A 227209-nucleotide genomic window follows, 5' to 3' on the forward strand; every position below is an offset into this window, starting at 1 on the left:
CACACAGAGAGAGGAAGGCTCCATGCAGGGAGCCTGATGTGGGACTCGATCCCAGGTCTCCAGGATCATGCTGTGGGCCGAAGGCAGCGCTAAACCACTAAGCCACTGGGGCTGCCCAGTGTGAGTTTATTTTACCACACTTTCACCCACACCATAGTTGTTAAAAGCTGCAGAGAAATTTATTTTAGAGACATGCTCCGTATTATCTAATAAACCTATTATATCTTATTGTTGGAATTTTGTTCTTATAACACCACTAAGACAAATGTTTTTATAGACATTTTATAACATTTTATAGACATTTTTTTTGTGTGTATGGTTATTTCCTTTGGATGGATTATTTTCAGATCAATGTGATCCTCTTTATGGGTCAAAGATCATGCATATTTTCAAGACTTTTGATGCATCACCAAATTGTTCCCCCGAAAGACTTATACCAGCTTCTATTTCTAAAAACAGCTTATAATAATGCCTCTTTTCCCATATCCTCAACAACATTAGGTATTTATTATTAAAATTTTAAAACCAATTTGTAGGCGAAAATTGGTTTCTTGTTTTAATTTGTTTTTTTGATTTCTCTTGAGGTTAAGCATTCATTGGTCTCTGTAGTTCATCTTTGGTGAATTGCCTTTTCATGGCTGTGGCCCTCTTTCTATTAGGGTGGTTCTATTTTTCTCTATTTAAGGGCTGTTTTTCTTTTAAATAAAATAAATGATGACTTGTTGTCTGCCACATGTGAGAAAGCTATTTTTCACACTTTATAGCTTGCATTTTAATTTATTTACTGAGTTTGACTTTGAAGAGTTTTTTAATTTTATGTGGTCATATTTATTGATAGTTTCATTTTATAACTTCTGTTCTGGTTTGTAGCTTAGAAAGGCCTCTCCCACCTTAACATCTGTTACCTTTCCATTCTTTCTAACTTTAAAGAATAACATCACAAAATGTGTTGGACACATTCTGAACATCTCCCAGATGTGAGAGAAGCAATACAGTCCTTCAATTTTTCAGCAGAAACTTAGCGGAAAGGGGGGGTTAGCGGCAGGAGGAGAAGGTAGTCCTCTGAGGCAGGTATATTACTGTCTTTTCTTCCCAGAAAGCAAGTGGACTCAAATCCAGTGGTCTCGGGTTGGGTCCAATAATCTGCATTTCTAACAAGTTCTAAAAATAAGGCTTGAGGCTGCTCTAGTCTATAGCAATAGATGGGAACACTGGAATTCCTTAATGTAACAACCAATTTAGAGGATGTATTCATTCTTTTTCTAATGTTTTAACTCTCACTATTCTGATTCACACTAATCTTTCACATTAAGATAAATTTAGGAAGTGTGAGCAAATTTTCTCTATTGTTTCTGTCCTCACTCAGCAATGACCATTCAATACCTAGCCACATGAGGAAGACTGTGTCTAGATGATGAGTTTTCAGAAGATCTCCATGGCTCCCTGAACACCCAGGATACTCCTGAAGTCATTGGCTCAAGTCTGGTTCTGCTTGAATGCTGGGAGAAGGCCCATTCTTTCCCGCTTCAGTAAATACTTTGTAGATAACCTCTATGATGAAAGGAATGTCAAACTCTCCTCTGAGCTAGGAAGTGTTTTTGTTTTTGTTTTCTTTTTAAATAGCAAACCAAATTCCCACTTCTGGGATTTATATTTATTTTCAAACTAAGAAATTATAGCAAGTCAGTCCTTAAAGCCAATCAATATCATTATCATCCCTATCATCCTTGTCTAGATGCAAGCCCTCAAGGGCTTAACTTTCAATCTGCATGCTCTTCAAAGACTGCTCACCTAGCCTGTCATTTCCACTCTGCTTCCTGAAATTCCTCCTCTACATCCTTCCATGTATTTCCCACATTTGGGGGTCATCCTAAATCCCCACATCCAGACACTAAATCTGGGAGACCATGTCCTCTCAGTGTCTCTCAAACCTGTTCATTCTTTTCATTATTATTGCTACCACCTTAATTCAAGCCCTCATGATCTATCCCCTGGAAAACTAGCATGGTATGGAAAATAACCACACCAATGACTTGGTATCAGAGGAAACTGTGCTTGACTCACATCCACTACTTATTAATGGTCTGACATTGGAACAATTGCTTGATGTTTCCTATGGTTCCTCTTCATTAAAAGGAGAGTCAAATCCATCTTACAGGCATGCTGTGAGGGTTAAAAAGATAACATGTGTGAGAGATTGAGCATTCTGCTCCTCTGAGTAGGTCTTCAAAAAATTCTGGTTTCCTTCTCCTACCCATTTTTTGGTTCTTTGGTTTTGGTCAGTGTTTCCTAACAGATGCAAAAGAGCAGCCTTTCTGAATCAGAAATATGCTTTTTAAAAAAAGCACTTGGTGTCTTTCTTTTGCTTACAAGACAAAGCCACTCCGGGAGGTCTTTCATTCACTGCCCTCCATCTCATCTACCTTTACAGACTCATCTTCTGTCTCCCCACTAGATGCTTCCTGAAGTTGCACCCTCCTCAGAACACAACTTCAGACCTTCCTGACTTCCCAATTCTAGGCCATGTGGCAAATATCCTCCTCTTTCCCCAACATTATACATGTAACTCCTTGTTGTTCATAGCTAAGGCCCACTTGAAGCATTTCCAATTCTAAGAAACTTTCTCTGAATTATTTATAATTGATCTTACCTCCTTCTTTGTCACTACTATATTTTGGTATAAAACATGACTGCATCATTTTTAACACTGTACTATGATTATTTGTGTGTCTGTTTTTCTACCAGACTCAATTCATTGAAGATTGAGATCACACACTAGTTAGCCTGACATGGCGAACACCTAACAAATATAACTATCTTCACTCTAACTCCTTTAGACCTTATCACAGTTCATATTGAATATGTTAAAATAAGCACACATCCCATAATTCATATAACTTTTTAGGTATGATATTTTATTTCTTAGCTATGAAATTTTAGAATCATTTTATAATTTTGCTTTTAAAATTATTTAGCTATAAATTACTGGTTTAATTCTCAAAGGGCTATGATTTGTAGGCAGTCATTAAGCAGACTCACCATTCTTCCTAAGTAGGAAATCTGACCCAGAAATTAGTTTTAAATATAACGAAATATTAAATTAATCATATTTTGCAAATATTTAATAAAATAGTTCTTTTAAATTTCATCATTTTTTAAAAAATGATATTACTTACTTACTCACGATAGACAGAGAGAGAGAGAGGCAGAGACACAGGCAGAGGGAGAAGTAGGCTCCATGCAGGGAGCCTGACGTGGGACTCGATCCCGAGTCTTCTGGATCACGCCCCGGACTAAAGGCGGCGCTAAACCGCTGAGCCACCCGGGCTGCCAGGACTGTTCTTATGGTATATAATCTACATGATGCTTTTGCTGATACACACTGGGTATTAAATAAATAATAACAGTTTGGGTGGGTTAATAAAAACTATGTGGCTTTTTCACATTTTTAATTTTTTGCTATCATTTACTTAGCCTTTACCAAGTAGCTGGCTCTGTACTAAGGTCTCTCTCTCTTTCTCTCTCTCTATATATAATAACCCAATTATACTCACCATTATCTCCATTTTTATAGATGGAAAAATTCTGATTTTCAAGGATATTAAGGAATTTCCCCACTCAGTTCATCAATGGCAGAGCCAAGATTCACCATGCTAAGGCCTGTCTTAATCACTACACTGTATCATCTTTCATAAACCCCTTAAACAAACTGACTTACAGCTTCCTCACCCATAAACTAGAAATAATATAATTTATCTCCCTCCCTCCCTCACTATATGAAAAGTGCTTAGCATAGTACTGGGACAGAGTTGGTATTCAATAAATAACTTAAGTAGTTTGCTAAGGATTGAAAACAATTTGCTATGCTAGAATAACAATAAGTGAGCTTGGTAGTCCCTGTTATGTGCTCCCATAGCAGCTGGACTTCCCTTATTGAAGCACCTGTATTGAATCTAATGTATTTGCTTGTTTAATGAATTTTGCTCATCTCCCTGTTTATATTATGAGCTCCATGAGGACAAAATCTATTCCTTAGTCACTTTTGTACTCAGGTTCCTAAAATACTATCTCACATATATATATTAGGTACTTACACGATATATTAGTTGAAATGGTTAATTTAGTAAGCACCTACTTCGTACAAATAACTTCAAGGAAAGAAGTATAAATCAAATCTTTTGCCAAAAAGCAGCTTACACTCTAGTTGGGTTAAAAAAAAAATCACAGGACGGGGGCACTTGGGTGCTCGGTTGAGCATCTGCCTTTGGCTCGGGTCATGATCCTAGGGTCCTGGGATAGAGTCCCACATCAGGCTCCCCACAGGAAGCCTGCTTCTTCTTCTGCCTATGTCTCTTGCCTCTCTATGTCACTCATTTAAATAAATAAAATCTTTAAAAGAATCATAGGACAATATTTCCAAAGCAATAGGTACTCAAATTATTTATACAGTAACAATTTGTAAGACCTTATCACTTTTCCTATCCAAAGAATCCCAGAAAGGATATAATATGACAAAATTGCCATAATTCTGCTAATTTTCTTTTAGCATACTAAGACATCATTAAAATGTTAGAAGAGAATGAAAAACCATCAAGCCCATAATGAAATGCAAATGATATTGATCTAATCAGTCGTGTTTGCTGTCATAAAGAAGTCCACATGATTATCAAATATTTCACATATTGTGTGAACATTATTATAGACTGCATCATCATCATTAAACACCCATCTGTGTAAAGCAGCCTGCTAGGTACCATGCAAAAGGCTTTAATTAAAGCAAGTACAATCCCTACACTTTGGGAATCAAACTGACTCAAGTCATCCTCTCTTTTTAAAAAAAGTTTCATGACACTTTGTTCTAAATTTAAAGAATAATTTGAGCAACTGGCTTCTATTGAAACTTCATTAACTTTCATAAATTTTTTAGTGTAAAAGGTGAATCCTAAAGAACATCAATTCAGCCAAGCTTGCATTTGTCACATATTAATCCGCTCATTTATATCTATACTAATTTCTAGATATTCTTTTTAAATGATAACACTTTGTCATGGATTTCACTTGTATTTCTAAATTTATCATTTGATTTTCAACTTTGTTTATGGCATCTTTTTTTCCAAATAATTTTGTGTAGTTTTTAGTCTTTTGATTATAGTTTCTGCCCTGGTATAATGGTATATTCTCTTTTAGACACTCCTATGGTTTAATCTTTCAGACTTAACTCTTCAACTGGAATTTAAGCTGTGGATGGTATTTTAAAAGCATTTTGCCAATTATCTTCATACCATCTTTTTGAGTAGCCAAACTTTCTCTAGTTATTTTAAACAGTAACTTTTGCACTCCCAAATTCCCATATATACATAGACCTATGTATTGACTATTTTATTCTATAAATCTATCTATCTACTCTTTCTCCTATACTGTATATTTCAATTACTTTGGTTTTATGTTTCAGTTTCTGGTATGGCACATTTTTGTTGCTATTTTGATTGGGATATTTGCTCTTTCAGTTTAATTTTATATCATATTATTATGTCTATGGAAATGAATTACACTTTGTACATTTTGATCAGATCTGATTATCTGTCAAATCTTTCCATTTTATCCTATTAGTTACTTTAGTTGATTATTCATCAAGAGCTACAATTTCATCATCTGTAAATAATGATAACTTTGTCTCTCCTTCCTAATCTGAATAACTATCTCTTGTCTTTATCATATTGCACTGACTAGAAATTCCAGATCATGTTTAACAATAGTAGATATAGTGGAAATTTAGTCTTCTTGGAGAGGAAAGATTATCAGTTAAGGGCATTCTTGGCTCATAATTATGCACTAAAAATAATTAGCAAATAGTCATTTGCTGTTTTACAACTAGTGCGAAAATAATAATAGTCAATAATTTCTCTCTGCTCTAAGCAAGCATTTTACAGGTTGAATTTATAATCCTGAAATATCCTACAAGATAGGACTATTATACCTGCTTTGCAGATGAAAAAAAGAAAGGCTGTCATATATTGGATAACTTGCCCAAGGTTACTCAGCTCACAAGAAGTAAATCTAGAAACAGAACCTAGAGCTCTTTGATTCTAAAACTCTTGTACCCTATTACCTGCATTATATACATATCATCTTGCCTTAATTCTGAAATATATAAATAGATATCTCTGGGTAACTGGTATGTGTTGCAATGATACACTTTAATACATTTTAGATATGTATTCAACTTGAAAGAATTATATATTGAATTAGAATGAGATGAATTACAATCATCACTTCTTGATTTAAAAAATTGGAATTAGTTAATCAAATAAAGGTTAAGTACCTACAATATGTCTGTATCCTCATAATTACCTAACTACCATATAATCATATCTTGATTGTGTTGTGAGTTAACATTTTATAAGTGTATAACTTCTCCCCCAAATAGATTGTAAGTCAGAACTCAGTGCCAAGTGATAGAAATCCAACTCAAATTAGCTTAAGTTAAAAATGGTCTTGTGAACTTATGTAACCAGAAGAGTCCAGGGCTGGCCTCAGGCATTACTAAATCTTCCTTTCCTGAGTTTCTCCAAGTGTTGATTAGAGGAAAGAAAAAAACGTACCTTTCTGCTTACTGTAGTATATAAAAATCCCAACTTTTCTTGATTTAGGTAACATGCTTACTTCTTGGACCAATCACTGTAGCTAAGGGAGGGAGTCCTCTGATTGGCTATGCCGTGTCAGATGGCCACTCCTGTGACTTGAGAGGTTGGGAAGGATACCATGATTAGCAGCCCTACTGGAATTTAAAGCAGTGAGTAGTGACATAAACATTTCCCCAAAGGAAAAGAGAGGATGGAAGTATCAGAACATAAGGGAAGGAACATTGGTTAGATGAAAATGAGAGGCATCCATCATAAACTGTAAGCTCTTCTAAGTCAACAAAGTTTCTTTCACTTAGCTGCATCCCTCATAACAACCAGCAAAGCAATTATCCATGCATAAATAAAAAAAATATATACATACAAAAAATTAAATAGATTCAGAGTCAGCCTGAATCTCCCCTGAAACAATTGAATTAGCACATATGACTTGATTATGTTTTCTCCCTAAGGTAAAGAAATGTGTGATATATGAATCAAAAGTGTCCCTTTCTTTTGTTACCTATTGCATTCTCTGAGGGGCAGACCCTGAGACAGATTTCAGTGTGTAGTTCAGTAGGTGTGCTTGGATCAACACCTGCAGAAGGAGGAAAAGGTAGCAAGATTGGTCCAAGGGAGAAATCAATGTGGAATGCAGGACTGAACAACAGTCTTAGCTGATCCCACAGGAAGTCGAGCTAAAATGGCCTCTTGGCAGCTGGACCTTTAGATCCTCTACCCTTTCCACCAGTCATTTAACATGGATCACCCTGGAAAGAGCTTGGGGCATGAAGTTGATCATGCGGGCTTTCTGCAGCTCAGGTGATCCCCAAAGGGCTCACAGGAGCTGGAGCCTTTCTTCTGATAGCAATCCTGCAGCTGGAGTAACAAGTCTTTCCTTGAAGCGTATCTGGGGAGTGTCTCTCTGCATCCATCACATTCTCTAAGGAAGGTGAAGTTAATAGGCAATGAGAAAAACAATCCCAAAAACTAGAGTAATAGTTTCTGTAATGTTCTGTTACTGATAATTGACGTACATTATGTTTAAAAAGTATTTCATTTAATCTAGAATTATTATTTCCTTGTAGAGAAGTGAATTTATACATTGTGAAGCTGGATATCAATCCTTCTCTATTCCTTTCTTATTTGGTAAGTAACTACAAAACTATAAAACCAGGGATACCTGGGTGGCTCACTGGTTGAACGTCTGCCTTCATCTCAGGTCATGGTCCTGGGGTCCTGAGATCGGGTCCTGGGATTGGGTCCCATATTAGGCTCCCAGTGAGGAGCCTGTTTCTCCCTCTGCCTGTGTCTCTGCCTCTCTCTGTGTCTCTCATGAATAAATAACATCTTTAAAAAAAAAAAACTATAAAACCATCTTCAGTGCAATGTGTTGACAGCTAAACAATGGTCATGTATTTCTAAATGAGTAGAAGAAACTTTTCTTAGTCATTTTAAGGTATTGTTTACTATTTTATCTATTACCCTTTTATTTCTCAAGAAGCCTAGTTCAGAAAAATTTGGACTTTTCTATAATATAGTTCTACTGTAACAACAACAACAATAGCCTTTCCACAAATTCTAGGTTGTTCAAAAATACACAGTAAGTTTGAAAACCATGGTGATGAATCCAAGTTAAATGACATGTTACAGAGAACCCTTAATTGTGGGGACTTGTACTATAATTCTCTCCAGTTGAATGGACCTGAGAGTTACAAAGCACTCTGTGTATGAGGTGTGGGAATGAGCAGGAGCTTTGCATTTAAACTGACTTGAACACCTCTAGTTCTGGAGCCCTGGGAAGGTTAACTTAACCCTTCTTCACTTATTTCCTTGTTTGCAGAGTGTTTGTAATATTAATGACTTAAATTGGATAAAAAGACATAAAACACTGTTTTCCACGAGGTGTGAGCTCAATAGGTAGTTGTCATTATTCACTATTATTATCAAAATGGGATTTTTTTTAAAGACTTGGACTTTCATATTTATAAGTAGCTGCTATCTTAAGAAGGAATAAAGTGCCCTATACTTGTCTACCATGAAGATGGCATCACTTTAGAATGGGCCATTAGGTTTTTGGACTTTTAACAGCCAAAGTGGCTTGCCCTGACCAACCCCTATTTACACACATATACACCTGCATCTATCTTTGTTCTCACTTCCCTAATCTTGACCATCTGTCATTCACTTATGTAACAAAAACAACAACAACAACAATGTCTTAAGTAACTGTTCTGCACCTTCATGACTGCTCTTCAGTCTTCTGGAGGAGCATGAGACTGAGAGTTTTACCATTTGTTTTTGTGGTTAATAGCTATTCAGATACTCTTTTTTTTTTTTTTTTTTTTTTTTTTACTATAATGGCACAAAACTCCTCAGAAAGACAAGACCTTCTCTGCCCTCCAGGACTCATGCCTCTCCCTCCCCAATGAAGACTATATATTCTTTTCCTTTTTTTGTATCTTTCTAAATCCTCACTTGGTACCTGAGTAGAAGGGCTATTTTTTTTTCTCAGCTCGTATATAAATAGAAAAACGTGGAATTTAGAGGTTAAGTTTTAAATGAGAACCCCATAGGATTCTCATGGGATTCATAGGATTCATAGGATTAATTAGACATAGAGGTTGGCTACTGACAAGATAAAGTCAAGTAGCTCTGTTAGAGTCCCTGCCTGAAATCTGATTGTCCTTGTAAGACTCAAAACTTGCATATTTAAGAATAGGAGTTCAATTCTAATTAGCAACATTTTTGCCATTTAATTTTCTTTAGTTTTAGAAGCTCACCAATTAACAACTTTATCTGTTTCCATAAATGAGCTCCTACTATGATCAATATTGTGCCACAGGCATTCCCATACACAGCACCCTGGACTCTTATTTGCAAACAAGAAGGGGCCCAAGGGTGGTGGTGAAAAGAGTGTTAAGATTAATATTCAAAAACATAAATGATACTATTACGAAGTAGAATAGGAAAGGGCTGTGAGAAATCATCAAAGTGTTATAAGAATTCAAAATAATGCAATTGCCTCTTTTTGGTGTGGGGCAAAAAAGTTTTAATAGAAAATGAGGATGTGAGATGGGCATAAAGTTTCTGTTTGATCAGCAGAGATGAGGGAAGGCATTGCTTCAAAAACAGAGGGGTAGGAATATGAAGTCACACGATATGGCTGATGTGTAATACCCATACACAGGGAAGCCTTGAAGATAGCTATGAATGACCTTGTGAATGGAGTCCCACAGGCAGTGAGCAGGCTGGGATGACATGCCTGGCACCTGGCATTCAGGTATGCATGAGTTTGGGCGAGTAGAGTCTGTACTGTCAGAGGAAATGAACAAGAGAATCTACTCCTATAACATTCAGAAGGTGAACTTCAAGGGACCTGGGTTCAGGCTGTCTGTTATAGAAAGGGTAAAGAGAGGTAAGGAAATGGAGATGCAAGGGAAACTCACAGGAGGGGATTGAGTAGGGTAGCAGAAGCAGTGAATTTTATTTTAGACATGTGAATTTGAGCTTGAATGACTTATCCAGATGGAAACATTCAACAGGAAGTTGAACCATCCCTGGGGGAGAATAGAACAGTAGATGCAGATGTGGAAGCATTGAAGATGGCGTTCTAAGGGTCATGATATTCTTGAGGGAAGTAGTCTCTTTTTCTACAAATTTTTCCTCAAAAGTCTCTTCCTTCTTAGTATAACATTTTAATTTAGGAAGTGGGAGGAGATGATGCAACAAGAGGTCAGACAAGGAATAATCAGAGAAACTGAAGAAGTTTCTGAGTTGTATAGAATCAGGAAAATGAAAGGAAAAAAAGATTAAAAGGTGGGGGTGTGCTGGTCAACCTCCTCAAACACTGAGAAGTTGGATTGTTTGAACACTAAGCTAAGACTCTCCCCCATGATTCTATTGTGTCTCTGTAAGACTCCTGACATAACATTTATCACGTGATATTTTAATTGCTTATTATTTTCCACCATAAGGTAGGGGTAATTTGACAATGTTAATGATTTTATTTCCAGCATTTATCACTAATAAATGAGTAAATAAATGAATCAACACTTGAATGAAAAATCTCAGTCGTGACAGTTTCAATAGAAAGGTGGGTGTGGAAGCAAATTTGATATGTAATCATTTGTAAGTGAATGAGTGGTTGTAAGGAGAGAGAGTTAGGGAGATTACTACATATACAGTTTTGTTTCTGTTTTTCTTTTTGTAAGAAACAATAAACAACCCTAAACACATAAATTTTTATAACTGTTGGCTTTAATTGTGGTGTTCAAAAAATGAACTGCCATAGTGTCAGGGAATGTTCTGATTTCAGATAGGTAGGGGAAAGTTCCACCAAGAATAACATTTCTGTTTATTTTGAGATTGTCTGTTGACCTAGTGGGACTTCAGAGAGATTTAGATGACAAGAAAAGCCCCTGACAGGTATCTATGAAAGCTGGATTAAAACAATAATATACACAATCAACTGTGGTCCAGGGGCTTGTAAACCAGTGCCAGATGGAATACTCAGAGAATTGGGAACAGTGATCTTTAGGCAGCCAGGTGAGACTAATCTGGAGAAGCTTTAGGAAGGAGATAAATTTAAGCTGTTTTGAAAGGGGACTATTCTAGTCAATTGGCAAAGAGTCTTAAAGCACAGGATTAAGTATTTTAATTTGATTACTTGAGGTAATTTGGAGTCACCCCAATGTTCTGGGAAGCTTTGGTATAAATGTTTGGAAGCAGACTCATTTCAGTGGTTCTTTCTTAACTCTAGCTACATATTAGAATTACCTGCAGAGCTCTGAAAAAGCGTGGTGCCCATGCTTCACGCCAGAACAATTAAATCTAGAGGCAGGACTCAGCTATTAGTGATTTTTGTTTGTTTGTTTGTTTGTTTTTAAAGTTCCCTGGATGATCCTAATAAATAGCCAAAAATGAAAAGCACTGTTCTAAGCATAGGGAAAATTGCAAGCAAGCAAGCAAGCAAGCAAGCAAGCAAGCAAGCAAGAGACTTGAATTAGAAAGGTTAGCAAGGAGGCTGGAAATTGGAGTCTGACCTAGCTTAGTGAACAGAGATAAAAGGGGTGAAGCTAAATAAAGTATTCTGGGGGAAAGCTTGGTTGGACTTTGTGATGCATGTCACTTGCAATTTTTCATAAAGCTATATTCCTGGAGCATCACCGCTTTTATTATGATGGATTAGTTGGAAAATGAGCAAGTAACTTGCTTTGCTAAAATTTGGGACTTGTTCTTTAGTAAAATTCTGTTTCTGAAGTAGCAAAGCAGGTCAGAAGAGAAAAGAAAACGCAATCATATTAAAAGTATGGAAACTTTTGTTTGTATTGGAAGGAGGAAGTAAAGCCAACGATGGATGCTTTGGGATTAAGAACCAAAATTCAGACTTTAAATTGAGTTATGGTTAGGAGATATTGGGCTGTGGTAAAACTATCCCTCTAGAGTAACCTTGAAGGAAATGAAAAGTCAGATCATTAAGGACACTGAAGAGAAGAATTCCCCATCATTTTCAATCATAACACTCCCCTTTCTGGAATGAAGAAGTTGTAACAGATACGGGAAATGGATGGGTAGTGTCTCAGAAATTATGACCTCTCAGAAAGGTGGGCCGGCAAGCAATGATGAGAGTTCCAAATGTTCCTATTAGATCACTTCAAATTTATTTTGGCATGTCCCACCTTTAAAGTTTAGAGGAAGGGGAGGATGTCATAAAGTGGCATATTATTTATAAAAAGTAGTAAGTGTTTCATAATACAACCTGTATATGAGTATTTGATAAAAATAGACACTAAAGGAGAAACTTCACTGGCAAGAGAAGCCTGAAGAGGAGCAATTGAAGCAATAGTTGAAGAGCACAATCATTTTTCTGGTTGTGAGGATGAGGTTGTCTTACAACTGTGATAAGCCTCCATCTAACAGCTGCTGTCATTATTTAGAGAATAAATTTAGAATTGCAAATAAAATGTCATTGTTCCTATATTCCTGTTTCCAAATACGGGTCCCTGGTGCATGCAGGAATAAGGGAGTCGGCCAGGGCAGGTCCTAGATGTAAGTCAGGGAAGTCTATATGTAATTTTAGAAGCAGAGACTCCCCTGTCTCTCCCTCCCCAAAATTTCCTCCTATTTGCAGGGAATGGAGGTAGAGTAGGAAGTTAGGACATTGTTTCGGGAAGACCCTTGAGAAAATAAAAGTGTACTTACTATAGGGATCAAAAAGACACCCCAAAATGACATTCATCCCCTGACCTCCAGAAGAGCTCAGGGCAGTAGCTGGGCAGCAGGGGATGTAGTGAAGTTGGGGGCCAGGAGGGAGAAAAGTGAGGAGGCCTGGGTGGCATACAGCAGGAATGAGACACTGGGTATCCTGTGGGAAGCAAATGAGCCTGGGGAAGCAAAGAAGAGAAAAAAGGAAGACTTGAAAATTATGCTGTATCTCTGAGAAGAGAAACCTCATTCTTCCATGCTGCCTCCACCTTGCGTCACTCTTGAGCATACCACACACTCTACTTCATTTTGTCCAGCAGGCCTGACGACAGGGAGAGGGGCGCAACATGTGCTCAAAGCTACTCTGTACCCCTTTGTACATTCAAGTCTCTGTAAATGCTTCTAATTTCCCCTCCTCAGGTTTGCTGTTCCAGGAAGGAAGGTTCTCAATTAATACTCTACAAACTCCCCCTGCATGTTGGTTTGCAAAATTAATGATCCTATTGGAAAAGTAAATTAATCTTTGATGCTTGGTTGAGGCTAAGGAGAAAAAAAGAAAAAACACTTTTTAGGGAACCAGGCCTTCTAATACCCCTCATCCACAGTATTCTCTCCCTCTCTATCATGCTAACCACACTCACAGAGAGGGGGGGATCCTAAATAGTTTGAAACTCCCATCTCAGAATCCAAAGGACCACGATGCATCCACTCATTCTGCAAACATTTGCCAGGAAAGATCCTGCTTTTGCAGCACTGTGCAACAAGCCCAAGAGAAGCCAACAAAGGCTGCATCGAGGAGGTCTCCTGATGGGCTATTCCTCACGTCAAGTTTTACTTGCACTTTCTACACTCACTGTTTGAAAGGACTGCAGTAAACATTTCGTGAAATTTAAACAACATCTTCACAGGTTTTCTCCAATTTCAAGAAGAACACAAGAGCTTTTTCAAAAGCCCCCATCACAGGTCTGACGGTTCGCAGACACCTTGTGGAATCAGGTAGATGTTAGAGGAACTGGAAGTTCTCCGATTGCCTTGCTGTGTTTTTCTAGCCAGAGTCTTCGCTGCACTGCATGGCTCGGTTCCTTTCAACTGAAAAAAATTAAATCTGCGCTGTCAAAACGTGTCATCTCACCCCCGGACACTCATCAGAGCTCGCCACACTACGCAGAGTCAGAGTTGAGAGTAGAGGGGGCAAGGGGGGCGCAGTTGCCCCTGCGGAGGTGTGGTAAGGCCAGATGCTCGGGAGGAGCTGAACACCTGGTGTCCGGGGAAGGTGCGGCGGAGCCAACTCTGGGAGTTCCACGGGCTGCCCGCGCTGGGAGAGGAGCTCTCGGGGCAGCCCGGTGCCTTGGGTGGGAATCACGCCCCTCCCCACCCCCACCCCCCTTTGGGCCTTTGGGAGAAAATTCATAAAGGGCAGCCTCAACGTTGCAGACCCGGCCAAACACCCATCAGAACCGGGGGGGGGGGGGTGGGGTGCGAAGGGCAAGGGAGGAGATTCCCCGGAGGCTCTCCTTCGCCTGTTTAGGCTTTGTGCCCCAGGACCCGGCTCTTGGAACGTAAACTCTTGGAAACGGCAGGGAGGAGCGTCTTTTCTGCCCCAGGGAGCACCTTGCCTATCGGTAAATGCAGGATGACAGCGGCGGTCTGGGCCGGAAGACCCCGCGCGGACTGGGCGCCCGCGGCCTGCGGCGGGAGGAGGCCGGGCGGAGGGAGGAGGCCGGGCGGAGGGAGGCCCCGGCGCGCAGGCGGCGCTGTCGGCTGGCGCTCGCGCTCGCGCTCGGAGGGGGGCTCCACCTGGTCGCCGCGCCGCGGCCGGAGGGGCGGGGCCGGGCTGCGCGGGGCCGGGCTGCGCGGGGGCGGCGCCTCCTCCTCGCGCCCGAGCGCGCGCTCCCCGGCTCCGGCGCACGCGCGAGGCCCGGAGGGAGCGCGCCCCGGCCGCGGCGGCGCGAGGAGGAGCGGGGGGCGGGGGAGGAGGGGGAGGCGGGGGAGGAGCGGGGGGAGGAGGAGGGCGGCGGAGGGGAGGCCGGCGGAGCGCGCGGCGGCGGCGGCGGCGGCGGCGGCGACCGGAGCCGGGGCGGAGTGGGGAGCCGAGGGAGGGGGCGGAGAGGCGTGAGAGCCGCCTCTCGCGTTTCCCAACTGGGAGCCCCGAGTTTGTAGATGGGGCTGCTCGGCGGCGCCTGCGGCTGAGGGAGAGCAGCGGCGGCGGCGCGGAGGCGGCCGAGGTGCGAGCCGGTGAGTTGCCGGGGCCCCAGGCTGCCCCGGGAGCGGGCTCGCCGCGCGCCACGCGGGGACCCCGGCCCGCCCCGCCCCCGCAGCACCTGGGCTCGGCGAGCGGGCGGCGCGGTGCGAGGGCTGCTCGTGCGCCTGGCCCGGGCCCGGAGGCGCAGATGCGGCGCGCTGTGCCGGCCCCGGGCTCCCGGGCTCCCCGGCTCCCCGGCTCCCCGGCTCCCCGGCTCCCCGGCTGCGGGCTGCGGGCGGGCGGAGCGCGGCAACGTGTCTGGCCCCTGCTGCCCGCCGCCGCGCGGCGCCCGGCTCTCCCTCCACGCGCTCGGCGGCGCGGCCGCGGCGGGGGCCGGCGGGGGCCGGCGGGGGCCGGGCTGGGGGCGCGCGGGCAGCCCGGGGGAGCCGGGAGCCGGGGGCCGGGAGCCGAGCGCGGGCGCCCACCCTCCGCGGCGGGAGCGGCGCCCCAGGCATGAATGGAGAGCCGCGCCGGGGGCGGTGGGCGCTGCGACCGACACCCTCGGGGCCGGCGCCGGGCGTGCTCCCGAGCCCCAAGTTCTTGGGGGGGAGGAGGCTTTCTGCAACTACTGCTGCTACTTCCGAGGCACGGGACTCGTCTGGTCCAAGTGGTTGTGGGCCAGGCACACGCTCCTCCGGAGGCGTTCGCTGCTGAGCCTCCGTTCGCTTTCGGATCCTGGGTACGTTAATCTGGAACCAGAGAGGTGCTGGGGATTTTTTCTTTTTTTTTCTTTTCTTTTAAGGCGACGTGGAGGAGGGCCAGGAGGGAGTCGATTTAGGGATCCCTGCGGCCGGTATGATGACCGGCTGTGGACTGGTTGATGGAGATATATCTCCATCAATTTATTTATTTATTTATTTTATTTTTTTTTTTTTCAGAAGGACTTTTTTTTAACACTTTATTGGGAGTTTAGTCCCCATCTCACCAGCTCCTGGGATTACAGCTGGAGAGGACATCCATTCAACTTCATCAGTTGGGGCGTGCATTTATGTAAGGGGATTGGGGGCAGGCGAGGAAGGGAATTGAAGGCTGATGGGGAAGCTCAGAAAAATTCTCCGCATTACTTACAAACAGCCTGTTAAGGTCAAGCTAGCCACGTTGGGTTTCTTTTTTTTTTTTTTTTTTTTTTACTCTTTTCCTACGCCTTTGGGGCTTGTTGGAATTCTACTTTATGCTTCCTGAATCGGTCTCCGTGTAATGTGGTTCGGAACATTTGAGGTGTGTTGAAAGGCTCTTCAGTTTGGAGTATGGTTTAGCAGCCATTTCCACCCGTGAAATCTTGCAAATCGTCGTTTGGAAACTTATGTATGTCGAACATCTCAGGCGAGGTAGCACGGTGGTAATCAATGCAGAGATAGTTGCGGTGCATACGTAGAACACCGCAACTAAGGTGATCCTGCTCCTTTTAGGTACCTACTGTGCAGTTATGGTCAGGGATCGGGCCTGATTATAGACCTATCTTCTGAGGCCTTATTACAGTAAACAAAGAACTTTGGGGTTGTGTCATTTTGAGGTCATTTGTATCTGAAATCTGTATTTAAATACATATTTAAATATGTGTTTGCACAACATGCTACTTTTTTAAAGTCCCATGTTTCTTTTATTTTAGACCAAGGTTACATAATATTCAAATGGTAACTCTTTTAATTGTTCTGTTTTATCCTTTGGGGGTTGCACACTAAATATTTTTATGAAAAAACATCAACCAGTGGGGTAGCTGGGTGTGTGTGTGTCCTTTTCCAATTGATGCTCCTCAATTCCTTTCTCACCTGGAATTTCAAAATGAATTATTTTACATTCTAGATTAAATAAACACTGGAAAAATTAAGGTGCTTAAGCAAGTCTGGTAGCACTACATAAGACAGAATCGTTTTTTTGTTCTTTGAGCCAACTGTTGGATTTTTTAAAAATGAATCATATTTTTCTTAAACATTTGAGGGAGCAGTTTGCTTTTTTTTTTTTTTTTTTCCCTGAGTCTCATTTCAAGCTGAAATTGTTCCAGAAGACTACACAGCCTGCTTCTCTCCTTCCCCTCTCCCCTCCTTTTTAGCTTGGGATAACCAAGACAGCCATAATTGTGTTACCTTTTTAAAAGGCTGTTTTTAAATTGAAGTTGAGTATTTACCATCTTTTTAAAATGTACTTTACCACTTAATAATGGATGGTTAGAAGACAGCAGATGTTTTAATTAAATGCCTTTCACATTTTTGACATCCAGGCTTTGTTAAAAGTGAGTAACAGCAAATTATTGCCGAGAGTTGCAAATAATATAGGGTTAGTGCTAGTCAAAGGCTATCTAATTGTAAAAGCACCAAGAAAATAAATATTACAAGAAGCAAGAGGACCCATTTGTATGTTTGACATCACTTACTGTATTATAAATTATCTAGTTCTAGGTGGTTTTTGAAAGAGTGTTTTGCAAAGTAGACATTAGGTTTGTAACACTGATAATTTTCTTTAACAAGGCAATTCATTTGGTAAATGACTAAATTTGTAACAACCCTACTTCAGGTAAATGTAGTTAACTTGCAAGGGCTGTGCTGGTATATATTTTAAGGAGAATGAACACCTGGTTGTTTTAGGTAAAACCAATACTGGGCTGTCTGAAGATATTGTTTATTCCTTTAAAAATATATACTGAGAAGAAATATGCTAGTTTTATTTTGCCTGTAGGTTCTTTCCTTCCAAAAATAGGCTTCACATTTATGAATATCGTAAGAGCAGAGAAGCATAAAAGATCTCTTTACTGGTAGGTTGCTAGTATTGAATTAAAGATTTTGTTTCTTTCTTGTAGGGCCCAGGTTCTGCACAGTGTATTTCTGGTCAGTCTCACAGAAGGTGCAACAATTTCCCCCTTTTCTTGTTATTTGTCTATGACCACTGGGGGGAGACTTGATACAATTTAGATTGACCATATCCCTCCCTTACATACACTGGCTGCTAATCATCCCTGGGCACTTTGCCAAACTGCTGGAAATGTGTTGAGAAGGATGCACTCAGAGTCAAGTCTCGATCAAGGTGTCTAGTGACTTTTATTTTTTTTTAAACTCACACCACAGTTACAAAGTATGTCTCTTTATAGATTGTGTTATAAACAGTCTACTTTTTAGTCTCTTGTTATGTGGGCTAACTATCTAACAACGTGAACGATGAGATTCAGGATTACTTTAGAGCTTTTATAATCTGACTTTACTGATGTTAATCTTAGTAGCAATGTAGTTTTACTTGTTTACTGTACACAGATATTAGTTGTCTGGAAAGATCTGGAGATACTGAACTGAACCTCTTCAAACAGATTGGTTATCTGTTTTAAAAAGCTTTCAGAGGAAGAGATTTTTTTTTTAATTTATTTTACTTATTTATTCATGAGAAACAGAGAGAGGCAGAGACACAAGCAGAGGGAGAAGCAGGCTCCTCGCAGGGAGGCTGATGCGGTACTCCATCCCGGAACCCAGGATCTCGCCCTGGATCGAAGGCAGACCCTCAACCGCTGAGCCACCAAGGCGGCCCAGAGGAAGAGATGTTAAAGCACCCCTTGTATCCAGTGTCACCACAAAGGGGAAATTCTTCCTTTTTCATAGTAAAGATAACATTAAAACTAACAACTTTGTCAACCATTATATTGTGGCTATTCTTAAAATCAGAAGCCTGGTTTCCACTTTTTCTCTTCTGATGGTATTTTACCTTGGCAACATCAAATACAATCATAGTGAACTCAGTAAACAAAGGATATTATGTTTATAGTAGTTTAGAAAGAAGTTTGTATGTTCTTCCGTAGCTAAGACCTTTGTACATTCTTGATCATAGTAGATAGGATAGAATTTGAAGTAGTTTCTATCATTTTATCATCCTAGATTCTTAAATGGCTTTGCTTTTTACCTATTTTTTTTTTTTAAATGTTCATGGTATAGTAGAAATGATATTTTCTGCTTAGGAAACGTTCATTTCTAGCTAACTTCAGGTTTGTGTCAAATATGTGGGAATGGTAATTTCTAAAGGCCTTTTTTGTTAAAGTTATTTATCATTGATGCAAGGCAATATAAGGATTAAAGATAATATAGTGTGTTTTTTGTATAGATTGTTAATTTTCAAATCCTTTCTACTGCTTACTAGTTCCTACACGTGAACTGATCCCTACTTACTTCGCAAACTTACATCTTTTTCTTTTAAATTACTCCTTTACCACTTCTTTAACATTGTCCTGTTCACTATATCTGCCCTCCTTTTTGTCCCTCAGAAATGTCATGGTTTGTTTCTGACTTAGGACTGTTCACTCTGCCTGAAAATTCTCTTCCTAAAACATTACGTGACTGGCTCCTTTTCATCATTTCAGGTTTCAGTTCAAGTATTCTCAGATAAGCAGTATTCACTAACCAACCGTTTAGAATGACAGCACCCTTATTTCCTTCTATCTCATTACCATTAAAAAAATTTCTGCAAACCACTTATCACTACCTGAAATTGTATCTTTATAAAATTTGTAATTTATATAAATTTATATAAAAACTTTTCTGCAAACCATTTATCACTACCTGAAATTATATTTTTATATAATTTATAATTTATATAATATGTAATTTATGTTACAATTTATATAATATATAATTTTATTATCTGTTCTCACTACAGTGTAAGCCCTATGGAAACAGTAATTGTAGCTCTTCTGTTTAACTATTTTTCAAGGACTTAGACCTGTTCCTGGCACACAGCTGTCATTTTATAAATATAACTTCAAGAAAGAAAAAATCTGAGGTTCTGTCCTTCCTCAACTTTTGATGTTATAGTGTCCCTTTACGGAATGCTATGAGGAGATGGTAGTTGTAGTAAGTAGGCTACTTTTGGCTGTAATTAATAGAAATCCATCTAAGTGGTGTAAACAAGAGGTAAGATTTATTGTAAAGATTCAGGGAGCATCTGATGGAATCCAAAGATTGAGACTCAGAATTCCATCCAGTGCCAGCACAATACACTACATCTCTTTATTCTGCACACATTTCCTTTATTTCTTCTCTTGCAGAGAACCACTTCCTACTCCTGTTAGCGGAAAATATGGCTGCCAGCATCTCCTGAGTTTAAGTACCAGCTCAGATGACAGGAAAGATTTATCTAGTACTCATCCCTCCCCTGTTCAACAAACTATATTGTATTATTAGAACTTGGTGGTATTTGCTGTAACCGTGTGAAGTTGGATTGGAGAGACAACCCAAGTAGATGGTACAATGGTAATTAATGTTCACCCTTGACCACCCTCTGGAAGTTTGGTTTCCCTTCTTTTAAATTTTTCTGGCATATGTAGTTAGAAGATCTGAGAAGCACTATCCTGGGGATATTAAAAAGAAATGTCCTTTCATGGAAGGAATTTACAGTTTGAGGACAATAAGATACATACATGAAGGAAAGAAATGATCAAAACCAGCATAGTGATAATATAGAAACAGGAAAATATTTGCAACTTGTATTGCAGACAAAAGGCGAACTTCCTTAATATATAATGAATACCTATAGATTGATAAGAAAAAGACCAACTGTAAAGTTGAGCAAAGATTATAGACAGGTAATTCATAGAATAGGAAATCCAAATGGTTCCTAAGTATATATACTTAACCTCACATATAAGTATCATAAATTAAAACTGTTAGATACCATTTTAACAAATTAGAAGGACCAAAAGAATTTGATAGTACTTTTGAGGAGGATAGAGACTAACAGATGCTCTCTCACATTGCTGGTAGATATAGACATCAATAGAATTTGATGTGATTGAAATTTATGAAGAGTACGAAGGTAAATAGAAATACGTGAGAATATGCGTAAGTTGTTGTAGGTGTTTGTGGGAGAGGAAAGAGCTAATTTACAACTTAATTATCTGAACATTAACTTGTGTTGCTTTATTTTTAGCTTTAGTCATGAAACAAGACCAGGCTAGGGTAAAGCCAGCAAGGTCACACCTCACTCCCCTGCCCCACCCCCAACCCCCACAAAGGAGATTCCTTTTAGGATTATGTTTAGTTCATCTTCTCAGATCACCCTTTCTTTTTACCTTAGTGCTGGTGAAGTTCATTTCTAAATGGTAGAGATTTCCATATACTTTGCATCTTTCAGAGCCTACCAGTTAACTACTTAGTAGCACTTAAGTAGATTGAAATGAACTGTGCTTAGCTTTTCATAGACCCACTTCATAATTTTATGCTTTTGGAAATCTTTTGTAAGAGGTGATTTGGAATTTTATTTGATAAATGTACTTATGTTTTATTACAGTAAATGGCCAGTTTTATAAATTGTTTATAATATATTAATGGAACTTTTACATGGTTCCTTTGTTCTGTAAAATATTGTTAGATCTTGGTTGGGTTAGATATGAAAAGTGGGGTGGATAGGGCACCTGAAGATGCTTGAAATTTTTCTAGAACAATTTGTGAGAAATATGAAAAAAGTGAAGTGTGAGGGATTGCTTTAGAGAAAAATATGTGGCGGAACCTAGAGGGGCTATATCTTGGGAGGAGTTTTCACTTAGGAAAATGATAAGCCAATTTAGCTGAATACATCAAAGATATGATATATACTTAATATTTTTATGCCTTAGGTCATTTGCCTTGAATTGACTTTGGTACAGGGGTTTTCCACCTAAGTAGGCATCAGAATCCTTGATAATTATTCTCTATCAAAGAATTCTAAATTAGTCTGGTGTAGGGCCAGATCATGTTTATATTTTAAAGTCAACAAGAGCCAATATTAGTAAAATAATACATTCTATAAAATGTTCTCTTTATTAATCAAATCAGCATAGGTTTTAGGGTCTTGTATCATTTATATTGCTCTAACCTTAGAATTTGGTCTCTTACCGTGGTATCTATTTTAGCCAGATCTGATATCTCTGCAAGCATCAAAATGATTTCCATTGCTTTGCTCATTTTTATACTCTTCCATTCTTTGTAACCTTGTTTTTTCTTTACTAATGAAAATTCAAGCTTGCCGCTCCCAGGAAGCTATCAGTTGGCTGGCCTCATGCACAGTTTATCTTTTCAGTATGGGGCAAATTATAGCACAACACTTACATAACTGGCAAGTACACACCATATGAGTGGCTGATTTATATGCTTTAACTCACATGAGCCTTGTGCGTATATGCCTGGTTTTACTGTTTTAACCTCCTAATTTTTCCTGTCAGCACCAAGAGCTTGGAGATTAGTCATTGTGTCAATGGCATGAGTAATATTATTGACTGCTTACTATGTTTTAGGACTATGCTAAATGGTCTCCATACATTATCTCATTTGCTCATCAGCAGCTTTTTAAAATCTAAGACCCTTATATGATTCTGTCAGTTTTCTGTGTCTGCTATAACAAATTGCCATAAACTTGATGGCTTACAACAAAAAGAGATTTATTCTCTCACAATCCTGGAGGTCAGAGATCTGAAATCACTATCAATGGACCAAAATTAGGGTATTAGCAGGGTTGTGCTCCCTCAAAGGCTCAAGAAGAGAATCTGTTCTTTTCCTCTTTTGTGTTTCTGGTGGCTGCTAGCGTTCCTTGGCTTGTGGTTCCACACCACTTTAGTCTTCAAGGGCTTCAAATCTCTCTCAGCTCCTCTTATCACCTTCTCTTGTATGTGTGAAAGAGTAATCTCCCTTTGCCTTTCTTTTATAAGGACACATAATGATTCCTGATAAGCTCCCTATCACAGGATTCTTAATCACATATGCAAATAGTTGTAATATGTTCCTTATGGTCCACTATCATAAGAGGAACTTTTTAGTATTTTGGATGATTGTGGCTGTCTTCAAGGGGATTTGTTTTTTTATTTTACCTAGAATATATATATGTCTGTTTACATATAATATGTTTTATGGAAAATTTAGCTTTACATAGATAAAATTTTGGGCCTTTTTATTCATCTATTAAATGCCCTTCTATCTGAGACTTTGATATAAGAAATCTGGGTAACTGAGTTAAATTTTAATTCATTGAAGTTGCTTGTTTCAGAAATTAAGCAATGATGCTGCATATTTTTATGTCAGTTGATTCAAATGCTTTTTATTTTCTTTTTCAAACTAGTAATCTTTTGGAATGAGGGGTAAATGAAAAAACTTTAAAGACTTTAAGAAGGTTGAAGCACCCTGTGAGGCATATGCCTCACTTTGAGGCAGAGTCATCACTGGATGCCCTCATCAGTTTTAGCATTAGGTTCTTGAAAATCCCAAGGTAGAGAAATTTTCCCTGAAGGAATTTAAGATGTTATGGGGGCAGTAAGGTTAAGCAATCTGTGGTTGTGATTGAAGCCTTAAAAATCCTTATAAACATTCATCCAATTAAAACCTTAAATGTATCAAACAGATTATCAACAACATTTTATGCAATTAAATTTGGAAAAAAACGTGGACTATACGTTATTTTCCATTTCCCCCTACTTGAAAGAAACTTTTCAGGATTTCCAATTTGAGGGAATGAGGTAGAGAGTTCTTAAAATTTTAAGAAGCATTTTTTTTTATGGTGTCTTATAAATAAGAGCCTTTCTTATTTCCACTCAAAAGTTACTCCAACTTGTGGTTCCAACTGTTGTTCTAGAGATAGCATAACTTGGATATTTAAAATTAAAAAAATAAGCTTTTAGTAACCTTTATTTAACTCAGCTTGCTAGAGCTGAGGGGGTATTTATAGTTCTTTTTTACCCATGATAATTTCATGCCAGCACTCATCAGAACATAGCATAATGGAACACTGATTTGGCTCTGTCCTTCTCATTCTCATATCCTTTCTCTCCTTCCCAATAGACTGTTTCTAGATCGAAGACTGGAAATTTTTGTCCCTTCTTCTAAGAGTGAACTGCAAATATCATCTACTCTGCCATCTTTTTATTTCCCTTCTCTTTTATCTTCCAGACCTGCAGTTCCCCTTTTCCCAAAATACCTCCAAAAAGAGCAGCTTAGAATTTGTTACACTCAAGTAGAAATTTTCACCAAAAGTAAATCCGTGTACATACATGTATACTGGGATTTCACACAGTAAAAGGGTTACCTTAGAAAAGAAACTGTCTTTTTTGCATCTCATCAACCAAGCATTGTTCCATGATCATAGCTGAGTTTAATCTATTACTGAAATTAGGAAACAACACAAATTAGCATATAAATAGCATTTTATCATGTGCACCTGTCTAAGTTCTGAAAGAGTTTGAAGTTTAGGAAAAGAAAGTCTCATCTGTAGAGAGAGACTTGGCATTCATTTGATTGAATTAATTTTGAGATGAGTCCTTTTAGCTCTAAAACTTTGATTCTGAAAAGGCAAGAAGTGTGCCATAAATTGATTAGGTACTGAATTGCTAAGAAACGAATATTGTTGGGTGAGGTAACATGAGTGATGGCATTTCAGTAGAAAGAGACGTGTGGTTGCACGTGTAGTAAATAAAAATAATTTGGTTAGAATAGATAGTTTATATTAGAGAATAGAGGAATTAGGCTGAGTAGATTTAAAAAGCTAGATTTTTTAAAAGAGATTTAAACATTTTCAGGTAACAGTAAACTTCTAATATTGTCTTTAAAATTTTTACATGATAGTCTTGTGCTGAGTGGGTTACAGTGAAGAAGAGAATAGTGGGAAGAGACTTGCAGTGATAATTTAAAGGTGAAGCAATAAGAACTTGAAAGTGGTGGCAGAGGGAATGGGGAATAAGAGATAAATATAGGGAAATTACAAATTCACTGTGGCTGATCAAATGACAGAGGTATTTCAAAGTTTGCAAGGGATTCCTAGGCAAAGGGCAGTCCATAGGTTTTCAGGGTTTGGGGATCTTTTCCCAAGGTAAGCCCTCATCTTGTTTTAAAGGTTCATGTAGGTTCTTACTTTCTTTTTTTTAAGATTTATTTATTTGAGGGGAGAGAGTACACGAACCTGCACACCTGCAGGTATGTGCAGGCAAGCAGGGGAGGGGCAGAGGGAGAAGAAAAAAGAGAATCTCAAGCAGACTCCCTGCTGGGCAAGGAGTCCACTCGGGCCTTGATCTCACGATCCTGAGATCATGTAGATTATGTTTTTAGTACATTCTTGTATTCTCTAGTTTCAAGCAGGTTGTTCTCAATGATATATGACCCCTTTATTATTATTAAAGGATGGAGATGTCTTTTGTGATCATTTACCTGGGTACTAATTAATAAGTCACATTTCATTTATCCCTGCATGATATACTGTTAACTTTCAAAGGAAAGATATTTACAGTAAGGATGATGAATGAGCTCTGTGGTTGTCATTGAGGGGAGGGTCAAAGGAACTGTAAAAATTAGGGAAAAGGAAAACTTAGAAAGTCAAGATACTGGTAGGAAGATTATGAGAGTGTTAAACAAGGAATTTTAAAAACATTTTTAAAAGCATTCAAATTCCTGAAAGATACTTAAAACAGTGTTAGAAGTTGTGGGGAAAAAAGTGACTTGATTTTTATTATTAGCATATAGCTATGCTATGCAATTAGCATTATGCTATGCTATTAACATAGTATAAAGTATGGTCAGCAAATACTTCTTACAACCCTGACCATACTTTATATAAAGCCAAATTATTATGAGACACTAGGTGAGCAAGAAAATTGAAGTGATTTTGATTTTAGAAATGTTAAACTGTATTAGCTTGGTGCATTTATTTGCATTATTTAAAATATATCACTGATTCTGGGGGCAGTTTTGCCTCCCACAGGACATTTGGTAATATTTGAAGACATTTTTGGTTGTCACAGTCTGGGGTAGGGTGGGGATGCTTATTAGCATCTAGTGGGTAGAGACCAGGGATGCTGCTAAACCATTTATAGGACAATCCCTCCATAACAAGGAATTATCAAAACGTCAATATACCAAGATTGAGAAATCCTGGAATATCGAGTAGGCAAGTTCTTTTTTTTTTTTTTTTAATTTTTATTTATTTATGATAGAGAGAGAGAGAGAGGCAGAGACACAGGCAGAGGGAGAAGCAGGCTCCATGCACCAGGAGCCCGAAGTGGGATTCGATCCCGGGTCTCCAGGATCGCGCCCTGGGCCAAAGGCAGGCGCTTAACCGCTGCGCCACCCAGGGATCCCGAATAGGCAAGTTCTCTGGGCAGTTTTAGAGACCTATGAATTTCCTCTTTTTTTCCTAGGATTGTCCAGAAACTGTCTGTTAACGCTCTTTTTTCCAGAAGCTTACTATACACTTAATTGTCACTGTTTTATTATGTTCTTCTTTTTTTTTTTAAGATTTTATTTATTTATTCATGACAGAGAGACAGAGACACAGGCAGAGGGAGAAGCAGGCTCCCTTTGGAGCCCGATGCAGGGCTTGATCCCAGGACCATGACCTGAGCCAAAGGCAAACACTTAACCACTGAGCCACCCAGGCATTCCATCTTTATTATGTTCTTATCTTAAAGGTATATCTTAGACACTTTAGACAATATTTGCAGTAGACCTGTTCCTCTTAGGGTGGCTTTTTTCTGCTAACTTATGTATCTTGTGTTTCAGTCATCTTGAGGGGTCACCCTTGTTTCTAGATTCTGAGAGCCTCTTAATGTGATTTCCTAAGCATTTCTATTACAACAAGGCTTTATATGTGCTTTATGGTTTTTCATGACCCGGGTCTGTGTTGAGCTAGTTCTTATGTCTAGGTTTTTCTGGTAGTGTTTGCATCTGTTCTTAACTTGTTTATGCAAGATTTTTTTTTTTCTGATAGCATTTGAACCTTTTCTAATTTTTCTATGTATAAGAAGTTTATTTAAAAAAATGTTTAGCTGAAAAGAAGAAACATCTAGGAGTTATTTCTTTTAGAATAATTTTGTCCCTGTTTATAGATAAAGATTGCCTTAAATATAAACAAGTACATATGAAAGGTTTTATAATAGTTTTATAATGATAAGTGAAAAACACTGAAATTCTAGAATGTAACAAGTATGCAAAGTTTTTTGTTGGTGTTATCGTTAAGTAATGCAAAATAATTCATTGGAATATAAAGATAAATGAGCATATCAATGGAGAAAAACATTTTGAAAGAATCTTAACCCACTTCAGTTTGATGTTGATCTAAACATATTGGCTATTTAGTAAGATATAAGTGAAATATGCCTGTGTATGCTAGCTACTCTGTGCAATAAAGGAATAGAGAGGGAAAGCAAAAGTATGAAGAAAACTGTTCTCTAGTGGTCAGGGTATGGTGATAAAGGAGAGGGAGAGAAGAGTGAGAGAGAACACTGAGAATTTATCTTTGAGTAGCAAAGTTGTAAGATAATTACAGATTTACTGTTTAATAGATAACTTCTCGTCTGCCTCTAGTTCCCATAAATTATATTTTCATCTTCCACTTTCATCTGTGCAAGTGTTTCATTAATTGACCTTCCATCAAATCTAATACTGATATGCCTTGTTGATAGATCACTTATTTAACAACAATAGGCTTTCATTAGTTTACTAAGTGATATATTCTTGAACTGCACCACAGAAACATCTACCCCACTACTTCAATATATATGGTTATTTGTATTGAGTCTTGACTCCTTCCTTGGGTTTCTTTTTAGCTGTGGAAAGCTTTGGTGCTGCAACTGCCACCTCACAAAAGAAGTATCATATCTTCACTGCGTAAGCATACAACCCACATCAGTAAGATTATTTTAATTGTGGAGATATTTTAGCTAAGAAACATTTAGGTGTTTGAAGAGACTGCTCTCCTGAGTCTGGGAATTCTGGGGTAGTTGAATATGCAGCGTTTGTGCTCTGAACACCCCAGTTTATGTTGACCAATGAACAGAATAGCTTTTCCTCCCTAGTTATTATGATAAACTTGTTTTAATTAACCTTTAAAAAATACAGTTACCTGGTAAATAGCATTAAACTATAGAAAAATGAATATGCAATGAAGTTAAAAATTTCTGTTCCCAGCCTTATTTCATAGAGTTAATCATTGATAACAGTTTTAGATTTAGTTAGTAAAGTGTTTCTCAACAATTCATAATTAGCATTTTGGCAGAACTATGTTGTGTAGGATTGTGCTGAGCACATCTTAATTTTTAGTGCTCCTGTTCTCTGCCATAGCCATGGGGGCATCAAAAATGCCATGACTTCTCTCCAAATGCTTCTTGGGGAGGGAGTGATACTTACCCTGGGTGAGAGTATTATAATTTTTAAAATTATACTGCTTGTCTTAGAAAACATGTCTTTTTTTTCAATTTTACACAGTAACTATATTGACTCTACTATAAAAGAAGACTATTTGAACACACATGTACTTCTCAAGGGAGGCCTAGAGGAAATCCACTTAGGAAGAACTGAATGTCATAGATTACGATGTTTATTCAATCTTATCTGCTTTCCTTTATGACAGTGTTACTGTCTTGTGTTTTCAATTACCTTTTTTTCCTTGAGTGTTTTGTGGTTTTGGAGTTGTGAGCTCATGCTTGGCTGGGTTTCATTGAAAGGATTCTGTACAGCCTGGTTAAAGAGCACATTCCTCCAAGGAAGATTTGCTAAGGCTTCTGTTTGGCATCTTTGTAATTTTTCTGCTCAGGGTTTTCTGTACAAGGTAGGTATATTGGAACCCTGAATCCTTGAGAGTAGGCCATGGTTATACATTCTCAGGAGATATTTCCCTTTATCAGGGAATCCAGACGAGACAAGCTAATGCTCATTGTCTTCCTTGGTTAGCAGGCACATCTTTGCTAGGCCAGTCTCTCATAGGGTGGCGGTTAGTCCTGTAAGGTCCCAGCCTTATATGGAGAGCCACAATTTCAATTCTCTGTTGTGAAGAGACCAAGTCCTAAGCTGCTGCCTCTGAACTTGTAGGTACTGAAATCTACAAACCCCAGAGCAGCCGTGGCTTAAGCACCTGCTTACCAGTTTTTTATCTTCATCCGGTGGACCCATGAAGATTCTCTTGGCTTGGTTTTGTATTTGAGAAGATGTTTTTGGTATTTTATATAGCATTCCTAGCTATTTTGTAAATAAGGGAATTATCTTCAGATTGTCAAGTCTAATTTTTTGTTGAACTTTCAAGCCTCGTTCATCTGCTAACTTCCAGGAATTTCCTAAAATTTCTAGTTTGGCTAATCTTTTTCATTTCTCTCCCACCTCACCTCCAGTATTGTTGGCATTTTATTCTTTTAAAAAATGCCGGTATCTTTTTTGTCATTTTATTGTGCCCTTAGCAAAAGAATATAGGCATGTGTGCTCAGTCTTTCATTTTGGCTCACAGCTTGTCTGTTTTTAGATCTAAGCTCATTAGGGCTAACTGATGAAAAGTAAACCTCTATAAATGCCTTTTCATTTAACTTTAATTTTGACGTTTGAACTTGAGGAGCATGATCTTTGGCTTTAAAAGAGGTGAAGGGGCAGGGAGAGAAGATAAAATTCAGATTATTAACTGTGAAGTAGAACAATGTCTTCATGGGGTGGGAAACAGTGAAGATCCTGCCATAATATCTAAACTTATAGGGCAAATTACAATAAAATGATGAGAAACCACAATTGTAAAATTAAGTGCAAAAACTATTAACTGCAGAATGCATGTCTGACATAGTACTAAGAATTAGAGTTCAAACATAAATATGATGCCATTTCTGTTCTCAGAGAGCCCACTAATTTTGTGGTGGAGACAGACATGCATATGAAAATATAGTCAGTTTTCATTATTCATGGTAGTAATGTCTTAGAAATTCCCTGTGACCACTGAATTAGCAAAAATGGAGTCATTGCTTCTGGGGGAAAATTCTGAGTTTCTGAGTTATGTTCCTATGAGCCTCTGATCACATTTTCATTAACTGGTCAGTATATAACCTTGTTATTCATGTTTTGTTTTTTTTTTGTTTGTTTGTTTAAAGACACCTTAACATGTGTTGTTGATTCATTAATATTGAACGGCCAATGGCACAGTAACTCCTACCTGAAGAAAGGTCTTCGGACACATGTTTTATTTTTCTCTGTAAGGCACATCCCCAGCCTTCTTGTCCTTAGGAACACCAAACAGCATTTAATGCTTGAGGGGGCATTTTTGACAGCAGAATCACCATGAAAAAGCACGAAAATGTGAAAAACATGGCACTAAATAGACCATGAAAAGGATACTTGTTTTTAGTATAAGATCTGAAATGAAAGGACAGAATGTCGCCTTATTGGACCTAAGCTGAGGATGCACACACTGGGCATAGTTTTTGCCTCTGTGCCTGTCTGCAAGTAACCACAAGAGCCCTCCAAGTATTGACTTTGGGGTTCAAAATAAATTTTAGCAAGTAGGCAAATTCACAAATACAGAATTGATGAATAGTGAAGATTGACTATGCTATATGGTGAGTAATGTAATTAATTCTAAATCTGCTAGCATGGGTCAGGAAAGGCTTCATTTGAAACCATTAAGATGAAGTGATAGCAGTATGAAGCAATAGATTTAAAGAATAGCACATGGCCCAGTGTGGCCAGAATTGAAAGGGCCCCTCTGAAGAGGAGCAGGAGAGCACGTTTGAATAGTTGAAGGAGATGTGCGTGCTCGCTTCGGCAGCACATATACTAAAATTGGAACGATACAGAGAAGATTAGCATGGCCCCTGCGCAAGGATGAAGGAGATGTGAGTCCCTTGTATCATATTAAGGAATTTGGATTTTATAGATGATAGGAAACCACTGAATGATATTAACCTAGGGATAAGCATAGTTATATTTGTATTTTGGAAAGCTCACTCAAATAGCGATATTGGGGATAGATGAAGGAAAATAAATAGAATGTTGTAGAAGTTAAGGTAAGAGGTGCCTTTAACTGAGGTAGGGAATATAGGAAACACACCAGATTTAGGAAGTAATGCAGTATTTGAATACAGTGAGTTTGTAGTGCCCATAGACCATCTTTACAGAGATGTAGGAAAGGAAATGAGTGAAACTCAAGAGATAGAGCTTTGAAAGATATTAGAATGTATTTATGAATTGATTAATACATATTTTAGTGCATACAGTGTGTCAAGTTACTGTCGTAGCGCCAGAGGAGATAAAACAATGAGTGATTTTTTTTTTTTTTTTTTTTAAGTGAAGGGAAGATAGGTAACAATCAAAGTTACTTCAAATAAGCACTCTGGTGAAAACAAACCTAGTAGGAGGGAAAGTGGCTAAGAGTGTGTGTGGGAGAGGCACACTACACATTCCAAAGTAATGGAATTGTGCAGCAGTTGGATTGAATGTTTAGGTTTAGCTTCTGGGGAGGTAACATATTAAGACAAACGAGAGAAAAAGGATCTATGTTGGATATCTGGGAAGATCATTTCAAGCAGAGAGAACGGACGATGGTAAAGATGAGAAATGGGAAATTAATTCAGCACGTTTGAAGTGGGGAAGGCAGGCCGTGCAACTGGAGATGAGCAGATGGGGGAGAAATTGTTGAGGGTGAACTTAGCAGGGCACACAGTGCCAAGTCATGAAGGCTGGTATAGGCCATGGTCAGGTTTGGGACATTTTCTAAGTGCAACAGGAAGCCACTGGAGAGTAACAAAGTATTTTTTATTTTTTAAAATGATATCTCTAACCATTCTGGAGAATATTGTCGAGAACTAGAGTAGAAATAAGTGATAGTTGAGTGCCTGCTGAAGTAAATAAGCAAGAGGTGATGGTGGCTTAATAAAAATGATGCCAAGTGCAGCTGTGAGAAGGTCAGGTTTTGAGTCAGCTACTTAAGATTATTTTTTTTTTCAATCACCTCCATCATGGCTGAATTTAAAAACCACTGCATCACTGGATCTGTTATGAATTCTGGGTATTTTTGTAAGTACATATATAAAATGTTATCTTGAAAAAAACTCAGTGAAATTTATTGCTCTAAAATAACCTAGTTTTGAGATACTAAATAAGATTCAAATTTTCATATTTAATAAGATCTGGCAGTGATCCTGTAGTAATATTTCAGGCTGTTTGTGTTTATTAGTTATGTAAAAACACTTCCAGACAATTTGATTTAGTTATAACACTACATATTTTCTTAAAGTAGCAAAGCTTTGACCTGCTTTGTTAATTAGTGGTGAGGTCAATAAAAATATTCAAAGCAGGGCTTACTACACTGTGAGAGTAAATTAAGGATACTACTATTACTTGAGCTGTTTAAAAAAGGATCTCTGTAGATCTAGCTTTTCTGTGGATGAGTTTGGTGCCTTAATGAGGATACTTCCAGTCATGGGATAGAGCAGGGACTAGGGTGGGGAAAGATTAGGGATTGGTAGTCTAGTTAAGAGAATTTTAAAATAGTCTATACAAAAGAAGATAAAAACTGTAAATCAAAGGTCTGAGAGTGGAAATTTTGAAGAGGATGAAATTGAGACTTTAATGAAACAGAGTGAAAGTATTTGAAAAAAAATATAAATGTTTGCAAGTTAGGGAGAATAAAGAATATCAGATGATTCTGAGATCTTAAGCTTTGGAGAATGGGTGGAAGGTGATGTCATAATAGGTAGACTTTATAGTAAGAGGAGTAGGCCCAGGTGAGTGAGTAGTTTTAAAAATGGTAAATTAAAAGCACCATCTTTAGGACTTTCCTGGGGAAGTATGTTAAGAAGGCAGTCAGAGAAAGGTGAGTGCAGTCACTAAAATTTCAAAATGATATTCATATAGAAACTAGTTAAAGAAGAAAAAAAAAAGAAACTAGTTAAAGCTCTAGAAGTGCATGAGATCACTCAAGAAAAGAATGAAAACCTGAAGCATGTCAGTAGCAGTGATGGTCTCTCCTCAGGCAGGTTAAGAACAGATAATGTAACTAATTTATCAGTCATGTCATTCCTAAATTTATTTACAAAGTTTGAGCAATGGCAGGGGAAGCTAGAAAGTTGAGCTGAGTTGGGAAGCTGAGTTGGAAAGGATGAAGTGAACTACTCTTGAGAGAAGCTTTGGTGTGGAGGGAAAAGGAAAGAAGGCAGTGATTTAGGGAGAAGGGAAGTGGGGTTTCAAATAGTGATTAAAAAAATTACTGAAGGATGAGGAAGATGTTAACACATTTATAAAATGTAGAAGTATCAAATGAGGAAAAATACTTAGGAGAGTAAGATGATTTGTGTTTCATGGTCCCACAGTAGGCAGGAAGGACTTGATTCATTGTAGCCTTGTAGGGGAGCAGGGTCTATTTTCTTCTGAGGTTGGAAAAAAACTAAGGAACTGCACTGACATTTGATTTTTAGAAGTGGAGGGGAATTTCAGTAAATCATAAATGATACCCTCTTTTTCCTTTCTCTTCTAACAAAATCCTCTGTTGGTAATTCAGTGTAGTGAATGTTTGAAATGGGAATGTGGGAGAACTCATGAGGGGGCAAAGTAATGGAATTGTGCAGCAATATTGGGACCTTGCTGATTTTTGGAGAACCAGGGAAGTTTGAACATGTTGAAAACCCCGGGAAAAGAATAGATAGGAGGGCACTGAAATGAAGGAAGGGGAGCTATGGACATCAGAGGTGAGCAGAAAGGAAGACAAACTTGGTTCCCTGACAATTTTGTCTAGGGCTACCTATGCTTAAATGAGTGCTGACAAGCTTTATCCAGGACACTGGGTGACTCTTTTCATTAAGCCTAAGTGTAAAGTACATCATTAATGCCATTTTATCAAACCAAAGCATATGAACAAGTTCTGTTACAGCAGAAAACTATCATTATAGAAAAGGACTTGTTAAAACATCCTGCAATCTTTGAAACCATATTTTTATGTAACCTTTTAAAAATTTGTGAAAAACCAAATTACCGTATTTTTAGTTCATTTTGTTACCAATATTCTCAAAACATGATATCCAGCTCAATCCTTAACTTCTGGAAATGAAAGCTGTTAAGGATATCCAGTTGTGTACAGTGTTTAGTCTTGCCATAGGGAAATTTACAATGAGATAAAGATTTAAGTAGTACCAACCAGTGTTCAATTGTCATTTCATCTGTTTGGAGTACTTTTTCACCACTTTGAATATATTGCATATTCTTTATGTTTCTTATAACCAGAAAGTCTTCCACATAAGAAATGTGAGGCTAAAAAAAAAAAAAAAAAAAAAAAAACAAAAAAAAACCCAAAATAATCTCTTCATTTTGGATAGGATATAATTTGCTGCTCTCACCAAGGTAGGACCTTTTTGGACTTTCTAAATCTCTGAAACTTTGTTAAATAATTAGCAAGGCTTTTCTATGCAGGATTTTCATTTGGACATGTAAAATCAAAGTCTTCTAATATTTGGACTATTTTGACATTCCTATGGCAAGGACTCCTTATGTGGGGAGGCCTCTGTCTCCCTATCTTCTCACATGAGCATTCCTGCCCAGAGGGCATGACTGAATGACATTATACCTTTGAGAATATTTCCCACTTCTTTTTCACCACCAAAAATAGATTTTTGTGCTTATTTTTAATGCAATGCCTTGTGCATATTTTTATGTAATGTTTTGCCCAGTGCTTTAAAGGCTGGTGTAAGTAGAAAGGGACAACAGCCTGAGTGGTAAGACAATAAAATGTTGCAAATGGATAGCTAATTCTAGTAGCTTGTAAAATATCTTAGCACAGAGAGATGTGTCATTTTGCTTTAGCATAATATTATAATCTAGATTGCATTTGAGTACAGGTCAATAATTTTTAAGCCCCAGTTTTTTGTTAAAATGGAATTGGTAGGTATGAGTTAAGGAAAATGATTTGTTTGACGCTCAATAAACATGGCAGTAAGTAGAAGCAGTTTTATGATGAGTTAAGATTGACTAAAGTTTCCTTTTGTTTAAATTAAATCCTTACGCTATGAATGTAGAGAATATACATATATTTTGAAAATTGAAAATATTCTTTTAGGCTTTTAAATATTGGTTTTATTTATTTTATTGTTAATGTATTAGTGGAATGTTTCCCTAAAAATACATTTCATGTCATAATGTATACAAAGAAGAATTTAATGAAGCATATCGTCCAAGAACAACTTGGTCTTCCTCAGGCTTTAACCCTCAAAGAAAAAGTCCTGTTTGTTTTTAACTCTAAAAGAATGGTTATAACTCTGATTTTTCTTCATTCAAACTGACATTACTCTTCACCTGACTGGCTCAGTGGTTGAGCGTCTGCCTTTGGTTAGGGCATGATTCCAGAGTCCTGGGATCGAGTCCCACATCAGGCTTCCTGCATGGAGCCTGCTTCTCCCTCTGCCTGTGTCTCTGCCTCTCTCTCTCTCTCTCTCTCTCTCTGTGTGTGTGTCTCTCATGAATAAATAAATAAAATCTTAAAAAAAACAAAAAACTGGCATTACTCTTTATACATGAGAGATGTATTTTTTATACTTTTTAAAAATTGAAGTTGTTAGTACACATATAAGTAAAAGACCGTCAGTGCTCCCTAATTCTCTTTATTTCTATTTCTTGCTCCCTAGAGGCTACTACTTTGAACCTTTTAGTTGTACCAGTAAATGTCGTGCTTGTGTTGCTGATTCTTGATCTGTCAGTTAAACATTATAGAAGAGGAGGATTTAGCTCTTTTTCCAACTCTACTCTTGCTCTCTCTGTATATATATCATATATATATCATACACGCTTCTGATCCCTCAATTCTCCCAACGTAATTATATTGGTAATTTCGATTAGATCAGTTACGTGTTAACTGATCCATTATTAAACTATAACAACCTTTCTCCATTCTTGTATTTTTATTTTCTTGGAGTTAATAATTATTTGCTAAGTTTTCTATATACACTACTTATCAATAATTCAGTCCCCAAATCTCTGCTAGTTTTCTAAATCACCTTTCAGTATGTTAATTCAAGTTTTATCAATTTCATTTTCTTGAAGATGTCAGTCCTGGAGGCTTCTGACCTGTTGAATATGGATTCCTTATTTTCCATACCTGATATACACTTGTTGCTATCTTTCTGAGAATCATTTTTGCCTTTCTCCTGGTTTAGGTCTAGTTCCTGTACTTCATGTCTTTACTTTTTCTCTTTTGTCCTTGTTTCATGCTTAGAGGGCAGCACTTTTTTTTTTTAAATCTGAGAAAAAGTGTTTGTGGTAGATTAATTTTGTGAAACCTTATAAGAAAGTCTGAAAATAAGTTTTAACTATACTCACACTTGATTAATACTTTGGCAGGGTAAAGAATTTTAGGATGGAAATGTTTTTAAATGTGTCATTTCATCTCCTATCTTTAGAGGTCATTATTGAAAAGTTCGAAAGCACTTTGATTCCTGGTTCTTGACGTGCGTTTGTTTTGTTTTTTTTTTTCTTTTGTCCCTAATGTGAAATCTCACAGTGATGTGTAATGCTATAAGTTTCTTTTCACCAATTTCACTGGGTGCTCTATTCACCATTTAGTCTAGCAAGTTAATATTTTCCAAAATCAAAAGCAGTAAGTATTATCATTTTCCTCCCTTATATGACTTCTCTTACTTAGATGTCTTCTATCAGGTCTTGTAATTCTTTTCTATTTTTCCTACCTCTGTGCTTTTCTACTTTTTTGGTATTTCCCCAAATTTATTGTCCATGCTTTCTACACTGAATTTTTTTATTTCTACTTTTGATTTTTATTTTCTAAGAGCTCTTTTGTTTCCTCTTGATGTTCCTCTCCTGGAGCAATCTTCATTCTGATTTCATGAATACAGTATTATTCCTCTGAGAATGTTAATGATGCTTGTTTTCTTTCCTGAATACTTTCATTATTCCAAGTAGATTTTACCTGTTTGATTGTTTATTCTGGTCTGTATCTTTCATGTTATAGGCATTCTCAGCATATAATATCCTGAGGTTATTAGCTCATTGTTAAGAGTGGAAAACTAAAAATGTGAAGCTCTTTTTTGCATGTGGAGCTCTGTAGCCATTCTATGACTGGATTGTTTAGGGGTAAACCTGAACTTGATATCTGTGTCTTTCCTATTAGGCTGGTCATATTCTCTAGAGAAGACTTTTGACATCTTCCTGGAAGATTAAGACCAACTAAAGTCTTCTGGTAGTCAGAAGGGAGAAGCAGCTGGCAGAGTTGTCTCATCTTTCAGTAATTCCATTTTCCATATGATTTCATTGCCCTTTGACCAGACACTTCTTACCTTAGTCTTTCCAGAAAATAAACCTCTAGTTTTTGGTCCTGTAATTTACAGGGGAAGGGGTAGGCAATTACTCTATAAGGAGGGTGAAATGTAAGTAGTATATATGAAAATAAATACAGCTCCAAGAAAATAAAAACCAGGAATGGAGAAAGACAGCTACAGTTTATTACTAAATGAGCTAATGAACACTGAACAACTGCTATCTAAGTCTCCTTTCTATAGCTCTCCTCGCTCACCTCAAGTTCTTTGTGCTGCTGAACTCTGAGCCTTTGGAAGATTTTGTTGTGTAAATGGGATGATTTTTTACTTTCTCCATAACTTCTTGAGTTTGGTCTCTTTGGGTTTGCTCAATTTAGTTACTCCTTTGCCCACATGTTTTACAGCTTTCAAAGTCCACTTTCTCTCATTTTTCCTATCTTTGTGAATTTATGCTTTTAAAACTAAAATGAAATTACAGACACACATCTTTATTATACTTTAGAGGGGTATTAGGAGAGAACAAAATTAATTGAGTTCAATTTATTTTGTATTTTTTATTTTATTTAAAGATTTTATTTATTTATTCATGAGAGACACACACAAAGAGAGATAGGCAGAGACACAGGCAGAGGGAGAAGCAGGCTCCATGCAGGGAGCCTGACGTGGGACCTGATCCCAGGTCTCCAGGATCAGGCCCTGGGCTGAAGGCGGCACTAAACCGCTGAGCCACCCTGATTGCCCGCAATTTATTTTTATCTAGAAATATTGATATTGTCCTCTCAAATAAAAATATTTTTTCATTTCATTTTAATTTTGCATTTCTATTTAATTTTCTTTCAAACTTGACACTTTATTTTGTCAAATCCAAGCACACCAAAAATTTGGTCCCTGTCAGAGATAAGAGATAAGCTTCTGCTAGAAAACTTTTTTTTTAAAGTAGTCTCCATGCCCAGTTGGGGCCCAATGTGATGCTTAAACTCAGGACTCTGATATCAAGACCTGAGCTGAAATCAAGAGTCAGGCACTTAACTGACTGAGCCACTCAGCTGCCCCTAGAAAACCATTCTTACTTTTATTTTTTAATTATGCTTTAGGTACAAGGATCTTTGATAAAGGGCACCCTTCAGCTTTCCCTCCCAAAAAATTTTTTTCTCTGAGTCATTACAGCCATCCATGCTTTGCTTCAATTTGGAATTTTCTTTGGATCTTTTGAGTATTTTTTTTTTTAGGATTTTATTTATTCATGAGAGACTGAGAGGGGGGCGGGGCAGAGACACAGGCAGAGGGAGAAGCAGGCTCCATGCAGGGAGCCTGACGTGGGACTTGATCCCCGGTCTCCAGGATCAGGCCCTTGGCTGAAGGTGGAGCTAACCTGCTGAGCCACCTGGGCTGCCCAGATCTTTTGAGTATTAACAGGAGAAATAAATTGGCTTCTGACACATAGGTGCTATTAGAAACTCAAGGCAATTCCAAAGTGACTTTATATTTCACTTTGTATTTATCAGTTGATTATATAAAATTTTATGTCCAATTTGGCTGAAAGCTGGATAACAGAAGGAAAAATAATTCAGAGCATTAGCTGAGTGTTTGTTGAGTACCTGTTGAATACAAGGCAATATATTGGGCTATGTAGAAGAGAGTGCTCTTGTTCTATGAGAGATTATAATAAAGAGAAATAGAAAGCACACATGATACACCTAGTGAATGCTGACAAACCTTCCTTTCCCCTTATTTTACCAGATACTTAAAAACATTTGGGGAAGTGGGAAAAGAAATGATGACTACATGCTTTCCCTTTGGATTTTTGCTATATTTATTAAACATTATAATAGTCTTTTTTTTTGGAATTATGTAATGTATAGTAATATAATTAAAATCTGTATCCATTATCACTCTTCCTTTGGCATTTCTTGTACTCTTGGTTAATTGCCTTTAACCCTAAAAGATTACTACTGTAAGCAAAAAATAAGAGGGGGAAAAAGGTAGTTTTCTTTTTAAAAAGGAAAGGTTTTATATTTAATCCTTCCTTTTCTTTCATTAAATAGATTTGATTTGGTAGCTATTTGTCATAGTCCAGGAAGATAGATAATAGAGTGGTGAGAAGTATCTTAACCCAGTGTTAATCATAACATCTAGCATCACTGGACCCTTCTGACTTCAAATAGTTTTTAATGGCCATTTCTGATTATTAATCTTACTTTTATTTCAGTCATCTACTATTCTTGCAAGCATTTATTTCAATCACTGACTGCCCCTGAGCACGTTATTACTAGCAACTCATTTTCTTCTTTTATACCAAACTTTGCAACTGCTTCCTAGTTTCTCGAGGGTATTTCTGATTCCATTAGTAGGTCCAAATGTAGGAATGATGAGAGATGGCTTGTGTTGACCTGTGGAAATTTGTGTGATTACTTTTTACAGGGCTAAAGTCATAATAAAGACCCACTGTACTGTGGTAAGACTAAAACTAGAAACTGTATTTTCTCATGCCCAGTGCTTTCTCAAAACTAGATTGTTTCATGATTTTTCTTCATACGCAAATGAAGAAACTCAGCATATCCCTAGCTCATGGTCAGTTCCTTGCAGAATGTCCTAATTTGCTATCCGTTCAGTGTCTTGGACATTTTCCTTTTTGTTTAGGGAATATATTGAGAGTGCTTTGTTAGATTATGCATGAGAAATGCTGCTTATAATCTGTGATTATAACAAAAGGAGTTGAGCATGGTTTGGGGCCAGATGAGCTGAATTCTTTTTTTTTTTTTCCGTCCTATTGACCCCCTTCTAGCATGTCTCAAAGTTTTGGGGCTTCCTTTTTTCATCTATAAAATGGAAATAATACCTATCCTATCCAGCTTACAGCATATTTTAAGACTAAAATGGGATAGACGATGTGAGAAAGGATAATAATCCACACATAAGGTTGTTACTAGTTGAACTCAAGTAATGACTAAGAACAATATTTGGGATTCACTAAGGGAAAAATGTAAAGATGAATATTGAATTGACTAATGTAGGTGGGAGACAATGGACAACTGACCTAAAAAGAAAGTGAAAATAAGACAGTGTGTATAACTACAGTCGTATTCAAGCAAGATTCAATGGTGGTGGAGTTGTAAAGAATACCTGTTTTTAAGACTTCTACTACCAAGGACAGAGTCCAAGATGGCCAAGGAGTAGGAGACCTTAGTTGCATCTGGTCCCAGGAACTCAGCTAGATAGCAATTAGATCATTCTGAACAGCTATGAACTCAACTGGAGATTTAAGAAAACAATAGCTGCAACTCTACAAATAGAGTAAAGGAACCACTTTCTGCAAGGTAGGAGGTGAAGAGAAGTAAATCTGAGATGATATATAGGAAGATAAACTGTTGGGGGAAGAACTCCCCTCCTCCCCCCCCAAAAAAAGCCAGCTACTGGAAAGTGATATAGCAGTGGAGCACAAAATCAGAACTTTTAGAAGTCTGCTCTGGTCAGGGTCCCTGCCTGAAAGGTGCTCAGGCAGTGAAGTGGAGGCGGAATCCTGGGTCTCAGGATCCTTGGGGTCATAGGAAGATCCAGGATGCCTGAGTACCCAGAGTTCCTGGGCATTGGAACAGGGATACTGACTGCAGAGCCCAAGAGTGTGCTCTCAGTTTGGGGTTACCATAAACCACAAACCAAGGCATAGTTGGTGGCCCAACAAATTTTAGAACTGGCAAGACCCTCCTTTCATCCCCTGAGAGGAGTGGCATAGGAGCACGCTATAGGAGTCTGCAGGATTTGCCAACACCCAGTGCTCATCCCATCAAAGTGCCCTCCTCAGTGCCTGTCACCCAGTCACCCTGTATCCCCAACCACCTCCCCTTCCACAACCTTTTGTTTCCCAGAATTAGGAGTCTCTCATGGTTTGTCTCCCTCTCTAATTTTTCCCACTCAGTTCCCCTCCTTTCCCTTACAATCCCTTCCATTATTTCTTATATTCCATGTATGAGTGAAACCATGTGCTGATTGTCCTTCTCTGATTGACTTCTTTCACTCAGCATAATATCCTCCAGTTCCATCCACGTCAAAGCAAATGGTGGGTATTCGTCTTTTCTGATGGCTAATATTCCATTGTATATATAGACCACATCTTTTTTTATCCATTCATCGGTCGAAGGACATCATGGCCCCTTCCACAGTTTGGCTATTGTGGACATTGCTGCTATGAATGTTGGGATGTAGGTGTCCCGACATTTTACTACATCGGTATCTTTGGGGTAAATATCCAATAGTGCAATTGCTGTATCATAGGGTAGCTCTATTATTAACTTCTTGAGGAACCTCCATACTGTTTTCCAGAGTGGTTGTACCAGTTTGCATTCCCACCAACAGTGCTAAAGGCTTCCCCTTTCTCCACATCCTCTCCAACATTTGTTTTTTCCTGTCTTGTTAATTTTCACCATTCTCACTGGTGTGAGGTGGTATCTCATTGTGGTTTCGATTTGTATTACCCTGCTGGCAAGTGATATGGAGGATTTTTTTCATGTGCTTGTTGGCCATGTGTATGTCTTTGGAGAAATGTCTGTTCATATCTTCCCATTTCATGATTGGATTGTTTCTTGGGTGTTGAGTTTGATAAATTCTTTATAGATTTTGAATCCTAGCCCTTTATCTGATATGTCATTTGCAAATATCTTCTCCCATTCTGTAGGTTGTCTTTTGGTTTTGTTGACTGTTTCTTTTGTGTGCAGAAGCTTTTTGTCTTGATTAAGTACCAATAGTTAATTTTTGCTTTTGTTTTCCTTGTCTTCATAGATGTATTTTGCAAGAGGTTGCTGTGACCAAGTTCAAAAAGGTTGTTGCCTGTGTTCTTCTCAAGGATTTTGATGGATTCTTGCCTTAAATTTAGATATGTCAACCGTTTTGAGTTTATCTTTGTGTATGGTGTAAGAGAATGGTCAGTTTCATTCTTCACGTGGCTGTCCAATTTTCCCAACACCATTTGTTGAAGAAACTGTCCTTTTTCCAGTGGATATTCTTTCCTGCTTTGTCAAATATTAGTTGACCATAGAGTTGAGTACCCATTTCTGGGTTTTCTGTTCCATTGATCTATACATCTGTTTTTGTGCCTCTCTTTCCTTTTTCAATCAATTTCTTATTTTTCAACTCTTTTTAAAAAAAATCTTTTTCATTTTTAGCAGTTACATTCTGTCCTTTCATTGTATTTATTTTTGTATTTATATAAGTCTTTCTTTCTTTACAATTTTGGGAGCAGTTTCTTCCCACGGACCAAAATACACCCAGGATTTAGTCTATGGCTCTGTTCTCTTCACCTGTTTGATCATATTCACTTTATTCTTTTTTTTTGTTTTTTTTTCATCTTTTTTACATTTTCATCTTTACACATTCTATCCTATCAATGTGTTTAATTTTATTTTTGTATATGCATGTTTTTCTTTCTTTACAACTTTGAGATGTAGTTTCTTCTAACAAACTGACCAAAATACACTCCGGAAATAGTGTATTGCTCGGTACTATTCACCTGTTTATATTCCTTTTTTATTTCTTATTTTTCATTTTTACGGTTACATTCTATCCTTTCATTGTATTTAATTTTTTATGCACATACAAGTTTTTCTTTTGTTACAATTTTGGGATCTAGTTTTCTAATAAATGGACCAAAATACACATAAGACCCAGTGTATTGTTCTGTTTGCCTATCTGAGTATATTTTCTGTATTTTTCAGTTTCAAGTTTTTTCTGATTTGTTTAATGTATATTTCTTTGGGGTTCTTGTTGCCATTTTAGTATTTTGTTCTCTCATCTTTTCTTCTCGGGGCAAAATGACAAGATGCAAAAAGTCTCCTGAAAAATGAGAACAAGAGTGCCAGGGACCTAACCAGTATGGACATAAGTGAGATGTCAGAACTAGAGTTCAGAATCATGCTTATAAAAATATTAGCTGGGCTTAAGAAAAGCATAGAAGACACTAGAGAATCCTTTCCTGGAGAAATAAAAACTAAAATCAAGTTGAAATCAAAAAGGCTATTAATGAGATGCAGTAAAAAATGGAGGCTCAACTGCTATGATGAGGCCAAATAAGGAGTAACATAGAGGACAAAATGATGGAAAACACAGAAGCTGAGAAAAAAAGAGATGAACTACTGGATCGTGAGAGGAGAATTTTAGAGATAAGTGATACCATAAACCGAAAACAGTATTAGAATAATTGGGATCCCAGAAAAAGAAGAAAGAGGGAGGGGAAGGAGGTATATTAGACAAATTGTAGCTGAGAACTTCCCTAATCTGGGGAAGGAAACAGGCATCCAACTCCAGGAGACACAGAGAACCTCCCCCCGCCCTCAAAATCAATAAAAATAGGTCAACACCCAGACATATAATAGTGAGACTTGAAAATCTCAGAGACAAAGAGAAAATCCTAAAAGCAGCTCAGGACGAGAGGTCCATAACCTACAAGGGTAGAAACATTAGACTGGTAGCAGACCTGTCTAGAGACCTGGCAGGCCAGAATGGACTGGCAAGATATAATCGGGGTGCTAAATGAGAAAAATATGCAGCCAAGAATACTTTATCCAGCAAGGCTGTCATTCAGAATAGGAGGAGAGATAAAAAGCTTCCAAGACAAACAGAAACTAAAAGAATTTTTGATCACCAAACCAGCCCTACAAGAAATAAATCCCTTAAGTGGAGAGCCCAAAAAGTAACATAGTCCAGAAAGGAACAGAGACAATATATAGCAACAGTTACTTGACAGGTAATAGAATGACACTAAATTAATATCTTTCAGTAGTTACACTGAATGTAAATGGGATAAATGCCCCAATCAAAAGACTTGTACTATCAATACCACTTGATCACTTTTGTTTAAATTAGCAGGTGTAGGTGGCTGATTATATTAGCAGAAAAGTCTAAGAGAAATCTTATAAAAGGGGTCCTTAAAGCAACAATAGTAAGAAATTCTTCCTAAGTCATTTAGTATTAATACAAAAGATTGTTTTACCATTTCACAATTTTGAGAGTAATATAGGTGAATAAGAGAAGTCCTCTGACCTGATAAATATTTATCAAGAATCAATATATATATATAACTTAATTCTTAGTAATCTCAAACCAAATACCCAGGAGCTACATGTGGGAACTACAATGTGTGTGTGACTAAAAGTGAAATGTAAGTTGTTTTCATTTACACCCCATCCTGTCTTGAAGGCTCCTCTTTGAAATCTATAAAGGTTGTGATTAGAGTAAAAATGTTTGGGGGAAAATAATGTGATTTGTAAGATGAAAATTTAAAGAATTAAGAGTAATTGTTAATGAGTTTTATTTACTGTAATTCTTAATTATAGGCATTAAAGAAGCCTTGTTACTTAAAGGGTGCCTGTGAAACTTATTAAAAGGCATTAGTTAGTGTGACATAGACTGCAATGGCTTACTAGGAAAAAAATCCATGATAAAAAGTACAAACTAATACATAAGGCATAGGATATTTAAGGGATGAAGTTTTCTCTATAAGAAGATTATTTTTGGCAGATTCATGACTTGAGGAATGAGGCTAAGCATTTTTGCGTAATAAAATCTTATAGATAATAGTACTTAATTTTATTAGGTAAAGTGGTTTTCTTTAATCCCTATGGGTCTGTATTAAAAGCTCTAGGACCCCTATGATAATGGCTTTTCCAAATATACAATTAATTCTAGCTGAAAAAAACCCATTTAAGTTATTGTTTTGTTACACAGATATATGTAAGTATATTAATTTTGTAACAATTACCAGATGGAGCCAGGAGCTTTTTAACTAACCCTTCTTTCAATCTCTGCTCCTTCCCTAGGGGTGATACCTGTTACACTTTGTTTTATGTTTTGGAGAGCATTTTCATGTTAGTACAAGTAAAACCATGTTCTTTTACTGTTGCAGATCATTCATAGGATGAATATTTAGTGACTCCCCTTCTAAGGAACATTGAAGTTTGTTTCTTTTTTCTTCCTTCCTTTCTTCACAATGAGCATCTTAAAAAATTGCCTCTTTAGAGGCAGTATTACCAATTACGATGATCTTTTCAATTGATAATTTGTGATGATGAAGGTTTTGTATACTTAAAACCTTGAAAATCTTTTATAAAAAACATTATTTGAATTCTGGTAGTAGGGGCAGGAAGAGATTGGCAATTCTCCTTTGCAAAAAGTAAATATAAAACGACACAATCATGAAAAACAGCCATTTAGGGGTACTGGAAATTGACCAAAGGCAGTTAAAGAATTGATCTTGGACAGCTCTTAGGTGAGAACAGTGTAAGTTGGGTGGCCTTCATGCCTGGGCTCTTCCCAGTACTCCCCTGTCCCCTCAATTGGTGAGAACTAAAGCTTTCCCAGGTTGGGACAGAAAGAAAAGTAGTAGCTTTGCTGAAAGAATAGAGAAGTGTTGTGATTCAGGGAATGGGAGAGTGAGAATGGACATAAAAACCTATGACTTTGCTGGTAAAAAGTGGTAGATTTGGTTAGAAATAGAGAAGACCTGCTGCCTTTCTAGCTCAAGGTTGTAGACCTGGGTTTGGGGTGAGCATTGGACCAGTAGAAATTTCAAAGAGAAATCCTAGAAACAAGAGAGCCAGAGAAGTACTGAGATAAGCTCTCCACACAGCTCTGGTTGCCTGGGAAACTACCTATGTGGAGAGGAGACCTAAGGGAGCCTGGCAAAAAGTTCAAAGCAAGGGAGATGAGGGAACTCGCTGTAAGTTTGAATCCATTCCCCATTCTATACACAAATCAAATGGCAGATGGTGAAAATCTTAGACTTGAGATGTTTGAGCATAACCTATACCCAAGTCATTGGCTAACTATTAAGCTATACAGACATAGACACAACCCTTAGAAAACCAGTCTAAAATATAAAAATAAAAATTAAAAAACTGAACATGTATGTCCTAACTGCAAACCATGGGGGAGGGGGGGCAGATTCTGTAGTTTAAATCCAGATGAATTACTAAAAAAGACCCAACGATGCTGAAAAATAAAATGAATGTTACTATATTAAAGATTCAGTTTTCAAGCAGAAACTACTGGACTTGGAAAAAGAAGGAAAGGGAAGAAGAAAAAGAAAAGCCAGGAAATGATGACCCGTAATCAGGAAAAACAGTCAATGGAAATGGACTCTGAACTTGATGTTGGATTTAACAAAAACTTCAAATTGGTTGTTTTAAACAGAAAATTAAAGGGCAGTATGTTAATAATACTCAACAAATAAAGAATCCCAACAGAGAAACAAAGAAGAACAAAATAGGTATTTATATTTGAAAAGTACAGTAGTTAGAATTAAAAAATTTATTGAACAAGCTCAACAGCAGATTTGAGGTGGCAGAGAAAATATGAAAATAAATTTTAAAATATTCAATCCAAAGAAGAGAGAGAAAGAAGGTATTAAGTAAATAGAACCTCAGAGACCTTAGGGACAATGTCCAGCATTTCAACATACATGTAATACAAGTTCCACACAGGAAGGAGAAAAGGGGACAGAAAAAATATTTGAAGAAGTAATGGCACCAAACCAACCCAAATTTGGTGGAAAATATAACTTACTAAGGGTTCCAGTAAGGAGGAGTAAATGTACTACACCATCTCTCATAGTGAATGCAGCTGTAAAAATTGGCGTGAATAAAGGAGTGGCTATTTGTGGACTAAAAAGTCAATAGTAGCAGGCAGGTTAGAGAAGACAACCAGAAACTTAAATACTGCTGAATCAATGGTGAGTTTACTTTTTTCCTCCTTGGTATCTCCTACCAACTATCCCAAACCCAAAGGTTGGCATCAGAATGAACAGAGAGAACTTCAGAAACCTACTTCTGGTTTAAAGAACAGGATACTCATTAGAGTGCAGAAATCTCTCTTCTTTTTCTTATTCTGAGTTCTCTCGCATCCCAACTCCCAGGAAATCCTTTGGCAACAGTGTTGAAGCATCTGTAACAGCCAGGAGGACACTAACTCCCAACGGAGGGTACATTCCTTTTCCATTGAAGGATTTTGGTTGTAGGAAATCTGTGGCAGAGCGGGTTAAACAGAGCCAATGATTTCTGGCCAGAGCATTGTAAAGAGCATCCTAGAGAATTAGAAGTACCCGACAAATGTATAGAAAGGGAGTAGGTCTGGAAAGAGATTCCTTAAAGTTGTTTGTGCACTCCTGGACTTGCCCTTAAGCTGTGTGTATGTGGATCTGACCCTAAAGAGTATGCCATACAGATGTTGAGTACTGAAATGCTGATAGACCACCACCTAAATCCCAGACTGGCTAGTAGGTGGTGCATATGTGGGACAGATCCAAATAACATTGTGAAAGTTTTCAAGCATTTAGTAGTTTCTGATGAAGTTAAGTGTATACTTATGTCAACCAGCAGTCTCACTCCTAGGAATATACTGGAGAGAAATGAAAACTTAAATTCACAAACCAAGGGTGCAAATAATCATGGAAGACTAAACTGAAATGGCAGCAGTACCTCAGAAAGTCAGAATTTGAGGCCTACACTCAACTGAATTAATTGCTTCCTACCACAAAAATATTAGCACTCTCCATAGATTTCAACAGGACAGTCTCAAAATACAATATTAAAAATGTAAAGCATACATTCCAAGATTACTTATCACCTGGAGAACTAGGAAAATGTCAACTCCACATAGGCAGAGATAGTCAAGAGACAAAACACTGAGATACACAGATGTGGGAATAATCTGAGAAAGATTTTAAAAAGCTATTATAAATGCACCACAACAGGTAAGGGTGAGCTTTTGAAATGAATGAAATAAAGAATGTCTCAGTAAAGATATACAAAAAGAAAAACCAAATTGAAAATTTGAACTGAAAAATACAGTAACAAAAACCTCATTGGACAAGTACAGTAGCAGAATGGAGGTGACAAAGAATCCATGAACTTAGAGATCAACAGAAATTTATTCAAACTGAACAACAGAGAGAAAAAAAAAAACATTGAATAAAATAATTTGCAGAGCTTCAGGGACCTATGGGATAATACCAGAAGGTCTGGCATTTTGATTCATCAGACACTCAGCAAAAAAAGAAGAAAGAATACAATGCAGAAAAAAATATTTGAGTTGTTTCTGAAAACTTCCCAAATTTGGTAAAAGGCATAAACCTGTAGAGTCAGGAGATTCAGCAAACCTCAAACAGGATAAACCAAATGAAATCCATTTCTAGTCACATTATAATTAAACTACTGAAAATAAGACAAAAAAAAAAAACAACTGAAAGCAAAAACCCCTAATAGAGTAATGGAGGAGAGGAACTCTTTAAATGAATTTGAATTTCTCATCAGAGACCATAAAGGCTAGAAGGAAGTAAAAACAGTTTTAAGCATTGTGGTGGGGAAGGGAGATACCAGTCCAGAATTCTTTATTTAGTAAAAATATTCCCCAGATTCTACCTTTTTCTGGTTTTTGTTTTTGGAGAGGACTTCTTTCTTAACGCATTGCTCATAAGAGGAAATTGTGTCTAGCAACAAGGTTGGATGGAGCTAGAGTATTACACTAAGCGAGGTAAGTCAGTGAGCAAAAGACAAATACCATAGTAGCTCACTTATTGGAATTGAAGAAACAAACGAACATGGTGGGGAGGGAAGGCAAACCAAGAAACAGACTCTTACCTAGAGAACAAACTCTGGTTACTAGTGGGGAGCCAGGGGATGGGTTGAAATAGGTGATAGGAATTAACGAGGGCACTTGTGATGAGCACTGGGTGTTGTATAGAAGTGATGAATCACTAAGTTCTACACCAGAAACCAATGTTACACTGCATATTAACTAGCTGGAATTTAAATAGGAACTTGGAGAAAGAAAAATTGTTTCCAAGTAAGTTTCTAAGAAATTGTTTCTAAGCCAGAAAGGTATCCTAGCCGCTTTTGTAAGACACTTTTCTTTTTGTAAGACACAATTTATAATAGGAATATTGACAAGTCCATTACAAATGATAGTTCATTTTCCTTTCTGAATTAAAACTTATCAGAAGATAACAAGATGCAAAGTGGTTGGTTAAAATGATAAAATTAGGAAAAAGCCCTCAACTATTTTAATTTTTTTAAAGACTCTTCAAGGTAAGAAAAATTATATTGCTATTATTGAGATTTGTTTTTCATTGATACTTTGAATAATTAGCAACAGTCACAATGAGAGATGAGATTGAGTTGCGGAATATTAGCTAAAACAGAATATTTAGCATTTACATGTTTTTAGCAGGTGGGTCATTTAATTTTGTTGTATAACTTTATGAGTTGTATCAATGCTATTTATATTTTACAGATAAGGAAATAAATGTGTAGTTAGATTTTTTTGTGATGGCATGTTGGAAAAAAGTGAGAGCAAAATTCAGAATTTAATTTTGTTTATGGCCACTCCTTTTGCTGCATGTGTTCTCAGCATTTACATTGATATCTTTATGAGGCAATTCATTATAACAAATAATGAAATGAAGACCTCTTGATGGAAATGTGATTGATAGAACCTGTTTAAAGAACAGTTTCATGTATCTTCTGATGTAGCAATTCTACTTTTAGTATTTACTCATTTATGGTACCTACGTTGTGTGTAAATATAGATATATAAATACTAATTTGAACACTAATTATAACTGCAAAAAATGGAAGTACCTGCGTATCTTTCAGAAGAGGACAGACTAAATAAATTTTGATGCATCCATATAGGGAACTACTAGATATATTGAAAAGAATGAACTCCATATGGAAAGATCACTAAGATATTAATAAAACAATCACATTCATATAGATAGAAAATGATATATTTAAATACAGCATATATTTTGTCTGGAAGGCTAGAAAGGAAATCTCTTTGCAGGAGGAGATTATTTTTTGTGTTTATTAAATATTTCAATGTAGTTAAACTTTCTTTTGTGTGCCTAGCTGGCTCATTTAGTAGAGCATGCTACTCTTGATCTTGGGATCATGAGTTCAAGTCTCACATTGAAGGTAGAGTTTAGTTAAAACAAATTAAAAACTGGAAATATAGTTAAACTTTCTTTTACCATGTATGTATATACACACATTTTTGTATGTATATATGTGTGAATGTGTAATGGCTTTTAAAAAATACTGTAATTTTTTTAAAACTTTTTTTTCATCAAAACTTTTGACATTTTTACTCCATTATCCTTTGGTATTCAATATTACCAGTAATGAATGTCATGGAATCTTGATTATTGTTCCTTTTACATAACATTTCTTTCTGGAAATGTCCACTTACCCCCCTTTTAATCCTTGACATTTTCGAATTTCACTTAGATGTGTCCAGATTTGGGTCTTTTTCATTCAGTCTGCTCTATACTTGGAAAGCAATTCATTCAGAAGTTTTGTATGTCATTTAAACTCAGGGACATTTTCTTCTATTACTTGACAGCTATTTCCTCTTCATCCTTGTCTCTGATCTTATGAAACTCCTGATAGATACTATTGGACTTGCTTGTGTTTTTTTTTCCTGTGTTTTCCATGTTTTCATCTTTGTTCTACATTTAGGAGTTCACCTTGACTTGATTTTCTGGATTTGCAGTTTTGGCCTCATCAGTCTTACCATTTAGTTTACTGTTTGATTTTTCTAAATTTGATAATATATTTTTAAAAAGATTTCTTATTTATCTGAGAGACAGAGAAGGGGGAGGAGCAGAGGGAGAGAGGAACAAGCAGACCCTGTGCTGATCATGAAGCCTGACATGGGGCTCAGTCATAAATATATGATTGATTGATTAATCAAATATATGGTTGGTTGATTAATTCAGAGTATGTACCTAATGAGGATTTCCTTTCTAGTATATAGGCTGACCCCTGGCTCTGCCCCGACTCTCTATGAAATAAGAAGGCTTGAGTAGGGGCTAAGAGGTAAGCCTGTCCTCAGACAGACTTCTCCTCTGGATTTATAGGCATAGAGCAGGTGAGCAAGCCAAATTGAGAAAGAAGAATTTATCCTGGAGATACAACATATTAGTGCAAGCCTTTCTGTTGGAAGAACAGAAGGGGAGAAGATTATCATCCATAGAAATGTTAGGAAATGTGGTAGTGGGAATTTTCGGTTCTCATAATAACTTTAGAGCACTATAGATTTGGAGAACAGTTCTGGACCAAAAGGAATTTTTGTTCCCCAAATGCTAATAGCATCCTGTTTGAGAAACACTGTATATTAGTGTACTGTCTCCTGTATAGTAGCCTTTCCTCCATCCCTTCTCCTTTAATTTTTGACATGAAGAACCAGATTTACTTTGGCCTCTACACTCCTAACATCTGTGTTGGGAACCCTTCCCATGCAGATTACCCACTACTGACTTTGCAAAGAAAGGCATACTCTTGTATATGGGTTTCTGTATTTGCTCTGTATGGCTGCCCCTCCACTGTACCTGCACCTTTGTTGACTCCAAGCTTAGATTTTTGTCTATGAATACTTTGGGAATTACTACTTTGTATTTTGTTTTAAATCATTAAATATCATAAATTCCAGATTTTGAGTAGGATCAACTCACTTTGGTCATTTCCACTAGAATGCTTCCTCTGGTATCTACCTGGTTTCCCATCTTATCCTGTGACCACCATCAAAGAGTTAACATTTTATTGCTTTCCTGTACTCTCTCAATGTTAATAATGCACTAGGAGGTATTGTTGTAGGAGTTTTCCATGTATTATTTAGCAGCAACAACCTTGTGAGATATTGTCATTCTCCATTTAACAGGTGAAAGAAGCTGACTTGGGGATGTTAGGTCACTTACTCAGCTTTTTAGGACTTGTTAAGTGGTAAATCCAGGCTCTTAACCACTAAGCTTATCACCTGACTATAGTTCCTTCGTAGTGTTCTTATCATCTGGTTTTATACACATTTACAGATTTTGGTCTACTAGTTTGAGTTTTTGACGAGTATGTCTCTAGTCTCTTCAATTGTGTAACATAACATTATGCCTCACCTGTAAGCCCTCAGCTAATGTGGATTAAATTAGCTGAGCACATTCAGTTTTCTTTGATTTAGCATAACTATAACTAAATTAGAATTTCAATATATTAGCTTGAGAGCTAAGGTATTGACAATATAAGGAAAACAAGCTTATTAGAGAGAGAGAGAGAGAGAGAGCACAAGCAGGGAGAGCTGCAGGCAAGAGGGAGAAGCATACTGCCTGCTGAGCAGGGAACTCAAATGTAGGGCTCTATCCCAGGACCCTGGGATCATGATCTGAGCCAAAGGCAGGTGCTTAACCAACTGAACCACTCAGGTGCCCCAGTTGTGTCATAATTTAAATTTTAAAGAAACTTGATCCAAATTTCAGTAGATTTTTTATTTCTTGGAAATACATTTTTAAGAAGAATTTTGCTGCTTTGTTGCAATTATCTAAGAAATAGTCCAAATGACTTTAAAATTATGCTTAAATCTTTCTAAAAGCACATAGAAAGAGATTTCATTTTTCATTTAAAGAATTCTATAAATTATCCAGCATGGTTCTAGTGAAATAACAGAAATAAATTTTAACATGTTATGAAAATTTGACTTATATTTTCGATGAGAAATCTAGTTTGTTGAGTCAAATAGGAATGAATATACCACCAAATGTGGTCACCAAGGATTTTTTATATTAAAATAGGCTCTAGGCCTAATTTATTAAGAATAGCTCATTTAATTAGTTATAGTTCTAAAACTGGGTAGAAATCCTTACATAAAATAATTCTAAAGAGCATTTGGAACAATATAGGTAGGTAAATGCCATTTATTTTATTATATTTGCCTTATATGCTGAATTATAGTATAGAAAGTTAGAAACATATTTATATATAAGGAGAATTACTGAAAAAGCCATTTTAATAGACTAAGCGTTGAAACTACTTCTATCTTTATATCTTTATGACATATAATTCGTGGAAAGTTGATAGCTTTAAGATTAAGGCTTTATAAACTACACCACATTTTGCCAATTCCAAGTATTGTGCAGATGTTTTGTTGATAAATAATATATAATTTAAAACTGTTCTTGATTTTAATGAGAAAAATGTTACATTTTTGTGACTAAAACTGTATTATGAAGAACCTAGGATGTGTACCAGATTGTGGGCTGGTTTCTGGGAATATAGGTTTCGACAAGACAAATATAATTTCTATGCTTGTCAAACTTAGAGTTTAGAAATTATACATTAAATAAATACCAAAATAATTATAGGTCTATCGGAGTCACAATGTATAGAATATCATGGAAATATATATTAGGAGAATTTGTCCTAATCAGGGCAACCAGGGACATAGAAATTCTGTTCCTGAAGGATGAGTATGAATTAGGGACACAAAGTGGTTGCGCATATCTGGTGGTAAGTGGAGGGGGAGCTTTGCATCAGGACAGGGATTAGATTGGTATAACTAAAGCTATAAAGAGTGGTGTATATTGAATCTAGCAATGTTCTAAGGTGGCTTATGCGTCATAAAATCTACATTTCAGTTACTCACACACATGTACACGAGGCTATTGTGGTAGTCTGGCATAGAAATGATAGCTAAGACTCCTCAGTGAGTGATGGAATGAAATTGTTGGATTCCACAAATTAGGAGGCAGAATCTACCTTTGCTATAAATTACTTTTCCTACTGTTCCAAATATTTTTGCTATTTTTTTGCCCATTTTTTTCCTGTTTATTTTTGTGGGGCTTTACTTTCATTAATACTTTGCTACTGTTTTAATAGAGGCTCTGAAGGGAAAAAATATAAACTCAGGTAGTCATTCACCATATTTAACTGAACCCTCCTGACACAGATTTGAAATGTCACTTTTAACATATATTAACGTGGTTAGCTTTAACCTCTTTCAAGATTTGTCTGTTGCCATGCCATGACTGCATGATTTTAATTTATACTGTTTATACTGTTTTTATCCTTGATAACACAGGTACCTCATTTATATTTGTGCTTTTTTTTTTCTAAAATTATTGGCTAGTTTTACCCATTTTCTCTTTCAAATAAATTTCAGAATAGCTTTTACAAAAACTCCTGTTGGGATTTCTATTAGGATTTACTCATTTTTTTTAAAGAATAACTTAGAGAGAATTGAGATTTTTATAGTATTGACTCTTCCTATCCCAGAACATAGTCTCTTCATTTATTTATTTTAAATATTCTTTATTCGTTTTTCTTATATCTATCTGGATGAACACTTTTATTTTAGCATTATTTCTTACTCGTAGATCTTGTTGATGTTTTCTAATTGATTATAGCTATTATTTAGAAAATTTTCTTTTTTTGTTTATTGCTCCTATATCTAGTCCCTTAGCCAACTTTAACTAACTTTAAACTAACTTAAATTTTTCAGCTGATTCCATGAGACTTTTCCAAGTAGCTAGTTATATCTTTGGCTTAATATATTATTAATTAATTAATTAATTAATATATTTTTAACATTCATCTTTTTTTTAGAGTTTGATCAAAACTTTCAGTATAGAGGCACTTGGTAGCTTAGTCGGTTAAGCATACAACTTGGTTTCTGCTCAGGTCATAATCTCAGGGTCATGAGATTGAGCACTACTACATCAGGCTCTGCACTCAGTGGGGTATCTGATGGAGATTCTCTCTCTCCCTCCCTCCCTCTACCTCTCCCCCCACCATAAATAAATAAATCTCTATAAAAAAAAGCTTTCAATGTAGTTTTGAAAAGTAGCGATCTTAGTGGGTGTTCTGGTCATGTCTCTGACTTTAATGGTAAAGCTTTTGCCATTTCTTTATTAAGTATGATGTTTCATATAGATTCTGGTATAAAATGACTTCTATTACTATGGTATGACTTTTCCATTAGGATTCAGTTTTGAATTTTATTTAATATAGTGTGTTCAAAGCATTGAGATGATAGGATTTTTTTCTTATAATAAACTACATTATATATTTTTTAATGTCAAATCATTTTTTACATAACTAGGATAAACTCTACTTGGCCATTTTTTTATTTTTTATTTTTTGGCCACTGTTATTTTTTAAAACCTGGTTACATTCAGTTTGCTTATATATTGTTTAAGATATTTGCCTATTTGCTCATAAGTGAGTTTAACATAAGTGAGTTTTGAAATCTGCATAAAAGTTGGAATACTTTAAATCTTTTCTGTTTTTGGTTTTTTTTTTTTAACGCAAAGTAGCTCTTCTTGAAGTTTTGATGGAATTTCTTTTTTCTCCCAAGATTTTATTCTTAAGTATTCTCTACACCCAAATGGGCCTCTAACTTATAACCCAAGATCAACAGTTGCATGCTCTACTGACTGAGCTAGCCAGGAGCCCCTGGTAGAATATTTTTTTTTTTTTTTTTTCCCTGGTAGAATTCTTAAGTCTTTCCTGGCCTACTGTCTTTTTAAGAAGGTAGATCTTTGAAAACGTTTTTAGTTTCTTCTTTTATGATCTGTTTCTATCTTCTAAACCTCAGTAGTTGACATTTTCCTAGAAACTCTCTACTTGACTAGATTTTAAAAATAGTTTATTACATTCTTTTATGACTGCAGTTATTTTCTCGTTGCATCTCTGTTACTTGTGTCTTTTCTTAATCAGACTAGCCAAGCATTTATGTATTTTTATTGGTCTTTTGAAGACCCAGCTTATTGATCAAATTATTTTTTTATATTTTTTATTCATTTTTGCTTTCCCTTTTATTCCTTCTTTCTTTTTATGGATATCCTATCACCTTGTGAATATTGGACTTTTGTGATCCACAGCAGTTTTATATTTTTCTTCTCATTGAGGAAATTTACTAGTGGCAGAATTTTTCAGTTTGATCTTCCTGCACACTATAATTTCATCTTTTTTCTTTCTTTTTCTTTCCTTCCCCCTACCCAGTAATTCTGTTTCATTGGCAGTTAATGCTTCTGTTTGTTAAATTTGGTGAGTCATATTTATGTTACTTGTTTTCATAAGTGTTCAGTGATTCCTTATTCAATCTGTAAATGAACAATCTAGATTAAGTATATTTTTCTCTCACATAAGAATACCATTTATATATGTCATTTAGCTTCTGAATAAAGGGCCTATCCTATAATCATTATGGAGGAGGAGTAGAATTTGCAGGAAACTCACCTTCTGAGTTTTGGAATTTTCTTTTCTTCCTGGAAACCTCTGAGTAAGTGGGAACGTTTTGCTTCTCTGGCACTGCAGAGAGCTTCCTATTTTATATATTAAGCTTTTACATACACTAGAGTTGATAGGTTTAGTTTATGTTATAAATGTTATAGGGTTAATTCTCATTACTCTTATAATTTTCTCATTTGTTTTTTCATATGCTTTTGGGATTACTTTATTAAAAAGGACAATTGCATTTTTTAAGTGGTTCATGTTATTAGGTAACTAATTTATAAAGTCAAACCAGTGGATTGATATACAGGGAACCATTCCTTCATACTGCCCCAAAGCATCCCAATACATGAAGGAGAGACCAATTATGCCCTGTCAGAACACTGTTCATTTTGTTCATGACACAGTATGGAATGAAAGTGTCAGAGCAGATCCCTGCATCCCAGAGAAGTTGTGTTAGTATTTTTACATCCTAGTGTAACTGGAGCATGTACACCTACTACCTCACCAATTTTCCCACCGGTTCCTGTCTGCCTTTCCTACTAATCCACTCTGAGATGCCCCAACCTCAGATGGTTCCCATTCACCCAACTGAAAAGGAGAAGATATGGAAGAAACCAAGTCTCCTTATTCCAACTCTTCCCCTTTAGGATTAAATAGCATGGAACAGGGCAGGTAAAATATCAAAACCAAGAAGAAAAAGTAAGGAATTTTAAGGAAGCTTTGACAGGTATGTTAAGAATAACATCTGAATTCAACTCCAGAAAAAAAATGCTGTCAGGGAAAACACAGTCTTAGGGAATGTTCTGAAACTGCCCACAAGAAAGGACTAGGGAGTGCTCCTTTAGGCATTGAGCTCTAGAAGCTTCTGACTCAGTGAGGCTTTGGCTGGACCAATCTCGATCTGCCCAGCAAGTATACTGTAATCTGTCTGGCTCAGCCCAGCAAGAGTTCTTCAGTTCAGCTCCATTGTAGAGTATTTCTATTTGTTACGGTGTCTTTAAAACTCTTCAAGGAGGTGCTTGAAATGTTTACTCCCCTAACTGGAGGGGAAGTAACTGATGGTTGTTGGGGAAACTAGGAAATTGGGTTAGGTCTCCAGCTGCTGACTACTTTTGTTGCTGAGAGCTCCCACTTTATGCCTTGGCCATGGTAGCCAACTTGGTCAGGGTCTCCTGATAGAACAAGTACTCTAGCCACAGACCTCTGTCCCATAGTGGGCCATCTCAGCCATAGAATATAGTAAAGGCTTTGAGTACTTCTTGAGAGAAGTATTAGTGATTCAAAGATCTAGCAGTGGGGTGGAAGTTCTTCCCCATAAAACGATGAGGATGCCATCCTTAGCTTGAAATGGGATCTCAGAGGCATGGACAACGGCCAGAGCTTTCATCCTGGACATTTGTAACAATTCTGATTTCCCTGGCTTTCCAGATGTAGCAACCTTGTATCATCCATCATATTCAGGGAGCTGGGTTCAAGCTGGATATCCTAAAGCTTGAACAGTATAATCTCCCCTCCTTGAAGTCTTTGGGGACATGAGGTCTCCTTCAAGATTTCCTTGTAAAGCACACGATTTGCTTTTTCCTAAAACTAAGCAGCAGAACAAATATCAGGTTCCTGTAGACATTCACCAGCACAATGTTGCCCCTGGACAACCAGTTACTGCCGTATGCTGTGACTTCCCAACCTGTGTAGAACTGTGTTGGTTTTCCCTGCTCCCTGCCTCATCAGCCCAGGTTTCCTGGAGCCCCCTGGCCATTTTCTTATGGGGAAAGAACAAGTCAGACCTGGCCTGAAAACATGTGGATGGGTCTATTGCATTTTGATCAGAATCCCATTAAATGTACCAATTGGTTTGGGAATGCTTGGCAACCTAATAATATTGATCCCTTTTCCAGAACATGGGATATTTGGCAGATTTATCAGTGTTTAATTAAATTTCATATAATTGGGGCACCTGGGTGACTCAGTCAGTGGTTGAGTGTTTGCCTTTAGCTCAGGTCAAAGTGCTCCTGGTGTCCTGGGATCCAGTCCCACATCAGGCTCACCTCAGGGAAGCCTGCTTCTCCCTCTGCCTATGTCTCTGCCTCGCTCTGTCTCTCATGAATAAATAAAATCTTTTTTAAAAATTCATATAATCAAGAATCAGTAGCAACCTATGAAGATCTTTAAAATAACCAAGGGTATATTTTACCACCTCCACCACTTTTCCTCTGACTTAATTAAGCACCGATATAAAAATTTAAGTACCTCAAGAACCAATACAGAAGGTACATCTTAGAAAGATTTTCAGTATAACAATTTGGTGATATTAAGATATTGTTGTTTGTTAGGTGTGCTAATAGTATTTTGGTTACATTGTTTTAAAAGAGCCCTGATCTTTTAGACATATATACTGAGATGTCTTTTCTGGGATTTGCTTCAAAGTTATATAGGATAGAAAGTATATAGGGGTCTGAAACAAGGTTTGCCATGAGTTAGTAGTTGTTAGAGCTGATAATTATTTAGTTCATTATATTATTTTGTCTCCTTTTACAAATGTTTGGAGTTTATCATAATAAAAGTTAAAAATAAATATAGACTGTCAAAGAAAAAAGACATCATGAGAAGTAGAGCTAAATATAGCTATAAGATAAAACTTCTAAAGATTATTGATTCTCTTGTTCTCTACGCACTGAAAGGTACACATTGAGCCTCAAACAAAATTATGAAATAGACTATGTATTTTTTATTTCCTAGGTCTCCTTTCTTCATTTTAGCCCAGTGTAGATTTTCCTTCACCTTGTTCTAGGTGCACATTTTTCTTCTGTTTACATCTTTGAGAATTGTCGTTCACAGAGTGAATAGGAGACCTAGAGATGAGCCTGTTCAGATTAAAGTACAAAAGAACACTTTGGGAGGGATTTAAGGAGTAGAAGTCAGGGAATAGGTCTGATAAAGTGTTGAAAAAATATTTGAGCACTTGGAAAAAATTACTGACAGAAATGATATGTAGGATTCCCATTTGTTGACTTTATTAAAAATTGCTAGTCTGGGGATAGGGGAAGATAAAAGCTTAACCCTCTAGTACTCTAACAGAAAATAAAGTCTAAAATGGGTAAATGAAAAAGAAGCAATATTAGCATATTATCCAGAAATACAGTTGTGATTAAATGAAACTATAATAAATTCAGAAAAAAAAAGAAAAAAAAGAGAGAAAAAAAAGAAAAATAAATAAATTCAGAGTGGTGTAAGTTGGGAGAAAGGAGGACAGTAGGGACCAGAGAACTGCAGTATTTCATTATAGCCAATAAGTACAATCTGATTTTTAAAAGTTTATATTTTATTTTAATAAAAATAAAAAATATTAAAACCTGCAATTTTATTTAACTTATTCCAAGAGGAATAAGAGGAGACAAAACTAATAAAATTAATCTGAATAATATTAAGACTATGATATTGAGTGAAGTAGGAGTCTAGCTTCACTCTCCTACATACGTGAATTCTGTTGTCACAGTACCATTTGTTGAAAAGACTGTATTTCCTCTGTTGAATTATCTTGCCACCCTTGTTGAGAGTCATTTGACCTTAAAGATACAGATTTATTTCTGGACTTTAAGTTGTGTTTTTTGTTTTTTTAAGATTTATTTATTTGGGGGGGGGGAGGGTAAGAGGAGAGAATCTTCAAGCAGACTCCCTACTGAGTGTGGAGCCCGATCACATGACCATGAGATCATGACCTGAGCAGAAACCAGGAGTCAGATGTTTAACCAGCTGAGCCACCATGTACGCCTGGACTCTTACGTTTTATCTCTCTATGCTATCATCACACAGTGTTGATTACTGTAGCTATTTAGTCAGTTTTGAAATGAAGTGTGAGTCTTCTAACTTTGTTCCTTTTGAAGATTGTTTGCCTATTTTTATTCCACTGCATTTTTTCATATGAATTTTAGAATCAACTTCTCAAGTTCTGGAGGGAAAAAAAAAAAAACAACAAAAACAGGGAAGAGCCAGTAGAGATTTTGATAGAGATTGCATTAAGTCTGTAGATCAATTTGGGGAGTGTTGCCATCTTAAATTAACAATATTAAGTCTTCCAATCCATGAATGTAGGATATCTTTCTATTTATTTTAGTCTTCAGTAATTCTTTCAGTGATGCTTTATGTTTCAGTGTACAGGTCTTACACTTCCTTTGTTGCATTTATCCCAAATTTTTTTTACTGTTTTTGATGCTGTTGTAAAAGGTATGTTTTCATAATTTCATTCTCGGGTTATTCATCGATAATATTTAGGAATGTTTTTGATTTTTGTATTTTCACCTTGTATCCTGCAACCTTTCTGAACTCATTTATTCTAGTAATTTTTTTTTGGCATATTCCCTAGGATTTTCTATATACAAGGTTATGTTATCTGCAAAACAAGATAATTTTACTTACTCCTTTCCAGTGCCTTTTATTTCTTGCCTAACTGCCTTGTTAGGCAAGAATCTCCACTACAATGTTGAGTGTGAGTGGCAAGATTAGAGATATTGCTTTGTTCCTGATCTTATGGGAAGGTATCCAGTCTTTTACCATTAAATATGATATTACTTACAGATTCTTCATAGATACCTTTCCTCTAGTTCAGGAAATTTCCCTTCTAAGTTTGTTGAATGTTTTTATCGTGAACAGGATTTGGATTTTGTCAAATGCTTTTTCTGTGCCCATTGAGATATGTAGTTTTATTTTATGTTCTGTTAATACAGTGTATTATACTGATTGATTTTCACTTGTTGAAGCATTCTTGCATTCCTGAGATAAGTTGTACTTGGTCCTTGTGTACAATCCTTTTTATATGTGGCTAGATTCAGTTTGTCAGTATTTCTTTAAAAGATTTTTGCATCTGTGTTTATAAAGGATATTGACTGTAATTATCTGGTGATACTATTTTTTTGTGGATTTAGTATCAGGATCTCATAAAATAATTGGGAAGTATTCCCTCCTTTTTTTTTGGAAGAGTTTGTAAAGTACTGTTTTTTTTTTTTTTTTTTTTTTTTTTTTTTTGTGAAGTACTGGTTTTAGTTCCTCTTTAAAGTTTGGTAGAATTTACCAGTGAAACCATCTGGTTCTGGGCTTGTGGGAAGTTTGTTGATTACTAATTCAATCTCTTTATTTTCTTATAGGTTTATTAAAATTTTGTATTTCTTCTTGAGTAATGTTTTAAACTAAAAAATATATATATAAAGCAAGTGTAAAGTGGTAAGTATGTTAAGGTACTCTGATAAAGCCTAAATTGTGTATAAAAACATGTCCTCCCAATTCAGGGGAATTCAGTGTGAAACTTAATACCATTTTTAACAATTCACGTTTTTAAAACATGACTTTTCAAAAGTGTTGTTAATGTCTTTATTTGAATTATTTTATTTTATTTTTATTTTTATTTTTTTAAATTTTTATTTATTTATGATAGTGAGAGAGAGAGAGAGAGAGAGAGAGAGGCAGAGACACACAGGCAGAGGGAGAAGCAGGCTCCATGCACCGGGAGCCCGACGTGGGATTCGATCCCGGGTCTCCAGGATCGCGCCCTGGGCCAAAGGCAGGCGCCAAACCGCTGCGCCACCCAGGGATCCCTTATTTGAATTATTTTAAATCTATCAAATATTTTATAATTCTATTTCATAATGGCTTCGAATTTAAGGGTTTGGTTTCTTTTTTTGTTGTTTTTATCTCAGCAGCAATGCAGCAAGTGTTGGATAACCTTACGGAGCTCCCTTCATCTACAGGAGCAGAAGAAATAGACCTAATTTTCCTCAAGGGGATTATGGAGAATCCTATTGTAAAATCACTTGCTAAGGTATAGTGGTTTATTCATAAGCTTACTAAATAATTTTTAAGATTGTCTTTACAGACATTACTATTTCAGAACTTGATACGCTTTTGGCTTAGTTAGCAAATAATAGCGCTTATCACATAATGAAATCTTTATGCACACAAAAATTAAACCGCTTTTGCCTTCCCTGTGCTAACTTAAAGTACAAGATAAAATAACTTTTAGTTTTAGCCTAACACATTTAAAATTTTAGGGGAAATTATAACCAGTCATATTATAACAGGACTTAAAAAAAAAAACCTAGTACTGTCTCCATTTCAGCAAAAGCAAGATACTGATTTTCTGTTACGTTAGACTGTACCTGTTTTTCATTTCAGTTCTTGATTTCCTATATCTAGTACTTTTTGAAAACTTGTTTTCTTTTGGATAACCTTGATATTTTAAGTCTATTTTTATAGTCTATTATGAGTCTCCTTAACTCCTCTGCAAATAGACTTTTACAGGTATTGTTGGTCCAGTTTATTTCACTTACAATGTTTCTTGTATTAATTTTTATAAACACCACTAAAGCTTGGTGTATTAACTACTTCACCACCCTGTTCTCCCATTCTTCAGCATTCCTTCAAATGATTCTTGCTTTCAGAAACCTGTATCACGTGCCCTCTATGACCTCTCCTTCATGTCATCATCTTGTCTTTACATTTGCTTTTTGCACTCACAGCATGTTGATTTCACCCTCTCTGGTAATTGTTATTTTTTATAAAGATTTTATTTATTCATTTGAGAGCATGGGGGTGGTGCAGAGCAAAGAGAGGGAGAGAGCGTCTCCAACACACTCCCCATCATGCACAGAACCCAATGCAGGCTCCATCCCGTGACCCCAAGATTATGACCCAAGCCGAAATCAAGTCAGAGGCTTAACCAACTGTGCCACTCAGGCAAGCCCAAGAATTGTTTTTTAATCACAGTCTATTACTTTTTTTCTTTTAACTTTGAAACATCACACCTTTTACAATATCTCCCATTTGTTAAAGTCAATGATACAAATTCATTTTATTCACAAACTTAGTCATTTCTAAGATCACATGATATAAAAACTTTGGGTCCTAAGTAGAACTCTAATCTACTTGTGTATCACCCAACTGGAATTTTTATTTTAGTTACTTTTTTAAAAATATTTATTTTTGTGAGAGAGAGTGCATAAGCATGAGCCAGGGGAGAGGTGGGGAGAGGGAAAGAGAATCCTCAAGCAGAGTTCCCACTGAGCATGGAGCCTGACACAGGGCTCCATCCAGGAGCCCGAAATCATGACCTGAGCTGAATCCAAGAGTCAGCTGCTTAACTGACTGAACCACCCAGGTGCTCCAGCTTTAGTCATTTTTTTTGAAAAAGATTGTATTAATTTATTTATGAGAGATGCAGAGGGAGAGGCAGAGAAATAGACAGAAGGAAAAGCAGACTCCCTGCAGGGACCTGATGTGAGACTCGATCCCAGAGCCCCAGGATCACAACCTGAGCCAAAGGCAGATGCTCAACCACTGAGCCACCCAGGCATCCCTAGTTTTAGTCACTTTTGATTTCAGTTTTGCCAAAGTTTATTAGATAGTCCTCTATCTTAATAGTAATAGGATATGGTTTACTTTCAAATTCAAGCTTCTTGTCATAAATAACAATTACTATACTGTATCAAGATAAATTACCTCAGGGTCTATTGAAATATGTAGAGGCTATTTAAGCCTGTATTAACTAGTTTAGGGCTCAGCACAAAGTCTGCTTGGATTCTCTCTCCTTTTCCTTCTGTCCCTCCTGTTCATGCTCTTTTTCTTTCTCAAATATATAAATATGTTTGAAAAATTAAGAACAGAATCAACTAATAGTATCCAGCATTCAAGCAGTTTCTCAATTAATAGAAACAATGACAGTTTAGTATTCCTACAATGAAAGAAAAGAAATCCCAGGAGGAAAGGAAGACTTCTACTTCCAAGAAAGAGATATTTAGTCACAGCTGGCCAACATTCCCTGTACAAGAAATAAAAAATGGTTGTTACTGAGGAAACAGGAGTATGTTGCTAGACAGGAACATGTGACTAGTAATCATGAGAAAAATAACAAACATGAACACGGGATGGAGTGGGGGTGACAGAGCAGAGGGAGAGGGAGAGAGTCTCAAGCAGATTCCTAGTTCCCCTGTCATGGGGCTCCATCCCTTAACCCTGAGATCATAACCTGAGCCAAAACCAAGAGTCAGACACTAGCCAACTTAGCCACCCAGGCATCCCTCCACATCATCTTTTTAAAAACATTTTTCTTTTGAAATATAGTTGACACACAACATTACATTAGTTTCAGCTATACAACATAGTGATTTGACAAGTCTATACATTGTGCTGTGCTCACCACTAGTGCAGCTACCATCTGTGATCATATAACACTATTACAGTACTACTGACTGTCTTCTCATGCTGTACCTTTTGTCCAAGTGGCTTATCCATAACTGGAAGTCTGTATCTCGTACTCCCTTTCAACTGTTTTGCCCATCCTTCCACCTACTTCCCCTCTAGCAATCATCAATTTGTTCTCTGTATTTGTGGGTCTGTTTCTGTTTTTTATTTATTTTGTTTTTTAGATTCCACATGGAAGTGAAATCATAGTATTTTTCTTTTTTTTTAATTTATTTTTTATTGGTGTTCAATTTACTAACATACAGAATAACCCCCAGTGCCCGTCACCCATTCACTCCCACCCCCCGCCCTTCTCCCCTTCCACCACCCCTAGTTCGTTTCCCAGAGTTAGCAGTCTTTACGTTCTGTCTCCCTTTCTGATATTTCCCACACATTTCTTCTCCCTTCCCTTATATTCCCTTTCACTATTATTTATATTCCCCAAATGAATGAGAACATATAATGTTTGTCCTTCACCGACTGACTTACTTCACTCAGCATAATACCCTCCAGTTCCATCCACGTTGAAGCAAATGGTGGGTATTTGTCATTTCTAATAGCTGAGTAATATTCCATTGTATACATAAACCACATCTTCTTTATCCATTCATCTTTCGTTGGACACCGAGGCTCCTTCCACAGTTTGGCTATCGCTGCTATAAACATCAGGGTGCAGGTGTCCCGGCGTTTCATTGCATTTGTATCTTTGGGGTAAATCCCCAACAGTGCAATTGCTGGGTCATAGGGCAGGTATATTTTTAACTGTTTGAGGAACCTCCACACAGTTTTCCAGAGTGGCTGCGCCAGTTCACATTCCCACCAACAGTGTAAGAGGGTTCCCTTTTCTCTGCATCCTCTCCAACATTTGTTGTTTCCTGCCTTGTTAATTTTCCCCATTCTCACTGGTGTGAGGTGGGATCTCATTGTGGTTTTGATTTGTATTTCCCTGATGGCAAGTGATGCAGAGCATTTTCTCATGTGCATGTTGGCCATGTCTATGTCTTCCTCTGTGAGATTTCTGTTCATGTCTTTTGCCCATTTCATGATTGGATTGTTTGTTTCTTTGGTGTTGACATAGTATTTTTCTTTGTCTGACTTATTCCACTTAGCATAATACACTATAGGGGCATCCATGTTTTGCAAATGGCAAGATCTCATTTTTTATGGCTGAGTGATATTCTGTTTTGTATTTATATATATGTGTATATACACATATATATATTTACATACACAACACACACACACACACCACACACATCTTCCTTATTGATTCATCTATAGATGACATTTGGACTGCTTCCAAATCTTGGCTATTGTAAATAATGCTGGAATAAACATAGAGGTGCATATATCTTTTTGAATTAGCATGTTTGTTTTCTTTACATATACCCAATAGTGGGATTACTAGATTATATGGTATTTCTGTTAATTTTCTGAGAGACCTCCATTACAGTTTTCCATAATGGCTGCATCAGTTTGCATTCTCACCAGCACTGCACAAGGGTTCCTCTTTATCCACATCCTTGCTAACACTTATTTCTTGTCTTTTTTGCTTCTAGCCATTTTGATAAGTGTAAGATGATCTCATTCTGGTTTTAATTTGTATTTTCCTGATGATTAGCAGAGCATCTTTTCATGTGTCTGCTGGCATCTGTATGTCTTCATTGGGAAAATGTCTATTCAGGTCTTCTGCCCATTTTTTTTTTAAATTTTTATTTATTTATGATAGAGAGAGAGAGAGAGAGAGAGAGAGGCAGAGACATAGGCAGAGGGAGAAGCAGGCTCCATGCACTGGGAGCCTGATGTGGGATTCGATACTGGGTCTCCAGGATCGCGCCCTGGGCCAAAGGCAGGCGCTAAACCGCTGCGCCACCCAGGGATCCCTCTTCTGCCCATTTTTATATCAGATTATTATTATTATTCTTTTTTGGTGTTGACTTGTTAGAGTTCTTTATATATTTTCCATATTAATTCCTATAAGATATATCATTTGCAAATATCATCTCCCACTCAGTATGTTTCCTTATTGTTTTCTCGATGGTTTCCTTCACTGCAAAAGCTTTTTACTTTTATATAGTCCCAATATACCACATCACCTTTTTTCATTCATCTATTGATGGACCTTTGGGTTACTTCCAGAACTTGGCTTTTTTAAGTTGTGCTGCAAACAAACAAAAAACTCTAAAATATAGTGAACAAACTGGTAGTTGCTGGAGAGAGTGAGTAGGGAATGTGTGAAATGAATAGGGAGATTAAGAGGTACAAACTTCCAATTGTAAAATATTTTATATATATATAGTCTTGGAGATTAAAAGTTTAGCATAGGGAATATAGTCAGTGATACTGAAATAATGTATGGTGACAAGCAGTAACTACACTTACGGTGAGCACTGAATAATGTGTTGATTTGTCAAATCAATGTACACTGAAACTAATATAACACTATGTTAATTATGCTTTAAGACATAATCAAATGGATATTCAAGGACTCAAAAATATAATATCTGAAATTTAAAAAGCTCATTTGATGGGGTTAATGGATTCAGTAACAGTTATTTGAAAAATCCCCAAGTATCTGGACATTAAACAACATACTTCTAAATAGTCTCAGGGCAGAGAAGAAATCACAAAGAAACAGAAAAAAATATTTTGAATTGAATGAAAATGAAAATTATGTCAAAACAATGCTTATAGGAATAATAAAAATAAGATTATATGTTTAATATAAGACAAATAGACAAAGTCAATATGACTTTAAATATATCAATAAAATCAGTAAACCTGCAGCTAGACCCAAATTACTAGTAACAAGAGTGAAAGAGAGGACATCACTACAAATCCAACAGACATTGCAAGAATAATAAACATTATGAACAACTTTAGGACAATATGATAACTTAGATGAAATTGACTAATTCCATAAAAGATACAAACAAGCCTATATAAGAATAGAAAACCCAAATAACTCTATATTTTTTTAAACTAAATATTGCAGTTTAAAACCTTTCTACAAAAGAATCTCCAGCCTAAATGGCTTCACAATAATATTCTATCAAACATTTAAGGAAGAAATAATACCAATTCTACTTGATTTCTTCCAGAGAAAGGGGAAGAGAAGGAAACATTTACTATTTTATGAGACTTAGTGTTACCCTGTTAGCAAAGCCAGCTGTAGACATTTCAAGAAAAGAAAACTGCAAAAATGGTATCCTTTATGAACATAGACTTCAAATTCTTGAGAAAATACTAGCAAATCAAATTCAGCAACATATAAAAAAAGATTATACTCATTGTCAAATGAGTTTTGACTAAAAAAATGCAATACTGCCTTAGCATTTGAAAACCAATAAATGTTTGTCACAATTTTGTTGATATGATAAAAATCATTTGATTATGCTAATAGTTGCAGGAAAAGCATTTTACAAAATTGAACATTCATTTTTGACATAAACTAGGTAAACTTAGAAGAAATAGTCTCAACCTGATGGACATCTATTAAAAAAACCACAGTTAAAAAAAGAAACAAAAAAAAAAAAAAACCCCACAGTTAACATCATAATTCATGATGAAGATAGAATGCTTTCTTTATGGGATCATTTCTGTTCAACCATCACTTATATTCACTTTTGTACTTGGGGTACTGGGCAGTACAAAATGACAAGGAAAAGTAGATAAATAAAAGGCATACAGATTAAAGAAGAAAAAATAAACTTTCTTTATTCACAGATGACATTATTGTTTCTGTTGAAAATCCTAAGAATACACCAGAAGGAAGAAAAACAAACCTAGAACTAATAAGTGAGTTTAGCAAAGTCATAGGATACAAGATCAATCTACATAAATCAGTTGTATTTTTATATACTAAAGAAATAGGAGTGAATTTAACAATATGTGCTAGACCTATACACTGAAAACTTAAAAAGACATTGTTGAAATTAAAAGCATACATGCATACATACTTCAGCGTTTGGAAGGCTCAGTACTGTTAACATGTCAGTTCTCCCCACACTGATCTGTAGACTCCATAGAATCCAAGTCAAAATTTCAGGCTGATATATTGGTACTGAAATTTATGAAGGACCTAGACTAAGCAAACCAGTTTTAAAAAAGAAGAAAATTTAATGTTCTCCACAGCCTGATTTCAAGGATTACTATTACCCTATAATAGAGAAAACACTGTAGTATTGGCATACACATCAGTGGCACAGAATAGAGCCCAGAAAGAAACCAACACATGTATGGTCAGCTGATTTTTATCAGTAGCACCATGGTAATTCAATGAAGAAATGATAGTCCTTTCAATAAATGTGCTGGAATAATTGAATATTTATATGCAGGAAAAAATTAACATCATCTTTTTCCTCACATTATGAACAAAAATTACCTCAAAGTGGATTATAGATCTAAAAGTAAGAGCTAAAATTTTAAAACTTTAGAAGAATACATAAGGATAAACTTTGCAACTTTGAGTTAGAGAAAGAATTCTTAGATAAGACATAAAAAGCATGAAGCATAATAAAAATTTGATTAATTAGATTTTATCAAAATTAAAACTTTCTGCTTCAAAAGACACCATTACAAAAATGAAAAGGCAAACTACAGATTGGGGAAAAATATTTGCAAAACATAGCCAGGCATACCTCATTTTATTGTGCTTCTCTTTGTTGCATTTCACAGATACTATGGTTTTTGTTTTTGTTTTTGTTTTTTAATTGAAGGATTGTGGCAACTCTGCATTGAGCAAATCTGTATCATTTTTACAGCAGCATTTGCTCACTTCATGTATTTGTGTCACGTTTTGGTAATTCTCACAGTATTTCTACTTTTTCATGATGATATTTGAATTGCTGCAATCTCATAATAAACCTTTTAGTGAGTGAGGAGGTTTTTTCTTAGAGAATGTGCAAACCCATGAGCAGGTTGGGGAGGAACAGAAGGTGAAGGAAAGAATCTTAGACTGTGCGCTAAGCACGAGCCTGACACCCAGGTGCCCCTAAGTGAGGAGTTGTTTCTTATGGGTGAGGAAAGACAGTGATTTTTTGAGATGGAATCTATTTTTGATGAAGATGCTATGAAGATTGTTGAAATGATAGCAACAGATTTGGAATGTTACATAAACTTAGTTGATAATGCAGTGGCAGGGTTTGAGAAGATTGACTCTAAATTTTGACAGAAGTTCTACTGCAGGGGAAAAGCTGTCAAACAGAATCTTCTGCTACAGAGAAATTTTTTATAAAAGAAAGAGCCCATTAATGCAGCCGACTTCATTGTCTTATTTTAAGAAATTGCCACAGCCACCCAGACCTTCAGCAACACCACTCTGATCAGTTAGCAGACATCAAAGTCAGGGTGCAACCCTCTTTCAGCAAAAAGATTATGACTTGTCAAAAGCTCTGATGGTGGTCAGCAGTTTTAGCAATAAGGTAATTTTTCATGTATATACAATGTTTTTCAGACAAAATGTTATTGCACACTTAATAGACTACCCTGTAGTGTAAACATAACTTTATATGTGCTGGAAAAGCAAGAAATTCATTTTCCTGACTTTATTGCAATACTCTTTTTGTTGCAATGTTCACTTTATTGTGGTGGTCTGGAACTGAACCTGCACTATCTTTGAGAAAGCCTATATCCTAAAAAGGAAGCTGTTCATTCATTGCTGGTAATAATGCAAATAGTACAACTACTTTAGAAGACACTTTGGCATTTTCTTACAATATTAACATAGTATTACCATACAATCCAGCAGTGGTACTCCTGATAGTTACCCAAAGGAACTGATGATTTATGTCCATACAGAAATCTACAAGTGAGTGTTTATAGCCTATTTATTCATAATTATTAAAATTTGGAAGCAAACCATGATGTTTTTTAATAGCATAGATAGTGTTATGCATTCATACAATGGAATATTATTCAGCAATAGAAAGAAATGAACTGTCAAGCTTCAAAACAACATGGAGGAAATGTAAATACATATTGCTAGATGAAAGAAACCAACTGGAGAAGGAATACACTATATGATTCCAATTACATTACATTCTGGGAAAAACAAAAGTTATAAAGACAGTATAAAAGAAAAGAATCAGTAGTTGCCAGGGTTTGGAGGAGTGCAAGGGAAGGATGAATAAGTGAAGCGTGGAGCATTTCTAGAGCCATGGGATTACTCTGTATGATACTGTAAAGGTGCATAGATTACTTTATGCATTTGTCAAAACCCATAGGAAGGTACAAGATTAAGAGTGGATCCTAATGTAAACTATAGTGTTTAGTTATTAACAGTGTATCAAATGGACTTAATAATTATAACAAATGTATCACACACTAATGCAGGATTTAAGTAAGAGAAACTGAAGTGAGGCAGATACGTGAAAATTTTCTGTACTTTCTGCTCAATTTTTCTATAAACTTAGAACTTTATTAAGTCCATAGTTTACATCAGTGTTCATACCTTGTGTTGTATATGTGTGTCTATGGGTTGTAACAAATGTATAATGACATGTAATGGGTTTGCCCAGTTTGGGTATTAGAGTAATATTGTCCCTATAGAGTGAGTTAAGAAATGCTTCCTCTTCTTCCTGGAAGAGATTGTAGTGAATTGGTATAATTTCTTCCTTAAATGTTTTGGTAGAATTTACCAGTAAGCCCATGTGAGCCTCATGCTTTCTGTCTGGAAAGATTATTACTGATTTAATTTCCTTAATGGATATAGGAGTGTTCAGTTTATCTATATCTCTTTTGTGAGTTTTGGTGGATCATATGTTTAAAGGAATTGTCCATTTCATATAGGTTATCAAATCTGTGGGCATAGAATTGTTCATAGTATTCTTTTGTTTTCCTTTAATGTCTGTAGCATCAGTTGTGATGCCTCTCCCCTTTCATTTCTGTTATTAGTAAGTCTCTTTTTTCTTAATCTAGCAAGAAGTTTTCATCTTTTCAAAGAACCAGCTTTTGGTTTCATTTTATTGATTTCCTGTTTTTACTTTTGTTGGTTTCTGCTTCAAATTGATTATTTGTTCTACTTACTCTGGATTTGATTTGCTCTTTTTTTTCTTAACTTTATAAGATGTGAGTTTAGATTGTTGATTTTAGGTCTTTTTTCTTTTTTAATTGTGCATTCAGTGCTGTAATTTCTCTTTAAACACTGCTTTTCCTGCATCCCACAAAATTGGGTAAGTTATATTTTCATTTGGTTCACATACTTTTAAATTTTTCTTAAGACTTCTTGACGCATATATTTTTAGAAATGTGTTGTTCTGGGGATGCCAGGGCAGCTCAGTTGGTTAAGCGACTGCCTTTGGCTCAGGTCATGATCTCAGGGTCCTGTGCTCAAGCCCTGCATTGTGTTGCCTGCTCAGTGGACAGTTGGCTTCTCCTTTTCCACTCTACTCCTCTCTCTCTCATAAATAAATAAAATCCTAAAAAAAAGAGAAAAAAGAAAAAAAGAAATGTGCTACTTTGTCTCAAAGTGTTTTGGGGTTTTCTGGCTATTTTTCTATTATTGAGTTTTTATTTGATTCCACTGTGGTCTGAGCGCATACTTAATATGATTTTTAATCTTATAAACTTTTTAAGTTGTGTTTTATGGCCCTCACTATGATCTGTCTTGTAAATGTTCCATGTGAGCTTCAGATGAATGTGTACTTTGCTCATTAGTGTGTTCCCACTGGGAAAAAAAGTGTGTAAGAGTATCTGTCTTCTACCATAGTCTCACCAACATGGGTGTTATCAGAATTTTTATCCTTGCCAATCTGATAAAAAGAGAAGAATATTGTACTATAATTTTAGTTTGTACTTCTTTTATCATGAATGTGGTTGTGTATCTTTTCATATGTTTAAGAGGTATTTGATTTCCTTTTTGTCTATTTCTTGTTTGCATTATTTGCCTATTTCTCTTAATGTGTTGATCTTTTTCTTACTGGTTTGTAGAAGTCCTTTATGTAGGGGTACTTGGGTGGCTCAGTTGGCTAAGCATCTGACTTCAGGTCAGATCATGATCTCCGGATCCTGGGGTGGAGCCCTGCATCAGACTCCCTGCACACCTGGGATTGTGCTTGTCCCTCTGCTCTCCTCCTGCTAGTGCTCTCTTTCTCCCTACATTGCTCTCTCTCATTATTAAAAGAAGTCCTTTATGTATAAAGAAATTAGCCTTTTATCTGTAATATGATTTGTATTTTAACCCTAGTTTGTCATTTATATTTTGACTTTGCTGATTTTTGATAAGAAATTTTAAATTTTGTGTCATTAATTTTATTGGGCCTTTTAAAATTTATAGCTTTCAGATTTTGCAACATTAGAAAGGTCTTTTCTACTCAGAAATCATAAAAAGTATTCCTTTATTTTTTCTAAATACTGTTACAGATAAGCTTAAAAGAAAAAGATCTTTTTCTTTTTTTAAAGATTTTATTTATTCATGAGAGACACACAGAGAGAGGCAGAGACATGGACAGAAGGAGAAGCAGGCTCCTCAACAGGAGCCCGATGCAGAACTTGATCCTCAGACCCAGGATCACACCCTGAGCAGAAGGCAGATGCTCAACCACTAAGCCACCCAGGAGCCCCAGGTCTTTCTCTTTTTAAAAAGTGTAACAGATTCCCATTTCTAGTTTTTGGCATCTCTGTGGTTCTTTGATTTCTACAGATATTTCTAAGAGTGGCTTAGCAATGTTATTTAGAAGCTCCCTGAGTATTTTGATATATAATTAAGAATTTGAACTTCTTTTATTAACTAGATTTCTGACAAGTTCTTTACTCATTAGAGAATTCAATTTTAATTTATACTTATTTCATCCATTTTTTGTTCAGAACAAATCTCATTCTTTTTGAAATAATGTATGGAGAAGCAAAATAAAAATTGACTTTTCTCTCTCATTTCTACTTTCTGCTCAAAATCTTATTTATTTTTTGACTCTTTGTGGGCTTTTCTTGATCTTTCTCATCCTTGAGTTTCTATAATAGAAGAGAATGACTCTAAACTCAGCAAAACATTTGTCACTTACTTAGCTTTTTCAAGAAATATTTAATGAGCAACTACCATATACTTAGCCATGTTCAAACATAGAAACAAAATTTATGATATTTTGGTCCTTGCTTTTAAGGGAAAAAGGCAAGGTTAGTACACATAGTGATAGTAGTATTAGATATAATAGATAATATTTGTCACTTTATAGCCCACAATTTCTGTTACTTATTTTTTTTTGCAAGCTTGGTTGGACTATGCCTAAAAGAAATACCTAGAAGTCCTGAAGGAAGTTCTTCTCTGCAGTTCATTTTTCTAAGGTGCAGTAGTAAATAGGTTTCTCAGAACTGGACATACAAGAAGGCTAGGCTACATCATATTTGTATCAGGTCCCAGTGTCCCAAGTTGTGGCAGGTGGAATATATTTTTATTAAGTTATGCTAGCTTTCTTTTTTGTTTTGTTTTTTTTGAAGTTATGCTAGCTTTCTAATAATGTCTTTTCTAAAGGGAAACAAGACCCATTTTATTCAAATAGCTTATAATTTATCTGTCCTAATCAATTTTCAGTGTTTTCTTTTTTCTTTCTTTCTTTCTTTTTTTTTTTTTTTTTTTTTTTTTTTTGTCAAATCAGTTAAATTCAAGTTGATGCTTGCCTCTTCAAAGCTACTAAATAAATGCTGGCTTTAAAGTGAATAGAAGTCCTAACTTTTTTCACAGGATCTTACACCTTAAAAATATGGACCTGCATTTGCTTTCTTGGAAAAATAAAGTTGATCTTGATAGAACCCAATTATATTTCAGAAGTTGGCTTTCTGTGTTAATATAATTACAGTGACAGTTTCACTAAAAAGCCTTTTTTCCTTTTTCTGAGAATTTCTTGTGTGGATTTTTTTTTTCTACTGTTGCACCAGTCTGTGCAGTCAATGTGAAGAAACCTTTGTGTATGTTTGTTTTTATAACATAATTTTGCCTTGCTGCTACTTCTTTCATATATTTCCATGTGTCCTCACCCAGTTTGAGAGCAATAAGATAGATGAACATAGAAACTAAAGGAGCTATATTAGAGTTCTCATCAGTGATCATTTCTGTTTCTTTATTACTTGTCCCAGTGTCTTGAATTGAATGGGTATATTATGTGATCATAGGATGTTATAGAAAATATATTGACATAGTACCTGAAAATTGTAAACCAAACATTGTGTTTTCTAGAGAAACAGGTAGTGTTTATAGCTCTTACTTGGAGCAAAGAGGTTGCAGATTGAAGGGATGGGTGGTATTCTGACCACAGGAGTATAAAATAACTGTGGGGATAGATGTAGTAGAACAGAATTAATAACACCTCTGGACTAGAGTAGCATGCTAAGAAACTGCAACTCAACTCGCAGTCAATGAGAACATATTTGACACAGTTAAATGAGTTAGAATAATGCATTATGTAGAAAATGGAATAATTAACCACAGTATGATGTTTCAGTGGCTGTCTGCATAGTGATGAAGTCAAATAAGAAGCTTTAGTAGGTAAGCATTCAAGCCTTGTTATTAGACTATCTGATTCTGCCACTTATCAGTATTATAGATTCAAGCAAATCACTTTTATTTTGCATTAGCATCTATGTAAGGTAAGGATAACAACACACCTACCTTTGCTTAATACACACAAATACACACTCACACTACACTGAGAATATAGTTCCTGACAGATACACACACACACACACACAAAAAAAAAAAAAACCTTAATAATTGTTAAGCTTCTTTACTTCCTTTCTTTCCTTAAACTTTCATATACTACTATAAGAGTAAAGGAGTATTGCAAGGTTATCAATGCTAAATTAGATTCTTGTTAACAGCGAATATTTTTATTAAAGCAATAAACAATTCTAGTTTGTTTTGTAAGTGTTAATAGCTAATTATGTCCATTATTTTAGGTTTTCTTACCCATGGTGATTTATGTTGAGTTTCCCATTCATCCTATCCTTAATAGGCTTATATTGAACTTTCAGAAAATTACAGGTTTACCCATTTTATTCTTTGTGGTGTTATCTAATCTTAATTTTTTCTTACCTAATTTTTTTCTTATCTAAATGTAATAGAAACTCCTTCCTCTAAAATACATTTGGTCTTTTGACACTTTTCTTTGTTTAATAACAGTTAAAATTTCTTCTGCCATTTCATATGACTTAAAATTTTTTCTCCTGAGGTGTTTTTTAAAAATGTTGCTTATGTATGTAGCCCCTTCTTCCAGTTAAATATTTATTTCATTCTTGTGAATCACCTCAAAAAAATACACTTAAATGAAAAATCTCATTTTTAAAATCAGACCCTATATTTGTCTTTGAAGGATCCATTCATAATGGCTGAAGTATTATAGGTACAGATAAAGTTTAATTGATACTGTTACCACTTGAAACTTGGATTTTTCCTGAGTACTTACTGAAATCGATCTTAAGATATTAAATACAAGATTTGTCATCTTACATGGTTTCATTTATACATTAAATCTTAACAGTTACGCTTTGCCTGCCTTCAAAATCAGATGCAACCATTTATCAGAAAAAACATCACTTAAAAAGAGGGAGACTACTTAGTGTTCAGTTTCAGTTTGAATTTAAAACTCTGTTTTACTCCCACTATTAAAGGCTAATTAGGGTTACTTGTTTCCTGTGACAGTGTGATTCATGGTCCATTTGCCATGGAAAAGATTGTGAGTTTTTTTTTTTTTTTTTTTTTAAGTGGCTTAAGATAAAGAGACATGATTTCCTAATGAAATCAAACAGTCTTTCAAGGTCCAGTTCAAGAACTGACTTCCCTGAATTGACTTATTTATTTTGCTGATATCAAAATTGGAAAATGGTAGCTTCAGGATTCTGGTACCCCCAAAATGATTTTTATTATTTTTTAATGGCAGTCCATATAATGATTACATTCCTATTTTTTTTATTTTTATTATGCATAATCACTTATTTTCTGCCTCTAGAGTTTGAGCCTAGACTAGAAAGCCATTAGGAAATTCTATTGGGTAGGAAATGTGTTTTTTCAATTGTCATCTGGCTTACTAGTTTTTTCATCATTTAGTTATTAAAGCAAGTTTTCCATGACTTTTAGAATAGGAATAAAAGCCAAGATTTATTATATTGCTTGATAACATTTACTATAAAATGTATGTTGCCTCTGACTAGAATATTAAATTTGGTTTAAATGAATCAAACCTTTAGGTAGTATCTTTTAGAGTGTTCTTTATGAGAAAGAAATCAAGAAGAAAATCATGGTCTGGAGCAAAACAATATGTGTTATAACTTCAATTATACTGTTATCTTTTCAGGCTCATGAGAGGCTAGAAGATTCAAAACTAGAAGCTGTCAGTGATAATAACTTAGAATTAGTCAATGAAATTCTTGAAGATATCACTCCTTTAATAAATGTGGATGAAAATGTGGCAGAACTGGTTGGCATACTCAAAGAGCCTCACTTCCAGGTAAATTTTGCTATTACTCTTATTCCCAAGTCCCCTGTATTCTTTTAGTAGATGGGTTCCAGCTTAAGGTGATTTATTTAAGATTATTTAGAGCCAAATTTTATAAATATGTAAATTCCAACAGATATTTTAATGACCTGAGGATATAAAAACAGACACACAGCTAATATACACTACATAAATGTATAGCAGAAATACTTTAGAATGGATTTTCCATTGTGTAATTAAAACCAGCCTTGATTCAGCAACAGACCACATACTAGAGACCTTTTTCTTATAGTGATAATGGATTTTCCTTCCTCACCACCACTGTTTCGCAGCCTTTCTTATTAGAGTTATTTCAGTATTGCTTCTGAGACTGAGATGCAATCAGTGACCTTGGAACAAAAGAGAACTGTGTAAGGATAGAACTAATCCATAACACATTCTCCATAGGTGCTAAAAAAAATACATGCAATTTAAGCATTGGTCTGTAGCAGTGAAGAGTAAATCTGTTTAACAAAGAAGAGTCAGTTTCAGAAGAGAAAGTGGAGGGGAGGGAGGAGAGATTTCTTATAAATGTATAATTAAGTGTCGTATTGGGACAGTATTAGAAAATAGACCAATGGAAGAGAAAAAAAACCCAGAAATATATCCACATGTATACCACAACTTGATTTATGACAGAGATACTGCATTTTAAGGGAGAAGGAATAGACTGTTCCATAAGTAGTGCTGGGATAAAAGAATAAAGTGTCATCTGCTTTCCATTGCAAATCTTAGCATTGAAAATCAAATGGCAACACCCCCTTTGCTTTTTCTCAAGGGCTTTCTATGACTCTTCAGCAATGTGGCTGCAAAATACAAAAGTTTATATGAGTTGGTTGCTCTATAAATCAGTATCTCAAAGTACAAAAAAAATGGACACATTTCAGAGACATCCTATATGCTTGTGCCAGTTGATGAAGGTCTTATAAGGCACAGAAAGCTATTTGGACTTTATTCTGAGGACAGTGAGAGTAGGAGGGGAGAACCATAAGAGGGGAGAGTAGGAGATATTAAGGAGAAGGCAGAAAGATAGTTGAGGAATAAGGCAAGAAACTGTGATGGCAGTATCAAGAGTGGAAAATGTGGGAATTTTTAGGTTTTAAGCCATAAAATCAACAGGACTTGGTGATTGATTACATGTGATAGTTACAGAAGAGAGATGTGGGAAGTTGATAAGGATAGTATTTCTGACAAATAATTGATGGCACTTGCTGAGATAAGGAACACTCTACAAGAAACTGACATGTTAAGGTAACTGGCAGTGTTGTTTGTGATACCTCCGAAGCATATGGTAGAGCTTTCATACACGCTACATATCTTTAATAAATATATAAAATTTAATAAGTTTATCAATTTATATAAAGTTTAATAAATATAATTAGAAAATACAGGCAAGCAAAAATTTAAAAATTAAGACATTGCATTCTTTATAAGTTCTTTTTTTTTTTTTTTTTTTTTTAAGATTTTTAATTTATTTATTCATGAGAGAGAGAGAGGCAGAGACACAGGCAGAGGGAGAAGCAGGCTCCATGCAGGGAGCCCGATGTGGGACTCAATCCTGGGTCTCCAGGATCATGCCCTGGACCGAAGGCAGGCACTACCACTGAGCCACCAGGGCTGCCCAAGACATTGGATTCTTATTACCCATGTCAGTACTGTACTATTCTAGTGCATATTCCTCTATGCTTTTTCTGTGCATAAATGTGCATATTTTTTTCATTACTGATTGAGATCCTCTTATACAAGTTATTTTGTAACTTACCCTTTTTTTTTTTTCAGTTATTGATTTCCACTTTTTCATTTCAGTGGATCTCCATATCATGTAATACACATTATATTCAAACATCTCCATTTGACACCAAAATACTCTGTATAGTTTTGTACTTAAGGGTTTGTGCTTATGGGTTTCCAACTTAGATCCCTGTCTTTTCTCCCTTAATTATAATGTTGACCTATAAAAAATGACTGCCCTGCAGAACCTCCCACTCCCTGAATGAATCTGGTTGTCTCTTTACTGTGTTGTTTAGTTATCCCTTCTATTTCCTATAAACAGAAGTTCTTTCTAAAAAGTTGATGATTCAGGGTCCCTGGGTGGCTCAGTTTGTTAAGCGTCTGCCGTCAGCACAGGTCATGATCCAGTGTCATGGGATCAAGCCCCACATTGGGTTCCCTGCTCAGTAGAGTCAGTCTGCTTCTCCTCCATTCATCTCTCCTCTCACTCATACTTTCTCTCTTTCCCTCTCTCAAATAAATAAAATCTTGAAAAAGTAAAAGATTGGTGATTCAAGTTAATTATTTGAAACTGGAATGCATCAATAGTGATGTAATACAACATGAATTAAACTACATCAGAAGATGTGTGACACCTGGTTAACCCACATTACTGATGCTGAGATTGGTGTCTTAATTAAGGGCAAAGACAGTCTAATCCTTCCTTTGAAATACTTTTCACTAGAGCATAATCTACTGTATTATTATCCTAGCATTATACAAAGTTATTTCCTGTTCAGCCATTTATCTACTTATGAACACAAATTAATCTTTGCCTGAATTAATATTTTCATTAGAGTCTTCAAAATGACATTTTTCAGATTCTCTCATTCTATATTTTGTAGCTGCTGTTCTTATATAAAGTAGAGCTTCTCCTCATCAACTGAGCTATTTCGCCAACCCATGATGTATTTCATACTGAAAAGTCAGGGAAATGCCTGATCCTTCCCTTTACCAGTTTTCAAAGTATTGTTTTAAAATAGCACTCTTGAATGGTAACAGATGAGTTTTTCAGTCCTTCTGTTTTTTAAATATCATTTTGCAGTTATTGATTTTTCATAAATTCAGTATGTTTCGATCTTTACTATCCTTACTCTTTGATTTTCAAGTTATCATGACTGGCTAGTTGTAGACAGATTTTAGTCTGAATCTGAAGCTCATGAGAGTTTTAGAAGTTATCAGTGTTGAAGTACTGGTTCAAGTCACAGAGTAGATAATATTGCCTAAGAAGGCATAGGATGAAAACTAAGCAGCCCAGGTTAGAGAATTGAGCAATTTCTAGCATTTATGGAAATAATCTTTAAAAAATCCTTGTGATTTTTTTTCTTTTTGGAATTTTCTTTAGTCTCTTAAAATATATTTTCATGAAATGACTAGAAATTATCAATTCATATCCTGATTGCTTCTGTTCTGAATTTGCTGATATTTATTTTCTCCCTTCTTTTTATTTTGATTTGTTTTTGAGCTTGGGTTCCATCTACTCAAAAAATTTAACTCTGCTTTATATTGAGTATACACAATTACAGTATAAACAAAAAACTAAAATAAATATATTAAAAAATTGTAAGAAATTCCTAGGAAGCTATATCAAAGTCATTCATGATGATAGCATATACATAGTAAACGTAGGAGGTAAAATTATATTCAGGACCATTCATAGCTCATTAATGTTTTTCCCTTAAAATATATGTTCTATAGACTAAAGCCTTTATCAGTAATATAAAATCTTTCATCACTGATATAAGATGTTGATACTTATCCATTTTCTATTGGTTATCTATTTATTAGACATTTTATATGTGTAAAAATACATGGTATTGCTAACAACAATTTTAGAGTAAAAATTAGGGTCTGTACCATTTGAATTTTTTAAAAGATTTTATTTATTTTATTTGAGAGAGAGGACAGAGGGAGCAGCAGAGGGAAAGGGAGAAATAGGGTGCTCAATCTCAGGACCCTGAGGTCATGCCTGAGTTAAAGGCAGATGGTTAACTAACTGAGCCACCCAGAAGCCCCTGTACCATTTGAATTTGTATGATACCTAATAAATAGGGCTTGATGATAAATATTGAATGATGATAATGTTGATGACAATGTCAGCAGTGAATTCCAGTGCCTTGAGTGCACCACACTTGGAAATCTAGGTTCAGTTTCCACTGAACATGTCACTTGTTTTAAAAAGTCACAAAACTCTTATCAGTCTCTTCAAATCCTTTGAAACAAGGAATACAATATTGTTTATGTTGATTAAACTATATATATTCATATTTAAAAGGTTCTGTTGCATTTGATTTAACTCATATTTTAGAATTTAATGTGTGCTTTGGAAGGTTTTAGTACTCTAGTAGGATAATGAACTGTTAGTTTTAATAACTTTTTCCATCAGTAATTAATAACCACAGGCTGTTCTGAATCCTTATAGTCACTCTTGGAGGCCCATGATATTGTGGCATCAAAATGTTACGATTCACCTCCATCAAGCCCAGAAATGAATAATTCTTCTATCAATAATCAGTTATTACCAGTAGATGCCATTCGTATTCTTGGTATTCACAAAAGAGCTGGGGAGCCATTGGTGAGTAGATAAATTTGTGCCTTTTAAAATCTGAAATCTGACTTTTTTGCCTCAATTACTACCCCCCCTTTTTTTTCCAAAATTTGTATTATTATTATTATGAAAACATCAATTCATGTATATTTGTTTTACCAGTGTTTTTTGGCTTGTATATAAATACACAACTGATGCTCTCTTAAATAGCATACAAAACTAAACCAAAATAAAAAGTTAAATTGAAATAGAGGCCAGAAGTTTGCTGATGGGCAGCAAAAATTACAAGAGATAATTATTCCATTTCTTTCTATATCCTTTGAAGAAATGAACTCAAGTTGCTTGCTAATGATGGTATCAAAACACAGAAGAAAGTTATTAAAAATTGAAGGCATGGGTAGGACTCCATAAGTAGTGAAATTTACTATTCCCTGCTAAAATTATATTTCTGAGTCCTGACTATAAGAAAAAAGGAGAAGTTTGAAACAAGGCCATCAATGCTTAGATACTTACTCTTCTCCTTTGAACTTTTTATCCTGTGGAATATAATTTCCATAGGGTGGTATATGTCATTTCAGTTGCCTGTGGTTTAATGAGATTAAAATATTGAGACAGGAGAGAATAGGGGGAAAGTAGGAACAATTTACTTACCTACTTTTAGAATTTTCTTATTCATGAATATTTAAGATTTCTTCCTAATAATCTAAAACCAGTGATAATTCTGGGTTTTTCTTTCCTTTAGGGTATAACATTTAGGGTCGAAAATAATGATCTGGTAATTGCCCGAATCCTTCATGGAGGAATGATAGATCGACAAGGTCTGCTTCATGTGGGAGATATCATTAAAGAAGTCAATGGTCATGAGGTTGGAAACAATCCAAAGGAATTACAAGAATTACTGAAAAATATTAGTGGAAGTGTCACCCTAAAAATTTTACCAAGCTATAGAGATACCATAACCCCTCAACAGGTCAGTAATAAAATTCTTGGTAATATTAAGAATATTTTCATTTCTTTAATCACTCTGTTGGATATAACCACCACTACTCTTTTGCTAAAGAAAAGAGGAAAAAAAACTATGATTTAAGTGTTCTGAATTGCCTTATTTTGTCATGGGTGAATTTTTAAATTTTTAAATGATTAGCACTCTCTTATAAAGAAAGGAATAACCAAATGTCTTTGTGAACACTATGAACCCTAGCATTGCAGTAACCTATGGCTAGGTATCTGAAGAATCATAAGGTCTTTTAGTCATTAATCTAGCAAACATTTTTGGCACCTCTTATGTTTTAGACATTGTATTAGTTCCTATGAGAGAATAAGAATATAGCTCCAGTTACCTCTTGCTTAGTGTTCATGTGATGGCTGAATGGAGAATGAGGCCAGAAAGGGAGGATGGGTATATAGATTGAGAAAAATCTTGAATACCTGAATTGTACACATTTGATCTGATTTTTATAACTAATTTTTAGGTAAAGTAGATTATTGAACAGGGGAATGTTGTAATGACAGCAATCATCTAGTTTCAGCATGTTGAGTGAATTCCAAAAGAAGAGAAGTGATATCCTGTAACCAGGAAGCAGAATTTTGGAGGTGTGCGGTGATTTCTGAGAGACAACTCTAAAGGTTAACTATTTGGGTTCAAATACCAATGCTACCTCTTACTAGCTTAGCCTGTCTGTGCTTCATTGTTTTATATATATAGTTAGGGATAATATTTCTTTTCTCAAAAGATATTATGAGGATTAAATGACTTAATTCATGTAAAGCTCTCATAATGCCTGGTGCATAGCGCTCAAAAAGTAGCTGTTCTTGTGATGTGGTGATGAGGTGGTGGTATAATAGAATTATAAAGAAAGAAACGTAAAAAAGTAATTGCAGAGAAAGATTTGGCAATCATGATGGGAGTGTTGGAACTGAGGAGAGGATTTAAAGGCCTACATATTGTAGAAATAGGAAATGTCTATCAATATTTTAGATTGATGCCTTTAATTATTCAACTTCATTCCGTAAATGTATTGTTGCATGAGTAAGTGAAATTATAAGTTTTTACATATGATACTGCCAACGATCTTCTTTCAGTATGAGAACTTAAAAGTAGTTTTTATATGTTCATATAATTCTTTGAAATAACGTATGTTGAGTACCTGTTTCACGTTGTTCTTCGAAGGATAGAATATATACTTTCCGTAAGCTTTTATTTTAATCACCTTGTGCTCAATATGACAAGTGAACTCCTTCATCCCCACCACCTATTTCGCTCATCTTCCTACCTACCTCCCCTCTGGTAACCATCAGTTTGTTCTCTATAATTGAGCCTGTTTCTTGGTTGCTCTCGCTCTCGCTCTTGTTCTCTCTCTCTCTTTTTCCCTTTGCTTATTTGTTTTGTTTCTTAAATTCCACAGGAGTGAAATCATACAGCATTTATCTTTCTCTGACTGACTTATTTCACATAGGATGATACTCACTAGCTCTATCTCATGCCATTGCAAATGGCAAGATTTCATTCTTTTTATGAGTGAATAATACTCCATAATACATACACACACACACACCACTTCTTTATCCATTCATCAACTGATGGACATTTAGGCTGGTTCCATATCTTGGCTATTGTGAATAATGCTGCTGTAATAATATAGAGGTGCTTGTATCTTTGAATTAGTGTTTTTGTACTTTGGGTAAATACAGTTCAATTGCTGTATCATAGGGTAGTTCTATTTTAACTTTTTGAGGAACCTCCATACTGTTTTCCACAGTGGCTGCACCAATTTTCATTCCCACCAGCAGTGCAAGAGGATGCCTTTTTTTTCCATATCCTCATCAACTTGTTTCTTGTGTTTTTGATTTTAGCTGTTTTGACAAGTGTGAGGTACTATCCCATTGTAATTTTGATTTGCATTTCCCTGATAAGTGATGTTGAGAATCTTATCATGTTTCTGTTGGCCATCTGTATGTTTTCTTTGGAGAAATGTCTGTTCATTTTTTCAATTGGATTATTTGATTTTGGGGTGCAGAGTTTTATAAATTAAGTATTTTTGGATACTAACTCTTTATTGATATGCCATATGCAGATACCTTCTCCCATTCTGTAGGTTGCCTTTTAGTTGTGTTGATGGTTTCCTTTGCTGTATAGAAGCTTTTCATTTTGATAGAGCCCCAATAGTTTAGTTTTGCTTTTGTTTCCTTTACCTTTGGGGACCTACCTAGAAAAAAAGTTGTTATGGCCAATGTCATGTGCTCTTTTCTAGGATTTATAAGGTTTCAGGATTCACATTTAGGTCTTTTATACATTTTGAATTTATTTTTGTGTATGGTGTAAGAAAGTAGTCCAGTTTTCCCAACACCATTTGTTGAAGAGACTGTCTTTTTTCCCTTAGATATTCTTCCCTGCTTTGTCAAATATTAATTAAGCATATAATTGTGGATTTCTTTCTGGGTTTTTTGTTCTGTTCTTTTTATCTATGATTCTGTTTTTGTGCCAGTACCATACCATTTTGATTACCACACCTTTGTAATATTACTTGAAATCTAGAATTGTGATGTGTCCAGCTTTACTTTTCTTTTTCAAGGTTACTTTGGCTATTCAGGCTCTTTTGTGTGTGTGTGTGTGTGTGTGTGTGTGTGTGTGTGTTTGTTCATGATAGAGAGAGAGAGGCAGAGACACAGACAGAGGGAGAAGCAGGCTCCATGCCAGGAGCCCGACACGGGACTCGATCCCAGGACTCCAGTATCGCGCCCTGGGCCAAAGGCAGGCGCCAAACTGCTGAGCCACCCAGGGATCCCCATCTTTTGTGGTTCTATGTAAATTTTAAGATTGATTGTTTTAGCTCTGTGAAAAATGCTGGTGGTATTTTAATCGGGATTGCACTAAATGTGTAGATTGCTTTGTATAGTATAGGAACTATCAATATTTTAACAATGTTTTTTGTTCTTCCAATCCATAAGTATGGAATATCCTTCCATTTCTTTATATCATCCTTAATTTCTTTCATCATTGTTTGATTTTTAGAATATAGGTCATTCACTTCATTGGTTAGGTTTATTCCTAGGTATCTTACTAATTTTGGTGCAATTGTAAATGGGGTGGTTTTCTTAATTTCTCTTTCTGCTGCTTCATTATTGGTGTGTAGAAATGCAACATATTTCTGTAGATTGATTTTGTACCCTGTGACTTTACTGAATTCATTGATCATTCTAGCAGTTTCTTGATGGAGTCTTTGGATTTTCCTTATATAGTATCATGTCATCTGCAAAAAGTGAACAGTTAGTTGACTTCTTCCTTGCTGATTTAATGGCTTTTATATCTTTTTGTTGTGGCTAGGTTTTCTAATACAATGTCGAATAAAGGTGGTGAGAGTAAACATCCTTGTTTTGTTACTGAGCTTAGGGGAAAGGCTCTCTGTTCCCATTGAGGATGATGTTTGCTGTGAGTTTTTCATATGTGGCCTTTATATGTTGAAGTATGTTCCTTCCAAACCTACTTTGTTGAGGATTTTTATCCTGAATCGTTGTTGTACTTTGTCAAATGCTTTTTCAGTGTTCTTTGAAATGATCATATCCTTTCTCTTATCCTTTCTCTTGTTAATGCAGTGTATCGTGTTGACTGATTTGTGAATATTGAATCATTCTTGCAACCCAGGAATAAATCCCACTTGGTCATGGTGAATGATTTTTTTTTTTTAAATGTGTTGTTGGATTTGGTTTGGTAGTATTTTGTTGAGGATGTCCCAGCAGGTTTTGTACCATTGTATTTTCGTTTCCAGTTGTTTCCATGCATTTTTAAATTTCTTCTTTGATTTCCTAGTTGATCTATTCATTGCTTAGTATCATGTTATTTAACCTAGTCTTTCCAGGTTTTTCCTTCCTGGTTGACTTCTAGTTTCAAAATGGTGTGGTCAGAAACCATGCATGGTGTATTTTTGAATTTGTTGAGGCTTGTTTTGTGATCTCATAAGTGACCAGTTCTGGAGAATGGTCCATGTGTGCTAGAATAGAATGTGTATTCTGCTATTTTAGGATGGAATTTCCTGAATATATCTGTTAAATCAATCTGCTACATTGTGTCACTCAAAGCCATTTTTTTTCTGTTGATTTTCTACTTAGGTGATCTTTCCATTGATGTAAGTGGGGAGTTAAAGTCCCCTACTATTATTGTATTATTATCAATTACTTCCTCTATGTTTGTTTTTAATTGTTTTATGTATTTGGGTACTCCCATGTTGAGTGTGTAAATATTTACAGTTGGTATATCTTCTTGTTGGATTGTTCCCTTTATATAGTGTCCTTCTTTGTCTCTTGTTACAGTCTTTGTTTTGAAGCCTATTTTGTCCAACATGAGGATTGCTACTCCAACTTTCTTTTGGCATCCGTCTACATGATAAATTTCTCCATCCCCTCAGTTTCAATTGGCAGGTGTCTTAATGTCTAAAGTGATTCTCTTGTAGGCAGCATATAGATGGGTCTTATTTTTTATCCATTCTGTCACCATATATCTTTTTGATTGGAGTGTTTAGATCTTTTACATTTAAGTAATTATTGATAGATACATATTTATTGCCATTTGTACTTGTTTTATGGTTGTTTCTGAACATTTTCTCTGATACTTTCTTTTTCTCTTTTGTGGTTTGCTAGTTTTCTTAAGTGATATATTTGGATTTCTTTCTTTTTATTATTTGCATATTCATTAGTGGTTTTTAACTTGTGGTTATCATTAGGTTTATATATAACATCTGCATATAGCAGTTTATATTAAATTTATGATTTTTATGTTTGAATCCATTCTTTACTCTTCTCCTATGTATGTTTTACATATATGGTGTCATAATTTGCATCTTTTTATTTTGTGAGTTCCTTGACTGCTTTTTCACAGAAATATTCATTTTTACTGCTTTTGTGTTTTCTACCTTCATACTATCATTTTTGGTCTGTCTTTGCTATTCAGAGTTCCTTTTAATATTTCTTGCCGGGTTGGTTTAGTGGTCATGAACTCCTTTAGTTTTTGTTGCTGGATAGAGTATTCTTGGCTACAGATTTTTCCCATTCAGCACTTTGAATATATCATGCCACTCCTTTCTGGCTTGGAAAGTTTCTGCTGAAAAATTCACTGATAGCCTTGTGGGATTTCCTTTGTATGTAACTATTTTCTTTTATCCTATTGCTCTTACTATTTTTATTTTACCATTTTATTTTTCCATTTTAATTACAATATGTCTTCATGTTGATCTGCTTTTGTCAATTTTGTTGGGGGTTCTCTGTGCCTCCTAGATCTGGATATCTGTTTCCTTACCCAGATTAGAGACGTTTTCAGCTATTATTTCTCCTGATTTTCTACTCCCCTTTCTCTCTTTCCTTCTTCTAGGACTTCTATGATATGAATATTATTATATTTTTTAGAGTCATTAAGTTACCGAAGTTTGTTCTCATTTTGCATAATTTTTTTTTCTGTTTTGTTCAGTGTAATTACTTTCCATTACTCTGTCTTCTAGGTCATTAATTCATTCCTGTGTTTCTTCCAGCCTGCTGTTCATTTCATCAAGCATGTTTCTCACTTTGTTTATTAAGCCATTTCTGCTGTTATTCCTTATCTCTGTTAATGGTCTCACTGATGTCTTCCACTCTCTTCTCAAGCCCATTGAGTATCCTTATGATCATTGCTTAAAATTCTTTATCAAACACATTACTTAAATTTGTTTCACTTAGATCTCCTGCCATGACTTTGTCTTATTCTTATGTTTGGTACAAATTCCTCCGTCTTCTCATTTTATCTTAGTCTCTGTGAATGTTTCTTTGTGTTAGAAAAGTTAGCTACATCTCTGTTGCCCAGCACCTGTTCCCCAGCACCTGGTGCTTCCAGGAGTGTCTCCAATGTGTGCTGGCTGCTTTATCCTACAGGCCAGTCATTTGCAGAGGCTCTCTGCCTGTTGTGGGCAGTGTTTGATCTCTGGTCTGTGTGTGGCACATTTTAACTTGGTATGTTCTGGTCCGCTTGCGAAATGAGACCTTTGCCACCACCACCAGAACTGAGACCTTGCAAACTCCTGGGTCAGGAGATGAAGTGTTGGCAGGGATTTGTGCTAGTCTTCTGTAGGAGGTGAGCCACTATGTTGGGACTGAGACAAGCATGACTAGAAAGGGTGGTTCTTCCAAAGCGTTGGGGAATGGAGTTTGGAATAAGCAAGTTACGTAGCCAGTGTCAGCACAGGCTTGGTTCCCACAGATTGCTCTGTGTGCGGAGCGGCAGAGAAGGGAAATGGTGCATATCAGTTCCTATGTTTCAACAGGGATCTCCCCATGAATGTTGCCTCCTTTCTAAGACATGCTTCAAAATGAGCAGCTAACCTCCCCACTGTGTGCCCTGGGGACTCTTCAGATCATTGTTTCCATGTTGTGTGTCTGCAGGCTATTTGCCCTTGCCTTCTCTCCAAGAGCAGCCCCGATGCCCTCTGAGTTCTCCTGAACCAAGCATGTGGACCTTTAAAATTCCAGGCTTTAAGTCTCACTGGTTGCAGGAACTCAAGAAATTTAGGCCCTCTCACATTCCAAGCCAACTAATATGGGTATTCATTTTCCCAATGCCCTCCCTTGTATGCTAATCTGTCTTTCCCCTCTTCTGTGATCATCGCTCCCTCCCTACCATAGTGGCCACAATCCCTTTCTCTCCCAAGTTATGTCTCTGCACTTCCTTCTTCGATGTGCTTTCCACCTTTGGTTGTGGAGTTTGTTCTGCCAGCCTTCAGGTAGATTTCTGGTGTATTTAGGATGATTTGACAGTTATGTAGTTGTATTTGTGGGACAAGGCAAGCATAACATCCTCCTACTCTACTGCCATCCTCCTTCAATATGAAGAACAGAATATTTTAGTCATGAATTTTAGTATGTATATTTGACACCAAAAAGTAAATAGGCTTATAGTGAACTTTGGTTGAGATAAAGGTAGAGACCTTGTCTTCAGAGAAAAAAAAAAATCATAAAAGAAATATTTGAAATTAGACATTTCACATCACTGGTACCTCTCAGACCTCCTGTATTTCTCAACTAGCACATTGCCATTTGGACCTGAATAGATTGGAAAAGTAAAACCTAAGATTTGTGTGTGTGTGTGTGTGTGTGTGTGTGTGTGTGTGTGTTGTGATAATTAGGAAGATTTTTATCCCTGTAGTTTAAACCAGAATTTTTTACCAGTTTACCAAGGCTTTTAAAATTTTTATATTAACATGTTACATGTTAACACTTTGACTCAAATTCCTTTGTAGATTCTGTACCTGGTGAACTGGACTGAACAGTGAAATGCAAGGATCTTTAGTCCTGTCAGGCTTAAATTTATTCCCATCCCATGCCTTCTCAAACTCTTTTATTTAGCCTTTGGAACTGGGAGAAAAGATTGAAATGGGTTAGAAGTCATCCAAGCCTGAGGCAGTTCTTAAGCCTATCTATCATAAAAAAGAAAAGAGACTACAATATGAAGGCTTCCAAAGTGAGCCAAAACATCTAAATTGGGTCATTTTCTAAAGCAAATGAGGAAATGATTACTAATTATATTGGAACGATAGGCATAAACAATGACTGTCCTGGGCAAACTATTGCCTCATTACAAAAAATAAAACTAGAGAAGGATGTTAATTAACACCATTTCTATTTAATATTTTATTGGAAGTTTCATAAGCACAAATAGACAAATTATAGAAGCAAAGTTTGGAAAGGAGAAATCAAAAATTACTATTTTCAAATAATATATATTTTTTTGCATAGAATGCCCCTAAGACATAAAGTATGCCTCTAATATAAAGTATTAGAAATAAGAGTTGAGCAAGATATTTACAAATAAGATTAATATACAAAAATCAGTTTCATTTTTGTATGTCATCAACAAACATCAAGATAGGTAACTAAGACAAACATCATTTACAATAAAGTCAGGGAATGTTACATTGATGTGTAGGAATAAATCTAACAAAAATATTCAAGGCCTCTACACACACATATTACAATGAAGATCTAAATAGCAGATATATCATTTTCATGGATAAGAAGACAATGTTGTGAAGGTGTGCATTTTCCTCAAATTGACTTTTAGATTCAATGAAATTCCAATAAAGTTTTTCATAGTATATGATGAGTAGTAAAGACACTTTTGAGGTAGAAAAGCGGGACTGGGGCATTACTAATCTGTAGGAGAGTTAAGATACCATCATGGTAATGGCATAGCAGCAAATAGAATGACAAATGCAATAGAGAGTTCAGAAAGAGAGCTAACACATGTACTACTTTGATAAGATGATATATCTTTTAGTGAGAAGGGGAGAGACTATTCAGTGAATGAAACTGGTTATTAACAGGGATAGCATATGAAGTTGTGTTCCTGTTTCACTTTACATACACAAATCAAGTAAAAGACACAATCAGTGAACCTATGAAGCAATATTAAAAATCACACTGTGAAATACCATTTTATAACATTCAGTTGGCAAAAAGTGTGCGTGTGACTGTACAATTTCTATCTACATTGCTGGTGGTGTGTAAATTCGTATAACTGCAGGGGTGGGGGGAGTTTAGCATTATCACAATTGAGTGTTCACATATACCAAAACAGTCATTTCCTAGAGCAGTTTGTATATATATACAACTGGAAACATATTAACAAGCATATAAATCCCAAAAGATTATATGCTATAGTGTGATAACATTTTTTTATGTTTAAAATAACTAAATGCATACTTTAAAAGAATGTATATATTTGGACAATGGTAAAACTGTATGAAAGGAAAGCAAGGAATTCATGAACACAAAATTCAGGTAAAGGTTACTTTAGCTGGGGAAGCCAGGGTGATGGGATGGAATGAAATGAGAGCAGGAAGACCGCTTAAGGTTCTAGCTTCTGTTTTGGGTGCAAGTTTTTGGCTGTTTACCACATTATTAAAAGGAATAAGTAAAAGTAGGCTTTGCATGAACAAATTATTCAAATGTGATATAAATTAAGAACAGGAGTATAATTCTGAACAGTCTAGTATAATAGATTTTTTAAGTTAATTTTTTGACAGAAGCTTAAATTTGTGGCCTGCAGATGGAGATTTACCATATAGGAGTGTGCATTGTCCCTCAAAGCTTTTTTAAGCAAACATATAATCTAGTCTCCCTGCTAATTGAAAATGTGTGTGTGGCTGCATTTAACTGAGTAGGCTGAGTTCATATACTTTGAAAATCTTTCGAAAAATAACATTCATCCTTAATCATCTCTGCTATTGTCATAGTGAACTTTGTAGCAACTAAGATCACTGCATTCACCACCTTGTCACTTGTTCTAATTGCAAATTCAAATGGGCCTGAAAATATGTGTTGAGACTGGGGATATGTAAGGAGCACTTGCACTATGTTAAGATAACATATTCCCAAATTAACAGCCACATTCTAATTTAGCATAAGGGTCATGGTAGAGCTATTTCTACAGCCATTTCATCCATTTAATTTCTTTTCTTCTACTAATTATTGTCATTTGCATAGGTCCAGCATAGTCCTGTGAAATATTTTATTTTTTCAGTACTATTAAAATTTTTATTTTTACTTAAAAAATATCTTTGAGATAAAGTTTATATTTAAAGTGAAACCATCAACATAATCAAGACAGGATATATATATCTAGCACTCCAGAGTTTCTTTGTATCCATTTATAGTACTTCCTCCATGCTCCCTCCCACCTCCCCCTGCATTCCAGGCAAGCACTGCTCTGTTTTCTGTCACTATAGTTTAGTTTACATTTTTCCTTATTTTTATATAAATGGAAGCATACAACATGAATCTTCTTTGCTGTTTTTTGGGTTTAAATCTGTTGTCTTTCACTCAGCATAATTCTTTTGGGATTCATCCATCTTTTTATGTGTATTAGTAGTTGATTCCTTTCTGTTGATGAGTAGTATTCCATTGCTTGGCTATACCACAGTTTATTCATTAATTGGCTGCTGAACATTTTTGTTGTTTCCAATTTGGGGCTGTATAAATAAAGATGCTGTGGACATTACATGTAAGTCTCTTGGGTGAACACCTAGGAATTGAAGGATTGGGTCATGGTGGGTATATATTGAACTTTCAGAGAAGTGTCTAAACTGTTTTCAGAAGTGGTCGTACCAGTATACATTCCCAGCATCATTTTATGAGAGTTTCAATTACTGTACATCTTCACCAACATTTGTTATGGTGAGTCCTTATAAATTTAGACACCTATGTAGTTGTATAGTGGTATCTCAGTATGATTTTTTTTTAAGATTTTATTTATTTATTCATGAGAGACAGAGAGAGGCAGAGGGAGAAACAGAGGGAGAAGCAGGCTCCATGCAGGGAGCCCGACGTGTGGGACTCGATCCCGGGTCTCCAGAATCACCCCTTGGGTGCTCTGATTTAGCAGGTAGCGCTAAACCACTGGGGCTGCCCTCAGTATGATTCTAATTTGCATTTTCCTGATGACTATTTAATATTGAGCATCTTTTCTATGTGTTTTTTTTTTTATGTTTGTTTTGGTGATTGTCTTCAAATCTTATCCATTTTTTATTGTTTGTTTTTTAATTTAGTTTTCAGAGTTCTTTATTTTGAATATTGGGTATTTTTATCAGAATTATGACTTATAAGGATTTTCTCACAGTGAAAAGGCTTGCCTTTTCATTCTCTTAACAGTGTAATACAAAGAGCAGAAGTTCTTAATTTTGATGAAGTCCAGTTTTTCTATGTTTTTCTTTTACAGATAATGCTTATATTCCGTGTAAAATATTTTTGTATAAACCTAAGGTCATAAAGATTTTTTTTGGTATTTTTTCTAACAGTTGTATAGTCTTATGCTTTACATCTATCTCTAGATGTACACTAAATGGATATGAATTTTTGTATAAGATATGGGTGAGTGGGGGTTGCATATAGATATCCAGTTTTCCAGCAGCTCCATTTGTTGAAAAGACTCTTTCCTCAAATTTGGAAGCATTTTGACTAATACCTCTTCAGATTATTTTTCTTTGCCCATTTCTTCTGTCCTTTGGTGACATCACTTCCACATATATTAGGCTCTTTGAAGTTGTTCCATTGCTCAGTGATACTCTTCATTTATTTCAGTCTTTTTACTTCACTTTTTCTTTTTTTTTTTTTTTAAGATTTTATTTATTTATTCATGAGAGGCACAGACACAGGCAGAGGGAGAAGCAGGCTCCATGCAGGGAGCGAGCCCAACATGGGACTCGATCCCGGGTCTCCAGGATCACACCCTAGGCTGAAGGCGGCGCTAAACCACTGAGCCACCCAGGCTGCCCCCTGTTTTTTTAATCTTTTAATGCTTTATCTTCAAGTTTACTTATCTGTTTCTTTCACTGTGCCATCTCTTAATCATTTGTGGTGTACTTTTTCATCTCATATAGTTTGGTTTTCATCTCCAGAAATCTAAATTGAGTCTTTTTTTATATCTGTTGTGTTTCTACATAACATGGCTAGTCCTTCCTCTAGCTTCCTGAACATAAGAATACAATATGTAAAAAACAAAACAAAATATGTAAAGTTAAAATAACTATTTTAATGTTTTTATTGTTTTTATCTACTAATTCAATCATGTTTATCATTTCTGGATCACACTTAATTGATTTTTCTCTGCATTTTATATTTTCCTGCTTATTTGCATACCTGGTTATTTTTGATTGGCTGTTAGACATCATGAATTTTACCTTGTTGAATGCTGGATATTTTTGTACTCAGAAAATTCTTAAACTTTGTTCTAGGATACTTAGGTTAACTGGGAGCAGTTTGATCCTTTCAGATCTTGCTTTTTAAGCTTTGTTAGGTGCAACCAGAGCAGGATTAAGTTTGGGGCATAATCCTTTTGACTACTCAGTGCCTCATGAACTGAGATTTTTCTACTCACTTTGATAAGAAAAGAAATTTTTCTCACCCTGTATGACCTGATGATATTGCTCCTTACCATGCTGGTTCTTTACCTTACTGAATAGTTTCCTCATATCCACACACTGATCAATATTCTGCTGAAGACTGGAGGGGAGTGCTCGGAAGTTCTTGAGTGTGCAACCTTTTCCTCACTGACTACTCTATTTTGTATGCTGCAACCACCTTGATCTCTCTGGTCACCCAGCTCATCTCCTCAACTTGGAGACCACCAGGCTCTACCGAGATTCTTCCTTCCTGAGTTGCAACCTGGGAACTTGTTCTGTGCAGTTAGCAGGGGCAACTGAAAAGTTCATGCTGTTTATTTCCATTTTTTAGAGATCACGGACTTCATTGTCTGATGTCTTAAAAAAATGTTTAGTAAAGTTTTGTCCAATATTTTAATTGTTTCAGGTTGGAGGGTCCTTTATTAGTTCATCTTAGTGAGAAGCATGAGTCATTTTATCTTATTTTTAAGATACCATAAAATTTTTAAATTTAATTTTTAAACAGGTGAATCATTCCCATGGTTGAAAATTCAAGAAATATAAATAGGTATTCAATTGAAATCTCTCTCCTAATCCACTAAAACCTAGTCCTCATTCCTCATAAGAAATCATGCTATTAGTTTATCTTTCTAAAGTTTCTTTATTCATATGCAAGTAAGCAAAAATTATATATTAATCCATTTCCACCTCCTTTTCAATGAAAAGGTTACATAGTATATACACTTTTTTTTTTTCCACTTAACCCTGTATCTTTAGGATCTTTCCTTATTGGTACATAGACTGCCTCTTGACACATCACTGCCTCCCCATCCTTTTTAATGGCTGCATAGTATTATATCACATAGATTTATCATCATTTATTTAACCAATTCCGTATTATTGAACAATTAGGTTGCATCCAATCCTTTTCTACCAGGAATACTTTAGTAGTTAATACTCTTGTACGTAAGTCATTTTGCATATGTCTGAGTAACATTGCTATTTAATACACTACCGGAGGTGGATTACTAGGTGAGATTTTTGCATTTGTAATTTTGATAGCTATTGTCAAATTGTTCTCCCAGGGGAACTGAACCAGATCCTCCACTAACCTATTAGAAAAAAGCCTATTGGCCCATAGTCCTATCTATAGAATGTTTTCAGATATTTGGATTTCTGCTAATCTGATGGGAAGAAGATATTATCATCATATAGTTTTAATTTATATTTCTATTCTGAGTCATGTTGAATACCTTTTGTGTTTAAAAGTCATTTGTGGTGATCTCTGGGTGGCTCAGTGGTTTAACACCTGCCTTCGGCCCGGGGCATGATCTTGGAGTCCCGGGATCGAGTCCCACATCGGGCTCCCTACATGGAGCCTGCTCCTCCCTCTACCTATGTCTCTGCCTCTCTCTCTCTCTCTCTACCCCTGTGTCTCTCATGAATAAATAAATAAAATCTTAAAAAATAAAAAATTTTAAAATTTTTTTAAATTTTTATTTATGATAGTCACAGAGAGAGAGAGAGAGGCAGAGACACGGGCAGAGGGAGAAGCAGGCTCCATGCACCGGGAGCCCGACGTGGGATTCGATCCCAGATCTCCAGGATCGTGCCCTGGGCCAAAGGCAGGCGCCAAACCGCTGCGCCACCCAGGGATCCCCCAAAAATAAAAAATTTTTAAAAAGCCATTTGTACTTCCCATTCTCTGTTCAATCTACTTTAGATTATTGGTTGGTCAGTTTTTTCTTTAGTGATAAGAATATAAGATTGAAAAATTTTAGTAAATTATGTTTAGTAACTTCTTAATAATGAATGAACCGTTAACATCCATAGTCTATTAGTAAAACACTTTACAATATACTTGATAGAATATAATTATACTAAATCTGGTCAAATCTCTAATGATTTTAAGGTCATTATAAAATCTTGAGAGCAAAGGTTGTGTTAATTTATTTTCCAGACAGATTTTATTTATTTATTTTATTTTATTTTATTTTATTTTATTTTATTTATTTATATTTTTTTATTTTATTTTATACTTTATTTTATATTTTATTTTATTTATTTTATTTTTTTCCAGACAGATTTTTAAAAGTCAAAGTAAAACCAGGCTAATCTGAGTTTTCAAGTATGAGAATAATGTTCTAAAATTAGTTTAATAAATGAAATAATAAGAACTGTTCCTCTAGAAATCCTTTATATTTGAGAGGTGTATTCCACAAATAATGACATTTCCAGAATAATTTAATGGGAGTAAGGGAATAAATATTTGAAATTTAGACTATCTCAGAAAATCAGAACTTATGGTTACAAGATGTATGTTGTCCCACAGATAAGAATGATAAACACATTCCTAGTTAGATGACAGGATGCTCTTACTATTCATTTGATGCAGCTTTCTTGAGTAGTAAGGAGTTTCAAGTTTTTTTACAATTTTGCATACCCATCCTTTTTCTCTGCCTCATCTCAAACACCTCTACCTTTTTGCTTCTATTATTTATAATTTTCAGGTGTTATACCCTATGGACAATTAATGAGGGGAGTAGTTACTTTACCAAATGAGTGAAGTAACAAAATGGGCCAGTAGTTTGTTTATATTTTGTTAATTTATTGTCAGTTTAAAAGTCTGGCTTTATTTATGCAATGAAAAATATATTTTTAGAGTTGCATCAGTATGGAGAGGCATCCAGCACACGTCCGTCAGGTATGATGTCATTCCAGGACATTCTCTGGTATTCCGTTTTTCTGTCTTATCAGCCAACTAAATTTACCTTGATTAAATAAACTTAATAATTTGGGGTTTTTTTTTTGCCATTGCCAAAACATTGAGCTGCATGCTATTGTCCAGTTAGCCAGTTGTCACATTTTAGCAACCTTAATATTGCTTGTATGCTTGCTTTTTAGATATATCTAAAATTGTATATCAAAAAATTTATTAGCTTACTGATTTTTTAAATAATTAGTCTTTCCAGAGTTACTGAAAATGTTCTGAATGCTTTCTACCACAATCATCTAATTGTAAATAACTAAAATTCTGTCACATATTTCCAAACTTAGTTACTTTAAAATTGTCTTAATATGCATCCATCACATTACATTGTACCACACTAATAATATAATGTATCTGCTTGTGTTACTTGAATATATTGTTTGGTTACATTTACAGAAATATAATAACAATGTTATTTTGACTAATTTTGTGCTCTTCTGCTTGTTAAAGTTTACCTGCTGATTAATGCCAAGTTAATTCTTCAGTAGATAAAATTTGAATTCTTATAAATATGCATGAAAAAAGCTTTAAGGAAGTAATCTGAACTTGCCATCAAATACTGAAAATGCGTAACTTATTAGAATTTAAAGTGAATTAGCAAAATATTCCAGTTATTGGAGCTAATAGTGGTAACTGGCATACTTTTATTATTAAAATGTATTTAAAAGAAATTTGTATAGTTTAGTGAATTTAAATTGAGAATTAGTTCCAAGGCCTTTTCAGTGTTTTTCTTACAATTAATTTAATGCTAATTATTTAAGTCAGAGCAGGATGATTTCAAAAAAGTATTTACCACACTAGCTTTGGCCACTGTGAATCTGTGTGATCATAAAAAAATATATTACTAGTGATGAAATTTGGGTTTTTAATTTTTTTTAAGTTACTAAATATATTTCAGGTCTGACCTCAACATGAACTTTCATTGTTAAATTTTGGTCTTAGGGCTCTTTCAAAAAGTAAAAAAAAAAAAAAAAAGTCCTATTATATCTGAAATATATGCCTTAAATCAGCTGCATATATTGTTTCTGGGGGTTAATCAGAAAGTGGCATTTAATTGCATAGATATTACACAACGTTAGTTGGAAAATCGTGAAAAGATTTGGAGAAAGTGTCAGAATGATAGAGTGAAATGATTGTTGATTTAAGATTAGACATTAAAAAGGAAACAAAATTTTAGTTGTACTAATATTTATATCTTCTTTTCTAATGTCAAATTATTAATGTCTAATCATTGATTTTTATTTGAGTAGAATAAGTTCCTTACTAAGTAAATTGTCAATTACAATTAAATAATAGTGATTTGAAAAAGATTTCAAAAATCTAGTGACAAATGATACATCTCTACTACTTTAAATTGTGCTGTGTGTTTTAGGTGTTTGTGAAATGTCATTTTGATTATAATCCATACAATGATAACCTGATACCCTGTAAAGAAGCAGGATTGAAGTTTTCAAAAGGAGAAATTCTTCAAATTGTAAACAGAGAAGATCCAAACTGGTGGCAGGTTAGTATGCTTCTCATAATTTCCTCAGCTGCTTTTTTATTTTCAATCTTAGATCTGGCCAATATCTGAATACTCAGAAAGAAGGTATTAGCATTTGTTTAAATCATTTTTCCTGCATGAACAGCTCCTGCTTCATGGCTGCTAATTTTGTGGACAGAAGAGCAAATTGAGAGGGAATTTGTGAGTAGCTGTTAATGCAGAATTAACTAGCCTGTGGAGGTATTCTGTTGGATTAGGGATTAGAACAGTTGGTTCTTCACATTAGTGATTGTGGTCAAATATGGCATTGGGCAAGAACAATGCACTTGGGGTCATCCCTTCTCAGTGTTTGTTGTTGTTTGTTTAATCTAGAAGTCTTTTATTATGTGTATAGTAGTGTCTCTATACTGTCTCCCTCTATATACATTCATGGCAAATAAAAAATACTTTATTAGGCTCTTAAGTCTGTTTCCCCACCTCTTCTCAGTTACTGAGAAATGAAGGTTTGCTTTATGATTAGTGTTAGTTGGTCTTGGATTGAAATCTGTGTATATGGAAAGGAATATATGTTATCACTGTATTTTCCTCCACTTCATTTTCTAAAGATCTCTGCAATCATGTTCTGTTTACTTTGCCCTTAGTACAGCTTTCAGGAATCTCTAACAGCAGAATTAAATCTGTTTTTGTAATTGTTTACACTGGCTAATACCCACAGTATTCAGAGCTAGAGAAACTGACAAATCAAAGTCTAAAATCCCTTAAACTGTCAGAACAAGTGAGATTCTCATTTAAAAGCAAGGTGTAAGAAGAAAGGACCCAGAACCTAGCCCTAACTCTAAATTAAATGGAAGTATTAGTAACTCATGTTAGCTCTGTAAAGTTATATTGACTTCTAAGGAGGAATGAATGACAAGAATGAGAACAATCCCACTAATGTGTCCTTAAATTTAAATTAAGATATTATTATGTACAAGTGCATTTTGCAGTGAGAGAACAAAAAATAGGTAAATTAAACAGAATCCATGATCTCTAGAGGTTTCCACTGAATTTCTTAGAACTCTCCTCAAAAAACTTTTTCTGTGGCTGTTTCCTTTATTCAACTTTTCCAGGAGATTTTTCTCTTTTACTCCTTTCTGTGAATGTTATCTCTTAGTTCTGTTTTTCATCCTATCACCATTATTTCAGTCTTTTCCTGCATTTAGTGATCTGTTACTTTAATTCTGTTTTTTAGGATTCTAATGGCTAAAAATGATACCAGATTTTTCAATGCAAGTTGTAAAGATAAAAGACCCTAACTTTGTGGAATATAAGCCATTAGTAGCCAGTTCTTTAGCCACTATTTTAAAACAGCACATTTTTGGATTTCAAAATTCATTTTCTTGACAGTAGATGTAATTTTACCTATTTTAAACTTAGGATATTCAGATTCTGTCTCTCTAGTAGGCCTAAGGTTGATAGTAAATACCTTACTAATGGTGCTAATGAAACATCCTTTTAATACACAGTGCTAATGAAACATCCTTTTAACACATAAAAATTATTATTCCTTTTCATTTGCTGACTAATTTAGCATTATAAATAAAAAGTTGTAGTAATGTAAAGATCCTTCCTTTAAACTTTTGCATTTTGGTCCCAGAATTTCGACACCAAATGGCAGATTGAGCAGGTGCCAGTTGATTCCTTAGCACTAAAATGTTTAAGTATCGTTAACTGACAATGCCATGGATTTAAATCTCAGGGTCAGTTTTGAAGAGCAAATGCAGTATATTTTTGCTATTACTTGTCCTACTTATTAGAATATGGTCTCAAGGTTTGGTCACTGAGATATACAATTCATTAATTTGATTCTAGGCTAGCCATGTAAAAGAGGGAGGAAGCGCTGGTCTCATTCCAAGCCAGTTCCTGGAAGAGAAGAGAAAGGCATTTGTTAGAAGAGACTGGGACAATTCAGGTGATGAGCTCAAAACAATGTGTAACAAGTAGTCCTTTGTGATCACCTTTCTTTTCCTCTTTTCATCTGAATCAGCAAATAAATTTATTTAAAATGTATCTAATCCATCCCATCTACTTTGTTGTATCTCTCTCAAAAGTAAACTTTTTGATCCCTCTCTGCCACCTGCTGGTATAGTTATCAAAATTAGTGGCTCAACTCACTTCTGCCCCCTTCTGCTCTGTAGGACACAACACTAGAAAGGTAATTCTCCCACCCCTATAGAATACCACAGGGCAGTTTTATTATATTCTGACATACTGTTTTAAGTTATATTTGTCTTGTCACCCTTCAGGACCTTTTTGTGGAACCATAAGTAGCAAAAAAAAGAAAAAGATGATGTATCTCACAACCAGAAATGCAGGTATGTTTTAAATACCTTTTCGAAAAGTCTAAGTGAGATAGCTTTAATCATTGATTAATGTGGCATAAACTCTGAATATATAATTTTAAATGAAAGTAATTCAGATTAATACCCAACTGTAAGGGGATGTCACTTGAAAACACAGTACAATATAATATGAAGACATTATTTAAATCTTGATACTGTATATACTTGTACTGTCACCAGAGTGGTTTGTGGGTTTTTTGTTTTGTTTTGGTTTTTTTTTTAGGTATAGTTTACAATAAAATGAATTGGTTACGATTTATGCTTGTATTAATGAAGGAACAGTATTATTAATACTATTTATTTCATAGAACCTTGATGGTAATTTATATATCATTTCTAAAGAAATGCCTTGATGAAGATACTAAAAGAGATGATTAAGAGCAGCTATATCTTGCCTTAACATTGTCCATGATAGTTTTGGGAAAATAACACTGGACCAAACAAATCTTAATCTGATCTAGTAGGATTCTCTCTTAAATCTTTTAGACTAAAAAAAAGGTAAATATGACAACTACCATAGTTATTCTTTTCAGTTCTAGAGGCTGACAGGCACGAAATGCAGCTCTTTGAATGAGAAAGCCTTCTGAAAGGAATTGACAATTTTAATATACTTTATAGACTTCAGAGCTGCCTCTACACTTGTAATAAAACTAAATAGCACACTATAATGGAAATAATAATAATAAAATAAGGGGAAAATAGACTTTCCCTTAATGTTGTTGTAATCTTCTGTGGAGAAATTATGCAAAGAAAGAGTTACTATTAAGATAATCACCTAAGGAGGAAGTGTTATTACTGCAGATTGAGAGTTATAACTAATAACAGGTAATATACTATTTCAAACCCACTTTGGCCTTATTATTCATTATATATGAAGGATATATATCCTTACAGCTTTCTTGCAAAATAGAAAACTTGCTCACTAAGATTTAATTTTGGAATGTGTTTTGACAAAATAGTTTGGCTCCAACATTTTATATATAAATTCAGAATCTTAAAATTTAGTTGTCAGCATGTTCGAATGCATTTATTTAATCAAACTGGTATTTGCTGGACTCAGCATGCAGTATTCATTCATTTATATTATTGGATGGGCATACTCATTCTATGGGACTTACTGAAGCAGCCACACTAGGTGTACTGCCATCTTTTATATCTGATATACACTAGTTGGCTGAACAAATTACATAAGCTAATTTGTAATTTGATTATATATATATTAAAGGAATTATTTCTAGTGATGAATTGATAAGGTTTAAGTGGATAGAATATGTGATGAAGGTAAAGCACAGGTATTTTCTAGCTTAGACAAATTTTTGAGAGCAAATAGATGGAAGCAGATGTTTAAATCAAGATATAAAATAGTTTATTGTACTTTACCAATATAAAAATGATTTTTAAAACTATTTTAAAAATGAATTTATGAAAACAAATCTCTAGTGAGTATAATTCAAGTGATATTTACCTATCCAACAACTAAGCCCTTATTGAACAGAATTGCAGAAGTTTTTCATCCATCTGAAAGATAACTGAATATGATGATTTTCCATTTACTTTTATATTTAGAATTTGATCGTCATGAAATCCAGATATATGAGGAGGTAGCCAAAATGCCTCCCTTCCAGAGAAAGACATTAGTATTGATAGGCGCTCAAGGTGTGGGACGAAGAAGCTTGAAAAACAGGTTCATAGTGTTGAATCCCACTAGATTTGGAACTACAGTGCCATGTAAGTTTTCTTTGCTGTTTAATTGAAATCAAAGAGTAGGGTGGGACAGATTATTATTTTTATTCCCGAAGGTTTTTTGTTTTTGTTTTTGTTTTTTTTTATTCATAGAAACACAGGCAGAGACACAGGCAGAGGGAGAAGTGGGCTCCATGCAGTGAGCCTGATGTGGGACTTGATCCCGGGTCTCCAGGATCATGCTCCAGGCCACAGGCGGCGCTAAACCACTGCGCCACTGGGGCTGCCCTCCCGAAGAATTTTTGAATATGCCAGTGGAAATAAACAAGTAGATGATCCTAAAAAACTCAGTGACTCTACAGCTTTCTTGAAATAGTTAATAGTTAAGTCCTGTCAGCTTGTCGCCCAGTGAGAGTAGCTTCTCCAAACTTTTTAATCCAGAAATGGTAGTTAAATGCAAGTATTAGGAGTTTTAGCAGAATCATTATTAACTTTGTATTTTGTACAACTGATGTTTATGTGAAAATTTATATTTTTTAACCCATTTTAGCAAAAAGAAAAGAGGGAAACCTGCTGAATCCTCAGACTGCCCCCCCCCCAATGTGGCCATCCCTTTGTGAATTTTGTGCATTCTCCCTTGTAGCTCTGTCCTACAAGATCATAAACCTGATTTTTGATAGCACATCAACAGTGATTCATCTTCCTGAAGCATTAATTAAGGTCACAAAGGTTGACATAAAACAAAAATAATAGAGATGGGAAGCCTAACTATTAAGTGAACTAAACATTCATTTTATGATCTTTACATTCTTTCCATATTTGCATATTTATGTGGAAAATTAAGCAATAATGTCAGAAGTATATACCTGATAAGAATAGATCACATCAAGAAGTTAGATGATGTCATAGACTTGTTATGAAGCCTAAAGCACATTTGTCTTTATTTTGTAAACGTATGGGCCTTTGCATATGGGAATCTACATGCTCTCTCCCCTGAACAATGCAGGAGACAAGCCAGCGTTGCCCTTATAACTCCCCTTTCTGTGTTTCTATTGCTGACTGAGCCCCTTTTTAATTAATATACCTATATCTTCAGGTATATTAATGCCATTAAGCCATTCTGAGTTAATTCTTAGCCTAATGTCACTCCATCTCTTTTAGGTGAATTTTAATGTTTCTCTGCTTTCATCTGGTATTTCAAGGTTTTATTTTCAGTGAGTAATCTTATTGCTAAAATTCTTAGGGTTTGGTTGGAGGAGTAATAACCATGTGTTATTTGTAATCTCTTCATGGTAAGGCCTTGGATTCCATTGTAGGCACTGCAAGTCACTAAATTCAGACAAATACTGGTTAAATAGTTAAGTAAAAACCTCTCTATGACCTAAGTATTTTAAGTATTTTAAAGTATTTTGTTTCTCATTTTATCAACTTAATACATGTACAGTATTTTAATCAAGTAGTTCTTAAAGTTATGTAAATAGAAAAATTAACTGCCTGTATTGCTTTGGCCTACTTACCAGAAAGAGTTGTTTTTCATGTTTGTTGCTATTTATTTGGTAGTCTTTCATATTTCTTAATAATGTCCTCATTCTGCAATTTCTTGCTTTATCCAATATAAGCTTTATCTTTTGACTTCCTGACTCACTTCCCAATATAAAAATAAGTCTGGTTTCAGTTCATTGAATTTTACTTTCTTAAACAGCTTCTCCCTCTCCTTCCTTCCATTCAGCAATTGCTGGAGTTCCTTTTTTCTTCCTGTCTTTCCTTGATTTTATGTGTGTATGTGTGTAATTTTTTTTTTAAACCAAACTCTCATCCAGTAAGTCATGTTTGTTTTCTTGGAGACCTCTGTCTCAAGAACCATAGACCTTCCTGCTTCAACGAAGATGAGATGCTCTCTGTTCTGTCTGTGCTGCTGTTGACATGGGAGTGTTTCCTTTTGTTGCTCCCCTGGGTTCACAGTAGCCTTGTTTTGCTGGGACATATCCTTTTGTAACCTTACAAGAAATGGTGTATGAGGTATAATTTCTTTATCTTTGTATTTGAAGATGTATATTTTCTGTCCTATATTTGATTGATTGCTTAACCAAGAATAGAAATTCGAGATTGTAAAACTCAAAAGAGGTTACTCTTGAATCCAGTTTTTTTTGATGCCACTGCCTTTGTAATCCTTGTTCTTTCATACATGACCTTATTTTTTTTTGCACAGACATTCAAGGTCTTTTGTTTGTTTCACTTTGTTGTTTTTCAATATTATGAAATTTAATAATGGTATTCCTTTGTGTACATCTTTTTTTAATTCATTGTGCTGATGACTAGTGTACTCTTCAGACTAGAGACTCATGTCCCTCAATTCTGAGAAATTGTTATTTCTTGGATGATTTCTCCATGTTCTCTCTGTTCACTTTTTGTAGAATCTGTTAGCTGGATGTTAAACATCCTGGATTCATCTTCTCAATGTCTCTCTCGGTCTCTCTCTCTTTTTTAAATCATGTTGTCTATCCCTTTTTTTTTTTTTTATCCTACTCTTTAAACGATTATCTTGAGTTTTTCATTTTCTATTCCATTGTTTTATCATGAGTAATCCTATTTTTCATTTTAGGATTTTCTATTTATTGGTTGTTTTTTCCACAGCATTGTTATTTGTGGGGGCTATATCTTAATGTATCTTTAAGAATAGTACATAGTATATCTTTCTTTAGGTTTTTGTCTATAGCTAAATTACCTCTGCTTTCCTCTGGGTTATTTTTTCTGTTTGTGGTATGTTTGTACGTATTTTCCCTTTTATGCTAGAGGATTTCTTTTTTTTATGTACTGATCCTTGGCGGTACATTCATACCTAAAAGTAAGTGTAATAACTGATTGGAAGCTCTGTGTACTTGAGCAGATCTGGGTAATTGGCTGAGCTTTATTATATGAGATAGGCAAGGAGAGATCTGTTTTGTTGAAGGAACCAAAAAGTTGGCATAAGATATTTTTGAGGGCACACCTGGAAGGCTCAGTGATTGAGTGTCTGCCTTGCTCAGGTCATGATTCTGGGATGAGTCCTGCATTGGGCTCCCTGGAGGGAGCCTGCTTCTCCCTCTGCCTATATCTCTGCCTCTCTCTCTCTGCTTCTCTCATGAATAAATAAAATCTTTAAAGTATATATATATATATTTTTTGAAGGGAGCTGTTAAATTTTCCAGAGAAGAGTTTTCAGATATCCCTCCTGCTGATACTGTTCTCTAACAAGATGGACAGAGAAGATATGGATTAACCTGCTCCATATCCATAATTACATCCCCCACCTCCAGTTTTCAGCTTCTTGCTTCAAAGTCCTAAATCTCTTTAGTGTTCTGGGGATAAAGTGGTCCAATTCTCATCCATAACTCTCTAACGCTTTATAGTTTATTCTTCCTTAATTTCTTTCAGTAATATTTGTAGTTTTCAGTGTACAAGTCATATGCTTCTTTTTGTCAAATTTATTCCTAAGTATTTGTTTTCCTCATTTCCTTTTCAGATTGTTCATTATAAATGTATAGCCTTGCTGAATTTATTTGTTGTGATTTTTTTTGCAAATTTCTCAAGATTTTTTATATATAAGATCATATTATGTACAAATAGAGATAGTTTTCCTTATTCCTTTAAACTGGGTTCCATTTATTTCTTTTTATTATCTAATTGCCCTGATTAGAACCTCCAGTGCAGCGTGGAATAGAAGTGGCAAAAGTAGACATCCTTGTCTTGTTCATGGTGTTAGAGATACCTATTCAGTCTTTTATCACTAAGCATGATGTTAGCTGTGGAGTTTTTGTAGATAATCTTCCATCAGGTTGGAGAAATTCTCTTCTATTCCTAGTTCATTGACTTTTTATCCTGAGAAGGTACTGATTTTTGCCAAATATTTTTTCTTTATTGAGACAATAACATGATTTTTTTATTCTTTTACAATAATTGTGTTCCTGTGGTAAATCCCATTTAGTCATGGTGTATGAACCTTTTGATATGCTTCTAGAATCAATGTGCTAATATTTGTTGAATATTTGTGCAGCTGTAGATAAGAGACACTAGTCCATAGGTTTCATTTCTTATTATGTTAGCTAATGTTGATAATAGTGATAGTACTAGACTCATAGATTGAATTGGGAGGTATTCTTTTCACTTATGTTTTTTTGGAGGAGTTTGTAAAGGATTGATGGTTTATTCTTCTTTAAATGTTTCATAGTTTACCCTTGAAAGCATCCAATCCCAGGATTGTTTTTGTAGGAGGTTTTGATTACTGATTCAATCTTGTTATAAGTCTGCTGGGGTTTTCTGTTTCTTTTTAATGAGTTTCAGAATTTCTGCAGCACCTATGGTAATATCCCCTCTTTTATTTCTGATTTTAGTAATTTGAGTCCTTGCTCTTCTTTTCTTGGTCAGTTTACCTTTTAAAGGTCTGTCAATTTTGGTGTTCTTTCAAAAAACTAACATTTGCTTTTTTTGATTTTCTGTATTGGTTTTCTATTCTCCATTTCATTAATTTCTGTGATAGTCCTATTTCCTTTTTGTTTTGGGTTATGTTTGCTATTTTTCCATTTTCTTTGGGTAGAATGTTAAGTTATTGGATTGAGATCTTCATTTTTAATAGGCATTTGCAGTTGTAAATTTCCTTAGAAGCAACTGCTTCAGCTGCATCTCATAAGTTTTGGTATTGTGGTTTTTGTTTTCATTCATCTCAAAATATTTTCTAATTACATTTATGATTTCCTGTTTGACCCATTGGTTGTTTAGGAGCATATTGTTCAATTTCCACATATTTTTTTAATTTCCCAGATTTCTTCTGTTACTGATTTCTAATTCATTTCATTGTGGTCAGGGGAACATTATATGATTTTATTCTTATTAAACTCTCTGGGACTTGCTTTATAACCTCAGATAAGATCCATTTTGGAGAATGTTCCAGGTATACTTAGGAAGGATATGTATTCTGCTGTCATTGGGTGGAGTCTTCTATAGAGGTCTGTTAGGTCTAGTTGGCTTATAGTACTGGTCAAGCCTTTTATTTCATTGTTGATCTCCTATTTGTTTTATCCATTATTTGAAAGTGTAAAGTGTGTTATTGAAGTCTTCAAATACTATTGTTGACTTAACTATTGCTCCCTTCAATTCTGTCAGTTTTTGCAGCATGTGTTTTGGGAATTCTGTTGTTAGATGTATATATGTTTGTACTTTTAAAATCATTTTGAGGGATCCCTGGGTGGCGCAGCGGTTTGGCGCCTGCCTTTGGCCCAGGGCGCGATCCTGGAGACCCGGGATCAAATCCCACGTCAGGCTCCCGGTGCATGGAGCCTGCTTCTCCCTCTGCCTGTGTCTCTGCCCCCCCCCCTCTCTCTCTCTCTCTCTCTGTGACTATCATAAATAAATAAAAATTAAAAAAAATAATAAAATCATTTTGATAGATTGACACTTTTATCATTATAAAATGTTCTTTGTCTCCAGTAATAAAGATTGCATTTATTTATTCATGAGAGACAGAGAGAGGCAGAGACATAGGCAAAAGGAGAAGCAGGCTCCCTGCAGGGGTCCTGATGTGGGATTTGATCCCAGGACCCCAGGATCACAACCTGAGCCAAAGAGAGATGCTCAGCCACTAAGCCACCCAGGTGCCCCAACAGTTTTTGTCTTTTTTATTTTGTATGATATATATATATCTCCACTCCAGGTCTATTTGTGTTACTGTTTGTATGGGGTATTTTTCAGTCCTTTTACTTTCAACCTACTGATGTCTTTGAATCTAAAGTATGTAGTTTAGGGACAGCATATAGTTGGATCATGGTTGCTTGTTTGTTTAAATCCATTCTACCAGTCTCTCTGCCTTTTAATTAGAGTCTTTCATCCACTTAATGTAAATGTCCCTCACCATGCGTTTACTTGATTGTTTCCCCATGATTAGGTTCAAATCAGGCATTATTAGAAAAATATAAAGTCATGTTTTATCCTTCTCTGAATGTTACATATAGGTACATCTTGTCAGTTTGTCCCATTACTGATGATGTTAACTTTGATTATTGATTTAGGTCATGTCTGATAGATTTCTTTACTATAAAAGGTAACTTTCATTTGTCATTAATAAGTAATCTGGCTGAGTGAAGTAAGTCAGTCGGAGAAGGACAAACATTATATGTTCTCATTCATTTGGGGAATATAAATAATAGTGAAAGGGAATATAAGGGAAGGGGGAAGAAATGTGTGGGAAATATCAGAAAGGGAGACAGAACGTAAAGACTGCTAACTCTGGGAAACGAACTAGGGGTGGTAGAAGGGGAGGAGGGCGGGGGGTGGGAGTGAATGGGTGACGGGCACTGGGTGTTATTCTGTATGTTAGTAAATTGAACACCAATAAAAAATAAATTTAAAAAAATAAAAAAATAAAAAAAATAAAAAAAATAAGTAATCTGTTCAAAGATACTTTGAAACTGTAAGTATTGTCCTCAACAAACTTTTACCAAATTGTTTTAGAATCCATCAATAATTTATTAATTTAAAATCTTTTCCTGAATTTGGATAAACAGCTACCAGCCCAATAAAATCCTTTCTCATATTTTTGGAATACACATTCATTTCCCAGAATCCTTGCAGTTAGGTCAGTTGACTAATTTGTTTCTGGCAAGTAGGTAACTAAGTGGTTTGTTGGATAACTGAGCTCTTTGGGAGTACAAACAGCAAAGAGCTTTATTTTCACCCAGTCACTGATTTCATCCATGCATTTCATGCACTGATTTCATCCATCACATCTTCTTTTCCTCTACTTTTCCTTCAGCCCCCTGGAAGATTCTGTAACTTTCTCATCTCTTTCAGTTAAGAGAACTGTGTTATTTTGCTAAATAAGACTTGTATTTTGAGTGCTTAAAAAAAGGCTACTCCAATTCAAAACTTCAGTCAGTGTTGCATCCAGTTCACTGTCTCTCCCTTTCTCACAGATCATTCCTGATCCTTGGCTTAGGTCCTATATTGTAAGGAGAAAAGTGTAGTTTGTTTTATTATTCTCCCTTCACATCCTGCTCTGCTACTTCTCTTTTTCAAAGGCAGGGCAGGAAGAAGTGGGGATAAAGGGCTGTCATGTAAAATCTTGCCTTTTGGAGACTGGAATTCTGTATGTCACAAATGTCCAAATACTGTCTCTTCATTGAGGCCTATTTTAGGTAGGTCTTTCTTAGAGATCTCCATACTTTGCCATTCCCTGGCCAAGGTATTTTTTTTTTTTTTTTTTTTTTGGCCAAGGTATTATGATCCAGCTGTCCCCTTGAGACCAATGCCAAGCTCCAAACCCATACTTCATATTCTCCTTTGCTTGGTTCTCTACCCTTCATTCTGTCTTATATAGGATACCTTCAGAGCAGTTCAAGCCAGGCTATCTTTTGAATACACACACACACACACACACACACACACACAGCCCACAGGAAACTCATTCTTGCTTTGCCAAACAGTGGAAGTATTAATCACCCCACTGCTACAATATGTCATCATGGGCTTCTGGGATTATCCAGGGAGATTCATTTTACCATGGAGTAAAGAAGAAAATAAAGCATTCTACCCTGAACCTACAATTGTTAACGTCAGTGACTCCTTTCTGAATATAAATAAGATAGAAGTAGTAGATAGATGATCCTGGGATAAAGTTGGCCATTTTTTAGTAAACTCTGAATGAGGAGGCTCTAAATCCTTGGCATTTTAGCTTCTTTTTGGGACTTCAGAGGGATACTGTGAGACTGGGAAAAAAAAAAGTCTTATTCAACATTCTCTTTATAAATACAGTGAACACAATTAAAATAGCTTCTAATTACAGAATTATATTCTAATTACAGAATCCTTATACTATTATATAATTTATATTATTTATATAAAAATTTGCATACTTTTTCTCCTACTTAACACACTGGTCTGTCTTTTCTTCAGATTCTTCAAACTTATCATTCACACCTTTTTGTTCTTAATGGTCCCTCAGCATGGAACCCTACCTCCCAAATCTTTAGATGCTTAAATTTTGTTTTGTACTCAGATCTCACCTTTTTGTAGGCCTTTGCTGGCCATTCCATCTAAAGTAGCCCCCCCACTACCTAGTAGTTATGTTTTAGCACTTAAATTCTTGTTTTTTATTTGACTACTCCCCTATATCCACATTCAAGACTATGTCCCATGAGAACAGAGAGCTGCTCTGTCTTTTGTTCTGCTTAGACCCAGAATGTAAACTAGGATCTGGCACATCATATATGCCCAAGAAATATTTAATGAATAAATGAATGAACAGTATATCATGAGCTTTTTCTTCACAAGACATTGTCATTATATATTTTTTATGTAAATAAGTCAGTCGGAGAAGGACAAACATTATATGGTCTCATTCATTTGGGGAATATAAAAAAATAGTGAAAGGGAATAAAGGGGAAAGGAGGAAAAATGAGTGGGAAATATCAGAAAGGCAGACAGAACATGAAAGACTCCTAACTCTGGGAAACGAACTAGGGGAGGTGGGCGGGGGGTGTGACTGGGTGATGGGCACTGAGGTGGACACTTGACAGGATGAGCACTGGGTGTTATTTTATATGTTGGCAAATTGAACACCAATAAAAAATAAATTTAAATTAAAAAAATATTATCCTAATATCCTAAGAGTGGAAAGGAACTTAAATATGTGGCAATATAGTTGTTGGATTTGGATTTTTGTTTTGTTCTGTTTGACTTTTCACTAGGTAATGAGATTGTAGTTGAAATTCACTTATAAACTAGGGGCAGGGATCCCCAAGTGGCTCAGCAGTTTGGAGCCTGCCTTCAGCCCAAGGTATGATCCTGGAGTCCCGGGATCAAGTCCCACATCAGGCTCCCTGCATGGAGCCTGCTTCTCCCTCTGCCTCTCTCTCTCTCTGTGTGTCTCTCATGAATGAATAAATAAAATCTTTATAAACTAGGGGCATCTGGTGGCTCAGTTAAGCATCTAGCTCCTTTTTTTTTTTTTTTTTTTAAGATTCTATTCAACCACTGAGCCACCCAGGCGTCCCAAACATCTGGCTCTTAATTTCACTCAGGTCACAATCTCCTGGTTGTGGGGGCAAGCCCTGTGTTGGGCTCTGTGCTCAGTGCAGAGTCTCCTTGAGATTCTCTCTCCATCTCTTTCTTCCCTGCTTATATGTGTGCTTACTCTTTCTACCTCTCTAAATAGATATTTTTTTAATTTACTTGTAAACTAAAAACATTTTGATAATAATTAAGTTTCCCTTAGCATGGAGGTTGTGATGGGGCAGTGTGTGTACCTATACATATTTATTTCAAGCAGCACATTCCCATTTATGGTTTCATTGTAGAGCTTCACCAAAAAAACAGTATTCTTCTAAAATTATATTCACAGGTATTGAGCCAGGTCCTACTATGTATTTATTTGGGAAATTTAAAATTGCCTTAGATGTTTTACCATATCACCTCTGGTGAATAATTCCAGAAACCTTAGACATCACACATTTTTTTTTTTTATATGAAAAGGCATCATAGCATCTTGAGGATCTTTAAGTTACTTTATAAACTGCTCTCCACATTGTCTGGGATGATCACCCTCAAGGCTGAGCCAGGAAACCACAGGGAAGAAAAGGAGTCTTCTTATACCTAATGATCTCATTTATAAATTAGACCTTATTATTGAGCTGAAGAACAGAATGAAGTTCATTCTGTTCTTATAAAGGCTTTCTTAATGTGTTATGCTTATTACACATAGTGAAAATATTGTCAATTTTTTATCTGGATTACTTTTTAATTGCATGTGCTTAATGATTTCATCAGATATTCTTCATGTATAAGAACTTGATTTTATATCTGACCTAGCCTAGATTAAATTAAGGCTAAACTAGAAAATCACATACACACACACAAATTACTTTTCTTCTTCCAAACTAGTGTTAACAAATTGGTAGAGAGTACCTAACTGTATCTTTGCAGCAGTTTAAAAGAGAATATCCTTTCCTGTGCTAGCTAGCCCAAGTTGCAAAGGAGTTGTATATCTCTGTAAGTATTCAGAACTCTAACCTATCAGACAAAAACAATCCTCTAAATTTTGACTTGGTCTATTAACTGTTATTCTCTCAGAAAAAAAATACTGTAGGTTAGAGTAGAGAAAGTTAGAACATAATGACATCAAGTGTGACTAGATCCACCACCAGGGTACGGAACAATTAACATTTCAGAATATCAGTAAGCAGTAAGCTAAAAGAAGGTTTAGTGTTAGGGTGAGGAAAAGGATAGATAATTTGTAGATAAAACTACATTTCAGAAGATTGATAATACTGACTAAAAATAGAATTTTGCTCACTTGTTGAGTGCTCAATTAGTAAGTGTTCAAGTGTAAAGAAAGAATATAATTGATACTCCTTGAGAAGGGGAATGCTGGTGGCAACTGGAAAAGATCTTCACTTACAATATACCTCATGCTTAGGTAGGACTCCTCATAGTTAAGAATTTAAATTTAAGGCTCTGCTTCTAGGTTAATATATTTTCAGATTCAAGCTGACTTTATAAAGCACTTTTTTAAAAATATAAATTGTGTGTATTGGGGACTACCTCTTAAAACATTCCTGTAGGTTAGGAGTCAGCAAACTTTTTAATTCAAGAGCTACATAGCAAATATTTTAGATTTTGTGTGCCATCTGGTCTCTGTCACCACCACTTTACCATTGTAAAATGAATGAAACCATAGGTAATAAAACAAATGAGGCATAGCTATGGTTTAATAATATTTTATTTACAAAAATAAGAAGCAGACCAGATTTAACCTTAGGTCATAATTTGCCAACCTCTGAACTAAATGGCATTGTGTCTGAAATCTTAGGTACCTTGTGCATTTTGGTATCAATTTTAATTCCTGCATTCTCTTTGTATAAATTCTCAACATTTAGTTACTTCACGGAAACCAAGGGAAGATGAAAAAGATGGTCAGGCATATAAATTTGTGTCACGTTCTGAGATGGAAGCAGATATTAAAGCTGGAAAATATTTGGAACATGGGGAATATGAAGGAAATCTCTATGGAACCAAAATTGATTCTATTCTTGAAGTTGTCCAAACTGGACGAACTTGCATTTTGGATGTCAACCCACAAGTAAGCTGCATGGATTCTAAAGTTGCTTTAAATTTTTAATTCCTGTGAAGTTTTTGTTTGGTTTTATTTTCAAATTTTGAGGGTGCCTCTTTCTATCACCTGTTGGTAATAGAGAACCTTAATACGCATCCACATCTAGTTAGATAAATCTCTGATCAATAATTAGGCCACAGAGGTTTAGATAACAATAGAACTTGATAGAAGTTTAATATTTACTTACTTGCTCAAGTAATGTGTAAATACACATTAGGAAATATTAATTTTAAAATTTCAACAAAGCTACAACAAAGAATAAAGAATTAAAGTCCCACACCTTCCCAACCAACACACACACACACACACACACACACACACACACACACCATTCTCTTCATTCTCATTCCCTATCTCTCTCTCCGACCCCTTCCCACCCCACTACATTCAACCCAACTTCCGTACTCAGATAATTAATAATAGTTTGGTATATATCTTTGTCATTTTAGTATGCCTTAAATACAATATATAGATATATCATTTTATTAGTTTTTTATGGGTTTTCTATTTTCCTCTGTTACATAAATAGGAAAATTCTGTATAGATTCTTTAGCTTTAGTTCTTTGTAATTGCTCCATAGTGTTTCGTAGTACAAATGTATATTAATTTATTTAACCACTGTCAGTAGACACAGATTATTTCTGCTTTTTCAATATTAACAGAATTCTACAAGTAACAGAGAAAGCATTTACATTATTCTTGATGATTTTTGGATCATTAAGTTCAATACTTTCCTTTTTCTGAGAATTAAAAGGTAGTATGAGGTCAGAACACAGTTAATGGATCACTATTTTAGGAAAGAAATATATGAAATCAAAAGGATAGAAGGGGGCAAGTATTAAATTACATCCTTAATCCTTAGAGGGCAGATAGACTTTGATTAGTTAGCATTTAGTATAAATTAAAGGGTAACATAATTCAAATTTTAATCCCATATAAATTAGTTTGTAATTATTCTTCTACACAGGCCCTGAAAGTGCTGAGGACATCCGAATTCATGCCCTATGTTGTATTTATTGCTGCTCCAGAACTAGAGACATTACGTGCCATGCACAAGGCAGTGGTGGATGCTGGTATCACGACTAAGCTTTTGACGGTGAGCAGTTCTTTTTAGGCTGACAATATTATTTTACTCCTAAGATTTTTTTCTTTTTTCTTTCTGGGCATGTTTAATTCTACTCATATTAATGAAATATACTATATACTATATGATGTGTTGCAGAATAAAAATTCATTAGATGTAGCTAGGATTTGGAATATTATGGCTTTTACTTAAAAATAATCATTCACTTTATTTTAAAACATAAGTTTATTCCTCCTATGTAAATGAAATGGAGCAATAGTAAAATATGCATATAAATCCAACTTTCATTTTATCAATGAGGAAACTGGGCTCCAAGACCATTAACAAGCATATTCATCATAAGGTTTACTACTGGTTGTTAGTTCTGACTTTTAGTTCCTGTTACCTGTTTTCTCTTGTTCTCCTCTCTCTTTTCATCTTATGGGAAATTTAAAATACATACAAAGGGGAAAAAAATGAGAACTTCCATATTCCCATCACCTAGCTTCAGTAATGTGTGGCCATTTCTGTTTCAATTAGACCTCTCTTCACCTCCGCCCTATCTTGAATTATTTTAAAGCAAATCTTTGATATGTCAACTGCAAATACTTTATCTATCTCTAAAAGATAAAGACTTTTAAAATATAATCATAACACTATTAATACAAGAAAATAAGGGCAACTTCTTAATATAAATATACTATCTATATTTGAATTTCTCCAAGATTTATAATTTTTTTTTACAGTTGATTTGTTCAAATTGGATCCAAACAAGATGAACACGTTGCATTTACTTGATATCTTCTAAATTTCTTTTTTCCCCCCAGCTTAGTTGAGGATAATTGACATATAATAAACTGTACATACCACAAGTACACAACTTGGTAAGTCTGGGCATATGGATACACCCATAAAAGCTATCACAGTCAGGATAATATACATGTCCATCACCTCCAAGGGTGTCCTTGTGCTCCTTCAGGATTCCTCCTTCCCACTGCATCTACTTCTTCCCACACTATTTCTACTTCTTCACACTAATTCTGAAATTACACAGTGTTAATCCTGTTTGTTCTTTTTCAGGTTTCTCTAAGTCTCTACTTAACTTTTTGAATATCTGAAATACAGTTATAATAATATTTTCATGTCATCATGTACTAATTCTGACATTTGTGTCAGTTCTGGATCAATTTTGACCTGAATGACTTTTCTTCTCACATTGGCCATATTTTCCTGCTGCTTTTCCTAGCGATTTTTTATTAGGTGCAAGACATTGTGAGCTTTTGTTCGAGGATATACTTGTTGAGAGATGGTTTGTTCCTTTCAGGTGTTGCTTTTAAAATGTTATGTAAGACCAGAACAGTTCTTAATCTAGGGGCAGTTCTCCATCCTGAGGCAAGACCATTTGAGGACTCTTCCAAATGGCCTGTGCATATTGAAGAGGTCCTGTCCCTGGCTCAGGTTGAATACTTTTCATTTTTTTCTGGTGATTCTTTGGTGGCCTCAGGTAGATTTACACAGCGCTGATTGGTATACAGCTGTATGCTGGAAGAGGGAAAGGTTTGCCAGTCTCTGAAGTTTTCTCTCCATGCTGCTATTTTGTTCAGGTATTCTGTCCTGTGAACTCTTGCCACCCTGGTCTCTGAGCTCTTAGGTCTGTCCCAACTTGGAATATTGGGTAGGCTCTTTCTGGGCTCCACCTTGTATACTGCAGCCTAGAAAGTCTTTCAAGACAGTTGGGTTAGTTTTAGGGCTCATTTCATTTGTTTCTCTGAGATATCAGTCTTCTGTTGCCTCATGCTCAAGGTCTTAAAAACTGTTTTTCCATACATTTTTTTCTTTTCATTATCCAATGGGAGGGTTAGTTTAATTTCTGTTACTACATCTTAGCTGGAAGTAGACATCCCTTTACTCTGTTCTAATCTGTAAATTCTCACTTCCCACCCTCCCCTCTTTGTAGCCTTCAATTTTAGTTCAAAAAAATGGGTTAGGGCACCTGGGTGGCTCAGTTGATTAAGCATTTGACTCTTGATTTGGGCTCATATCATGATCTCTGGGTCATGAGATCAAGCCCTTCCTCTAACAAAAACAAACAAAACAAAACAAAATTTGGATCAGTTATCCTATAGAGTGCTACAAAGTCTAGATTTTACCAATTCTGTCCCCATTGTGTCATTTCCCTTTGTTGCCCATATTTCCTGTGAACTAATAGAGGCTTGATCAGATGATACAGGTTTAGTTTTTTCCCCAAGAATAATTAATAACTGGTACTTGTTTTATTACATTTTGAGGCATATGAAAGGCTTGCTCTTTTTGTGATAAGGTTAATCAGTGGATTCAGATGTTGTGAGCCTGATCTGTAAAGTTCCCCAGTAGCTTTTTACCTAGTGATTTTGGCAAGCTTTATTCATCTTTGCCCAGATCACTTATTTGTTTAGGAATTTTAAGATGATGATAATCAGTTTGTCATTCTGAATTTATTTTTTATTTTTTATTTTTTTAAAGATTTTATTTGTTTATTCATGAGAGACACACAGAGAGAGGCAGAGACACAAGAAGAGGGAGAAGCAGGCTCCGTGCAGGGAGCCAGATACAGGACCCGATCCCGGGTCTCCAGGATCACGCCCTGGGCTGAAGGCGGCGCTAAACCGCTGAGCCATCCGGGCTGCCCTCATTCTGAATTTATAAACTAGAGTTCTTCTAAGAAATAACTTTTCCAAAAAAAAAAGAAATAACTTTTCCTCAACTAGTTGATTGAAGTAGAGTTCATATAGGAAAGTCAGGGTATATGCTGATAACTTTTTATGAGTCCATTTTCAGAATAATGGATTGTTCTGAGAGCCTCCAGAAGTAACAGCTGGTCAAAGGTTTGTTTTCTTTGTTTTTTAGTTTCATTATGAGCACCTAATGTGAGTTTTTGATGTAGTTACTCTATTACAGTTTTTCTTATTGATGCTCAAATTGTCCCATCTTTGACCAATAGGAGTGTATTCAAGTTGGCCCTTGCAAAGTTACTTCATGAGCCCAGTAGTCTCAGCTTACTTGCTCATCTCTGGTATGACAGATGCTCCAAGCTCCTCTTATACATATCCTATTCTAGGCCAGTTATCAGCTGTTTCTTCAAGAAGCTCTGGTTCCTTTTAGAGTAAATAGTGTTTTAAGCTACTACCAGGAGTGTATGTTGTCACAAGATTGATCATTTCTAGCTATGTCTTTCAGGTAGACAGAACTAGGATATATGTTTTTCTGTTGCATGTTTGAAAGAAACTGTATCATGAATTCATACTGCTACTTCCTATTCAAATTAGAAAATGAAGGCTTTTATTTAACCTCTTTTATCTTATGGATATCTCCATTCTGAGTACTGAGTATCCCAGTTCTCAAAAACACTGGGAATGTTAGACTTAGAATATCACATAATTGCTCATTTGCTTTATCCCAATGTACACACACAACAGTCTGAGAATAAGTACACCCAACATTGCCAGATGTGATTACCACAAACTGTGTTTTGTTTTGTTTTGTTTTGTTTTGTTTTGTTGTGGGGGTTTTTTGTCCTTAAGGTTTATCTGAGTATATACAGTCAGTTGTTTTAAAGTCCCTTGGAATACTTTCCCTCTGTACTTAGTTTAGTTACTACTCTTTTTGATGTTTAAATCGGCCTATGTTTTGCTTGAAGGAATGTTCAGCTTGTCTTTTGAGTCTTTTTAACATAACCTAATAATCTTTGATAAATCTTTACTTCCTAGTTAGACAAGCTGTTCCAGGTTTTCTTGCACTTTTCTTGGCCCAGGCCTAGAACCAGCCATCCAAAAAACTTGGTTCCTTTCCGTTGGAAATGGTATTTAGAGACAGTATAGGTGCTACAGTTGTGTGCTCAACTTATTTGCTTCTTATTTCCGGGCTTTTCAGTGCCAGATATAGGAAATACATTTTCGTTTTTTAAAAAACACACATCATTTGTTCAATTTGAGAGTTCCAATTTGAACTTTACATTATTTTACTTCTTTGACTCTATATTTTTTTCCTTATGTTGAAAATCTTGGTTCCAGATGATATTAACATAATTTCTTACTTTACATATATAAACTAAGAACCCATTGTATATATATATAAATGATATATGTGTGTGTGTGTGTGTGTGTGTGTGTGTATATATATATATATATATAAAATTTCTAAGTAACAATATCAATATCAACAGTATAAAAACATTTAAGTTTCAGGCTTTTAAAAAATTGTTCCTAAGATATATCCCACTGGGTATTATTTTAAAGTCACTGAAATAATTCCTTTCTGTGTGGTTAAATCATCAACTTGAAACACAGGTTTATGGGCCGCCCTGGTGGCTTAGTGGTTTAGCGCTGCCTTCAGCCCAGGGCATGATCCTGGAGGCCCTGGATCGAGTCCCAAGTTAGGCTCCCTGCATGGAGCCTGCTTCTCCCTCTGCCTGTGTCTCTGCCTCTCTCTTTCTCTGTCTCTAATAAATAAATAAAATCTTAAAAAAAAAAAAAAAAGTTTCATTTTGCTTTTGATTTTTAGGTATTGCTCTTTGTTTTATTTGTATTTAGTTTTGTTGTATATTTCTATACATTCCATAGTTCTAAAGTAAATCTTAACAGAAAAATCTAGCTTTTCTCTGTCATCTCCATTCCCACCTACATAGATCATTTTCATAATTTTTTTAAATATAAGCAAGTATGTATGTGTACCCTCCCTCCCTCATTTCTTTAAAAAGTAGCCTATTGTACTGAGTAGTTTGCATTTTCCACTTACCAATATATTTAGAGAATCTCCCTTTTTTTTTAAATGAAGCAGATTGCTCATGACTGTAATACATAAGAATTGTTTTCAAGTTGAATCGAGGTTGTTTACACAACTAAAGATATTTTAATTGTTTCCAACTGACTTAGAGATGTCAGTGAAAATATTAACTGAAATGTAAGCATAGTATCCCTCAGTCCTAATTCGGAACTCATTTCTCTCTATACTTCCCTTTTGGTATTTTCACAAAACTCATTTTCTTATATACCATCATTATACTGATGATTCCTTGTTAGTGTATAGGTAACCCAGAACTCAGAGCTCCACCTTGCATAAACCATTGCTACTTAGCTTACATCTGCACTTGGATGTCTCCTGAAACATTTTAAACTTAACACGTACAAAACAGAACATTGTGTTTCCCCCCAAAAAATTGTGCTCTCCCTACTCCCACTCCCCAACTCTGCATTTTCTACAACTTATTTTACATCTTGATTGATTCATTCATTCATTCATCACTTTTCATATCCAACCCATCAGCCAATCTTGATGAATTTATCACTAGAATGTATTTCCAGTCTAGTTTCATTTCCATCTCCTCTTTCTCCATCACAAGCCAGTGTGACCTTTCTATTGCATGTGAGTTCTCTACAACCTAGCTCTCGTACTCATCTCAAGGTCTCACCTCTGTCCTCAGTCCCTCCATTCCTCCATCCATCCTGGTCTTTCAGTATCTTAAAAATATCAGGGTCATTTCCCTCCCAGATTTTGCATTGGTGTTTTCTCTGACTAGAATGCTCTTTCACCCACTATAGTTCTCGACTTAAATGTCATTTACTTGGTGTCTTTGTAATCACTCTTTCTAAAGGAGAATTTTCAAAATTCTTTGTTCCTGATTGGTTTCTTTTATAGTAGTACTTATTACAACTTGGAACTTTTTGTGTTTTTTGCCTTTAATCTGTCTCCTTCTCTGGAAGATAGGAACCCACTCTGTCTTATTCATTGTTGTATCTACAGATGATGAAACATTATAGACATCTTAATAGGAACTCAATAAATATTTGAAGAAAATGTAGAAGTACTGTGGAACTTCAAAGTAGTTGCAATATACTTGTTCATGTAGAACCCACTACTTATTCATTCTTCACATTCCAAAATGGCTGGAAATATTATACAAAATATAAACAATGTTAGCTAAATAAATATGTGTGTATGTGTTGATGAGGGTAGGAAGCATGTAGTTAGTCTTCAAAATACATTTCTAATATTTTCTTTCCTAGAGATAGGCAGCAGATTTGGCTTTGAGCTTAACAGGCACTGCAGAATGGTTTCCATAATCTACAGAACCCATAAGATAAATTTTTGAGCTCTTTCCACGCCACCATAATGGTACACATGTATGTCCTGGCAGATGCTCTCAAGAGCATTAACACTGATGAAAGGAGTGCCAGGTTCCTACTAGGCCATGCCCAAAGTCATTACCTAGTTTCTAACCTGGATGATGAAGCATGGTCACTTGGCTAATTTGAAATCATTGATTACAGAGCTGGGAAACTCGTGAAACTCATGAGCAGGTTAAACAAGCGTGGAATGATCAGCCCCAGATTTTATGTACAACTCAAAGATCTAGAAAAATGGCATAATATTCTGTTCCTCTCCTACCAGTTTGGTTTCATTATACTGACAACCTCAGCTGGCCTCATGGACCATGAAGAAACAAGACAAAAACCCACAGAAGGGAAAATCTGGCATTCTTTTTCTAGTAATAGAACATATACATGCAAATTTTTAAAAAATCATTTGAAAAGCATGATAGATTTGGGCTGGAAACTGCAATAACTCTTTTATTACCTTAGATTTCACCCTAAGATTATGGTCAGCAATAATTAGGAGTCTTATCCTAAGATCAGTGAAACAGAAGATACAGAATACTCATAAAGCAAACATGAACACCGCTGGAAAGACTAGGATATGAACAGATGGTAATGTCTGTTTTAACACTGTATAGATTAGATTTTGAGCATTAATGTCAGAATCACCATAAACAAAAGTCCAACGTACTTATGTTCACTTTGAATTGGTGTTTAAGCAAGTAAATACACATTGTGATAGAAACATTTCCTTTTAACATTCTTTGACAGGACTCTGACTTGAAGAAAACAGTGGACGAAAGTGCACGGATTCAAAGAGCGTACAACCACTATTTTGATTTGATCATCGTAAACGACAATCTAGACAAAGCCTTTGAGAAACTACAAACTGCCATAGAGAAGCTGAGAATGGAGCCACAGTGGGTCCCAATCAGCTGGGTTTACTGATGATTCAATAGGTTCATAATGGAAATAAAACTTTTTAAAAGTGACTGCAAAAAATAAGCCTTCTACTGAGAAAATACATGCACAGATAGAAGATATCTGCCAAGTTCAGGCATTTTTATTGTGTAGACTGAAATACCAGTACACTATTCTGAATTTTTATATAAAATGTGGTTGGGAAGGTGTACTAATATATAATTTATCTTAATTTTTCTAACTTTTTATGGATAATCTTTCTATTCATACCACATAAAGAAATGCGTTGAAGCATTTTGTATATGTTTTGATTTAGTACCCTTGCCTTTTTCATCAAAGGAATTTTCAAATCCTTCATTCTCGCATTGGTCTCCCATTTTCACTGTGATAATGAATACTTGAAATAGTTTTGTAAAGCTGTCCTTTAGTTCAGTATTTAGTGAAGGGTCAATTACTCTTATTAGGAAAAAACAGTAGTTATTGGCCTTCTTTCCTAATATAAATTCTTACAGAAGCAGAACCTTCCAAGGTACAGAATGTCAGTACCTTCCAAGTCTGACAGCAGAAGTCTGCTCAACACTACATGGTTTCATTGTTTCAGAGATACATGGCTATCCATTCTAACTTAGGCAGATATATTGGTTTTTTCCCCTTCATTTCCATCTTGAGGGGAAAAGTGAACAGCAATACTTTGCACTCTCATTTGTTGCTATGACAGGCTGAGGCCAAGTGAATGTGTACACAGCAAGTAAGACCATGCAGGCTAAGAGAGTGCCTTATCATGTAACATAGCAAAATGACACATAAAAAGTTGATTTTCACGTGTAGAAATTTGACAAAAATGATCCTACTGCTTTTGACAGGTTTTTACTGGGATATGGTCAGCAAATGTATCATGCCTCTGCAAATTTCTGTGATGCTTTAAAATGCCTCTAAGTTTGCCAAGTGGGGGATTTTGTGAACAATTGGCGTGCTTTTGAAGTGTGATGTGATTGTTAGTAGATTTGTTAAATCTGTTGTGTTGAGAACCAAATCCATTGAACAACTTATGAGATTTGGAAATGATTGTCAGCTGTTTTTTCTATATAATATATATACATTATATAATATGTACATTGTATGTATTATATAATATATATTATGTAAGGCTTTATATATTTTTTTTTACGTCTCTGTTAGGAAATACACCTTTTGGTTTAATAGAAAACAGCTCTTTAGATGCATTAACATATTCAGATTTTAAAAATTCATCTCAGTTTAATATCTTCCTTTAGGATTCTTGGATGGTATAAATTCCTCAAACATATGTACAGATGTAGCTCATCATTAAACTAAGTTAGCCATCTTTTATATTGCTGCCAGTTTTTCACAGGAACAGTATTCACATCTACAGGGTTAGGTGCTTGTGATTGATCATCATTGTCTGTGGTAGACCAGGCACCTGGTTGTTGAATTTGTTGTCTCCTCAGCCAAGCTATCACCTGGAACACCAGCCAGGAAGAGCTTAGAGGGAAGAGAAAATACATGGCAATAAGCACTTATATGCACACATTGCTTTAAATCTTGAAACAAAACACCCAAGTTGCTGTATTGTTAAGATTGGAAATGTGTAGGTATTTTTTTATTCTAGAGTTTCATATCCAGAGCACGAATCCATGTTCCTTGTCCTAGAATAGGTAATTAGTGGTAAAATGGATTATACCCTTTTAATAACTTTGGTAACTTTTAAACCACATATATTTACATCAAATTCTTGGCTTCTCAAAGCAACCTGAATCAAAGCACAGCGTCATGACTTAGTGTTTCAACACTGTAAATTTTAAGAGAAATTTCATTTCCATGTTCTCAGGAAATGTGCGGTCTTCTGCGGTGTGCCTTCATGCTGCTGCACGGAGCCTCTTTGAACAGCTTTGGGATCATTGTAGCAGCACAAGAAGTTTAATAACCACAAAATATCTCAACTGTCGTGACATAATGGAGATGATTTTTACATTAATATTTTTAGCCTTCTCATATGGTATAAGATGCATATTATGTAGAAAATAGTCTACACTTAAAGGATTTCTATTATAAATGGTTTTCATGACTAACTACTTAATATATACTAGATCCTCCATGATATAAAAAGAAATAATGCTGTTTAGTTTATTTCAGTCTAGATGCCAGAACTGAAGAGAATAAATTCAGAAAAGTTCACTGTATCTCAGTAGAGTCATTGAACTTGAAAGTGAAGTCCCATCTGAGTCTGCTGGACCTGGTAGAGCTCTGTTGGGTCAAGGCATTCCAGAGGCCCCAGGGTTCTCCCGAGGCAATGAGAGTATTGTAATCAGTGAAGTGTGAACTTCTCATATGGGAAATATCTAAAATAATTAGCTTTCCTGAAGAGAAAACAGTTTAAAATGATGCTGAACAATTGGTAATAGTTAAGATACACATGCAGGTGCACATGCCTTTGGAAAACATGTGCCAATACATTAATGCACCTGAGGATTCTTTGTGGACAGAGAGTGTCCACATCAGCATTCAGGGCATGTCTATAGTATATACGTATATATTTTTGATTTTCAAATGTACAAATACCAGTAGAGGTGATGTTCCTGGATAAGTCATGTTACACTATAACTAGTGGAATATATGTGATACATTACAAGTAGAGTTTCACTTTTATTCCAGCCATTTGTTGATTATGCGGTCTTAATTTCTGTTTGGTATTTGTATATTATCAAATATCTAATACATCAGGACTTTTACTTTTGCCAATTCTTAACTATACAGTTGCTGAATATAGCTTTCTAAAATAGAAATTCTATCATAAACCCAGTATGATTACAGCAATAGTAGCCTGAACCCTAGATTCTAGAATCTAGTAAATTTACTTTTAGTAGTTTATCAGGACAAGTTTTCTTTAAAAGAGTAAATTGGTTATTAACACAAATTTAGGATATAATGCAAATTAGCAATAAAATACAATAGCATAGCATTATAGATTATGGCCACATACTAACTGCTTTGACCGTACTATCCCAATGGCAATAAAAGATGATCTTTGCTTTAAAAATTGATTAACTATGTACTTACTGTTACATAAAACAACAAGTGTCCTATCCGGTGGTTGGAGTTGATTTTTAAGATGGATAGCCATGGAGTTAGGTACAATTAATTTGAACTGGTAAATATTTGAACATAAAAGTTTTGAAAATTGGTCAAAATAGTGATTGATTACTTAACATCGTACTTTTATGACTTCTGAAACAACACTCCATTTTCCAGAAATCACAGGCTAGGGAGCCAATAATTTTGTAGTAATGAATCTTTTTACTAAATATGGAAAAAGAAATCCTGAACTTTTATGTACATATATAGGTCATTTTTTAAATGTCTGAGTCACCGTATATATAATATATATATAGCCATATGTATAATATGTAACATTCTCCCAAAATACATGAATAATAAAACTAAATATGTTCACCCATGTAACTATAGCTAGTGTTCTTAAATGTTTACTCCCAAATTCTTAGACATTCTGAAAGTTTTCACATTGTTTTATAAGGCTCTAGTTTTACTTTGAGGCAGATACTAATCTCCTTTCTGAAAAATATGATGAAATTAAGCTCAGAAAATTATTATAACTTAATTTCCCTAAGCAAAAAGGACAGAGTTCTAGATGGCAGCATCTTGGGAAATAACTTAAACTTTCAAATGAATTTGTGATATGGTTCAGGCTTAGAGATTATGGTAACTGCCCTCCTCTTGTTCCAATGGATTTGCTGTAAGAATTCATGTAATAACATCTGTAATGTATTTTAAGTTCTTGAGCAAAATTTAGGATCTTAAATAATAGGATTATTGTATATAGTACAAGTGAATATTCACAAACTTTTAAGAATATAGTCAACTAATAAATTCAGCATCATTTTTTGAGTATACTCTGTATTTGAAGAAGATAATTCTATAATTCTTAAAAGGTAAGATTGTTTTTGAATTACATTTTTGTTAGCTTCAAGTTTTATTCATTTTTTAGTATTTCCCATAATTCATTATGTTACTTTTTGTATTCCTGGAATGGTTTAGTGCACAGAATCAAAAATGAATCTTTAATACACTAAAAAGTGAAACTGATATTTCTAAGGTAAAAACTTTAAAGCATGGTTTGTACCACTTTTGCAGTACATTGCACTTTCTTTAAAAATAATCTGTTAAAAATAGAGATGGTGTACTACTTCTACTAATTGAGATTCTGATTCTGACCATGCGACCTTTGATAGAATTTATATTTTCCTTTTAATATTCCACCAGTTGAGTAAGGCTAGCTTATATATTTGTCTTCACCTTAAATTACAAGAAGTAATTTGTGACTAATGTGATAAATGCTAGACTGAAAAATCCTTCTTAGGCTACTTTTATGTGTTTATTATACATATTCACTTATATTGAGGTTGCTTATCTTTTAGTTCTTTTAAAGTGTTTCTCTTTCAGAGGTAGCATAATAAATGGTACACACCTTTCAATAATTCTACCTCCAGTTTCAAAACAGCTCTGAGGAGGGTCTGTTGTTCTCTCTTGTGACCTTAGTCAGGAGGTCCATGTTCATTGAGAATCCACTCTTAAAGCCAAACCTTTAACAAATTCTCATATCAAATGAAATGTGAGCAATCCAGTACTCTGACACCCAAGACATTCTGATCTTTGCCCCTTAACTCTCCCTACCTTAGTTCTTATGCCTGAAATTTATCACCACAGCCCTAGTGTTTAACCGATGGTATTAAGTTTTAAAAGTGTCTGTTTCTTTATAGGGAGAAATGTTAGCTCCAGTTAGTGGATCTTGAATCCAACATGACATCTTAGTTGCATTCTCTTTCTAATTGCTTCACCGCCGTTGGCCGATAACGCAGCGCTGTGATAAATCTGACTTGCCTCCACACACCAGAATCAGCCAGAAGTGACAGTTCTTCCCTTTTTCTTTTTTCCTATACTAGTTTTTACTGTTTTCTAATTCCCAGCACAAACTGAATGATCACCTCTAGAGTGAATATAAATGCTGCTACGTACTTGGGAGGGTGAATGATTCAATGTTTATAAACCTGTCTTGAGTCCCACTGAATAGGTATTGTTGCTTCCACAAAGCAGAAGCCACAAGGTCTTATTTTAAAAGTTGGAACTAGATGTCTTTGTTGCACTTCAGCAACAGCAAGCTGGAGGTAGAAACTTACATATACAACAGGCCATACCTGAAATTTGGCTTTCCTCATATCAGTCGAAGTGGCCAGAAGCTTAGAGGAAGTGGAAAAAAACAGAGCATTCAAAACTCCTCAGCTATAAATGATCACTGTCAAAACAGAAGTCCTCACCAGTTAAAATATGTGGTTTTCATCTTAAATATGAGAGGCAGGCAGTAGTTTAGAAACATTGCTTTGAAGACCTAAAGCTCGTTCTGGTAAACGTGGTCCAAATGAGGAATGCCTTCATAGTTTCAGGTGGAACCAGGTTTGAGGAATAGCTCATCTCCAACTGTAATTTAAATACAAGATAAATATTCCTTTGGCCATGTGTACACTTTTAAAAACTGCCAACTCCTGTTTCTTTGGTAACATCGATTTTTAAGGAAGTGGGATCTAGGGTTTTGCTGGAGAAGAATGAACACTAGGGTTCAGCAGCAAGTGTAGTTTTCTGCATGTTGAGTTCTCTTAGAGCCTGGGGAGTATTTGATGTGAAAACCTTGCTTTGGGGATTTTTTTTTTCCATTTCAGTTTGGTATATCTTTAATTTTGAACACAAATGCATGTTCTTTTTAACCTCTAGTCTTTGAAATAATTATAGAACTTTTTTTTTTAATGGGCAAAATGCTTGTCAGCAATCTAAAATTAAAAGCTGAACAAGCTGCTAAAGTTATGTTTCTGATGAAAAAGTTTAAAAATAAAATTTAATTGCTACTGCTTTCCAAATAATTGTACTAGTTCCTGTATAAAAGAAACATCACTGCTGTCCTTGTAAAAATAATTTTCCTTACATTACAATTAAGTATTGATTTTTCAGAAACTATCCCTATAAATTTCTTTTCACTTATTTCCATATGCTGTCCTAAACAAAAACTATTGAAATGTTCAACATGTGAGATTGTATATTCCAAGTAAAATATTTTTGTATATATAAAAATAAATATTTAATAATTGCAAAAATATGTAGTGTTTCATTTATAGATAGAATTAAGGTTTAGAAATAAAATATGGAGGATATCTGATTAGCTTTTTAAATGCTAATAATCTTTGTAAAAAGCCTGTAATAACATTTAGTTTTTCCACCAAAATAAATATATAAATTTTTCACCTTCTTCTCTTCTTTAACAAGGAAACCCCCTAATTACTGTTTCCTCTATCCCAGCCCAAGCCATTTGGTGGCTTTCAAAGGTGATGTACTCAAGGAAAAAATGTCAGAAACAGGGAAGATTAAAATATAGGAACAAGAAAAGGCTTCTATGCTTAGATGGCATGAGATACTAGGACCAGCTAGCCAAGCAAGAGAAGCCCCGGTGGGAAAGGCAACGCCTGCTGTGGCACAGCTCGGTCCTGAGGCCTGCAGTGGAAAAGGGAGGTGGAACCATCAGGCTGGCCAACAGGTGAAGGCAACTGTACTGTGGGTGAATTAGGAAAGCTGGTTTCCAGAAAAGATACTTTGCAACTCTTTCTCAGGCTAGTTTCTGGGATTCCTTACCTCATCCTTCAGAAATCACTAGTCCAGTGTACTTCTCATGTCTCCCAAAGAATTAGGTTTTAGATTGTTCATTCTTTCATCTTACACTGTCAGTTTTCTCTCACTACAGTAAAAAAAAAAAATTACCACAAAAATTACCAGATTAAAACACAAACTCTTGGGATCCCTGGGTGGCGCAGCGGTTTGGCGCCTGCCTTTGGCCCAGGGCGCGATCCTGGAGACCCGGGATCGAATCCCACATCGGGCTCCCTGCATGGAGCCTGTTTCTCCCTCTGCCTGTATCTCTGCCTCTCTCTCTCTCTCTCTCTGTGTGACTATCATAAATAAATAAAAATTAAAAAAATAAAAAAAAATAAAACACAAACTCTTTAAGTTGGAAATCCAACACAGATCTCAGCAAACTAAAATTGAGCCATTTCCCAGGGCCTGCCCTCACTCTTACCACAGGAGAGAATCTGCTTCCAGGCTCCTGCAGGTTGTTGGCAGATTTCATTCAGTTCCATGCTGTTGTAGAACTGAGGTCTCCACTTCCTTACAGGCTATCATGTGGACTGCACTCTTGTTCTCGAACTGACCTTCCTCTGTCTCAGAGCCAGCAGCAGCACTGAATCCTCTCTATGCCTCCTCTTTCCTGCATTTTCTTTGGCGGAGTTTCTCACTGCTCTTCTGCCTTCTAAGGGCCCCACCCAGATAATCCAGGATAATCTCTATCTCAAGGTGAAAAACACCTATGAAGTCTCTGTTTGGCATAGGGTAACATGTTCACAGGTTCCAGGGATTATTACATCACAAACACCTGAGGGACCATTATAGGCCCACACTACACTAGTTAATTGTTTCTTCCTGCATCCACTTGTGAAAGAGAAATGGTCATGGAAACATCTGAGTGAAGGGGTTTTTATTTTCTGTGGTTCTGGGAAATATTACTGTTTTCTGTTTTCTAGGTATCTGTTTACAAATGTAAGTTTACAGGTAATAATCGTATATAGTGATGAGGATACCAGTTACTTAGAAGAGCCTTTTGGAAGCCCCACTCAAGCATGCCCAGCACTACTTTTCCCACCACATGACTGGGGTCTGCTAAGGAGTGGCAGTACCTGGGGGGCTGGGAACACCTGTAGCAGTATAAGGCTACATCCTTTAAAACTGCAAATTTTTAAAACACAGTCCAACTGGGCAGCTGCCTGATAATTGTGGAAAAAGACAAATGCCTTAGTTGCCTGTTTGATAAAACCTAAACTTTTGGCATGTGCTGGGATAGCATCTTGTCTTTCTGCTTAAAGCCAGTCTTTAGTTTTTCTTGCTTTTGGGTTTTTTTGGTTTGACTTGTTTTCAATTTAGAGGCTAATATATACAAAATTATAATGGGAATAGAAGGGCAACCTGTCACACAACCTCTTGTCCCAACTTCTAAATCCTCTCCCCAAAGGAGCCTCTCACTGCATTGTGATACATATGTATCTATTTTTTACACAAGTAGATTCCTCTTAGGAAATCTGTCATCAACTTGTTGTTTATAAAACTTATTTCAGAAAGACAAAAAGGCATATATAGTGCCACAGTTGTAGCACAACTATTTTCATGTTTGCAGATTACTGTCCAGTTTGTTATAAGGTACGTTTTATGTTGTTGCCACGCAGTGTACAACTTTCCTTTTTTCTTCTCATGTATTATGAGTATTTGCATAAGATTTAGTCTCATTTTTAACTGAGGTGATGAAAGGGTTATTTTGCTTCATTTCTTCTGTGTTAACGTTTATTAAAATCTGAAGAGCAGAAAAGGAATAGATGATGTTGAGGTAATAAAGTCCTGAAAACCAGGTTTCCCTTTCAATACCTATTTCTCATCCTCCTTGCTCTTAAAGTTAGACCAAATTCTAGGAAGAAGTCTTAACTACTTTTTGCTAAGGTAAAGTGGTTTCAGATTCCCAGTGGATAGTAGCAATGGAATTGGGCATTTAGAGAGACAGTACAAATTATTTGTGGAAGAATTTCAAAACAATTAAATGCAAAATAAATATACACAGTTCACAGTTTCCTTTGATACAGTATCTATTTTATAAATTAAAAATCCAGAGTACGTGGGAAATCAGCATTATTCTAGACATAGAATTGCTATGTTCATTAAAGCATGACCAAAAAAAGTATGTAGCTAGACCCCTAAGGAGAGGTGTCCTGCTACTGTTTTAGTATAATTTTGTTTAGCAGAATATCTGTACCATAGTAGCATTTACAGTTCATTTGTCAATCAGCACATCTAAAACACAGACTCTTCTATAAAGAGAAATTGTCTTCCTATAGCATTCACGATTTAAAATGAATTTTTGGATCAAAGTGTCAGACTCCTTTGTTTTTGTATAATAGATAAGTGGACCCATTTTTCTGCAGAAAAAAAGTCTGACCATTTACTAGCTTAAAATTCACAACCCTCCTCCAGCTCTTCAGGTGCTGGAATCTAACTTAGAGCCCTGTTCTAGTGACCCAGTGTCTAATGAAAAAGTGTTTACTGAGTACCTGGTGGCTAAACTCAGTAGTTACTTAACAATGCTGAGAAATACCCAGCCTTGGATGACAACATGTATTTGTAATTCACATGTTATTAATGTGCTCTGCCTAAAGCACAGAGTCCATTCAGGCTTATATAAAGAATTAGTGGGAGAATGTTAGGGTCCTTCTGGGTGACAACTTTTACAGATGACTGCAGTCTTTCCAAGTTCATGTCGGCTGAGGCAAACAAACGCTGCACGATCATAAACCTTTCCATATCTTTCAGAGGAGCCAAGTCTGGGTTTTCAAGATCAGATACTCCATTATCAGAGAGAGCACGGAGCTGAAATGACACATTAAACATAATCACTTAAAAATATTACAGAAAATCCACATAGTTGAATAGTAATGCACTTCTGGATGATTATGGGGAAAAAACTGTTAAGGGTTTTTCATTTAGAGATTTAAGATATAACAAGATCTGTTTCTCCCTCTGCCTAATTTTTCCAATTTGCCTGGAGTTCTGACTGAATCCCCTTTCTGAATTCTACCTTCTGCTAGATCCCTTAACTTTAGGAGATTAGAAAATTCAGAATGTAACTTTCCCATACAGTATGTATGGTTTGATTTTTTTTAATTGATATTTGAATTTCTTATATAGTCACTTGATCTCAAATGGATAGGCACCACAGTTTATGCTTCCTGCCTTAAGAGCCTTTGTTGTTCCTTCTACCTGGAACCCTCTTCCTTCAAAGCTCTGTGTAGACCTTTTCTTCTCATCTCATTGTCCACTGAAATGCCACATCAAAAGGGCTTTTCCTATTCTGCCCTCCACCTCCCAGTCACTATTTCTGAAATTTTCTAAAATCTGAGCTTTTTAGGAGACCAGGGACCTGGCCTGTCCTAGAACACAGGCCCTCAGATGTTGCTATATTGAGAACAAAATTTTGAAATTTTGTGACAATCTTCAGTAATTACAAAGATTAGCTAATATGACTTTTACCAGGCATTGAGAACTAGATCAGATTAATGTAGAAAAGTAAGATATAAAATAAAAAATGAAATAAACCTATGAAGTATGTGTGAATTTTAATGAATCTGAAGGGAATCCAAAAGATTTCCAGAAACGTCCTGAGCGATGATAACCTTGATATAAAAGCTTACCCCAATGTCTGAAAGGCAGCATTCATTTGATAATATAATCAAAATCAGCCTTACAAATCTACGCTATGTAGATTTGTAGATTCGCCAAATACCATTCACACGGTGTTATTACCATGGGCTTAAATCAGCCTTTGGCCAAGACCATAAACTATCAATTTCACTCCAGAAAGTGGATTAGGCCTGCTTTTTGAGCATAAACCCTACTAGCACAGCCTGGCCACAGCAGGCTCTGTGTCTGGAGTCTGGTGGATAAGTGTTGAGCAGCATCCAGCTTCCTTCTCTGAATAGCCGCCAGCCCCACGTGCCCACAGGCACTTCTAGGTATAAGATTACAGTCACCCAAAGGGTAGTGGAGCAAAATTAATAGTTCTAAATCACCTTCTTACCAGTTTGGCAAACACATTACTGTATCTGCTGTTCTTCCAAAAGCCCTTCTGACAGGCTCTCAGAGTTAACTCTGGCCGACAAGAGAAGACAGGAATGCAGGTACATTTCTATACCCCATTCTAAGTAAATCCCTGTAAGAAACATGACACCCAAATTCCTTTAGGAAGCAGGAGCCTCATTGTCTTAAGAGTTGTTGATGTATCTAGGACAGATAATTTTTTCTTTGTCTATGTTGAACAACCCCCAAAAGCAGGCAAAGATTCTGTGGGTGGGTAGTTTTGTGCCAGTATGGAATACCAGACATCTTGGAACTCCAAATGTGTCCTCCTCGCTCCTTTCAGACCAACAAAGTAGAACTTGGAAGAAACACAAGATCAAATCTAACGCTGACTGCATGGAACATGACAACTAAGTGTGAGTTTATTGGGAGAGGGAATTAGCTCATATGGTCTTATGGTATTTATGTATATATCTTCATAAACACGGTTGATGATTTTGTAAATCTTACTAAGGGTAACCTGGAAAACGCAAAGTACTCAGTTACTGCAACAGGGAGCTGGGCTATGAAGGCAGAGCTACTGCCATGCTCATCACTGTACACAATTAACCCAACTACACCACCAGACTTTACCCTTAGCTGGCCCCAGAACAGATGCTGGCGTGTTTTCAAGTAGTTCAGTTTTTGTGGTCAAAATATAAGAACCCAGCATTCTTTTGGATGAGTAGAATCTGCTTTCAGTTGTGACTGGGCTCTAAATTGCTCCTTGGAATGATGCCTTGTTCGGATGTTTTTGCTATGCACACAAGAACATGGTGTTCCAAGTTCCCAAAGTCGGATGGTTAACAAATTTCGGGGTCTTGGGCTGGCACTTAATCTTAATACCTGCTTCCTAAATCTGGGGGCAGAGCTCTGAGCTTTGATCTTTATGAACCTGTATAGCATATTGGTCTTGGCTCTTAGTAACTAACCAGACCTTAAAATAATCCAGCCAGGTGTGCTCAGTTACTCTGCCCCAGGCTGAGCACCACCTGCCCCATTAGAATGGCTCTAGTCAGCCTACTGATGGTTCCTTCCATTAATAACCCAGTTTGTAATTTAAAAAGGAAAAAGATTAACTTTTGCTCTTGCCGTGACATTTTCTTAGGGCACAAAGGTTATCATAATCTGAGGTATACCTCCCTGGTGAATTTGATGCAGAGCTGAACCAAACTGATCACTAGCACTGCCATTACAAATAATACGGTGTCAGGCTCATTCCCTACAATGTTATAAACCAAACCTTGGCTAAAATTCTCTCCAAACAATGGAGGAAGCATAAGATTTGGAATCTAATGACAAGGTTGGAGTCCTAGCCCTGCAAGCTAGTTCTTTGTACAAATGCTTTACCTCTCAGCTTCAGTCTTCCTATAAGGTAGGGTGTATGATGTGATGTGGATGGCGTGTAAAGAAGTGGAGTTAGTAACAATACCTGTTTAACCTATTTTGAAGGGCTGTTGTAGGTGACAAATCCTAAAGGTGTTTTATCAGTTGTTAGGTACCCATTCCCAGATCCCCATGGAGAGGTTCCTTACCAAGTGACACAGCGTAGGAATAATCTGGAGTCTACAGCAAGCACCTAGCAAAGCGGCTACATTATCTGGCATTTCTGCAGGAGACAAAAATCAGTCAATGTCCAGAAAACAAACACAAAATCCATGGGAACAGGCCAACCTCTGAATTATACCTAATTTATATTTTTTAGTGCTCTCCCACCAGCCAGGCAGAGGATATGCTCAGTAATTACTGAATAATGAATGAATGGTGCTGAACAAGCAGCAAAAGCCTTTTAGAAAATGGATATAGGAACAAGGTAACCAGCTCTGTGTTCGCTAGACGATAGTCCAAAAGAAAGATGATCCACGTCATCTACCTTCTGACAGCCCAAGACAGTCCGTGAAGGCAGCCCAAATGTCCTCAAAAGAGCACACCTCAGGAGAAACAAGCTTGACCACTACACCATCAAGTTTCACCTGACTACTGAGTTAGCCATGAAGAAAACAAGACAACACACGTGTGTTCACTGTGAATGTCAAGGCCAACAAGCACCAGATCAAACAGGCTGTGAAGAAGTTCTATGACACTGATGTGGCCAAAGTTAACACTGATCAGGCCCAATAGAAAGAAGATGGCATATGTTTGACGGGCTCCTGACTATGAGGCTTTGGATGTTGCCAACAAAATTGGGATCATTTAAACTCAGTCTAGTTGGCTAAATCTAAGTATAAATTTAAAAAAAAAAAAAAAGAACATGGAATTTGGGACAAGAGCTGTGTTTGAGCTCTGCTACATATTTGGTATATGGCTTTGGGTATACCTCTAGGAGCGTGTTTCCTCTTTTGACCAACCACAGTTTTGTTTGTACAGATGTCAGAGAACATGGTAAACTATGAAGGGTTCCAATCAGGTCCCTAGTCATTTTTAGAAGAAAAATGCAATGTGGCTGGACAGAGGGCTAGCACTGCAGAGCCCCACACTAGCTAACACAAGGGGCACCAATGATAGGAGAAGTTGGTGCAGGGCTGTGTTAAGGCTGGAGGATGCACCAGAAGGGCACTGCCAAGTCCCAGGGAAAGGAAATCCAAGTCAGTGTTATTCAAAATGGATTTTAAATACCAACCAGGTATTTAACAGATATAGTTTCTAAAAGAACCCAGTCCCTCAGGAAGTAACTTTTGAACTGAAGAGGCAAAAAAAAAAAAAAAAGTCACCTGCTGCATTATCTGGCCCAGGGACCACTTAAAAAGTCCCTCCATCTCCTGCATTTATTAGCAGCCTTATTTATAAACAGCAGCATGTCACTGAGGCTGTGATCAAGCCGAGTACAATGAAACATAGCTATTCCCAAGACAGGAAGGTTTCAAGGAGGATGAGGCAGCTCCAGGGAATGATCCCACTTGAGAACCCCCTAAAATTAAATTTAAATGTTGTCTGTGTATTTGCCCACAGTCAACAAATTATCAAGGAGGCCCTTATCCCAGATCAGGAAGAGGGAGCTGGCAAGTATAGGTCACCTAGTGAAGGGATCACAGAACCTGGAAGAGCAATGCCAAAGTTACCTGGGACATGAAGGCCTGGCTAAACCACAGTCACACATCATCTCCCCTGTTCATGCTTCCATATAATCATCACCCCCACACACACACCCTTATTCTTAAAAATACTTTAGTTCCATGTTATGCAGATGGTCACTCACTAGCTAGGAACACAAGGATGAAATAACAGCATCTGCTTTATAGAGCTTACTAATTTTACTACTTTAATTTCCTGTGGATGCAGATAATCATTTTCTCCTACCTTAGCATCTAGCAGTGCCTAAAACACAGAAGAAGCTCCTTTAGTATTTGAGTTGAAATAATGTATTTTCATTGCTCTTCCATATTCTATTTTACAAATGAGACCTGGGGAGTTCATGCGTAAGGTCACTAAGGTTAAGGAGACAGGCAAGATGCTGGGACTGAAGTGCTTTAAACCAGTTAAGCATGAAGAGGCTGGTTCAAGGTGGCAATGTAGGAAGATCCTGAACTCACTTCCAGCTACATATAGAACAATTTCCTCAGGTTAAAAAAACAACTACCAGAGCAACTCCTACACATACAGCAAACAAGAAAAAAACCAACATCTAAGCAGGTAGGAGAGGCTGAAACAAAAATCTCACCATAAACTCCACCTTGGTAAAGCAACCCGTAGTTGGAAAAGAGCACAGATCTTCTGAGAACCAAAGAGCTTAAACCCCACATTTTAAAGATATGCACTCAAGGGACCAGTTCCCCAGACACTGAGCTTTGAAAGCCACTGGGACTCATGTTCATGAGACCAACAAGGCTATAACTGAGAAGGTTCTTATAGGCCTCACACATGAACTTACCTGCACAGAGGCAGCCCTTTGAAAGGTGTGCAGGCTTTCTGTAAAAGAAGCTTATTCTCTTAAGGCAGCAATCTGAAAGACCTCTCAAAGAGAACAAGGGCGAGGCTGGCTGCCAGTGCTTACCATCTTTGCATCCTTCCCCTGCCACACTCCAAGGAGTATCTCCTGGAATGGAGGCTGTTACACAAGTCTGATGCTCTAGTTTTTATGGGTGCCAACCAGAGGACACCTCTTGATCACCTGGCTCTGGTGGCTAGCAAGCTTGAGAGCCTGGGTCCCATGGTACCATAACAAATAGACTTGGCTGACTACTACCCCCAGTCTTTCCGTGACAGAGGCCAACTATCAGGAGGGGAAGATGGCAGCCGAGTAGAAGGACCCTAAGCTTGCTTCATTCTACAAATACAACTAGATAACTATCATATCATCCTAAATATCCCAGAAATCTATCTGAAGACTGGCAGAACAAACTTTACAACTAAAGGTAGAGAAGAGTCCACAGCAAAAAAGGTAGGAAGGACAGGGATGTCGCTTGGAAGAGAAAAGACAGATTAGCATACAGGACAGTACACAGGCAAAACAAATCCTTGTAACAATTGGCTTGGAAAGCATGAGGGACCATATTTTTGTGACTTCTTATAACCAGCAGTTGCTTAAAGCCTGGAGTTTTAAAGGTCACCATGCTTGGCTCTGAGGGAGCTAGAGGAAATGGCCTACCTTCTCTCCAGGAGTAGCCACAAACAGCTTGTGGATGTACAGCTTGGAAATAGGGATGTGAAGAACACCCAGGGCACATAGTGGGGAGATTATTTGCTCATCTTGTAGCATGTTCCAGAGAGACAGGATTCATGGAGAGACCCCTGTGGGAATATAGGAACTGGCAGGTGCCATTTCCCTACCCTGCCCATTAGCTTAAAAGCAGAGCCATCTGTGGGAGCTAGCACAGTGCAAACACTTGCTTTTAACTCATTTATACCAAGCTCTCTGCTCTGGAAGTACTGCCCTTTCCAGTCACCCTTGCCTCAGGCCCAGGACAATAGGTCCCCTCTCCCAGAAGACTACCCCAAACTCCTGCCAACACTGCATCTTCTGATTTGCAAGCTTTGAGTCCTCAGTTCCAGTGATGAGAGATCTCATTCATAAGTGGATCAGAGCACACCTAGGTAAAATGTGCCACATACAGACTAAAGGCCAAATGCTGCCTACAACAGGCAAAGAGAGCTTCTGCAAATGACTGGTCTGAAGGATAAAGTGGCCAAGACACACTGGAGACACCCTTGGAAGTGCCAGGCCTTGGGGAATAGGGGACATTACATTGTAGGCCACTACAGGTCCTCTTCTTCATAAAGCCCTTACCCTCAAGAATAGGAGACATAGCTAACTTTCCTAACACAGAAAAACAGACACAGAGACTTAGAGAAAATGAGAAGACAGCAGAATTTGTCCAAAATGAAAGAGCAAGACAAGGCCATGACCAGAGATCTAAGTGAAACAGATACAGTAACATGCCGAATAAAGGATTTAAAGCAATGATCATAAGAATACTCACTGGACTTGAGAAAACAGTGGAGGATATCAGTGAGACCACTAATACAGAGATAAGGAATAATAGAGATAAAGGGTTCAATAAACAGAGTGAGAAACATGCTTGATAGAATGAAGAGCAGGATGGAGGAAGCACAGGAACAAATTAATGACCTAGAAGACAGAGTAATGGAAAGTAATCAAGATGACAAAAGAAAAAAAAGAATTATGCAAAACAAGAATAGATATGGGAACTCAGTGACTCCATCAAACATAATAACATTCATATTATAGGAGTCAACAGAAGGAGAAAGAGGAATGGGGGCAGATAATTTATTTGAAGAAATAGCTGAAACCTTTCCTAAAGCATGGAAGGAAACAGATATCCAGGAGGCACAGAGAAACCTCAGGAAAAGCAGATCTACATAAAGACCTATTGTAGGACAGCCTGGGTGGCTCACCGGTTTAGCGCCGCCTTCAGGCCAGGGCCTGATCCTGGAGACCTGGGATCAATTCCCAAGTCAGGGTCCCTGCGTGAAGCCTGCTTCTCCCTCTGCCTGTGTCTCTGCCTCTCTTTCTCTCTCTCATGAATGGATGAATAAAATCTTAAAAAAAAAAAAAATCCTATTGTAATTAAAATGGAAAAATACAGTGATAACTTAAAAATATTAAAAGTGGCAAGACAAGGAAGACAGCTACATACAAAGAAAACCCCATAAAGCCATCAGTGGATTAGCAGAAACTTTCCAAGCCAGAAAAGAGAACCATGACAGATTCCAAAGTTCAGAATGGGAAAAATGGCAGCCAAGAATACTCTATCTAGCAAGGCTATTCTTCAGAGTAGAAGGAGAGAGAAAGAATTTCCCAAACAACTAAAGGAGTTCATGACCACTAAGCCAACCCTGCAAGAAATATTAAAGGGAACTCTGAGTGGAAAGGAACAACCAAAACTTAAAGAGTAAGAAGGTAGAAAACACAAAAGCACTGAAAAATGAATACTTCATGAATACTAGATTGATGAAAAATCAATCTAGGAACAAAATAAAGGATGTAAAATATGACACCATATAACTAAAACATGGGGATGGGAGGAATAAAAAATGGGTTGAAACTTAACCATCAATTTAATGTAGACTGCTATATGCAGAAGATGTTATACCACAAATCAAAAACAACTAATGAATATGCATAGAATTAAAAAAATCCAAGTATATCACTAATGAAAACCAGCAAACCATAGAAGAACAAGAGAAAATGTTCAGAAACCACAAAATGAGTTTTTAAAAAATGGCAACAAATACATGTCTGTGAATATTTTGGAATGAGGGAAGTGCCTGGGTGGTTCAGTCGGTTAAGTGTCCAGTTCTTGATTTCAGCCCAGGTCATGATCTCAGGGTTGTGAGATTGAGTCTCACATCAGGCTCCACATGGAGCCTGCTTAAGATTCTCTCTATCCCTCTGCCTCACCTCTCTCAAAAATAATAATATTTTGGAATGGAAAAGGACTAAATGCTCCAATCAAAAGAAATAGGATAACAATAGATTCAAAAAACAAGACCCATCTATATGCTGCCTACAAGAGAGTCACTTTAGACATAAAGACACCTGCCAATTAAAACTGAGGGGATAGAGAAACATTTATTACGCAAATGGATGTCAGAAGAAAGCCAGAGTAGCAGTCCTTATATCGGACAAAATAGACTTTAAAACAAAAACTGTAAGAGACAAAGAAGGGCACTATATGATAATAAAAGAGATAATCCAACAAGAAGATATTACAGTTGTAAATATTTATGCACCCAACGTGGGACACTCAAATACATAAAACAGTAAGTAACAAACATAAAGGAATAATAATAATAATAATACAATAATAGTAGGGGACTTTAACACCCCACTTACATCAATGGACAGATTGTCTAAACAGAAAATCAACAATGGCTTTGAGTGACACAATGGCCCAGATAGATTTAACATATATTCAGTGCATTCTATCCTAAAACAGTAGAATATACATTCTATTTAAATGCATGTAGAACATTCTCCAGAACAGATCATATATTAGGCCACAGAACAAGCCTTAACAAAATTAAAAAGATCACAGTTCACTGTGATGAATTAACAGTTCATCACCATGCATCTTTACTGACTTCAACATTATGAAACTAGAAGTTAACAAGAAAAAAATCTGGAAAGACCACACATACAAGGAGGTTAAGCAACATGTTAAAAAATGATCAGTGGGTCAACCAGAAAATGACAAAAGGAATTAAAAAATACATGGAAACAAATGAAAATGAAAACACAGTGGTCCCCAAAACCATTGATGCAGGAAAAGCAATCGTAAGAGGGAAGTAGGCCCACCTCAAGAGCAAAAATGTCAAATAAACCACCTAATCTTACACCTAAGGGAGCTAGAAAAAGAAGGACAAACAAAAACCTAAAGCCAGCCGATGGAAGGAAATAAAGAGTAGAGTAGAAATAAATGATATAGATAAGAAACAATAAAGCAGATCAATGAAGCCAGGAGCAGGTTCTTTGGGGGGAAAAAAAATCAATAAAACATAAATCACCAGCCAGACTTACGAAGAAGGAAAAGAGAAAGGGCCCAAATAAAATCACAGATGAGAGATTAGAAATAACACTGCAGAAATACAAGAGAATATTATGAAAAACTGTATGCCAAACTGAACAACCTACAAGAAATGCATAAATTCCTAGAAACATATAACCTACCCAAACTGAAACAGGAAAAATTAGAAATTTGAACAGATTATCAGCAAAGAAATTGAATCAATAATTTTAAAACTCCCCCAAAAAACCAAAAGTCCAGGACCAGATTCACAGGCAAATTCTACCAAACATTTAAGGAAGAGTTAATATCTATTCTTTTCAAACTATTCCAAAAAATAGAGAAGGAAGGAAAACTTCAATATTCACCCTATGAGACCAGCATTACCCTGGTAGCAAAACCAAATGAAGACACCACAAAAAAATGAGAACTATAGGCCAAGATCTGTGATGAATCCTCAACAAAATATTAGCAAACCAAATCCAACAATACATTAAAAAAACGGTTCACCAAGACCAAGGATTTATTCCTAGGTTGCAAGGGTGGTTCAGTATTTGCACATCAATAACATTACACATAACATCAATAGGACAAAGGATGAGAACCATATGATCATTTCAACAGACACTGAAAAAGCATTTGACAAAGTACAACATCCATTCATGACAAAAACCCCCAACAAAGTAGGTATAAAGGAAACATACCTCAACATAATAAAGCCCATTTATGAAAAAACCACAGCTAACATCATCCTCAATGGGAACAAATTGAGAGCCTTTCCCTAAGGTCAGAAACAAGACAAGGAAGTCCTAGCCACAGCAATCAGACAACAAAAAAATAAAAGGCATTCAAATCAGCAAGGAAGAAGGCAATCTCACACTCTTTGCAGATGACATGATACTATATACAGAAAACCCGAAACACTCCATCAAAAACACTGCTAGAATGGATAATCAAATTCAGTAAAGTGGCAGGATACAAAATCAATCTACAGAAATCTGTTGCATTTCTATATACCAATAATGAAGCAGCAGAAAAAGAAATTAAGAAAACAATCTCGTTTACTATTGCACCAAAAATAATTAGATACCTAGGAATAAACCTAAACAAAAAGGTGAAAGATTATACTCTGAAAACATTGAAGACAATAAAGAAATGGAAAGATTCCACGCTCATGCATTGGAATAACAAATATTGTTAAAATGTCTATACTACCCAAAGCAATCCATAGATTTAATGCGATCTCTACCAAAATTCCAGCAGCATTTTTTACAGAATTAGAACAAGCAATCCTAAAACCTTTCTGGAATCCCAAAAGACTGAATAGCCTAGGCAATGTTGAAAAACAAAAGCAAAGCTAGAGGCATCACGATTTCAGATGTTAAGTTATATTACAAAGCTGTAGTAATCAAGTGATGCCTGGGTTGCTCAGGTCAGGATCTTGGGGTCCTGGGATTGAACCCCATGTAGGGCTCCCTGCTCAGCAAGGAAGTCTGCTTCTCCCTCCCTCCCCCTGTGCATGCTCTCTCACTTACTCTCTCTCAACTAAATAAATAAAAATCTTTAAAAACAAAACTGTAGTAATCAAAACAGGATGGTCCTGGCACAAAAATAGACATATAGACCAATGGACCAGAAGAGAAAACTCAGAAATAAGCCCACAAATCTATGATCAATTAATCTTCAACAAAGCAGGAAAAAATATCCAGTGGGAGAAAGACAATCTCTTCAATAGATGGTGTTGGGAAAACTGAACAGCAACATGTAAAAGAAGGGAACTGGACCACTTTCTTACACAAAAATAAACTCAAAATGGATTAAAGAGCTAAATGTGAGGCAGGAAACCATGAAAATCCTAGAAGAGAACACAGCAACTTTTTTCTAGGAATTTCTCTTGAGGCCATAAAACAAAAGCAAAAATAAACTGTTGGGACTACATCAGAATAAAAAGCTTCTGCACTGTGAAGGAAACAAAAAAGCTAAAAGGAAACCTATGGATAGAAGATATTTGCAATGATCTGATAAGGGTTAGTATGCAAAATTTATATAGAATTTCTGTAATTCAACATCCAAAAAACAAATAATCCAATTTAAAAATGGGCAGAAAACGTGGACATTCCCCCAAAGAAGACATACAGATGCCAAGACACATGAAAAGATGCTCGTCATCATTCATCATCAGGGAAATGCAAATCAAAACTACAATGAGATATCACCTCACATCTGTCAAAATAGCTAAAATCAACAACACAAGAAACAACAGGTGTTGGCAAAGATGTGGAGAAAAAGAAAGCCTCCTGCACTACTGGGAATGCAAACTAGTGCAGCCACTGTGGGAAAACATATGGAAGTTCCTCAAAAAGTTAAAAATAGAACTACTCTACAAGCCAAGAATCACACTAGTGGGTATTTACTCAAGAATACAAAAGCACTAATTCAGAGGGATACATGCACACCTATATTTATAGCAGCATTATTTACAGTAGCCAAAATATGGAAGCAGCCCAAGTGTCCACAGATAGATGAATGGGTGCAGATGATGTGAGATGTTTATACACATACACAATAGAATATTAGCCATAAAAAGGAATGAAATTTTGCCATGTGCAAGTACATGGATGGAGCTAGAGAGTATAATGCTAAGTGAAATGAGTCAGTTAGAAATAGACACATACCATATGATTTTAATAATGTGGAATTTAAAAAACAAAACAAATGAGCAAAGGAGAAAAAAAAAAAAAGAGTCAAACCAAGAAACAGATTGTCAACTATAAAGAACAAACTGATGATTACCAGAGGGGAGGTGGGGATGGATGAAATAGGTAATGGGTATTAAAGAGTACACTTATCATGATGAGCACTGAGTAATATACAGAATCGTTGAATTATTATACTATATACCTGTAGCTAATATAATACTGTATGTTAACTATAATGGAATTAAAATTCAAAAGTTAATAAAAGATCAAAATTTTAATTCTAAATAGTAGAAAAATACTACACAATAATTTGTTGAGGGATACACAAGATATAAACTGTGACATCAAAACCTTAAAACATGGAGGAGGAGGTAGTAAAAATTTAAGGCTTGAGAATGCATTTGAACTCTCATGGTTACCAACTTAAAATAGACTATTATAGGCGTGCCTGGTTGGCTCAGTCAGTTAAATGACGTGGTTCGGCTCAGGTCATGATCCCAGAGCCCCAGAATCAAGCCCCGCCTTGTGCTCCCTGCTCAGTGAGGAGTCTGCTTCTGCCTCTCTTTCTCTGCCCTACCCCTCCACTCATGCTGTTCTCTCTAAATCAATAAAATCTTGAAAAAAATAAATAAAATAGAAAAAAATAAAATAGACTTATAAAAATAAGTTGATACATGTAAGTATCATGGTAACTACAAAGCAACAACCTATAGTAGATACACAGAGAATGGAATCTAAGCATACAACTACAGAAAATCATCAAATCACAAAAGAAGAGAGCAAGAGAAGAAAGGAACAAAAACTACAAAACAACCACAAGACAAATTTTAATGGCAATAAGTACACACGTATTACTATTAATAACTACTTTAAATATAAATGAACTAAAGTTTCCAGTCAAAAACCATAGAGTGGCTGAATGGAAAAAAAAAAATAAAAGATCTATATGTTGCCCACAAGAGACAAACTTAAGATGTCAAGACACAGACTGAAGTTGGTAAAAGGTATTCCATCTAAATGGAAACCAAAAGAAAGCAAGAAAAGCTAAATTTAAAATAGACTTTAAAACAAAGAGGGATCCCTGGGTGGCGCAGCGGTTTGGCGCCTGCCTTTGGACCAGGGCGTGATCCTGGAGACCCGGGATCGAATCCCACGTCGGGCTCCCGGTGCATGGAGCCTGCTTCTCCCTCTGCCTGTGTCTCTGCCTCATTCTCTCTCTCTCTCTGTGACTATCACAAATAAATAAAAATAAAAAAAAATTAAAATAGACCTTAAAACAAAGATTGTAATAAGAGAAAGAAGTGCATTATATGATGATAAATAGATCAGTGGGAAAAAGCCAGTACAAGAGAATATAACACATTTATGCATCCGGTGTAGAAGCACCTAAATATATAAACCAAATACTAACAGACCTAAAGAGAGAAATACACAACAATAGGAAATAGAGAATTTAATACTTACCAGGGATAAATCATCCATACAGAATATCATCAGGGGAAACATCAGCCTTAAACAATACACTAAGATGGCCTTAACAGATATATACAGAATATTCCCTGAGATAGATCATGGGTTAGTCCACAAAACAAGTCTTAATAAATTTAAGAAGACTGTGATTGGAAAAGATGCTTAATAGGATTTCAGTGCTGTAAAACTAAAATCAATTAACAGAAGAAAAATAGAAAAGTCACAAATGTGTAGACATCAAAACTACTCAATGATCAATGTGTGAAATAAGAAATCAAAGGAGAAATCAAAAGGTACCTTGAGACAAATGGAAATACAACATACTGAAACTTACTAATTAGATGCAGTAAAGGCAGTTCTAAGAGGGAAGCTCATGGCAATAATTGCCCTTAAGAAATATGAAAAATCTCAAATACATAGCCTAACTTTGTAGCTGAAAGAACTAGGAAGAGAAAAATAAACTTAGCCCAAATTTAGTAGAAGGAAGTAACAAAAGAGCATAGTGGAAATAAATGAAATAGAGACTAGAAAGACCAATACAATTAAGAGCTGGTTCTTTGAAAAGATAAAATTGATAAACCTTTAGCTACACTCACCAAGATATAGAAGACAAGTAAATAAAATCAGAAATGAAAGAGAAATTACAACTGATAGCAAATACAAAGGATCTTGAGAAACCAACTCCAGTACATCAAGAATTGCTGTGGATAAACATGATTCAGCAACTTTTCCTTTGTATTTTAATCTTGCGTTTCTTTTTTTTAATAAATTTATTTTTTATTGGTGTTCAATTTGTCAACATACAGAATAACACCCAGTGCTCATCCCGTCCAATCTTGCATTTCTTGAACTCATTCTAATTAAAAACAATATATTAGTTAATGAATACAAAATGAAGGAAAAATTATAGATATGCAAGCCATTCGAAGGTCATGAAAACAGTTGAACAACTCTACACCAACAAATTGGACAACCTAGAAGAAATGGATGAATTCCTACAAATATACAACCTACCAAGACAGAATCAGGAAGAAATAGAAAATCTGAACAGACTGATTATAAGTAAGGATATTGAATCAGTAACCAAAAATCTCCTAACAAACAAATGCCCAAGACCAGATGGCTTCACAGGTGAATTCTGTGAATCATTTAAAGAAAAATTAAGGGATGCCTAAGTGGCTCAGTGGTTGAGTGTCTACCTTTGGCTCAGATCGTGATCCCAGGTTTTTGGGATCAAGTCTCACATCAGGCTCCTTGCGGGAAGCCTGCTCCTCCATCTGCCTGTGTGTCTGCCTCTCTCCCTGTGTCTCTCATGAGTGAATAAATAAAATCTTTAAAAAAATTTTTTTAATTAAAAATAAAAGTTAACACTGGGGCACCTGGCTGTCTCAGTTGGTAGAGCACAGGTCTTAATCTCAGGGTCATGAGTTCAAGCCCCACATTGGGCATAAAGCCTGCTTAAAAAATAAAAATTAATACAATTTAAAGGAAAATCAATACCATTCCTTTTCAAACTCTTGGAATCCCTTTTTCAAAGCCAGTATTACCATGATAGCAAAACCAGACAAGGAGGCCACATGAAAATTATAGACCAATATCACTGATGAACATAGATGCAAAAGTCCTCAACAAAATATTCACAAACTGATTTTAACAGTACATTAAAAGACTCATACACCATGATCAAATGGGATTTATTCCAGGGATGTAAGGATGGCTAAACTTCCACAAATCAATCAACATGATATACCACATTAACAATATTAAGGATAAAAATCATATGATTGTCTCAAAAGATACAGAAAAAGCATTTGATAAAATTCAGCATCCATTTATGATAAATAAAAACGTGTCAATAAAGTATAGAGGCAATGTATCTCAAAATAAAAAGGCCAAATATGACAAGCTTATAGCTAACATCATACTTAATAATGAAAAGCAGAATGCTTTTCCTCTAAGATCAGAAACAAGACAAGGATTCCACTCTCACCACTTTTATTCAATATAGTATTGAAAATCCTAGCTAGAGCAATTAGGCAAGAAAAGGAAATAAAACACTTCCGAATTGGAAAGGAAAAGGTAAGACCATCACTATTTACAGATGACATGATACTATATATAGAAAATAAAGACTCTCCCCCCAAAAAACTGTTAGAACAATTTAGAAAAGTTACAACATACAAAACCATGATACAAAACTCTTGTGTTTCTACACACTAATGAATGAGAAATCCATTTATAATTACATCAAAAAGAATAAAATACCTAGGAATAAATTTAACCAAGGAGGTGAAAGACCTATACACTGAAATCTAGAGGACACTGATGAAAGAAACTGAAGACACAAATAATGGAAAGATAATCTGTGCTTATGAATTGGAAGAATATTGTTAAAATGTCCATACTACCCAAAGCAATGTACAGATTGGATGTAATCTCTACCAAACTCCAAAGGCATTTTTCACAGAAATAGAGCAAACAATTCTAAGATTTGTATAGAACCACAAAAGATTCCAAATAGGCAAGGCAATCTTGAGAAAGATGAACAAAGCTGGAGGGATCATACTGTCTTATTTCAAACTATATTATCAAAGCTGTACTGATCAAAACAGTACAGTATTGGCATAAAAACAGACATATAGATTAATGGAACAGAATAGAGAGCCCAGGATATAAACCTATTTGGCCCATTAATTTATGAGAAGGAGCCAGAAATGTACAATCAGGAGAGGACAATCTCTTTAGTAAGTGGCACTGGGAAAATTGAGCAGCTACATCAAAGGAATGAAATTGGATCACTATTTTACACCATACACAAAAATTAACTTGAAATGGTTCAAAGATCTGAACACCATAAAACTCCTAAAAGAAATCAACAAAGGTACTAAGTTCCTTGAGACTGCGTTTGGTGTCAAATCCAAAAAAATCATCCACCAACACCAAAGGTAACAAAACCAGAACTGAGTAGGGCTACATCAAACTAAGGAAATCCTGCACAGCAAAGAAAACCATCAACAAAATCAAATGGTAACCTATTGAATGGAAAAAAAATGTTTACAAAAAGATAATTCTGATAAGGTGTTAATAACCAAAATATAAAAGGACTCCTACAATTCAAAAGCAAAAGGAAAAAAAAAAAACATCTGATTGAAATGGGCAGAGGATCTGAATAGACATTCTTCCAAAGACGACTAATAAGTGGCCAAAAGGTACATAAAAAGGTGCTCAATGTTCCTAATTATCAGAGAAATGCAAATTATAATCACAATAAGATATTACTTCATACCTGTTAGAATGGCTATTTTTCAAAAAGGCAAGAAATAACAAGTGTTGGTGAGGATCTGGAGAAAAGGGAATCCTTGTGCACTGTTGGTAGAAATGTAAATTGGTGCAGCCACTGTGGAAAACAGTATGGAAGTTCCTCAAAAAATTAAAACTGGAACTGCCATATGATCTAGCAATTCCACTTCTGGGTAATTTTCTGAAGAAAATAAAAACACTAACTGGAGAAAAATAGATAAGCACCTCCACGTTCACTGCAGCATTACTTAAAATAACTAAGATATGTTAGCAACCTAAGTGTCCATTGATGCATGAATGGATAAAGAAAATGTGGTATGTATCACAATGGAATACTATTCAGCCATGAAAAAGGAAGGAAAGAAGGAAATCTTGTTATTTTGACAACATGGATGGACCCTGAGGACACTATGCTAAGTGAAAGAAGTCAGGGAAGAAAAAAAAAAAAAAAAGAAGTCAGGGAACAACAAATAACATATGATGTTACTTATATGGAAAGAAAGAAAGAGAGGGAGAAAGAGAGAGAGAAAAAGAGTAAGAAAGAGAAAAGAAAGAAGAAAGGAAAAGAAAGAAAGAAAGAAAGAAAGAAAGAAAGAAAGAAAGAAAGAAAGAAAAGAAAAAAAAGAAAAGAAAAGAAAAGAAAGAAAAGAAAGAAAAGAAAAGAAAAGAAAAGAAAAGAAAGAAAAGAAAAGAAAAGAAAAGAAAAGAAAAGAAAAGAAAAGAAAAGAAAAGAAAAGAAAAGAAAAGAAAAGAAAAGAAAAGAAAATGAATGAACAAGCAAGCTCATGGACATAAACAACAGATTGAGGGTTGCCAAAAGCAGAGGGCAATGGGGAGGGAAGGATGGAAATGGATGAATGTGGTTAAAAGTGCTAACTTCCAGGGATCCCTGGGTGGCGCAGCGGTTTGGCACCTGCCTTTGGCCCAGGGCGCGATCCTGGAGACCCGGGATCGAATCCCACATCGGGCTCCCGGTGCATGGAGCCTGCTTCTCCCTCTGCCTGTGTCTCTGCCTCTCTCTCTCTGTGTGACTATCATAAATTAAAAAAAAATTTAAAAAAAAAATTTAAAAAAAAAAGTGCTAACTTCCAGCTATTAAAAAAAGTGAATCATGAACATGTAATGTACAGCATGATTTCTGTAGTTAACAATACTGTATTGTATATTTTTACAGAAAATTGTAATTGTAAATTGTATTGTATATTATACAGAAATTGTATATAATTTCTGTAGTTAAAGAATACTGTATTGTATATTTGAAAGCTGCTAAGAGGAAATATTAAAAATTCTCATAAGAAAAAAAGTTCTAAGAAAGATTTGTAACTGTACAAATCTGTGATAGATATTAACTAGACATGTTATGATTGTTTTGCAATGTATACAAATATGGAATCATGTGATACTCCTAAAACTAATGATGTTGTATATCTATTTTATCTCAATTTTTTTAAAGTTAGGCACTATAAAGCTAGTAGTAACTGGTGTTATTATTTAGAAAGCTGCTCTTTGTTCCAGCATTTTCCCTAGGTTCTAAAGAGAGAAGACTGTTTTCATAAGAGGGAAAGGTCAACTCAGAAGGGCCGAGGATTAGCAGGAGCACTAATGGAAGAGCTTTACAATGAAGGAGCTGATCTGCCCTGTGCAGTGACTGACATGTAAATGAGATATCAATTCTGAGAGATGCAAAAGGGCATTGTTGGTTCAGAAACTGACTGGATATTTTCAGCTGCACTTGAAGATTTCACTACCTCCAAGTTTCCAGCTCAGAAATAGCAAATGAGTCTCAGGTTATTTGTTAATTCCCAGTGACTCCCTATCTGCAAGGTTGCAAGAGAATTTGAACCTGTGTCCAGGTTTCAAGGAGCAGGAGACTCACGCATTCATGATGTCAGACACATACTGCATATTTCATATTACTGAACTAGCCTATTGACAGAAGTATGTCAATAAGTAATAGGGTATGTGAAGAAAAGACCCTTCACAAGCTGGAAAACTCTAGCCAGTGGATTAGCCCCTGATAGACTGTATTTAAAGATCCTAAAAAAATAAAAATAAAAAAATAAAGATCCTAGTACACTGATGTTAACATGGAACGGGTTGGGGGCGGGGGGGGGACATCTCCATTGGTGTTCCACAGGCCTCTATATTATGTCCTATCCCAGCTACAACTTTTATCCGTGATTTAGCACAAGAGCGTGCATTCATCAGCATGTAGAGCTGGAAGAGGGATCCTCTCTGATTAACTTTTTGAAAACTGAAGATCTCCTTGGCCTCTTTCTCTATAGTGCTGGGGAGGAACTGTGAATGCATCATGAACTCAAAACCTCAAGTAATACCACCATGAAGGGAAGTTGTGGGGACAAGGACCCTGGGCTGATGTGCCAGGTCTTGCCTTTCCAAGAAGGAACTGAAAGCCCACACAGAATGGCTACCTTCTGATACCCCAGACCCTCTGGTATGGTGAATTCTGGGTGGCCGTGGTAGAGGAGTGGCAGGGTGGGGTCCACTGCTAGGTGATAACTTCGTGGCCACGCCCCGGGGAAGGCCATGTCAGGACCAGTAGAGAAGCTGGGTTGCGGCTGGGCCCGGTATCCTAGTGCAGCAGGATGCTTTCCAGTCTCCTTCCCCAAATGGCCACAAAGTGGCCAAGAAGTTTGCAGAGACGATCAAAACACTAGAGGAGAGAGCAGTTGCCAAATGAAAGCCACTGCCCCACAGCAGTGTCAGGGCTTAAGTGTGAATCATAAGGCTGTGTTTGAAGCTGTGTTTGTCTTCCTGCCGGCAGACAGCCCTCCCTGGAGGGAGAGAGACATGCTCTCAGAGAGCAGAGGAAGCTGGTGTCACACAAGTCTATGACTTTTCGTGACAATCATAAGCTTCCTCAGCCTTCCACTTATCCTCCCTGTACTGCTGAAAGGGAGGGAACTACATGTACCAAATCTTCCACAATAATAAGCAAAGCAATTTCAAAGCAATAACAGCATTTCTTTCTTTTTCCGTACCTGCTAGTGCACTGACCAAGAAGTAGGCCGTAGAAAAGAGCTTCTGGTTGCTGATTGCATCCTCCTGGTCTGGACTCCCGCCCTGTACTCTGTAGCCCACCAAGTTCAGGAAAGCCATGAGGTCCTGCTGCTGCGGGGGCTTCAGCTCCCCCGGTATTGCCAGTGGGGGCGACAGACCTCTGACCACATCGTCACACTGCGGGAAGAGGAGAAAAAAGACAGATACATTAAAGCCAAAGGCCAAGCTAAGCCTCTGCCCCATGACACACAACTGCTTACCCTTCCACCGTCTCCCAACTAAAGCAAAACCCTACATTCTTTTCTGTTTTGAAATTACTAGTCTCTCATAAGGAGAGAGTAAACAGCCTTGCCTGGTACTATTCTTTCACAGAGAAGGGAAAAGGGATGCAGGAACTACAGATAGAACCTTCCAGGACAAGTCAGGTTGGACCAGGGACCAGGAACAGGTGGCTACACGCAGAACTAAGGAGGGGAACATAAAAGCATTGTCCCATCATGGTTCTGCAGCTTTAAACTTGGCACACCAGCAGCCCCCAGCCACATTCCCAGCTGGGCCCGAGGCAGCCTCATCCATCCACATTGGGCCCACTGGGAGGTAGGTGGCCCTGCCAGGGAGGGTCACTTCGGCCAGCTTAGTACCACCTAGGGAGCTCTTCTCCATTGTAACTTACACATCAGGTGCGTTCACAGATGAGCCCACTGGCCCCCACCAGCTGGGCAGCTTGCTTCTCCCACACCTGACAGGGCAACTGACATTCTTTCTAAAGGGTACTGGTCTGAGATTTCCCTCTTGGAAGGAGCTATTTTAGGAAGTATAAATCAGTTGGTTTTTTGAAACATTTGTGTTCACCCTGGAGTTAACACACCATCCTGTGAGCTTAGCATCCTCCAGAACACCCAGGTGTCCCGGACTGTTGGGCTATTACAACAATTGCAGGTTCCATCACTGGCAGCTAAGCTCTTTTGGCACAATCCAGTTTCAAGAGGGAAAAATAACATGAATACTCTCCTGGAAACCATAAAGCATTGAATCAGAAAATCAGAGTTCAAAACTCTGAATAATGGGAGGGAAAAGAAAAACAAAGGAAAAACTCTCATCTAAATCATCTTAATAGTGCCCCAGCCCCCTTAGCAAAGAATACAAAGTCTGGCAGGTTGGCAGCTAGCATGTCCTTCACCATTTGTACGACTAATAGTTAAGGAACTCAACCTCCCCAGAAAACACTTTTGCTACAAAACAGAAAAACACAAAGGCCTGCTTTTTAATCTATTCTAAATAGAATAAATTTACTTACTGGACTCTACCAGACAGCCTCCTTGTAGTGGGGTTGAATAATGGCCCCCCCCTCCAAATTTCAGAGTATGACCTTATCTGGAATAAGAGTCTTTGCAGATATAATTAAGGTAAGGATCTCAAGATGAGATACTTCTGGATGGGAATGGGCCCTGTATGCCAATGATGAGTGTCCTTTAAGAGACAGAAAAGGAGATGACACTGGGAAGACAGAGACTGGATCAGTGTGGCCACAAGGCAAGGAGCATCAGGAGCCACCAGAAGATGAAAGGTGAGGAAGGGCTGTCCCCTAAAGCCTGTGGTTGAGAAGCATGGCCCTGCTGACACCTCAGCTCCAGACTCCTGGCCTCCAGAACTCTAAGATAATAAATTTCCATTGTCCTAAGCCACGGAGTTTCTAGTAATTTGTTACAACAACCCTAGGGAACCAATCTACCATTTGATTTCTGACATCAGCCACTTTTCTTCAGTTAGAAAACTAAGGACCTGGGAGTAAAAAAAAAAAAAAAAAAAAAAAGGAGGCTTTAAGGTTTAAAGGAGGTGGGGAAATTGTAAATAGAATTTTATCCCAGCTCACAGCCTGATCTCAAGAGGTCTCACCTGTCCACATCTCCCAAAAACCCAGGTGGAGATGCTCTGCCTCAAGGTATCTTTGGTCTTACCACTTGTTCCAGGACCACAAGTAATTCTTCATCAAACAGGACCGCCTGGAGGACGTCGCTCAGCGCTGTCTGTTGCTGTTCGGGCAGCTCCACAAAGGGGTGGAAATTCTTCTCCAAGAGCACAGTCGCTATGAAAACAGCAGAGCACACATGGCATCATGACTACGGTGCTGTCTCAGAACAAGGGACAGCAGACTTTGCTTTTTTTTTATAGTCATTGTCCTCAGTTCTTTCACAGACACTTCAGGAGCACGACCAGTCATGGAGCTCAAGTTAGACACGGAGTTAGTGACCACCCTGCAGTTTTTCAATAACCAGTCAAACTACTTTAAGAAGAAAAAACGAGGACGGAAAGAGAAAATAAAGAGGGCTGCCCAGATTTGTTTCAGACTTCACTCTTTTTTTCTGATGAGTCGCTAAACATTAAGTATTTTCTGGAAAAGTCTAATCAATTATTTAGACTCCTCTTTAGCATGATTTCTATAGAAGTAAATTATCAAGGCTGAATTACTAAAACATCAAGTCAGTACTTTTACAGGGCTTCACAGCTACATGAATTCCAAAGTCCAGTATTTCTTATGTCCTTTCTTCTTCATGCAGATTTTTATCTTTTAATATTTAATGCTTGCTTCTCAAGTGCTGGCACCCTATTTTCATGGCAAACACAGCCACTCCACTTTTCCCACTCATTATTCTTCACCCATTCTGGAGGACGGGCACACCGGCCCACCTGGCTAGGTTATGCACATCCTCTGCAGGATGCTTGAGGCTCTCTCCTTAAAATATATATTTTTTAAGACATTGAAACACTTCTAGTAAATTAAGCCCAGTGGGGATTTAAAGGCAAGGTTTGATAAACCACAGCTTTCACATGCAGGGATGCATACTAATACATAGCATACTACACCTCTGCTGATGGCAAATTCCAGCACACAGTTGTCAGCCCCATGGAGAGAACGGGTCACATCAGTCACTGACATATTCAAATATTTCCCTATGAACACAGCTAGGGAATGCCACCTCAGCCTAGAGAGAAGACCATTCCTGGTTGGTCTAGGGTCTGAGAGCACAAAGGCTTGCTGGCCCCCCACCCTATTTCTGCTTCACAGACCCAGCCATCCCACTCCACCCCGGGCTGACTAGAACGGCCAACTGACAGGGTGGGCTGGTGGGAAAAGAAATTATAAAGAAGCTGCAGCCCACAAACTATCGTGTCACTTCCCTGTAGCACAGTTCAAGGCTAGAGGGCCGCTCTGCTGTGTTTCTAACCCACAACAGTGCTTAAAACGGCAGCTGGAAGTTGCGCTCAATCATCAATCTCAAGGAAGCAGAAGAAGGGCCTGTGGCCCTGCATAAGATGTGAAAGCCCCGTCTGAAGACTGGGCTTTCCCTGCCATTTCTTCCAACACTACCATTTTTGTTAGAGAAACAGAAGCATCTTCTGGTTTGGGACTCACTGAGGACCCCTAGGTGAGAATCTTCTTATCCTGCCAGCCAGACCATATTCTGAACTAGCTCTTAGCTCCTACCGATTCTGTGTTTCACCTTTTCCTTGCCCATTTCCTCTTCTGCCGCATACTGCACTCCACACCCTGCCCATGCCACCACAAGAAAAGCCAACTTTTTAAAACACAAAATACCATGGGGAATAAAAGGAGTTGCTGCCGGTAAGTCACACCATGGCACCGCAGGGCTTCAAGCCATGTGCATAAAGAGCCCCCAAGAAAGAGTTCTGTAAGGCTGACAAAGCCTTGCCTGTGTTGGCAGTGAAGGCTGGAATATAATGAAACAGATGCAAATTTTGGGTTCTCTCTCTGTTGCTGACCAATTATTTTTTAATAGTCAGCAAGGCTTCTATGGTTGAAATGAAAGAAAATGCCCTCTCATTCCTCAGTCATCTATCTCTTCCTCAAAACATGGCACCTAAGACGTGAGGTTCCCTGAGATGCCACTGAGGTGAGTCCTGCTGAGTGCATGAGGTCCAACTTGGAGGCACTGGTCCTCTGAGGTCCAACTCGGTTCTCAAATGTCCTCTATTACATCTCTAAGGAGTCATGGCTCATGAAGGCCACATCACCTCTTGCACCGCAGTGCTCGAGTAGCCATCAGCTCACCACACCTCACCCTGCAGGCAATACCTTGTTTTAAAACATCCAACGGCCAATCCAGGGCAGATGATCCCTGCCCAGCATCTGGCATGTCCCCGTATGCAAACTCTCGAAAAGGCAGATGGTCCAGGAAGACAGAGTCACTTCTCTCGAGTTCAAAGCCACCATGCTTCCCTTGTAGGAGGCATAATTCTGTAATGTGGGAGAAAAGGACAAGCCGGCACAGGGTTAACTGGGCCTTGCTGGCACACCTCAGACCCAGATTTACCTAACAAGGGAGAGGGGTGGGGTACACATGCACTCTTTGACCCCATAAACCCACTTCCTACACGTTATGCTATTTGACGAAAACTCAGCCCCTTGCTACAAATTAAGGAGAAATGGTTGTTCTCAACATAAAGCTCTCCAGTGTGTTCTCTCTGAAGAGGTAGGAAGCAATCTTTCAAACATTAAGTATTCCCTTAGCCTGATCTGAACAAACTATTAAATAACAAAAATTCAACTAAATAAATTCTGAAGTGACACCATTTGGTGCCTGGGGGTTTCCTTTTAACAAAACCAAATCTTACACAACTCACAATGTAGGAAACAAAAAAAAATGAAATTTGATTAATTTGACTTGACTGAACTGATAACATTAAAGTATTATTGACAATATATTTAAGTATACAAGTGGTGTGTGGTTGTATTTTTAAAATATTAACTTTTCTTCATTAGCAAATAATACGCAATAAAAAATGAACTTCTGACTTTAGCAGTTGTATGAATGAATCTTCCAAACATGTCAAGTGAAAAAAGCTAGACACAGATGAAGATGTTCTCCATGAATCTATATGAAGGCAAAACTAGTCTTTTTTAAAAAGCCTTATCTTTAGATATACTGAACTATTTACAGACCGAGCAATATAATGCCTAGGATTTGTTTCGAAATAACTGAGTGAGATGGGTGAGGTGGTAAAGTTATAGATGAAGTATGAATCACCCTAGTTATTAAAGCTGGATGGTAGGTACACGGGAGTTCATTATATTATTATCTCTCCTTTTGAACATGTATGAAATTTTTCTATAATATAAAAAAATAAAATGTTTCCTTAAATACTTCCATATTTAAGAATCCAAAAGGTAACAATTATTATGCAATAGTTATTATGTCCTTAATAAGCCAAAACAGTAAGAGAACTCGTGAATTGGGGTTCTTTTTATACTTCTATTTAATGATTTGTGTACTTAAGCACAGGCTATGGAATAAAAATGTGGAAGGCATGAGGATTAGCACATATTTTTATTTTCTTGTAGGCACTAATGATGTAAAAGATCGAATAGCTATCTAAAGACCAATGAAACAACCCTTCATTTACTCACCTATGACCCACACTCACTGGGCACCCAGGGCACCCGTGGCTGGCTTTGCCCTTTCCACCAGGCACTGAGGCAGATAAACGTGAACCAGCCCTGAGGTAATACCTTTGCTCCCCCAGAGCAGCCACCATGACTATTAACATAGTCTCAAGTCCTGCCGAGAGCTGCACAGGGCCCCCAACTGGTATTTCAGGAGCCTATGGCACCAGCACCACTCTTGCCCATATACATGCACAGGCCCCTGAAGACACTGCCAGTTCTTTCATTCTTTTCAGTGTCAGGCACTGTGCTAGGGGCCAGTGACACAAAAGGACTACAGTCCAGGCCTGGACAATAAGTGTAAGTGGGGACAGAGGTCACAAGTGCTGTTGGAGGAGGTGGTCAGGTCCCTAAAGCCAGAGACCGTAGCAAATGCAGAGAGAGAACTAGAAAAGGATTCTGGGATAAAGCAGTGTCTAAGGAACCCCCTAAAGTTTTGGTAGGAATTAGCAAGGCGAAGAGGCAGAGAGCATGCAGGTAGTCCTGGAACTCTGGGTAAGACCAAGAACAGGGTCTTGGCTAGAGCAGCGGCATCTGGAGACTAGAAGGAAGGCCGGACAAATGCTGGGGCAAGCTTTATCTTGGGACACAGGGAGCCTCCGAAGGGTGTTTAAGCAGGTGTGTGAATTGACCACATTTTTATTTTTAAATAATCACAGTGGCTACAGTGCTAGAACAGAACAGATGGGGAAAGATTCCGAGAAGCAGGGGAGCCAATTAAGAGTGTGCGGCAGAAAAAAAAAAAATTTTTTTTAATTAAAAAAAAAAGAGTTTGCGGCAGGACTCAGTAGGCAGATGCCGTCAGGGCCAGTACACCTGCCGAGGTGCACAGACGCAGGCAGGGCGGGGAGCGCGGGCTCCTAGCCACGGGGCTCCAATCAGGGGGGTACACGCGGAAAGGACACTGGCCTTATGCCTAATTATACAAAGCACAAGGCTAAAGTTCGAGACCATAAAATGATGCTTCTGATTGGCTATGCAAGGGAGGGGCTGTTGGTGAGGAAGGGGGCACGGCCGAGAGAATCTCTTGGGGAGGACAGGCTGCACAGGTGCCTCCCCCCAGGGATACAAAGGGAGTCAGCGCCTGCTTAGAGTTTCAGAGGACACACAGGATCCTCCCAGAAGGCCGGAAGGCAGCCTCTTAAGGGCCCCCTCTGGCCCCTGCATGTCTGTTTATGAAGCCAGATCAGAGTACTCTGTGGCAAGAGCAACAGAAAACACAGATGGCAAAAAGGAAAAGTCGCAGAACTGGCTTAAAAATCAGGCAGTGTGGGGATCCCTGGGTGGCTCAGCGGTTTAGCCCCTGCCTTTGGCCCTGGGCGTGAGACTGGAGACCCGGGATCGAATCCCACACCAGGCTCCCTGCATGGGGCCTGCTTCTTCCTCTGCCTGTGTCTCTGCCTCTCTCTCTCTGTGTTTCTCATGAATGAAAAAATAAAGTCTTTAAAAAAAAATCAGGCAGCAAGTCACATACAATGTCAGCCTGTCCGCCAGGCTGCACAGGCTTGGTAGTTGTCAGTGGGAAAGAGCCACGGAGCAGGGCTTCCTGGGTCAGGGCATGCGAAGTGAGCCGAGAGGGCCCCAGAATTCCCCCTGGGCACCTCTCCACAGCACAAAGAGAAGTTTATTTCAAAGAAGGCAGAAGCCAGCCAAGATAAAAGGCTTGACATTGAAATGCAAACGGGAGAGCCACACCAGACGAGGCTAGGTGTTTCCAACCCTGTGGAGAAAAGGGAGGCTTCCCAGGAGAGCAACAGGTGCCCCAACGGGGCTGAAAGCAGGGCAGGACCTCCTCAGAGAGACAGCCTAGAGAGGCGGCCTGGTCCAAAGGTCCTCAGAGCACTCACGGGCAGCCTCAGGGTCGGGCCCAGCTTTCAAGACGCTTATGAAAGTGCCAGCCCTTCTGGGCAGGTTAGCCAGGCCCCAACGCTTTAGGCTGGAGTCCTGTGAGTGCATGGAGCAACATGCCGACAGCAAAAACAAGAGGGACAACTTAATCATCTTAACGCAGTTTGTTCAGTAGACAAAGTCTTCCGAAGAGACAGAGTAAAATAATAAAAATGCCAACGAGAACACACAAACACCAGGCCAAGCAAAAGCCTGTATGTCATGATTCTGGGTATTCCTGGCATTTCATGTGTCCCTGACTAACCTCTCTAGACCAGCTTCTTAAAACTAACCCCCTCATCCTTGGTCACCTCCCTGGAATGGAGGCTGTTCCATGTGTGAAATGAAAGAGGCTGTGGAGTCTCTGCCACTGCCTCCCCTGCCTCCCATGTGTCTTCTTTGGCTCCTACACTCCCAGGAGCGTGTGACTGTAGGGACGGTGCACGTTCTGAGTACCTGTAGTTGTAGCTCAACGGCATGTTACCTCGAGTGGGCCAAGTACACATAAAAGGCTGACTCCTGGGGAACTTCTTCCTCCCTAATCTTACAGAGAACAAATGGGAGAAAAGCAGGAGACTGCAATGGACACGTGAATGGCCTATTATGGCACACTTTTTGAAACTTTTTTTTTTTTTAGATTTTATTTATTCATGAGAGACCAAGAGAGGCAAAGACACAGGCAGAGGGAGAAGTAGGCTCCTTGAGGGGAGCCTGATGGGGGACTCGATCCCAGGATCGGGATCATGCCCTGAGCCAAAGGCAGACACTCAACCACTGAGCCACCCAGGCGTCCCTAAAACTCTTTCATTATGGAAGATGTGAAATGGCACAAGACTAGAGTAGTATAATGAACCCCCACGTACCCACCGACCAGCTTCAGTGATTGTTCTTTCCCTCTGTGGACCCCATGCACCCACTCCTTACACCACCCAGATTATTTCTGAATCGAACCACAAACGTGTTACCATTTCATCTGTGAAGACTTCAGTATAAATCTCTAAAAACAGAGTCTTTATAAACATAACTATGACATTACCATACCTTAAAAAGTCAATCATTATGTTACATTTATTCATTCATGTCCCCCAGAAGTGGTCAACAGTTTTCATGGGCTCAACACAACCTCTTCTCAGGATGAGCATGAGGGAGGGGCCATGAGCATCTAAGATCAGCAGACAGGAGCGAAGCTAAAGCCCTCATGTTCTTCAAATGATGCAATGACCAGGATCTCCCAGCTCTGAACACTGGTGATCAGCAGAGCAAGGTCAAGTACTGTGTTTTTGGCTTCATATTGGTTGGGGAAGGAAGGTGAGATGCTGCTGCTGACAGTATGATTAAGGGCTGACGCAGACAGCGTAACTTAATAAACAACCACTGTGCCAGGTACTTCACGTGCTCATCCCATTTAATCCTGACTGCGGCTTGTGAGGGAATGTCTTTCTCCTTCCAGAGATGGGGCGTTAAGGCTCATCCACAACTTGCTTGAGGCCTCCTAGGACACCAAGCACTGATACCCAGTCTGTCTGACAGCAGAGACCACGTTGCAGACCCTGTGCCACGCTGGTGAAAGTTGACCCACACTGATGCCCTCCCAATGCACCCCACCTGCCTCACTTGTCATGGGACACCCCCACACTTCCCATCTCCTTCCTCTAATACCCAGAGCGGGAGGCAGCACTCACCAAATTGGCCATCCAGTTTCACATACAACTCAATGATGCCATAGGCGATGGTGGTGGAAGCTGGGATCTCCAGCGCTACGTTGGTATCCTTGGTGATGTTCCCATCCTCCTTTGCGGACACCTGTGAATAAGAGCACATGCATTCACCTGTATGCTCAGACTCCCCCAGGATTCTCTCTGCCTCCCCACTGTGGCCGGCCTCGGGCTTTGCACACGAGAGGCATTCAGCCAATGCCCAAGGAACCAAGTGAAAAAGAGAAGCTGGCCAGCAAAGTAGGTAAGGATTCAATCCTTGTGGGCCTCATGATGTAGTGCAGATATTGAAAAGTAAATGAGCAAACTTTTGTGGGTACACAAAATGAGATTCCAGAGTGTGGGAGACAGGCTAGGTCTATGGCACTGAATAAAGAAGGTATGTAAGATAACTTCCCACTTCCCTCACGGAGGATTAGGGTAACCACTCCTACATCCTGGACAATGATGAAAATCTGGACAATTTCAAAGCCTGACTGGAAGAACCTAGCTTAACAGTGAGGAGCCCCCAAAAGGGCATCATTCCAGACTCCTGTGGACGGCACACTGTGCAGTCAAACAAACCTAGAGCCAGGGAAGGAGGGAAGAGAGGTAAGGACAAGAGAAGGATTACCGGAAATGCCAAGCGGTCAAACACTAAAGCTCTCTCCTTCCAACACTGTTACAAACATGACCTCTTCCCATGATGGCCTGGGGAGATGATCGTTGCCTAAACACTGGAGATCAGAGACCCCTTGTAGCAACTTGATCCTGGTTTGTATAAGGACAGCCAGCCTCCGGATTCCCAGGCAGGGGCCAGGCCTGTGGTGAGGGTCACCATGGGCAGAAATACTGGCAAGGCTGACCACAGCCACCTCTCGTCGGGCACCTCCCTCATCACTGCCCCAGTGAGAGTCCTGCTCCACACCAGACTCTGTCTCCACCTCCTTCCAAATACAACTTTCCCAGGTCCTCTAACAAATGCCAAAATTTCCCCCAGGGAGCAAATGTCTAAGAATAGGACATCAGGCACCAGGGCAAGCTGTGGAGCGGTTTGGGGTTGGTAGCCTCCTGTTCCACAGAAGCTTAGTACTGGCTCAGGGATTAACCTGGTAAGACTATTTTAATCCAGAAGCATCTGTCTATGTGTATATAGACACATATACTGCTCTCTACCTCCCATCACTCCATTCACAAAGGATTTGAGGCAGTTGATTCCAAAGTAATCATTTTGAGACCCCTGGCTCTGAGGGGCTCCGGCAGTTACCTGAACATTGACATGGCCAGTGCTCCTTTGCCGCATTTTCTTTTGGGAAGGCACCTGTCCCAAGCTGGGTGGCCATTCTGGTCCTATTGCCCTAGTCCTGGGTCTGCTTCAGGAATGGGTGCAACCAGGGAGGGTCCGGTGGGAGCCAACCCTGAGCACACTTTCCCCTGGGGTGGCAGCAGGTGGCATGAAAGCATGGAGCTGCTGCACCACAGGGAGGATGCCTACCTGAGAGGGAATCCACCCCCAGGAAGGCAGCACACGCCAGTTTTCCAAATTTGGGATCTAAAAGTGACTGAAGCCAGAACTACTCGGAGTGTTTCAGTTACAGGCGCCAATAGATTATATCTCGCTTAAGCCAGTTTGAGTTGGGTTTCTATTAGCTCACTACAGAAGGGTCCTGACAAACGAAGACACCACCCAAAGCAGCCCCTGACCCTGGCCACAATGACTGGGACCAGAGAGCCCGCTGAGCCCACGCCTGTGCCCTGGGCACGCACACCTGCACGGTCTTGGTCTGGATCCCCACTATGCCGCCACACTTCTCCTCAATCTGAACGTGCTCCGATATCACGCACTGCTGGGTCGTCACTATCTTCTGTGTCAGGACACACAGGACCTCATTCTTCCTCTCCAGCACCTGCTGCAGCACTGGATTGCTCAGATTTATCGCTCTGAAAAAGAAAACTAGCCGTGAGCAGCTTAGTGCCTCAGGGGACATTGAGGCGGTGTGGATTTTCTCCTCTCTGGCAGCTGGCAGCTGAGCAAACAGGTAGCCGCCAGCACCGTTGATTTCCTGGTGATGAGAGAGGGGGCAGTTCACGCAAAAAGACATAAATCAAACTTCCCAAGGCCACCAGCACTTCCAGGCATCAGAGAAAGGCTGCTGGGAGGGGAAGGGGCCCCCATCATATAGCAACCCAGCAAGTGAGGGAGCTGCGTCCCTGGGCCTTGCACCCTGAAAGTCGGCTTTGTCATCTCATCACTGTAATGTGGGATTGCTGTGGGGGAATGGTGAGAGGAGAGAGGCGAAGGCTTAATGACTAAGTAGCAAGGAAGAGACCAGGGCAGAATTAGAAGGGAGTATCTTAACCTCTCTGTTTGGGAAGGATATATAGTCCCTTAGAAGGAGTTTAATGTGATTTTACAGATGAGGACACTGAAGATAGATCTGGCCCCCCACACAGACTTGGGGTTCCTGTGTGGCTACTCTGGAGAATTTCAAGAACAAGCTAAATTTCCACCTACAGCAGATGATTTCATGCTTAGAAGTAAACAATGAAATAACTCCTGTGGCGCTCTCTGACACTATCCATCTATGGAACGGACAGGGAAAGAACCTAATTAGAGTTGGTATTGGCACAAGAACAGTTATAGCATTCCTCTTGAGTTTTTTTTTTTTTTTTAAGATTTTATTCATTAGAGAGAGAGAGAAAGAGAGTGAGTAGGGGAGGAGCAGAGGGAGAGGGACAAGCTGACTCCCCACTAAGCACAGAGCCTGATGCAGGGCTTAATCTCATGACCCTGAGATCATGACCTGAGCTGAAATCAAGAATCAGGTACTCAACTGACTGAGCCAGGCTCCCCATCACTTGAACTTTTTAAATATAGTCTGAAGCTCGTTATCTTAAGAAACTCAGCAGCACCCCTAACCACACACAGTGGAGGGTGACTCCTGACCCAAGACAAATACAGATTTGCCAGGGTTCGGGAAGTATCTCCAGAACAGGAGTGAGTAGTTGTAAGGCCTTGTCTCTGTGTGAAAAGCTGCCCCCAGGTGAAAACTCCATTAACGGAAAGACAGACAAAATGTGCTATGTATACACAATGGGGCATTATTCAACCATAAAAAAGAATAATGTTCTGATGCCTGCTGCCTCATGAACGAACGCTGAAGACAGGTGTTAAGTCAAATAAGCCAGGCAAAAAGGATACATATTGGGTGGTCGTACTTATATGAAGTGTTTAGACTAGGAAAAATTATAATGACAAATTAGATTCAAAGTTACCAGGAGATGGGATCCCTAGGTGGCGCAGCGGTTTGGCGCCTGCCTTTGGCCCAGGGCACGATCCTGGAGACCCGGGATCGAATCCCACGTCGGGCTCCCGGTGCATGGAGCCTGCTTCTCCCTCTGCCTGTGTCTCTGCCTCTCTCTCTCTCTCTGTGACTCTCATAAATAAATAAAAAATTAAAAAAAAAAAAAAAGTTACCAGGAGCTTAGGGGAGGAGGAATGAATAGCTCTTGTTTGATGGCTACACGTTTGGAGGTGACAAAAAAGTTCTAGAAATGGATGGTGGTGATGGTTGCAAGAAAGTGTGAATGTACTTTGTGCCGCTGAACTGTACACTTAAAAGTGGTTAAAATGACAGATTGTATGTTATATATTTTTATCACAATTTTAAAAAATAGACACAGGAAAAACTGTTCCATCTCATAGTGTTCAAAAAAATGCAAATTATAACAACGTTTCACACATATTAAATAGTAATATGAGGCACCTGGCTGGCTCAGTCGGAGAAACATGCAACTCTTGACGATGGGGTCATGAGTTTGAGCCCCACCGTGGGTGTAGAGTTACTAAATAAATAAATAAATAAATAAATCGTGGGTTAAAAAAAATAAGTAATAAAAATAAGTTGACAACAACAATAAAAAAGCTGTCCAAGGGTCCAATTCCAGGAAGGCATATGAATTGGGGGCTTGGAGCTTGCCCACTGGGTTTGAATCTCAAGTCCGCCTCTCCAGCTGGGTGAATTATTCCACCTCTGTACCTTGCTTTTCTTATGGATAAACGGATGGTAACAATGGAGCTGTTGAAGGGTCTCGATGAAATAACATGCAGTGAGCACACAGCTGAATATCACACAAACTCCAGCTGGCTCCAGCTACCTTCTGGTATCCTTTGCTGAGGTCCCTCAAAAAAGCCCCAATGGGTGCACTTGATGGGAATTATGAGTCCATTTAATTGGCTTAGTGGTACTTTTTTACTCACTTGCTTAGAAACCTTCAAAGACTACATCACACCTTATGACCTGGCCCCTGCCTCTGTCAACCCCACTTCCAGCTTTCTCTCTATGCCTTAAACACAACAGGTGCTTGCCCACCCCATGGCCTTGATGCCATATCTTGCTGACAATAGTCATGTCTTCCAGGTGGCAGGCATTCCCTGCTCACCCTGTGTAGAGTGACAACTCTATCACAACCTAAGACCATTTATCTGGAGAGCATATTTACACCCAATACTTTTCTAGCACATTTGCTCATTTGTACATTGTCCGTCTCCTCCCTCTAGACTATAAACTCCATGGAATAGGGACTGTGCCCATCTTAATAACGGTTCATCTCTGGACAGTGCCTAGTACATAGCAAGGGTACAATATATAATTTGGTAATAAATGGATGAATAATATTGTTGGGTTTTTTCCCTTCTTTGCCTTAACAAATGTGCAAATGTGTCTGTATGGATCCCTGTGTAGAAGAGAGAACACAGAGAAGATGGAGGAAGCGGAGGACTAGCGGGGCGGTGTAGAGAATGAGATGTAGATGTCAGTCTCCCGGAGATTGTATTTGGGTTCTAGAGGCACTGACTGAAGAGGAGAGCCAGTGTATCCAGCAGGCAGAATGGACATTTGAACCAGGCCCTTCTGAAGCTCTTCGTCTACTGAAGGCAATTACAGCTTCTAATAGATTCTTGAAACTCGACTGCTTCAATTATGCTCAGGTATTGACTGTAGCCATGTGAACGCACATATCAGAAGCAGCTTACAGCCCCCAGAACCCATGGCAGAGGGACAACTGAAGACACCCTGAGGAGTCTGAAGGGACTCCCCCACACTGGATCTCATTGCACTTCTCCGTACCTTAAACAAATACTTGATGCTGTCCTAGCCAATGTTAAATTATTTGAAAAGAAAAAATTTGGCCTAAGCCAGCCAAGACTGCATTGCTCAAAACACTGACCACCCTCCAGAACCCTCATGCCAAACACCAAAAGGAGGAGGGGAAAAAAGTCAACTGCAGGAACATGACTTTCTTTTGCATCTGCTGGCAGGCCTATCCTGAGACATGTGCCTGTGAGGCCCAGCAGCCCTCAGAGTGGCCCCACCACAGGCCGGGAACAGAAGCTCGGCAGGCTTGGTGCATCTCCAAGGCAACTGGGGAGGAGACAGTAACACAGGTAAGACCAGGCAGGCTGACTCCAAAATTCTCCACTGGGCTACAGAAGCCAGGCTGTGAGGGCAGGCACTCCCCACCCAGGTGCCTGGGATTCTGTTGCCCAGAACAGTGCTGCCACCTTTTGGAAATCAAACACCAGACAGACCTACTCATCTTCAGCTAGGAAAGCAGATCTAGTGTAGACAGAGGGGAAGCTAATTATGGGGGAAATGGGGTTGTTCATTTGACTCTTTTCAAAGCAACCTCAGAGGGAACCCCCTTCTCTTGGTTGAACACCACCAGGCCCCAAGCAGTGTCGAGATGCAGAACAGCCCATGGGAGCCAGAATCTGGCCCTAGCTCTCCTCAGAGCAAGAGTCTCTGTGCCATCGGACTACTCTGCGGCCCCCAAGGGGGGAAACCACTGTATATCAGTGTAATTTATTTACATTTATAATCCTGCATGTTTAAAGAAGACTATGGGTTCCTTCAGACTGCTACTGGGCTTCAAAGAAAAAAAGTTTAAAACCCTAGATTAGAGGTTTCATAGGTGAGGAACCAGGAGGCCCAGACAGGTTGAAGATAGTAACCTTTCTTAAAGCCCCGGCCAGTGATGGAGACCCGCTGCTCCTATCTTGCTCCTCTGGGTGGGGGCACCGTCTGGCTGTACCAGGAATTTGACCTTCATTTCTACTGAAATCTTGTACTACTATATCCATTCCCATGTGTAAATGTCTTGCCTATCTAGCTAGACCCACAGCTGGGTTTGGAAGCAAGGATTATACCCAAGCCCTCCAGGAATCTTTTTCAAAATATCTTGCCTGCCCATCCTCCCTGACCCCCATCGCCTGATGGCTGCAGCCATGTGCCCTTAGAAGAATCTTCCCTGGGTTACCCTGATTAGCTCCACCTCCCTGGGCCCTGTCAAGAGCCACTCAACGACATGGACAGCATGTCTTCAGAAAGACACTATTCACAGTAGTTACCTCTTGAGTGGGGAACTAGATGACTGAAAGATCAGGGATAGGAGATTATTCATCTTTTTTCTTTCGATTGTTGACATTTAAACCATGTGAGCAGTAGGTTAAGTGCCTGCCTTCAGATCAGGTCATGATCCCAGGGTCCTGGGATCATGCCCTACATTAGGCTCCCTGCTCAGTGGGGAACCTGCTTCACCCCTTCTCCCTCTCCCTCCCTTTCTGCCCCTCCTCCCCCCTCATGCTCTCTCTCAAATAAATAAAATCCTTATTAAAATTTTATTGTTAAAAAAAGACTCTCAAATTATAAATTCCTAGAGGACCGAGTACCCTGCTCCTTTTATTGTTCCCTATGCCTATGCTATCCACCCAGGTGATGGATAAATGAATAAGTTCTCACATAAATTCTAAAAGGCATGGTTGGAATAAATCTCCCTCCTCTACCAGGACTAAATCAAGAAATAGAAAATCTGAACACACCTATTACTAGTAAGGAGATCTAATCAGTGATTAAAAACTTCCCAACAAACAAAAGCCCAGGACCAGACAGCCCAGGGTGAATTCCACCAAATATTCAAAAAACAATTAATTAATCCTTCTCAAAAATCCCTCCAAAAAGTAGAAGAGTAATGCTTCCGACTCCTTTTATGAGACCAGCATTACCATAATACAAAAACCAAAGAGTCCACAAAAAAAGCAAGCTATAGGTCAATATCCCTGATGAATACAGACACAAAATCCTCAACAAAATATTAGCAAGTCAAATTCAACCATGTATTAAAAGGAGAATACACCATGATCAACTGGGATTTACTCCAGGGATTCAAGGCTGATTTGACATCCACTAATCAGTGTACTAATATACCATATTAACAAAATGAAGGATAAAAATCATATGACCATCTCAATAGATGCAGAAAAGGCAGAAAATTCAACACCCATTTATGATAAAAACTCTCAACAAAGTAAGTATAGAAGGAACATACCTCAATATAATAAGGCCATATATGACAAGCCCACAGCTAACATCATACTCAACAGTGAAAATGTGAAACGTTTTCCTCTAAGATCAAGAGCTGGAGCAATTTGGCAAGAAAAGGAAATAAAGCACATCCAAATCAGAAAAGAAAAACTCACTATTTGCATATGACATGATTTTACATATATCAAACCCTGAACACTCCACCCAAAAAGTATTAGAATAAACAAATTCAATAAAGTTGCAAGACACAAAAGCAATATATAAAAATCTGTTGCATTTCTTTGTATTAGGAAACAATCAAAAGAGAAATTAAGAAAGCAATACCATTTATAATTATATCAAAAAGAATCAAATTCCTAGGAATAAATTTAACCAAGGAGGTGAAAGGCCTATACACTGAAAACTACAGGATACAGATAAAAGAAAATGAAGACACAAATAAATGAAAAGATAGTCTTTGCTCATGGATTGGAATCATTAATACTGTTAAAATTTCCATACAATCCAAACAATCAATGGATTCAATGTAATTGTATTAAAATCACAATGGTATTTTTCACAAAAATAGAACAATCCTAAAATTTATATGGAACCACAAAAGACCCTAATAGTCAAAGCAATCTTTAGAAAAAAGAACAAAGCTAGAGTCATCATACTCTCTTATTTCAAACTGTATTACAAAACTATGGAATCAAAACAGTATGGTATTGGCATAAAATCATACACATAGATCACTGGAACAGACAGAGATCACAGCAATAAGCCCATGCACGTATGGTGAGTTAGTTTATGACTAAGGAGCCAAGAACATACAATGGAGAAAGTACTATAGTATATAGAATAATAGTGATGAGAAACCTGAACAACCACATGTAAAAGAACAAAACGGAACCATTATCTTATACCATCCTCAAAAATTAACTCAAAATGGATTAAAGACTTGAATGTTACATCTGAAACTATAAAACTCTTAAAGGAAAGCATAAGTAGTAAGTTCCTTAACATTGGTCTTGGCAATGATTTTTTTTAACCTGACTCTAAAAGCAAAAATGAAAGCAAAAGCAATGAAAGTAAAAACAAGTAGGACGATATCAAACTAAAACACTTCTGCACAACAAAGCAAACCATCAACAAAATGAAAAGACAGCCTACTGAATGGGAGACGACATTTATAAATCATATACCTGATAAGGGGTTAATATTCAAAATATATAAGGAATTCATAAAAGTCAATAGCATAAAAACAATCCAAATAAAAATGGGGCAGAGGATCTGAATAGACATTTTTTCAAAGAAATACACTGATGGCCAATGCATACATGCAAAAGTGCTCAACATCACTCATCATCAGGGAAATGCAAATCAAAACCACGAGATATCACCTGACACCTGTTAGAATGGCTATTTTCAGAAAGACAAGAAGTAACAAGTGTTGGTGAGGATGTGAAGAGAACCTTTGTGCGCTGTGGGTAAGAATGTAAATCAGTGCGGCCACTAGGAAAAAATATGGAGATTTCTCAAAAATTTAACAATAGAACTACCATATAATCCAGCAATTCCACTTCTGAGTATTTATCTAAAGAAAACAAAAACACTTGCTTGAGAAGATACATCCACCCCCACACCCAATGCAGCATCATTTACAATAGTCAAGATTTAGAAATAACCTATGCATTCATCAATGAACAAGTGGATGAAGAAAATGTGGTATGTACATACAATGAAATTTTATCCAGCCATAAAAAAGAATTAAATCTTGCCATTTGCAAACAACGGACTTTAAGGATATGGTGCTAAGTGAAAAATGTCAGACTCAGACAAATACAGTATGATCACATATATGGAATTCAGAAAAACAAATAAACAACAGAACTCATAGATACAGAGAACAGATTGGTGGTTGCCAAACATGCGGGTTTGGCGGGGGGTGGGGGGGTAGATAAAATGGGTGAAGTGGGTCAAAAGTACAAAATTGCAGTTATAAATAAGTCATGAAGATGTAACGTACAGCATGGTGACTCCAGTTAATAATACTGCACAGTAGCCACCCCTTATGTATGGTCTCAATTACCTATAGTCAACCATGGTCTGGAAGCAGAGGTTCCTCCTTTTGATGAATCATCAGGTCAAGAATAGCCTTATGCTACGTCACAGCATCAACATCATTCACCTTCCCTCATCTCATCACATAGGCATTTTACCATCTCACATCAGAAGGGCGAGCATGGTATATAAGATATTTTGAGAGAGAGAGAGACCACATTCTTATAACTTTTATTACAGTACACTGTTAGAATTATCCTACTTTATTATTATTCTTGTTACTCTCCTACTATGCTTAATTTGTAAATTAAAACTTTATCATAGGTGTATGTATGTACATATATAAATATATATGAAAAAAATGTACCATACACAGAGTAAGGTATTATCTATGGTTTCAGGCATCCACTGGGGTCTTGGAACATATCCCCCATGGGAAATGGGGGACCACTATATCTGAAAGTTACTAGAAGAATAAATCTTAAATGTTCTCAGCATGAGAAAATATTTGTAATTCATTACGGTGACAGATGTTAACTACACTTACGATAGTGATCATTTAGCAAGGTATACAAATATTGAATCATTACATTATACAACTGAAACTAATATGATGTGATGTGTCAATTATACCTCAACGTAAAAAACAACAACAACAATGGTCTCTTCCCCAGTCCGGCCAGGGATCAATGTCCATAGACAGAGGAAGGAGACAGAAGCTCTCCCATATGAACAGCCAGATGTTCTTTGTCCTCTTCACACATATTTTTAAGGACGGCCCAAGGTGCCTTCCTCTTCCCGGGGACAGCAGTATGAAAGCAAGAACAGAGGCCACCAGGATGGAGACAGCATATAACCCATCTTAAAGGGCTAGACCCCAAGAAACACACCTGGAGGCGAGTGAAGGAAGTAACAGTAAATGGGAAGAAAGTGCCTGTTCCTCACCCAGTGCACTTGCTGGATGCCCCCCCCCCCTTAGCCCACACTCTCCTGTGGGATCATTCTACTTCTTTTTAAAGATTTATTTATTTATTTTGAGAGAGAGAGGAGAACACGCATAAGCCAGGGAGGAGCAGAAGAAATGAGATAGAGAGAACCTCAAGCAGGCTCCACGCTGAGCGCAGAGCCCCACTCAGGGCTCCTTCTCACGACCCCAAGATCATGACCTGAACTGAAAATCGAGAGTCAGACACTTAACCAACTGAGCCCCACAGGCACCCCAGGATCATCCTACTTGTGTGTACCTGGCCGCTCCATGTCACAGAAACACTGCTGTCCTTCTAGACCTCGTCCCCAGCTTTATCTCCTACCTGTTGGGTTCCCACCTCCTCTGAGCCTCAGTTTGCCCACCTGGAAACTGAGAATTGGCTATGAGGCTTCTGTTTAGTGAGGCCTTATACACAGTGACCACACTGTGCCCATTTCTTTGCTTCCACTCCTGGCAGGAAAGCCATGACAAGAACCCTTTCCAGACAGGTCAAAGACATGCCCACAACTCTCAGGGGGCTTCAGGAGGTGAGCGCTCAGCCAGGAGGTGGACCCTCAAAGCAAGTAATAAATGACTCTACAGGTGCAGAAGGGGGGTTGGCTGAGAGGGGAGAGCAGCCAGGTGGCAGCCGCTGCTGGGGACCAGGGCAGCCAGCAGGCAGCCAGACCTCCATTCCCAAAGCACCTAATCGTTCCCTAGGCCCAGCCCCAAAGAACCTGCCTCCTCTCCCAGGCTGGAGCTTTACTTTAAATTCGTTTTCTAAGGCTTTAAAGCCAAAATGCAAATTCATAGAGAAGAAATCCTAGAGAAGATTTTTACAACTCTAATAATATCCAAAAGGAGGAGGGAAGCAGCTTTCTTTTCCTTTTTTTTTTTTTTAAGATTTTATTTATTTATTCATGAGAGACACACAGAGAGAGGCAGAGAGAGAAGCAGGCTCCATGCAAGGAGCCTGATATGGGACTTGATCCTGGGACCCCAGGATCACGCCCCGAGCTGAAGGCAGACGCCCAACCACTGAGCCACCCAGGTGCCTTTTTTTTTTTTTTTTTTCCAGGTGTCTTTTCCAAATGCCATCCCCAGGATAGCTCCTACAGAAATGAGGGCAAGCTTTCTCATGCAGACCACCCTCCCCCACCCCGCCAAACTCCTCCATTCAACTCCACAAATAGCTCCATCCTATTACATTCCAGGCACTGGGCTAGATGCCGGTGATTTCTCAGTGAACAAGACCAAGGCAGTCACTGTTGCCACAATATCCCTCCCCCCCCACCCCCCGTGTGAGAGCCCTTGATAATAACAGGTCCTACAGGAACAGGGTTTCCCCTGGCCCTCTCACAACGCTCTCAAAAAGCAGGAAACATCAGGACAGAGTAGGGAACATCAGCTTTTATCGAGTCTGCCAAAGAGAAATGATAAAAGTGCAAAGGCCCCAGGTTTACTAGTTCTGGGGTGGAAAACCGGATGCATTTGATTGTCTCCCCAGATGAACCCATTAGCAACAGCTGCCTACTTGTAGGGAAAAGCATTCTACAGCTGAGTCTAGGCCTGAGGCAATGAGGAGCAAGAAAGCCACAACTGATTGGCTAGTCCCAGAGGCCTGGGAAGGCAACAGAGACTATCCCTCCCTCCCCCACCCTCCCCCTTGCCCCACCCCTGCCCCCACTCCCCCAGGTTACAGACTCACCTGAATCACATGGCACACTAGTGACACAGCCAGAATCAGGACACATAGCTTCTTTTTTCTATAATTTTATTTTAATTCCAGGACCACACAGGTGGATAGGGAACCACACAGGACCCCTAATAGCCAAAGCAATTGTGAAAAAGGAAAGCAAAGCTGGAGACCATTCCAGACTGCAAGCTCTATTACAAAGCTGTAGTCATCAAGACAGTATGGTACTGGTACAAAAATAGACACATAGATCAATAGAACAGAATAGAAAACCCAGAAATAAACCCACAAGTACATGGTCAATTAATCTTCCACAAAGCAGAAAAGAATATGAAATTGGGAAATGAAATATGAAATTGGGAAATCAACAAATGGTGTTGGGGAAACTGGACAGCCACATGCTGAAGAAGGAAACTGGACCGCTTCCTTACACCATGCACAAAAATAAACTCGAAATGGATTAAAGATCTAAATGTGAGCCCTGACACCATGAAAATCCTAGACGAGGGCACAGGCAGTAATGTCTCTGACATCGGCTGTGGCAACATTTTTCTAACTATGTCTCCCGAGGCAAGGGAAATAAAAGCAAAAATAAACCACTGGGACTACATTAAAGGGACACACAGCTTCTGACTCCTGGACCAGTGCTCTTTCTGCTCCACTGCTCTGAAAACAAACAGCAAAGAGGCACAGGGTGCAGAGGCACCTGGAGAAACGGGGCGGGATGGCTAGAGCCGGTTTCAGCATCCCCCCAGGAACAGAGAGGGGGACATCGAAAAGAGCCAGAAGATGGTGGCTGGCCTCCTATTGCGAGAATATTAAGCACGAATTACTAACCCACAGGAACACAGATGTATACTGATGATTAAAGCTTTAGCAATTTAGGGATTTCTTCTAAAAAGTTGTGATTTATCAGCTAGAGCTGCAGTGAAAGAGGCTGCTCGCAGAGGTCTATGCACGCTGCTGGTAAGCTTAGCTTGGCTCTTCTAACAGCCCCGTGAGCAACTGAGGTTGCTTCTCTCTCGGTAGCCAACATCCCCCGGCCTTAGCCGGCAAAAAGCCCACCAACGCTGTGGCGGGCGGCAACCACCCCCTAGAATCCTGAAATGCAGAAGCCAATGCTGCTTCCATCTGCCTGGTTACCTCCTGGAGAGGACATGCATTTCCCCTTTCAAGTCTGCATGCTCCCTGGGAGGAAGGCAGGGGAAGCAGCACCTCCCCTGCGTCTGTGCTGCCCTCCAGGTACAGCCCTCAGGGCTTGGAAGGTTCTGGCACCCCGAGTGTGCTTCGCCACTAGCTGCCCATCTCACATTTGTTCAGGCTTGAGAGCCTGGTGCCGGTGGATTGGCAGGGAGAGACCCAGCCAGCCAGAGGGGTCTCTCGGCCAGTCCTGGTAATTCCCTTGCTCTTCGCAGGGATTGGAGTTAGATAGGCCACTGTGGCAATTCTGGGCCACTGAGACCTAAGGAAAACCTGCTGAGGGCTCCCACAAGGTGTTTTCCCTCCCTCCGAAAAAGAGGTACAAGGAAGAGACCGCTTTTCTGCTTCTGGATCTTGCCTGCAGTGCGGCCAGTTGAGGACCAAGAGGGGAGGTACACTGCTGAGACCGCAATGCACGGAGGCTACCACAGGGGTGGACCCACAGAGGCACTGGATTAACCACCCACCATTCATTTGGGTCAAGGGTCACTGATCCCACCTCAAGATGACTCCTTATGTGAGGTTCTTTGCAACTAGAGCCATCGTAACTGGATCGTGAAGTCATTGTCCCCCTTATTTCATGGGCTCGTGAGCCAGTGAGCCAAAGGCACACAGCTAATAAGGGACAGAATGAGAATCAGCTGAGCGTGGCCATCCCTGAAGCCCTGAGCCTTTCCGTCTTCTCCCTCCAAGACCTCCACTGGGCCCAGCACACAGAAAGTACTAAATACGTGCGTGTTAACAGACAAGCAAGCTTTCTGCTCCCCCAGACACCAGCCTGCTGGAAACTGGAGCAGCCACCCATGGGCAGGCTCCTCACCACCAACCAAGAGTCTCCATTTCAAGCATGAAACTTCCCACATACTGGAGATACTGAACCCAAAGCTGGGGACAGGAAATCTCTAGAAACCTGAACTACTGCTCACTGGGGCCTCCACTGTAATATAATGAGAAAAGCCTTGCTCTCTCTCTCTCTCACTTGACTGCAACTTCAGGACTGTAAGTTGCCTGGAAAAAAAAAAAAAAAATCAAGGCACAACGCTAACCACACGATTACCAACATAACCAGGTGACCCCTACACTGTGACTGCTCCGCCTCTGTTCACATTATGGTCTACAGGACACCTCATCTCACATACAACCCAGAGAGAGAGAAGAAAAAACAACTGAGCAATTATAGACATTCAGCCTTCAGATAGTCATTCATTCACAGCCACCAGTTGATGAGATGCAGCAGGTCTGCAAGATGATAAACCAAGGGACACCTGTGTGGCTCAGCTGGTTAAGTGTCTGCCTTCAGCTCAGGTCATGATCTCAGGGTCCTGGGATGGAGCCCTGAGTCTGGATCCCTGTTCAGTGGGGAGTCCGCTTCTCCCTCTCCCTCTGCCTCTCTTCTCCATTCATGCTCTCTTGCTTTCTCCCTTTCAAATAAATAAATAAAATCTTTAAAAAAGGAGGGGGGGATAAACTAAGTGCTGCTGATGCAGAGGTGAGTTCACACAGGAGCCCTTGGGATATTTTTCTCTTTCCACGTTCTGTGGTACAGCAGCTAGACTGGAAAAAATCAGGTGGGTTGTGGACCTGGATTTAAATCCTGAGTCCAGACAAAGTAATTAATGTCAGCAATTCAGGCCCCTCAGATGTAAACTGAAGATGAACCAATTATTCTCTCAACCAGACAGTACTTAGTATGCAGCAGGCACCTTGCAGGGCCAGAGGTGAGCCGGACGATATGTCAGGAGGAACTCGGACTCGGAATCAGGCAGATACAACATATGTTGCCCCACAGAGTCACACTGGTTTGTGTCCCAACAGGGGAATCGTTGGGATGGGTGACAGGACTCCTGAAGGCAGTGGGGCTAATCTGAGGAATTGGCCAGAAGCAGAGGAGGTGAATCTGTTTGTGTCCTTTTGCACATCTGTATGGACAGGAGTGAAGGAGCTTGCAGATAAGACCTGAAGGTAAGAAAGAGCCTGAAGCTCAATCCCAGGAAATGAAATAAGTTCAGGGAACTGGCCTGGGGAATATGAGGGCGGAATGGTAGGATAGGAGGCTGAAGAGCAAAAGCAGATCCGTGTCAACCCGAAGAGGGTGTGGACATCATCCTAGGACCCTGGAGAGCACAGAGGGCATGAGGCAGGCAAGGACCTGATCCAAGCCACTATCTGTGGAGAATCAACTGGGAGGGGTGACAGTGGGTAGAGAAAGGAGGATATCCATCAGGAGGCCAGCACCAGGGAAGTGGTTGTGAGGCTGGGGCAATGGGAACGGATAAGAAAGATATTGAAGATGTAAAGTCAACTAGTGAGAGACCAGATGTAGGAGAAAAGGTGAGGAAGGAGCTACATCTGATACTAAGATTTCTGGCTAACACACCTGGACTTAAACCTCACCAACCAGCACCTCAGAGGGAATTGGGCCCAGAAGCAGGTTTAGAGAGAAGATGACAAGTTCAGTGATGGGTATAGCCCACGTGTCAGACCCTGTGTGAAAGGCTCAGGTGGGTTAAACACCTGCTCATCTGAACTTGAACTCCTGACTCGTTCCAGGCAATCCAATTTTGAGTACTACATCTCATCAACTTTAAGACACGCATTTTTTTCACATCTTAACAGTTTAAATCAGGATGTTTTAAAATTGATGGGTGAGATGGGCTGATTAGCAGTGTTCTTTCTTACTGGTAGGTACAATAGTGGTGCATCTTACAATGGATGGCATCTTCAATTTGATGAAATACGAGGTCTAACAATCTTAGAAGAAAATAGTATTTGAATGTCTCTCCTTAGGACTTAAATCCTACCTAGTTCCAAAAAGATCCGAAGTAACCTGTCAAAGTAAAGATCATAGGCTGGGCAGGTTCTGCAAAATAAATAAATAAATAAATAAATAAAAACCACTCCCAGGATTAAATATTGGAAAGAATCCCCAGAGTGCCCTTGTCTCCCACATGAAGGGTTATTAGTTGGCCATGATTTACATAGTGGATAAAAATAACAGGTCAAACAAGCTTCCAGGAGCCCCCAATCCTAAGAACTAAGGCCAAAACCAGGAGACAGAAGAATTTGAAAAAAAAAAAATAATAATAACAGTAAGTTGACTGACTTTCAGACAGCCCAGAGATGAGTGTCGCCAGGGGTCTCGAGAAAGACATCTTTTAAAAAGAGTGAACTCGATGGGGCCTTGAAAGCTTCATAGTTGCATTTCCCACCAAGAATAGGGTGACCAAGACAAGGCCCATTAACGTCTTCCTGATGTTGTTCAAGGACTTCATCTAGTTTTATTCAAGAATTTAACAAGCACTTCCTGTGACAAAACACGCACAGGGACAGGCCCCCTGCTTTCCAGCCTTCATGGCACAGCCACATGTCCGGGTCCACACTCATTTTGGAAGAAGCCAGGCTGTTGCTACAGGCAGGGACCAGATACTCTCCCAATCTCCCTGAAGGCAGTCCTCTCACGGTGGGGCTCCTACCGGGGACTACACGGCTGCCTGCCTCCCCCAAGATGTGAACGCCAGAAATGCCACACGTCAGAAACTCCAAGGACTTCACTTTATTTCTCCTCCAAATCTCAGCATCTCCCTGCTCCATTATCGAAGGCGACTTAGCCTTCAATACACATTTATTTCCCTCTGACAGCTCTGACCTTTGCTGGCTTTTACAGCCAGGCTCTATTTGGGGGTAGCAATAATAGCAGTAGTTATAGAAGTGTTCCCACTAATAGCTACATGCAGTGAGAACTCGCCATGTGCCAAGCTTTGTTTATATTCTCTCACTTAATTCTCACACAAATACCCTAGGAACACTAATCCCATCTTATTAATGAAATCCAGGGCAGTGAAGGAGAAAAAGATGCCTCCTATGTCTTGGTTTAAAGAAAAAGATCTTTTTTAAGCCAGGAGTGGGAGGAGGTGGTATATTACTGTTAGTTATACTCTTCTATATATGTCTACGTTTCCAGAATTGGGTTTTTTTTAAGATTTTATTTATTTATTAATTTATTTATTTGAGAGAGAGAGAGAGAGAGAGAATGAGAGAGATCATGAGCAGGAGGGAGAAGCAGACTCTCCACTGAGCAGGGAGCCCAACAAGGGACTAGACCCCAGGACCCTGGGATCATGAGCTGAGCCAAAGGCAAACATCCACCTGAGCCACCTAGGTACCCCCCCCCCATTTTTTTTTATTTTTTAAAAATGAGCCTGAAGTTTACCAATCCATGATGGGCCTAGAATACTCCTACCACCAATGCCAAGAGAAAAGCATGATGAGGTGTTGCTACTGCTCCCACACCCAGAGTTTGGGATGCACTTCCCTGGTTTGTTTTGACTACTTAAAGGCTGACCCTGAGGAAAGAAACAAAGAAAAAAAGAGAATAAATGAAAGGACCAGATTCAAGAAACTCTTGTTCCCCAAGTATGTGTGGCCAGAAGTCTTTAAATTTTTAGGCCCAAACTCCGTTAAAACTAATGACGCCCACACTGAGTCAAGCACTAAAACAAAAAGGATTTCCGAACCCTCTGCTGGCCACAGGGAAATGTATCAGGCTGGAAGGAAGAAGACCAGTTTCAACCTCGCTACAATGTTTTTTTCTTTTGTTTTGTTTTGTTTTGTTTTGTTTTGTTTTGTTTTGTTTTAAGAAAGACATGTGCATTCAAAACCCCATCCTCAAAAAAACTTTTAATCCGGGTAAGAGTTGATGGCACACTGAAAGACTACTCATGAGAGCTACTGTAGGAACTTTAGCGAGGTCTGATGTGGCCCATAATAAAGAGGAGCATTTAAAATTTTTATGTGTGTAGAACTTTGGAATTCAGAAATATTTAGACATAATAAGACTGAGTGTAATTTTGAAATATTTTTAATAACTGTGAAGGTTTGTCATTACCATGCCATTGCTGGCACTGCTAAATTAGTTCCATGTAATTTATAAGTTGAATTCTTAATGAAGAGCCAAATTTCTAATTATCACATATTCATACAGAAATGTAATCTGTTTTACCAGAATTTGCTTCACAATACAACAGAAAACGAGAATGGTATCTGCTCTGGGAATCAGCTGAAACCAAGGCCTGAACTCAAGAAGGGGCTGATGCCTGGACCCTGCAGTCCACTCACTTCTGACATTTAGCCAGAAGAAAACCCTCAAAGGCCATCTAGTCCAGATACTTCATTGACAGCTAAGAAAACAGACCAGGGGCAGAAGTGACATACCAACTTTCAGAAGTTATTTACCAGGGATAAACTTCCCCAAGACCCTAGGAGATTAGAAGCAATAGATCAGGGGCAGAGATGGGGTGGAGTGTGGTGTGGTAGCTTTACTTAAGGCAGTAACAGATGGCTGCTGACCGTGGGAGACAGGGCAGAAAAATGAGAGTTTATTACAAAATAATAGTGGATCTTAAGAATAAAACATGAACCCAAATCATTATGCAAAGGTCTCAATAAACGTGGGATTCTCCATTAAAAAAAAAAAAAAAAGTTCCTGATATATCTTAGCATAGTTTTCCATCAAGAATGTTTTAAGATAAACATAGAGCTCTCATTCAAAGAGGTCAGCTCCAGGTGTGTGGAAGGTTAATTACAGTAGAATACCTTCATGCCCAACAATGCTAGATAAATGTTATATATGCGGGTGCTTGTTTTTTCAAGGATAGATGAAGTTTGTTTTTGAGATGTACACACATCTCATGGACAATAAAGCTAATACTCTGAATTCTGAGGACTAAAGTAACTTTTACACAGATGACAACTTATCTAAATGACCTGAAATAAAATGACTGGCTGCAAATAAGCGCTCAAGAACGTACAGTACTTAAGCATTACTAATTACCACTCCCAAGGCCACACGTATGTCAAACAGCACCTTATCAATCCAGTGATGTTGTGGGAGTCCAAAGACAGGCAGACAACGTAGATAAGGTTTTATGATTCCACCATGAAGTAAGAATATTCGCTCTACATGATCTCTATCCCATGACTGGCAGACTCTTCCCTTGCCAACCATCTCCTCACCTGTAGCTCACCTTTACCTCTTAGCAACAGAACAAGGAGGAGGTGACTCTGTCATAAGACCTATCTCCCATTTCTAGACGTTAAATGTGTTCTTTACCATGTTCCTGATGTCACTTCCATCCCCACCCCCTCTTCCCCATCACCTCGACAATGAATAGGTTTCTAAAGACCCTCCTGAGATGATCTCATCCCTGTGTATGGAACCTCCAGGTGGGCAAGCCTAGCCATGCACTGGGCTTGGTTACTCATGCATCTGGTCCACTGTACTGGAAACCTGCATTCACACTTTACCTTTACATCCTGTGCTAGAACTTTAGCTACTTTTACCTCAGCTAGTTTCTTTGCCTCACAGCCACTTAAATACAATTCTGAGGAAAGAACAGGAGCCTTGGAGCCAGCAAATCCTGGGTTGAATCCCAGCTCCAGCATCCAAATTGAGCTCTGGGACTGAAAACAAGTTACTTTTCTTTCCTGAGCCTTAGATTCTTAAGTGTAAAAGAAGAGAGCTGTGCAGAGTATATGCACACATTATGTCTGTGCTATAAAGTGCGTGGCACACAGTAGGTGCTCAGAAGATGCTTATTTCCTTCCCCTCCCTTTCTCCCTGACTTCCCACTTAGAACTGCTGGCAAGAACTTCTTTTTCTTCAGAATATTTTCTCCTAGCTCTACTTGCTGACCCCTCTCCATATGCTTTCTGTTGGCACTATCTTCTACACCTGAATCATGAAGAGGGTTTGGAAAACCTATACTGGGAAATGTGATTATAAAGCATTGCCAAATGTGGTTCATAAAATAGAAGTGACAAAACTGCAAAACAGGGCTCATCTATAGAGGTTTGGCTGATGACTGAGAAACAGGGGCCCCTGGACACTCCCAGCCACCTGTCCTTCTTCTCCCTTATTTGCCAGACTTAGCAAATAAAAATGCACGATGCCTGGATAAATTTTATTTTCAGATAAGCAACAGATATTTTTTTGGTATGTCCCAAGTATTGTAGTAGAAAAGTAAAATGCCTCCCTAGCAAAGAAAAAAAGCCACAGAGAAAGGAAACTAAAGACCATGACTATCACAGACAGGGGTGGCTGTCCCTTCCACCTGGCATTGCCAGAGAGAGCTTAAAGTTGTCTGACCAAAAAGATTCCTGCCAGAGTCTTGGAGTCCTAGGCAGTAGTACTGGGAGGCATTGAATAATAGCCAAGGTCTTTCAAATCTGTTAAGCACCAGGGGTTAGTGAATAAATTTTGAAGACTGCAGTTGCCCCAGCATTCTGAATATCTATACAAAATCCACCCACTAAATGCTTGACATATGACTTCTTTGGTATTATTTACTCACTAATTTTTTTAAACATAATTTTGTTCAATGGATGAATTTTATATTTCATATAATATCAGGAATGTTGGGAAAGTGGAGATAAACCACCTATACCTAAATGCAAGTGAGTTTTCTCTTTATTTGGAGTTGCATTTCCTATTTGAAAAGAATAAAAAAAAAAGATTATAAAACTACATAGGAAAACACATATGTTAATGTACAAACTGAAACATCATCTCTCACAAGAATTATTGCAATAACCTCTAAATTGAACTCCCTGCTTCCACTTACCCAGTCTCTTCTCAAACCAGCAGCCAGAATGATCCTTCTAAAAAATAAGTCCCATTATGTCATTTCTTTGCTCAAAGTCTTCTGGTGGCTTCCCATATCACTCTGCAGAAGAGGTAAAATCTTTCTAGCAACCTGCAAGTCCCTTCAGGACCTGCCATAAACTCCTTTTACCCCCTCAGATCTCCCCTTTTCCTGCCCAGCTTACTTAGCTCCAGCCACACTGACCTCTGCCTATAACACTCTTACCCAGGATATCCTTATACTTGAATCTATTCTTCTTCAAATCTTTGCTCTGATGCCAACTTCTCTGCAATGCCTTCTTTGGCCACTTTTTCAAACCACAGACCCCATTGCTAGCTACCTTGTCCCCCTTCCTACTATATTTTTCTCCATTCCACCAATCCCCATCAACCTACTGTATATTTTACTAAGTTGTATATTTCGTGTCTCTCCACTAGAATACACAACAGACATTGGCATTTTGTTCACTGAAGCATCCCAAGACCAAGAATGCAGAACATTACACAACACATAGAAGGCACTCAACAAAATTATTTATTGAGTGTTCAATAAACATAAGGTAAAAATAATGAGTTTCACTGGGTAAAATGTATTTACTACAAACTAAACAACGAATAAATGTGGAGTTTTCTTCAAGATTTCAAAGTTGAAAACCAACCCTTCTGCTAAAACCAACCCCCCTGCTTTCTTCTTTTCCTAATCAGAAAATTAGCAGGAGCTAAAGGGAAAGTCATTTTCCTGCTTCTGATATCAATATTCAAAAATGTAGGACATAGCATTCTCCTTGTTGGCATTTTATAAATAGCACAATTGAAAAAAATTACATTTTTGCCTGAAGCAACATCTTTTTAGGGTGCATCCCTTAAATGTAAATGGACTAAATTCTCCAATAAAAATGCAGAGTGGCTGAATGGACAAAAAAATTAAAAAAACACCCAAGAACCATCTATATGCTGCCTACAAGAGATTCACTTAAGATGTAAGGACACACAACCAACAGTGAAGGGCTGGAAAAAAGATATTGCATAAAAATGGAAACCAAAAGAAAGCTAGGCTTGCTATACCTACAGCAGACAAAATAGACTTCAAAACAAAGACTATAATAAAAGACAAAGAAGATCATTATTTAATGTTAAAGGAGTCAACCCAACAAGAGAATATAACATTTGTAAATGTTTATGTACCAACATAGGAGCACCTAAATACATAAAGCAAATATTAACAGACTTAAAGAAAGAAATAGACAGCAATACAATAATAGCATGGGACTTCAATATCCCACTTTCATCAATGGATAGATGATCTCAGACAGATTATCAGAAAGGAAATATCAACCTTAAATGACATGTTAGACCAGGTGGACTAACAGATATATACAGAAGGTTCTATCTAAAAGCAGAATACAAATCCTCTCAAGTGCATATGGAACATTCTCCAAGATAGACCATTATTTTAGGCCACAAAACAATTCTTAATATATTTAAGAAGACTGAAATCATATCAAGAATCTTTTCTAACTACATGGTATGAAACTAAAATAAATTATCAGAAGAAAACTGAAAAATTCACAAATATCTAGAGATTAAACAACATGTCATGGAACAATGGGTCAAAAAAATAATCAAAAGATTAATAAAAAGATACCTTGAGACAAACAAAAATAGACACCAAAACTAATGGAGATGCAGCAAAAGTTGTTCCAAGAGGGAAGTACATAGAAATAAATGCCTACAGCTTAAGAAACAAGAAAGATCTCAAATAAACAACTTAACATTACACCTCAAGGAATTAGAAGAAGAACAAAGCCCAAAATTATTAGAAGAAAGGAAATAACAAAGACCAGAGCAGAAATAAATGAAACAGAATAACAAGACAATAGAAAAGATTGATGAAACTAAGGGCTAGTTCTTTGGAAGGATAGACAAAATTGACAAACTTTTAGCTAGACTCACCAAGAAGAGAGGATTTAAAGTAATTAAATAAGAAATGAAAGAGGACACATATTACTACTAAAACACAGAAATAAAAACGATCATAAGAGACCACAATGAACAATTTATACACCAACAAATTGAAAAATCTAAAGGAAAGGATAAATTCCTAGAAACATACAACCTACCAAGTCTAAATCAAGAAGAAATAAAAAATCTGAACAGACCAATTACTAGTAAGGAGATTGAATTAATAATCAAAATCTCCAAACAAACAAAAGTCTAAGACCACACAACTCACTGACAAATTCTACCAAACATTTAAAGATTAATAGCAATCCTTTTCAAACTCTTGCAAAAAGTAGAAAAGGAGAAAATACTTCCAAACTCATTTTATAATGCCAGCATTATTCTTATATTGAAACTATACAAGACCACCACAGAAAAGAAAATTATAGGCCAGTAGGGTAACAGATGTTAACAAGACTTGTGGTGATTTCAAATACCAAATCATTATGTGGTACACTTCAAACTAATGCAATGCTGCTTGTCAATCATATTTCAATTTTTAAAAAGAAAGAAAATTACAGGCCAATATCCATGATGGACATAGATGCATAAATCCTTTACAAAATATTAGCAAACTGAAGAAAATAGCACATTAAAAGGATCACCATAATGATCAAGTGGGATTTACTCCAGGGATGCAAGGATGATATCCATGAATCAGTGTGATACACCACCTTAACAAAATGGAAGATAACAATCATATGATCATCTCAAGAAATGCACTGTTTACAAAATTCAACATCCCTTTAATGATAAAACCCCTCAACAAGTAGGTATAGAGGGAATATATCCCAATATAATAAGGCCATATATAATAAGCTCACAGCTAACATCACACTCAACAGTGAAAATCTAAAAGCTTTATCTCTAAGATTATGAACAAGACAAGGATGCTAACCCTCTGCACTTTATTCAACACTGTATTAGAAATCCTAGCCAGAGTGATTAGGCAAGAAAAAGAAATAAAATGCATCCAAACAGGAAAGGAAGAAGTAAAACTACCACTATTTGCATATGATACTATATATATAGAAAATCCTAAAAACTCCACCAAAAAACTGTTAGAACCAATAAACAAATTCAGTAAAGTTCCAGGAAACAAAATCAATATGTAAAAATCTGTTCCATGATATGAACATTCAAAAAGAGAAATTGAGAAAATAATTCCTTTTATAATTGTATCAAAAAGAATAAAATATCTAAGAATAAATTTAACCAAAGAGGTGAATATTCTGCACACTGAAAAGTATAAAACACTGATAAAAACAAATTGAAAAATAATAATAAAATACTCTGTGCTCACGGATTATAATAGCACTAAAATTTCCCTACTATCCAAAACAATCTACAGATTCAATGTAATTTCCATCAAAATTCCAATGCATTTTTCAGAGAAAGAAAAAAAAAACTCTAAATAAATTCTTAAATTTGAATGGATCCACAAAAATCCCTGAGTAGCCAAAGCAATCTTGAGAAAGAAGAATAAAGCTGGAGGCATCACACTGTCTTATTTCAAACTATATTACAAAACTACACTAATCCAAACAGTATGATTTGGGCATACAAACAGACATATAGATTAATGGAACAGAACAGAGAGCCCAGAAATAAACCCATGCACATATGGTCATTTAATTATAATAAGTATATAAAATGGGGAAAGGATGGTCTCTTCAATAAATGGCATTGAGAAAACTGAACAGCCACACACAAAAGAATGGGGCCATTTTCTAACACCATATGCAAAAATTAACTCAAAGTGGATTAAAGATTTCAATGTTACACCTGAAATCATAAAACTCTTAGAAGAAAACATAGGTAGTAAGTTCTTAGACATCAGCCTTGGCAATGATTTTTTTAATCTGAAAGCAACAAAAGCAAAAATAAACAAGTGGACTACTTATGAACTAAAACAACAAAAGCAAAAGCAACAAAAGCAAAAATAAACAAGTGGACTACTTATGAACTAAAACACTTTTGCATAGCAAAGAAAACCATCAACAAAGTGAAAAGGCAACCTACTCAATGGGAAAAAAAATTGCAAATCATATACCTGGTACAGTTAATATATAAAATATATAAAGAACTCATATAATTCAACAGAAAAAAGAAATCCAATTTTTAAAATGGGCATATCTGAGTAGACAATTTTTCCAAAAAAGACATACAGATAGCCAGTGGCCACATGAAAATATGCTCAACATCACTAATGATCAAGGAAATTCAAATCAAAACCACAATGAGATATCACCTTCTACCTGTTAGAATAGCTAATATCAAAAAGATAAGAAATAACAAAAATTGGAGGGGATGTGGAAAAATGGGAACCCTTGGTCCCATTGATGGAATTGTAAATTGCTGCAAACACTATGGAAAACAGTATGAACAGTATGAAGGTTCCTCAAAAATTTAAAATAGAACTACCATATGAGGGTGCCTGGGTGGCTCAGTGGTTGAGCATTGCCTTCAGCTCAGGTTGTGATCCCAGGGTCCTGGGATCGGGTCCCGCATGAGGCTCCCTGCAGGCTCCTGCTTCTCCCTCTGCCTATGTCTCTGCCTCTGTTTCTGTGTCTCTCATGAATAAATAAATAAAATCTTAAAAAACCTACCATATGATCCAGAAACTTCACTTCTGGGTATTGATGCAAAGTATTAAATATTCACTTGAGAAGATCTGCACTCCCATGTTCACTGCAGCATTATTCACAATAGCCAAAATATACAAAGTGTCGTGGATGGATATATGGATAAAGATATATGGCGGATATGTGTTATATTGTTATTTATTGTAAGAAATGCATGTTTTGTCTTCAACTCAGTTATTGGCACAGAGCTCCTAAAACCCTTGGAATCTCCTGTGATAAGAGTAATAAAGATGTCTTTCATTATGTTAATGAGTTGACTTTTGGGAAGCCCTTTGGTAACCTAAAGATAGGGGCTGGTTATCTGGGGAGCCAACCATGTCATTAGAAGGTTTTAATTTTCAGTACCTCCACCGTAACCTCTAGGGAGGGGAGAGAGATTGAATCAATCACCAGTGGTCAATGATGATTAATCAATCATGCCTATGTGATAAAGCCTCCATTAAAAACCCAAAAAGACAGGTTTCAGAGAGCTTCCAGAAGTGAATACATGAAGATTTGGAAAAAGTGGTGACCTGGAGAGAACAGGAAGGCTCCACACCCTTTTCCCATATCCTTCCCTATGCATCTCCTCCACCTGGATGTTCCTGAGTTATATCCTTTTATAATAAAACAGTGATCTACTATGTAAAACATTTCTCTGAGTTCTGTGAGCTGCTCTAGCAAATTAATTGAACTCAAGGAGGGGGAATCTGACTTCTAGCCCATTGGTCAGAAGTACAGCTAACAACCTGGACTCATGAAGGGCATCTGAAGTCCAAGGAGGGGGTCGTGGGAACCTCCAGTCTGTAGACGGGTGACCAAAACCACAAGTAACAGCCTGGGCTTGCTGCTGCCATCTGATCCAGAGTAAAGGTTGAGGACAGTCTTTTTTGGACGTTTAGTTTACCTTACCCTGCGAATCTAATACTATCTTTAGGTAGATAGTATCAGCATTCACTTGAATTCTCCGACACTGCTGAAACTGGGTCAGGATCCGAATTTAATACATACACAGTGGAATATTATTTAGCCATATAAAAGAAAAAATCCTGCGACGCTTGGGTAGCTCAGTCAGTTAAGTGTCTGTCTTCTGCTCAGGTCATGATCTCAGGGTCCTGGGATTGAGCCCCTCATCGGGCTCCCTGCTCAGCAGGGAGTCCTCTCTCTCCCTCTGTGCTCATTCTCCCTCTCCCAAATAAATTTTTTAAAAAGCGGGGGAGAAATCTTGCCATAACATGGATGGAGCTTGAGGGGATTATGCTAAATGAAGTTAAGTCAGACAGAGAAAGACAAAAAGAGCACAATCTCACTTATATATATGGAATCAAAACAAACAAACGAGCTCCTGGTTACAGAGATTAGATTAGTGGTTGCCAGAGGCGGGGGGTGGGGGGTATGTGACATGAGTAAAGAAGATAAAGAAGATCAAAACCTCCAGTTATGAAATAAGTCCTAGAGATGTAATGTACAGTATGGTGAGTGTAGTTAATAATACTGTATTTCATGTTTGAAAGTTGCTGAGAGAATAAATTTTAAAAGTTCTCATCACAAGAAAAAATGTATTTGCAATTAGGTAGGGTGAGAGATGTTAACTACATTTACTGTGGTGAACATTTTGCAATAGGGACAAATAATAAATTGTTATGCTGTACACCTGAAACTAATACAATGTTATATGTCGTCATACCTCAGTTAAAAAAAAAAAAAAGTGGCACTTTCCTTGTCTCCCCACTCAGGCTAAGAACAACCAAGAAATCCCAGACTAAAGGAGGAGCTCTCATAAAGTTTCAGCACAACTGTCATTCAGTAATGTTTGCTTTTGGGCAAAGTTCCCATCTCTCACCCTTTTTACAAAGGTCCAACCGAATGACCTTTAAATGTGATACATGTCAAAATCCAAAATGCCAAACAGAATTCTTATTACCTCTCCGTGGAATCTCTGATGAGCTGCTGCAAGTCCACCTCCTGCTTCCTCAGGGTCCCAAAAGAAGACTGACTTTCCACAAGTCCTTTGCCTCCAATGTTCAGCTTGACCTTCCCCAGCGCTGTCTCAACGGTCCCACTGACGTGGTTTTGAAACTTGCTCTCATATTTCACGAAGTCCGACTCCACGACCACTGGAGTGAATGAGACACACAATGATAATATGGCCACCTATCGGCCTTAGGCCGCCTCCCTTTCCAATCCTGTGGAATTCCATGGAAAGCTGGCAGCTACACTATGTGCATATTCAAGAGAAAATGGAGCTAGCACCCCTACGTACTACTGAGAACATGGTGTGACCGGTGGCCAGGGGCTCTACTGGGTGCTCGTTTGTCTTTCAATTCCAATATATACATATGTAGACAGGGGTACCAAGAGTATCTGGAGTTTAACAGATAACTTGAAAGCAAGCATCCGGGGCACCTGGCGGGCTCAGCCAGAAGCGCATGCAGCTCTTGATTTTGGGGTTGTTTTAGCCCGACACTGGGTTTAGAGATTACTCAAAAGTAAATAAGTTAAACTTTAAGCATCCATTTAACCATTATCCAGATGAAATAGAATATGTTACTTTTTAATTTTTTCCAATAGAGTATTTTAAATGTGTGCTTTTCCAGCGTGAAGACTGTAAAGGGGCTTCATGAGGATGACACCTAAGCAGGGTGAAAAGAGAAGTCTCTGCTCATAACCCATGTTTGAGTGGTCTGCATTACTCTGTATCTGGCAGGTCAGCCACATGGACCTTGGGCATCTTCCTTTCCCACCCACCAGTCTTGGAAGACATTCCCCTGGCCTTCGTTATCTTCATTATCGTCCCTATGAAAAAATTTCCCTTCCTGAACTTACCTGTTTTATTTTTATTATTATTATTATCATCATCATCATCATCATCATCATCAGAGAGAGAGAGAGAGAATATAGGCAGGAGGAGAGAATCTTAAGCAGGCTCCACCCCCAGCATAGATACGGGGCTCGACATGGGGCTGAATCTCAGGACCCTGAGATCATGACCTGAACTGAAATTGAGAGTTTGATACTTACCCAACTGAGGCCACCCAGGCGCCCCAGCTTACCTGTTTCTATTGACCTCTACCCAGCCTTTTTTTTTTAATTTATTTATTTATTCATGAGAGAGAGAGAGGCAGAGACACAGGCAGAGGGAGCAGCAGGTTCCATGCAGGAGCCCAACATGGGACTTGATCCCAGGACCCCAGGACCACGCCCTGGGCTGAAGGCAGGCGCCAAACCACTGAGCCACCCAGGAATCCCTACCCAGCCATTTAATTCCTTATCTCTACTTCTGATAAAGTCAGTGGGCATGCCTCTCCTCTTCCTCTCTCTCTCTCTCTCACACCATCCTGGGACACATAAGCTCCAGACTCTCTACCCTTACTTTATGGCTTCCCAGACTTAGGAAGATGCCACCATCTACCAGATGTCCCAGCTTCAATCTAGTCCTCCGGAAATTACTACGTTCCTCATCTGGTCACATCCAAATGACTATCACATTGCCTTCAAGATCTGCCTTTCTTATCTGGACTCTGAAGATAAACATCTGATGAGCTCATCTCTGAATTGCCAGCATTCTCTTATCTCTTATTTCTACTGTTCTCATTTTGAATACAACCAAATACCACCATAAAAATCGTTTCAGGGGATCCCTGGGTGGCGCAGCGGTTTGGCGCCTGCCTTTGGCCCAGGGCGCGATCCTGGAGACCTGGGATCGAATTCCACGTCGGGCTCCCGGTGCATGGAGCCTGCTTCTCCCTCTGCCTGTGTCTCTGCCTCTCTCTCTCTCTCTGTGTGACTATCATAAATAAATTAAAAAAAAATCGTTTCAGTCATTGTCATTTGGTATAGCTACATTTAGAGCGTCTTAGGAACCTCACACTTGGCTTTTTTCATTTCCCAGATCCAAGGCTCTCTTGGGCTCCTGGTTGTACTTCCTAAGAAATTCAAATCTGCCTAAAGTCTGAAAGGATTCTTTCCATCCATTCACTGTCTCCAACACCTGTATTTTTTCACTTCTATCAGGAAAACCATTCCTGAGCAAGGGCTAATGAGAATTAATTATCAATCATTATCTTTGCAATTTGTAAAATAGAGAATCATCTCTGTCACCACTGCCAAAAATAAGACAACTGTGAAAATGTCCTCAATTCGAAGCCCTTTCCTTTTTATAATCTTGTGGAATACAGACACTTTGGGAAATTCTCTGGGGAGTAGCATAGAGCAGTTGTTAAGAGCTCAAGATTTTAATCACTATTCTAATATTCCTAGCTAGATGAACAGGCCAACATTCATCTGCCTGAACCTCAGTTTTCTCAGATGTAATTTGGAGATAATACCTTCCTGATGGATTCTGTTACAAGTTGATGTATGTAAATCACATAATACAGAGCCTGGCACATAGCAAGTGCTCAATCTATCCACTGGGTTTAGGCCAAAACAATATTATTTCCTGATAAAAGGAATAGTCCTAGGTTGTACAAAATGCTACACAGATAGAAATCCTATTTCTTTATCTCTATCTATTTATGGACCAGCTTGAGAGCTTGCCCTGCTCTCCGCAGAAAGCTTCATTACATGAGTAATAAAACCTCCTGATGGACATGTGGCATCATCAACCTCATACAAACCAGATTTTGGGTGGTAGATCCATCCTACCGATGTTGAGTGTCCATAACACTTAAAATGGGCATGTCTTAATTTTATACCAAAAACTGCAATATTATTTTTTAAATATTAAGCTATAACTTCTTGTGTTTGGCCTCCAGAATTTTGTTCATTTAAAGAAACGCTATGTCTTGGGGTGCCTGGATGGCTCAGTCAGTTAAGCATCTGACATTTGATTTTAGCTCAGGTCATGATTTCGGGATTGTGAGACCAAGCCTCACCTCAGGCACCATGCTCAGCAGGAAGTCTGCCTGAGATTCTCTCTCTTCCTCTCTCTCTGCCTCTTCCCCCACCCTAAAATAAATAAATAAAATCTTTACCAAAAAAAAAAGAGAGAGAAAGAGAGAGAGAGAGAGAACAGAAAAAAGAAAGGATATATCTTTAAGAGAGTAGGCACAGAAATAGAACTCATTTTAAGGACTCACCTTATAACCAATGACTCAAAACAACATGTATCTAGAAGATAAATCATCTTCTTTTCTGGGACTAACTATAGAATATACCCAAAGAAACCTACCTGGACTCAGAAATTGGTTTTCTGTGAGTACATCTCCAAGGGTGACAGACAAAAACTGGTACTTGGGTCTCTGCCAGCACCAGAATCTCTTCTTTTTGGTCACCAGACTTAGAAGCTGTAACTTATCAGAGTCATTCAAGTTTGGTACTGCAATCAGATTACCTCCAGCATCAACTTCTTTAAGAAAATTCCTTGTTGCTTTGGCAAACATTATGAGAGCCCAGATTACCTGAATACAAAAAGAAAAAAACAACAACAACAAAAAATTGTTACCCCAAATTAAATAAGAAGTTATTAATTTGATAACTAATAACTTTTGATAATTAATAAGAAGTTATTCATTTATTTTTTTCTAAAATTGCCTTATTTTTCCTTAGTGTCAATCAGTATGCCTGAAAGAATGCCTTCTCCTTTGAAAACACTCTAGTATGGGTTCAGCTGCTGATAAAGAAATCAAATTGAAATACTGAAAGAGAATATGTAGATCTAGATAGGCTAAGTTATGCTTCAGACACAAATAAGGCTCCAAATATTAGTGGCTTATAATAAGAAATGTTTATTTATTGGTCACACTCTATATCTGGTAGAGGAGGACAGGAGAGCTTTTCTCATTACAGTCATCCAAAGATCCAGATTGAAGGGCAGCCACCATCCAACGTGAAAGAGTTCTGGAAAGTCTTATACTAGCAATTAAAATGCTCTGGTCCTAAACTAACACACATCATGTCCACTCACAATTTGTTAGAGTAGTTATATTGTCTCAGCCAGCCAGAATGGTAAGGAAATACAATTATATCATGTATCTAATAGGTAGACACCTAAGAATATTTGTTGACCAACATACTGACTGCCCTAATTTGTAACATACAAAGTTATAACCACTTCTTTGAAGAGTCAATATGCTTTTTCTCCATACTGTGTGATCTCCCCTATTCACAAATGGGAAGAAAATATTACTTTTTAATCCTTAAATAAAGACCTAGTCACTCTTCAGCTGGAGGGAAAAAGAAGAAACACATTGGAAGATATAAAATACTGCGTTCAGTGGAAAAAGTAGACTATTCCTCAAATGGTGTTAGAAGAACTGGCTAATCATCTGGAAAAAATAAAGCCGGATTCCTATCTCATGCTGTACAGAGCAGAAAATTCTCAATGGATTAGAAGGTTTTTTAAGGAAAAAATGAAACCATATATGTACTAGAAAAAAATAGAGAAATAGAGACAAATATTGTTCAATTGTAGGATAGAAAGGCCTCTGGGAAGAGAAATAACTAAGAAAATACTTGTAATATTTATAACAAAAAACTAGAATACTTAATATACTAAAAAAATTTCACAAGTTTTTCTAAAACACTGTAGTAAAAATTATGGGCAAAGGTTATTAATAATTCACAATATATAAACTGCACCTAGCCCATACACACACACACACACACACACACACACGAAGATACACATACGCACAAACACACAAGAACACACATATATAGTTATTATTATTCAAAAAAACACAAGCGAAATAAGTTTTGTAAAAAGTATCCATAGTCAAAGGTTAAAATATCTAATGGACAAGAAATGTGTTTTATTTTTATTTGTACCCTGGTGCCTGGCAGTCACATAGATGTAAAATCACAGTTTAAAAACTGGAAGTAGTCTTAGATATTAACTAGTTCAACCCACTTGCTTTATTTTTTGTTTATTTTTTTAATTTTTTAAATTGTATTTATCTATTTAAACTCAATTAATTAATATACAGTGTTATTTATTTCAGAGGTAAGAGTTTAGTGATTCATCAGTTGCATATAACACTCAGTGCTCATTTCATCAAGTGACCTCCATTACATCAAATGCCCATCATCCAGTTACCCCATCCCTCTACCCACCTTCCCTCCAGCAACCTTCAGTTTGTTTCTTATAGTTAAGAGTCTTTTATGGTTTGTCTCCCTCTCTGATGTTGTCTTATTTTTTTTCCTCCCTTCCCCTATGATCCTCTGTTTTGTTTCTTAAATTCTACATGAGTGAAAGCATGGTAACTGTCTTTCTCAAATTGACTTACTTCGCTTGGCATAATACCCTCTAGTTCTATCTGTGTCCTTACAAATGGTAAGATTAATCTCTTTGATGGCTGAGTAATATTCCATTGTGTTATATAAAAATTCTCAATTGAAATACTGAAAGAGAATATGTATATAATAATACATTATACATATATATAATAATATAATATAATAATAATATATAATAATCCAATTCTTCTTTATCCAGTCATCTGTTGATGGACATCTGAGCTCTTTCCATAGTTGGTTATGTGGAGTGCATTGGAGTGCAGGTACCCCTTTGGATCACTGTTTGTATCCTTTGGGTAAATACCTAGTAGTGCAACTGCTAGGTCATAGAGTAGCTCTATTTTTAACTTTTTGAGGAACTTCCATACTGATTTCCAGAGTGGCTGTGCCAGCTTGTATTCCCCCAGCAGTATAAGAGGGTTCCCTTTTCTCCACATCCTCTCCAACATCTGTCATTTCCTGACTTGTTAACTTAAGCCATTCTGGCTGGTGTGAGGTGGTATCTCATTGTGGTTTTGATTTGTATTTTCCTGATGCTGAGTGATGTTGAGCATTTTAAGAACAAATGTTGTTGGGTCACCTGGCTGGCCCAGGCAATTAAGGGTCTGCCTTTGGCTTGGATCATGATCCCAGAGTCCCAGGATCAAGCCTCACATGGGGCTACCTGCTCAGTGGAGGGTCTGCTTCTCCCTCTGCACATCACCCCACTCATGCTCTCTCTCAAATAAATAAATAAAATCTTTTTAAAAAAAGAGCAAATATTGTTAAAATGTCTATGCTACCCAGAGCAATCTACACATTCAATGCAATCCCTATCAAAATATCATCAACATTTTTCACAGAGCTGGAACAAATAATCCTAAAGTTAGTATGGAACCAGAAAAGACCCCGAATAGCCAGAGGAATGTTGAAAAAAAAAAAAAAAAAAAGAAAGAAAGAAAGAAAACCAAAGCTGGGGCATCACAATGCCTGACTTCAAGCTCTATAACAAAGCTGTAATCATCAAGATAGTATAGTACTGGCACAAAAACAGACACACAGATCAATGGAACAGAATAGAGAACCCAGAAATAGATCCTCAGCTCTATGGTTAACTCAATCTTCAACAAAGCAGGAAAGAATATCCAATGGTAAAAAGACAGTCTCTTCAACAAATGGTGTCGGGAAAATTGGACAGCCACATGAGGAAGAATGGAACTGGACAATTCTCTTACACCACACAGAAAAATAAATTCAAAATGGATGAAAGACCTAAATGTGAGACAGGAATCCATCAAAATCCTAGAGGAGAACACAGGCCGCAACCTCTTTGACCTTGTCCACAACAACTTCTAGCTAGACATGTCTCCAAAGGCAAGGGAAACAAAAGCAAAAATGAACTACTGGGACTTTGTCAAGATAAAAAGTTTTTGCACAGCAAAGAAAATAGTCAACAAAACCGAAAGACAACCTACAGAATGGAAGAAGATATCTTATCAATCTTATCAGATGAAAGGCTAGTATCCAAAATCTATAAAGAATTTATCAAACTCAACACTGAAAAAACAAATAATCCAGTTAAAAAATGGGCAGAAGACATGAATAGATATTTCTCCAAAGAAGACATACAAAATACCAACAGATACAAGCCACTTGCTTTAACATGAACCTCCTCTGGGACACCAGAAAATGTTTGTCTTACCTATCACTAGTTCTTCTCTAAAGGCCTTTTCTTAGATTACTGTGTGGCTACGTCACCCTATTCTTATATAGTAACAATAAGAATAAACATTTAAGGAAGGGATTCTAAAACATAAAAAGTTCCTTTCTTACTTGAAAGAGAGCACTTGTGTGGGAGCAGGGGGAGGGGCAGAGGGGAAGGGAAAGGGAAAGAAAATCTGAAGCGGACTGTACTCTAAGGACAGAGCCCAACATAGGACTCAATCCCACGACCGGGAGATCATAAACTGAGCCCAAACCAAGAGTAAGACGCTTAATTGACTGAGCCACCCAGTAGCCCCTAAAAATTTCCTTTCTGATAAACAGTGAACTGCAAATAAGGAAAACCACATATGCTCAAACTCTCATCTCTAATGCATTTCTCACTATAGTAAGTTTCTTGCATGTGATGGAGCACTCACTCATTTATCGAAACATTTACTGAATCATTAATTATCCTTAAGTACCTACTATACAGAGTGCATTTAAGCACTAGGATAATGATACAAAAAACAGTCTATATACAGATAGCCAACAGACACATGAAAAAACACTCAACATCACTAATCACTAGGAAAATGCAAATCAAAACTATAATGAGATGATTTCACACCAGTCAGAATGGCTAGAATTAAAAAGACAAGAAATAACAAATGTTGTTGAGGATGTAGAGAAAAAGGAAGTCCCATGCACTACTGGTGGGAGTGCATGTTTTCCTCTGTGGAAAACAGTATGGAATTTAAATCAAAAATTTAAAATAGAAATACCAATAAATAAATAAATAGTAAAAAAATAAACTAAATAAAATAAAATAATAAATTAAATAAATAAATAAAAATAAAATCGAAATACCTAACAATCCAGTAATCCCACTACTGGATATTTGCCCCCCCCCCAAAAAAAAAGAACACTAATCTGAAAAGATAAATGCACCCCTAGGTTTATTGTGGAATTATTTACAATAGCCAAGACATGGAAGCAACCCAGGTATCCACCAACAGTTGGAAAGATAAAGTGCTATATATATGCAATGGAATATCAGCCATAAAAAAAGAATGAAATCTTGCCATTGCAACAACATGGATGGACCTAGAGGGTATTATGCTAAGTGAAGTCAGACAAATATATGATTACACTTACGTATGGAATTGAATAAAAAACATAAAATAAGTGAACAAACAAAAGCAGAAACAGATTCATAAATACAGAGAACATACTGAGGGGGATGGGCCAGAGAGGAGGGGGATGGGTGAAGGGGAGTGGAAGGCACAGGCTTCCAGTTATGGAATAAGTTACAAGGATGAAAGGTACAGCACAGGGAATATAGTCAATGGTACTGTAAGAGCCTTGTATGGTGACAGATGGTAGCTACAGTTGTGGTGTAGAGAGTTGTCAAATCATTATGCTGTACAGCTGAAACTAACGTAACATTGTGTGTCAACTCAAAAACAGACACATATATCAATGGAACAGAATAGGAAACCCAGAAATGAATGCACAACTCTATGATCAACAAAGCAGTAAAAAATATCCACTGGAAAAAAGTTTCTTCAACAAATGGTGTTGGGAAAACTGGACAGCCACGTGCAAAAGAATGAAACTGGACCGTTTTTTTACATCATACACAAAGATAAATTCAAAATGGATGAAAGACCTAAGTGTGAGACAGGAATCCATCAAAGTCCTAGAGGAGAACACAGGCAGCAACCTCTTTGAGCTCAGCTGCAGCAACTCCTTACTGGACATGTCTTCAAAGGCCAGGGAAACAAAAGCAATAATGAACCACTGGGATTTCATCAAAATAAAAGCTTCTGCCCAGCAAAGAAAACAATCAACAAAACTAAAAGGCAATCTATGGAATGGGAGAAGATATCTCCAAATGACATCTGATAAAGGGTTAGCATCCAAAATCCACAAAGAACTTATCAACATCCCAAAAAACAAACAATGCAGATAAGAAATGGGCAAAAGACATGAATATACACTTTTCCAAAGATAGCATCCAGATGGCTAACAGATACATGAGAAGAAAAGCTCAGTATCACTCAGCATCAAGGAAATACAAATCAAAACCACAATGAGATGCCACCTCACACCAGTCAGGATGGCTAAAATTAACACAGGAAACAACAGATTTTTTTTAAAAGGTTTATTTATTTATTTTTATTTATGATAGACACAGAGAGAGAGAGAAAGAGGCAGAGACACAGGAGGAGGGAGAAGCAGGCTCCATGCCGGGAGCCCGATGCGGGACTTGATCCTGGGACTCCAGGATCGTGCCCCCGGCCAAAGGCAGGCGCCAAACCGCTGAGCCACCCAGGGATCCCTAAAACAACAGATGTTGATGAGGAGAAAGGGGAATCCTCCTGCATTGTTGGTAGGAATGCAAACTGGAGAACAGTATGGAGGTTTCTCAAAAAGTTAAAAATCGGGCAGCCCCGATGGCCCAGCAGTTTGGCGCTGCCTTCCGCCCAAGGTGTGATCCTGGAGACCCGGGATCGAGTCCCATGTTGGGCTCCCTGCATGGAGCCTGCTTCTCCCTCTGCCTGTGTCTCTGCCTCTCTCTCTTTCTGTGTGTGTCTCTCATGAATAAATAAAATCTTTAAAAAAAAAAAAAAAGTTAAAAATAGAACTACCCTACAATACAGCAATTGCACTACTAGGCATTTACCCAAAGGATACAAAAATACAGATTTGAAGGGGTACATACCCCTCCGATGTTTATAGCGGACAATTATACCTGTAAGCTGCATTTTGTGGGCTAAGTGGAACCAGGCAAAAGAGTACCGTGGGGGTGCTCTAGCAGATGAGCAGCAACTGTAAAAGCTCAGCATTGGCAGGAGGTGGTGGAAAGGTAGGGAAGTTCATGCATGGTAAGATTTGTGCCCGGCAAGCTCGTGACGATCCATAAGACATCATTTTGTGGTAATATGCCCATTGCCACTTCCTTGGCAGACATGGAATTGCTTTTCAAGCTCTGAGACTTGTTCCTGCATTGGTGCTAGAGTGGGGGAGGGCAAAGGACAGGGATGAGTAAGCCTCAGTCCGGGTCATGCACGCTGGGCCTCCCCTGCTGGGAGCCAGAGCAGCAGGAGCCATCAGAGGGAAGGGCTGTATCAGGAGTGATGCAATCAGAGTTGTCACTTAGCAAGATGTTCTGGAAGCAAAATAGGAAACCAGCTGGAAGGGAACAAGATGAGAGATGGACAATAAATGGTTACACTGAACTACGTCACAGGCAGAAGGATAGAAAAAATGATTTGGTGGTGTCCCCAGAATTCTGTTTGGATGTGAGAGTGCTGTTGAAGGAGACTCCCTATGATGGCCTCCATGTATCTCGGGTGTGAGCTGCCTGATAAGAGATGCCAGTTACTGAGACAGGGAATTCGGGAGGAAGCAGATTGGTGGGGACAGTAAAACAGTACCTGCTGAAGGTGTACCTAGGATAGCATGCAAGATTTATTTTGCCAAGGGAGAGAAACTTTAACAAAATAAGGTCTCCCCAATGACCTATGGAAATCCAACTTGCTTGTCCAAGAGAAGAGCCATAGCAGGATCTGCTTCAGTGTGGCAATCGTATCAGAATCTCTCTTTCTATGGGACACCCCAAGAGGGATGTCACCAACTTCCCTTCAGATCAAACAAGTTTCTGAAGACACATTAGATTTGCCATTAAAATGCAACAAAAACCATCTATTGTGGGTGGCAAAGCTTTTCTAATGCCACTAATCCTCCCCAGAGGAATTACAGGATAAAGAAAGGGAACTCCTAAATTAATTTTTAATTTTTTTCCAACTACCATCAAACAGCCAATTTGCCTTCTTGAGGTTAGTTTGTTTTAGGAAGAGTTATTGCAGGTGGATCTCACTTTACAGGTTTTTATTAGAATCATGCTTATTCAATCAAGGAACTCAGTATACATTCTTGTGAAGTTAAAGTTAGAGGTTTCTTTTTATTATTATATTTGAATACATAATATATTACATGGCTCAAATATCTACTTTGTAAAAAAATACACACTGAGAAATACCATTTGAACCCATGTCCCATCTACCCTTTTATGGCTCTCCCCCACAGGTATATTATCTCGGTGTTTCTTCATACAAATAAAAATCCAAAGGAGTCTGCACCCTGTTCTGCATGTCACTTTTTGTCATGTAACAATAAATCCTGGAGATCTTTCCATGTTAGTACCTTCATCTTCGCAGCTGCATAATACTCTACTACACCACTGTTTGTCCTATACTCCTGATCATTTAGGTTATTTTATTTCTGCATTAAAAATGCCACACTAAATACTCTTGAACATTTGTCTTCTTCACATATGGACAAGAGAACCTGAAAGAAGATTCCTACAAGAGAGCTTGCTAGACCAATGGGTAAATATATCTATAATTTTAGGGGTTGCATCATGTTGCAGGCACACCAATAAGGTATGAAAAAAGTCTCAGAAACAGAGTGTTATCAAACTTTTGTATTTTTGTCAGTCTCATAGGTGAGAAATGGTACTCCGGTCTTAGGGTGTGTTATTTTAATATAAATTAAGTCAAGCATCTTTTGTTTAAAGAATTTTTGTATTTCTTTTTCTTAACTGTGTCCTTGGTCCATTTTCTATTCATTTTTTCTTTATTCCTAGGAGCTTTTGATAGATCAGCTAAAATATAGTCTAGAAATCTAATACAACAGTTTGTCACGTGGCATTGGAAGACAATAAGCCGCCACACCATACTCAAACATCTAAAGTAACTGTCTAGCCAGGAAAGATTAAATAATTTGTCTAGGGCCAACTGAAGATCCCAAATTGAGCACAAAAAAGTCTCAATTAACCATATGTCAGATGTCAGAAGTCAGATTGAAATTTTCAGTGTGTTCCAATGTGGAAGTAGACAAAAATGGCTTCATGAGAGATGTAGCTCAAATTGCTTATGGCCTAAAAACCTATTGCATTTCACAACTATACCACAGATCTCCACTCTCACATGGGGCCATAAGAACTCTATTAGCTCAGTGGGGTTAAACAGGTGATGGGGATTAAGGACAGCACTTGTGATGAGCACCGGGTGTTGAATGGAAGTGCTGAATCACTAAATAATACCTGAAACTGATATTTTAATGTGTGTTAATTCACCTGCATATGTAGTTTCCCAGCTCAAAGCAATTAGAACTCAGAAAGCCAAAGACAATGAGGTAAGGATATGTAAATTTGAATCAGGCTCCTGGACAACAGATCTTGAAGGAAGAAACTAAGAAAACAAGACAATGCCAAGTCAGAAAAGCACAGGGCCAACTGGGGCCACTGGCCCCTAGGAACAAAGAATCATAAAAATAGGTGTCAAGGTCATGATTGTGTGAGAATATACTATAATTAGCATCCATTCTTACTGGTTATAATTGATAGAATTATCAAATTCTTGAGTTGGAAAGGACCCAGTTCTTCCTCATACCCAATTCAGGATTCTTCTCTGGAGCAGCTCTACTTGATCACTGGGCCTCTGCTTGAATAGTTCTGGGCAAGAAACCTCAACATCAAAATACACTAGAGAGAAACAACTGTATGGTGAGTCCATGCGGTGTGCCAGGCACTGGGCTAAAATCTTGCTACGCATTTCCTCATTTAATCTGCTCAGCAACTCTGAGTAGGCATTTTACAGATGTGTTAACTGAAGTTTGAAGATGTTAAGTAACTTGCCCAAATCACGAGAAGGGAAAAAAAAAAAAGCAGCCCTGACACAGGGAGCCAGCCTGATACTAGGAGTTGCTAAATAATGGCCCAGCCTCCTCCTGTTATACATGAACAGTGTCTCAGGACATCAACCTCAGGCCAGGCCACTCTGTGGTCATGATGAATTAAGACAGAAACAAGACCCCTCATAATCTCATCTGACCTCAGACAGATTCCAAACCACAAAAATGACCAAACACCCCCCCCACAACCACCACCACCAGTCCTGGCTAATGAGTGACGGCTGCTTCTTGGCCAAGCACAGCTTTAACCTCACTGGTGGCTTCCTTGTGAAGATACTCAGTGGAATCCTCCCCCTTCCTAACAGCATCGAATCCAGAGCAAAGTCCTGTTTGCTTAAGTTCTCCCCAAAATCACCTAAGTGAAAGCCTAAATGTGAGGACTCCTGTCTAACACCCACTTACTGAGCCGCCCCTGGTGTGAGATCTCCCTCGCGGCAACAAGCCACAAACTCAACTTTTTCAACTTTAAGTGCATTCCTGGAGGTCTCTGGAGGGCACTGAATGTCACATAGAGAATTAAAGCTGAGCCAAGGTTCCAGTGGAGGTCCAGCCGCCTCCCAGGCCTGAGCGCTTGGCCACCCCGCTTGGCTGATTCCTCAAGTCAACTTTTTAAAAATTGGGCTACATGATTCATTTTATAAAATAAGTAAGTGTGCTCGAAAGGGTAGACCTCAGTTATGGAACACGTGCTTTCCTCACTGTGGAGGGAAATGAGACGTTGCTGGACTTGTCTCATAGTTAACAACTTCAGCACATTTTGAGTTCTTTTTAGTTTTCTCAATAACAAAATGAAATTTAGTCTATTAAAACAGAGGTGTCATCCTTTTCTATCTTCCCAGCTCACAGCCTAGTACTGAGCTCCTTTTGACAGTAAGAACACAAGTTCAAGACAAGGTGCCCCACCACTTCTTTCTAAACTAAAAATCCGTGTGTGAAAATAAACACACACACACACACACACACACACACACAGAAATGATGGTCATAAAACAGGCACAAACTTGAGAAAGGAGTGAGGGCGAGGCGACCAAGGCTTCTGGGACGTGGGTTGGGTAACAAAAGAGAGGTGGCTTATGAAGAGGGGGGCACTTGATAGGATGAGCACTGGGTGATATGCTATATGTCGGCAAATTGAACTCCAATAAAAAAATAATTTTAAAAAAGAAGAAGGAAAAAAAAGGGAACTCTCTGGTCCCCTTGAAGCTGCAAAGAGAACAAATGTAGAACCTGGTGGTCAGGCGCGGGCCTATGGGGCAGCAGCTGGAAGCCGGGGCCTACTCCTGGATCTCTGACGGCCTGGCCTCCGCTTCCCGGGCTGCTTTCCTTTATAGGAAGAGCGCCTCGAGCCTCGGTGTCCACGACCGAGGACTGGGTCAAGAAGCTGGGGCAGCCCCGGTAGCGCAGTGGTTTAGCGCCACATGCAGCCCAGGGTGTGATCCTGGAGACCCGGGATCGAGTCCCACGTCAGGCTCCCTGCATGGAGCCTGCTTCTCCCTCTCCCTGTGTCTCTGCCTCTCTCTATCTCTCTCTCTGTGTGTCTCAAATAAATAAATTAAATTAAAAAAAAAAAAAAAAAGAAGCTGTGGGCTATGCACACGGTGGAGTATTCCTCAGCCACTGGAAACCACCAACACCCACCATTTGCTTCGACGTGGATGGACCTGGAGGGTATGATGCTGAGTGAAGCAAGTCCATCGGAGGAGGACAAACATCATATGGTCTCGTTCATTTGGGGAATATAAAAAATAGTGAAAGGGAATAAAGGGGAAAGGAGAAGAAATAAGTGGGAAATATCAGAAAGGGAGACAGAACATGAGAGACTCCTAACTCTGGGAAAGGAACTAGGGGTGGGGGAAGCGGAGGAGGGCGGGGGTGACGGGCACTGAGGGGGGCCCTTGGCGGATGGGCCCTGGGTGTTATGCTATATGTTGGCAAAGAGAACTCCAATAAAAAAATTTTTTAATAAATTAAAAAAAAAAAAAAAAGAGGAAGAGCGCATGGCTGATTTCGGCCGTGATCAATTCACTCCGCGCTTCTCGCGCTGCCTCCCTGACCCCTCCGGAGGCTGCGGCCCCCCGCGGCCCTCCCAGGCGCCCGGTTCTGTTCACTCCTTGCAACAAGCAGACGCTCGGCCCCGCGGCCCTCAAGCATCCTGTGCATCCTGTGCGGGGGCCGGGGGCTCGCGGGGGTCCGCACCCCGAGGCCCGCGCGGGCCCCGCGGGCAGCCGTGACGTCACCCGGCCCCGGCCCACGACCCGGGGGGGGGGGGGCTGCTCCGCGCGCTCCCGCCCGAACCCGAAGTCAGGCGCCGCGGGGAGCCGCTGCAGCCCGGAGACCCCCCGTCGCCTCGGCCCGGCCCCCGCCCGCCCGCCCGCCCGCCGCACGCCGCGCCCAGGGGCAAACCGGAGGCCGCGGAACGGAGGGGCGGTGGAGAGGGCGCACGGGGGGCGCGGGGCTCGCCACGGCCGGGAGGAGGGAGGGGGAGGGCGGAGGGCAGCCGCCGCAGACCCGGCTCCGTCGGGGGGACCGAGGGGAGGGGCCCGGCCCCGCGCACCCGCAGCCGCAGCCGCGCTCACCTGCCGGCGCCGCCGGTCCCGCAGCCGCGCACTCGGAGCCCGCCTGCCCCGCGGTCGAGCCCCGCGGGAGGGGGCGGGAGGGGGCGGGAGGGGGCGGGGCCTGGGCCGGGCCGGGCAGGACTGGGGGCGCGGGGCCCGGCTCGGCCGAGGCGGGCGGGGACGGCGGGCGGGGACGGCGGGCGGGGACGGCGGGCGGTGTCCCGAGGCCCGCCCCGAGGCCGCCAGCCCGCCGGTTCCCTCTCTTCGGTGGCTCCGCCCACGCGGGGCGCCCACAGCCACAGCCACAGCCACAGCCACAGCCACAGCCACAGCCACAGCCACACCCCCGGCTCGGCTTCGGCCCCAGTCCCCGCCCGCCGCCCGGGATCCCAGGCCTGGGGCGCCCCGGGGGACACGCCCGGCTCAGGGAGACCCCCCGCCCCGCGCTCGTACGGGCGCCCGAGGCCTGCGCGGCCGGGTCTGGGGCTGCTCCAGCCTGGGGGCCCCGCATGCCGCGCCTGGGCCGTCCGCATTTGTGCCGTCACCCTGCCGCACTTAGTCCTGGCATTATTACCATTATTATTATTTTAGATTTTATTTATTTATGCATGAGAGAGAGAGAGGCAGAGACACAGGCAGAGGGAGAAGCAGGCTCCATGCACGGAGCCCGACGTGGGACTCGATCCTGCGCCTCCAGGATCACGCCCCGGGCCGAAGGTGGCGCTAAACCGCTGAGCCACCCGGGCTGCCCTAGTCCTGGCATTATTATTATTTTTCTCTTTTTCTTTTTTTTAGATTTTATTTATTTATGCATGAGAGAGAGGCAGAGACACAGGCAGAGGGAGAAGCACGTAGGGAGGCCGGGAGCCGAACATGGGACTCGACCTTGGATCTCCAGGATCATGCCCTGGGCTCAAGGCAGGGGCTAAACCGTTGAGGCACCCGGGCTGCCCTAGTCCTGGCATTATTAATAATTCATGGCGATCCCTGGGAGGTTCAGCGGTTTGGCGCCTGCCTTCGGCCCAGGGCCTGATCCCCTGACCCGGGATCGGGATTGAGTCCCACATCGGGCTCCCTGCGTGGAGCCTGCTTCTCCCTCTGCCTGTGTCTCTGCCCCTCCCTCCCTCCCTCTCTCCCTCCCTCCCTCCCTCCCTCCCTCTCTCTCTCTCTCTCATATGAATAAATAAAATCTTTAAAAATAATAATAATTCATGCAACTATATTCTAAGCTCCCAGTACTCTGCCAGGGTGAGAGCAATGAATGAGAAAAAAATAAAATTTCAGTCCTTGGAGAACTTGCCTCCGGGAGTGTTGAGTTTTGTTGCTGCCTTCCACAGGGCTGGGGAGGAGGCAGGCTTTCTCTTGGGCCCCCATTGGTCTAAGCAGATCCCTAGATTGCAGTTACCTCAACTCCTTGTATTTGTCTCAGTAAAGCCCTTCTGACTATTCACATTAAAAGTACAGCCAGGGGGCAGCCGGGGTGACCCAGGGGATTAGCGCCGCCTTCAGCCCAGGGTGTGATCCTGGAGACCCAGGATGGAGTCCCATGTTGGGATCCCTGCGTGGAGCTTGCTTCTCCCTCTGCCTATCTCTCTCTCTCTCTCTCTCTCTCTCTCTCTCTCTTTTTCATGAATAAAAAAGAAAAAAGGAAGTACAGCCAGGCCATCAATCTGCAGGAATACCTCCTAGTCCCTTGACTGCCTCATTTTTCTCCTTTGCACTGACCACAGTCTGATAGACTATACACAGAGTACTTCACGTGTTATCGTTCTCTTCCTTAGGATGTCCGTTCCACAAGGGTAGAGACCTTGGTCTGTTTTGTTTACTATATGCAGCACCTAGCCTAGTACCTGATACATGGTAGACAGTAAATAATTGTTAAATTAATTAATGCTTCCTCTTGTTTGTTCTCCCAGCTAGACTGTGGGGTCTTACTCATCTGTGCAGTGCCTGGCCCAAGGCAGGTGCGCTGTTAATGGTTGTTGCGTGAATGAGTGAATAGAAATGGCTGAGAGAGGTGGTCCTCTGTCTTGCCAACTAAGAGGTATTGGAAGACAAAAAGAATCACTGTGCTGGCTTTTGAAAGAGACTTTCATCCGTGCTATTGCTTGTCTGTGTCCATAAAATTGTATAGTGATGACTCTGGTTTGTTATCACACCCTTAACCTTAAGAACATCCTTATAAACAGAATGTTCACGAAGTCCCCACCAACAAGCCCCAGCCCCGTCTAGATAGGTTACCACTTGTAAATGAGAATGCATGACCTTTCTGTTGCAACGGTTACTTAAGGGCTTCAGATTCTTTCACTCCTTTTGTCCCATCCATTGCCTTTCAGTTAAATGCATGAGAAGCATAGTAATAATATTAGCTGCTAATATTTATATAGCACTCTCTAGTTACTACCATGAAGCACGGTTCCGAGTTCCTTATGTGCATTAATCGACTCATTTAATCCTCACAGGAACTGACTGGAGGCCCAAGTTACAAATGAGTACATTGAGGCACAAGCCAGGAAGCTTACCTAGCTGGGAAGAAACAGAGCCAGGATTTAAATCCAGATCATTTGACACCATCTAGGTTTCTTTTTTTAATTGGTATATAACTGGCATATAACATTTTTTAAGTTGCTTTTGTTTTTTTAAAGATTAATTAATTTATTCATGAGAGATACAGAGAGAGGCAGAGACACAGGCAGAGGGAGAAGCAGGCTCTATGCAGAGAGCCTGACATGGGACTCGATCTCGGAACTCTGCAATCACGCCCTGAGCCGAAGGCAGACACTCAACAGCTGAGCCACCAGGCATCCCACATTTTTTTATTTAAGGTATACAACACATTGATTTGGTATACTTTTATATTGATAAAATTCATTAATGGGGTGTAGTATTTAAATGAACATATTAACGAACCAGCTCTGCATGGCTGCCATAACTTCATCTAGTTCTTTAGGAGGTGATCTTCGAGACACCTGGTCTCTTTTACAGGAATAGCCACTATGGAAGAGAAAGAACACACAGACACACACACACACATGCTTCAGATGAATTTGCATCAAATCCAGCCTACAACCTACCAACTGAGTGACCTTAGGCAAATTTTCAACTTCATATTTCAAAAATTACTTAAAGTGTTGTCACGAGATTGAAAGAGAAAGTGTATAAAAAGCACTCAGCACATAGTAGACCATCAATAAAAGTGAGTTTCCTTTTCTTTATTAATTACTTTCTAGTTAATGTTGCTTTTAAATTGAGTCTAAAATTTTTCACCTATGTATAATTTTGCCTTTTACCATATTGACTGCTTCCCAGAGGAACATAGCTACTAACATAAATTAACATAAAATTTGGCATACGTTGATATATATTTTTAAACCAATTTATCTCCCTGAATCCCAAAAGTATTTTAACTGGAGACTGCAATGCCAATGCATATTACCAATTACTGCTCTAAAATAAAAAGCTTTATGGAGGGTTAAATACAGCCCAGAATTAACAGCCTATTTCTTTCAGAGTCTCAACCATCTCTTTTCAAATGAAAGGTATAGATACAGACAGGAGAAAGCTAAAATTTACTTGGTGGCCAACAAATGACAAACCAAAATTATCAAAGTTTAAAGTCCCAATGCAAATATTATTAGGGACAAATAAAGAAATGAAGTACTTTGGGGGGCGCCTGGGTGGCTCAGTCAGCTAGGTGGCTGCCTTCAGCTTAGGTCCTGATCGCAGGAGTTCAGCTCAGCAGGGAACCTGTCTCTCCCTCTCCCTCTGCGCCTCCCCCTGCTTGTGCTCTGTCCTTCTCTCTCAAATAAATAAAATCTTTTTTAAAAATGAAGTAATTTGTTGTTCAAATTATAATTTACTACACGACAAACTACCTAAAGCTTAAATGACTTGAAATAACAACCATTTTATTACATCTCAGGATTTTGCAGGTCAGAATTTAGGGCAGGGCTCAGCTGAGTAATTCTTCAGTTCCATGTGGCTCTGATCATTCAGTAGAATTTAGTTAGTGAATGACTGAGTCTGGAGCATCCTGGATGGCTTCACCCACATGGCTGATGCCTTGGCAGGGATGGCCGGAAGGGAGCACTCAGCTGAGATTATCAAGCAGACCTCCATACACGTGGCCTCTTTATCATGGTGGTATTAGGAAAATAAGACTTCTTTTTTAAAAAATATTTCATTTATTTATTCATAGAGACACAGAGAGAGAGTGGCAGAGACACAGGCAGGGGGAAAAGCAGGCTCCATGCAAGGAACCTCATGCGGGACTCGATCCCAGGACCCCAGGATCATGACCTGAGCCAACGGCAGGTGCCCCCAGGGAAATCAGACTTATATAGAGGCTCAGGGTTCCAAAAGCAAGTGCTCCAAAAAACAAGGCAGAAGCTATGTGTTCTGACTTAGCCCCTGAAGACCTGGCATGCAGCCTCTGCAACATTCCATTGCTGAAGCCAGCCCAGATTCAGAGAGGAGGATTATACTCTACCTTTCAATGGGAGAAATAGCAAAGAACTTCTGATACTTTCAGTCTATCACATTTGCTTTTATGAAAGAGAATGGCATCAAATAAACAAAGTGGGGGAAAAAAGCCTATATTTTTGTTCATTGTTCATGTGGAAACATCTTTCATTGTTAGCATCAAAGAGATCTGTGATGAAGACCAGGAGTCATCCACCAGATGTCAGGTTTATAAAACATTCCAGGGTAGTACCATTCAGAGCTGTACGTGCTTTTCTTGCTCCATTATTGTTCTTAAAGTTTGTCCAACATCTAAGTTGTTTATACCCAGCACAGAGAAAGGCAAAATCCATACATCGACATTTTGTTGATAACAAATATTTATTAAGGACATACTGTAACCCAAGCCCTATATGAGATAATGGGGCTATAATAATGAGAGAGGGAAATGTTGTTCATGCCCCCGTAGAGTTTGGAGGGTATCTGGGGAGGCAGACAGATAAACAATGAGGGTACAGGATGAGAAGTTCAATGATCAGGTGCCATGGGAAGGTTTGGCTAGACCATCTAATGTGGTTGAGGAGGAAAGGTATCTGGGTCAAGTCAAGTCAGGTAGGGTAAGCTAAACAAACCCCCAAATGAAAATGGCGCAAATATAATGGCAGGTTTTTTTTGTTTGTTTGTTTGTTTGTTTTGCTTTTTCAGTGAACAACTGAAGGCAGTTCTAGAGTATGGGAGGCAGTGATGGAAGATGGGTGGTCTCTTCCTTCAGGAACCAGACTGATTGGAGGCACTACCATTTTCAGCTCAAGGCTGCCCTGGTTTTCTGGGCACCGACATCTTTAGCAGGCAGAGAAGGAAAGAACCTGGAGGCTCTCTCATGGGAGGTTTTTCATGGGCCTGGCACGTTTGTGTACCTTCTGTTGTCCAGAAATTAGTCATATGGCCCCTCTAACCACAAGGGAGACTGGAAAATGTTGGGGGGGGGGTGAAGTTGGTTTCCAAGAGCAGTGGCAGAATCCACTTGAAACCACTTTTAGAGGACAAATAGTCCAAGTTTCTAGTTTGTATAAAGGATCTGAACAAGGGCAACCGGACAGCTAAATCATTTTTAGTTTAGATGATTTATTTTCATATTATATAATACAAACTATGAAAAAATTAAACCTTCCTTAATCCTACACCTGCTTTAAAGGATATCAAAGAAAACATGGAGAAACTGATGATAAAGTGGGTGAGGGTAGGATTTTCATCTTCAACAGTTATTTCTGATAAAACTTCTTAGCTGAGTTTTAATTGAAGGGGGAGAGTGGGAATTGGAGACACATTTCTTGCTCAGTAAGGTTCTTAAAAAGGCTAATTACAATGGAAAAAGCAATTTGGCAAGAAAAAAAATTATCTTGGCATCTGACTCAATCTTGGCTGATTGCAAGAAACACCAGTACAATAAATGTGTTCATCTGAACAGTAGAGGAGAAAAGAGCTCCAGAAGTTTAGCCCCTGTGGGGTCTGGGCACCTTTGACACCATGAAAGGTTTTTAGTTTGTTTCAAACTGTTGGTAAAGGTGGACTTTCTTTTTCTAACTTTGGAATCTTGAAGCTTCCTTTCTTCCTCAGAAGAACTGTGCCTGTCACCTCACTGCTAGGCTAGTTTTCTCTGAGGAATTAGCCAGTAGGACATAGCCTCACATGGACTTCACAACTCAAGGAGGCTCACTTTCTGAAGGCAAATCCATCTTCCTCTGCTAACGTTCTCACCTTAAAAACAATAAAAAACATCAACCCTGATGGTTAATTTTATGTGTCAACTTGACTGGGCTAAGCAATGTCTCGAGAGCTGGTAAGACAGGGATGAATCTGTGAGGGTGTTTCTGGAAATAGATTTGAATCTGTAGACTGAAAAATGCAGATGCCCTCACCAATGCAGGTGGGCAGCATCCAATCACTTGAGGGTCTGAGAAGAGAACACAAAGGAGGAGGAAGAATGAATTGCTCTCTCTGCCTGAGTTGGGACATCCATCTTCTGCCCTCAGACACTGGCTTTCCTGATTCTTCAACCCTCAGACTTTGACTGAATTACACCACTGGTTTCCCTGGTTCTCTAGCACATAGATAGCAGATTGTGGGACCCTCAGCCTCGGTAATCATGTGAATCAGTTCCTAAAATAAATCTCCTGATATATATAATCCAGATGTCTATATATAGAAGAAAACAGAACCAATAGGGTATATCTATATACATCTGTAGTTCTATATAAATATACAGAAAGATTTTCCCAGTAAATTTTATGTGTCTATACAGATTTATCTACATAGTTATGTAAATAAGCAGTTGACCCTTGAACATGGGTTTGAATTGGTTGAGTCCAATTTACCCCAAAAATATGCAGATTTTTTCAATAAATCTGCAGATAGCCATAAAAATGTATTTTCTCTACTTTGTGATTTTCTTAATAACATTTCCTGTAGCTCACCTTATTTTAAGGATACAGTGTATAGGGATGCCTGGGAGGCTCAGCGGTTGAGCACCTGCCTCTGGCTCAGGTCTTGATCCTGGAGACCTGGGATCAAGTCCCATGTCGGGCTCCCTGCATGGAACCTGCTTCTCCTCTGCCTGTGTCTCTGCCTCTCTCTGTCTCTCTCTGTCTCTCATGAATAAATAAATAAAATCTTTAAAAAATAAAGGATACAGTGTATAATACATATAACATAAAATGTTTAATCAATTATTTATGTTATTGGTAAGGCTTCCAGTCAACAGTAGGCTGTTAATAGTTAAGTTCTGGGGAGTCAAAAGCTAACCCTAACCCCCAACCCCTGGGTTGTTCAAGCCACAAGAACTGTGTCCTATTGGTTCTGTTTCTCTAGAGAACTCTAATACAGAGACCAAAAGCCAATCAAAGGAGCGCATCCTGCCATCACTTTGGACTGTCATTTAAGAAGTTTCAAAAGCTCACAACTATTAGAGGACTGACCTGCTAAAGAAACTTTTTTAAAGAACCCGGTAATTCTGATTTGGGTGAGGAAGTTGTATGGAAATGTGTTTTGGAAAGACTAGCCTTTGATCAGGACCTTGCAGTAAAGGATCCAGACAACTCAGTTTGCTTGCTTGCAAACTCCCCTATGTCTTATTTTCCCTCCTTACCAGAAAAGCCGTGCTGGCACAAGGGTAATGCCAAACATTCCCTCTAACAATGATTAGCCTCACATTCTAGAATTAGAAACAGGCTGGAATGCAAATATCCCCAGGGGAATTCATGCAATCACATAAGATGTAAAAATTGATACAGATTCTTTCAGATAGCAGGGTTTGATCAAGCAGTTGAAAGATACATGGGAGGGCTAGGGAAAGGAAACCTACTTATTTCACAACTTTTTCACTTTTAGCTTATTTAGAACAGGGGGCACTAGGTTGGAAATCTATACCTGCTACATTTTTTCAAAGCTTACTTTGTGTCATGCATGGTCTTTTATGTACGTTATTTCATTAAATCTTTGTACAACTCTATCAAGCATTATTATCCCTATTTAATAGATAGAAAAACCTAAAAAATGAAATCCTTGAGAGGCAGCCTGAAGTTTGGCATAATTGATACTAAGATTTAAAGTCAGATCTGAGTCTAAGCCTTAACTTTCGACTGCTGCCTAATAAGTGAATTTGGGGAAGAAGTCAAATATATAAACATAATTCTGAAACTTCAACTTTTTACCTTCAGGTAAATTAATAATCAATCAAAACAGGTTATTACTTCTGTTCCTAAAGGCTCTCTGGAATACTGACTCTTAAAACAACCCCTTGCAGGCCAATCTAGTGATTTCTATTGCCCTGATATTAACATTTAGTATCTTTTTATGTTTTCTAGAAATCTCTTTTTCTAGGAAAGTGGGAAAACTGGATAGCCTGGCTTTGGCTGAAATTATAAGGGAGGAGAAAGTTGTAAGACTTACCTTATGTTTTATTAAAGCTTTTGTCATTTCTTCTAAAATTGCCACACAACAGTCATTGTAGGGCTAAGAAATCTGGGATAAAAATAAATTTAAAATCTTTTATTATTATCCATAATATCTACCAGAACCTAAAACATTTCTCACATCACAATTTTTCCTCTTTTATGTCTTGTCTGATGATTTTCTATTATTAGGGAGTCTAGAAAAAAAATGCTTTTTGAGGACTCTCAGGCATGTTTGTATAATACTTATTATTTATATACTTTATTAAATGCCATCTGCTTTTGCTACATTAATGTTTCATTAAGGACCATCTGGCAGTTGCTACAGATCATATAGACTCTCCAATGAGTAGGTTCTTACCCATGAATAAATTATCAAGTGTCATGATTAGCAAAAGAGAGATTAAACCGGGTAGTGTGGAAAGAATAGGGGACCAGGATACACATGTCTCAAGGCTGCCCCCAGCTGGTCTTGTGGCCAGCACAGTCCCTCTACCTCTTTGGGCCCCACGTGCTTCACCTCAAAATTGAAGGTTGGACTCAATCTCTGGGATTACTTCAAAGTTTTAAAATTCTAAGTCAGAAGCTCAAATGCAGGGGGACCCAAGCCCCAGGAACACAGGGGAGGGGATTATGTATGGGGATGGCTGGTAAACACTTCCTGGCTGTGGCCTGGGACCTAATGATTTAGGATGGGTGGAGAGAGAGAACAGCATAAGCCAGGCAGGTGCAGCATCATATAAGGTTGAGGCAGGAGTGGGGAACTGAGACTAGAAAGATAGACAAAGAACAGATTGGGGAGGGCTTTACCTGATAAGAAGAATTGACAGCTGGATCTTTACCACCATTTCCCTCCTCCTTGTCTTAGTTTTCTTTAGTCCTTAGGAACCATTCACATAGGTCTAGCCACTCTCTTGAGTGGGTTAAACATTACCCTTAAAGCAGTTTTCCAAATGGTACAGCATGCAGGTGATGTGTGGACCTAGAAATCGAAACCTTTAGACCTAGAGATGAGTCACTGGCTGGCTATTACATAAACACTTTATTTTCTATATGTACCATGATATGGCAAAGATTGGGAGCACTACTCTGAACTAATCCAGTCCACCAAATTTATTTTCTTAGCAAATGTTTTTCATTAGCAGCTCAAGCATAAATAACATTTATATTAAATTGTGTAATTGTTTGTATTACTATACAAGCAATTATACAATTGCACAATTATATTAAATTGTATCATAGACTAAATATTTGTATCTCCCCCCAAGATTCATCCACTGAAATATAATTTCCAGTGTGTTGGTATTTGGAAGCGGGGCCTTTGAGAGGTGATTAGGTCATAAGAGCAGAGCCCTGGGACACCTGAGTGGCTCAGCGGTTGAGCGTCTGCCTTCAGCTCAGGGCATGATCCCAGAGTCCTGGGATCGAGTCCCACATCGGGCTCCCTGAAAGGAGCCTGCTTCTCTCTCTGCCTATGTCTCTGCCTCTCTCTCTCTCTCTGTCTCTCATGAATAAATAAATAAAATCTTAAAAAAAAAAAAAAAGAGCAGAGCCCTCTTGACTGGGATTTGTATCCTCACAAAAGAGATCCCTCAGAGCTCTCTTCCCCTTCTTCCATGTGAACGATGGAGCAGGCCCTTACCAGATACCAAATCTGGCTACATCTTGGATTTTCCAGGCTCTGGAACTGTGGGAAATAAATCTTATTATTTATAAGCTGATATTTTATTATAGCAGCCCCAAAGAATCAAGACAATTATACTGAGTTGTACTATATATCATCTTAATTAAATGAATGAATGAAGATAGAGAAAATTCGCTCAACACACTTACTTACTGAGGCCCTTATATGTGCCAGGAACTAGATTAGGCATGAAGGATACAGCCATGAACAACAGATAAAAACAGACTAAAACCCCTCCCATCGTAGAGCGCATATTCTAATGGGTGAAATGACAATAAATAGGAAAATAGAGAAGACACACTTCCAGGTTCCAATTTGGCATGTAAGGAGCTAGGATGGTATCCCTCCATCCTAACCCAAGTGAAAAGTTGAACAAACTGAAATATCAATGACCCCACTTGGATCTGTTGAGAAGTGAGATCACAGGCCAAATGGCTGTCTTGGAGACAGACGGGCAAATACAGAGAATCACAACCTACCAGAGCAGAACCCTCTGCAGGAACCAGTCCAGGAGAGGAAAGCCTGCTCTAGAACTGATGAATTTCTGGAGGCTCACAGTGAGTGAGTGTAAGAGTTAAGAACTTTCCACACTTTTGTGAATTTTACCTCTAGGACCTCTAGCAGGTTTTCCCAGTGATGACTGAAGAAAAATCTTCTAATGCTTCCAGCAGGGAAAAGGGAAGAGTAACCATCTAAAAATATACCAGTGCCTCAGTTCTTCTTAACACTCTCCTTAACTGTCTTCAAGAGAAACTCTTTCACCAAGGCCTAAGCTGTTGAGGCTTTATCAGAGCCTGATGGATCTGATGGAGGAGAAATAACCAACTTCAGCTCCTCCAGCTATTCTGCCCCCCTGCCCCCACCTGGGGGTAAAGAGCTGAGAAGCTCTTGTGTATTTCACAGCACACCTGCACAGGCTCTCTGAAGGACTGAGATCTAAGGACAGAACTATGGACCATTGGCCCTCCCCCACACCACCTTACCACCTCGTCACAAAAGGCCTATGTACCACAGTTTCTTTACCCAGTACATACATAATGCCCAGCTTTAAACAAACAAACAAACAAAACCCACAAGGCATAACAAAAGGCAAAAAACAAAACAAAACCTTGTTTGAAGAGATCATGCAAACATCAGAACCAGACTCAAATATGGCAGGGATGGATGTTTGTATTACCAGACCAGGATTTTGAAACAACAATGCTGAAGGTTCCAATGGGGACACACACACACACACACACACACACACACACACACACGGAGGCAGTATTCAATAACAGATCAGTAATTGTAATATAAGAAGAAATATTTGGTCTTTGGCCCTGGTTCCTGGCACCAAGCTCTTCAAACTCTTGGAACCTCCTGAGTGATGAGTGTCTTTGGTGTGTTAATGGAATGACTCTTGGTTGAGAGGTGCCAAATAGCTTCAGGATGAGAGTTGCTCACAAGAAAGACCATACCATGGGATTAGATGGTAGTTTCCAACCTTCAATCCTACTCATGATCTCTGGGGAGGACAGAGGGACTGGGAATTGTGTTCAATCATCAATAGCCAATGGTTGAATCAATTATGCTTATGTAGTGGAACTTCCATAAAAACCCATAAACAGTAGGGTTTGAAGAACTTCCCAGTTGGCAGACACATTGAGAGGCTAGGAGGGTCTTGTATCAGTGTGGAAGCTTAGGGCACTCACCCCATATTTTGTCCCTTTTCTCTTCCTTTTGAATGAATGTTCCTGAGTGATATCATTTATAACAAATAGGTAATAGTAACTGAAGTGCCTTCCTAACTTCTGTGAGTTGTTCTAGTGAATTATCAAGACTGAAAAGGGAGTTGTGGGAATCCCCAAATTTATAACCAAGGGAAACAGGAGTATGGGTAACCTGGGGACCTGATACTTGCAACTGGTGTCTGAGGTGTAGGCAAACTTGCAGGACAGAGCCTTTAACCTATGGAGTCTGTACTAATTCTGGGAATTGATGTCAAAATTGAATTGAATTGCTGGACATCCACTCGATGTCAAAAAACTGGTGAATTTGTTGGTATTAGAAAACACTCCAGAAAGAACCTAAGAGTAATGTAAGCAAAGAGATGAAAGCTCTGAGAAAGAATTAGAAATACTAGACATCAGAAACATTGTAACTGAAAAGGAGAATGCCTTTGATACACTAATTAGATGGACACAGCTGAGAAGGGGCCTAAAAAAAAAAAAAAAAGGAACTAAAGATCCAAGAACTACAGGACAATGACAAAAGGTATAACATAATGAGAATACAAAGAGAGAAAGGATCCAAAGATGTATTTGAAGCCATAATGACTGAGAATTCCCCTAAATTAATGTCAGATACCACACCACAGATCCAGGAAGCCCAGAGAACACCAAATAGGACAAAGACCAAAAAAAGGAATAAAAGAAAAAAATAAAAAGCCTTAAAAGACCCCCCCACGCACAAAAGAACAAAAATTAAGCAAAAAACCCCACTTCCAAACCAAAACAAACCAACCAAACTAAACAGCATCCTCAAACTGCAGAAAACCAGAGGGAGAAAAAAAATCTCAGATGAAGGAAATGTAAGGCATAGTAGAGAGTGGCGAAGGCAAATGGAGAAAAAGTCAAGAGAGGACTAAGGAGTTATACAGGGAGGAGGGAGAAAGGTTTAGAATTTTTCCACCAAGTGGCCAAGGAAAGCCTCCCTGGATGGAGACCTTTTGGTAAATTTACTGTGAGTTTTGGATTTCATGGACACTTTAATAAAGCTTTTCTTTATTTGGAGACTATAATAGGCCCCTTGGTGCAGTTGGAGGGGTGTGACCAGACTAACATCCTGGTACTTACAGACTGTGTGACCTTAGGCAGGTGACCTGACTCTCTGGGCCTCCTATCCACATCTCCAGCTGAACTCCTTTCTATAGGACCTGGATCTGCAAGGACCACTCTGTCCCTAGCTCCTTGTGTGGCTGCCTCTTGCTTATCTTTGTTTTTTTTAAGATTTTTATTTATTTATTCTCTTGCTTATCTTTGGATCTCAGCTTAAACTTCACTTTCTAGTGACAGCATTCCCTGGCCTACAGCTTTAATAAGGTCTCTCTTATTTATTCTCACACCTTTCTTCCTAATAATTTTCTTAATTGTAATTAATTAATTGGTATGTAGCTATTTAATATCTGTTTGTCCTGCTAGAAGGTCAGCTCTGTTAGAGGGAGAGACAGCCTACCTCTGCTCACTTCCACAGCCCCAGAACCTCTCATCATATCTAGCACGGAGTAGGCACTCCCCAAATATTTTTTTGAATGCATAGATGAATGAATGAACAATCAAGTGGTCATTGCATGCATAGATGAATGAATGAACAATCAAGTGGTCATTGCTTAGAGATAATTCTAGATTAAGGAAATGGCACAGTTAAGCTACTGGCATATAAATGATAAATGATAGCCGCTGATTTCATGGATGTATTTCTCATCAGATGCTAATAGTCCCATGCCTAAGTTGGTTTTATGTCTTTATAAAAACTGTTAGGATTTTAGGACTGGATTTCCATAGAGTTCAGCAATTTTTTCAGAAATCTAGGTCACTAGAATTTAGAGGGGCATTTTTTTCTGGTTTGTTGCTTCTCCTGCTATATGCTAAAGCCTCTTATTTTTAAAAAGGGGAGGTGGCATGAGATGAGACTTAATGTTAGATGAAGAATCCAATAGCTAGGGACTTGGGTTATTTCAAAGAATAAAATACCCAGTACCACTCAAGGACTTTGTGGGGATGAGATGAGACAGATAGTAGGTACTGGTTAGGGTACAGGATTGAATTGTTATAGGATACCAAGAAACTGACTTTGTGGTCCGGGAGCCTGTAGTCAGCAGCGATCTACAAGATGGCACTCAGCAACAGAATAAACTTTTCTTTTCCCACCTCCATTTCTGAAAAGTCTATCTTTAGTCTCCCAGAAACTCATCAGTGACAATAAAAACATTTTTTTCCATCTTATTTTCTGTATAAGCACAATTCCTTTCAGGCACTTATAAGTTCTTGGGTATAAATGAACACAGTGTTTAGTTTTATACCACTGTTTAAATCACTCGGACTATAATTCTGTTTTAGGACTTAGACATCTCAACTCATATAGCCAGTATCTGAAGCATATGGAAAAAAAATTAAGTTTGATAACTTAAGATAAAGTACTATTCTTATTCTTTCACATTTTAGTGCCAATCTTAAATCCATATATCCGTGGCCTTCATTTTAATATAGTTTATGACTAATACACTTTGTGTTCATCTTTGATGGCAATTCACATTGTTCTTCCATTTACAGATTTGTAATCTGTTCTTGTTTTCATATGATTTATGGAGATTCTCAGCTTCAGATATATTATGCAGAACTAAAGAATTTTTAAAACTAATAGTCATAGGGACGCCTGGGTGGCTCAGTTAGTTAACTGTCCAACTCCTGACTTCAGCTCAGGTCATGATCTCAGGGTTTTGAGATCCAGGCCTACACTGGGACTCCACACTGGGCATGGAGCCTGCTTAAGATTCTCTCTCCTCCTCTATCTACTCCCTCTACCCACCTCCACTTCCCCACTCTCTCTTTCTCCCTCTCTCTAAAAAAAATTATATATATATATGTTAAAGTCTCTAGTGGCCTTTCTGTTCCTTCTGAAATAGTGATGGCATGAGCCCTTGGGTTTTACAGAGCCAGGGAGCTTACCTATATGCAGATGGAAACATCTCTTAGAAGGAACTCTTCTTAAAATCTAGTATGTTCCTTCTGAGTTGGTATAACTCCCTTTGTCGGTTGTGGAAAGCTCTGTGACTCTTACTCCCTGGGGTTACCAGAAGACTCAAATGCCACAGCCACATCTTCTCTTGTTCCCAGGACAATCATCTCCTTGCTTTTTCTTACGGTTTCTGATCTCTTTTTATCTTTTCATTTTCCCGTGTTTACATAGATGTGTGTCTCTTAGATGTACAAATCTCTTTGGAAAGTATGTGGGGTCTAGTTTATAAACAAATCATGCTACTTTCTTTAAGAGGGTGAGAGACAGTCTTTCTGAGAGACTCTTGTCTTGTAGCGATCTTAATGAGGGGCTCCAGGCACTGTCTGTCCCATGACTCCACCAAGGATGCCCTCTCTCTCCAAGTCATTTCCTGGTTGCATCACTCATTTGCCACTTCCCCAAAAACAGATCATAGTCACTTGCTTAACTTTTTAAATAATGCATATTTCACCTGGAAACCTCAAACCAGAACCAGGCCCTCCCCAAAGATTTCATGCATTTCCCAGGATTTCAATCTCACTCTCATGTCTGGCTTTGAGATCCTGGCTCTGCAAACTCACCTATGCTTACCTAGTCCCTCCTGTCTTTGGAGATGATCCAGCTATGGAATCAGGTCCCTGTCTTTCATTTATCCAAATGCCACCCCCAAGTGGCTTATGTGTGTGGAAGATGTGACTAAATGCTCAGGGAAATAGAGCTTACAAGAAAACAAAACAAGCAACTAGAAATGATGCAATGGGTGGCCTTGGCATTTTGCCGTCTCTATGGTTTGTCTTCTGCCAAACCATAATCTTGGAGTGTCATAGTGTTTATTCAAATTAATTTTCCCGACGAAGACAGTTCTCCTCTTAAGAGGAATTCCAATGCCAGTTTTGCTGGAATTGCTGTCTCATCCTGTTACACAATATTATATGGACACACTATCTTCCTGCTTCTGTTTTAAGTCTAGGAAGGCAAAGACCTTCTCACAGCTTTCTTAATAATTCAGAAGAAGGGAAGGGCATGAATAATGACCATCTACTGTTGTCAGACATCCTGATAGAGCATTTTTAATATTATTTTATTTATTTCTGGGCTGCAAAGTTAGGGTAGTTGTCTTCATTTCATCAACTTGGAAGCTGAAGCTCAGAGATTAAATAATCTGCCTAAAAATCCCAGTGTCTAGAATGCAAAATCAACAATTTGTAAAACGACTAGAATTCTGTGATTCTAGTTGGCGCAAGGTTGTTTCCCCCTCCTCCTTGCCCCAGCAACTTGCCCCAACCTTCCTCTTGGAATCTTTGCTAAGAATGCACTGTGGCAAGGGAGAGCTCCTGGGCAATGACCATGTTGCTCATGGTGATTAATCCTATGTGACTAATATGGTGGTCATGGTGGTGGTGCTTCTGGGAAAAGAGAAGTCTCAGAAATGGGAAGATGGATTTTCTCTCTCATTGTGAGCCAGGTCTTGAGTTTAAGTTATTTAACTTTTTATTATGAAAAATGTCAAACCTCAGGGTACCTGGCTGGCTCAGTCAGTAGAGCATGTGACTCTTGATCTCTGAGGAGTGAGTTCAAGCCCCACATTGGCTGTAGAGCCCACTTAAAAAAAAAAAAAAAAAAAAGGAAAATGTTAAATCTATCAAAGATATAATAGTATAATAAACTTCCCATATCCATCATCCAGCTCCAATTATTACCAACAAATGGACAATTCTGTTTCTTCTCTCTCCACCCCCACCCCTTTCTGGCTACCACCATTTTATTTTGAAGCAAACCCTAGGTTTCATTTGATGACCAGGTCTTCACCACTTAATCAAGATTTGCTTTTACGTCATTAAAAATTTTGATTAAAAGTAAAGCCTTGGACTGCCTTAGTTAAAGCTTTCTGGAACAGATATAAACTGCTATTGCACAAAGGAACCCATGAGATGGGCGCTGAAAATGCATAGCTTTTGTGTTAGCTTAGTGGGTTGACTTTACCATCTCTTAGGTCACTATTCCTACCTCCTGCTCCAAAGATGATTTATTTCCCAAACCAATCTGATGCAAATTGTGTCCTTTAATTGCCTAAAAGACCACAAATTTATTTATTTGGGTGACACAGAAATGTATATAATAGAATTAGTGCTAAAAAGTAAAAAAATTATATGTCAAAATTTTAACAGCATTTTCTCAGGGTGATATAAATTCAGGAAATTTCCAGTTTATTCTTTCCTTGTAGCTTATAATTATTTAAATTTTTTCTATTTCTAGAAGTAATGAATTATTTTTATGATTAGAAAAAGGAGCAGAAATGTCCACCAAGAAGAATATAAATTCCAAAGAAGCTTTTTGGAAAATGACATATTAAGCCCCCTCTACAGGGTGAACAGTTGAGAATAAATGAAAAAGGGACAAAATATTTTAATCAATCAACAGAATTTGGACACCCTGGAAGGTCTCTGCAGTTTCTCTGCTGTACCCATGGGTGGATCAAAATCTGACCTTTCATATTATCTGAACTCAAACAATACACATGGCCCAACCTACGCTCCTAGGGTTACCACAGGGAGCAGAAGCAGTGGAGGAAATGTAGCTGAGGAATCCAACCACTCAAAGTTTGGGTTTTTTAGATGGCTCTTAGGGACAGGAGATAGGATACTTGAAACTATGGCATTCCTGGAAAACCTAGAGATACAGCGGAAGGTCACTGGCTCCTGTTGGTACCATCCTTGCAGGTGGCTTCTAGAAAGCCAAGTCCATACTTGTCTGTGAGCCTGAAGGCCTCTGCTCCCATGAAGCATAACTCCCCCTCTTACTCCCAAGTAACCAGAGTAGCTCGAGTGCCTTTGATATGAGAGTGGGGTCAAAGAAGATTAAATCCTGATGAATTGTATTTATTATTTGCATTTATTTTGTCTTAAAAAAACAGGTTATGGAACCAAACTCCATTTTCTAATTTTTCTGCAAAGAACTTGTATTATATGATTTTAAAAAGTAAACAAATTCATTTTGCCCTTGAATCCACTTGAGCTTCCCATCTGTTCCCCACAAAGCTGCCTTGTGAAAGGCCGAGCATGAAAAATGGGTAATAGGCTGAGAGAAAGAGCAAGAGAAGAAAGGAGAGAGAGAGAGAGGGAGGACGTGTGTGTGTGCACATGCACATGCGAGCAAGCTTGCATGTGCATACATGTTATTGCATATGTATATGTGTGTGTGTTTATGTAGGAGGCAGCATAGACTAATAACTAGGTTTCAAAAAGTCACTATCCATTAAGATAGGGAATGAGTTGGACAAATTTAGAGCCAGAAGACAATCAGGCCTCAATCTCCCTAGAAGGCTAGGTAGTGAGAGGTTGGAATGAGACATGGGCCAACAAGGGGTTCTGAGAGCCCAGCCAAGGAGCATTAGACCTTCGGCAGAGCAACAATGAAAAGGTGGTCAATAAGTCAATAAGGATCTTTAGATCGAATGTATCTGTATTAGTTAGGAGACAGGAGAGCGTGATGTAGACAGCGAAATCCCGTAATGCAGTGGCTTAGTCAAGAGAAAAGCATTTTGTTTTTCATTTGCTTTTGGTTCTCTCTCAAACAAGTATTGAGTAGGTGGTCCAGACTGGTGTAGCAGCTCGGTGGAGTAGGGTGGCCAACTGTCCCATTTGTCCAGAACTGTGGAGGTTCCTGGTTTACAGGAATTTCAGTGCTAAAACTAGGAAAGTTCTGGGAAAATCAAGATAAGTGTGCAGCCCTGGGTATTGGATTCCAGGGTCCGCTGACCTTGTTGGTTTGCCAACATGCAGTTTCCACCTTGAAAGGTAGAACGACTGCTCCAGTCCTCATTATCATGTCTGGGTGCAGCCAACAGGGATGCAGGGGCCACGGGGCCTTCATTTATAGACACATCCTAGAAATTGGCACGTACCCCCTCTGCTCACAAATTTATAGTCAGGATACAGTCACATGGCCACACCTAGTGAGACTCTGGAAAACATTTTCTGGTAACCATGGGCCCAACCAAAACTTCTATTATTTTGGATGAAGGGGAGAATAAATGTAGGAGGGACGTCTACATCATACTGCCATCATACTGAGCAGATAATACTTCACATTGCCTGCCTGTAGTCCACAAGCCTCTTCTAAGTGGTTTTCTGCACAAGTTCTCATACTGGTACTGTGCGACCCGCTACCGAGGCCCCAGCTGAGTGGAGCAGAGCTTGGCCTATGACCCAAGTCTAGTCACTTATAGTGCCATCAGTAGCTGATGACATGGCCTGACAGGACAGCCTTATGCACCAGGGTGTGGCCTTTTTCTGGAAAAGTTGAACTCTGGAGATATTTAGTTGCAGAAGCTGAAAGATATACAGAGAGAATTTAGGCAGGAGAAACTGAGCAAGCGAAGCCGTGAGCGAGAGAAAAGGTGGTCAGGTGAGAAGTCATTGGTAAGTGCAGGATGGCAGGTGGAGCAGCAGAGAAGCACCCAGGAGGGGAATTCACTAGTCCTTGAGGAGAGAAACTTACTGACAGAAGTGGGTGGGATGCTGTATAATCTTCTAGTTTCACAAATATATTGTAGTTTCTAGAGCCTGGGAGTAAGGCTGCTCCTCCATTCCCTGTGACACAAAGGGAATGTCACATCTCTCAAGTTGGAAATGTGACAACATGGTATGTTGTGTTTGTTTGTATCTGTGTGGGTAAGGTGCCATGTGTGTGCACTCAGCTGGAGGAAAAAAACAGCTAAAAGTGGCCTAATGAGTAAGGACATCTGTCATATCACATATCAAGACATGCAGAAGTAGGGCAGTTTCAAGAGAGCTGATTCAGAGACCCAGTGACATCACCCACAGCCTAAGCTCTGTCTACTGCTTCTTGCTGCCACTCTTGGCCCCATGGTACTGTCCTCAAGCTCGCCTTTTCCTGGTTTCAGGATGATTGTGGAAACAATCCACACAAGTCATAGTCCAAGGCTGGAAGGGTACTTGTTCTTATTTTATCCCTTTGTGAAACTGGAAACATTTCCAAAGCTGCCAGCAAATCCTCCCTACCCCATCTCCCTGCCCAGAGCTACATCTCATGTCCCTTCCTAAATCGATCACTGGCTGGAGGAAGAATTCCCATATAGGCTTATCCTGAACAAGATGCTGGGGCCAAAGATTGCTAGAACTGATTCAGCAGTTCAGCAACATGGCGGGATACAAAACCAATGCCCAGAAATCAGTGGCATTTCTATGCACTAACAATGAGATTGAAGAAAGAGAAATTAAGGAATCGATCCCATTTACGATTGCACTCAAAACCATAAGATACCTAAGAATAAACCTAACCAAAGAGGTAAAGGATCTACACTCTAAATAAAACTACAGAACACTTCTGAAAGAACTTGAGGAAGATGTAAAGAGATGGAAAAACATTCCATGCTCATGGATTGGAAAAATAAATATTGTGAAAATGTCAATGCTAACCAGGGCAATTTACACATTCGACGCAATCCCTATCAAAGTACCATGGACTTTCTTCACAGAGTTGGAACAAATCATTTTAAGATTTGTGTGAAATCAGAAAAGACTCTGAACAGCCAGAAGAATGTTGAAAAAGAAAACCAAAGCCGGGAGCATCACAATGCCTGACTTCAAGCTCTATTACAAAGCTGTGGTCATCAAGACAGTGTGGTACTGGCACAAAAACAGACCCATAGATCAATGGAACAGAACAGAGAATCCAGAAATGGACCCTCAACTCTATGGTCAACTAATATTCAACAAAGCAGGAAAGACTATCCACTGGAAAAAGGACAGTCTCTTCAATAAATGGTTCTGGGAAAATTGGACAGCCACATGCAGAAGAATGAAACTGGACCATTCTCTTACACCATACACAAAGATGAACTCAAAATGGACAAAACATCTAAATGTGAGACAAGAATCCATCAAAATCCTAGAGAAGAACACAGGCAACACCCTTTTTGAACTTGGCCACAGCAACTTCTTGCAAGATACATCCATGAAGGCAAGGAAAACAAAAGCAAAAATGGACTATTGGGACTTAATCAAGATAAAAAGCTTCTGTTTTCAAGATAAACAGCAAAGGAAACAGTCAACAAAACCAAAAGACAACCTACAGAATGGGAGAAGATATTTGTAAATGACATGTTAGATAAGGGGCTAGTATCCAAGATCTATAAAGAACTTATCAAACTCAGCACTCAAGAAACAATCTAGTCATGGAATGGGCAGAAGACATGAATAGACATTTCTCCAAAGAAACCATACACATGGCCAACAAGCACATGAGAAAATGCTCTGCATCACTTGCCCTCAGGGAAATACATATCAAAACCACAATGAGATCCCACCTCACACCAGTGAGAATGGGGAAAATTAACAAGAGAGGAAACAACACATGTTGGAGAGGATGTGGAGAAAGGGGAAGCCTCCTGCACTGTTGGTGGGAAAGTGAACTGGTGCAGCCACTCTGGAAAACTGTGTGGAGGTTCCTCAAAGAGTTAAAAATAGAGCTGCCCTACGACCCAGCAATTGCACTGCAAGGGATTTACCCCAAAGATACAGTGAAACATCGGGACACCTTCATAGCAGCAATGACCATAGTAGCCAAACTGTGGAAGGAGCCATGATGTCCTTCGACAGATGAACGGATAAAGATGTGGTCTATGTATACAATGGAATATTACTCCGCCATCAGAAAGGACGAATGCTCACCATTTGCTTCGACATGGATAGAACTGGAGGGTATCGGGGATCTCTGGGTGGCGCAGTGGTTTGGCGCCTGCCTTTGGCCCAGGGCGTGATCCTGGAGACCCGGGATCGAATCCCACATCGGGCTCCCGGTGCATGGAGCCTGCTTCTCCCTCTGCCTGTGTCTCTGCCTCTCTCTCTCTCTCTGTGACTATCATAAATAAAAAAAAAAAAAAAAGAACTGGAGGGTATCATGCTGAGTGAAGTAAGTCAAATGGAGAAAGACAATCATCATATTGCTTCATATGTGAAATATAATAAATAGTGAAAGGGATTATAAGGGAAAGGAGGGGAACTGAGTGGGGAAAAATTAGAGAGGAAGACATACCATGAGAGACTCCTAACTCTGGGAAACAAACAAAAGGTTGCAGAAGGGGAAGTGGGTGGGTCGGGGTGGGGGGTACCTGGGTGATGGGCACTAAGGAGGACACATGATGAGATGAGCACTGGGTTTTATACTATATGTTGGAAAATTGAATTTAAACAAAATATTTTTTAAAAAAGATGCTGGGGCCAGGGATGAGCTTGGCCTCCTTTCAAACACAGACTATCCATATCCAAAAAGACCAATGTTCTGTTAGTAAGTAAGAAAGAGGATGAACAGGTGACTTTGGGAAACAATCTATAATGTCTGATGCAGGAGGTCTGAAGTTCAGCTGATTCTTCTGGTCACTCTCCTGGGGGTTGGTTATGTCCTGTGGATCATACTGAAGGCCTTAGTGTTAGGGTTAGAAACATAATGTGGCCACCCGACATTTTCTGAAGTATTGATACATTAAAGGTCAGTTTATAAGTTGGGATATCAGTTTAATGATTTGCAATGCAGTGTGCACAAAATGTCACTCCAATGGCTGAAAAACTCACGTTTACTATCCAGTAGAGAATAGCTAAATAGCCCAATTAATATCCAGAAAGTTTCTTGGTTGGGCATAACATCAAAGCAAAGGATGCCAGATGGTTTTGTGCCCTTCTATGTCTGTGCCACACACTTCCTTGCTTCTTTGCTGTTGTATACGATATTTTCCTTGCCTAGACACCCTTGCTGCCCTTCACTGCATAAAAATGCCCATTCAAGCCAACTCAAGTATCACATCTGTGAAATCCTCCCTGACCCTCATCCCAATAGATCCAAATCTCCTTTTGTGAATTTTCCATAGGTGGCCAATATTCCTTCTAAGCTATATTTCCTCTCTCGTAATATAATTCTTAGTCATCTTTGTCCCATGGATGGTAGAGTGGCTCTTCTGGAACCTACAAGTATCTGGAAGAGCAGTTCTCAGACTTTGGTGTGCGTAAGAACCACCAAATCAACATAAGACTTTCTTTTCAAAAATCATAATCTTGGCTAGAATATAACCCTAAACACTACAGAATAAAGGAAAACCAACTTCCTTCAACATCTAAGCTTATTACTAGCCCATTAAATTAGAAGAAAACCTACGGCTGGCTTACAAGCAGTACCTCCTGTACTATTGATTGGTGGCTGTTCCAAGAACATACTAAGGACTGTAGCGCTGAATAAATTCATATTTTTCTGAACAGCTTTATGGAGATATAATTTGCATACAATAAAATTTACTGAGTTAAAAAAATCATATTCTCAGGCCCTATGAGGGGCTGACTCAGTAGGCTGTAGACGGGGGCAAGAATCTACATATTAACTTGTGCCTCAGTGACCTGGAAGCCGGGGCTCTAGGCCATATTTTGGGAAACACTGGCCTGGCCCATGATCCTCCTTGCATCCATTTTCTGCCGAAGTCAAGGTGAGTATGGTTCAGTGGGAAGAGCCTGGACAGGGGGTTCGAGCAGGAGCATCTAACACAGAACAGTCTTCTAAAGACTCAGGTGCAGGTGCCTGAGTCGAGGCCGGTTGGGGAGAAGGTATGAGTTTGGTAGGTGTGGCATGAAGTGTGCAAAGGCGTGGGGATCCAAGCTTGCGTGTAGCTCAGCGTAATAGGATAGAAGAGTGATGAGAAGGCTCAGGCAAGTCAGAGGCCAGTAAATTCATGACTCGTGTGCGCAGCCTTATAAAACAGTAAACACAACCATTTGTTGTGTCCTCATCCTCTGTTAGACACTAGAGTAAGTGATGACATCCAGTCTGCACAGCGTTAGTGCTCTACTTCTCACACTATTTGGTCTCAAGACCAAATAAGCTCTTAAAAAAAAACAAACCCAAACACAAAGATTTTATTTATTTATTCATGAGAGACACACACAGAGAGGCAGAGACACAGGCAGAGGAAGAAGCAGGCTCCATGCAGAGAGCCTGATGTGGGACTCGATCCCAGGACTCCAGGATGATGTCCTGAGCCAAAGGCAGATGCTCAACCACTGACTGAGCCACCCAGGTGCCCCAAGACCAAATATGCTCTTAAAAACTACATGCTCTCAAGAAAATCTTTACTTTCTTAAAACTTACAGAGAAAAAAGAAAAAAAAAACTTACAGAGATCCTCAGAGAGCTTACATTTATGCAGGGAATATCTTTTGATGTTCACTGTATTAGAAATTCAAACTGAGGAATTGGGAAACAAGAATTTATTTAAAATATCACCAGGGCAGCCCTGGTGGCTCAGCGGTTTAGTGCCTCCTTCTGCCCAGGGTGTGATCCTGGGGTCCTGGGATGGAGTCCCACGTCAGGCTCCCTGCATGGAGCCTGCTTCTCCCTCTGCCTGTGTCTCTGCCTCTCTGTGTGTGTCTCTCATGAATGAATAAATAAAATCTTTTAAAAAAAATCAACAACAACTCCATCGTATGTTAATCGAAAAGCATACTTTTGGTGAAATAGAACTACAGTTTTCCAAAAAAAAAAAAAAACCAGAGAGAAGAAGAGCATTGCTTTACGTTTTTGCAAACATCACTGAATGTCTGGCTTAAAGGCAGACAGCTGGACATAGCGTAACTGCTTCTGCATCGACCTGCTGCTGCATTCTCATGGCTTGTAGCTTCTGGAAAAGTCCACAGTACACTCGTGAGACCATGAGAGCGA

General features: G+C 38.3%; 2 protein-coding genes, 2 long non-coding RNA genes and 1 pseudogene across 16 annotated transcripts; 2 read left to right on the forward strand and 3 right to left on the reverse strand.

Moving 5' to 3' along the window:
* Nucleotides 1-14839: 14839 nt before the first annotated feature.
* PALS2 (protein associated with LIN7 2, MAGUK p55 family member) lies at nt 14840-121632 on the forward strand. Of its 11 annotated transcripts, none has more exons than XM_025464398.3 (13): nt 14840-15062; nt 61782-61900; nt 76599-76751; nt 80971-81123; nt 81839-82066; nt 96652-96693; nt 98132-98263; nt 100094-100193; nt 100528-100596; nt 102190-102351; nt 113211-113413; nt 114414-114542; nt 121412-121632. In XM_025464398.3, the coding sequence occupies exons 2-13, from the start codon at nt 61784-61786 to the stop codon at nt 121586-121588; spliced, it is 1665 nt and encodes a 554-aa protein (XP_025320183.3). In that variant the 5' UTR covers nt 14840-15062; nt 61782-61783; the 3' UTR covers nt 121589-121632. The 11 variants fall into 11 exon arrangements, with proteins under 11 accessions (XP_025320183.3, XP_025320184.3, XP_035554184.2 ...); XM_025464399.3 differs by having other exon boundaries at nt 14852-15062; nt 61779-61900; XM_049093717.1 differs by having other exon boundaries at nt 14902-15052.
* Nucleotides 30549-30646, forward strand: LOC112670918 (U6 spliceosomal RNA; annotated as a pseudogene).
* Nucleotides 121633-122792: 1160 nt separating the features above from the next.
* LOC112670586 (uncharacterized) lies at nt 122793-128264 on the reverse strand. The gene is made up of 2 exons (XR_003143037.3): nt 126793-128264; nt 122793-123064 (listed from the first exon to the last, which is right to left on the reverse strand). It is a non-coding gene; the product is annotated as an uncharacterized LOC112670586 (long non-coding RNA).
* A 2041-nt stretch (nt 128265-130305) lies between these two features.
* GSDME (gasdermin E) lies at nt 130306-205565 on the reverse strand. Of its 3 annotated transcripts, XR_003143032.3 has the most exons (11): nt 202656-202739; nt 190571-190799; nt 187322-187514; nt 161615-161786; nt 159834-159954; nt 154897-155058; nt 152759-152886; nt 150782-150977; nt 150212-150453; nt 133882-133955; nt 131087-131101 (listed from the first exon to the last, which is right to left on the reverse strand). XR_003143032.3 is itself a non-coding variant. In XM_025464404.3 (10 exons), the coding sequence occupies exons 2-10, from the start codon at nt 190779-190781 to the stop codon at nt 130871-130873; spliced, it is 1488 nt and encodes a 495-aa protein (XP_025320189.1). In that variant the 5' UTR covers nt 190782-190799; nt 205545-205565; the 3' UTR covers nt 130306-130870. The 3 variants fall into 3 exon arrangements, 2 of the variants coding, with proteins under 2 accessions (XP_025320189.1, XP_025320188.1); XM_025464404.3 differs by lacking the exons at nt 150212-150453; nt 202656-202739 and adding an exon at nt 205545-205565 and having other exon boundaries at nt 130306-131101; XM_025464403.3 differs by lacking the exon at nt 150212-150453 and having other exon boundaries at nt 130306-131101.
* Nucleotides 205566-207424: 1859 nt separating this feature from the next.
* Nucleotides 207425-215366, reverse strand: LOC112670587 (uncharacterized). The gene is made up of 3 exons (XR_003143039.3): nt 211856-215366; nt 211044-211115; nt 207425-208853 (listed from the first exon to the last, which is right to left on the reverse strand). It is a non-coding gene; the product is annotated as an uncharacterized LOC112670587 (long non-coding RNA).
* Between the last annotated feature and the right edge of the window lie 11843 nt (nt 215367-227209).

This window comes from Canis lupus, chromosome 14 (assembly GCF_003254725.2).
Source record: "Canis lupus dingo isolate Sandy chromosome 14, ASM325472v2, whole genome shotgun sequence".
Classification (NCBI taxonomy): Eukaryota; Metazoa; Chordata; class Mammalia; order Carnivora; family Canidae; genus Canis; species Canis lupus.

What these genes read in the sequence shown, in the direction of transcription:
- PALS2 (XM_025464396.3), top strand. Translation starts at nt 32,586, where the DNA reads ATGTTAAGAAGGCAGTCAGAGAAAG. An exon ending in AAGAAGGCAGTCAGAGAAAG is followed by an intron (nt 32,611 to 61,778) that starts GTGAGTGCAGTC and finishes TTTTTATCTCAG; the next exon opens with CAGCAATGCAGCAAGTGTTG. An exon ending in TCACGACTAAGCTTTTGACG is followed by an intron (nt 114,543 to 121,411) that starts GTGAGCAGTTCT and finishes ATTCTTTGACAG; the next exon opens with GACTCTGACTTGAAGAAAAC.
- GSDME (XM_025464404.3), bottom strand. Translation starts at nt 190,781, where the DNA reads ATGTTTGCCAAAGCAACAAGGAATTTTCTTAAAGAAGTTGATGCTGGA. An exon ending in TCCAGACCAAGACCGTGCAG is followed by an intron (nt 159,955 to 161,614) that starts GTGTGCGTGCCC and finishes TCTTATTCACAG; the next exon opens with GTGTCCGCAAAGGAGGATGG. An exon ending in CTTGGTCAGTGCACTAGCAG is followed by an intron (nt 133,956 to 150,781) that starts GTACGGAAAAAG and finishes TGTCTCCTGCAG; the next exon opens with AAATGCCAGATAATGTAGCC.